The sequence below is a fragment of the Podarcis melisellensis genome, assembly GCF_964234715.1.
Source record: "Podarcis melisellensis genome assembly, chromosome: 8".
Lineage (NCBI taxonomy): Eukaryota > Metazoa > Chordata > Lepidosauria > Squamata > Lacertidae > Podarcis > Podarcis melisellensis.
The window spans coordinates 22,845,673-23,134,030 of record NC_138540.1 but is presented as its reverse complement, the minus strand read 5'-3'; the positions used below and the strand labels follow the sequence as shown (position 1 = coordinate 23,134,030).

The following is a 288,358-nucleotide window of genomic DNA, read 5'->3' as shown; positions in this document are numbered from 1 at the left end:
GTTAAGTGGGCTTCCCCAAGTCCCACCTACCTGATTTTCATTTTACTTCATCTTTAAGCAGTTTACATGTATCATAATTTCTAACCATTTCTTTTTAATCACACTCAAAATAACTTCACATTTTATCACTTACAAATAATACTATTTTAAAATACCCTCTCTTCTACTTCTAACCCTACAGCCTATATCCACTTCCAAAGCTATTCTAAGGTTTAAATATTAACATATTTTTTCAAATATTCCTTAAACTTCTTCCAGTCTTCTTCCACCGTCTCTTCTCTCTGGTCTCGGAGTCTTGGTGGCGAATTCCAAGTCTGATCCCAGGTGACTTTAGGAAAGGCGCTTTGCTTATTCCCAGAGGCCCTCTTTTTCTGTCAGCTGACCTACAAGAACAAAATGGTGTGCTCACAGCAAGACCTCCACAAGAACATAGGAAGAGCCTTCTGGATCAGGCCAACCAATGGCCCATCTAGTCCAGTATTCTGTTCTCACAGTAGCCAATCAGGCGCTCTTTGGCGAGCAGGATCAGAGCATGCAAGCACTTTCCCTGCTTGTGATTCACGGTGACTGATATTCAGAGACCTGCCACCTTCAATAGTGAGGTTATCACAGAATTCTGGAGTTGGAAGGAACCCTGATCATCATCTAGTCCTGTGTTTCCCAACCTTGCGTCTCCATCTGTTTTTGAACTACGGTTCCCACCATCCCTGACCACTGGTCTTGCTAGCTAGGGATGATGGGAAATGATGAGATACAGGAAAATTTCACTCAGAGTGGGGCTCAAATCCACAACCCTGAGATTACTAGCTGAGCTAATGGCTGCTGTTGACCTCCACCAAGTTGTCTAATCCTCTTTTAAAGCCTAATGTGATTGGGAAGAAGCCTAAAATTGTAGAGTTGGAAGAGACCCTCAGGATCATCTCGTCCAACCCCCCTGCAATGTAGGAATATGCAGCTGTCCAGTATCCTTTTTGAGGTAAGGTGTCCAGAACTGATACCTCGGGTTAAGAACTTAATTCTTTCTGGAGGTCTGTTCTTAACCTGAAACTGTTCTTAACCTGAGGTACCACTTTAGCTAATGGGGCCTCCCGCTGCCGCTGCACCTCCGCCGCACTATGTCTGTTCTCATCCTGAAGCAAAGTTTTTAACCTGAGGTACTACTTCCGGGTTAGCAGAGTCTGTAACCTGAAGCGTCTGTAACCCAAGGTACCACTGTACTATTCCACCATGGATTTGTATAATGGGATTAAGATATGGGAAGATTTAGTTGTGGCTCCTTTCCTAATGATTCCCACCGTGGAATTCGCCTTTTACACGGGCACAGGTAAATTCAACAGTAGTGCTCAGTAGAGACTATTACCAGTTCAGTATGCCCTCTGCTTACTTCTCCCCCTCTCAGTCAGTGTTAATTGCCCTTGTACTACTCAGAAGGGGACAAAACTGGAATTTGTTGGCTCTGTCTGTCATTGACTCTGGCACCCCCTACTGTTGGTCTCCCTGCTTTCTGCCCAAACAGTCCCCAATGAGAACCAGCCAGCACTGGTAGTGGCTAAAACCAGGGCTTTTTCTCTGTTTTTTGAGCCGGAACTCAGTTCCGGCATCTCTCAGATGGGCGCCATTGCCATTATAAGAGAACAAGGGAGGCGTTCATAGTAAATTCCCAGATCTCTTTTTCTAGAAAAATAGCCCTGTCTAAAACCACTTGTGACCCCAACACCTAAAACATTGTCTTCCCCAGTGTCAATCATCTTGGGCCTTACACTTGTCAGCAGAGGTCCTGTTGATGGGTGCAGGTTAGATATATTTGACATCGAAATGTGGTCTGAATTGCACTTCTTCCCCATCCCAGGCTCACAATTCTTAAAGGGAAGATGAGCTCTGAGTCATAATCGCCAGTATTTTGAAACTATTTTTGATCGCTGGCTTTTTCTATTTCAAGAGGTAGCTCCTCCAACCATGTACATTGTGGCGGTTGCTTTTCTCTCTGCAGCAGCTGCCATGAAAACCATTGATTCTATCCAGTTCTAATTCTTATCCAAGGAGAACCACTGGAATCAATGGGCTGGGCTAGGGTAGCCCCATTAGGCCTGCCCTGGGTGGCAGTAGGATTTAGCTGGAAATAGCCCCCATGCTGTATTTGGTGTTTATAACTTATGCCCAACCAAGTCCTACTCAGAGTAGACCCACAGGACAGTAACGGGACTCAATGAACCATGCCCATTGGTTTCAATGGGCCTACTCTGAGTAGGACCAGCTTAAGAGACAAGCCACTGTATCTGATATTTGTGGCCTGTAGACCAAGCAAACAAAACTGGCGTTTAATAATAAAGATTAGCAATAATTGTCCTTGTGAAATTCCTCCTGCGGTTTCGCCTCACTGTTATTACCCTTCCAGCTCCCTCCTCTTCCCCTCCTCAGCCAGTTTAATCTGATTCCCCACTCTCCCCACCCTCCTCATGCCTGACGGCCGCAGGCAGATGTGTAACTGAGGCCCTGGACTGTGAGTGTGGAGTGGATTTGAGTTTCCCACACTGCGTCCCTATTCAAGGCATTGAAGGCCTCCGTAAAAAGGAAGTGTGCCAAGCTACAAGCTGAATTAGAAATGCTGTTTGACTTTCTTTTGTGCCGGGGCGAAGGGAGCCTTGCTTTGGGTAGGCCATCTGCATAGCATTTACTGTGTGGGGCTGGGGCCATTGATCAAGAGCTGTCAAGCCGGGCTGAGACATTTTGGGAAATCCCTGCCTTTATCTCTGGAGGGCTTAACATCTGGCAGGGGATAGGAACGGCAGCAGAGGAGGAGGAGGAAGAGAAGGAGAGCATCTGACGGTTTAACACAGGACCTTCTACAGACCAAGGGCCACGTTGCCATCTAGGGAGCTTCTTGAGGGCCACACACACCAGTGATTGGAGTGGAGGGAACAGGGGTGGAGATGGGCAAAGCAATGGATGCAAATTTTGCCTTTGTGCAGTAGGCTCGTTCCCGCACACGCATGGACACCCATCTCTGTCCACCCATCTAGACATGCAAGAGGAATGATCAGAGTTGACAGCCACATTCCAGCCAGGCAGGATGCAGAGCAGGGCCAGCAAGAGGCGTGGCTTGAGAAAAGGGGTGTGGCCTGTGGAGACCAGGTACATAACCCTCCAACATTTCTCTGATGAAAATAGGGAGACATCCTATTTAATAATAATAATAATAATAATAATAATAATAATAATAATAATGTTATTACAGTGGTACCTCAGGTTACATACGCTTCAGGTTACATAAGCTTCAGGTTACAGACTCCGCTAACCCAGAAATATTACCTCAGGTTAAGAACTTTGCTTCAGGATGTGAACAGAAATCGTGCAGTGGCGGTGCAGTGGCAGCAGAAAGCCCCATTAGCTAAAGTGGTGCTTCAGATTAAAAAGTTTCAGTTTAAAAACAGACCTCCAGAACGAATTCAGTTCTTAACCCGAGGTACCACTGTATTTATACCCCACACATCTGACTGGGTTGCTTCCAATATATATAAAAACATAATGAAACAATAAACATTTTTTTTAAAAAAGCCTTCCCTATACAAGGCTGCCTTCAGGTGTCTTATATATCTCCTTGGCTCAGGGGTGGCATAACTCAATACCCTCCAACATTTCTCCAGTGAAAATAGGGACGTTCTAAAGAAAAGCGGGACATTTTGAGATCAGATCAGAAACTGGGGGGGGGGGGGAGAGAGAATCTAGACACATATAAAAAGTGCTGTGAAAATGCTTTTTTAAAAAAAAGTTTCGAAAAATAAATTGAATTTGTCATAGCTCACCATCGCCATTTAGTGTCACATTTGTATAATGCACTTTACAACGCACTTAAAACGTTTTATTTGCAGTAGTATTAGCTGAGTCCTTGGGGCATTTTTTGTAAATCTGGGACTGCTTTCAAATATCAACTCCTGCTTTCAAATATCAACACACACGCAGGTCTTGTGCATATAGCCCACTTAAAAACCGGGTTTTCTGGCTTCCCTCTCTTCTTCTCTCCTTACTGTAAGCCACCATCTGCCTTGCGTGGGAATCGCCCTGCCTTAATGCTCGCTGAGCACGTCCACAAATTCTTTGACATCCTTCCAAGACCCACCTGTCCAGCTACGCTGAAACCATCACTCCCCCCCCCCCATGATAGTTTCCCAAGACACACGTCCTTTGTTCTGGCTTCTGCATCGACTGACAGGCATACAGGCTGAGAAAGTGGAGGTAAAAAGGACCTCTCTCTCTCACACACACACACACACAGAGGGAGGGAGGGAGGGGGGAGGGAGGGATGCCAGCAAGTCCAAGGATGCCAGAGAGTAGCATAATGGGGAAAATCAGACAAATCAGATTTATTTATTTATTTTAAATACTTCTTATTAAATTTTACAATTTTATCAGTCACAATTGGCATTATTTGAAAAACAAAATACAATATCATCCCCCCAACCCCCTGGGACTTCCCTCAACTTCTGTTTCTGGTTCTTAAGTCTAGACAAATCAGATTTAGATTATTAATACACATATACGCAGCTATCATTCTTTCCAACGGCAAAATTAGGAGGCGAGTGACACCAGGATTTGCAGCCAGATGGGGTTAAGCAATGCTTCTGAATATCCGTTGCTGGAAAGGTTTTTTTAAAAAAGAGTAAAGGACCCCTGGACAGTTAAGTCCAGTCAAAGGTGACTATGGGGTTGCAGCACTCATCTCGCTTTCAGGCTAAGGTAGCCGTCGTTTGTCCACAGACAGCTTTCCAGGTCATGTGACCAGCATGACTAAACCACTTCGTAGTACCTATTTATCTACTTGCACTGGCATGCTTTCAAACTGCTAGGTCGGCAGGAGCTGGGGCAGAGCAACAGGAGCTCACCCTGTCATGGGGATTCGAACCGCTGACCTTCTGATCGGCAAGCCCAAGAGGCTCAGTGGTTTAGACCACAGCACCACCCACATCCCCCTTACATAGTTGCTGGAAACCACAGGACGAGAGAGGGCTCTTGTGCTCAGATCCTGCTTGCAGGTTTCCCAGAGGCACCTGGCTGGCCAGTGTGATAACAGGATGCTGGACTAGACAGGCCATTGGCCATTCTTATCATCTTAATTCATCCCCTGCACTATCCCATAGATTTCTAGCAGGAGCTAAAGGAATAAGGAAGGTGGGAAAGTTGCAGGCAGTTCCCATTGGTCCGCTAACACAAATATATCCATATTGTCAATGATCATAGAATCGTAGTGTTGGAAGAGACCATGAGGATCATCTGGTCCGACCTCCTGCAATGCAGGAATATGCTTCTGTCCCCTATGGGGATTGAACCTGCAACCTTGGCATCATCAGCACCACGCTCTAACCCACTGGAAGAAAAAGTTGGAGGAAAGTATTCTCCTATCTCCAAATGCAAACTGACATTGTGCTTCAGAAAAGTTGCGGTTGCAGAAACCTCCCATGTGGCTTTGCCTTGTTTGGGAATTAGTACCAACTTTGCTATGGGACGTGGGTGGCGCTGTTAAACCACAGAGCCTGGCACTTGCCAATCAGAAAGTCGGCAGCTCGAATCCCCGCAATGGGGTGAGCTCCCGTTGCTCAGTCCCAGCTCCTGCCAACCTAGCAGTTTGAAAGCACGTCAAAGTTCAAGTAGATAAATAGGTACCACTCTGGTGGGAAGGTAAATGGCATTTCCGTGCGCTGCTCTGGTTCGCCAGAAGTGACTTAGTCATGCTGGCCCCATGACCCGGAAGCTGTACGCCGGCTGCCTCGGCCAATAAAGCAAGATGAGCGCCACAACCCCAGAGTCGGCCACGACTAGACCTAATGGCCAGGGGTCACTTTACCTTTACCAACTTTGCTAAATCTGAATTGTGTATAGCTCAGAGCTCTGGTTGTGCAAGCATGAAGAACATTTGAACATGAGAAGAGGCTACTGGATCAAGTCAATGGCCCATCTAAGTCCAGCATCCTGTTCTCACAGTGGCCAACCAGATGCCTGTGGGAACACTACAAGCAGGATCCAAGCATGAGAGCCCTCTCCCGTCCTGTGGTTTCCAGCAGAAACATCGCTGCCTCCAAGTGCTTTCCAGCTTCAGAAGCATCGCTGCCTCCAAGTGTTGAAGCAGGGCATAGCCATCATGACTAGTAGCTCTCGGTATCCCTCTCCTCCATGAATTTGTCCAATCCTCTTTTGAAGCCACCTAGGTTGGTGGCCCTCACTGCCTCCTGAGGGAGTTTAATAATTGTAGGGGGCTGGGACCACAATTTTGCAACAGGGGGCATTTTATCTGCCCTTCAGGATATAGAGAGCTGTGCACCTTATATATCAGAGAGGGAGAGATTTAGCTTCAAAAGAAATTTCAAAGACAGCAGAGAGAGATCCGGAAACGTAATTTATATGTGCATGTAAATGCTTTCTTTTTTGGTCGTTACTGGGAGGGGAGGGGGTGGAAGGGGCTTGCAGGGATGGGGAGGGCTCCCTCTAATGTTGGCTCTCCCCCTGCTTATACCCCCAGAGCAATGTGTTCCTTTGAAACATAATTGATTCCTACCATCAGGCACCAGCCTGCTATCTCGGAGGGTCAGCTCTTTCCCACATCCAAATGCATTATCCCACAGCCCCGGCCTTTTGTACAACACACTCCGGCAATACATGTGCAAAGCAGCCGTAATCCCTGGGGCCTTTCAGAGTCAATAAACCAGGAAATAATAAATCCCTCTTGTACACCCAATAGACAGGGCTTGTGGGAATTTCTGCGAGTTAGAGGAAAGAGGGGGGTGGGCAGAGACGCATGCAGGGTGGGGGGGGGAGAATGAATGGCCCCGAGAGGTGCATTTAAACAGAAGCTTCCCACCCTCTTTTTTCTTGTTCAGGGCTTTGCTGCTAAGCCAGAAGTGTGGGAGACACACACCTTCAAAGCCTCATCAGCCCTCCGGAAAGGGCTGTGGGTTGCACCCACGCTTGACCCTACACTGAGCAGAATCTCCATTGAATCTCCTTCCTTGGAGGTTCTTTTAAGCAGAGGTTGGATGGCCTTCTGTCATGGAAGCTTGAGCTGAGATTCCTGCATTGCAGGGGGTTGGACTAGATGACCCTTGGGGTTCCCTTTCAATTCTATGATTCTATGAAATAGACATGGGTAACTTAGCTCCACTGATTTATATGGATTTTCTTTGCATACGGTAGAATCCAGTGTGTCACACAGTAAGTGTTGAACTAGTGAATGGAGCAATAATTAGGGACGTAGTCCATTTTATTTATAGATGATGATGATAGATAGATAGATAGATGATAGATAGATAGATAGATAGATAGATAGATAGATAGATGATAGATAGATGATAGATAGATGATAGATGATAGATAGATGATAGAGATAGATAGATGATAGATAGATAGATAGATAGATAGATAGATAGATAGATAGATAGATGATAGATAGATAGATAGATAGATAGATAGATAGATAGATAGATAGATGATAGATGATAGATAGATGATAGATAGATAGATGATAGATAGATAGATAGATAGATAGATAGATAGATAGATAGATAGATAGAGAGATAGATAGATGATAGATAGAGATAGATAGATATAGATAGATAGATAGATAGATAGATAGATAGATGATAGATAGATAGATAGATAGATAGATAGATAGATAGATGATAGATGATAGATAGATAGATAGATAGATAGATAGATAGATAGATAGATAGATAGATAGAGATAGATAGATGATAGATAGATAGATGATAGATAGATAGATAGATAGATAGATAGATAGATAGATAGATAGATAGATGATAGATAGATAGATAGATAGATGATGATAGATAGATAGATAGATGATAGATAGATAGATAGATAGATGATAGATAGATAGATAGATAGATAGATAGATAGATAGATAGATAGATAGATAGATGATAGATAGATAGATAGATAGATAGATAGATAGATAGATAGATAATGATGATGATGATGATAGATAGATAGATAGATAGATAGATAGATAGATAGATAGATAGATAGATAGATGATAGATGATAGATGATAGCTAGATTAAGAGAGAGAGAGAGAGAGAGAGAGAGAGAGAGAGAGAGAGAGAGAGAGAGAGAGAGAGAGAGAGATATGATGGATTTGATATGGTTGTAGCCAATTAAATTCTACTCAGAGCAGATCCGTTGAAACTAACAAACCTAAGTTAGCCATGCCCATTAGCAACAATAGTGTAGGATTCATTTCAGCTGTAACACATAGTTTTTTTGGATCACTGAGGGGGCCTTGCAAGGCAGCCAGTTCAAGCTCAAGGAAAGAAATCAAATTTGTCACTTTTGATTCTTCTCGGTTTCTCGTTTTTCTACCCTTACTCAATTCCCCACATTTCTACATTAAGATTGCATTTTTTAAAAAGTCTTCATGAAAATGTCATATGCTCATAGAAGTGTGGAGTTGGAAGGAATTCCAGGAGTCACCTAGTCCGTCCCCCTGCAATGAAGGAACCACAGCTAAAGAATCCCTGATAGGTGACCATCCAACTTTCCTCCACTGAAGGGGAGCCCACCACCTTCTGAAGGAGTCCACTGTTGAACAGTCTTACCCTCTGAAAGCTCTTCTGAATTTTTGGTCAGAATCACCATTCTTGTAATACAAATCCACTGGTTCAGGTCATACCCTCTGGAGCGGCAGAATACAATTCTGGCTGCTGCATCTCCCAAGGGAAAGCCCTTCAAGACCTCATGGAGGAAATGAGGAACCATCACCCCTGACAAGGCCTTGCTGTCCCATGTTGCCACCTTCCAAACATCGCTCAGAGGCTGAACCTGGAGAAGGGCCTCCAAGGAAAACATCTAAGGGTTCTGGCAAGTTTACCCTGGGAGATACATTTTAGGAGATATCGGGGTCCTCCTGAGACACAAAGAGCTTGATGGGTCAAGATTTAAGAAGAATCTTCTGGAGAAGACACATCTAGACCAGCTTCCTGTTCTCACAGTGGCCAACCAGATGCCCTGCACCAGCCCTCAAACCCCCTGCAACCATCACCATGAGGTCGGCTAAGGCAGCCATCTCAGGCAGAGGAACACCAAGAGTTAGCACCCCTGTGGGGATCCCACCCACCCCAGTGCCTCCACCAGCTTCCACCAGGAGGAGGAGGAGTTTGGATTTGATATCCCGCTTTATCACTACCTGAAGCAGTCTCAAAGCAGCTAACATTCTCCTTTCCCTTCCTCCCCCACAACAAACACTCTGTGAGGTGAATGGGGCTGAGTGACTTCAGAGAAGTGTGACTAGCTCAAGGTCACCCAGCAGCTGCATGTGGAGGAGCGGGGAAGCAAACCCGGTTCACCAGATTACGAGTCTACTGCTCTTAATCACTACACCACACCGGCCCTCCAGCAACTGGTATTCAGAAGAATAAAGGTAAAGGGACCCCTGACCATTAGGTCCAGTTGTGACCGACTCTGGGGTTGCGGCGCTCATCTCGCTTTATTGGCCAAGGGAGCTGGCGTACAGCTTCCGGGTCATGTGGCCAGCATGACTAAGCCGCTTCTGGCGAACCAGAGCAGCGCACAGAAACGCCACTTACCTTCCTGCCGGATTGTAACTATTAACCGTACCTGCCGGAGCAGTACCTATTTCTCTACTTGCACTTTGATGTGGTTTTGAACTGCTAGGTTGGCAGGAGCAGGGACCGAGCAATGGGAGCTCACCCCGTCATGGGGATTCGAACCGCCGACCTTCTGATCGGCAAGTCCTAGGCTCTGTGGTTTAACCCACAGCGCCACCCGCATCCCCATTCAGAAGCATAGCTGCGTCCAACTCTGGTGGCAGAGCACAGCCATCGTGGCTAGTCTCCATCTCCTCCATGGATTTGTCAAATCCTCTTTTCAGGCCATCCGATGTCAGCTCTTGCCGGCTCCTGTGGAAGCGAGTTCCGCAGTTCAACTTAATGCGCTTCAGTTTTGCAAATGCTTGCCATCACGTGCCTCCCCTCCTTTAACTCCCCGGATCCCTCCTTGACAAATGAGAACCCTTGAGAAAAACCTATCCGAGTCCCTTGCCTTCCACCACCTTCCCCCCCCCTCGCCCCCAGCCCTGGCTGAAAGAACCACGTGAGTTCATGGCACATTCATGCCCCACAAAGGAGTTATTAGCACCAGGCTGTGTGGGTTTGAGTTCCGCTGAGTTTCCCACACTTTCCCCCTCCTCGCTCAGACAATAGACGTGTGCCTCACCACTACGGGTGACATTAGTGATGGTGCTTGGGCCTGAATGCATTAGGGGAGGGGGAGGGGGGACACCCAACTCCCAAAAGACCATCTGGTTAGTAGTTACAATCCGGCAATGAGGGTCAGGGGCTGTCACTTCCAAGGTGGGAGGGAAACACTCTTTGACACTGCCGCTGGCGCTTTAACCAGCTTTGTGAATGAGCTAGCTGTCAATCTTCGCCTTCCCTCTCAGAAAAGGGTCGGAGCCTGCTCAACACGGTTTGGCAGCGGCAGCCAATGTGGCCTGGTAGACTAGGCCCGGGAAAAGACCCGAGTTCAAATTCCTTCTCAGCCATCAGGCTCCGTAAGGAAGCTCTGGCAAGTCGCCAGCTTTTTAGGCCTAACCTGCCTACTTCACAGGGTTGTTGTGAACACAAAATGAGACAGGCATTGGGTGTGCAGCCCCTTTGGATGAAGAGCAGGTTACAGTGGTACCTTGGTTCTCAAACAACTTGGAAACCAAACACTGCAAACCCGGAAGTAAGTGTTCCAGTTTGCGAACGTTTTTCAGAAGCCGAACTTGCCCCGTTTTGAGTGTTATGCTTCCGATTTGAGTGCCACACTTCCGTTTTGAGTGTTACGCTGAGGTCTGTCTGTTTTTGTGGCTCTGTGTGTGTGTGTGTGTGTGTGTGTGACTGTGTGGAACCCAGTTCAGATACTGATTGATTGATTGTGTGACTGCAGTACATTGTTTATTGCTTTCATTTTATGGATCAATGGTCTCATTAGATAGTGAAATTCATGTTAAATTGCTGTTTTAGGGGTTGTTTTTAAAAGTCTGGAACAGATTAATCCATTTTGCACTACTTTCTATGGGAAAGCATGCCTTGGTTTGGGAACGCTTTGGTTTTGGAACAGACCTGGAACGGATTAAGTTTGATAACCAAGGTACCACTTTATAAATGTGTGGGTGTGTGTATCATTGTCTTTGCATGATTGCGTTATATGATTGTATGATTATATTATTGTAGGAATTCAGGCAGGCAGGCAGATGGAGAGATGACACACACAATGCTCAGATTAAAATTAGATAAAGCTGTTGCAAACTCCCATCTCCCACCCATTCAGAAGCCACTCTGTAAATTTCTGGGTAGGGTTGTCAAATTTGGAGTTTGGGGAAGGGTGAACCTCACCCATCCAGTGCTTCTCCCTTACATTCCCTCCCTTCATGAAATAACATCCTTCCAGAAGAATTACAGGTATTGGGGAGGAGACGGGAGTAACTGCTAGTCCACCCCACCACGGATCAGGCCCCTGCAAACCCAGGCAGAATGCCGAATGTAAAGAAAAGGAGGCATAGGTTTGTTTGTTTGTTTATTTCATAACATTTCTATGCAGCTTAATTGCTTTTAAAAATAAGTCAAAATGGTTTTGTGTGTGTGTGTGTGTGTGTGTTCCCTTCTGGGCCACATTCTGGGGGCCACTTCCCAGGCGTGGTCAGGGCCAGAGGCAAAAGTACCAGGCTGAGCGATGGATGTAAGTTTTACCTTTATTATGGTGCAATAGTTTCTACAACCTCCGTCTGGGCAAGCAAGAAAAAGCATTATTCAATGGCATATTCCAGCCAGGCAAAAACACTTAAGGAGAGGGTTGAAGCATGGCTGGTAAGAGTTTTGGCCTGGGGGATGTGACTAAGGAAGCGATGTAACCTGGGGAGAGACCCAAGGGGCAGATAGCAAGACTTGGAGGGTCACAATCATAATCGTAATAATTTATTATTTATACCCCGCCCATCTGGATGAGATTCCTTGGACTGGGTGGCTTGTTTTGTTTTATTTTGCCATAATCTGTGCCAGATCCTTGTGACAGGGTGGGTTATCCATCAAAACAATCATTTTATTTATTTATTTATTTATTTATTTATTTATTTATTTATTTATAAAAAGAAAAGAAACCTCTTACAATACCCATAACCCTCAGATACAGGTAGCGAATTCCCATGGTTTTTGCTCTGAAGATCTGACACACAATGTCACAGAGAGAGAGAGAGAGAGAGAGAGAGAGAGAGAGAGATGGGGCAGAGAGATGGTCAATGGTAGCGAACGTCTGCTGCCTGCCTCCACCTCGTATCATTTTGTTGTTATTGCATTTTCTTTTTTTATTTAAAAAAAAATCCCCTTTGAAAGGCTCCAAGTGGTCTTGAGATGACTCAGCTCTCAGCTTTCCCACAAAATGTAAGGGATAGAAACACAGGCCTCTACTCAACATCTGTCTTGGACAAAGAGATAAGCTCATTCAGACTCTGACAATGATTACGATGGAGCCGGCTCTTTCCCTCACTCTCTTTGCCTCTTTGACAATGACCTGTTATAAAACAGAGATCATTTTAGTCTTTCTTCCTGCTCTCTTCTTTTAAATTAGGAAGTGGTCCTGGGGCGTCTTTGAGTCTAACTTCAGAGTTCCTTCAGCTCTTAGCTCTTTTGTTGTTGTTTTTACCTCACAGAAACCTTGAATACATCTCAACGCTACAGTAAAAAAATGGTAGCTTATTATTGTTCTTTATTAATATTTAGTCACTTTTTTCCAGAAAGGAGTACTCAAAGCAACTTACAAGACAACATTAAAACAAAAACAATCATATATGCCAGGCACTGTTTTGAAACAAAGCTTTTGTGTGGCTCCACCTGATTTCTTGGCGTTGCAGATCCAAACTCACAAATGACACTATCGATTTTTCAAACCACAGTATTCGTGGGTTTCTAAAAAGTTCCAAGGTGTTGCCTAGCATTTCCTGCTCATATATGTATCTTATACTCGGTTTTATTTATCGATGATTTGCATTTACATCCCATCCTTTTCTCCAACAAACTCAAGGTGGTGTGTGTAAGTGGTTCTCCCCTTCCTCAATTAATCACTACAATAGCCCTGTGAGGTAGGTTAGGCTGAGAAACAGTGATTGGCCAAAGGTCAAAGTCCTGGATTTACAGAAGCTGTCCTGGTTTCTGATTTGATCCCAGAATGTCCTGATTTTCCTTAGGTAAAGGTACCCCTGCCCGTACGGGCCAGTCGTGTCTGACTCTAGGGTTGTGCGCCCATCTCACTTAAGAGGCCGGGGGCCAGCGCTGTCCGGAGACACTTCCACCAGTGTGACAAAGCTGCTCTGGCGAGCCAGCACCAGCGCAGCACACAGAAATGCTGTTTACCTTCCCGCTATAAAGCAGTACCTATTTATCTACTTGCACTTAGGAGTGCTTTCGAACTGCTAGGTGGGCAGGAGCTGGGACCGAAAGACGGGAGCTCACCCCGCTGCGGGGATTCGAACCGCCAACCATATGATCGGCAAGTCCTAGGCGCTGAGGTTTTACCCACAGCGCCACCCGCATCCCCTGATTTTCCTTAAGATGTCCCTATTTTCACCAGAGAAATGTTGGAGGGTATGGAATTATGCAACCCCTGAGCCAAGGAGGTAAGTAACTATACAACCATTAGAAGACATCTGAAGGAGATGCTGAGAATTGAATCTGGGACCTTCAGCACACAAAAGTCAATAGCCCTGACTCAGTATCAAGTAGCTTTCTTATGTTTTGAATATATATATGCACCTTGACCAGGGACAGGAGACGGACAGTGGCATTTCATAGAATCATAAGATCATGGAATTGTACAGTTGGAAGACCACCTGAGGGCCATCTTAGTCTGACCCCCTGCAAGGCAGGAAAATGCAGCTGTCCCAAACATTGATCAAACCTGCAACCTTGGCATTATCAGCCCCACTCCCACAGCTCAATCACTAAGGTCTGTGCACGCATCATAGATATCAAGCCCATGGCTTCTGCCAAAGAATCATGGGAACCGTAGTTCACCGCCTTTCAGAGCTACAGTTCCCAGCACTCGTAGCAAGCTACCATTCCCAGGATTCGTGTGGGAGAAGTCATGCGTATGCAGCCCAAGTGTCCTGATTCATACTACCTTGGATGGTGGCACACTCTCCTCCACTGGTGGTTTTTAAACAGAGGTTGGGCAGCCATTGGCCAGGAATTCTTTAGCCGTGATTCCTGGGGTTGGACTAGATGACCCTAGGGATCCCTTCCAACTGTACAATTATGTGATCACGGCTTTTTTTCCAACTCCGTTTATTGCTTTACTTCTGTAAATGCAAGGAATAAATATTTGCCTTTTTTATATTGCAATTTTAAGTTATGAACTACCCTGAGATCTACAAATGAAGGGCAGTACTGTATACAAATTCAATCAACCATTTAATAAAATAACAACAACAACAACAACAACAACACTTTAACTCTCCTTTTCCCACCTTCCTGATCTATATGCTTCTTCTTCTTTTCCCCTTCAGACTTTTACACTCAACAGCAAACTGATTCCCCACCTATGGATGTGCGTGGCATGGGATTGAAACTCTGGAATGCAATTGATCCTGGGCAAGGCAGCTGGGGGGTGGGGTGGGGCAGTGAGGTTTTCCCAGATCCCCTGGCAGCCCTGCCGCGCAGCTTTGCGTACCCTACCAGTTGGTACAGGCAGAAGGCTATTCTCTTCAGGGCTCATTGACGGTCAATGTAGCGTGCACTAAGGGGATGCCTCCTCTATTATCTGACCGCGTGCCGGGATTGGCTGTGTGACTGTGGGAAACGCCAAGGAGCCCAAAACTCACATCACTGCTGAGCTGCTGGCAGATATAAATAGAGGCCCGCGGAGAGCTTTGGAGCAGAAGGGTTGCGTTCGGGTCAGACAGCTAATACCCAGAGCTGCCTGACTTCGGCTGACAGGGTCACGGATGGCTCCTAGCTGCATGGTCCATGTGGAGGAAGAGAGGGTGCTGGCGAAAGAGAAGAACAAGGTAGGCAAGGGTTTCAGCAGGCCGGTCTTGGCAGAGGTGTCATTACTCTAGAGCTGGTCCCCACATGCTGCCATCCCTCAGTGTCTTGTGTGTGCAGATGCAACGCCACAAGTTAGAAAGTTTAGGATGTCCTCGCACTGCTTCAATGTTCTGCTTCTGCTTCTTCCGCAACACACCCCCAATGAAAAGGGAGCCAGTTCACACATTCAGCTGTCCATCATCAAGTGCAGATCAATCAAAGGACTGGCTTATATGTGTGAATTGATGTCAGTGTGTGTGTGTCAGGCAGAAGGTAACACTGGCAGAAAGGAAGGCCGTAGGGAGGATAGAGGGAAAGCTTGGGTTGAGCACATACAGTTATTTTAGAAAAGGGTAGGTAGAATATTAGACTGAAGGATGAATGGATAGATTATCTGGGTGGATCAACGAATGATTATTAAATGGGATGGATGGGGTATTAAATTGAGCTGTTCAGTGGGTGGGTAGTTAAACAGAATATTAAACTGGATGGGTCAGTGGTTGCCAAACTTTTTTGTCTTCCTGGACCACTTGCAAGTTGCTGAGGATCTTGACAGGCTGCTTACTAAGTTTCTGCCTGTAGTGGCAGCTGTAATGCACTGTGCTAAATTAAAAATGAATTTTAATGCTTCTTTTATTTCCCTATGTTGCATTGGATGACAATTTGCATTCCGTGGAATTCAGACTGTACTGCTATTTAATACAATATAAGAAACAAAAGAAGCAACGAAATTTAAAATCACTAGGAATATTTAATGTGGGCATGCAGTGAATCACCTAAATGATGCTTGGAGACCATTAGTGGTCCATTCACCAGTTTGGGAACCCCTAGTTTTGATAGATTAGATAAATCTAGTCTATAAAGCTAGGTATCTATTACCATCAAATGTGAGTTAAGATGTGCTAGATTAGAAGGTGGAGGGGAGACAGAATGGAGCAAGGAGATCAATTACCCCCTAATGCAAAGGTGGAAATTCTGCTATTCTAAAATCAAATGACAGGCAGTGGAAAATTCTGCATGGCCAGCAGTCCCTGAATGCTGTTGTATAGGTTTTATTTATTGACTTTGTGAAGCTTAAAGGCCTTTTTCCTTCTTTCTCCTTTGCAGCTGAGGAAGCCAGTGGTTGAGAAAATGCGCCGTGATCGGATTAACAGCAGCATTGAGCAGCTGAAGGTCCTTCTCGAGAAAGAATTCCAGAGGCATCAGCCCAACTCCAAGCTGGAGAAAGCAGACATCTTGGAAGTGGCTGTCAGTTACTTGAAGCAGCAGCAGCATCAAATTCAGGCTCCTGGTGAGTGTGGGATTTCCATCCTTAGGTACCCAAGCCTTGTCAGGCAAATGTTCCTCAAGTCCCTGAGGTTACTTGTATGCAGGGGGTTTGAATGGCACCTGTAGCATCTTATTCATTCGACAAAATTTGCTTTCAAAAATAAAATAAAATTGTATACAAGGAGTAAGTGAGAATTGTGGAAAGCCAGAGCCTGCCGTGGGTTGTGGGGTCATTTGTTTCCTAGCTAGATTTCCCAGATCAAGGTCCAGGGGCCAGTTTGCACAACACATTTTTAAGTGTAAAAAAGCGGCACAGGGAAAATGTAGATATATTCTTCAGGGAGGGACAATTGGTTGACCTGTGGCAGATGCATGCTTCTCCTGCATTATATGTCCGAAGGTCCCTCAGTATGGTGTGGTAGTGCAGAGTGTTGGATTTAGACTAAGGCCGGAGAACCTGTGGTCTTCCAGAAGTTGTTGGACTACAACTCCCATCATCCTTGACCATTGTCCATGCTAACTGGGTCGTAAGTAGTCCAACAACACCTAGGAAGCCACAGATACCCCCAGCCTAAATCCAACTCCCTGAACTTCTGCACTATACTGAGAGCTTGCCCCAAAGACTCCTGGGAACCACAGCTTGTTAAGGGTGCCGGGAATTATAGCTTGGTGAGGGGCAAACTGCAGCTAGCAGGATTTTCTTTTGGAGGGGGAACAATGCATATTAAATGTATAAATAGTCAAAGAAGCAGCCATGAGTTGTGCTCACATCTGTGCATCTGATATAATAATTAAATATATATATATATTTCATCTCTCTAGCACTGAGCCAGAAGAATCCAGAGCTTGATTTCAACACCGGCTACCTGCGTTGCTTGAAGGAAGCGCTGCATTTCCTCTCCTTCTGCGAGCCCAAGAGAGAAACGCAAGCTCGGCTGATTAAGCACTTCTGCAAAGTCCACGTGATCGCAGACAGGGTGCAGACAGGCACTCCTGCCATGGGCTGCCTGCCACCATCTCCTCGTGTCCCGCCCAAGAAACAAGCTGCCAACAAGAAGCCCCCAGCACCTGCCACGGTGCTCTGGAGACCTTGGTAGGAGGAGCTGGATGGACTTCCAGTAGAATAACCACCTACAAAGAAAAAGAAAGAAAAAGCTCAGATAAAACCTAAAGGAATCTTTACGATTCCTCTTTAAGAAGTAGGAAGCATTTGATTTCCAAGGAGGGGAGAGTTGGGTTGTTTGTTGACGCAAGAAATGTTCTTGCAAAGTCATTTCCCTTCACAATGAAGGAGCGCTAAGTTGTCTGCTCTTATGGGCTGCTGTGGCAGAGAGGAGGCGTCTTTTCCTTGGCAGTCTAGAAAAGGAAAGAAAGTGGTTTTAGCTTTCTGACAATAGAGATGCCTTGCCGAGGACTTCCAACAGCATCTGTTGGGAGACTGAAAGACTTCCTGACTCTCTGTTCATATTGTCCTTCAGAAGAAGGGGTGCTTTTGTTTCGACGCTGTAATTTGTATCAAAGTGCTTTAGTCTTTTCTTTCTTTCTTTTTCTACTTTCTGAGTGAACCTTCCAGGAACCTAGCTCCACTGGCTGAGAATCCCCTGCTGTTCTGATAGTGTGTATCACACTCCAATCTTTGAGCGGGGAGAGATTTCAGAGGTTTCCCATACCATCGGCTATGCTGTCCGGGGCTGATGGGAGTTGGCATTCCAACAGCATCTAAAGGGCCTTGTGTTAGGTTTCACTCTCTGTGCCTTATGCGTCTCCCATTTGGGAGAGTTTTCTGCCTTTTGTGAAGGAAACACATGTTTATGTATCTTTAATAAGGAGAAAGTAATGTGCGTATGTACGTTTGTTGAACACGAACAAATTGGAATGCTTTTATAAAGCGATGTTGCATTCATCCCCATGTGGTGTTGAATATAATTTGAATTTCTTTGATGGAAATGTTAATAAAGAAATCATTTTTTCTTCCACAATGAATGAATCCTTCCTTTCAGCTCTGGAGTAGTATACTTAATAACCTGCACAATAACAACAACAACAACAACAGCAACAAGAAAACAACACACACCTGTTCAAATCTTAAACGAGCCCATTAGGTATAAGCCACTATAAAACCATAGGGTTGTAATCCAACTACCGTAAGTTCTACTTGAGACAGACCAATTGAAATTAGTGAAATTACTGAAATTGACTATCTTGGATCCATTATTCTCAGTTCCATTCTGAGCAAAACTTAATTGGATATAATACATTGGCTGTGTTCACAAGGCAGTTTTCCATTTTCCTACAATCCACAATCTACTCAGAGTAGACCCACTGGCCTTCATCTGCATGACTAACCTAGCCCATTCATTTCAATGGGTCTACTCTGAGTAGGTCACAATCCGATACCTTCCTCCACTAGTCATTTGCTATTAAGCGCCACGGCTATTCACTTGCTAGCCCTGCCTCCATACATAGTTGCTTTTTTTTTTCATGGCATTTATACTCACACACACATAATTTTATTTGCATGCTGCCTTTCCACAGTTCAAACCATGCTCAAGGCGGCTCACGGCATGACAAAGAATGCACAACTACAACCTAACAAAAGTAATCATAAACAATATCTAAAACTTTAAAAGATATGCAACAGAATTGAACAATTTCCACTCTAATAACAATATCTGAAATAAAGGTACAAAAAACCAACAGCACAACAACTGCAAGAATGTCCCCCCAACAACAACAAAAACCCAGCAACACCCCAGCCCAGGAATCGCGGCTTTCCATTCCTCCCATGCCAGGTGGGGAAAAGCCTGCAAGGCAAGGGAGCAGATCTTCCAAGGCTCAGAGCCAAGATGACAGAGTGGAGTTACTTAGCTAAAGTATTAGAATAGTTCAATATGGGTACAGAATTCAGCAGCTGGATTGCTATTAAGCACACTTGTGTCCAAAGGATCTGTCCAACATCAAACTGTCTAGAGAGGCTGGTTGTGCCATGCGGTCCTAACCATCCTTGCAGTGTACCAAAACTGAACTCTGTCTGCTACCTGAATAGCACCTGTCAAAACATGCTAGATAAGTTTGAGCCAGTGGGTTTGTTGCAATCAAAGCTTGCTCTATCTCACGGGGTGACTCTAGACTCGATAGCCAGTGGGATTTTTCTACATGAGGTGTTCTTCAGCTTTTTCAAGGATTCGTGCGTGGCATGAATATTATGAATATCTAGGGAAATCAGTTCAGCATTGAGAAAATCAGTTCGTCATCACTTTCATACCCTCCTCCAGTTGCCTGATTTGCTGCAGCATTAACACTGCGTCTTGTATCACATATAGTTCTGGATGGAGCCATTACAATACTGGAATTCTGCATCGGGATCTGAAAGCAAAAACCTCATTGAGGTCATCATCTGTGGCAATGTATGGCACCACCAAGAGAGATGGACAAATGTCACACAGTGCATAACGTTCATTGAGAAACAGTCTCCTCCATTGTTTGTTAGGCAGACCTTGTCTTCTGTATTCAGCCATGGGAATTAAAGACAGCCAGCCATTTTCAGAAAACTTGTCTTTATTTGCGAATTCAAAAAAAATGAGTTATATGACCCTGGAAAAGCACCTTTGGTCAGGACCTCAAATCTTCTGCTGTGGCCATCTTGTTTCAAAGCAAAGCGTAAATTTCTCCTGTCCTTACAAATAATGTCTAATCCATAGGAATTCTGTCCTTTGCTTGAAGCGCCTCCTATTTTCTCAGTCCTTTAAACTACAACCAAAGGAACATCTAATACCAATGGCCCCAAGTTATTGCTTCTCAAGTACGGTCTGTAGTAGTTTCTTCCTCCTTTAACAAGGCCATTAAATGGGCACATCCTTTATAAATTACTTCCTCGTCTGTGCCTTCGCTTTTCCCTGCTAGATGATGTATTTCTTCATTGCTTTCTCAGTTCATTCCATCTTTCACAGACTTTTTAACTGAGGAGCTTTCTAATGAATTTGAGTTACATCCCAGCATTGATTAGCAGGTGGTGGTTGTGGAAGAGGGGATAAGGATGTCTATTGGGCGAAGGCACTTCCAGCTGAAGGCAGTGGCAGGAAAACCCTCCCTCCTCCTGTGATTCCAGTTCCTGCTATCCCATCAGCCACTTGGTTACAGGACACCCCCTGTCACTCATCCCCTGGGTCCCTCATTAGCCCTACAAAAAGGTTCAATAATCAACCTTACAAGATATGGCACATGAGGAAAATGGAAGCTCAGGCACAACTTCTGAAAATTAACTTTCTTGTAACACATTCCAGCCATGCAGATTCTGGCTGTCTCGAAGAGCAACAACTCCTTACCAATGACAGTGGCTGTTCGCGCTGCCTTGCCCTCTCTGAAAGCACTGTCTCCTCCCACCCCCCACCGAAAAAACCCCCACATCAGATCCAGTAACAGTGTCCATCTAGAAGGCCACAGGTTTCCAACCCCAATCTAGCCTATTTGAGCACAGTAAGGAATTAATGTGCATAAAATTTGCACCTGCTATTATTTATAAGAATACATATGACACAGTAGTAATAGTAATATAGTAATAGTAATAGTAATAGTAATAGTAATAGTAATAGTAGTAATTCCACCCTGCACTTTCCCCCCAAAGAGTCCCAGGCAGCAAACATATTGATACTTGATGCACAATTAGAAATAGCTGCTAAAATTGAAACAGGCATGCAATCCATTTCATCAGATTGGGGGACATCAAGGTCAGTGGTCTTTAGCAGGTGAGTCGGTCCCACTGCTGGGTCTCGGCCTAACCTGCTGGGTCTCGGCCTAACCTAAGTTGGGTCACAACAGCAGCATTACCAACATACATATACATGTCGGAAAATTAAGAAGTGGGTCCCCAAATGCATGCTTGGGCTAATGGTGAGCCCTTGGTCTGAAAAGGTTGAATACAACTGGTCAAGGTGACCAGTCTAGTGTGCTGTCCAAGGTGCTTAACTACTGAAGGCTAGCTCTCCTGCTCTCCATTCTTAGGTTTCTTATATTTTAAGATGCATTTAGACCTGACAGCCCTTCTCCCATCGAGGGCAAGAATTCAATTCCCATCAGCCCTGACCACGCTGGGCAACAATAACTCGATAGGTTGCCAAACCTATGCCAAAAAAACAGCAAAAAACCAGACACAGTCACACCAAAGTTACATTTCAGCCCACCATCTTCATTCAAAATGGCGCCCAGCTCCCAAATGTCAACATAGACCACCACCACCTCAGGAACACTCGAAAGGCAGCTGTACTGATGCCAAAAAGAGGAAGAAGCCATACCAAAGTCACACCAAGTTCCAGTCTGCCATCTTGTTTCAAAATGGCAGCTGGTGGCCCAGCATCGATGACCCCCCCCCACACACACACACCGGGAATCCTTATGTCAAGTTTGGCAATGGTCTATCGAGAGGCTTCTGAACACAAGGAAAACAAAACTAGCAAACGGACGGACAAATCATTTTGCGAAATATAGAGTTGGTTGTTGCTGTTATTGCTGTTGTTGTTGTTGTTGTTGTTGTTGTTCCCTTTAACTTTGAATGGCTTTCCCCAATGCTGGCAGCTTTTCTCCTGGGAGACCCGGGTGGGGGTGATATTTATTATGTTGATCCTGCGGCTCAGGGGGACTCTTCCGACAATGCCCCTATTAACCTCCAGAGTGTGGGGCTGGATTTCTCGGTGTTTCCCACACTTTTGAGCCCATTGATGACATTCATGGGGAGGACAAATGAAGTGTGCCTGGGCCACAGCGCCCATTAGTGCCGCTGTGCAGCTCACTATTGTGCTGGCTGGCAATTTCTGTCCTGATAGGCCATCTGGAGAGCTTCGCTTTCCCAGGGACCACATTGAGCGATCGGCATTATCCCCCAGACTCTCTCTATATATATCAACAACAACAACGCTGGGAACTTTATGCTCTCTGACACCAAATCGCTGGCATTGGGGAGGCTTTCCCAAACTCATTTCAAACCCTCTTTAAAAGGTCTAGAAATTGAGGGGGGTAAGAAAGGGGGCTCAGAGAAGGGGAATAATAATGATATTTTATTTTTTTACAGTTCAGCTTGCCCCATATTGGTACATTTGGCAGAATCTATGGGAGGCATTTGGGACGCGGGTGGCGCTGTGGGTTAAATCACAGAGCCTAGGACTTGCCAATCAGAAGGTCGGTGGTTCGAATCCTGCGACGGGGTGAGCTCCCGTTGCTCGGTCCCTGCTCCTGCCAACCTAGCAGTTTGAAAGCAAGTCAAAGTGCAAGTAGAGAAATAGGTACCGCTCCGGCGGGAAGGTAAACGGCGTTTCTGTGTGCTGCTCTGGTTCGCCAGAAGTGGCTTAGTCATGCTGGCCACATGACCTGGAAGCTGTACGTCGGCTCCCTCAGCCAATAAAGCAACATGAGTGCCGCAACCCCAGAGTCAGCCATGACTGGACCTAATGATCAGGGGTTCTTTATGGGAGGCATTGGGAAAACAAAATCCAGAGTGTGGTGTTGTAGTCAATGATAACCCTTCTCAGAGTAGACCCATTGAAATGAATGTCCATCATTAGCTTAGGTTTGATAAAGTCAGCGGGCCTACTCTGAGTTGGATGCAGCTCAGGGAAATTCTGGTTCAGACCAGGCTTAAAATACTTGGGGAAATATCGGGATTGAGGAATTGGATCAGGTCGAAGCCAGCTGAGCTGATTCCCCACTGAAATCAATGGGCCGGGAATGACTTTCCCCATTGACTTCAACAGGACTCAGTTAGACTGGATGAAGTCCTGTATGTTCTTACCTGGGAGCCAGTTCCACTGATGTCACTAGGACTTCTATCTGAGCAGACCTCTGCAACATCGCTCCATAAAGGACATGACAATTTGGGCAGAGGGGGGGAGGGAGGTAAGTGGAGTTCTGTGTGCTTGAGTCAGAGCTCTCTCCCACCCCACAAATATCCAAACGATTAAAAATCGGCATCAGGTGACCTGGGAAGCCAGGGTTCAAAAGGAGGGAGTAGAGCCATGTGCAGCACTTTGAGTTCCTTGGAGAGGCAAATATGTACGTAAATTACTGTTTTCATGTAGAGCAGTGCAGGCATGTGGCTCTACAGACTACGACTGGTAGTAGTGTGGTGTAGTGGTTAGAGTGTTGGACTGTGGGAGGCCAGGATTCAAAGCCACCACTCAGTCACAAAGCTCACCGGGTGTCCTTGGAGCCAGTTGCTGCCTCTCAGCCTAACCTACCTCACCGGGTTGTTGTGAAGATAAAATGGGGAGAGGATACCGTGAGCTGCTTGGAGGAAAAGGCAGCATTATTAAGAATAATTTTGTTTGTTTGTTTGCTTGTTTGTTACCCATCCTTCACTTCCTCTGTCCCCTAAGCATTACATATTGTATTTCTGAAAAAGAAAAAACCCAATACAGTGGTACCTCAGGTTACAGATGCTTCAGGTTACAGACTCTGCTAACCCAGAAATAGTACCTCGGGTTAAGAACTTTGCTTCAGGGTGAGAACAGAAATTGTGCAGCGCAGCAGCAGCAGGAGGCCCCATTAGCTAAAGTGTTACCTCAGGTTAAGAACAGTTCCAGGTTCCTCCAGAACGAATTAAGTTCTTAACCCGAGGTACCACTGTAAAGTCATCAAATAAATTACCTAACAAAATGAACAGTTGTGTTCGAAAATCTTCAAACTTAAAATGTTTATGCGTTTATTATGTAAATAAATAATTGAACATTTAATTATTTAAATAAATAGGATGCGGAGCAGGACTCATTCTACCAGTACTGCTGAAAGACCAGCTCCATCAGGTGCCTCCTACTCCTAAATTGCTGTTTTTAAGCATTGGCACCTGAATTTGTGAGGGGTTTTTCTTCTTCCTCTTCCCTCCTTGTCCTTTCCCCCTTGGATATCGTGTCTTTCAGGTGCTAAGCCTGCAGGCAGCAACTCTCTTGTTTTAAAATGATTGTATGTAAAAGCTACCCAGGGTGCCTTTTTGGCTGAAGAGCAGGGTGTAAATGTTCTAAATAAACAAATATAAATAAATAAAACCTTTACCCAACAAATTTATCCAAACTTCCACCAATGAGCTTAGTGGCTGAGGTGGGAATTCGAACCCACACTGTGTGTTTTTTGGCACACCTACTAATAACTTAGGTAAGTTTACCCAGATATACAATGGGAACATCTATTTCAACATACCATTTTATTTTATAATGAATATTTTTAAACTACTGACCTTTTTATGTCCTTGGAGTTGTGGTTTGGAGTTGTTGTTTTTTGCTTATTTTTACAAAAGGGTTGTATCCAACACCAGGCCTACTCTGAGTAGACCCATTGAACTGGGCGTGTTACTTTCGAGGGGGTCCACTCTGAGAAGGGCTTCGTTGGATACAACCCAAATCCAGTCACACAAATTTAAAAGAAGGGTCGAGTTGATAACGACAGTGCCTCAGAGCATGGGCAGAGTGCAATCGCTCCAGGGGGAAAAGCAAAACAAAAAAAGATGGAAACGATGCGCCACTTTTTTTTTTACCCTGGGAATTAACCGCCAGCAGATGGAAGAGGAGAAAAGCTCATTGGTTTAATGGGCCTATAAAGTGAGTGTGGAAAGGAAGAGATTTTTGCAGTGGCGGGAGAATTGGGGGGGGGGGTAGGTGGGAGTGTGTGCAGCCAACCCACCCACCCCCACCCGAAAAAGGGGGATGCTGTTTGGGGCATGACTGCCTGGTTCACCTCAGATGGTGTGAGCCCGCAAATCCCTGTTTCCCACACATTGATCCATTCATGCTGTTAAACTGCAGACAAAAGACGTGTGCCTCATGAGTCCTTTCATGCCATCTGGCCTGTACTCTGGAGGGGTGATTTGGAGAGGAGAAGGAGTTGGGCGGGGGGAGAGATGATGGAGAGAAGGAAGGAGAGTTATTTCATGAAGAGGGGCGAACCCACCCACCCACCGCCCCCTGCTCGGGAGTCCCTAGGGGTCTTTGTGACGCGGGTGGCAGTCGTTGCTGAAATCCACTCATTTCATATTTCCCCCCCCAAAAAAAAAACCACACCTGTGCATCCGATTTCTTATCCGAACCTCCCGCATCGCCACCAGACTTTGTGCAGCTGGTGTGCCCTCAGCGCCATGCCAAAGGCAGCGGTTTGTGTCCGAAGGTTGCAATCCTCACCCAACTTACGAGGGGAGTAAGGCACCTGCCTGGATTCGATAGGACTGGCTTCTGAATGGATAGAATTGTGCTGGCAGAAGCAGTAAAACAATGTTATTGCGAAGACTTCTGCCGGTGCTGGCATATGCAAGCTTTTGCATCACACAGGATTCTTTGTCAGGTGGCCTGGCGTTCAAATTGCATGTGTTCAGCTAGGGAAGTGTAGCCTTCTGTGTAGCACAGAACTCCGCCACCCTGCTTTGGTCAGATTTTGCTCCATTTGGCAGGAGGGACGCACATTCTTTAAAACCAGCCAAGTCCCAGAGGTATACAGGTTTCCTGGGCTCACAGGTTTGAAATAAAACTGGCAGCTTTAAGAGTTCACCGACTCTTGGGGTCGGCGGAAGCTGTTTGAGAATATACATCACCACTGCCTTCTCTTTAGAACCTGTCAGCTATAACTGGGGCTTTAGAAAGGTAAGGCAGGGGTGGTCTCTTTGCTCTTCAGAAGCAGAGAATCACAGAGCTGTTGAATTAGAAGGGATCCTGAGGGTCATCTAGTCCAACCCCAAGCAAAGTAGGGATGCAGTTCAGTGGCTGAGCATCTATTTTGCACACAGAAGGCCGGAGGTTCAATTCCTGGCCAGTGGTGTAGCGTGGGTTGTCAGCACCCGGGGCAAGGCAAGTAATTTGCGCCCCCTAACCCTAACCCCCAGATGTTGCGGCCGGGCCCCCCTGCACCCCCCACGCTACGCCACTGTTCCTGGCATCTCCAGGAATCTGAAAGCCTGGAGATCTGCTGCTAGTCATGGTAGACCTTTTATTTGCCAAAGTACTAGAGATAGTGAAGAAACATTGAAGGGTTTTAATATTGAAGGCTTTAACCAAGTGGAAACCAAGGAAGAGGCGGGAGGAGAATTAACTGCCTCACTAACGACTACCTGCTTGAAGGGACATGGTACTTGCTAAGTGCTACTTGCTTAAAATATCATGATACAAATTATTTCACCTTTTTATCACTGGCAATGATCACATTATTCTCTCTGCCCCGCCCCCGTCTCTCCCTGCCGCTGCTTTTGTGAGTATTTTCCTCTCTTTTCTTTGATTTGGGAACTGAAAAAAATATATGTATGTAACCTTTGTGGGCTTTTGTTTTTGTTTTGTTTTTAAGGTTAGGTGACTTTGCTTGCTTTGTGTTTAATTACACAGCAAGGCTACCTAAGCATGCAGTATGGCTGGGGATTCTTTTTCTGCTACAAAAATAAAAATGAAATTGTTGAATAATTCCGCAGAGGAAGGGTGGGGATTTAACACTATGTAAGTACCCATTTCATTGAGGCCTGGGGATGAAGGGAGGCACAGCTAAATACAAGAACTGGTATGTGTGATTTTGAGAGGGGGGCTGGGAGATATGTATCCAACCAAGTCCTACTCACTCAGCCTATACCCATCAGTGGACCTAAATTAGTCAAGTTCATTAACTGCAATGGTTCTTCTCTGAGGAGGCCTATAATCCAGGGTGGACGCCAGCCAGATGCAAACAGAAAAAGGCACAGTCCTTGTGCACCTTTAATAGGAGATAATTTTTGCTGACCAATTGATGCTCCAGTACTCCCTGCACCCTCCCCAGAACATATGTTTTCCCTTTTACGTTTTGGTTGCTATTCTCTGAAAATCGACGTCACTGTATTCATTCAAGCACACTTTGATGTCAATGGAAAAGGTCTGGATCTCCCAAATCCTCCTAGCCCCCCACTACAACCCTTTTCAAGGGAAGCTTTTGGAAATGGGAAAGTTGAAGGGGGGGAGGAAGGTGTGCGCACACAGAGAGTCTTCCTGAGCATCGCTCCCTGGCACTTAATTTCGCTGCATCCTGGGAAAAAGGCAGCATATTGAGATGTTGACGTCCCTCCGGCTCCCAAGGCCAAAGATAATGGCCGTTCCCACATTCCCATCCTCCTCGAAACTGGTCTCTGTTGTTACGCGCCCCCCACCCCAAGCTCCCCAGTCCACCTGCTCCTTGGGGAACAGTGGTATTATCCCAAAGCGATTCACAGTCAATTTACCATGCTGTAATAGATGCCTACCCTATTGTCCCGGAGAAACTCCCCCATTGGCCAGGGAGTGTGGGAAACTCCAAGACGCTCTGGACCCAGGCATTTGGAGGAGGCTGGTGGGTATAAATAGAAGCCCACACTCGCTTTTGCTTCCACACAGTGGACCTGAAGCCAAACAGTTTCCTCGCTTTCCTGGGTTAATCATGGCAACAGCCGGCGCTTCACTGGAAATCCAGCCATCCAAAGCGAAAAACAGAGTAAGTGTTTTCTTCTATTGTCCTGCTTGGAAATGGACAGATCCTGCCCCGTCAAGAGAGAGGGGGTTGTGTGGAAGGCTAGCAAAATGGACTTACTGTACTCAGCTTCCTTATACTGAGTCAGACCAATGGGCGCAAGAGTCTCCCCAGACTTACTTGGCAATGTTTGGTGGGGTGGGGATGTTTAAACCTGGGTTAAATTTTGCACGCAAGCAGACGCTCTTATCGCTGCAATTTGCTAACTCTCTCTTTTCCTCTCCTTGTCCCCTCACAGCTGCAGAAGCCGCTGGTGGAGAAGTTGCGCCGCGACCGCATCAACGGCAGCATTGAGCAACTGAAACTGCTTCTGGAGAAGGAATTCCAGAGACACCAGCCCAGCTCCAAGCTGGAGAAGGCTGACGTCCTGGAGATGACCGTCAGCTACCTAAAATATAGCCAAAGTGAGTGCTGGTCTTGTTTATTTATGCTAGAAACCTGTATCGGTTTAATGCCACATTCAGGGCATGGATCTCCACCACTACTGAATTCTGGGAGGAGTAGTGTGGTCAGGATTGCAGCAAAGATCCCATGTGCCACTCAGAGAATGACATTGCCTATGGCTGCCTAGGGACCTTGGCACAATGACAAGTCCCCAAGGTTCTCTAGGGAGAAGAAATGGCTGTTAAGCTAGGTTTAATGTGTTGGGTAGCTATGCCCTTTACGTAGCTAGTGTATGTTAGGTCAAAAGACCACTGTGGGCACCCTCACCTCTAAATCCCATCTCTCTTTCTTCACAGCATTGGCGACATCGTCTGTAAGCAGAACCCAGGATTACAGCAAAGGCTATTCCTCCTGCCTGAAGGAAACTCTGCAGTTCCTGGCCATCCACTCAACGAACTCCGAAACCCAGAGCAAACTCTTAAGTCACTTCCAGAAGCCTTGGGAGCTGGCTAGCAAGGACACCTCTCCACTTTCTACCCCTGCTCTGCTTCAGAAGGGGTCACCCCAAGGCGCCGTCTCAAAACCAGCCTACAAATTGTGGAGGCCTTGGTAGGAGAGCTCTTATTCTTGACATGTGACATCCAGGAGTTGGCAATTTGCCATGCAAATCCTGCACCGCTCCTCGGGAGACTATGTGCGGTTTAATATGTATTGGTATCTGACTGACAGAAGCCTTCCGCATTCAAAAAGGCAAAGTGATCAGAAAGGAAAAACCGTTCTGAAAGAATGAACCAGTGTCATCCTTTTATTGGGAGAATTCCGAGCAGCTGTCCCAAGGGGAACAACAAATCATTATGATCGTGCTGTGTTCGGATCTTGATGCTTATTATTAATTGATAGAAAGTGTGTGTGTGTGTGTGTGTGTGTGCGTTTGAGGTTTGTTTTGTTTGCAAAAAAAAGAGTAACTTCTGAGAAGTTTTTGGGCCGTTTTCTTTTTTCAAGAGTCTGTGCTTTGTGTGGCTTCCTTGCAACCACAGCAACAGAATGGCCAGATTTTGGTGGCCAGGGTGAATACCCATGAAGGCTAGGGAACTGAACAAATCCTCAGCTTGCTTACTTCACTTACAATTCTCAGGGCCACCTTCCCTTTGTGGGAAGCCCTTGGGGGCCACAATTCAGTGAGAGGTGAGGCCAGAAGTGGGCAGAGTAATGAGGTGTGAATGATGCCTTTGCATGGCAGGCTACATTCCAGCCCTGCAAATACTAGGTTTCGAAACACACACATAGCCCCACGCTTCATCCAAGAAGGGCTATTACAAGTTCATGGACATATTTCATTCAGACGAATGAACTCAAGGAAAGTGTATGCAGGGCTGCAATGAAGTTCTATAACATTTGTAGATTTCCAACACACATGTAGTCTGTGAAACAGCTGCTATTTAGATGCCCACAAATGCAAGAGGCTATTTTGAAAAAAGGGGGGAAAAGGCCTTTGAATGTTGCTGCTGTGATGAAGTTCTATAACATTTGTAGACTGTACAGAGTGTGGCAAGAGAAAAGCGTTACCCTGTGACGATAATGTTTAGAGGATGTTCTTCAAATTGGTTGACTCTCCAAGGCAGAGTGTTTGTGTTCGAGATGCTGAACGAATGCTTTTTATAAAGGCAGAAACATAGTTTTCTATCCTCATAGGAAGGAACGTAACAGCCCAGAGTGCTGAAATATGTATAACATGAATTGTTTAATGATGTCTTTTATGAAAGGCTAATTGTACAAATTGTATTTACTTTTCTTTCGGTACCATAACTGTTTTTATGGTAGGTTAATTTTTGCTGGCTACCGTCCTTGGAGGATGATGTAATGTTGTTGGGTGTGATGCACCGAATCTGTAATCCGTTGGAAACCACTTTTGCACAGTGAATGAGAAACAAATAAAACTAGCTTGCCTTACATGCATTTCAGTGTATCCAGTGAGTTATTCTGATTTAAGATGGGACACCCTGAGCAATCGGCCTCTAACATCAAGGGAGTGTGGAGTTTTCACTTTGCTTTACAGCCAGATCGTTACTCATGAATTAAGGCTGCACTTACCTAACTGCACTTACCTGAGAGAAAGCCCAACCGAGTTCAATAGGATTTACTTCCCAGGAGACATGGTCACTAGGACCGAACTGTTAATCCAATTGCGTTCACTGGGGCAGACTCCCCAAATCTGCTTAGGAGAGCAGTTTTAGTGAACTGTACGCACACATAACAGAACATTTGTTAGTGGTGTTGAGAATTGTTTGGAAAGGCCCCTATCCCCCTCAGAGAGCTACAATATCCAGAGTTCCCTGCGAGAAGAGATTGACTGTTAAACCACTCGAAGAACTATAGTGGGGGGAATAGGGGTCTCATAACAACACTCAAGACTACAGCTCCCAGGAATCTTTGGGGGAAGCCATGACTGCTTAAAGGGGTAGGACACTGTTTTAAATGTACAGAGCAGATGTAGAGGAGCCCTTGTCTCCTAATCCCAAATGTGTGGAGGTGTTTGTGGTTCCCCAGGGGTGCAAAAACGACATTCTGCACATGCACGAAAGCTCTCCCTTCTTTCTTATTGCATTGCTTGTCTAGGCTAGGGCAAAGCCTGCTTATGACTCCAGCAAAGCCTGGCTCCAATTGCAACCTGAAAGAAGAAACCCGAAAGAAATAACCAATTAACCAAAAACCTCTCTTTCACTTATTATTTATTCAGTTTCTTACTCATCCTTCACTAAAAGGTCCCAGGGCAGAATACAATATTTAAAATTCATTACTGAAAACTCTTTAAAACAAATTAAGAGTCACAGGACAGCTGCAAGGAGGGAATTCAATAACCTTGGAACTGCCACAAAGAATGCCCTCCCCTGGGCCACACCCCCTCCAAAGACCACCCATTAGGTACAGCGTGTTGCAATAATCCAATCTGGAAATCCAAACTTGTTAAAGGCCTTCCATGTTCACTCAAGGCATTCTCTGTCGCAGCCTTTAAGTTGTGTAATTCCCTTCCCAAACACGTATGTCGAGCATCTTCATTATGCTGAAGATTTACCCTGTCCTTTGAAACCTCAGGTGTGTGTTTTTAGAACCCACCTTATTCCCGTGACTGTAATCTGTTTCAATTATCTATCTAGTCATTCATTCATTTATTGAATTCCTATACCACCTTCCATCTGAGGATCACAGGGAAGCTAATAATATAAAAACATAAAAATACTAACAAACAAAACAATAAGAAACAAAACAATAACACCCCCTGCCCAACACCACTATGTTTTTATATGTGCTGTTAGCTGCCCAGAGTGGATAATAATGGTAGCCGCCCGCCCCGTAGGATTAAGAACATAAGAAAAGCTCCCACCAGCCACCCCCAGAAAGGAGGAACAGCAACACTGTCAAGCTACATTGCGCCATCTCGTGGGCATTTCCCCTTTAAAACAAAAACAACCCTGACAAGTGGGAGCTGCAATGAAATGTAAGGTCATTTGCTAGCAAGGTTGTCCAGCCAGTCATGACCTCCACCAGGATATTTATTCTACCCTCCCACCACTCATCTCTTCTCCTTTGTCAACAATTTGCGGCTATAGAGCATGCTTGACTCCAACTGTTGCTGTGGGTTTAATTGTGAACATCCAACTGTATATTTTAATGCATTTTACTCTGTATTGTTCACAGCCCAGGGAACATTACTTACTGGACAAGCATTGTTAATAAATACATTTTACCTGTGGGGGAGGGGATAGCCCTTTATTATTATACTTCTGCAAACCTCAAACGCCTCATTTTTCAGAGGCCTGCTCAGCTAGTCCTTAGGGGAAGGGCCACATCGAGGTGGTTAAGACAGAACCGGCCCACCCGTGAGGCAGGGTGAAGCAGCTGCCTCAGGCGTTGCAAACACAAGACACAGCACCCCACCTGCCGCACTGCTTCTGTCGTCACTGGAGAAGCAACCCAGGCAAAGGAGGCAGAGCAGTCCGCCACTCCACTTTGCCACCAGTCGCCTCTCACCCAAAGGGGTGGCGGGAGGCCCTGACAAAGCTCTCCGGAACATCTCCCTATCGCCAAGTCATGAGATGTTCCAGACATCCTTGCAGTGTTTACCCCCTTCTCCACCCACTGGCAAGGATTTGCAAGGGGTTTTCCTTGAGGGAAAGTACTTGCAGCGCCTCATGCCTGCCCCCCACATCACATGCATGGCCATGAGACATCTTGCCTCAGGAGCAGAAACGTTTCAGGCCGCCCCTGTGGCTAGAGCATCTGTTTTGCATGCAGAAGGTCCCAGGTTCAATCCCTGGCATCTCCAGGCAGGGCTGGGAATGTCCTGTCTGAAACCCTGAAGAGATGCTGCCACTCAGCAAGTACAATCATAAACCAGACGGATCTGTGGTTTAATTCAGTGTAAGGCAGCTTCCTACATTATTATTTTTATAAATGCACTCTCCTCTGGATTTTGTAATGCATTTCTCCAGCCAAGAAATGTGGGCTAAAGTGCATATGCCATCATAAAGTCTCCATAAAAATTCAGAAGGGCTTTTTTTTCCAAATCCAAAATCTCCTCTGCAATGCATTTCTCCAAACAAGTAACGTGCACAGAACTGCATATGGTACTCTAAATTCTCCATTAAAATGCATGTCTGTGAAAACATACAAAACTGCCTTATGCTTTGCAAAATAAAAACAGTAAGAAACGTGTATGCTAGGAATAACTGCATACAAATATGTGCATAACAGGACAAATTCACATTAAAAAAGTGATGAATATTCAGGAGCCCCCCTTTTTTTTCTTGTGAAAACTCTTCTCTGAATTTTGCAATGCAATTCTCCAGCCAAGTATAGTGCAGGGAAATGCAAATATTAGCGTGAAATCTCCATTAAAAACGCATACATCATACAAAAAATGCAACATGCTGCAGGAAAGCACCAGCCTGAAGATGACGAGTGAGACCTCGTCGAAACGTCGCCTAGACACCCCAACTTTTACACGGGAAGACACCCGAGGACACCAAAACCTGCATTCCTGTACCCGTGAAAATCTACGAAAGCAAATATATATATAGTATATATATATAAAAATGTGTGCATATGGAGAAAAATATAAATAAATGTGTGTGTATGGAGAAAAAACTCGCTAAAAAGTTGAGTAGTATAATTTTCGGGAATGCTTTACAAATAGTAATGATGATGGTAGTGGATTTGCCAATCTAATGTAGAAACGTGGAGAACCGAACTGAAGGAATCTGGCAGATCCATCTGTCCCTACTCCCGAGTAAGCGCATTTCCAGTGGAGGCAGCCTAAATCGTTTTCATTCCCTGGGCACGAAAGGCGAAAGGGAACAAGAGGCGTGGGCGGTGCTTCTGGAAAGCACCGCCCACCCACCCCCCTTTAGATGTATGCGGAGCCTCTTTCTCCTCCTCCTCCTCCTCCCTGGCATTTAGCACGCAAAACATATGCGCATAAATTTGCATGCCTAAAGAGGCCGGGCACGCAGAGAGCGGGTCGATGCGTCCAAAATGGCGGAGCGGGGCGGGCGAGGCGGTGGTAGGAACAGCAGCGGCGTCAGCGGCAGCCTAGACAAGAGCATCACCCTCCCGCCGGACGAGATCTTCCGCAACCTGGAGAACGCCAAGCGCTTCGCCATCGACATCGGTGAGCCGGGGCTGGAGGGGAGGGACGCCGCTGAGGGTGGAGAGGCGGCGGCAGCCAGCGCCGCTCCTCACGGCCACTTCACCATCTTCATTTGAGAGAGAAAAAGGGAGGCGAACGCGCGGAGGAGCTGAGGCGCCGCCGCCGCCGCGCGAGGGACGCCGGGAACGGTAGTCCCGCTTCCCATAGCGGCCCGTGGCAGCTGAGGGAGAAGCGGACGGCAAGTCCCGGCGTGCCCCGGGGTCGAGCGGGCGGCGCGGCGCACGGCGGGAGGTGTAGTCCCCGCTCTCACTGCGGCCGGCGTTGGCTCGCGGCGAGGAAACTACAGAGCCCAGAGTGCCTTGCTCAGGGGCCGGGGAGAGGTAGAGAAGAGAACGTATAAACAAGGTTGCCCGCTTTGGCTGTACCTTCCCTGCCATTAGGGGTGGGAAACACCGCCAGGGTTTGGGGCTGGGGGCTGCCTGGGTATCGCCCCCATACTTGGGGTGGGGGAATTGGAAAGGAGTTTGAGCTTGTTTTCTCCCCAAGTGAGGGCTGGGAAATGTGCTACCCTTGGAGGAAGGGGAAATAGGATTGTGCAGGTTTTCAGAGGCGGCCCCCAGGGCCTTTCTCCCCGGCCCTCATGGCTCTCCTCAGGCTACACCAGCCCAGCATTGCACACATAGGAGCAGAGAGTTGGAATGGACCGCAAGGGTCATTTAGTCCAACCCCCTGTGATGCAGGAATCTTTTGCCCAAGGTGGGGTTTCGAACCCACAACCCTGAGATGAAGAGTCTCTTGTGCTCTGTTGACAGAGTTATCCAGAGTTCTGTTTTCTGCTTTGCTGGAAACGTGCCCTTGAAATGCGCCTCTCGTTCATCTTATCAGAGGGCAGGCGGGTGGGTGTTTTGTGCGTGCCAGTGTAGAAACTGACCTGTTGTGTAAACTTAAACTTTGCATTCGTTGCTCTGCCCACTTTCGCTCCCTCGGCCCGTCCATTGCTTGAATGTGGCCCTCAGAAGGTTGCCTGGGAGGGAATGTGGCCCTCGACCGGGGGGGGGGGAGTTCCCAACTGCTGATATGCAGGTGTATTATTACACGGTCATTTTATGTAACGTGCTTTAAACATGTTCAAAGCCAGTGCAGTGTGGTTGTGGCGTGTTGGAATAGTACCTAGAGGACCAAGGTTCAAATTCTCCCTCATCCATGAAGCTCGCAGGATGACCTTGAGCCAGGTGCTACATATCAGCCTAACCTAGCTCACAGGATTGTTGTGTGGATATAAGAGAGAGAGGGAGAGCTATTTTAAGCTCCTTGGAGGAACGATGGGATACAAATGCAATAAACAAATAATAAAAAACAAAAACTGAAAGTGCTGCTTGTTTGGTATAACATATCCTATCTATTTATTATTAAATTTATATCCTACCCTTTCTCCCCAGTAGACTTTGGTGTTTAAAGTGCTTTGTATATATTCGTATATACTACAGTGTGGGATTAAGGAATTTGTGGCTGAAATTGACAGATGATTCTTCCCCAGTTGAGGCAGGCCAGGAAATGGACAGTGGGCCTAGGTTTGGGAGAGTAAGTAATACTGACCTGCCTTTATCACTTTGTCCCTGGTTTTTCATCCCTGAACGTTTGCGTGTGTGAGGAGAATAGGACATCGGAGATTTTGCTGCATCCCTGTCAATGAGGGACATCCAGCTAAATCATACTTAAAGCTGAGATTAATAGAATTAAACGTTGCATAAGTCAATGGTTTCAGTGGTTCTGCTTTGAGATGGACTACTACTGGCTATCACTCGAAACTTTTACCTGTCTAAAAGAGAAAATTTTCATATTATGTGTGGGTGTGGATAAGCCATAAACCTCATTTCAAGAAGAGGTCCTTTGTCACATAATTATGCTGATTTATAAAGAACTAGACATCTCATGCCATTGCATATTGTTCCTGGAACTGCTGCTTAGCAAGCATTGGTGCCTGTGCCTTACTTTTGCTCTTTTGTTCGGAGAATTATCTGAGTTGTGTTTCCTCAAAAGTCATTTAAAACCTGAGTCCTGCTGGAACAAGATGGTGTTTTCTGTTCTCATTTTTGTCTTACATTTTGAATCATCTGTAATCCAAGCCCCACAGTAGATAAAATTATACCATGCAATTAAAATCAAAGGATTGGGTTTGCATTAAGAGCTTGAGCTGGTATCCCCTGCTCCCTTGTGGAGTGTAACTTCTCCAAAAAAAGAGATGATGCTAGCTTTGTTTTTCACATTTAACCAAAAATGTGGGTTAAATGCTAGAGCTTGATTTCTTCTCACTAGGTCAGAGTGGAATTAAAGCAAGGAGATTAGCTGTAACCTCAGACACAAGAGCATCCCACAGTGGGTGTCCGAAACAGTGTTTGGACACCCACTTAGCTCTGCCAATTAGACATAAATCAGGTATCACGTGTTGTTACACTCTAGAAAGTCCCCCCCCCCCTCCACAGTTGCAGAACAGTGTCACAGCGGACATCAATATAGGTCTTTGTTTTTAATAGAATCATATTCAGTGCTGCTTGTTGTGCATTTGTCACTTCAAACACAAAGACAAAATAAAAACCACAAAAGCAAACTCCCTACAAAGACTATGTACGGTATGTTAAGTCAGCAGATGTAGTAAAACTGGGTTCAGATGCCCAGGCTGTCTTTCCTGGTGACATACTTGCAGAATTTTCTGTGGAATCTGGTATAAATTGGATGTTGGGAGATCTTCTGCCTTGTACAGCTTTCGGAATCAAGTGGTACAACTTTTTTCACGGACTTCAGGTTGCAGGTGGGAGTTTGTGGGAACGTTCCCCTGATTATTTTAAAAAAACAACCTCTGTGTTTGGTGCAAGTCCTTGCATTCTCCCTCTCGTGTGACATTTCTACATGTAAGCCTTTCACCTCCTTGGGGAACATTTAAAATGTACTTAACAACAACAACAACCTGAGAGCACATGCAGCTTGAACAGACTTACGACGCATCCCTGTTCATCCCAACTCAAATTCTGGAGTGCATGCTGTTTCTTTCATTTTTAAATCTTTTAGGAAGGAACTATGTGCCAGCTTTAAAAGTGTAATGGAGCAGCATATTTCATAAACATAGGGGAGAACCTAAGAAGAGACCTGCTGGAACCAAAGGCACATGTAATCCATCCAGTGGCAAGCCTGGCAATGCCCCTTATGGGAATCCACAAGCAGGACCTGAGTGCAGGATCACTCCTTCCCTTCTGTGATTTCCAGCAACTGGCATGCAGAGGTACAATGCCTCTGACAGCAGAAGCTGAACACAGCCATCCTGCTGTGTTGGTCTAATCCTTTTCTAAAAGCATCCAAGTTTGTGGCCACCACTGGACCTGTGGGAGCGGATGCCACAGCCTTAACTATGCGCTGTGTGCAATATTAATTTCCTTTGTGTGTCGTGTTTTCCTGCGGAAGGCTGCAACTCCCTTATCTCAATGGGGAAGAGGAAACGCTTCAGTTCAGCATTTTCTGCAGCTTTCTGGAGATTAGTCCTGAAAAAAGGAAATAACTACACGTTGGGCAATCCTGAATATTGTGGGTGGGAACTACCAAATAACCCGTGGCGAGGGTGGGCTTGGAACGCTCAGAGCGGATTAAGCACATCCTTTGATTGTAAAATAATTGTCGCTTTCCTGGTTCCTTTGCTGATTAGCTTAAATGTCAAGTTCAGCCTTTTGGGAACCTCTTCTGGTGCACACAGGAGAGAGAGATGAGGGTGCAGCCATAAAGGATTAATATTTAAAATTATTGCCTCTTGGTGTTTGTATTGGGTTTTTAAAAAAATCTGTTGCTACTTCCAGTGCATATTTTATATTCATGTTTAATTTTTCTGTATTGATATTTTATAATATGAGCTGTTTGTAAATTAATGTCGGTCCAGCTCGGAGGACACCTGCTGAAATTAATGCGACTGGCCCTTTTGGATTTAATTTTAATAGGCCTACTCTGAGTAAAGTGTTGTTGGATACACCCCAACATATTTTAGACGGAAAAGAACTCTCCAGTTACAGTGGTACCTTGGGTTACATATGCTTCAGGTTACATACACTTCAGGTTACAGACACCGCTAACCCAGAAATAGTGCTTCAGGATGAGAACAGAAATCGTGCTCCGACAGCGCGGCAGCAGCAGGAGGCCCCATTAGCTAGTGGTGCTTCAGGTTAATAACAGTTTCAGGTTAAGTACGGACCTCCGGAACGAATTAAGTACTTAACCTGAGGTACCACTGTATAACACATGTAATAGGCTTGCAACTATTCACCATCTAGCTATAGTGTCTGAGTGAATATGGTCCTATAGCAGCAGTACCTCACTCTATGGTCAAGTTCGAAATTAGGTTGAACGTGTTGGACTAACACATGGGAGGCTGGGGTCGGACCCCCCACTTAATGCTGACCTGCCACTTGTGGGTGCATAGTAAAATTTATCATATGCACAGTGTCGCTTTTGAAGGCAATGATTTGTGGGTGCTTGCAGTGAATTGCCATGTTATGCTGGTGACATGTCATTTGCAAGACCCCCCCCCCAAAGTTTCCAAAAAAAAATTACTGTAAATTTCAAACTTGCCCATGAACTATTAGCTCTGTGCACATTGCTGCAGATGGATTTCCCCACTGCCCTACTTCTAGAGAAAACAATTACTGCAAGTTATGGGAAAATAATTGAGGTTGCCCAACAGTTACATTGCTCACAGCTCAATTAAAAGAAAGCACTTCAACTACTTGTGGCATGCTTCTTGATTGTTTTTGTAGGGCGGATCAAGCTGGTCAACAATCAGTTTACTGTTAATTGGAGTTCAAATGATATTAGCTAAGGCACAAAATATTACGTAAAGAAGCTTACAAATGTTACGTTTACAGATAGGTAGCCGTGTTGGTCTGCCATAGTCAAAACAAAAAAAATTCCTTCCAGTAGCACCTTAAAGACCAACTAAGTTAGTTCTTGGTATGAGCTTTCGTGTGCATGCACACTTCTTCAGATACAGAAATGTTACGTTGGTCACTAAGGCATTACCTCACAACTTAAAGGCTGCATAAAACCAAGCCGGCATAATGTAGATTAAAAACAGATCATATTGTAAGCAGTTGGTTCGCACCTTATGCAGAGGTTCCATTCGTGTAAAGCCAGAATTGAGCATAGTCAATGCAACCCTTTAAAAACCTCTCCCAAAGCAACTGAAGACTCTCTGATCACCTCTGCAGTGGTACCTCGGTTTACGAACTTAACCCATTCCGGAAGTCTGTTCTTAAACCAAAACTGTTCTTAAACTGAGGTGCGCTTTCCTTAATGAGGCCTCCTGCCGCCGCTGTCCTTCCACCATTCGGCTTCCGTTCTTAGACCGATGTAAAGTTCGCAACCCGGGACACCACTTCCGGTTTTGTGGAGTTCGTAAACTGAATAGTTCATAAGCAGGGCTGCTCTTAAACCGAGGTACCACTGTACAGTCTCTCCCAAGGCTGATAGTCTCTCTGATGAACCTCCAAATGCTCTCACAGGGTGAGTGCAATTGGGGTGGGGGTGGGATAGCCAATATTTTTTTCCCATTCTCCCACCCCCTTGCGACGTTCCGCCCTTTCACTCCCCGCCTTTTTTGGCCAAGCATGTAAAACTGATTACACAAGTAAATAAGCTGCAAATCCATTGTATCTTCAAGCAATATAACTCTGTTTTCCTTATCACCTTAATTTTAAGGTGGGTCACCACCTAGGACGCATGCCAGCTGAGGCTAGCTTGGTCTAACTTAACAGGTCTCTGGTATCCCTTCCCTGATCTTGTAGACCAGAGGTAGCCACTGCAGTCCCCTCCTGATGTTGCTGGACTACAGCTCCCATCATCCTTAGCTAGCTGAGGCTGATGGGATTTGTAGACCAAAAACTTCCGGAGAGGCCCCATGTTAGCTGCTCCCAATGCTTATCTCGCTGCTATAATATTTTTATTTTGTCGGCAGGTGGGTCGCTAGCCAAATTGGCTTATTATTCAACAGTACAGCATAAAGTGGCGAGAGTGCGATCTTTTGATCAGTCAGGAAAGGTAAGGTTACTATTATTTTTATTACTGTGCAGCCAAAATCCTTACTGTTTTTGTTAATGTGCATTTGAAGATAGTGACAATAAAAACATACTCAAAATATACGAATGTGTGGATATTGCAATAGTTTTAAATCATGCTATAGTGGCATATATATAGGGACGCGGGTAGCGCTGTGGGTAAAACCTCAGCGCCTAGGACTTGCCAATCACATGGTCAGCGGTTCGAATCCCCGCGGCGGGGTGCGCTCCCATTGCTCAGTCCCAGCGCCTGCCAACCTAGCAGTTCGAAAGCACCCCCGGGTGCAAGTAGATAAATAGGGACCGCGTACTAGCGGGAAGGTAAATGGCGTTTTCGTGTGCGGCTCTGGCTCGCCAGAGCAGCTTCATCACGCTGGCCACGTGACCCGGAAGTTTCTGCGGACAGCGCTGGCTCCCGGCCTCTAGAGTGAGATGAGCGCACAACCCTAGAGTGTGTCAAGACTGGCCCGTACGGACAGGGGTACCTTTACCTTTATAGTGGCATTTTGCGGCAGACTTCCTCAGTGGGAGAGAGAGGAAGCAGAGCTTACTCCCATCAGTTCTGCTGTGACAGGCCAGCTCCATCAGACCTCCTATCCCCTTGACTGTCACTTGGGGGCAGCCATTGCCTCAGGCTTCCTCAGAGGGAGAGATAGGCGTTGGGCTCATTTCATCAGTTTTGCTGGAGACTCCGCTGCATCAAGCACCTCCTGCCCCTGAACTGTGCCAACTGGTCCTTATAGGAACAACTATTTAGAAATTGGTGCCCGAGTTTTTGCTTTTCCTCTTCCCTCCCTATCCCCGTTTCCTTGTGTGTCACATTTTTTTTAAAATTGGAAACCTGCAGGTAGGGACTATTTTGTTTTACTTGATTGTATGCAAGCAGCTCTGGGAGCCTTTTTGGCTGAAGTGTGGGGTACAAATGCTCCAAACAAGTAATAATAAAAAAATAAAAAAGGAAAGCAACCTCTGAATTTGCTTTTCGTTTTAGAGTTGGGGCTGTTGTTCACTTCTTCTTTTTGTTGCTGTTCCCCAAAGGACGTAGAACATGAATCGCCCTACGAAATCACGGTGCAGGAGGAGATAACGGCTCGGCTGCATTTCATTAAGTTTGAGAACGCCTATATTGAAACCTGTCTGGACTTCATCAAAGACCATCTCGTCAACACGGAAACGAAAGTGATCAAAGCCACAGGAGGTGGTGCGTACAAATTCAAAGACCTTATTGAGAAGAAGCTGGGACTAAAGTAAGTGGAAATGCAGAGGCATCCTTTGTGTTGGAAATTATTATTATTGGCTTTTATGGGCTGCTGTATGCTTTGATCACTTGGCATTAGCGCAGGCCTTGCCATGAAGAAGTAGTAAACCACTTGCTTTGGGAGGCAGATTCTCTTGACTTATTTTTACCCAGTTCTTCAACCCCCAAACAAGCTTCTGTAGCAACATACAGATATATACATATACACATATACAGTGGTACCTTGGGTTAAGAACCTAATTTGTTCTGGAGGTCTGTTCTTAACCTGAAACTGTTCTTAACCCGAGGTACTCTTTCTGGGTTAGCGGAGTCTGTAACCTGAAGCATCTGTAACCTGAGGTACCACAGTTGTATCTTGGAAGTCAAACGGAATCTGCTGCAGAAGTCCGTTTGACTTCCAAAACGTTTGGAAACCAAGGTGCGGCTTCTGATTGGCTGCAGGAAGCCCTGTGGAAGCTGCATCGGATGATCAGGTTCTAGAGAACGTTTGCAAACCAGATCACTCACTTCCGGGTTTGCAGCGTTCAGGATCCAGGGTACGACTGTATTTCTAAATAAATCTGTTACAGTAAGCCTGCAACTCACATGCATTTAACTTGTGTGCATCCAGCCTTACATGCTTGGCAAATAAATAAAAAGGGTGTCACCTGCCATAGAACCCCAATTGGTTTTGACTATACGCGATTTTGGCTTTAGGTGCAATCCCCGGAACGTAACCCCTGTGTAAGTTGTGGGCTGACTGTTGTTTACTTGCACATAAACTTGGGAACTGGCTGCCTCTGGGCTGCAGAATCGGACAGCGCGTAGACTTCTCAATTTTTTTATTCTAAATTGATGGGCTGGGTGGAGAGAAGACTGGTAAGTTTCACAGGGCATGTGGAGGTGGTCTGTGAGCAAACAGAGACCAGCATAGCTGCAGAAGGAGTGATGCCGCACCTAGACTTGAACACAGCCGCTTCCTTGTTCACCTGTGGTTAGAGGAAGCAACAGAGCAACCTGCAATACAATTTGAATGTGTGTGAGGTCCCTTGAAAAGAATGAGATCTCACTGAAAGTGGGGTGACCCACTCCCTGCTCTCAGAATGGCCAAGCAAGATTAATGCTATCAGTGGAGCACAAGGTAAGGGACAGTTCTTTTTCACCGGTCGAAGAGAATTCTCTCTAAGTAATCAGACGGGAAGACTTCACAGCAGGAACTTTTTTAGGATTATGGGTACTTCTGGAGTTTTGAGCAAGTTGCTGTGGGCACCACCCATTTCTAGTCACTTCCCTCCCCCAGATTCATTCCCCACCAACACACACACACCTGAGACAGAAAGAGACAACACTTGCACACTTCAGTTTTCGAAGTCACTGTGGTAAAATTCACAATTAAAGTGAACAGAATTAATCTGAGTCTTGTAAAACACATAGAGCTGAAAGAAAAGGAACTTTACTTTTTTTATTCATGTTTTAGGTTAGATAAAGAAGATGTCATGACCTGCCTAATTAAAGGGTGCAACTTTGTGCTAAAGAACATCCCCCACGAGGCATTTGCATACATGAAGGATGCAGACCCAGAGTTCCGGTTTCAGATGAACCACCCACATATTTTCCCTTATTTGCTAGTCAATATCGGCTCGGGAGTTTCCATAGTGAAGGTATGTAAAATCAGCTTAACAATTCAATTGATAATTCGTATGCAGATATCGAAAGTGTAGTTCAGATTAATGAAGGAAAGGCCTGGTGGCTGGAATCTGGCTGGTGGCTGTCTATCCAAATGACACTTGTCCCCTTTGCCTGCGGCCCCACCCACCACGGACATGCTGCCCCCAGAAAGTTGTGCAAAAGGGAATGTGGTCCTCTGTCTGAAAAAGGTTCCTCACTCCTCATCTAAAACATGCATCTAAAATATGGCTCCCTTTTGTCTCCTTTTCGCCTTGCAATTGAAGATCTTCCTGCTGCTGCTCCACCTGGTTAAACCATGCATGGTTTGTATAGGTCACCTGTCTAGGCTATTCATCTCATACTGATCCCCACCTTTCTCTCTCTTCCTGGTTATTTGAAAGCTGGCTTTCCCCAAGGGAAAAACATGTCCAGGCAGGCACACACTGAGATATGTGTTCATGTCGATATTATAGCTGTAATCTCTGTGTGCTGTTGTTGCTCCTGATAGGTGGAAACGGAAGATAAATTTGAGTGGATTGGAGGGAGCTCAATCGGAGGGGGCACTTTCTGGGGTCTCGGAGCATTGCTTACACAAACAAAGGTAATACCAGAGGCTACAATGTTGTCATGACTTGGGTGTGTTGCTAATAAGGGAAGATCTCTTGGCCACCTTGGTTGCCCCTCTTGTCCTGCGTGAGAAGCACAAATTGGTGTTGGTGCTTCCTAGACCAAGGCCTTGTTCTTACTGCAGGTAGTCAATCTGTGTCTGCAGTGAACAGCTTCAGGTGGGGAGTCCACGGGACCTAAGAATTATCCATCATGTCAAGAGGTGCTCAAGTGACGTTTGCAGGGTGTTGTTTGTTTGTTTGTTTGTTTTTAGAAATTTGATGAGTTGTTGCAGCTCGCTTCGAAGGGACGGCACACAAACGTCGATATGCTTGTGAAGGATGTTTATGGTGGGGCCTACCAGACGCTGGGGCTAAGTGGAAACCTGATCGCCAGTAGTTTCGGGAAATCTGCCACAGCAGACAAAGGTACCACTTGAAAATTCACTTTGTCGTGCTGGTGCGGTGATCAAACCTGTGAAAGAACCCATGGGTTTGTCTGCTGAGTTGCTGCCTTGCTCTGTCAGTCTTTTAAAACAAACAAAGTGTGTGTAAGGCTCTAGCCAACTAGGTTTTACTCAGAGTAGGCCCATGGACAGAGCTCACCATGTAACTTGATTCTGATGAGGCTACAGGTCTAATGTTGAATTGGCCAAACCAAGCCCCAGAGTTGCTGCTGGCTTCATCCCTGATTCATTCCACAAAAACACCCGAGTTCCCTCCAGAGTAAATTCTGGCCCGTTCTTACTCATCTACAACTGGGATAGCCAATGGGGTGACCCTCTATCAGCTTTTCTCAACCTGTGGATCCCCAGATGTTGTTGAACTACAACTCCCATCACCCCTAGCTAGCAAGGCCAGACCTTAGGGATGATGGGAGTTGTAGTCCAACAACATCTGGGGACCCACAGGTTGAGAACCACTAGATCCTGTTGACCCACAACCCCCATCAGCCTCTGCCAGCATGCCCAAAAGATGGGGATGAAGGGAGTTGTAGTCCAACAACATCTAGAGACCACCGCGTTGGCTACTCCTGGACTCTAAAAGAGTCCTCTTGGGTATGTTTGCCTATCCCTGGATTAAAGGGACAGTCTTTTCTTTTCTTCTGGGTGCCATATGCTAGAGGTAGGGGCAGGGCCAGAGCCAAATTTTTAGGGGGCACACTTTTTCCTCTCTGTCTCTTTCTCCTCACCCAGCAGGTTGTCTGCTCTTCCCAGAGACCTGAACTGATTGCTTGCAAACGACTTTTACAATTGTGCTGTGGGCCATGAGTTGTTTATCCATACTTTTATCTCTTTCCCCCTCTATCCCCCTCCTTTTTAGAATTTTCCAAAGAAGACATGGCAAAAAGCTTGCTTCATATGATCAGCAACGATATTGGGCAGCTGGCTTGCCTCTACGCCAAACTCCACAACCTGAACAAAATTTATTTTGGAGGCTTTTTTATTCGAGGCCATCCAGTCACCATGCGCACAATAACTTACAGTATTAATTTCTTCTCCAAGGTAATGAATTATTATTATTTATTGGTTTTAGTTTTCAGGGAATGACTAAAGGTGTTTGTTTGGTTTGCAGCTGTGTGATTAAGTCAGGGGTGAGTAATCTGGTGCCCACTATATGTTGTTCAACTCCATCTCCCATCTCCCCTGGGCTTTGGTTATGCTTGCTGAGCTGATCGGAGTTTTGACTCCAGTAATATCTGCAGGGCCACAACCTCCCCATTCCTGGATTATGCAAAGCACTGTGTGTGTGTCCAACCTTTTCCCTAGAACCGGGACTCAAGGCAGCTCACAAAAATTAAAACAAACACAGATAGCTGAGAACATAAAGGTTAAAAAGTAATTAAACTATAACAGAATTAATAGCTGCAATCCACCCTTTCAGCTTTGTCACGCTTGATAATGCCTGTAAAGAAACAGGTAGTCACTGATCTAAGCCATGCTAGTCTAGAGACATGGCTTTCTTTTTAATGTGTCATTAATTGGAAGCCCTAAATAATGTCCCTTAATTTCTGTGCATTTGAGTAGTACTAGCATGTGATACAATGCAGAAACGAGCGAGTCAGGCAAAATTAGTGACAGGGAAATTCGTGCCCTCTTCACTCCTCAGTGGCTGCCTGGTTTGTTCGTTTTTGCAAAATAGCCACTGCAGTATTTGCCCCCGTTGTCTTTGTTTACCCCAAATGTGACTGGAGGCAGCAAAAAGCCCAATTCATGCGCCTTGTTTATGCTTGCAGAATTTCTGCGTAAAAATAGGTCTTGGAATTCCTGCACAAAATCAGGGTTGCAGCTTATGATCTGTGCTTGCCCTTTTGGTAAGAGCTGTAAACACAGTAATGCAAAAAGAGCTTTTCAAGCTATTGGAGGCCGTCCAAACACAAACATTTTCATGTTGTGGCAGGGAGAGGTTCAGGCCTTATTCCTGAGGCACGAAGGATACCTGGGAGCCATCGGGGCGTTTCTGAAGGGAGCCGAGCAAGACAGTAAGTACAGAACACCAATACAGCGCTCTGAAAAAGTTCCCAATTCTCTTTGGGGGAGTCTGAACCCCCTGCCGGGGGGAATTAAGTCTCCTGCTCCAGCCATTCTTGGACTTCTGGGCATGGAGCCCCCAATTTCTCACTCCATTTACTGTGGTGGGTTTTAAAAGAGATTTGGCCTCCTCCTCAGCCCGCCTGTTTGTGCCAGAACATGGCACTGCTGCCGCCGCCACCTCCTGCCTAGAAAAAGGAGGGGGAAAGTCAAGCCTCCAACTGTGACTTCTCCCCTAACAAGACCCAGTTGTGACAAGGATAATCGGCCAACAGAACATAGGATTGTCAACTTGGTCGTCTGCCCATGAGAAGTCTCTCCTTCTTCTCCTCCCCCACCCCGCTCGCCGGGGTATTAAGAATGTTTACTCATGTTCCCACTGTTTTATTATTGGAGAGGGTAAAAGTATTTCTTCTTTTCCCGAATTCTGCTTAATTGTTCTTGTGGTTTTCTAGCCAGATAAAACCACATAGGCATCGCTTGAAAGCTTCCAGGCACTCACCAGTAGGAATTCAGGTTTTCACACAGCTTAAAGCTTTACTGCTGGCAAAGAGTCAGGGGCATTTCATTTGGGCTGCATCCTTCTCAGAGTAGGCCCAGTGAAATTAATTAACCTTGGTTGGTTCTATTCCCTGCATTGGGTTTACTCTGAGTAAGCCTAGCATCAGAAGCAGCCCTTCGTGACCGTGACTATGGTCATTCACCATCAGAACATTGTAATAAGTAAATATGATTAACTTTCATTCGTTTCTTCCCTAACCTTTTTATTTTTTAAACCAGGGTTTCCCAGACTTGGGTCTCCACCTGTTGTTGGACTACAACTCCCACCATCCCTAGCTAGTAGGACCAGTGGTCAGGGCAGATGGGAATTATAGTAAAAAACCAGCTGGAGACCCAAGTTTGGGAAACTCTGTTTTAAACCCAATTGTATGATCCAACAAAGTTCTATTGCATTCCCCAAACACCTGGCTTTATTTGCTGTTTGCTTTTATTCTTTGTACAAGAGATTGTAAACCTGTGGCTTGTGTGGCAATCTCTCTCTCTGCGTCTTCCTATTTGTTCATGCCTTCAGCTAATGGTTCCGTTTCTCTCCCCCCCGCCCCCCCCAATCTCCTAGATCCTAATCAGTACAGCTGGGGGGAAAACTACGCTGGCAGTTCTGGGCTCATGAGCACGTCGCCGGACATCTGCCCCATGCAACGAGAAAGGAGCGGAACGGTGAGTCTCCTTAGGATACAGCTGCGCAGGTGAGAAGAGGCTGGCTGCTGGACCAGGCCAAAGGCCCACCTGATCTCACAGTGGCCAACTGGATGCCCATTATGGGAAGCCTGGAAGCAGGACCTAGGACTTAAAAGATGTGTAGTTATGCTAGATTGCCGCTAATGCACAGGTTCCCATTGCTTTTCTTTCCCCAAGTTTCTCCAGGCGTAAACCACGTAGGTTAGTGCAGGTCTCCTGTCTAATCTCATTCTATACTGATCACAACCTTTTCTCTCCTCTTCCCAAGTTTGACATGTTGGAAATGGATCGTTTGGAACGACCGCTTGTCAATCTTCCCTTGCTGAAGGATCCATCCACCTACATCCCGGACACAGTTGACCTCACCGACGATGCCATGGCTAGGAAGTACTGGCTCTCATGCTTCGAGGAGGCCTTGGACGGGGTGAGGGCCTTCTATTAAATGTGTTGCCACATATATCGCATGGTTTTGGAGGGTGGGTTGCAGATTTCTTAATAGGAAAGTGAAGCCCATGGAAGTTCACCGATTCTACGGAGCGTCTGTGGAAACCCAGTGGGCTTAAATGGAGATCTTGTGCTTAAGCCCCCTTTTGTATTATTATAAAGAAGAAGAAGAAGAGTTTGGATTTGATATCCCGCTTTATCACTACCCGAAGGCGTCTCAAAGCAGCTAACATTCTCCTTTCCCTTCCTCCCCCACAACAAACACTCTGTGAGGTGAGTGGGGCTGAGAGACTTCAGAGAAGTGTGACTAGCCCAAGTTCACCCAGCAACTGCATGTGGAGGAGCGGAGACGTGAACCCGGTTCACCAGATTACGAGTCTACCGCTCTTAACCACTACACCACACTTTTCTATGTACTGGCTTGAAGTTTGCATTTTGTGCCCTACACACTTCTGAAAGAGATCTCAAAAGGTAGCAGGGCAGTGAGAGAGCTCTTGCAGATTTGCTGTGATGGCACAAATCCACTTAGTCTTCTGGGACACCCAACAGCGCACACACACACACACACACACAGAGAGAGAGAGAGAGAGAGAGAGAGAGAGAGAGAGAGAGACTCTTCTAAGATCCCCCTTGTTCTGCAGTTTGGAGAAGGATTTTTGAAAGGTCTGGCTGGCTCCTGTAGGGAAACAGAATGCTGAAGGAGGCCCCACATGCAGTGGCGTAGCGTGGGTTGTCAGCACCCGGGGCAAGGCAAGTAATTTGCACCCCCTAACCCATGGATTTGCACCCCCTAACCCGTGGATTTGCGCCCCGTAACCCTAACCCCCAGATGTTGCGGCCGGCCCCCCCTGCACCCTCCACCCTACGCCACTGCCCACATGTGCCTTATATTTAAAGCAGTATCATACTACTTTAAATAGTCATGACTTCCCCCAAGGCTCCTGGGAAGTGCTGTATGTTGGGGTGCTAAGAGTTGTTAGAAGACCCCTTCAATTCCTAGAGCAAGTTAACTGTCAGTACCTCTTCTTGGGGAAACTCCATCTGGTGCTGATGGAACCCTAGATAGACATTTGCTCCAATCCAGAAGGGCTCTTCGTATGAAGCTGCCATGTTCAAAATCGGACCACTGTTCAGAATTCCCTACATGAATTGGCAGCTGGTTTTCTCCTGCCTGGAGATGTGGGGGATTTGAATCTGGGACCTTTTGTAAGCAAAGCAGGTTCTCTGCCGCTGAGTGACAGGTCTCCTCTGCTTTTCTTCTACTCTAGACATTGGTGAAAGTGGGAGATCACTCAAACCCTCTTTCAAACCATCTTTACACATCAGAAGGATTTGGTGGGTTGCAGAGATAGAGTTTAATTCAGGGAAGGGAGACATTTTTCAGCCAGGCAAGCAGGGTCAGAGCAAAAAATAGGTATAACAGCTAACATAATTTTTACCTTTTGTACATTAGGCTAGTTTCTACAGTCACACACTCACCCCTCTGTATCCTCCCATCCAGGCATTATCACAGTCCAAGGACATATTCCACATTCCAGCCAAGCAAAACTACTCAAGGAGTCTATGAATCAGGGCTGGTGAGGGTGTGATCAGAAAGGGTCCAAGGGGCCAGAGAGACCTGAAGGGCCACATCCAACCCCAGGGCCTCATTTTCCCCATCTCTGGGTTAGCTGGTAAGCTAAGCCAGTGTTTGTGGACCCTTGGAGAAACTTGAGTTTTCTTTAAATAAATAAATAAATATATGTCAGGGGATATTTTTTTGCCCTCTTGCATCTTTGATGTGTGTTGCTGTTTTGTTTTGTTTTTTGGTCAGCTGCTTCCTTCAAACTAGAGCAACTATTTAGCCTAATCTAGAGGGTTTGCCCTTGCCAGGGCCCGGTTCTGACATTTATCTCTGCCTCCTGCTTCATCTGCTTTCGTTTTCTATTGAACAGCAACAGAAGCCTCAAAGTCTTGGAGGTGCAAGTAATAATGCCCTTGGCACTGTCTCTCCTTCCACTTTCCTTCCTTCCTTTGCCAGGTCGCAAAGCGAGCTGCAGCCAGCCAGCCAGAGTCTGTTGATGCAGCTGAGCGAGCCGAGAAGTTCCGGCAGAAGTACTGGGACAAACTTCAGACGCTCCGGCAGCAGCCTTTGTAAGTCGGTGCGTGCGGGACGGCAGTGGGTTGACTTAGCTGGAACCTAGTGCACATTTTAAACACCGCTGGGCGTCTTGATGAGCTGCTTGCTACTTTTGCATCCTGGGTAATTCCCACCAGTTTTGTAAATGGCTCTAAAAGACGGCTAGTCTTTATCCTCCGTGAATTCTGCCTGTCGATGGCCACCAGCCACGATGGACATGTTCCAGCTCCAGAGGCAGAACACCTCTCAATGCCTGTTGCTGGGAATTGCAAGTTGGGAGAATTATGGCTGTAGTTACCGTATTTTTCGCTGAATAAGATGGACCAGACCATAAGTCGCACCTAGTTTTTGAAGGAGGAAAACAAGAAAAGAAATATTCTGGATCCCAGAAGCCAGGACAGCAATAGGGATTGCTGTGCAGTGAAAGCAGCAATCCCTCTTGCTGTTCTGGCTTCTGGGGTAGCTGCACAGCCTGCATTCGCTCCATAAGACGCACACACATTTCCCCTTACTTTTTAGGAGGGAAAAAGTGTGTCTTATAGAGTGAAAAATACGGTATGTCCTGCATTCCAGAGGCCTCTGGTTGGTCGCTGTGGCAACAGGAGACTGGACTGGATGGGCCTCATTTGGCCTGATCCAGCAGGGCTTTGGGGCTTTCTACTGTGGCCAACTAGATCAGAGAAGGGAAGCTTTTTCAACCTTCTGGGGGCCACACTGGCAAAAAGTCAGCAACGCCTTTGTGCAGTAAGCACACCACTGTCCTCCAGACAAGCAGGAGGAATTATTGGAGTTCAAGGACACAGTCAAGCCAGTGTGACTGGGGAAGGGGTGTAGCCTGGAGCGAGTCCCGAGGGCCAGATTTGGCCCCCAGGACTGAGTTTCCACACTCCTGAACTGGAAGTATTCAGGAAACCCACAAGCAGGGCACGAGGGCCATAGCATTCTCTCTCCTGTGATTTTCCAGCAACTGTTAATTCAAAGGCTTTCTGAAGGGAAGCACACGGGGAACCGAACTTGTAGCCATTGATAAATTACCCTCCATGACTGTTGAATCAGTTAGTGGCTGTCAGCGCATTGCATGGTAATTACTTCCATAGTTGGGATATGCGCTGGAAATCTTTCCTTTTGTCTGTTTTTTTTGGGGGGTTTTGGTCTCCATTCAGCTCCTATCCACTCCTCCTTCGGTTTATTTCACTATATGTGCGTTTGAAACTCTCTATCCCTTGCTGTTTGAATAACTTCCTCCCCAAAGCAGCTGATGATCTCTTTAAAAAACCAGCAGCAGCAGCTCTGCCGCAGTGTCATGTAAAAATAAGATACAACCGAACAGCAAGCTAGCATAAAAAGTGAAGAATGGAATATAAAGCAGGATGCCAATCATAAAACGCAGTATGAAGCTCTTAAAAACCCAGCAAGAAGTAAAAAGTGCAGAAGGAAACAGACTAATTTGGAAAGATTAGGGAGGGAGGAATGTATTCAACCCGTGTTGAAAACAACAGTACTGGCTGCGTGCTTCACTCCTAAGGGAATTCCAGAGAACCATGGAATACCTTTTGAGAGCAAGCCACTTAATTATCTTGAGATGCGTGAGAGATGCAGATAACTAGCAGAGCAAAAGTTGCCCTTAATTACCCTTAATTACCCTGCATGACTAGAAAGGGGAAGGGCAAGAGCTCAGTGGCACACAGAAGATTCCAGGTTCAATCCCAGGCATCTCGCAAGTAGGACTGGGAACATCCCCTGTCTGAATTCCTGAAGAGCCTCTGCCAGTCAGTCTGGACCAGGGGTAGTCAACCTTTTTATACCTACCACCCACTAATGCATCTTTCTTGATGGTAAAATTTCCTTACCGCCCACTAGTGCTTGTGCTGTAGAACCCCTTACCACCCACCTAGAATCCTGAAATGCCCACTAGTGGGTGGTAGGGACCAGGTTGACAACCCCTGGTGTATACAGTACTGGGCTAGATAGATCAGTGGTCTGAGTCAGTATAAGGTTTCTGTGTTCTCAGCTGACCTATGTCCTCCCTGTCCTTTCCTTTTCATCTTCCCCAGTGCCTATGGCACCTTAACTGTTAGAAGTCTGCTGGATACAAGGGAGCACTGTTTGAATGAGTTCAACTTCCCAGATCCCTACTCCAAGGTAAGTGTTTCCTCCTTAACCTTCTGGCTGTGCTCAAGTAAGCCTTAGCCAAGTCCTACTCAGAGCAGACCCACTGAAACTAATGAACCTCAGCCAGATGTGTTAACATCACTGGGTTTACTCCGAGTACAACTAGCGTTGTATACAACCCATAGATTCTCAAATCTTTTCTTTCCCATGAGCAGTAATAGACAAACTGCAGATTCGGGTCCCTGCCCTGAGGATTTCCCCTTCAGAGCAGGGGTAAATGTACAAATGAATGCCATACATGTATGCAAGACTCTGGGAGTGAGAAAGTGCTGTGAGATACCGATGTTGCTAAAAGATGGAATTGTTTTGTTGAAAATTGGAACATAAGATGCAGGGATGTAAGACTAGAAAGGTACCTGTTTTTGTAAATAACATTAAAAAACAACAACAGACAAAATAGGCAACACCCCTTCCCCACCCTCCAAAAAACAGGCAGTCCAAAAAAAAAAGCATTTGCATTTGAAAGCCTGTACAGCAGGGGCCCAGGTATAATGCTTTTCATGATTTCTATAATTAGGGAGCCAACAGCAAAAAGACTCTGTCTCAGAATTCTGTCAAACTTACTGTTTTTCCCAGCACCAAAGTCACACTGCTGCTTTGTAACGAAGAAATTACTGGTGGATTCTAGAAACATCCACCTCTGAGCATTTTTAGCAATTTCTGTGAGAAATGGCTCTTTTTATATGCTCTTGTCAGCTGTGATTATTCAACGATCCCATTGGAGACTTCAAAGCTGAGAGCTTGGGGTCAGGGAGGGATAAGTTGCTTCTAAAGGAATTGAGCCTTATCCTTTCTCTCTGTACCTTGTGCCTTACTTTCTTGCAGGTAAAACAGAAAGAAAACGGCATCGCACTAAAGTGTTACCAGAGCGTTATCGACTCTTTGGATTCACTAGGCTGGGAGGAGCGGCAGTTCGCTCTGGTGAAAGGACTTCTTGCGGGGAACGTCTTTGACTGGGGAGCAAAAGCAGTCTCAGAGTAGGTGTTCTAACCGTCTTTGTACAGCTCTGCATTCCACCACCCCCCCACAAAGATTTTGAATGCCCCTTGTATTTTATTTCTTCTTTTTCTAGCAAGTGCGCTAATGACTTCTACTTTGCCATCTGCAAATCGTTTTACGCTCCATTAATGGTATTTGGGTGTGGCTAATTCTCCCCATGTGACTGAAGTGGGCAGATTAATTCCCTTAAAAAAAAAAAAACACACCTCATTGCATGAGAGATCACTTCATTAGCACTTAACCTGGTTGGTAACTTGCTGACATGATAAATACAGAACCTAGCAGTATGTGTAGCTTAGGGCTGCCATACTGGGATTTCACTGGGGAGGGGGGTTTCTAAAAGGTGGCGCTTTGTGCTGGATCTTAGGCGAGTCAGTCAAAAAAAATTTTGGCTCAAGAACTTTTGGGGTGTCCTGGTTTTTACTTGTTGAAATATGGCAATATGGCAACCCTAGTGTAGCTGTAAGACTAATCAAGCATTTGTTTCCCTAGCGTGATGATGATGATAGGGGCATGCTAGGAAGCCTCGCCCCCTCCAACACATCTGAGTCCCTGTTTTCTAAAGTCCTTGATGAACTGAAAGCATATTTCTGAAGTGGGGAGTCTCTTCCTCTTAGAGGTGGACTTCCTCTCCGATTTTTGAAGTGTGTGTGTGCGCGCATACACTGATACTTGATGAAATTAAGAATTGCAGTCCAGCCCTACTTCCTCTCAAACTGGCAGCTATAAATAGGGCTGGATGGGTTATATATTAGTGGAAATAACTCTGGCAGTGGCTGGTAGGGCAGGAAGCAGGAAGCCCAAACAGGAAGTGGAGCCAGTGCTGCCATCTGAACTGGATGTAAGCAAGAAGGCATACTAGTGAAGGGCAGGCAGGGCACAGCCCTTTTCACAAGCTGGAAGGGACATAAAGGTAAAGGGACCCCTGACCATTAGGTCCAGTCATGGCCGACTCTGGGGTTGTGGTGCTTATCTCACTTTATTGGCCGAGGGAGCCGGCGTACAGCTTCCGGGTCATGTGGCCAGCATGACTAAGCCGCTTTTGGCAAACCAGAGCAGTGCACAGAAACGCCGTTTACCTTCCTGCCGGAGTGGTACATCTACTTGCACTTTGATGTGCTTTCGAACTGCTAGGTTGGCAGGAGCAGTGACCGAGCAACGGGAGCTCACCCCATCGCGGGGATTCAAACCGCCGACCTTCTGATCGGCAAGCCCTAGGCTCTGTGGTTTAACCCACAGCGCCACCCACGCTGTTACCCTCATTTAGGGATGGACTGTAGCTCAGTGGCTGGAGCCCCTGCTTCGCATGCAGAAGGTCCCAGGTTTAGTCTCTGGCATCTTCAGGTAGGGCTGGGAGAGACTCTTGACTATAACCCTGGAGAGCCACTGTCAGTCAGTGTAGACATTACTGAGCCAGGTGGACCCAATGCTCTGACTCAGTATAAGGGAGCCTCCTGTGTTCCTGTTATGAGTCTACTGTGTGGTCCAGGGGCAGAGGAAACAATCCTCTGCATGCAGTTTCAATCCCCAGCATCTACAAAGAGCAAATCATGAGAAAGACCTGCCCTTTGTGGAAAGCTGCTGCCAGTTGAGATTTAGGCCAAACTGGGCTAGGTGGTCTGATGGTCTGCTGCTGCTGCAGGCGACTCTTTCATGTGCCTCCCTGCCAGTCTTCTTGCACCGGGGCTGTCTTCTTCCTTCTCGAAATGTGACCTATTGTTCATTGTCTCTCTACACTTTTTTTTTTTAATTTGGACACAGTACATCTGTCCTCCAGGCTCACTACTGAGAGATGTCTATTTCTTAATAAGTAAATCCTGGAGGGGTAGCACATGCCTTGTTCAGCTGCAGAGCTGTTTGGGCCAAGCATCCCTGCAGAATCTCACCACCCCCAATGTTCACATTCTTCCTTCTCTTTCTCTCTCCTCCCTGATACCCAGCGTTCTTGAAACGGAGCCGCAGTTTGGATTTGAGGAAGCCAAGGAAAAACTGCAAGGTATTGGGCAGGAACTCTCCCTTTTGCTATCTTTCTGTGCTATCTGTATGTATCAGGTAGAGGGCGTCCCTATCATTGGGCAGGGGGAGGGCGCTACGGCTGGTTGTGAATGCAGAGCATCCTTAAGAGTAGATAGCTGTGTAAAAGCCTTTACACTAGAGATGGGGATGTTGCTGGACCCCAGGCCGAAACCCTTAAGTACTATTGCCAGACAGTGTTGGGACATTATTATTATTATTATTATTTTATTTATTTCAATTTATATACTGCTCTTTATCCAAAGATCCCAGGGCAGTGTACATTAAAATTTACATAGTGTAATAAAAAATTAATAAAACAACCACTAAAAAAATCATAACAGCCCCTCCCTTTTTTTAAAAAAAAGTAAACAGATTGTTTAATGGCCGAAAGCCTGGGTAAAGAGGAACGCTTTTGTTTGGCGCCTAAATATATGTAACAAACATGCCAGATGAGCCTCTCTGGGGAAAGCATTCCATGAATGTGGTGCCACCACAGAAAAGGCCCGTTGTCGTGTTGTCAACCTCCGAACCTCTCACAGAGAAGGGCCTCAGATAACAAGCACAGCATCTGGGTCAGTTTATATGGGGAGAGGCAGTGCTGAAGACTGCATCGTCTTAAAAAGCAAAATAAAATTATGTTAGCAGGAGAATGTAAAAGTTCTGCAAAGTGGTTGGTAGGGCCCACTTGCAAAGTGTGGCCCATGCCTCGCATCCTGTGCTGAAAGTATGGGGTCACCTCCAACATAGGTCACACTCCAAGTAGACCCATTGAAATGAATGGATATACCTCACTCAGATTAGAGTAGAACCTTATTGAACAACAAACCATCGTCTGGAGTTTGCCTGAGCTAACGAAATCAGGCTCGTCTTGGGAAAGGTTAAACTGCACACCCAAGGAAGCTTTTTCCAATCTTAGTTCTGCCATCAGAAGTGTTGTTTTGAGCAAGTGGCCTTTTCCCAGCTTGCGGGAACTTCAGCATTCTCTGAATGTGCAGGTGTGGGCCTGAAGCATACACTATTATTTTATTTTCTATGAATATTAATACCCCTGTCTTTGGACTGATTGCTTCTCAAGGTGACTTGCAACAGGCTAAATTCCCCACCTTCCACCCCTGGCCAATCAAAATATGTTGTACACACCAGCAGCCCTTCAGATGAGCAATCTCTGTGCTGTTAACAGCTGCTGCTCTTAAACCCTTGTACACACATCCTTTTAGCTGCTCCTCTGGTCAAAAGATAAGGACAGGTTGGTCTCCCTCTTGCCCTGGCAAGTGCCGAGCACCTGCTTTGCATTCAAAAGGTCCCAGTTTCAGTCCCCAGCATCTCCAGGTGTGACTGGAGATGTCACCTGTCCGTAATCCTAGAGAGCTGCTGCCAGTTGCTGTAGTAGACAGCATTGAGCTAGATGGAGCAACATAGTTTGGGGCTGCTTCCTTTGTTCCTCAAGGACAGGGGTTGTAGCCTCCAGTGCTCCTTAGACCTCTGTCCAATAGAGGAGCCCAGAATGCTTCCCTTCAGATTTTCTTGAGCGATTGACCTGTCCATAACATTTTGATAATGTGTTGGTTTTTGTGCCATTGTACAGAACGCCCCTGGCTCGAAGATTCCTACAATGAATGGCTGGCACGACTCAAGGTATATTATTATTATTATTATTACTGCTACTACTTACCAAGGTGCCAAGGCAGGTTACAACAAGCTACAAGCAGTCACTCTTAACTACTGAATATAATGCAGCTGGACAAAAGATGGGGGCGGGTTGTCGCCTTTTCAGCTGCCGATCGTTGAAACTGATAGACTCTCTCTTCCTTTTAATATTCCTTATTTTAAGACAAGTTAATTTCATAAAAGAAGGATGCAGAAGAATACAGCATTCCGCAATAAACAAGAAGGCTGTTTTGCATGCAATCAGTAACTCAAATGAAATGAAACAAAATGGAGCAAAAGGGGTTTGGATGATAATACTTTGATGCATGATTACCTCTAAATATAGAATCAAAATGGTTTTGAACATGCATTTTATGAAGTAAGACCAAGTGTAAACCCAAACAATGTGATATTAGAAGAGGACAATAGACAAGATTCTCCCTAGATTTCTGATTTCCTCTCTGGAACAGCTGCTTTGCACAAGAAAGGAAGCCACCTTTTTTTAAGCCATTTGTACTTTACCTATGGTAGAATCTCTGGGTTTTCCTCTACATTAACAAAATCTTCTCAGTCATTGTCCCTTCTTAGCATCCGCTTTTTGTGAGATTCCTGTGTTGACGTTTCAGCCACTTGGCCACCAGCCACAGAACTACGGAATCCCATAAAATAGCCTATTTAGAAAAGCCCAGTGGAGACAGGACTTGGCCCAGAGCATTACAAAGACTATCAAAACACTGTTTTGAAATGTGACTCCACAGAAAGAACTCTGGATTTTGCAATGTGCTGGTATCCAAGGGGGCTCTGGCCCAAGTAGTTTGAGGGAAAAGTGGCCTACACCCTTAACCCCCCCCCCCCAAAATAAACACCTAATTATTGTGACCTCTGCCCCACCCCCACAGATTTGGACTGGAGATCCCTCCATATAGAGCCGAAAGGAATGTGATGTGGGTGCCAACTGCCTTTCGGACTGTGCCATAGCTTTGAGCTTGTTGAATTCGAGAAACAACACAACAACAACAACAAACCTATGGTTACATGAAACATACTCAGTAAACACGCAAGACGTAACCGGCTGTACTTTTGAATAAATAAGGTATACTATTCATTGTACCAAATTGTAGATTTCAACAGACTGCAACCACTACCATGCTATTAAGATCCACTATCCTGTAATATTACGTATGAGCCTGTTCTACTGATGAAGCCTAGGATGGCGAAACAAGGCTAATATTCCGGAAATCCTTGTCTTAGACTCTGTGAAAGGATTCTGTGGAACTGTAGCAACCCTTCATGTGGATTATTGGACACTTTGAACAGACAGGTGGAATAGATACTTTTACATGTATGGACCTTATGCATGAGCTGACTAGAGAACGAACTGATCCACTGGGTCTTCTGCTTTTTTCATTGAACTTTATGAGACTTCTGTTGAAATCTACAGTTTGATACAATGAATAGTATACCTTATTTATTCAAAAGTACAGCCGGTTATGTCTTGCGAATTCGAGGAACAGGCAAACTCAGAGCAGCCCAGGGACCTCTTCTGCTCTAGGGCAGACATACTGCATCTTCCTACAGAGGTCATTTTCTCAGGCAGAATCTGTTGAGCTAAAGAGTAGCCTATAGACTTTCCAGCAAAGTGTTTGTTTGTTTTTGCTTACAGTCCTAACTCCACTTACCTGAGAGTAAGATCCATTGAATTCAAAGGAACTCACTTCTGAATAGACATGGTTTGGGTCACACTGTTAACTCCATGTACATATTTTAACCTGCAGCTTGTCTGTGCTTCTCTGAATGATACTTTTCTTTTTCTTTTACAGGCCTCCCCTCATAAATGTGCCTTAATTTTTGCAGATAACAGTGGAATAGACATCATATTAGGCGTCTTCCCCTTTGTCAGGGAGCTGCTCTCTAGGGGCACAGAGGTCAGTTGAATTACGGTGACAGCCTAAGGTAAACTGCCTCAAGCTGTTGGTGTTCTTATTTGAGAAGATAATGGGATAAGTAACTGGGGGGGAAATATTATTTCAGCGAACTTGTCTTAGCTCCTCATGGATCGGATAGAAGAAACTATCTTATACTGAACCACTTGGTGACTGGAAAGCTCTAGTGGAGGATATATTATTGGACTAGGTGGTTAATCCCACCTCCTGGTGCTCTCCTACTGTTTATTTCTTCACTTCAACTCACATTCAGACGTGTACATTGAACTTTTCACACTTGGCCAATGTGACACTTGCCTTTCCTCTCTGTGTGTGTTCACAGGTTATATTGGCTTGCAATTCTGGGCCTGCGCTAAATGATGTCACTTACAGTGAGTCTCTGCTTGTTACAGAGAGGATAGCAGCTACGGATCCTGTCATACGGTGAGGACCAGTATGGTGTTGCTTCTCTTTGGGGCCAGCACACTCTTAAAAGCGAAGGTTTGAGACTGTGCTAAGTTTGGATTGCTGGTGGTTTGTTGAGTGATCAGAAGCAAAGAGTTTAACGATACTCTGCTAAATAAAAGCTTAAGGTTTTGTGCTGTGATATTTGAGACCAGGGGGCCCTCCAGATGTTGTTGAACTTCAGTTCCTATCATCCCCAGTTATGCTTTCTGGGACTGATGGGAGTTGTAGTTCAGCAACATCTTGCTGGGCCAAAGGTTCTCCACACGTGGTTAAGACCAAGGGTTGCTCCAAATCCTGGTTTTGTTCAGAGTAGACCCATTGAAATGGATGAACGTGACTAACTTAGGTTCATAATTTCATCGGGTCTGCTCTATGTAGGGCTTCGTTGAGTACAACCCATAATTTTGCATAATATAAGCCCAAGACCTGGCATATTTGTAGCACATGAACATTGAAGCTGATCTTAAAATTATGCATCTGCCTCCTTTTAGAGATGCCTTGAAGGAAGAGAAATTGCTCTTGGTACAGACAGGCTCAAGTTCACCCTGCTTGGACCTCAGGTAAGAGGTCTCCCTTCTGTTATATTGCGAGCACAGAAAGTTCAGATGGTGTTAACAGTCCGGGGGGGGGGGGTCCTCCTTCTCACCACAAGGGGGCAGCAAATGTTTGCTTTTTAGGGTCTGTAGAGCATTGTGGTTCCACCGAGTTGTTCTCAGTTTCCAGAAGCACGTCAAAAGCAAAGCCTTTAGGTGATGCGTGTCAGTTTCCTGCCGCTTGCAAAGAAACCCTGAAGCAGAATGGGGCAGCCGTGAAACTGACATGCATTGCCCCAATCTGAAGTGTCACTGACATAAGAGCTGTGTGAATGGGACCATAATGCTGGGCATGCCCCTAAACCTAGGCAAACCGTGGGCGGCCTGTATAAAGTGCTGTTGTCTAGGACAGGGGCAGGGCCACAAACTTCACCGGCCTTGCTTCGTGTTGTTGTTTAGTCGTGTCTGACTCTTTGTGACCCCATGGACACCAAGCACTCCTGTCTTCCACTGCCTCCTGCAAAAACTCCCTGCTTCATAGCCTCCTTGCTTGTTTTTGCCTGGCTGGAATAGGCCCTTGAATTCTGATGATGCTGATGAACTAACCTACAGTAGAAAGGGTGACATTTGCATTTGTTGCTCCGCCCAGTTTTGCCTCTGGCTCCACCCACCACTGACCTGCGGCCCCTCGGAAGGTTGCCAGGCACCATGGACTAGATGGATAGAGGAATGTCGGGAGGCACCAGCTGGGGAACCCCAAAGGGAAAAAGGCTCAGAGCCCAGGGATTGGTGGCGGGATGACGATGAGTAGCCAGAGGGAGAAGACTGGGAGGAGGAGGAGGTGTTGGAAGCTGAAGAGGCAACAGGGCTTAGTGAGCTGGGAGAGTCCATGGTATAGAGCAGTCCAGAATCAGAGGCAGAAGCTGAAGCAGGCAAATGGGAAGAGAGAGGCCAAGAGGCGCAAATGAGTCGGGTTGGTGTAGAGTCATGGGGTGTGACAAGCTCTCCTCCCCCCGCCCTTGTCTCTCAGAACCAAAAGAGAGTTGAAACAGATGGAGCTGTATGCAGGCACAGTCTCCTATTGCTTGGGAAAAGCCCTTGAGCAGAGGAGACTTGGGCAGCTGTGGGGACCTTCAGTCTCGGCAACTTCTTCATGGGAGCAATACTTAATGGGGATGAGCTGCTGTGCCCATTTGGCCTGGCACTCCTGTGCAGATTGTGGTGGGTTTTTTTTTTTGCTAACAACTATTAGCTCCAACTGGCACAGTGTGATTTACTGCTGGCTCGCGGCTGACACCAGAAGAGAATGGGGAAATAAGGTTCCCCATCCCTGGTATATAATCCGGTATTAGATGTTCACCATGGTGTACAGCACCTGTCTCCCCCTCAACTTGTCCTGGGAGTCATGTGATACAGTGAGGGGGGGAGTATTTGATCCCCCTTATAAATTTGCCCGTTTGCCCTCTGACAAAGAAATGACCAGTCCATAATTGTAATGATAGGTGTATTGTAGCTGTGGGACACGGGTGGTGCTGTGGGTTAAACCACAGAGCTTAGGACTTGCTGATCAGAAGGTCGGCAGTTTGAATCCCCGTAACGGGGTGAGCTCATGTTGCTCGGTCCCTGCTCCTGCCAACCTAGCAGTTCGAAAGCACGTCAAAGTGCAAGTAGATAAATAGGTACCGCTCTGGCAGGAAGGTAAACGGCGTTTCCGTGCACTGCTCTGGTTCACCAGAAGCGGCTTAGTTATGCTGGCTACATGATCCGGAAGCTGTCTGTGGACAAACGCCAGCTCCCTCAGCCTATAGAGCGAGATGAGCGCCACAACCCCAGAGTCAGTCATGACTGAACCTAATGGTCAGGGGTCCCCTTACCTTTACTTTATTGTAGCTGTGAGAGACAGAATAACAACAGGAAAACCCCCAGAAACCCAGTTAGGTGTGAGAAGGCCTGCCCAGGTTTTGTGGAGTTGAGCGCTTTCCCGTCCCCCACTCACCAAGCTCTCTGCATCTTATTTCAGCCGTCTAGACAAAGGTTTGGCCAACCTGGTCCGGGAGCGGAAGACCGACCTGGTCATCATCGAAGGAATGGGCCGCGCCATCCACACCAACTACTATGCAGCCCTCAAATGCGAGAGCCTCAAGCTTGCCGTCATCAAGAACTCTTGGCTGGCCGATCGCCTCGGCGGGAAGATCTTCAGCGTCATTTTCAAGTACGAGGTGCCCCTCAAATGATCCGGGCGAGGAGAGACTCCAGGGGGTGAGCGACGGCTGGAAACAGGACTTGCACTAGTTTTACTTTAATTGTAAAGAATGTATTTTTATTACCACAGGGAAAATGAGTTCACACAATTCCGTATTTATATTGTGCTTTTATGATTTAAGGAAAGCGACAATATGATTCATTATTTATATATATATATAAACACACAAACACACACAATTGTTCATATATATATATATATCTTTATATAGATATATATGTGTTTGTGTGTGTAATGGATTATGTATCTCACTCATATTGTTCTGGGTTTTCTCTTCATTTTTTTTGGTAAGTGCTTATCTTAATGCTGTGGTGTTTGCGATGGGAAAAGACTTGATTTTTTTTTCTTCTGTGAGACATTCATATTGAAATATTTAAATGCCAGTGAAGAATCTCTTTTTATATTTTGGCCTAAATATACACCAGCCATTTACTTGGCAGATACCAAATAGAGTTTTTAAAGAGGAGAAGTCTGTTTTTGCTTTTGATCCAAATCCTTTGCTCCCATTCCCCACCCTCACTCAGTAGGATTTTCTCAGAGGCTGCAGGCCTGGAAGAGTTGCTTTAGAAATGTGAAGCAGGAAAACTAGCTCCAAGGGACTTTGGCTCTCAAGCTTCCCCTACCGCTACCAAAATCTGAAGCCCCACAGGTTAAAATAATCCACAAGGTCTGCAAAGCCAGCCTGAACCGGCAGGCAAAATTGGCAGCTGCTCGTGAACCGATTGCATATCACAACTAAAAATGAAACTTTGAAAGCTTCTAGGAAGCTGACTTGAGTTGAAAGTATCTTGTCCCTTTTCCCTGTTCCCCCAAAAAATCAATTTGCTTTCTCGTTTAATGCATTTATATCCCACTTTTTTCTCCTAGCAGCTCCCAGATTTGAATTTGGTCTCCCAGGTCCTAGTCCAACACACTTAACCACTGCCGGACACTGGCGCTCTCTCACACTTGGCAAACTACAGACTTTGATGTGTAGATATACATACAAGGAGGCAGCTTGGTCATAACTTGCTTTTATTTAGATGACTTTTGTGATACATAAAAATGTTGCTAATTCTTTTGTTCCGTTTGTAAGGCAAGGTGGTTGGCTTGCAGAGAGGGTTTTAGAAGAGACTTCTACAGGGAGAGAGAGAGAGAGACAGCTCTGTGTAGCAGTAGCTTGTATCCTAACTTAATCTGCCCTTTCGTTTTAAATCCCCAGCACATATTAAAAGATGTAACTTGTGGCAGACCTTTGTGCCCTCTGCTGTTACAACCTGGGCCAATGCTGCTGTCTCCCAGATGCTCATATGCTACTGCAGTTTGTGAGCAAGCTTGAACGCACACACACAAAAAAGGAAAAGCTGTCGGAACTCTAGATCACACTGCGCAACACAGTCAGGGACACTGATCTCAGTGAGCTTAAGCGCATGCAAATCTGTGCTGCATTGAGGCATTTGGGAAAGTTGGTACTAGTCCTTACTACAGCTGGGGGCACCTGCCAGCTCTTTTGCGATGGAAGCACTTCCTAGCTTCATCTGCAAAACCTAGGCTTCCGTTAAGCATTTGATTAAAAACACCACCTCCTTCTGAGCAACTTGTCAGTAACACAGCTGAACAGGTCCACAGGAGTGCCATTTAAGGCTGCTTATACTCAGCACTAAATGCAAATAATGCTCTGGGCCAAGGAAAGGTCAAGAAACACTTTCTACCTGCATCTGTTCTGCATGTTGAGCACACTTCCACGATTTATGTTTCTTGCAAGGGAGGAGATCTGCAGACACCTGAAACAACACATGCAACCCTCCCCCCCAGTCTACAGCATTTCCTTCTTTCATTAGACTAGCAACTTGCTCTCAAAAAAGCTTGCTATGGAGCTCAGAACTGCACTTTATTCGCCACTGTGTCTGCCCACCCACACAACTCCCTAGAAGCCCAATGGTGCTGCTGCTTCCCCTTAGACTTCCAAATGAATTATTTGCATAGCTTTCACTAAGGTTCTTCCAACAACTGCTATCAGCATTGGTCATCCTGACAAGGCTGTGGTTTACAGACACCAGTAACATATACTCTGGAAGAGTGAAAATATTAAAACACCCAGGACCCAGGCGCTAGCAAGCCCCCGAACAAACTGGTTCAGTCGCCTGCGGTTTGCAATGTTACATATGGGGAGAGGGTTTAGGGTTTGTGTTATTACAGAGAACCTACGCTAGATTTTAGCCAGACACCCCCCTCTATTGTTAGGAAGAGCTCTCAAGCGAGCACCACTAAGTAATGCATAGTAGAGTTGCTTTTAAAAAAGGGGAGAAGAAGTTCATTAAGGTTTGGCCTTTTGCTTTTCCTACGTCGACTCATGGCTTCGATTTCCCTGCGCTCTCTTGCGGCGTCCCTTCTCTCGGCCGGAAGCGTTGGCTCAGCTCCTTGGTGAACACGGCACAGCAAGATTTCTAAACACAAGGAAAGGCAGAGAGAATGATAGTGCTGTGTTTTTCCCCCTTCCCCTTAAGGATGGGGAAATATGTGCCCCTCCAGATATTGCTGGTCTCCCATCTCGCATCGTCTCTGACCATTAGGCCTGGAAAGCCAATGAGACCTTGGAGAGCCACAGACTCTCCACGCCAACCTTCAATGAAGCACCACCTCAAAGAGTTTAAATGTAAATCAGAAATTCCACACGTGCGTTACTTTTTCTTTTCTTTTGGTAAGCCATTAAGTTTCTAGTACAAGAAAAGTGGGCTATGATATATTGCTGTGTCGCGATCAGCTAACTGTGAACATCTGTAAAGTTAGAGGGAAGGGCAGTGTGACAACAGGAGGCTGGGAGGCCTGTCAATTAGAAACTGCTGATTTCCTTTACAAACTCTCATTAAGGTTTGCTGAGCAGTTGGAGGTGATTGATGGTGGTACAAAAACGGTTCGTAATAAAACATTTCGCAAGGGAACCCCACAATTGGCAAAAGAGCGTCCTGCAGGAAATTTCTTTTTTTTTAAAAAAAAAGTAGAAGAAAAGTCGCAATGTTCCCTAATGAGCACCTTCATTGGAAATAAAAACGCAGCAGCAGGTCAGTTCACATGACCCTTAGTGTGTGATGGAATGTTGTTTTTCTGGGTATGTGGCAAGCACTGAAAGCCTCGCAGGAAACAGTGTGAGAGCAGCAGATCAATGCACATCTTTGTGCATTGTGTGACTTAGCTGAAACACTGCGGGAATTCGGTAGAGTGGGGAGATGAGGAGGGGCAGTTAGCTCAGGGGTAAGATGACATGTTTTGCATGAGCAAAACCACCAGGTGCAATCCCTGCCATCTTGTCAAAAGCAGTATCAGGTAGGAAGCCTGGGAAATGCCCATGGGAGATCAGAGGGGTCACTCCTAAGCTGGAAGGTAGTCTTTCCCCCACATGTTGCTTGTGGCACAAAGCAACCTACTATGGATGTGAACCAAGCACCAGGAGCACTGGGAAATTCTGCTTTCCTAGTGGTAGGGAGTTATGGGGAAATCAGATTTACCAGTGCTCCCAGCACTTGTCTCATTGAGTCAGGTGATCTGCTCACAACAGCAGCACTACTGCCCTGCAAATATATGTTCTTAAAAAACAAAAACAAGTTGCATTTGGGAGTTAGAGGTGGAGCTTGTGTCTGAAAAAGTTGAAGATTTCCTGCCCTAAAACCTGCCCCCAAATGCTCGATAACACGCACGACTTCTCACTTGTCCAGTTGAGGGGTTTCCTGAAGTTAAAATGAAATTTCTGGGAAATGTGCTGGGAAGGATATTAGTAAAGTTTAAAAGCTTCCTTTAAACCTTGTTTAAAATAGAGGAAAGCTACAGAAGACCCCCAGGATCAATTCCAGGCCTCTGAGGCAGGTGGGCGGAACCTTTGGACCTCCAGGCATTGCTAAACTGCAACTCCCATCATCCCTGCTCATGCTTGATGGGAGTTGTTGTTTAGGAGCATCTCCTGCTCTGAGGGGTGCTATCAGCCCTCTCCATCGGTAAGAGGAAAGTGCAGAGAAATGGTTCCTACACACAACAGAATATCCTGGAAGCCCCCCAGGGCTTTAAATTCAGTTTCTTTCAAGGCAAGGGGAAAACCTATTGGCCACCCACATCACACAAGTAAAACACTTTCTCCCAGGTAACCCTGAAAGTATACGGGTTATACTGACCACATCCTAATGGATGATAAGCATTGCACTGATGGTCGGTGCAAGAAATCCAACGTGCAACTCACCTTCTCCTGATCTGCAGTGTGCCGGCTCTTTTTGGATAGCTCAACCACAGCGATGACCATTCCCAAGGCAAGGCCCAGGGCAAGGAAGAGGAAGATCCCTCCCAGCGCTTGAGGCTTCAGCGGGCTCCACTTGTCATGATCTTCATCGGAGCAGCTGCTCTCCCACCACTTGCTCTTGAGGTAGTCGAGATCGCCAGATTCTCCGAGCTTCAAGATGGCCACGGACAGTTCGTTAGTCCAGGGGGATCCTAGGAGTGGAGACGGATTAGTAGAAGGGTCATCACTTCTTGGCTTAACCCAGGGGTAGGTCACCTGGTGCCCCCTCCAGGCGCTTAATTCCCATCACCTCTGACCTGAATCTCATAGAATCCAGCAATGTCTGTAGGCACCATTTAGGCCAGCCCAGCCTTAAACAATTCACAGGCAAAGCTTGGAAGATGGCTACGTGCACCCAAACATCAGGCTAGAAACTAGATAAGGTATACGTCCTATCAGTCTGCTTTCCCACTCACACAAGGATTTTAGATGTATCATCAACAACCACCGTTTCAAGAAAATCTCAAGCGCTTTGCTTGGCAAGCATAAAAAGATAACTGCTGCTTCTCAGAGTTTGTGGCACACTTTTAGTCTAGCCATATGCAACCCTTGGTCCCAATTCTTGAACACAAGGTGGCTTTGCCGCAGGATGTCTAGCTCTAAGGTGCTTCAAAACTGGCTCTGTAGAGCAGCTTTGCTTCCTTAACCATGCCTTGGCAGGCTGCTAGTCCTGAGTACTGTGGACATCTGCTTGGAAATGCCAGCTGTGATGGCCATCACAAGGCTAAGCAACACGGTCTGGGATTTTGCCTTCAGGTCATCTCTTAACGCTCCCATAGCTATTGCCCCGCAGCCGTCATAGCCCTATTACGCTCAGCTTCCACACTTTATGTTCCTTCCAGATCACATTTGATTTTCATGATACAAATTCCCCACTCTTTGAGATAGGGGGTGGGTGGGGCGGAAGAGAGCTTTTGGAAACAGAGTAGGCAATCCAAAGTCAATAATAAAATGTAACACTTGTTTAGTTTGCATTCATTACCCCAAACCCATTATTTCCCACCTACCCCTTAGGTTTCTGTTTATTTACCGCTCCAGCAAAAAACATCTTCAATGTTCAACTACTAGCCATAGACCTTTTGGCTGGTTTCCCCAGGTATTGCCCCCAAACTTTTTCCAAATTATCCTCGGACTACTTTTATAAAAAGTGAAAGCAGAACCGGGATGAAGAACTCGGTGTCATTTTCTACGCAGTACTGGAAGTGCAAGACCCTAGTCCAATGCCACAAAACAGAGTACAAGCCTTGGGTTTTATGTCAATTATTCATTTACACTGGGTGATAAGCCAAAGGGTGGGGGCAAGAAGGGGAGAGAGAAAGATGGCAAAAAAGCCCAATTCTGTACTTAAGTGATTAGAAGGTGCCAAGCAAGCAACAAGCTAACTCTCCACACCCAGTTCATCACTTTTGCCAAGCCTGCTTTGACATCCAGAAGGTTGACTATAGCTCAGCAAAAAAAAAAAAAAAAGGCCAGCCACCCTTAGAATATCTCCTGGTGTTCCATTAAGATTCCCATGTGTTCCAATTAGAGCTTGAAGCAGATACAAATAAGTGCTGGTGTTGACGTTTTCAGCATTTGATGGGCTTTGTCATCGATGGGCAAAGCAAAATTGCAGTTCTCCAGAGGGCAGGACCTGAACCAACAAATTCCAGTTACATGGAAGGGGTTTTTAGCTAAGCACCAAGAAGAACTTCCTGGCAGTACAAAAAGCATTTGACTGTGGAGCAGACTGCCATAAGAACATAAGAAAAGCCATGCTAGATCAAGCCAGTGGCCCAACTAGTCCAGCATCCTGTTCCCACAGATGCCTATGAGATGTCTGCAAACAGGACCTGAGTGCAATAGCAACTCTTCCCCACTTGAGATTCCCAGCATTCAGAGGGCTGTTGCCTCCAACAGTAGAAGCAGAGCATAGTCTTCAGGGTTAGCAGTTCAATCCTCCATGAATTTGCTTAACCCTCTTTTAAAGCCATCCAGGTTGGTGGCCACCAATCCTTGGAAGATGGAAGTCCCCTCTAGATATTGGTTGGGCTCCAGTTCCCATCAGTCCAGCCAGCAGGGTCAACAGTCAGGAATGGTAGAGAGTTGTAGTCCAACAACATCTAGAGGGCAGCCTATGGTAGACACTCCTTCACTACATATTTCCAAGTAAGGACTGGAAGGTCACCCATTGGGGATGCTGAAGCAGTAGGTTCTATGTCATTTGAAATGTTTCCCAAACTTGGGTCTCCAGCTGTTTTTGGACTACAGTTCCCACATACTACAGAGTTCCCTGTAGTTCCCTGACCACTGGTCCTGCTAGCTAGGGATGATGGGAGTTGTGGTCCAAAAACAGCTGGAGACACAAGTTTGGGAAACACCACCTTAGAGCTTTTGGTGGAAACTGTATACAGATTTAAGGCTCCTATCTGCAATGGACATTTAAAACAGGATCCTACCACTGCAAGCAAACATGGTTCCCCCCAAAGCATCCTGAGAAATGTAGTTTGTTAAAGGTTCTGAGTTGTAAGCAGAACTATATTCACAGAGTTGCCTGGGAAGAGCAATTGCTCTTTTAAACTACTCTGCAAATTGTAGCTCTGAGAGGGACTACTAATAACTCCCTGCACCCTTAATGAACTACATTTCCCAGGATTCTTTGGGAGAAGCAAGTAGTGGCATGATGCTGCTCTACATGTATCATGTATAATGCAGGTGGGGCCTAAGTCTGCATGATACCTCATCCTCTGTTCCATCTTAAGCTACTGTTTATTCCGCCCTCCCCGCTCTCCTTTATTTTCCTTTTTTAGCTTCACATCCAGATTGAAGAAGATTCCAAGTGAATTCAAAGGGGTTGGAGCCAATGCCAGCCCTGCTCAGAGCAGACCTACTGAAGTTAATGGGCATCACTAATTACGGTCCGTTAATTTAAATTGATCTAACTCTGATGAGAACTTAGTTGGGTGCGCCCCCAAAAGCCAACTTGCTATCTTTCAGTTGGCCCTAATACAAACCAACACAGCATTAAAAAATAAAATAACAACAACAACAATAATAAATAAAGAATCACCAAATTCTACCCAAAGACTGGGTAGGCAAATGCCAAAGAAATGGAACACACTGCAAGAACAAAAGTCAGAATCGCTGCTGAAGATGGTTGAGGAACCCCTAGCACACAGGGCAAATGTGGCCCTCCAAGCCTTGCTATCAGGTCCTTAGATCCCCCCCCCCCCAAGCTACACCTCCTTTTTAGCAACATCCTTTAACAGCCCTGACTCACACCCTTCTTGAGTGTTTTGGCCTGGCTGGAATGTGTCCTTGAACTATGTGCCTCTTGCTTGCATGGAAAGGGAACAGAAATGTGTGTGTATGGGTAAAACTAGCCTACTCTAGAAAGGGAACATTTTGCTTTGCCCACTAAGGCCTCCGGCACCACTTGCCATTAATATGCGGCCCCTGGAAGGTTGCTCAGGAGTGTATGTGGCCCTCTGTCTGAAAAAGATTCCCTAGCCCTGGCTTAAGAATCAGGTTGTGATCTGAAACATCTCAGGTCCAATTCTTGGTTCTTGTTGGCTTACCTTTTGGTGTGGCGATGCCAAACCCCCTTGCCCCTATGACCTCTGGAGAGCGGATCAGGTTGCAGTGCTGAGCAACAGCAAGGTCTTGAGAGATGGACTCTCCGATGAAAGCATAATTCGAATCCAGCACGCGCTGAACTGCCTCCTGGTAGCTCTTTGCAAAAGCGGTGTCCTTCTTCTTGTTCATGGACTCGTAGACCAGCTGCTGGATCGGGTTCTTGGAGTTCTGCAGCCACAAGTGGATCACATTAGGAAGGGCTTCCTGGATAGCTCAGCTGGTAAGAGCATGGTGGTGATAACGCCAAGGTTGCAGGTTTGATCCCCATATGGGACAGCTGCATATTCATTCCTGCATTGGAGGGGGTTGTACCAGATGTTCCCCAGGGAGTCTTCCAAATCTACAATTCTATGTGTGATGGCCTGGGATTCGGAGTCGGATGCTGAACCTGTGGGATCCCGGCCTGCACAGGATTCCCCGCCTCCAGAACCAGCTGAGCCGGGGCCGGGGCATGAGCCTGAAGGGTCCTCACCTGTGTTGGATCCTCAAGCGCAGGCACCAACTGAGTCTGCTCTGGCTCCTGAGGTGATGGAGGACCCATTGCCTGCAGGTGCTCCACTCTCAGCCCCATCAGAGGAAGCTGAGGTTGCCTCTGGGTCTGGTAACCCTCCAGCCTCTCCTGAGCTGCAGAGGCTCAGGGCAGAGAGGCAGAGGGAATGAAGTTCCCGCAGGAGGAATGCTCGCCTCCAGGCCAGGAGAGGCAAGTCACCAGAGGATCAGGGCTGCCCTATGGCTTGGGGCAGATAAAAGCCAGCCAGCCCCAGCCCCAAGTTACAGAAGCAACGTTGTTGGTCACCAGTTCCTGCCTGAACCCTGCCCTGCACCCAGCCTCAGCTTTTACGGTCTGCCTCCATATTGCTCCTTCGACCTCGGACTGGACTTGGACCTCGCTTCTCAATCTACCCACAGGACCAGCACACTATGATTCTATGAAAAAGAGCTGCCATTTACACAAGTATGTGCTGAGCAGTTCGCAGTTGTAATTCGAAGAAGCCACAGGGTATTCAATAATGTCAGGGGTCGCCAAGGCACACCCATGCATACAGTGGTACCATTTAGGTGTTCCCCTGGCACCCACAGACTGCACTTGATCACGAGGTGACACATAAAGTTACCTTCTTTTCTCTTGAAAACTACACAGAGCCAAAGGAGGACTTTGGAAGAGTATTTCCTACTTCCCCTTTCAGCTCTACATGCTTTTCAAGGCTACGATTATTTATACTTTTACCCAGATTCCCAGGGGAAAGCGGGCAGGTGCAAATTGGCACCCCTGTACTATGAAGAGCATGCATGGGACTCACAACGACCTGGAGCCCACCAGATGTCTGAGATTTTAATTCTGATGAATTGACCTGGATGGGCCAGTCCACTACAAGTGGTTAGCTGAGTCTAGGAGCACCAACTTGAATAAAATATATGGGGGAGGAGCAGGTGAGGCCCACCCTGCATAACCAATCACATGACACAGTGCATGCACACCATTTGAATGGCAATGCCAGTCAACTTTTTTTGGGGGGAGTCCCAGCCCCCTCAAATATTTTATGGGAGGGGCAGAGGGAGCTGAGCCTCTAGGAGTTGGCTCCTATGGCTGAGACCAACCATATGCCCTCCTCCTTCAAAATGACATTCAATCTTTCATTGTTCATTTGCTTGGTCCGTTTATATAGTGCTATAAATGGGCACGACTCTCCACAGAGTAAAATAAGGAGCCACGAAAGGTAAAGAAGAAAACAAGTAACAGCAACATGTTACCATGATAAATTGTGTCGGGGGATGCATAGACGGGTGGAAGGAGCCCTTCAAAGGAGCAGTGTGCATGGAGGGGGGCAAAAAAGCAACCCTCTAGATTCCCAAGTTTATTCCCATTTAGAACCTGTGAAGAGCATTGCTGGATGAGGCCAAAGGCCCATCTAGTCCAGCATCCAGTTCTCATTTTGGCCAACCAGTTGCCCCACTGGGAAGCCTGTCACCAGGACCTGAGTTCTCTCAGAGGACCTGAGGACTCTCAGCACTCATGTTTTCCAGAAACTTGTATTCTATACCAAGGTTTCCCAAACTTGTGCCTCCAGCTGTTTTTGGACTACAACTCCCATCATCCCCAGCTGGCAGGACCAGTAGTCCAGGATGATGCTGGAGACCCAAAAAGAGCTGGAGACCCAAGTTTGGGAAATCTTGTTCTATACCAGGCATAGGCAACCTCGGCTCTCCAGATGGTTTGGGACTACCATTCCCATCATCCCTGACCTGTTAGCTAGGGATGATGGGAATTGTAGTCCTGAAACATCTGGGGGGCTGAGGTCGCCTATGCCTGTTCTGTACCAACTGCATTTGGTATAGAGTCCGCCAAGGTCCCCATACAACTGGTTTTTGCTGTCTTACCCCAGGGCTGAAATCCCTGGCAGCCAAACATAGCCAAGCCCACCTTGAAATACTGGAGTGTTGAAGAGCTTTCCATGGTCCCAAACTCCAGATGGCCCTGCTTCACCAGGTCTTCAAAGGTCTGGATGGAGACCTGCTCAGAGCCCGACTCCAAAACAAAGCTGAAGCCAGCGATGTACGCGGTCAGTAGCACAATGCTGAACAGCCACCAGATGGCAGAAATTATCCGTACAGAGAGAGACTTGGGTTGGGGCACGGTACCTGCAGGGAGGAAGCAAGAGCATGGGAGCATCAGAAAGCACATCAGAAGTGCTTAAACGTCCAATGGAAGTGAATGCTAGAAGATTTGGGACAGTCAAAAGAAAGGACTTCTTCATGCACAGTTGAAACTATGGGACTTTGGAGAATCTCCCAGTGCCTCTCTTGATATGGCCTACCTTGCAAGGTGAATGCCCCCACTCCAAACCACAGGCTGTTCATGAGCGTGAAGCTGGTCTCTTCATTTCCATCCCATTCGCAAGGGCTCATTCTGGAGTGGGGAGGCAGAAAGGTAAGGCAGTCATTCACCTGCCCCTGGTGGACACATGGCCTTCTGGCGGTTCCCTCATTGCAAGAAGTGAGGTTACAGGGAACCAGACAGAGGGCCTTCTCGGTAGTGGCGCCCACCCTGTGGAACGCCCTCCCTTCAGATGTCAAGGAAATAACCAGCTATCTTATCTTTAAAAGACATCTGAAGGCAGCCCTGTTTAGGGAAGTTTTTAATATTTAATGCTGTATTGTTTTTAACACTCGATTGGGAGCTGCCCAGAGTGGCTGGGGAAACTCAGCCAGATGGGCGGGGTATAAATAATATATTATTATTATTATTATTATTATTATTATTATTATTATTATTATTATTATTATTATTATTTATTATACAATACAGGAGCACACAAGCTGTGTGCAACTTGCAAAAGAGAACAGGTGGTTCCTTTTCTTTTCAGATGAAAAGTGGCTGTTCCTAGACTACGGGTTTGTGCAACATTCAGGAGCAAGAAAAGGGAGGAGCTTCACCCCCCAACTCCACTCGAGCCCAGCAGTGACTGGCACCCACTGGATGTGATAGGGTAGAAGGCCCAGCAGTGGGTGGAGTCAGAATCAAGGAAAGGTACAGCCGCAGCCAAAGGAACTAAACTATGGAACTCACCCCACAGCCACCAATTTGGATGGCTTTATAAGAGGTGGGTGGAATAATCCAGCAGGCTTGATTTATTTCCTATATCTTTTGCCTCCACCGTACTCCTCCCTGTTAGGCAAAATCGAGACTAAGGAGGAAGCCAGGAAGCCTCTTTGGACTGGCTGTGAGTAAGAAGGGTCAGCTGGTGAGGGGCAGGCTGCAGTTGGTGGAGCAGGACCCCATCTTCCTCTGTGCCAGCCATTTTTTCCATTGAAAATTGCCCTCTCTGTGGGCGACTGCAGGTGGGAAAGCACGCTTGGGGAGGGCAGTTGTTACCAGAGAAGGGAAAAACTTACCCACCCCAATAAAATGTATGACCTTCTGCGTCTGTATTTAATGAAACATGAAACATTCAACTCTTCACTAGAATACCGAAAGGTGGACCAAGCAATAAATAAAACAAAGCTGTAAAGTCATTTCTGGCTCATCTTTTTGGGATATAGACAGTATATCCCAAAACTGGTTAGAAAAATACATAACCAGGTAGAGATGTGTGGTAAAAATCTGCCAATATGTTTGGGCTATGGTGTGCTTTAATACACATACTGTGGTAAAACATCCCAGCTGTTGTTGCTTTTATTTAAGTTATATGCCTCTTCTGTCAACCTGAGAGGAGAATTTTACCACACATTCCTCAGATGAAGGAGTGTGGTAAAAAAATAAATCACTAATAATATTATTTTATGAATCCACTGATGTGTCTGGTCTTTGTGATGTGTTTACAGGCACATGAAGTAAATTATCAAGGCTGTGGGGTTGGGGAGGTCACCTGCTTCTATCAACCTGAGAAGAGAATTTTGCCACATTCACCTCAGCTGAAGATGTGTGATAAAAAACTGGTAATATTTTGTGTCTCTGCCCATATGTCTGGCTAGCATGTCTTTACATATATGTACTGTGCTCACTTTACTCATAAAAATGTCTCAAAGCAACTTACAAGCACAACTATCACCATTTTAAAAAAAGAAAAGAAAAGGGGGGGACCTGCTTCTTCCTTTCTATCATCTGGAAAAGAGAAGAGACATTTCACCTGGCAGCGAGGAACAAGCAAAGGCTAGAGAACAGGTAAGCCACCAGGATGCCACACCAGGTCTCCTTGCTGAAGGGGGTCAAGAAATGGAAGAGGGAAGCCTCCTCAAGGGACGTGTCCTTCTCAAGCAAGATCCCGATTCCTGTGTACAGGAAAGGTTGGGTGAAGTCAACGACATCCTCTCTCACCGATGTGATGGTCAACGGAGCAACCGCCAGGTCAGCTTCCTACCAAAAGGGTAGATAGAGGTGGCAGAGGACTGTTTCTCATACAATGCCATTAGATTCCACACACATGCACAGATCTCTGTTCCCCATCTTCGTTCCCAGTCGATAGCCGTGCATTTCACAGTTTCCCAAAGTAGAATCATGACACTGAGAACGGGGATCCAACAGATTGGGATTTTCAGCCTTCAGGGTTGGGTGGGATCTACTTCAGAAATCCAGGATCCACCCATGCATGTGTCATTCGATCCTAAATATTTGGGATACTTAAAAAATAATAATAGAATGGCATTCGATGCATTCCTTCCATCAGTGCAAAGTATTTTGGCTGCACAACAGAGCCTCCCCTCTGTTGAATGGTCTCTTTAAATTTGAAGGTTCATTATTGTTCCACAAGATGTGTATGTCTTGAAGGGCCAGAGCAAATAACGTGATCTAGTTTTACAGCTGTGAAGCAGTATAGCAGGTGCTGTTAAGGTGTGGTAATTAAGCTGTTGGATATAGTATATAAAGAGCAGCACCTAGCTCTCTCAGTACCTTGGTGGTTGGGTCATGCTTATTGATATATTATAATTAATGTAAAAGGGGGTTTTGTTATTAAAAGCTAGCTAAAGTTATTTTTGCGTTCCTTGTAATGTGTGGTCTCCTCAGCACGCCTTCTGCAGCGCAACTAATCTGCAAATAGCCAACACCCTCTCCATGCCTTTCCCTCCTCTCCTAAATTTGTTCAGGGTCCTCCTCCCCCCCCCAACCTCCAGAGCAGATTTGGGGAGGGAGCGGGGAACACACAGGGAGAGGAGAGGGAGAGTAAGTTATGCAAATGGAAATCCTTGCACTAACCGAAAGAGTGTATCAGAGACAGCCTGTATATTCCCAGAAGTAGATCTAGAACTTTTAACCAATCTGTTAATAGCAGCAAAAGTCTGCATTGCAAAGAAATTGTGGGGAGGGGGAATCAAGTAATACCCCAACAATATTAAGACCGGATTAACAAATTCTAGTTTATCGTATCAGAAATGCAGAATTGCCATCCAAATAGCTTTATGGGAATACGGTCTCTCTTCGTTACATACTAGAATGACAAACTTCAAGAAAATATCCACTCGTGGAATGTTTTTAGCATTGCGGCAGTTATGTAAGCATAGTCTGCATCTGTGGCAAAACTACAAATCTGTTTCTTTTAGTAAATATTTTCTAATAAGAGAGACAGCAGATTGGCTGGGGGACAGAGCCAGTTGCACGATTGCATGGCTCCCCAAGAGTTATACATGTAGAAGACACACATGTTCAAGTCCAAATCTGCAACTGTGGCACTAGAGGTCAGAGATTCTAATGCAAAACGAATGGCTGGCAGAAGTAAAGAACAGCCTTGTCAAAAACGACCTGTTCCTGGAGAAACGCTGCCCGCCAGTATAGTTCTTCAACCAGCAGGTCAGGACCCATGGGCAGGTGGTGAGGACTTCCCAGGTGGGTCATAGCATAGCTGCTGCCGCCATATTGGACTCCAGTTAAGACTGATCCAACCCAAGATGTCTGGGCTAGAACATGTTCTTCTGATGAGGTTTTCCTTTTATCAGTTTCCACGAGTGCTGCAAAGTGGCAGTAGTCTTTTTCAACAGGAAAGATGCACAACACACATGCTCAGCAGAAAGCTTACCTTCCTCACAATCTCTCCGATCATCCCGGACCAGTTTCCTCCGGCACTCAGCGCTCCATACCTCCCGTCCTTGACGATGCCCACCTTGTATTTGAAGTGAAGCATTTTGGAGAGCTTCTCCAGCAGGTCGATACAGTAGCCCTCGAGCTCTGCGCCTTTGGCCATCACATAAGGCTTTTCCTATGGATGAGGCAAGGGGAACCTAGCTAACAAGGAATGTCTGCACATGGTTGCGTTGACCAGGGCCCCAACATGTGAAAGAAAGAACCACTAAAGACCGCAGGCAGAGCTTCATGGGTCAACCTAACCTCAGCTGCCTGTCAGGTGCTGCCAAGTTTTCATCAGCTATAAGACAAGCTTGCTGGATCAAGCCAATGGCCCAACTTCAAATATATGTTAGAAGTGTAAGGAAAAGGAGGGGACATTTTATCATATGTGGTGGGATTGTAAGGTAATTTAAAAAAATTGGGAAATGATTTACAACAAATTGAAGAAAATGTTCCATTTAACATTTGTTAAAAAACCCGAGGCATTTTTGTTAAGGATTGTAGGGAAAGACCTGCCAAAAAAGTTGAAAAACATCTTCATGTATGCGACAACGGCCGTGAGAGTTCTGGTAGCACAAGGATGGAAGACTGAAGAAACCCCAACTAAAGAATCATGGCAAGAAAAATTGACGGACTATGCAGAACTGGCAAAACTGACATATAAACTATGGGACAAGGATAACTGTGACTTTAAGGATGAATGGGAACCCTTTACAAAGTATCTGAAGACGCAACAAAGCGAACTGGACTCCTTGGCAGGTTTTGAATAAACATTCACAAACCTTTTATTGATAATAATCAGCTAAATAGTTTGAGGATCTATACAACTTTGTAACATGCAGCAAACAGCATTCTTAGAGAAACCAAAGACTGGAACTGAGGGAAGTCCGGGGTGGGGTGGGGTTTTGTGTGGGAGGGGGGGAGGGAGGAAAAATGGGGGGGGCAAGGATGATATGTTTTTGGATAATATGTCTTGTTATAATTTTGATTTTTTTTAAGAAACAAAAAAAAAGCCAGTGGCCCAACTTAGTCCAGCACCTTGTTCTTACAGTGGCCAAGCAGATGCCTGTAGGAAACCCAAAAGCCAGACATGTGTGCAACAGCACTCTGCCAACCTGGGATTTCCAGCAACGGGTATTTGGGGGCAGTCAGACTCAGCTACATTAGTAAAGAGAAGAAATTTTTTTTTGATATGCGTTATAACACCACAACACTGTGGAGTCCCATCTTTCGCAAAAGTTGCCAAGCTGCCTTACCAGGATGGTTGTGACATAGAACATTGGGTAGTCCTTCCCGCCTTCCCCAGCAGAGGCGGAGTCCTGCAAACAAAATCATTTGTTTACTACTAATAATAATAAAATAATTTTTATTTATACCCTGCCCTTCCCAGTTCAAAAACTGGGCTCAGGGCAGCTAACAACAATTTAAAAACACTTAATTGTAAAAGCAGCATAAAATACAGTATAAAAACATGAATAACAATAAAATTCAAAGTTCAGAAATCAATTTAGAGGAAATCCATCTAATAAGCATTAGATAATCACCAGGGCTAGCTGGCTGAATTAGTCCTACTTGGGCCAGCGAGGAGGCCAGGGGAGAATTGGCTGTGGGATCTCAAAATGGGTAATCTTCATTAAAGGGGAAGGGGAGGGAAGAGAAGGGAAATAAAAGATCAGGCTGAATTCAAATTAAAGGCCAGGCAGAATAGCTCTGTCTTACGGGCCCAACAGAAGGAGGTTAAATCCTGAAGGGCCCTAGTCTCATGGGACAGAGCATTCCACGAGGTTGGAGCCATCACTGAAAAGGCCCTGGTGGAGGATAGTGTGACTTCCTTAGGGCCCGGGACCTGTAAACTATGGTTATTCATGGACCGTAAGGTCCTCTGCGGGGCATACTAGGAGAGGCGGTCCCTTAAATAGGAGGATTTTAATAGGAATAGGCCATTGGAACAGTGAAGAAAGCTGCACGCACACATGCACACACACAGCACTTGGACAATACTTGCATTTCTTTCTGTTAATACATGGGACCATCCCTCCTGCCCCATAAACTGGCTCAGCATTTAACACTGGCATTCAAATCCATTCCTACCCCGGACAATCCACACGCACCCAAAGGGACAGACACGTACCCTGCTGACGGAATCCCCATCCTCCGCAGCACCTGTGAATTAAAACAAAACAACAAAGGAACAGTGAACTTATCGCATTCTTGCAACCATCAATGGAGGCTGCCATCCTGCAAGCGGAAGGTCACCGAACTCTGATAATGCCCCTCGCTTGCCTGGACGGAGGACAGAAAGTGTGTGTAAAAACTTCCCCATTGCACCAAGGTAAATGTTGCATTTGCTGCCCCACCCCTTTTTCCACCTGCGTGCCACTGGCATGTGGCCTCCAGAAGGTTGTCCACAGGGCAGGGCAGCTGGAAAAGCTTCCCCCAACTCTGGCCTGAGGAAATCAAAATACCAGCTTGCCTGGCAGAGAGATGAGGACATTCCAGAATCCTGGGGACCAAATCTCCCTCTCTCTCTCTCTCTCCGTTCCACCCCTCCCACCTCTCTTTTTAAAGTGTTTATAGAAAAGGTTCATCAATTTTGCCTCCTCCGTCTTGGACTGAACTCTAAATTACGCCTCCTCAAAAGGGGCTTTTACTCACACCACGACAGCTCTCCATGGAGCTACAGAAAGGCTCAAAGGAACCCCCTTGTTCCCATTCAGCGCCCGCTCGTTTGAGCCAGCAGGAGTTCCTTCGGGCTCCTTTTTGGAGACCTGCGCAGGGGCCTTGGACGGGAACAAGTGGCCTCATTGAAGCCTTCAGTACCCCCCACTGTGGGAAGGGGGGGCGCTCAAAGCACCATTGTAGAGAAGAAGAAGAAGAATGCCTCCAAGCTTCTTATTATTTAGTTGTTGTTTTTTTTCAAAGAAAAAGGCAACGTCCTGAAAGGAGCCATAAATAATCGCATGGCGGCCATGGCCAAAGTTCGTGACAGGGACATTTGTACAGCGCCCAAATCCAAACGCTGATCTTTTCTGCTGGGATCCCAGAACAAGCACCGTGGAGAAAGGAGGCGCAAGGTGGCATGTGTGAGCGGAAACCTCACAAAGCAGGAGAAGCCGCAGAGCATAACGCCGTGTGGCTTTCTGGTGGTGGTGGGGCTGATATGAAATTATGAGACTGTGCCACAGGTTGTCCTGTGTGTCATATGTCCTGGCCAATTAGGGAGCTGTGTCTGAGAGATCGTAGCCTATCAGGGAGCTTTGCACGAGCAGGGAATGAAGGTGTGATTAATTCAGGGTTGACCCCCCCCCCATGTGTCCTGTTTTGCCGAGGACTGTCCTGCAAAAGGGAAGGGCTGCAGAACTACTGTGTCGCGTGACAAGTTCAAACCCTGGCATCTCCAGATGGGACTGAGAGATATGTTGGTCTGAAACCCCAGGGAGCCAGTTAGTGTGGATGATGCTGAGGTAGATGGACCGATGGTATAAGACCGTTTAAGGCAACTTCCTCATTATAAGCTTCCTGTGTCCTTATGCATTTGAGGGATCAAGGCTGATTTAAGGTAAATAAGGAAAGATCACAAGGGCTGAGGCTTCCATCAGCAGCATCAACAGCAAGACTCAGCTGGTGCATAGGATCACTTGCTCCCAGCCTAACCCACCAGGGAGAGATGTATTTAAATTATAGTCTGCTTCTAAATTTGCCAACTATACATAAGCGGCGAACATATGCAAATGCTATGCAAATCTGCGTTCTCCTTTCTTCTGATTTTTGGCAATGCCTAAATGGTCACCCTGTGTTCCTACCCAGTTGAGAGCTACCTCCCTTGGCCGGGTGCCAAATACGAATCTTCCATATTATTCCAGGTCATACCATAGTAGACACATCAATAGCATCTACAAGGCTGGTAGCGTTTTTCCAGGGTTTGGGAATGGGAGATTCAAGTTTTGAACCCGGGTCCTTTTGCATGCACCATGTGCATTCCACCACTGAGCTAGTTATTGCCTACGGAATCTCAGGGAGGTTCATTTAACCACTGGTATGGTTACAACTTATTAAAGAGGATGCAGGAAAAGAAATTGCCCAGGCCAATATACTGCCACCAGCCTGGTCCAAGGAGCAGGAACACAGGAAGCCGACTTGTACTGAATCACACCATTTGTCCACATAGCTCAGCACTGTCTACACTGACTGGCAGCAGCTCGCCAGGACTTCAGGCAGAGGTCTCTCTCGCAGTCCTACCTGGAGATGTTGGGGATTGAACCCAGGTCCTTGTGCAGGCAAAGCACTATGACCCTCTCCCCATCTCCCAGTCTCCCTAGCCTCTTCCTGGCAGATCTCCCACCTCTGTTCAAATGTTTTTGGCAAATGCCATCCATCAAACAGCAAGAGGAGCTCCTCTGGGAAGTAAACTCTCGAGCCAAGCGTCAAAAACGTATTTTGGCACACAGAGAAAAACAACAGAGCAGCCTTCTAATTCTGGGAGAATAGCAAACTAAGCTGGACTTTTACCCCTAGAATGGCAGCGTCGTAAATTCTTCAAAGTTCAAACTTCCCAGAGATCTGTGGAGCTGCCAATTATGAAAATTTCCCGCAGAACAACTAGATCAAAGTAAAACACTTTGTACCATTTTCACTGCAGCTGCGTGGAAATGAGCTTCGCAAAGCCTGCCTCAATAAATCAAAACCTTCTCTCTTGGGGGTGGCGGGGAAGTTAATATAGATAATTTTGTTAAGCCGATCTGCTCAAAACAGTTATTGAAATCAGATTTTCACTCCCCACCCTACCCCCAAGAAAAAAAACTTTGCTTTTGGCAAGATAAACAACACTTTATATTTGAATTTGCAAACAGAATATCTGAGTCAGTCTTCAAGGTAATTGCTGGGACTTTAAAGCACAGCATAGAGTATTTTTGTTATTATTCATGTTGGTCCTGCATGGGAGCAGGTGGCACTGTGGTCTAAACCACTGAGCCTCTTGGGCTTGCCGATCAGAAGGTCGATGGTTCGAATCCCTGCGATGGGGTGAGCTCCTGTTGTTCGGTCCCAGCTCCTGCCCACCTAGCAGTTCAAAAGCATGTCAAGTGCAAGTAGATAGCCACATGACCTGGAAGCCATCTGCAGACAAACTCCAGCTCCCTCGGCGTATAGAGTGAGATGAGCGCACAACCCCAGAGTCACCCGCAACTGGACCTAACGGTCAGGGGGTACATTTACCTTTTTTAACCATCCAGGGGTCCTTCACCTTTTACCTTTATGGTGAATAGGATCTGAATGATCCACATTTTAAAGCTTCCCTGATTGTGGAAGGTTTCTAACGCACCCTTCACCCTGAGGTGCTAATATTCTGCATGCAGGGAGGTACATTTTCTTCCTTCCTTTCTGCCACAGGGACGAGTGTGCAGCCCTCCACCTGCCCTCTGAAATGGTATGGCCTCAGGTGTGCTGAGGATTTCCCAAAGACAGCTGGAAGTTTTAAGGAACCCCTTCCTGAATCAAACCATATGGTCCAACATTCTGCTTACAAGGTCAGATATAGAGGCTTCAGGAGCTCAGAAACATAGAAAGCTGCCTTATAGCGAGTCAGACCTTTAGTCTATCTAGTTCAGTGTTGTCTACATTGACGGGCAGCAGCTCTCTCCAAAATTTCAGATGGGACTTTGTCTCTCTCTCAGCCCTGCCTGGCAGGTTGAATCTAGGACCTTCTGCATACAAAGCAGATGTGCTAACCACTGACTTACAGCCCATCTCTTAAGATGTAGGATGCTGAGTCAGACTAGGATCTGTTGATGCATCTTGTGGCAGGGAGTTCCATATGTTTAGAGTGCATTGGAAGGTGGCAGGCTCTTCTTCACTAGGCGTTTTGGGATGACCATTTGTCTGAGATTCTTTAGCTGCAATTGCCGCATTAAAGGTAAAGGGACCCCTGACCATTAGGTCCAGTCGTGAACCTACTCTGGGGTTGCGGCGTGCATCTCGCTTTACTGGCCGAGGGAGCTGGCGTACAGCTTCTGGGTCATGTGGCCAGCAAACCAGAGCAGCACATGGAAACGCCGTTTACCTTCCCGCCAGAGTGGTACCTATTTATCTACTTGCACTTCATGCTTTCGAACTGCTAGGTTGGCAGGAGAATTGCCGCATTACTGGGGCTTAATATTATTATTATTATTAATAATAATAATAATAATAATAATAATAATAATAATAATAATAATAATAATTTATTTATAACCCGCCCTCCCCAGCCGAAGCCAGGCTCAGAGCGGCTAGCAACAGTAAAATGATACAACATTCTAAAATCATTTCATTATAAAATCAGTTCAAATCAGATTAATGGCAACCATTGGGCTAGAGTTCTGTGAAGATTGCTAAAGGAGGGGGTCAGGCTGTGCCCTGGCCAAAGGCCTGGTGGAACAGCTCTGTCTTGCAGGCCCTGCCGAAAGATGTCAAGTCCCACAGGGCCCTAGTCTCTTGTGACAGAGTGTTCCACCAGATTGGAGCCACAGCCGAAAAGGCCCTGGCTCTGGTTGAGGCCAGCCTAACCTCTCTGTGGCCTGGGACCTTCAAGATGTTTTTGTTTGAAGACCGTAAGTTCCTCTGTGGGACATACCAGGAGAGGCAGTCCTGTAGGTACGAGGGTCCTCGGCCGTATAGGGCTTTAAAGGTTAAAACCAGCACCTTAAACCTGATCCTGTACTCCACCAGGAGCTAGTGCAGCTGGCATAGCACTGGGTGAATGTGATCCCGCTGCGAGGACCCTGTAAGGAGTCTCGCCGCAGCATTCTGCACCCGCTGGAGTTTCTGGGTTAGTCTCAAGGGCAGCCCCATGTAGAATGAGTTACAATAATTAAGTCTGGAGGTGACCGTCGGGTGGATCACAGTGGCTAGGTCAGGGCGAGAGAGGTAAGGAGCCAACTGCTTAGATGGCAGAGATGAAAAAATGCCACCTTTGTTATAGCTGCAATCTGTGCCTCCATGGAAAGGAAGGTGTCGAAGATTACACCCAAACTCTTAATGGACGGTGCTGGCATGAATTGCGCCCCCGCAAGAGATGCGAGTTGCCCTCCCAATCCCATATTGTCCCGACCCGTCCCGGCTTGGACTAGATGACCCTTAGGATCCCTTCCAACGCTACAATTCTATTATCTATCATGCCTGGCCCCTTCCTCTCCTGCACCTCCATTTCAGCTCCTGGCCTTAGCATGCAACACACAGAGGAGAGGCTTCCGACTGAACCTGAGGCCTTCAGCATCTCAAAGGAAGAGCTTTTGTAAAGTGGGTCATAGAATTCAAGACGAGTTTTCTTTTCTCACCTATCCAGTTCGGTTTTCCCAGCAAAAGCAGAGTGGTGCACACACCAAAGGCGACTCGGAGGGTTTTGTCCATCAGCTCAACTTCACCGCTACTGATCGGGGGAGCCTCTGTTGGCAGCAAAATGCAAATCAGGCTGTTGCAATTTATTGCACAGGTCTAGGGCATATCTGTTGGTGCAGGGAAAGATAAGCGTTGCGGCGGAAGGGAATTAAATCTAGGATGCCTCTCCCCCCAAAATAATCCCCATGGAAATCAAGCACCAAGGAAGATGGTTCTGGCCTTAGCATTCTCTCACTCACTCGTTTCCAAATGCGGGAAAGTTTTGCATCTCTATGTTTTGTTAATATTCAGGGAGGGTATTCAGTCATGAGTCTGAACAGATCTCCAAAGCGATAAAGTCCCAGCAGGACTGTACTACAAGATTCTCCTGCACCCCCAGAATTATGTGAGTCCCTCTTGGGAAATGTCACAGTGGCACGAGGGGATCTGCTGGAAGAAGATTACTTTTGGGAGTTAAACATCAGTCCTCTTCCAAAGGAGGAGATGCATTTCAAATGATTTGCACTTGTGTACATGGAGAGAGAGAGAGAGACTCAGGGAAGCAGGAGAGTTAGAGAAAGAGGCAAAGGTACAGATGGCCGAACCTGTCAATTTCTCTACAGTGGTACCTTGGTTTAAGAACAGCCCTGTTTACAAACTATTCAGTTTATGAACTTCGCAAAACCAGAAGTAGAGTCCTGGGTTGCAAACTTTACATTGGTCTAAGAACGGAAGCCGAATGGTGGAAGGGCCCCGGCAGCAGGAGGCCTGATTAGGGAAAGCGCGCCTCGGTTTAAGAACGGTTTCGATTTAAGAACGGAATTCTGGAATGGATTAAGTTCGTAAACCAAGGTACCACTGTATTTCCCAGGGTTGTGTCCCATGCTAGTCCAACTTAGAGTTGACCCACTGAAGTGTCAGAGGCAAAGTGATTTTGAATTACCAGTTTCTGGAAACTGCAAGGAGGGAGTTCTTGTGCTCAGTTCCCATTTGCAGGATTCTCACAGACACCCAGCTGGCCACTGTGAGAACAGGATGCTGGTCTAGATGGGCCATGTTATTTTAACATGGATCTGTTAATTTCAATGGGTCTACTCTGGAATTTAGTTGAACGCAGCCCTTTGTTTCTCATTTTCCAATCTTAAGGTTAGTTCTGCACATGTACACAGCAGTTTGCTATTTTTTAAATACATATAAAAAAGTCCTCTTGAAGATTCAAAAGCATTTTAGTGTGAATTTCTTCCGATGCACATATTTTTGTATGCAGTTTGCCTAAGACACAGATTTTTGCAAAGCAATTTTCTCCAGTACAGTGCATTCTTTGTACGCTACCATCACAAATAGATGTGTTTTTATGCAAAACTTTACTCAGTAACTTGCATTTGTGTACATGTTACATGGCTGGAAAACTATATCGCAGAATCTGGAGAAATTTTATTTTATTTTATTTTTAAAGAAAAGTATCTGTTTCACTTTTGCATTTTATTTTCCATTAGGGAGGGTCACCTTAAAATGCAAACTCGATCAAATTTGCCCTTCCAGCCCTACTGTGTACAGGAAAAATGATATTCTACATGTGAAATCTCACAGAGCTTTAAATAATAAGATTGAGGCAATCGGCACATGCGTAAAGTCCAGAAAAATGACCGTTCCCTGGGACACCCTGGAAAATGGGGAGGATCCAGGCTCTGCAAGAGATTCCATGAGCTTCAAACCGAACTCAACCCCTCCTTTGCAGATTTCACCTTGACATTTTGCACTGGGTCACATTAGACGGCCACCCTCAACTGATAACCTGGAGGCCAAATTAATCAGGCTTCCACAGTTCTTTCACACATCCGCCAACCCAATGTAGATTAAAGCACTTATAGGACAACCTGTGCAATGAAGGCACTTCAAGACAACTCCCCCTCCCCATCATTCATCCCAATCTGATTGTGGGACGATTAGACACCGTTGGCTACATAGGAGGCAGCCGTTCTGAGCTCTTTCCAGAGAGGTTACCCAGCAATTTTCCACCCCTCTTCTTATTGCCCAAAGTCCTCTCTTTCCTTTTTTGAGTGTAGCAGGTAAGAATTGTGCAGCCTGCATTTACTAGCATGTGATCGAATCCTACCTGAAAATTGTCACAGCCTCTAACTGAAAGTTTCCTGAGTGAGCACTGAGGCACATCCAAACTCCCTTCCAAGTTTGCATTGAAGATGGACATTTTTAAAATGGAAAATTAGCTGGAACGTGAAAGAGTGAAGACAAAACTCTAGCCCCCTACCAAGAGAAAAGAGATTGCATGGAATAGAAACCGGGGGGGGGGGGTGTTGCCAGGCAGAAGAGATTATGTTATTGCTAAGTCCACAGCATCTGGTGCTGATTGTTCGCAAAAGGAAAAAAAAAATTGTGTCCAGGCGGGAAAGAAAAATGAAGGGGGGGATAGAAAAGGCAAGCTGACTTTGTTTCATTTCACTTACAGTTGGCGGCTCCTTTCGGCCTGGGACGGACAGCTCTTCAGCAACAGCAGCCCAGCAAGAAGGAACTGAGGAATGATTGCATAAATCAGCCACACCACAGACCCTCCTGCCCATTTCGGAGGAGGAGGAGCCCCAGTGGGGAGTGAAAAAGTCCCAAAGGAGGGGATGCTGTTTCAGTTCGCAGCTGGGAGAACACTTTGCACAGTGTTGAATTCCCCCATCACTCACACTCAGTTGAGGTCACCTCGCTGCATGGTTTAGAAAGAGATGGACTCCCTGCCCTAGTCACAGCTGCTCACCCCATAAAGAGGGAATCATAACACATTCCTGTACCTGGGGGTGGGGGTTTACCTGGGGGTTTAATTGCACCGCTTGTTTTCAGTTTTCAGTTAATGCTTCTGTCCGACTCCTCCTGCTGCTCTTGAGTCAGTGTTAGAGACTCCAGGTTTCGTTAAGGTCAAATTTACAAGGAAGAAACAGGTAAAAGCGATGTCACTGCCTGCTGTTGTTGCCGAAAACATGAAGTATTATCTTGGTGTAGATTGATCACTGGCATGTTAAATTTCTGCATGCAAGGAGCATTTTTATTTTTTAAAGTGAGGCATGCATCCTTCTGTACCCATATGATTCTCCCACCTCCCCAACACTGATGTTTGGCTTTAATCAGTGATGGGGAAAGCGGGGCTTCCTTGTGCTTACACATTGCCTCGTTACCCTAAAAATGGTGCCAAAACCCCTAACGGTTAGTTCAGAAAAGAAGGCTGAGATACATGTGCAATATACAGTACAGGCACCTCTGTTGCTTCCAAGAATGTATTCATCCACACCAGCCTGGCCTCTGTGTCTCAAATAAGCATGCTCTGTTGAGGGAAATGTATTTTTCATTCACTGTGTTCAGGTGTTAATGGAGGTAGACTTTTGTACACGGTGTGTATTAGCTATGTGGGTAGCACTGAAACACCGTGTTCCCCTTACAATTGTATCGTAATTCCTCCGACCCCAACTGCTGAAGCAATTAACTCCCAATTCTGTGAAAGGTTGCTTTCTAGAGTGCAAATGTCATGATCCCTGTTTTCTGCAAGTGCATTCAATGGTTGAACTAGAAAACTAGACCCAAAGTGATTATGTACTTGGAAAGATATGTAGTTAACCACACTGGTCACAATTGCTCCAGGCCTCCTAGCCTGCAGCACAACTTGGTCCTGCTTTTAAACCAAACTAAACTTTGCACCAAAAATGGAGAACAAGAAAGAAAAGGTGTTTTAAACAATGAAGGCCAGGCATAGGCAAACTCGGCCCACCAGATGTTTTGGGACTACAACTCCCATCATCCCTGACCACTGGTCCTGTTAGCTAGGGATGATGGGAGTTGTAGTCCCAAAACATCTGGAGGGCCGAGTTTGCCTATGCCTGATGAAGGCAATACTTTTGTACTGGAAATGTTCGCGAGGATAGGACTTCCATCTCTGGATTGACTGTCTTAAGGACATTTCATTTTATACAGCAAGACCTGCTGTTCAATGCTTTGGCTTTTAGGCTTATTGTAATACAAAGAATTCACCCCATCCAGATTACAATATCCTCAATTTTGACTTATACCCACACTATTTTCAAACAGTTCAACAATTTTTCTTTTAAAACATAGCAGACTTCAGAAGAATCCTCCAACTATTGCTGCAATTCTATCTGCTATGTCTTGGTTTGCGACCAGTTTGTTATGATGATCTTCTAATAATTTTGCATGACTCTCAAAGGTCAGTTGCTGAACTGCATGGGCTGGTTCAATACTTGGCAGTTACATATTTTTCAGGAATATGTGTGTGCAAAAACTGACATAATAATGCAAAGCATCAGCTGCTCACAGATGGGTGGCCAGTATGCATGTCTGCAGTGAATTTTCATGAAATGAAAAGCTGAAAGGGGAAAAAAGGCAAATTTCTCAGCAAAAAAAGGGCCTGTAATGTTTCGTCTCGTATCTCAGATTCTGCAAATGGACTATGCAACACCCACAAAATATAGTTCCTCTTGTTTATGTAATTGGATTATCAAACTGAATGGCCAAAGCTTTCTCTGATGAAGAGTGGTAATATCTATGTTTACACACGGTAGCTAATGACCTTAATATTCTTACTTTTAATGTCAGGGGACTGAGGGACACAGTTAAGAGCTCTGATTTCTTATGAGCTCAGAGACAGTCATCTTTTTACATTATGGCTGGCCATAATGACAAACCTTTTAAGCATTCCTGGTTTGGTAATGAACAGTGCTGGGTTCACGTATAAGCTAAACAAGCTATAGCTTAGGGCCCCACTCTTTTTGGGCCCCCCAAAAAAAATTAAAGGGAAAAAACTGGATGTATATTTCCAAAATATGATAAAAACAAATAAAATAAAACCTACATACAGCAACAGTGTTTTCTGTTATGTAGGCTCCTATGATGTAAGTAATGGGCCCCGCCAGCTAGCCTGCTCCCTAAAATATCACTGGTTTGCTCATTTCTATATATAGGGTGCCTAAATTAGGTCCATAAATTACCATATAGCATATATTCAACACAAAAAACAGTGATAATTTGTTGTTGACAAAGGACAGCTGGACATATAAAGGGCCCCATTACCTTCAGTAGCTTAGGGCCTCATCAAACCTAAATCTGGCCCTGGTAATGAATATATTGCTGTGGGTTCAAGCCACACAAGAACAGTAACCATAAATCTAAACCGTATAGTTGAACCTCCAAATTCATCAAGTGTAAATGAGACTCAGAACCTGTGGATTACAATTTGTCCAAGCAATGGGTCAGGACCTTGCCATGGCTGAGACACAATCAATGACTGAAGCAGCCCATACCTCAATAATCTTCTGAACAAGAATTTCCTGAACCCTTAAAGCACATCCTCCAGCATGTTTTGGATCTTTGGTTACAGTGGTACCTCGGGTTAAGAACTTAATTTGTTCTGGAGGTCTGTTCTTAACCTGAAGCACCACTTTAGCAAATGGGGCCTCCCGCTGCCGCTGCGCCACCAGAGCACGATTTCTCTTCTCATCCTGAAGCTAAGTTCTTAACCCAAGGTACTATTTCTGGGTTAGTGGAGTCTGTAACCTGAAGCGTCTGTAACCTGAAGCATCTGTAACCCAAGGTACCACTGTACTGGCTGAGAGCAAAGCAAGCAGAAAGTTCTGAGATTAAGAATGGATTTATTCAAACCAGCTGTCGAGTTTCCAGGTACTAGTTCTGGTTTTTTAAAAATATGTTTTAACTTTTCTTCTTTGCCTGCTCCATCTTCTGCTTGCTGCGATTGTTTCTGAACTACTGCCACATATGTGAACCTTTTTGCCAGGCTGAGCAGCTCCTGAATTTTAATGCAACATCATTTTAAGTGCCCTACAAACATTACTTCCAGTACCATTGCTACATAATAAAAGATATCAAGGTCAATGATTTCACTGAATAGCATGTATCAACAAACTGAAAAAGGCAGCCGAGAAATGTCACATTATAAACCAAAGTGAAACTTTTTAAACATTTGAAAATATCTAGAGGCAGAATGTCGTGTTTGAGATGTAATTAATGTGAACCTGGCATGATCCCCTCTACCTTCCATGCACATCTGGATAGGGGGCGGTGGGGGGCGGCAATGGTGGTATTATATTTACTCAAACCAGACTCCTGTCACATCTGAACCTGGATCACAGCATCTTCAAAACATGATTAGACTAAGGACATAATATTATTCCATAGCAACTTCAATCAGAGGCTCTCTTAGGACAAAATTGGCTCAAATCCTTGCCCAAGAATATGTCAGGAGACATCAAATATTAAATTGGGATGGGGACCATATGCTCAGTGTGGAAAATCTGGGAAAAGGTTAATGGAGATTAGGCAACACTAAAGCCATTTAAAAAGATACTGGAGATAATTATCGTCTCATCTTGTTTGTTTACATCTGTGGAAATGTTTTGGGGTTTTTTTAATGGCTAAAATATCAGCAATGGGTATTTCATCCAACTCAAATCTCCTTTTTAATTTTCTGTTATTACTAGCCAGAATATGAGGGCATGAGAGAAATCCCAGATGGTCTAATAAGGAACACTAAGTGATAAATAGCTACTCCATTACTTATTGCACACCACAAGTTGTATACTGGGATGTCCTGCATTTTTTCATCACAAATCTACGTATTAGAGGGTTTTAATAGCCTACGTTTAGGTAGCGGCAGGCTTTCTTCATTGTCACTATTGTTGAATTATAGGGAAGGATCCTGAAACACACACACGCCTACTGTGACCCACCAATCACCCAAATATATGCCAGCAGACACCACTTGAGTTTCTGCCCACCTCTGCTAATCTGTCACCATCTAGAAGTTGCTAGGGTTCACTTCCAATGTGTCCCAGCTAAGGATGGGCAAATATCTCAATTTCACTTCCTCTTCTCCTTTTTTGTCCAAACATGGATTCATCTGTCCAAATTTCTGAAGCTACTTGTAAACTTTTTTTAAAAAAATATCCCCACAAAAATTCATAATATCTTAATGTGAATTTCTCCGAATAAACACAGTTTTTGGGGGGTGGGGTATGACGACATTTAAAGGTAAAGGTAAAGGGACCCCTGACCATTAGGTCCAGTCATGACCGTCTCTGGGGTTGCGCACTCATCTCGCTTTATTGGCCGAGGGAGCCAGCGTACAGCTTCCGGGTCATGTGGCCAGCATGACTAAGCCGCTTCTGGCGAACCAGAGCAGCGCACGGAAACGCCATTTACCTTCCCGCTGAAGCGGTACCTATTTATCTACTTGCACTTTGATGTGCTTTCGAACTGCTAGGTTGGCAGGAGCAGGGACCGAGCAACGGGAGCTCACCCCGTCGCGGGGATTCAAACCGCCGACCTTCTGATCGGCAAGTCCTAGGCTCTGTGGTTTAACCCACAGTGCGACCCATATCCCTTACACGACGACATTTAGACATATGCAATTTCTCCTATATAATGCATTGCTGTATGGTATTTTAGTCCTACTCAGATCTGAATCATTGAAATTAATGAGTGTGACTGACTTGGTTCTGGAATTGCAATTGGCTCTACCCCGAATAGCATTGAGTTGAGTACAATTCAGTGCTTGGTTAGAGAACTGCATAGCAAAATTTGGAAAAATTTCAAATGTCAAAGAATAGGTGTGTGTTGCAGTTTGCATCTTGGTTTGAGAAAATGTGAATAAGTTTGATTTCCGACGTTGCAGGGGGTTGATTTCCTACGTTGCTTAGGGTACCTGCAATTCTACAATGCTATGAAAATGCAAACAAAATTGAATTTCTCCCTCATCTCTAGTCCTACCAAGCATGGGTGATGGGAGCTGGTCCAAAAACACATCCAGCTGCTGAAACAGTTTCAAGGAATCCCCAGGAGATTGACAGAAGAATAGGAGATATTTAAGAGTATCTATGTACACCGGTAGAAGATCACTAACACTCCTGTGCTAATAACATCTGTGTCTTATTACAACAACCTCCCGCACCAGCCATCACCCTCCAAAGCTAATTTAGCATTCAGGCTAATGCTAAATTGCAGTAGACTCTGAGCTGGTGCCTCGCGAATATTAATTAGAGCTGCTTTATTCCACTGACAAAACAGGACAAGTTCCGGCACATCATACATTCAGTTTTGCCCATAGCAAGAGTATTCCAAGACTCGAGGGACATTTAGGGTCAGAGCAAAAGTTACCGCAAATCCCCGAGTCCAGAAAATGAAACCCTTTCTTCTTCTTCTTCTTCTTCTTCTTCTTCTTCTTCTTCTTCTTCTTCTTCTTCTTCTTCTTCTTCTTCTTCGTACTGGGAAATATTTCTGGAAAATAACTGAACTGAAGAAATATTCTAATTCCGAGGCAATATTTGAGCTGATGCCCAGTAGTGAGGGAGAAGTTCTGCATCTCCACCAGCTTCCCAAAACTCAGATGGCAAAGAGCTGGAGGCCTTAAGAATGCGGCAGCTAACTAGACTGGTGACTGGAAATGGCCACCGAGACCACATAACACCAGTCCTGAAAGACCTACATTGGCTCCCAGTACGTTTCCAGGCACAATTCAAAGTGTTGGTGCTGACCTTTAGAGCCCTAAATGGCCTTAACCCAGTATACCCAAAAGAGCGTCTCCACCCCCATTGTTCTGCCCAGACACTGAGGTCCAGTACTGAGGGCCTTCTGGCAGTTCCCTCCCTGTGAGAAGTGAGGTTTCAGGGAACCATGCAGAGGGCCTTCTCGGTAGTGGCACCCACCCTGTGGAACGTCCTACGACCAGATGTCAAGGAAATAAACTACCTGACTTTTAGAAGACATCTGAAGGCAGCCCTGTTTAGGGATGTTTTTAATGTTTGATTGTATTTTTAATATTCCTTTGTGAGCCGCCCAGAGTGGCTGGGGAAACCCAGCCAGATGGACGGTGTATAAATAATAAATTATTATTAAGTTTGATATTTTGCAAACCTCTCCCCAAAGATGGAACCACCCAGAGAAAAGGTGGCCCACACAACCAGCTTGTTGTCAGCGATGCCTTGAGTTTCATAGAATCAGAGAGTTGGAACAGACCCTGGCGGTCATCTGCTCCAAAGCCCTGCAATGTAGAAATCTCAACTCAAGCATCCATGACAGCTGGCCATCCAACCCCTGCTTGAAAACCTAGAATCATAGATTTGGAAGGGATCCCAAGGCTCATCTAGCCCCTCCCCCCCAATGCAGGCACCTCAGCTAGTATTTATTATTATTATTATTATTATTATTATTATTATTGGATTTTTACACACATTATATTATCTCCTTCCAATTTTTAAATTTCCCATACAATTTTTCCTTCCCCTCTGTCCCGCCCCCCCATATCCATTGGAAAGGTTCAAACAATTATCCTCAGCCACAGGCATAGCATCTTTAGTTTCCACCGAACGTCTTTTGTTCCAGTAGTTTCTATCCATTGAAGATAGGAGTTCCATCCGTTCCTTATCGTGGTGGACTTGACCTTCCACATTGTTTTCTGTGACATTACTGCAACAATGTCCAACTGAATAAGTTCAAACAAATAACTATTCCATGCCTCTACTGTCCATTTTTCTCTATCTTTCCAACCTAAAGCTATTGTTGCCTTTCCCGTCAATATCATAGCTTTGAAAGTAAACTGGGGAAAAGGCATCTCAGCTAGGAAAAGAGAGTCCATCATCTTTCTTGGGAGTCCATTCCACTGTCAAACAGCACTCACTGTCAAGAAGTCCTTCCTGATGTTTGGTTGGAATCTCACAAATCAGTTGTAGTATTTCTGCTCCTCTTCCCATGACTGTTATGGGGCAAGAGAAAGTTTAACCCACTGAGTCGGCTTTCAGCTAGCCATGGATGGTGCCTATTGGTGATTGGTAGAGTGAAAGGCAGGGAGACCAACAGTAGGTGGCGCCAGAGCCGATGAAAGGCAGGTGGTAATTGTCCCTATCCCCTTCCCAGCTGTGTTCTGCTAAGGCAACATGGAAGCTGCCAGAGCAAGTGCCACCCTCTGGGCTGGTTGTGAGAAGGCAGGCAGGCAGGGGCTGTTTGAGGCCAGACTGGGGTTGGTGGGGCAGTGTCCCATTTGCCCAAACGGACCAGTTTCTATTGGTTTCAGCAAACAGCTACCCAGTGGTCCCTGATCATCACCTTTGTTTCCCTACAATGCAGTGCCCTGGAACTGCCGTCATTCTGCGGTGTTTAGCAGCCACTTTTGCTTACCCCCAACGACATGAAAATGTTATCTTGGGAGAAATTTGCATTAAAACGCTGACAAATTTTGTTGAGGATAAAAATAAATAAATCAGACATTCCTGCAGAAAGCACTGGATTTTAGATCTGAACAATGGAGAGAAAGTGAATTAACAGATTCATCTATCTCTAATAATGGGACATGCCCACCACATGTGGAAGTAAGAACCATAATCCACACATCCCACGTGGGAACCTGCAGTATACACCATAATTCCAGAGTTGTGATTTGCCAACTGTTCGGAGCATTTTCTCTCACGTTAGCTATGATTTTTAAAGCCCATATTCCATCCCAATTTCACACACCAGTGCAATTCACCACACTTCTGTGTGTGCCTTTCACCATCTTTTTAAATCTGTATCTTATACAGAGACTAACCCTTTAATGGGTATCCATAGGATTTTTTAATGTTGCAGGGGGAGAGAGATAGAGCAGGCAAATTTAAGCACTAAAAGGGGGACCACGCTAGAATCCCACAAACACAGCATGAAAAGAATAGAGCCCGTAAAATTGGGAGAGACTCAAAAGTCCATGTAGTCCGATCCTCTGCCATTTTGCCGTATAACCCAGGTTCTACAAATAGTAGAAACCTAGTAGTACAAATGCTACTCTCTTTTTTAAAACGGAAGAAACTAAGAAAGGTGGGGAACTTGCAACTGTGATTCACTCAGGAGGACAACTGCCTCCATCACCCACCCATTAATCCTTTAATGGTCTGGTAGGAAATATTTACTAAATGAACAAAAAGTGTTAAGATCCCTCGGCAGTGGAAAGTAAAGGTAAAGGGACCCCTGACCATTAGGTCCAGTCGTGACCGACTCTGGTGTTGCTGCGCTCATCTCACTTTATTGGCCGAGGGAGCCGGTGTACAGCTTCCGGGTCATGTGGCCAGCATGACTAAGCCGCTTTTGGCAAACCAGAGCAGCGCAGGGAAACACTGTTTACCTTCCCGCCGGAGCAGTACCTATTTATCTACTTGCACTTTGACGTATTTTTGAACTGCTAGGTTGGCAGGAGCAGGGACCAAGCAATGGGAGCTCACTCCGTCGCAGGAATTTGAACCGCCAACCTTCTGATCGGCAAGTCCTACACTCTGTGGTTTAACCCACACCGCCACCCACGTACCAGTGGAAAGTAAGCCAAGATTTAATTTGAACCAAGACCTTCCCAGATTAAGCAGCTCATCTTGGGGTTTCTCACCTGTCACGGGACATCTCTCTTCCTCCCCGCCCCCAGGGAAATCCGGGAGTCTGTACATTTCTTCCACCTCTCCTTCCTTCAAGCCGAAGCCTGTCCTGGCAATCTGAAATCCCCGGCACATCGTAATCAGAATTATAGGTGACAAAAGCTGGGGAGAGCGTTCTGTACCGATGGCTTCAGAAGACAAGTTGTTCAATGTTGTTAAGGTTTCTAGGCTTCAGAAGTAAAACGGGACTGCCTGCTGAACACAGTTGCATACGTTTCGCCCTTTCCCTAATTTCCAGAAATAGCAATCAATCAAAGTGGGGACGTGTCAAACGTTTAGCTGCATATTCGAGCCCACCCACCAGCACTGTGGGCTCCTTCTGCATTAGGAACGGATTGCTGAAACACCAATTCACATAGTGGTTCAGTACAGGGCACCATTGGTTGGACACCAGTAATATGGACATCTTAGGTTGTCTCCAGCTAAATCCTGTTTAGAGCAGACCAGATGAAACTCGTGCGCAAATTAACATTGACTTCAATGGGTTTATTCTGAGTAGGACTAAAAGTGGGGCTAACAGGGGTCCCATTCAGTATAGAGCTCAGCATCCTTATTCAACAAGTTGGTTTATAGGAGCCTAATAGTTTTGTCTTTCCTGGTTTGGGGATAACCACTATCCTGGATCTGTGCCAAGGGACAGGCACTGCCCACCCCCCACTGAATGCTCCCATAGGTGCCCCATTGTGAAATGTTTTCTGGACCCTAACCACCCTCTCCCCAATTTCATTTGTTAAAATCACAATAAAACAGCCACATCTACTTTTTAAAAAACATTTTGACATGCTACCCCTGGAGGGTATGCTAAGGGCCAATGAGACTGTCAGCCTGAAGAAGGTTAGCTACTTTTGCTCTGGAAGGTAGTGAGGATTGGGTCCCGTGGGAGAGGCACTGAGTAGTATCAATAGCCGTGAGCAGGAGGTGGATACTTTGAAAGCACCTTCTGCACCAAGAGATCTCCAGAACCTGGATCTGCCATTGGCGACGAGGAGAGAATAGGGAATCCTACACCTTCCACCAAACCTTGAAAAGTTAGCTGCTCGCTGCCCATCCTAGGACCCAGGAGACCTGGGTTCAAATACCTGTTCAGCCTCAAAACCTCTTTAGTGGCACATGAACCCCTTGGAAACAAATAGGTTAAATAATCTTTATTTTGAGTTGTGTCAGTTGGTTTTACAAATAGATTTTAAATTATTTGCAATATATATATATATATTTATATATATATTTATGTATATATAAGAAATATTACAAACAAACCGACAACAACAACTACAAAAAACAACCCTTGACAAAAAAACTCCCCCCCCCCCTTTAGCCCTGCATAATAAGGGCTGGAAATTAAAATATGTTCTCTTTTTTTAAATAAAAAAGGTGTCTTGATAAATTCTTCCCTTGTTTTCTTCCCCGATAAAATGTACATCCATTGTAATAAATGATAGTGTGTGTGTGTGTGTGTTTAAAGCAAGAACTTTTAAAAGGGTGGGCTTTTTCTGTTTAACTCTGAACAGAGTTAATGTTCTCTAATTTTGTTTAAAACGTTTTTTTTAAAAAGTATTTTGCATGGCAGTGCAAAAACATACAGGCAAACAAACAAACAAAGGGGGTGGAAAGCAATAGGAAGCGGTCATTCCACAGGTGCTATGTACAGCTGACATTTGAAGCATCATAAAATTATTATTTTTAGCTGGCATTTCTGGGGGAAATGACAACTCTCCCCCTGCCCCCCCCGGAGTTATTATGGAGCTAAGCAAAGGCAATGAAAAACATTTTCCTGCCTGTTCTACGATTAGATTTCTGAACCCCTTTTCCTAAATGAGTAGTTAAAATGGGAAAGGAAGAGAATTACTTGGACTTCCCTGAGGGTTCACGCTTCTGTTTGTCCTGTTCTGAAAAAGCACAAGCTTGAGCCGTTTCCCGCTTGTCCTGTGGCTTTCAGGGGTAAGGGGCAGCTTTTCCAAAGGGGTTGTGAAGTCCTCACCACTGAGAACAGCATTGGAAGTCGCTTTATACTGAGCCAGACCACTGGCACTCTTCACTCAGTGGTCCATGCTGACCGGCCAGGGTCTCAGGCAGCATGTCCTCCCTCCAGACTTCATTGGAGATGTTTGGGATTGAACCCGGGACTTCTGCATGCCAGGCAGATGCTCTGCCACTGAGCTACGGCCCTTCCCTGAAGACGCAGGGTCATAATAAGCTGCTTTATACTGAGTCAAACCACTGGTCCACCCATTGCCTACTGCTGATTGGCAGTGGTCCTCCAGCGTTTCAGAAGGTCTCTGGTCTTGCCCCAGCCCTAACCACAGATGCTGGGGATTGACCCTGGAGGCTTCCTGCATGCAAAGCCACTGAGCTACAGCTCCTATAGCATCAAAAGTTCCACGACAGGGATGCTGGAGCCATCAGGTCTTCACAACTTCCAACACAGAAAGGAGACCTTACCTGCACCTACTGGACTAATGTGCAGATAGGAGTTCACTGAACTACTGGCTTTTGAACTTCACAGATGCTTCAAGAGGCTCAAAAAAACTTATCTCTTAAAAAAAATGCATGCTGCAAATTGAATGCAAACTTTCCATGCTAATTTTAAAAATGTGTGTATATTATCAGAGGTTAACGCGAGACAGGCTTGTGAGTGGACACATGCAAAAGCGAGACAGGCTGGAAGTTAGGTGTAGTCGCCCATCTCTACTCCAGAGGAGGCTGACACGTTTGGGCAATTGGGCACTGAACCACTAACCTCTGTCTGCACTCAGGCAGAACCTGTCTTTCTGCCTTCCTACTTACAGACAGCCCTGGGGATTTGAACCACCCGCCAGGCCAATGGGAGGTAGGGTCAGAGCCAACTCATACTATTTTTGCTCCCCTCCTCCTTCTTCCTGCTGAGATCCACCAGGGGCATCACTGAAGAGGAGGAAGCTGACAGCTGGACCGGGTGGAAGTAAGAAGGCAATGCAGGCGAGAGCTGGCTGAGAGGCAGACTAAGGTTGACAGGGCAGTGCCCCGTTTGCCCCGATGGGCCAGCCTCCACTGGAGAAGAGGCAGAAGATTCCCACAGGCAAGCCGTGCAGGGAACAGGAAGCAAGGAAGGCCAAAATGGCTGGGGAATATGTCCCAAAGGCTGGAGACAGGCCATTGCAGTCACATACAATGAAAAAGTGTTAAAGGTAACATGCTAAAGACATGGCTGCCCACGGTGAGTACATTTCCCCCAGCTCTGCCCCAGAAAATCAATCAATCAATCAATTAAGCAGGTCTTTCACACCACTCTCAGCTATACAGAAAAACAAGGGCAGAACAAGCGCCGGAGCTTTTGCATGTTCCAAATGCTGCTTTGGCTTCCGCAACTGAAGTCAGGCTGTAGCACAATGGTGGGAAATCTCAGGCATTTCTATCTGGACCTCAGGATTTGCCCCAGGCCACACAGCCTTTACTCAGACCAAATTTTTTTGCCTGGCTGGAATGTGCTCTTTAACTTATGCTTCTTGCTTGGATGGAGAGACTGTGTGTGTGTGTGTGTGTGTGTGTGTGTGTGTGTAGAAACTAGCTTCACCCACTTTTGCCTTTTGCTCCACCCACCACAAGAACGTGGCCCTCAAAAGGTTGCCCAGAAGGGAATGTGGCCCTTGGGTTGAATAGAGCTTCCCCAACCCTGTTGTAGTAGCTTCAGTGGGAAGATTAAGGCAGCAACTGGCATCAGCTTTAAGTCCAACGCATATTGAAGACTCGCCTTACCAAGAAAAGAAAAAGGGGGAACTCAGACAGGAAGAGAGAATGGTCATGCAGATCCACAGACATGTTTCCCAGGGGAAATGGGGGAGCATCTTTGCAGGATCTATTCCCTTCCCCCAGGAACATTCTGGTTGCCCATTGCCCATATTGCATGCTACAAATTTGCATTATTAGTATTAGTATTAGTATAATTTTCCACACACATAAATTGTCCTTTGGAGGCTGGGAGCGGGAGGGGGAGAAGTGCTATCCTCGGACGAGGGCTCTTTGAGTCCTGTGCGTTTTATTAAAAATATATATGTGTGTGAATGGTTTGTTTGTTTGTTTTGTTGGTTTTGCTCTTACAGGAATGTAAACATCAAGCTTGTTCAGCCCTTCCCAGCGTTAGAGTTTGAAAATAAAGACGACTTCGGTGTCACGGTTCAAGTCAGCTTGGTTCTTGAGTGGGGATGTAAACAGGCCGGCGGAGGCCGTGTCCATACAGGCCCCTTTGGTGAAGCAGCAGGCCCCTTCGGGGTTCCCTCGCTCCTCAATGGGGCTCCCCTTGTTCAGCGCCAGGCTCTTCAGCCTCTGCCTCTCCTGTGCCTGCTTGGCCCGGTTGGCGATGTACCTCACTCTGCTCTGGCTCCTGGATGAAGACCTTCGGAGGAGGCCCACCCCTTCCTCTTCCTCCTCGGACTCAATTGGCTCGAGGCTGGTAGGGGAAGTGATGTCGTTCTCCTGCTGGAAGGTGGTTAGCTTCTTCAGGCGCTCCGTGAGAGGGTCCAGGGGCTTTGCTGAGGACCTGGCTGCCACACAGTGCCGCTGCTCCCTCATTGACCGGGTGATGAAGCTCCGGCTGATGCTGCGGTACTTGCCCTCGAAGACGGACGTGATGTCATCCGAGGTCAGGTCACCAAGGCTTTTCGATTTGGCCTGGTCACTCTCTTGGCCTTTTGGCTTCAGGCAGGACTGCTTGAGGCTCTCCATATACAATCGGCTCCAGGTGTGCCTTCTGGGTAGGGACGGCAACCCTAGCTCGAGACCCTTGGCTAGCGGTCTAGGGCGCAGCTCATCCTCTGTGGCTTGGCCTGACCTCAAGTTGGGATTGGATTTGCTCTTGGTCACCATGGGCATTTCACGCCCGGAAGCGGCACTCGCGGACCACGGGCGTGCACCTCTCCTCTCAGGGATGACTTTGAAGTTCTCGGGCTGGATTCCAAGGTCAGGGAGGCTTTTGCGGGTGAGGTTGGGCATGGAGAGGTCTATGACCGTATCGTTGGAGGACATGCTAGAAGAGGAAGACATGCTGTCCCTGTGACTGCTGGAGTCCAGCTTGCTCCAGATACGGTCATTCACTGTGGCATCAGAGTACACTGCAGCTGTTGGTGAGAAGCCACCAGGAGACCTCATTGGAACTGAGCAGTCACAAAGGTTCTGCCCTTCGCTTTTTGACCTCCTCACTATCACACGAGACATGTGGGGGACTGCGGCACCTTGAGTTACTTGGGGAGAATCTCGAGGCGAAGCTAGCGTGGTGCTCTCCACGTTGCATTGTTGCGGTTGCCTAGCTGCATTGCTGGCCTTCTCGTCCACTCTCTCAACATCCATCAGTTCTTCAGCCATGCCATCTCTCTTCTTCTGGCAACTATGGGTAGAATGAGGCCCAAGGTTGGCCAACGCTACATCATCCTGAGTTTGTGAACCAGCTTGACCTCCATCGCCTCCTTGTTTCTCGTTTCTCCTAATATTTTTTGGTCCCAGAATACTTGTGATGGTTGGGCTGGGAGCAAGGAACCTTCTGTCCTCTGAAACCACCACCGTGTGCTGCGGAAGAGGAACTCTCTGAAGCTGATCTGACGGGTCACGGGAATTATCAGGCACAGACCCTTCCTTGGGATCGCTAGCAGGAGCAGTGGGCAGAGAAAGGCAAAAAGGAGCAGGCTGGTCCTCGTTGGCAACAAAGGGCTCTTCACTGATGGTCTCCAGGCTACATAATGAAGTGACTGACCTCTGCATTGAGAATTGGCGGACATCTGTAGGAAGAAGGAAAGCAGTGAATGAGATTGATCCATTACCGAATGAATTCTTTTGCAGCTACAACTCTAATACATCAGACACAATACGTATAAGGTTGTATCCAACAAAATTATACTTCAAGTAGACCCATGGAAATTAAGGAACCTAAGTTATCCGTGTCCATTAACTTCAATAGGTCGGGCTAGCATTGGATTCAACCCATAATCCACAGAGAATAGATTCAAAACAGCTTGTCCATTGGAAGAATATCAGGTCGTTCTGGGCGATACTTGCCTCTCCCTCATCCCAAACTGTCTCAGAAAACGGAGGGTAGTAAAAGCTGTGACTCCTCCCTACTCTGCCTGGGGCACATACCTTTTAGGGATGGGGGATAATTTCTGCTCATTTTGCATTTAAAGGCAAACTTACATAATTCACACTTTTTGATAAAATACACAAACTGAACCCAGCCCTCCATTCCAAATGTTGCGGTGCAGTTTTCCAGGCAAGTAATGTGCACGAAAATGAAAATAGGTGAAGTGTGCAGCTTGAGGCATACACAGATGAAGATAACACACAAAAATGTGTTAAGGGAAATTGCTTTGCAAAATTGAGTGCATTAGAGAAAAAGGAAGGTGTCTCCCTCCATTCCCAGCTCCTCCTGCAGCGTACCAGAGGAGGTAGGCGGTACATCTCTGTTTGCACATTGCATATAGAGACAGAACACTCCTACCACCTCTTGCTTGACCTGGCTTCTCTGGTAAACGTGCATGCTATAGGAAAGCACAAGAGGGTAGGATTTCCCCTATCCCATTCCTTTATTGTCCTGTGTGGGTTTGGTCTGCTCTGACTTCCAATGCTCCGGAATTTTGAACAAGGATGACTTCTAAAATTAGTGCAGGAATTTGAGCATGCACAGCTTGCCATAGCTTGCAACTCCTTTAGTTCTCGATGCACTTGTGCGTACCAAATTAAAAACAACAGCACTACAGGAAAGTAATTTTTGATGCTGTCATATGCATGATTGTATCAAGATTCTTTCTGTGCTGTGTTTTACCGACACGTGCATGTACTCTGACACATTGGCATAACTCCCCACAAAAAAAATAATAATTACTGATACAATTGCATATACGATTACATCAAATTGTCTTCTTGCAGTGTTTTACCAATGCACATATTGGGGATACTGGGGAGAAGGCGGTCAGGGAGAGGGTAAGGGAAACCATGAATGAACTGAAGGTTGTGGCAAACTTTTCATCTGCAATGCTCTGCACTATAAATCTGAATAAATAAATAATAATAATAATAATAATAAAGTGGAACTGAGGGTTCCTAATGAACTCTGGAAGCTTGTAGGCTTGCCAGAGGCATCTGGCTGGCCACTCTGAGAACAGAATGCTGAACTAGATGGGCCATTGGCCTGATGCAGCTGGGATCTTCTGATCTTCTGATGTTCTTAAGCAAAGGCATGGAATTCAGAATTCCAGAATCCAGGCTTATAACATTAGGATGAACAGAATGCTGGGGGGATCACTTCCCAAGTGCAAGGCATGGGTGACCAAGTTTCCTTCCGTATGCCTAATTCCTTACAGGTTAAGGTGGCGATTCCGTAACTCTGGTTGCCAAAACTCCACATTGGCTATCAAAGGTTGCTTCCACCACCCTCCAATAAATCTCACATCAGCTGAAGACACGCACACACTCACACATGCTTTGGGGAAACAGTGATAAGGGTGGCATCCAACCAACACATCTCAGCAGTTCAAGGAATTACCGTATTTTTTGCTCTATAAGACTCACTTTTTCCCTCCTAAAAAGTAAGGGGAAATGTGTGTGCGTCTTATGGAGCGAATGCAGGCTGCGCAGCTATCCCAGAAGCCAGAACAGCAAGAGGGATTGCTGCTTTCGCTGCGCAGTGATCCCTCTTGCTGTTCTGGCTTCTGGGATTCAGAATATTTTTTTCTTGTTTTCCTCCTCCAAAAACTAGGTGCGTCTTATGGTCTGGTGCGTCTTATAGAGCGAAAAATATGGTAAGTTTGTCCAGTGGAACTTTCTCTCTTCTCCTGCCCTGCACAGCCACTAAATGTAGAGTAGGTTTTTTTGCGGGGGTGGGAGGTGGGTTCAGGGTGCGTGTGAGCAGAGGAGAAAGGCGAAGTTCCTTTGTGCAAGGGTAACATTCCTTGTGTTGACAGGATATGTCAGTTGGATACCGCCCAGTGCCAGTAATATATTTCTTATGGAATCAGCATAACAAAGGATTTTAAAAGGGGAGGTGAGTAAGGGCGAGGGGCTGGATCAAATCCATGCATGGCATTTTTTCAAGAAATCATGCAGAAGTTGGAAAAGGGAAGCAAAGAACGTAAAGGAAGGAGGGGGAAATCAAGCAATACTGCACTTAAACCAGCGATGCTCAACAGTTACCTGTAATTTGCTCATCCTTTCAGTTCTTAACTACAGAGACAAGAGATTGCATGTGGAATAATAGGACAGAACACAGGAGAAAAAAAACCACAGTTAGTTCAGGAAAGGGTGAACACAGGAGAAGGAATAAATTAGTAGGGAGAAGTAAGGGGGAATAAAATCCATTTGGGTAAGCTTCTGGTAGGATCCTGAGAATTCTTTTTTTGACCAACCAGAGGTGTCCAGGCCAAATCGTTAATCAAGGGCGGTAAACCATTTGCCCACCATTCTAAAAACAAGAATAAGAAGGGAGGATGGTTTTAAGTTGTAAGGAAGAGAGATCCCTCACATTTTAATGCTATGTTTCTCATTTGGATTTTGTACAGAAGGATGAGTCTGGGAATGTTGGGCGCCAAATCCGTAACAGAAATAACTCAAATGCCTGGCCACTTGGGGCTACAAAAGGTGGCCCATTTTTTTTGTGGGCCACCTGGCTCCCAAAATCCACTGCTGTGTCAGGCCAACAGACTAGGTCATAGGAATCCACAAGCTGATGATCCCCGATTTATGGTGCTGTGTCAGGCCAACAGACTAGGTCATAGGAATCCACAAGCTGATGATCCCCGATTTATGGTGGCATGTTGTGCCTTCTCTACTCAGAAGCAGGACCCATTGAGTTCAATGGAACCTAGTCCCAGCTAACTGCAGCCAAAGGCTACAATCCTATACACACTGGCACTGGAGCAGGTGGTCCCACTAAACTTAATGGGACTTACGTCTCTATGCAGACACACATAGGATTACTCTACATGCCGATTTGTGCTGCGACGCCTGCAAAAGTATCACATTGAAACAAAACCAAAAAAATTAATCAAATGAAACCTAAGATAAATTAGACTCCCAACCAAAGGGGATCTTCGTACCCATACTCAACATTTATACCAGGATCCTAGCATGTAATTGCTGGCAATACTGATAGAGAATTAGTTCTCTTGTTCCTTATTTCTGCATGATCCTCTGGTTGGACGGGAAAACAAATCTCAGAATTATACTTATGCATTACATGATTAAAACAAAGGGACAGAGATGCGCAGACAAACCACAAAAAATCTACAGAAGGATTTGCTACACCAGCAATGATTTTGCACGTCACAGAAACCAATGCGCATCTAAAACTGAGCACATCTAGAAAGAACTGATGGCTGTGTGTTTGTGTGTGTGTGTGTGTGTTGTTGTTGTTGTTTTTACTCCCCTTGCCCACACTAAACGGAGAGCTACCACAGCAAAATTAAAACAAAGCGCAGGGACTTCTAAGGGGAAACTGAAATGACGACACGATCTAAAGCGGATGGATGGGGTGAAGAAGATCTGGTCTTACCAGTAAAGAATATAGGGGATTTACTTCGAATTTCCTCCAGTTTCTCAGCAAACAAGGCATTCATTTCCCTCTGAAGGGTGCCCGCCTGTTTTCTGGAGGTCTCGGACAAACGTTTGGGGAAGTCGGGGCTTCCGAGGCTCTCTAAGCTGCTGGAGCTGGAGGACATGGAGCCATTGCTGGTGGTGACCAGGTTGACCGTGCTTCCATATTTGCCACCGGGCTGGGCCTGCCACCTCTGCCGGGAATGGCCTTTCGCCCCGTGACATTTGGAGTCCCCGTTTTTCTTCCCTGAGGTCGCAAAGGGCTGGCAGGTCCTGGGCAGGTTATCGGCGCCAGCCCTGCACAGGCGCAGGTCTGGCTCCTGCGGCCTGGGCTGCTGCTCCTGGACCCCCCAGCTTTTAAGCTCTAACCTCTCCTCGCCTCCTGCCAGGCTGCCGTACTCATTACAGTGCGAAGCGTCGTTGGGGGCGGGCCGAGCGTCGCCGTGGTCGCCCCACTTGCACTCTAAATCGGGGCTCTCGTTCAGGCCTATCATGCACTTCATGCAGTTGGTGGCCACGCCGATCCTACCCGATCCATTGATGGCGCAGCGGGCAAAGACGCCCTGCTTCTCGCTAGGAGGCTCCTGCAGGCGGACCCGGTTGGACCTCCGGACCGGCTCGCTGAAGGTCGCGCCCCTTTGCGCACGGCTTTCGCCCTTGCCGAAACTCTGAGCCTTACCTTTCAACCCTTTGCCTTGAGCCTCCCTGTGGACACCGTCTCCGAGAGAGGGTGCCGGGGACCCGCATTCGGGCTCTTGGTCAAAACGAGGGAGGGAGGAGTCGTCCTCCAGTTCGCGGTCCTCGCCGTCCCCTTGGGAGCCGGGGTCTTTGGTGTCGATTGCAATCTCGGGGAAGCCCTTTTTGGTTTTCTTCTGGGTCTTGGTGGGCGCGCTGGCAGTCCGCCGTAAAATGTGGCTGCTAAAGGAGTGTTTGCGGTTGAGTTGGCCAGCAGCATGACTGTCTAGAGAGGCCTGCTTTGGATTTCTGAGAAACAGGCCTTTTAAGCCCAGAGCTTGCTTGGCCTGGAAAAGAGAATAAGAGGGAAAGAAAAAAAAAAACACCCGTAACAGAAGATGTGCATTTCTCTCCCCCAGTGCGCAAAGAAACAAAAGGTTAGTGATGTGCAACGTGGTGTTATTAACCTCATGGGTAGCATCACCTATCCAGGTTGGGCTGGAAGACAGAATGAGGAGGAAGGTATGAGTTGCAAGTTTTTGGTTTCACACTTCTGTCGTCCTGCTAGTCGCCCTCCCCAATTGACCCACCAACCACTTCATTCTGGTTCACTAATGACACTTGCGTGTTTACTCATACAGCTTACATGCATGCTCACTGAGAAATGAAGCCCTGTTGGCGTCAGTGTTGCTTAATTCCAAGTACCTTTGGACGGGACAATTTATTGAGGGGGACAGAGAGTGGTGGCCCACCCACCGTTTTCCAAAGGGATCTTCTACCTTAGCCATAGCTATCACTCTCACGAACCATGTCTTTTGCCTCCTGGAGGGGAGGTCCTGACCCTTGGGCTTCCTGCAGTCAGTCTTGTCCTAGTGCTTATGCTTACATCTTTTAATTGCCAGGGTTTGCCTTCTCCAAAAATGGTTTCCTTGAAACGGCACTGCAAGCTGCCATTTTGTTCAGAGGTACCTGAAAAGGGCTAAGCCTGCCATTCTATGCATGCTTACCTGGGAGTAAGCCCCCCTGAACTCATTGAGGATTACTTCTGAGCAGACATGCATAAGATGGCACGGGGGGAGGGGTACCATCTCCAGTAGATTGGTAAGGAAGAGAACGAAGCACGTAATTAACTCTCATGTGATGAAAGTCTTTTTAGACACACCACACAACCTTTAGGCACTGGTGATGCATGACTATTGCTGGGCATGTTCATAAGTTAGTGTATACACAGTAAACAAGCAAAGTCTTCATTTACACAGTCTAGTGCCCTTTACCCCTGAATAGCAAGGAATTTGCTCCCCATCTGTTCCACCCCGTTCAAGATTTAGAATTTGGTAACATTGAAGGTGGGCATGTCATAACTTTTCAGACACTTGATGCTGATTTGAGAAAGCCAAGGTCGCCGCATGGTTCAGGTATTAATTTTCCACCTCTTCTCCGCTTGTCCTACGGTGGTCTCCGGTCAATTGGTATGTTGCTGAATATTTGCAAAAATCTACAGCACTTTCCTGACTAGGAGTCAAAGTGAAGCAGGAGGCAAAACATTATAATACGTGCAATGTGAGCAACTGTGGCAATACCCAACAGCCTCCAAGTGTCTTAAAAGAAACACCTCCTACCTTCTGAACACAGTGTTCAACACCGCTACAGTCATTCCATGGACACTTGCCAATTTGCTGGTGAATGGCAGCTTCACTTGAAGCTTTCCACACACACACAAAAAAGAGTCTGCTTCAAGTGTAGGATGTTGGGCGACTGCTTGGAACAGAACGAAGTTAACTCTAAGCTACTACGGCTTCACTGTTGAGTAAGGATGGGTGAATTTGTCAATTTCATCTTCTCTCAAATTTAACGTTTTCCAGTGTTAAGTTCGGTCCTCCACATTTCTACATCAGTTGGCCTTTTTCTAAAAGTTCAGGTGAAAATTCAACAGCACTTGAGTGTGAATTTCACCTAATATGCACATTTGCATGCAATACTGCCTAATATACACATATTGGCAAAAACCAGTTGGCAAATGCATTTTGGCATGCCATTTTCAGTCATATTTGGATTTTTATGCACACTGCCCTGGTCGAGGGACGCGGAGGCGCTGTGGGTAAAACCTCAGCGCCTAGGACTTGCCGATCGCTTGGTCGGCGGTTCGAATCCCCGCGGCGGGGTGAGCTCCCGTCGTTCGGTCCCAGCTCCTGCCCACCTAGCAGTTCGAAAGCACCCTTAAGTGCAAGTAGATAAATAGGTACCGCTTTCTAGTGGGAAGGTAAACAGCGTTTCCGTGTGCTGCACTGGTGCGGTTCGCCAGAGCAGCTTCGTCACGGTGGCCTCGGACAGCGCTGGCCCCCGGCCTCTTAAGCGAGATGGGCGCGCAACCCCAGAGTCGGACACGACTGGCCCGTACGGGCAGGGGTACATTTACCTTTACTTTCAGTCATATTTGCATTTTTATGCACACTTTGCCCTGGTACATACACCCTGCTTGGCTGGAGATCTCCACTGCAAAAAATTTGACGAATTTTGAAGGATAACAGTATTTTGGTTCTGATATTGTTTAAGAAAGTGTAGATTAGGAAGGTTTGACTTTAAATGAGAACTGAGTCAAATTTCTCCCCCATTGCTGCTGTTGGAAGATGCGTATTTTTGAAGGAAGGTGGGAATAATTAATTCCTTGAGACTGTACATTGATTAGTTATCTATGCGTAGATAACTACGCATAGTTGGGCTTGAAAGGAAATGGCAAATAGAATTAAAGGGTTGATCAAACTAAGCTCTACTTAAAGTAGACCCATTGAAATCCATGGACCTATGATAGTCATGTGCATTCATTTTAATGGGGATACTCTGAGTAGGGCTAACATTGAATGCAACCTAAAGAAGTCAAAAGACAGGTCTGTTACTCCAACATTTTCTCACTGGAGCTTTTTGCTCCCTATCCTTTATTCTCCTGCTCTGTAGGGATTCAACAGAATGGAAGCTACCAAATTTCAGACCGAAAAGCTAGCTGCTAACGGAGCAGCCCAAAGAACCAAAAATTCAAAATACTGAGTCAAATTGGCAAGGGCATAGAATGACCATCCAAACAGTAATCATACTTTGCAAATAATTCTAAACCCCTTGGGGCACAAACTTCAAGGGAAGGCGGGGAAATCTCTGTACACATATACATAAATAATGTGAAGTCTCCCACCCGCCCCACAAAGAAAGAAAAGTATCCCATTGATGTAATGAGGTGAAGTGTGCAGTGACGGCTCCCCCAGTTCAATCCATCTAGACCATTTGATACATCCCAGTGAGGCTAGCTAGTGACGCTTGAATCAAAACAAGCGATTCAAGGCCCCAAATCCAGTGCAAATTTGGTTGGAAGAAAAGAAAAGTCATTTAAGAAGAAGATCCAGCATATTTGAAAATAAGTAACAGTGGGGGAACTGGGTTCTCCAAACATAGAGGGAAAGAAACAGCAACTGATTCCTGCTTATATCTGAAGGAGGATTTCCTCAAACGATAGGAGGTATCTGGGTGGGGGAGGTAGAATTGGCTCAACCAGAACTTCATTTCCCCCTTTGAAATTAGTAGATGGTGTCTAGTCCACGAATGAGGGTGAGTGATGGATGAGGGTAAGTGATGGACAGGGAGAGGGCAATGGAGGGGTTTTTTCCCCCTATAAAGGATATATTTTATCCTGGATCTGCTTCATAAATGTAGAGCACTCTGGCTGTTCAATGGCCCAGCAAACGTTCCAGGAAATGTTGCAATCCATGTAATGAGTGGAAGATTTAATTTATTTATTTTCAGGAAGTGGAAGAAATAATAAAAAAGAGAGCTAAATAAGGGGGGAAGGGAGAAGAAAACCACCGAATGTTAATGATGTTATCGGTTAGAGAAGCATGCAGAACGTGTCGCTAGGAGCGCACTACACCTTCCTGTGTTGGGAGGAGGAGGAGGGGGTACCTTCAAGGCGTCTAAATTTGCTCTGCTTCTAAAAGGAGACTTTTTTTGACACAGAGAAGTCCACTGAAATCACAAACAGACAGAAGTAAAAGGCAGAAAGTGAGACACCGAACAAGCTGAGGAGGCTACGCAAAGAGATAAAGGCGACATCAGGAGGGCGGTGGCAGTGGAAGGGGGCTGGAGAGAAGCCACACATGAGAAATTTGACGAGCAACACAGATAAGCTATGAGAGAGAGAGAGAGAAGCAATAGGAGGTAGTCATTTGGAGGTAAACATATGAAAAGCTTAAAAGGCAGAGTAGGAGGGCCCTGTGATTCCCTTGGAGTACAGAAAGTTATAATAATGGACCAAGGAGCAGTCAGTTTTCTGAGGACCACAGGGTTGTCTCCCACTGAGTTCTACTCAGAGCAAACCCACCGAAATTAATGGACACAAGTAAGCCATGCCCATTAATTTGAATGGGCCTACTCTGAGTAAGGCAGACTTTGGATGCAACCCATAGCTTTCCTTTTATTTTAAAGCACGTTTTTTAAAAAGCGAATTACAACTAGGGATGGGTGGAGCCATCAAAGTTCGGCCACTCGCAGTTATGCACAGGGCCAGGACCGAGTCCATCCTGTTTCTGTGTGGATTTTCAAGAGGAAGGCCTTAAAAGTCTGCACAGAAACAGCAAGGTAAATAAAAAATAATAATAGAAGTACTTACGAGACGGGCTGGGGGCTGCTGTACTGCCTCTGTTCTTCTAAAAGAGATTTCTGGCCTTTAAACTCTCAGGGAGAACTGTTCACGCACACAAAATACCCCGGGCTGCTTACACATCAAGTTCTGCTCCCCCCAGCAGGGATTTGCTCTCTTGCATTTGAAACATGTGCCCAGAAGAAGCTCTGACTATGGCCTGTGTGTGCCTGGATTAACCATCTTTATCATGTTAAAGGGCAGAAATCTCTTTGGACCGCCCCGCAAAGGAGTCTGCAAGACTATGGGTTCTGAAGTGGACCCACAATTCAGCTGTGTGCAATATATATTAAGTGAATATATTCATGCACCATGAACTGTTTGGATTTAGTATGTGCCATTTTGTATATCCTTATATCTTCCATAAAGTATAACTGCATTAGGCTTGGGAAACAGCCTCGCAACTGGCAAGGATCACACAAATTCGAAGAGGATCTGGACCTGCTGCTACGTCACATGGAGGACTCTGGGAGTAGGCTCACTAGCTGTAGGAATGGCAAATGCCCTCTGGCACAATCAAGCCAGACAGCCCAGGTTGTGTCCTGGAGCTACTTCACAAAGAGGGCAGGGCCTTATGCAACACTGGACCCAGCTAGCTCAAACCTTACATATTCTGCTTCTCATGACCCAGCCGAACCTAGTGGCAAAAATGAGATTGCACCCCAGAGATTGCCCGAGATGGCTACAGAGTTGGGAAGCAGGCCATGCAAACCCCAGCTGGGTTGAGAGAGCCCACGGCAAAGTTCCCACCTATGGTGTGTCTCCCCTATTAGCAGGCTCCTCTTCCACTGGAGAGCCATTAAAAAATTAAAATAAAATGAGAGAGAGATGGTGACCACCATGGCTTTTGGTGGTAGCCATCTTCCCCTTTGTGTATCCCCCTCTCTCAAATATACACAATGCTCCAGAATGATTCAACTTACAGGGCCATTCAGGAACCAGTCCAAAATGGTACCTGAGAGTCACTGAGTGCCAGAGGAAAACAGGTAATGCTTTTTTGTCTTCTTCTTCTTCAAAAAAAAAAAAAAAGGAGTTGAGGGTTAAGTGTCAGAGGCAGGCTATCCCAGGGCGCTTGGGCTCCAGCCTGAATATGCTTCATGGCTGATTTCTGCACATTGTACGGCTGCTAAAAATGAAGGAGCCGACTTGGCTGTTGTTGTTTTAGGTCAACTGGCAAGTCTAGCCTCCGAAGTTAGCAATGGGAAAAGAGGTAATTCAGCAGATAAAGCATACACAGTGAAACAGCTGCCCCTTAAAGCCCCCTCCCCTCTTCTATACCTTCAAAAGCTGCTTATCAGAAATCCAGTAGCTGTATGCCCCAGACGTAACTCCGCAAACCTCTCCTCCCTGCCTCCTTTTACACTTAACTTCAAACCTCAGCCTACCTGAACTGTAAACTCTTCAAGACTGAGGCCTAATCTGTGAGAATCTTGCATAGCAACAAGCTTCTATATTTTCAGACTCCTAAAATCGGGTAGAAACCATTACCTAGCAACAGCAGAATAAGGAAATCCATTGACTAACATTGGCCAGAGAAGTGCCTTTTTAAGGAAAGCTACACACCTGTTACACAACTCTTGGGTAAAAGCACATATATTTTCTCCCCCAAATTTGGCATGGACTGCCTTCAGACTTGCCTCTCCTACACTGCCCACCTTTGCACCAGTCTGTTGAGCAATTTTCAAACTCTAGAAGCCAGGGCAGGGAACCAGCTGGGCCAGATCTTTATCTCCCCACAGCCAATGGGCCAACTTTGACAGATGAATATGTCAATGATCTGATATCATAATTAAATCAGGGAATTGACAGAAGGGTGGTTCCGCCTGTGAGAATTTTTGCAGTCAAACATAATAATGCATATCTATGCTAGTTAGTGAATGAAAGGGTTAAGGGCCACAGAGCTGTAAATTTTCAGAGGTGACTCATCTTCGAGGAGGGATAGTTTCCTGTTCCTCTCTTTTCTTTTTTGAACCATGCAAGCTGACCACACACATGAGGCTGGAGCTCAGTAGCCCAGTCTCCATGTTTGAAGATACTTCCAGTATTCTGCTACCAAGAATACCTTGCCTGTGTTGTTTCTGCTGTAGCACTGAACAATGCATGAGAGAGAACAGTGACTACTGTAAGTAAAGCATTTAAACTTACTAAAGTTTGTGGTCTATTCAGTCTGAGAGGGGTAGAGACAGGGGAGCTCAATTGCAAGTGCTTAATAGTGGGACAATTAAAGGTCTAACAATGTATATTTCCTATGCTTTGCAAACACTACATAGATCTGTGTTTTAAACTCTGCTGTGGGCTGTTTTGGCTAAAGAGTGGGTCAAACCCCACACAGTTTTTTTCAATTTAGGAAGTCAGCTGTTTTTTCTTTGTAGTTCCCCACACATGTGAGACTTAAGGATTAACTGGTATTCCCCAATTATTTCCCAACACTGCCAACAGGTCAACATTGGCCCTCAGGGTGTGTGTAAGGGAGAAGGTGGTGTCCAAGAAGGAATTAATTCCTCAGTTGATGGGCATGGAGTTCAATCACACTTTCTGCCGGGTTTGGAAGGTCAAAGCAATTTTCCATGGGGAACTGAATCAGTTTATGACATGAGCCACAGAACCTTCTGCCTCCTCACAATTTCTACCTTTTAAAAAATCACCCTAATAAAACATTATCCCTGCCCTGGGTTGGTCTTCAGTTGTCCCAGGGTGGGGTGGCCTGATAGAGGTCACAGGGTGGGATCAGTAGGCTGTACAGAGCCCTACTTCATACTTATATCCAGCAAAAGGGATGACACTTCCTCTTCTTTAACTTTGATGGAACACAGCAGGGAGGAAGATGGGGACAAAAACCAGAATTAGTTGGCTCTGCTTGTCATGGGTCCACCTACTGTGAGCCTCTCTGCCTTCCACCCAACTAGTCCCAATAGGATCAGCCATCAATCACTGCTTGAACATCAAGTTTGGTTTAATATTCAGTGGGATGGATTTATGGTCTCATTAAGCCCCCCCTCCCCAAAAAAGGTTTGTTCCATAGCAAGATTAGAGCTATGAATTAACATATTGACTTCGCTTCAATAAAAACTGAAGCAGACAGAAATAGTAATGAGAAGCAACAAGGGGCAGGTAATAGATTTGAGAACACTGAGACGAGAAATAAAGCAATCAGCTTTGGAAATTGGAAGAAATTGGAAAGGTGGGGAGAGGCGCCAGGATGAGTCTGCAAGATACAATGGGGGTCTTTTGATGCTCTTAAAAGAGAGCGACACTCGGTGGACAGGGTTCGGATGGGAATCCAGCAAGGCCTCAAATTGCTGCCAGGGCTTAAAAAAAGAAGTGTCAGTCAGCTGTAAATTAAAACCATCCATCAAGAAGCCACCCGGGCAGAAAGCGAGAAATCAAAGAGGGTCAGAATTATGTGGCACTGATCAAAGGAGGTTAAACAGGCTGAAAATTGCCTTCAGTCAAGAGGTGGGGAAGCCTAAGGTAAAATGGTGTGTGCGCGCACAAACATGCAAAGCTTGAAGGGTGTCCAAGTTGCTCAAGCTTCAAAGAAATTAAGTATGGACTGTGCCATTATGAAATGTCCTAGCTATCTTTTTCTCTTCTTCTTTGGCGATCACTCGTAGCCGAGTAACATTGTCTTCCATAAACACCGTTTTAACAGTGAGTCCGTAAGTGACTGTGGAGGCCAATTCTGGATCCACACGCCCTTCCACCGTGGGGACATAGGTTTCCAGGCAGGAGTTGATCACGGTGAGGGTTTGCCAAGCGTGCCTTCCTCTTAGAAGAAGAAGAAATAGTGTTTGGATTTGATATTCTGCTTTATCACTACCTGAAGGAGTCTCAAAGCGGCTAACATTCTCCTTTCCCTTCCTCCCCCACAACAAACACTGTGAGGTGAGTGGGGCTGAGAGACTTCAGAGAAGTGTGACTAGCCCAAGGTCACCCAGCAGCTGCATGTGGAGGAGCGGAGACGTGAACCCAGTTCCCCAGATTACGAGTCTACCGCTCTTAACCACTACACCACACTGGCTCTTAGCATGTTTCTCCCTTTCGTCCTGAAGTCGAGCATCTTCAAAGCCCGTTACTTCCAGGTTGCCGTGGAGCGCAACTCGAATGTGCTCATCCCAAAGCACATTCAACCTGAGGTATGACTGTACATGGTTTGAAACCTGCGTATCTGAAGATCAGCTGTTCCTGCATCAACTTGTCCAACTTTCCTCCATGAAAACCTCCCCTACAGCTACCACAGAAGTGTGAATTGTTCCATAATTTGTTTTCTGTATAAGGAAGCTGCCTTGTTGCATCAGGACATTGCTTAGCATCATCTTCACAGTCTGTGACTGGGGTTTCTTGAAGTTGGGACCTAATTTGCACCTTAGCTATAGCCTTTCTCAATTATTACCTTTCCTGGTGTGCCACAAACACCCAAGCTGTGGAACAGCCATCCCAATATGTGGCGTCAATATTATTATGGACTTTTAGGTGGCCAGGTTAAGACACCATTCTATTATGCTTTCAGTGAATGAGGTCTTTTCTGTTACTGCTTATAAGAGACACATCAGACATGCCACATACACGCCAAAGACTTTTGGGGAGAGAGGCAGAGTATGGGTGTTTATATGGATTTGAGAGCCAGTGTGGTGTAGTGGTTAAGAGTGGTAGACTCATAATCTGGTGAACCGGGTTCGCATCCCTGGTCCTCCACATGCAGCTGCTGGGTGACCTTGGCCTAGTCACACTTCTTTGAAGTCTCTCAGCCCCACTCACCTCACAGAGTGTTTGTTGTGGGGGAGGAAGGGAAAGGAGAATGTTAGCCGCTTTGAGACTCCTTCGGGTAGTGATAAAGCGGAATATCAAATCCAAACTACTACTACTCTTCCTCTTCTTCTTCTTTTTCTTCTTCTTCAGACAAGTGACATTCCCAGCCCATTATGGAGATGTCAGGACTGGGCCTGTAACCTCCTGCTGCATAGCACATAGCACATAGCTCATTGAGCACAGCCTGCCCTGGTGTAAGTTGTTGTTGAGCTAAGTGGGAGCCAAAGTGGTCACCGGGCTATCAAAACCAAACTCTATGCAAGTGGACAATTCTTAGGGAAGTCCAACACAGTCACATTTGATTTCAAAAGACGGAACTTCCAAAAAAATAAAAAGATGAAGCGAATGGTAAAAAAGGAAGTCGAAAGGAAAATGCAAGAGGGTCAATTTATTCCAGAACGCTTATGGATTGTTTGATGCCCCACTAACAGAAGCTCATCTGCAATGAACGCACACCACCGATCAGTGAAGGCGGTGATGGGGCCAAGAAGATGCCAGCATGGTCTAACAAGCAGAGTCAAGGAAGCTATTAAAGGCAGGAAGGCTCCCTTCAGAAAACAGAAGCCTTGTCCAAATGAAGAGAACAAAGAGGAACACGGATTTTGGCAACAGGAACGCAACGAGACAATAAAGGAAGCAAATAAAGAATTTGAGGATCACTCTGAGTGCTCCCCTGGTTCTTTCATTGCAGCTTTTGCAAAGCCAGTTTGAGTTCAAATCTTCTCTCCCAAGGAAAAATGTTCCTTTGCAGCACAGCTTGAGCTTCATCTGGGCTGCAAACGAAGATCTTAGTTGAAAGTGGGGCTTGGGTTCAGTTGGCCGATCAGACCTACTGCAAGCCTTGCTTTCAGCAGGGTTCAGCTGTGCCCGGGAGCTCCTGAAAAGGCAACTCGTAAGTACTGTTGGTTCCACCAGGAACCAGCACTGGTCAACTCTGCTTTTGGCAGTGGCCAGCTGCACTTAGGGTTAGGCAAACCTGCCAATTCTAGTTTCTCTCCATTTCCCATTTTCCCATTTAGATTTAGCTCTCTATGTTTCTGTATCAGTTTGCATTTTTTTTAATACAGTGGTACCTCGCAAGACGAAATTAATTCGTTCTGCGAGTTTTTTCGTCTTGCGAATTTTTCATCTTGTGAAGCACAGATTCCCATAGGAATGCATTGAAACTTGCAAGACGTTTTCATCTTGCGAAGTAAGCCTATAGGGAAATTCATCTTGCGAAGCAACTCAAAAAACGAAAAACTCTTTCGTCTTGCGAGTTTTTTGTCTTACGAGGCATTTGTCTTGCGAGGTACCACTGTATAGAAAAGGCTCATAATTTCTCCTAATATACACATGCTTGTGGGCAATTTTGTCTGAGACCACACATTTGTTTTCATATATATATATTTATGTGCACTTTGCCCATTATATACATTTTTGTACACATTGCTTGGCCAGAGAACTATGTTGCAAAATTTGAAAAAAGAGAGAGGTGAATTTTGAAGGATTGCTGTGTTTTGTGTATCGTTTCAGAAAGTGTGAATGTGTTCAAAAATGCATGTACAGGTCTAAAAATGCATACAGTTCATACTTTAGCATGAAAGCAACGCACAAATTTGTGTTATATTAGGGGAAATTGCGGACGTTAGAGGTAATTACATAGAAAACGGTGAAGGTTAGAAGATCCCAATTAAATGCTGATGAGTTCCTATGAGGACTTTAAAAATAAATAAATCACAAACTGATGTAGAAATGGGCAGAAATCAATGCAAAACTGGGGAAACGAGAAACTAGATTCATCCATCCCCAGCCTTGACACAAACAGATAAAAGTCCCCTGCCTGCTGCACAGCTTGTAGGTAGCAGAAACCAGCTGAATGTTGTTTTTAACTTTGGAACTGGATGAAAGACCCACAGAGCTCTATAAGGAGAGAGAGAGAGACTCAAGTTGCTTTCAAGTCTTAACTTTTATCCTTCTGGCTTCCCTTCTTTTAAGATTGGTAGAGGTGGACCCTCCCCCCCCCCGCCACTCTCTCTCTCTCTCTCTGCCTGACCGTCCTTTGCACACGTTGCCAGGCAACACTCGGACTCTTCCTTCTTCCCCTCAGGTTCCGGAGAATCTGGAATTGGATTCTCTCTGGCTCCTCCTGAGCTCCTTGAACCCAGACAGAGGCTTGCTTGTTCTTTTCAGTACATTTTCCTTGCCCTAATTACCATCCCCTGTCACATTTTCCCTGCCTTTAATTAGGGCTATGCAACAACAGCAGCACGGTTGAGAAGCTGCATTTTGGAGAGGAGGTATATTTTTCTCTTCCCCCCCCCTCCCACCATCTCATTCCTGTCCCCTCTATCTACCTCCCAGTCTTTTATTAATTAGTTTCGAGGTCTGAGATGCTTTTTCAAGCGAGGCCGAATGCGTCAAAGAGATGGGCAGAGGGACAGCTAAGACAGGGCCGAACTACACATTACATTAATATCAAATCTTAGCTCCAAACGAAATAGGTACCCCTACTTTAAGTACTACAAAGGACCTTAACATTGCCGAACAAAAGATGACCTCCAACAGACCTGACACACTGAGCTCAACACCAAATGAGGCCAAAGAAATGGAAGTAGAGACTGAAAACAGTCCAACTGTCCATAACAGCCCACCAGCCACAGAAATTTCTCAGGAACAAGGAACAGTTAAGGAAGAAAACCAAGAAAGGGAGGAAACTTTAATTTCCCGCACTTTAAAAAAAAATCTAAGAGATCCACCACCATGTTCCCCACCGAAAGCAGCGACAAATGGCTGTATCTGCACAAGACAAAATCCCTCGCTGGACTTAATAACAGAACTAGAATGACTAAATGCTGTCAACCAGCCACCAACTCAAAAACGGACCCTACGCTTGCTGTCCTGGAATATCGCAGGATGGGGAAACAAAGGCGGAGACCCAGACCTAATGAACTTCTTTAAAGATTTTGAATTAATACTTCTACAAGAAACATGGTCAACTAGAGATATCAAAATCAACGGATTCACCTCCTATACGAAACCCGCATCGAAAACAAACACGAAGGGCCGGCCGAAAGCAGGGTTCTGTTGTATGATCAAAGACAACTTAGGGTTTGAAATCAAGCAACTAGAAGAATGCTTACCACTTGCACAAGCTCTACTTTTAACCCAAAACAAAGATTCTTTGCTACTTGTAAATGTCTATATCCCCCCAACCAAAAATAACAGCAGCAGTGAAAACTGGTCACAACTAACCTCTTATATAGAAAACTTGACCGATAAATACCCAAATGCCTCACTGATAATAGCAGGTGATTTTAATGCCAGAGTAGGAACCAACAATGAACAACTATGTAGCAAACTAAATTGGAATACTGATAATGATATCGCACATGCCCTGAAAATAGGACGATTCTCCAGAGACAGGGTTGTTAACAACGAAGGCTTACGCCTACTTGAATTATGTAACAACTTTAATTTGCAGATTGTAAATGGTTCAACAAAAGGCGATAGAAGCGGGGAGTTTACATACTTCTCCCCCCGAGGATGCAGCGTCATCGACTATATTCTTGTCCCTTATAATATTATAAACTTGATCATGGACTTCAAAATTGGAACGCGCACTGAAAGCGACCATCAGCCATTATCGTTGTCTATTAACTTAAAGGACGAAACCAAAATCACTAAGTACAATACCATAGAACCTTCTCAATACAAACAAATGACCCAATTAAAATGGTCCCAGGAAATGAGTGTAGCAGTGGGGCAAAAACTTACAGCCAACTTGAGAAAACAAGTATTATCCAACTTAAAGATCACTAATTTCTACAGTGATATTCCGAAAATTTATAATGAAATCTTCCAAATGTTTGTAGAGCTTAGTACTCCACCTAAAGTTTGGGTACTTAAACATACCGCTAGCCCTTGGTTTGATGATGAATGTTTCCAGCTAAAAAGAAAACTGCGCCAAACATTTAAAAATAATCGCACTAAACTAGAGCCCTCTTATCTTGATGAAAAAAGAAAATATCATTACATTCTGGCCGAAAAGAAACAGAAATACGCAACCCAAAAATGGCTACAATTATTTGACTCAATTCAGAGTAAAAACAACAAAGCGTTCTGGAACTTAGTGTATGGAGGATTGAAAGCCGAAAATCAACTAACTCTACCACCAATTGCAGAATCCAAATGGTCCCAATACTTTACATCTGTATTTAACAATCTACATAGTGAACTTAAAGGAAATGAAACCACTAAAAATAAAATTATTAAACTCCAGGAGTGGCCAAGGGTAGAGGAAGAGGAAATTAGAGAGATAGTTAAAAATTTCAAATCGGGGAAATCTCCTGGGCCAGACGGTCTACCAATAGAATTATTTAAGACCTATATAGATTGGTGGGCAGAACCCTTAGCCCAACTGTTTACGCTTATAGATAAATATGGGATCATACCTGAGATATGGCTAAGATCAATAATTATTCCAATCTTTAAAAATGGCGACCCAAAAGAACCAAGGAATTATAGACCGATAAGCCTTCTATCAGTGATAGGGAAAATCTACGCTAAGCACCTCTTATCTAAACTCCTTACCTGGATGAAAAATCTAAATTTACCAGGGAAAGAACAAATAGGTTTCTCCAAAGGTTGCTCTACACTAGACCACTGTCTTATTCTTATGCATCTGGTTGAAAAATACAGATCCCAAAGGCAATCTAAGATATACGCTGCTTTTGTAGATTTTCGTGGTGCATTCGACTCAATTGACCGCCCAAAGTTGTGGAGGAAACTCGCAGAATTAAAAATTGATCAGCGCCTATTGATTCTAATGCAAAATCTACACTCTTCCAATACCTGTCAAGTCAAACTTAACATCAAAGGTCACCTTTCATCAGACATCCCAATCTCGAAAGGGGTAAAACAAGGGTGCATTCTTGCCCCCTTTCTATTTAATTTATTTTTATCAGACTTGCCAGATTACCTTCAAAAAATAGAATCACATGCCCCTAAACTTAATCAGAAACCAGTTCCTCTCTTACTATACGCAGACGATGCTGTCCTACTATCCTTAACGAGCTTGGGTCTAAAACGTCTTATATCTTCACTGATCCTCTATTGCGAATGTAACAAACTCTCTATAAACTATGAGAAGACAAAAATTTTGGTCTTCTCGAATGGTTGGAAATTAGAGAAATGGAAAATAAGAGGGCAAGAAATCCAACAAGTGAAAATCTATAGGTATCTGGGAATCTTATTCCAGAGCAATTTAGGGTGGGCAACCCATCGCACAAATGCCATAAAACAGGCAAAGTGCATCTCATCAGCAGTTGCCCGTTTTCATTATCAGAAAGGTAATCAATTTATTCCTGCGGCAAATCAGATATTTCAAACAAAAGTGCAATCCCAGATATTCTATGGAATCCCGCTATGGGTCCAAGCATATAACAATGATTTAAAAAAGATTCACTCTAGCTTTCTGAGACGTATTCTTGGACTCCCAGCTATGATCAAATATGAAACAATGTGTGCAGAAATAGGCATACACACAATGGAATATTGGGCATGGTCCACCTCAATAAAGTATTGGTTACGCTGCCACTTCCGCTGCCCTCCATCAAGTCTGCTCGCTGATTTGCTCAAAGACTCCTATAAATCAAGATGGTATCAGCACCTCGAAAAAAAGATTGAATCTTTAGGCGTCGAGCTGGAGTCCCTGTACAATTCTAATGAGCAATATATTTCCCATAATATCCTAACTAGACTAAAGGATGTCGAGAGACAAAATATTATGGCAGCTGTAAACAAAATTTGCTCCCCCATATTCTATGAATTAAATATCTTAGATAGCAGAGCCAATTACGTCACTAAACTAATAATCCCAGCCCAACGTAGGGCTTTTATGCTGGCCCGCTTGAATGTTTTTCCCTCAGCATTTGTCAGGGGAAGATATCAAAACATTCCTAGAAACAAGAGACTCTGCAGATGCTCTATGAATGTCCCGGACACTGTAGAGCATATTCTCCTTCATTGCCCATTGTACAGTACGCTCCGTCAACGCGTGCTGTCCCCTCTTTTGGGTGGTCTGGAACCGCAGCAAGGTGAATGTGTGGGATTCTACCTATCCGACGTTGACCAAAGGGTAACGGCGGGGGTAGCCGAGTTTTTGGCAGCAGTCCTCCAAGGAGCAGGTTAACAAGGAAAACCACTGACTCTATATGTATATATATATATGTACTTAGCAAACTGCTGCCTTTTTTATATATATTTCAAGGCTTTTATATGTTATTTTCTCTTTTAAGGTTTTATTTCCATAATGCCTAATAAAGGTTTGATAAAGTAAGTAAGTAAGTACATTACATTAATTACACAGTGCAAGGTTTTTCTTTCAAAAATATCCAGGGCAAGCAGGGGTGGCAATGAGTTGAATCAGGATCTTGGTGCGGATAAGCCCCCTGTTTCAATAAGATGTAGAACCCCAGCCCCACAACACAACATACTGATGTAGAAACATATGAAGAGCCTTGTCGAGGTAGACAAAAAAGACCTATCTTCTCAAGTATCCTGTTTTCAAAAGTGGCCAGCAGGATGGCTCTGGGAAGCTCACAAGTGGAACATGGAGGGCATTCCCCAGTTGTTTCTCCCTTTCCAACATCTGGTATCTTGCCCACACACATGGAAGTTCCATTTAATTCCTGCTTCTGCTGTTTTGATTTTGTAGGATTTTATACATTTGCTGTTGTGGTGGTGGTGGGACGCTAACTGGAATTATTTTCATAGCATGCTGCCTTGAGAGATTTTAATGATGAGGGAAGTAGGGGGGCGGGAATCCAAAATTTAAAGGGAATTGGGAATCCAACAACATCTGGAGGCTCGCTGGTTGTCCACTATCACCATATCTTATGGAAGCATCTACCATAAGTTATGGTCCAAGTGAATTCTAGTGTTGTACGTGGGAGAGGAGAGGAGAGGGGAAAGATCTAGCTACCATGAAAGGACAGAACTGCAACTAGTCTTCTAGATGCAGGTCATATCGCCCAACCCTCTGCAATGCAGGAATCACAGCTAAAGATTCCCTGACAGGTGAGCACCTAACCTCTGTTTAAATAAATACCTCCAAGAAAGCAGAGTTCGCCTCCTTCTGAGGGAGCCTGTTCCATTTTGAACAGCTTTTACTGTCCAAAAGTTCTTCCTAACCTTTACTCAGAATCTGCTTTCTTGCAATTGGAATCCACTGGCTCGGGGTCCTACCCTCTGCAGCAGCAGCAAACCAGCTGGTTCCATATCTTCCATGTGACAGCCCTTCAGAGAATGGCCACATGCACAGAGGAGCAGTAAAACTTTACTGGGACACCCCTTTGTTTTGTTTCCTGGTGATGAATCTGGTGGCTGCCCCTCGCCTGCTCTGGATATAGGAATCCATTGCTTGTGAGGAAGCTTGGACTGAATCCCCAGCCCTGTTTGCAGCCCTGGGACCTTCTCCTCAAAGGGAATCATCATCTGCTCATTTACATACTGCTCGCTTGCCAAAATGGCTTCTAAGCGGTTGACAAGGATGAAATCAATTTTGGGGGTCTCCACGCAAAATTAAAAGTGTACAATAAAACACGAAGCAGAAGGAGCATGAAGGAAAACAGGGGGTGATGTGCCCTTTTCTTGCTGAGGATGCTGGGATGAGCACTCCCAATCAAGATGTTCTACTAGGATATGGTGACAGGAGCGGGTCAGCAATAAATCACACAGAGCAAGTTAAGGTATCTCCATAGTGGAAGAAACAAGGAGTGCCAGGCCTAATGAGCGCACAGACTCTTCTCAGTAGGTCTTGCCCCCTATGAGGCAGCTATGGAGACTAAAGGTCATTGCCTTCTCACAGCTGCCTAAATCTCCTCCTTCCCTGGATTGTTTGCAAGCAATCTGAGACTGTGCCTGCATGCATATCTCTGTTCCTCCCTCTTCATGCCTCTCCTGGTCCTGGGACACCAGCAGTGAGGGAAGCTTGTTGCAGCAGGAGTGGGGGAGACAACCTGGCTTCCTCTCCAGCCTGACTCATCTCTGCATCTTGGCCTCCTTCCTCTCCTGCTTCTGCTTCTGGACTCCTATCTGCCACAGACTCTCCCAGCTCACTAAGCCCTGTTACCTCTTCAGCTTCTGGCACCTCCTCCTCCCAGTCTTCTTCCTCTGACCACTCATCGTCATCCCACCGCCAATCCCCAGGCTCTGAGCCTTCTTCCCTTGGGGGAGGGAAATGAAGGTTCCTCTAGCTCATAAGATGACATGTGAAAAACTCTGCTTATAAACACTACCCACTCAATCATGTCTCTGATTTTCTATCTGCTATACCAGCAGTACATAGCGGCTGAAAAGGCTTAATTATTGAAAGCATCAGGCACAGGGCAAAGGGGAAGGCTCAAGAGTGAGATTCTGCTTTGCTCGCTGCCTTTACCTAGAAAACTAGTAACCTCTTCTTTTCATCTACCCCTTTGAAAATCTAGGGTTGTCTCCAGCATTAGTCCTACTCAGAGCAGACCCATCAAAATTAACAAACATTATTATTTATTCTTATCAGTAGTATATACTGCCTTTCTTTTGCCGAGCAGGACCCAAGGCAGCTTTTGCAAATGAAAACAAGGCAGACAAAATAAAAACTAAAAGGTAATTGTTAAAATAGTAATCGAATTCTAATAGAATTAAAGCAATTTTTAAAAACCTCTTAAAACACAGACAACAAAAACAGCATAGTACTATTAAAAGCAGTTTCCTTAAAAAACAAACCAGCCAGTTCCCAAAGGCCTGTTGGAATAAAAGAGTCTTCATCTGCCAGCAGAAGAAAAAAAAGGAGGGAGCCAGTCTGGCTGCTCTAGGAAGGGAGTTCCAGAGTCTGAGAGTAGCCACCGAGAAGGCCCTGTCACATCAAGCATGCCTGTGAGGAGAGCAGGACTGAGAGAAGGGCATCTCCTGAGATATAATCTTTCCCACTGCATAGCCTGGGCCCAAGCTGTATGGGGCTTTACAGGCTATAACCAACACTTTGAATTGTGCCTGGAGCTGCTGTAATAAGGGGGTCATACGGTAAACTTGGTTCCCTCAGGTCCTTAGTTTCCATGGGTCTGCTCTGAATAAAACTTAGTTGGATACAACCCATGACTTAATTACTCCGGACTGCAAATAAGACATTGCAGTCTTAACAATAACTATTGACGTGGTTTTTCAAAGCAAATTCTGCACCCTCGCATATGGTTTGATCTGCGGGTAAGTGTCCCTATGACCACAGGAGTGAGCATGTGCAAGAGCACACACGTGTGGACATGCGAGAGACCTCTCACCCCAATTCAGTGGAGGGGTTCCTAGCAGAGAGCATTCCCCATGAGGTTCAAGACGCAACCCCAATTTAGAGAAGTCTGATCAAAACAGGTGAAATTTTCCTTTCTGCCATTGCTCTGCCCGTCCCACAGAAAAGCAGTAGAGCATTGTGGTTTTAAAGAGTTTTCAAGTCACCAGATTAGAATCTTACCAAATGTTCCTCAATGGAAAGGGGCAAATTTCCCCGTCTCAAGGCCTGTGATTACTCACCTTACCACATATCTCATTGATAGCTACGTGAACAAAGATGGACGCCTCCTCCATGCCTTCCAGGTAGACATGCCGATAGCCTGAAAAGCAAGGGAAGAAGGTAAAGAACACATCCCAGCTAGTTCCTCCTGGGCCTGGATAGCGCAGTTAGTTAGAGCGTGGTGCTGGTAACGCCAAGTTTGCAGGTTAAATTCCCACACGGGACAGTTGCACATTCCTGCATTGTAGGGGGTTGGACTAAATGACCACCTGGGTCTCTTCCAACTCTATGATTTTATGAAGTCTCAGAAGTCCAGAGAATTGTGAGTTGAGATCAGAATCTCCTCCCCTCATACACACCCCAGAAAAACAGGGGAAACAATTGGAGAAATATGAAGGAAAATAGGCAATGGAAGCAATGAAGGTAGGAAGAGGATTCAGAGGAAACGATCTCTGGAACTCACCGTGGATTTATTTACTTGGAAATTACTATAGGTGAGCCAAAATTTCTCAGAAGACACCCCCCCCCCAAGAAAGTTTCTGGGATCTCTCTCTTTCTCACCCTCACCCCACACCTAGAGAAAGGCCTCTTTGAAGAATCTTCTCTGAATCTTTTCCACCTTTTGGGGTGGGGTGGTGGCTGCTGTCCTTGGTCAAAATGCCCCAGAACAATGCCATGTCTGGGGTCATTGTGGAGGATGCAGAATGTAACGTCAATATGCAGTTTGCTGGCGTTGGTACTTGCAGCAGGAGCAAAAAATAAAAAAATATTTTGCGGGTGAGCTCCCAACCCAAGAAACAGTTGGAGAATTTATCCTACCCTAGAAAAAATCAGTGAAATGGGGCCTGCCTGTCCCCTGCCTGCATTTCTCTGCCCATAAATATTTATTAATTCACTTTAAAGCCTTTATAAAGCATGTAATATTAAAAACAGCCTCTTAATACAATGAAGTGGTAGGTGCAAGACAGAGAAAATCTGTAATAATGGGGTAAGGGAAATCCTGGGTGGAGCATGTTAAGAGGCTACTGAGAGGCAGCAACAGAAATTATGAAAACTCCCCCCCCCCCCATTCAATATTTTTTTCTCCTAAGAGGCTCAGCAAAATTACTGCTGCCCATCCTCACTCTCCCTCCTCTTCCCTAAAAGCCATTCTCATCAGCCCCCAACAATGTAATCCTCATTTCCTTTTTCCTGCCTTCAAGCTGCAGCAGCTGTGGGAGCAACAGCAGGAATGAGCTGGCAGGATGTAGTGGATAACAGCATGCTAGAAGTTTAGCCCCCCTCCACCTCCTATGGTCTCCCCAGGTGTGCTGTTTCCCAGAGTGAATGCAGAAAAGGAGAAATAAAACTCTCTTCTCTGCTTCTCTCTCCACAAGCTAAGGAAAGAGGAAACATGCTGGGAGCTCTAGTGGTGATGGCTTTTGGGGACAGTAAAGAATGAAATGATCAAGGGAGTGGGCTTGGAATTCTTCTCTGGTTCAGATCTGGATCTGAGCCAGAGAAGAATATAAAGGCATTAAAAGCTTGTGTCCTACCTGAAGCAAGGTTGTTTTTTTAAGAGCCCTTGCTTGGGTTCAAGCCTTGGCTCAGAACACCACCCCTGCTATTTCTAACTGGGGGTTCAGTGAGGAATATGAAGAGGTGAACAAAGGAAGACCAAGAAGGGCCCATAAGCTTACACACACACACACACAGACCTCACAGGGTCAGGGGCCAACAGGGAGCAAGGAGGAAGGAAATAAGTTGGCAAAGCAGCTTGGGTCTGCCAGAGGAGGGGCTGCTTCATGGGTAGCCTTGCACCCAGTAGGTGCAAGTCTCCACACCATTCTCCAACATTACTCCTGGCCATCCTACAATCAGGAACATAGAATGCAGAGACCTACTAGGGACAGTGGGGGACTGCAAATTGCTCCAAGACAGATCCCAGTGTAACCAGTCACTGAAACAAGCAGAGAGCGTTTTCTGAGAAAACTGTTGGGAGAATTTCACTTCTGGCCTCATGTATTTTCAGCAAAGTCCTTCCGTGCCACCGCCCATAAATTGCACAGAGTATTTAGAGGGGCTGTTTCTGCTCCGCCCTACTTCCACTCACCCAAATGTTTATTTCAGCTCTTTAAAAAAACTCGCTACCACCTACAGCTTGCCTGGGAAGAGGCCCATTTGCAGGAGTTCAGAGCCATACCCCAACCCCCACCCTAACCCGGTCATCAAATAACACTATTCCTCTTTTATTATTGCAGCTGTCAATCCTGGAATTCCTAATTGATTTCCTGCTCCGCTGGGAACAATTATTAATGTCATAATCAGAAATGTCTCTCATTCATTCTCTCTTTTATTTTTTCCCTTTTTAAAAGCCAGATGGATTCCTTCCTCCTCTCTCTCTCTCAAAAAAACTTTTCCCTTGCCAAGTTTCCTCTGCTTTGAAGAAGATGGAGAACAAGAAGGGGGGGGGAATCAGAACAACAACACAGGGTGCTTTTATCTGAATTGGGAAGGCAGAAAAAAGGAGAAGAGGAGGGGGGAGAAATGGGTGAGGGTTTGAAGGAAGGGGGGAATGTGTTAAAAGCCTCTGAATTTTGCAGATACTCAGCCATCAGGCTGCTTTAACATTATAGTCGGTAATTGCAGCCACTGGTGCTCGGCCAACAAAAATGAGAGCAGAGAAAGAGACCCTGGCTTCTTTCAAGAAAGGCTTTGAAGTTTACCCCATTGACTAAGAAATCCCTCCTATCAAGCTGGAGTTGTACAAATTAGGAGCTGGCAGATATAACCACCAAGTCACAAAGTGCCCATCGTTATGAATAGTGGTGGGTGGGTGGGAGGGAAGGCAGGGAGAGGAACCAGACAATTACACAAACACATAATTGGGGTGGGGGGCTCAAAAGAAGCCAGTCCCCTCCCAGTATCTTCCAGTACCATGCTTTAATTCCTCCTCTCTCAAAGAAATGGCTGGGAGCTATTCAGGTATATGGTAGCTGAAGGTGTGTACTGGAGCTAACTCTGTCCCAGACTATTCCAGTTTATCAAAAGGAGCTGATTTTCTTTCTTTCTTTCTTTTCTCTTTACCCCAGCCCAAGGGCCACATTCCCTTGTGGATAGTCTTCTGAAGGCCGCATATGTCAGGGCTTGGTGTGGCCAAGGAGAAAAGTGGGAGAGACAACAGATCTAACTTTCTATCTTTATACAGTAGGCTATATTCTAAGAATGCACAAAATCAGTAGTGCCTACACATGTGCAAAGGCGTGCGCGCACACACACATGCACACACATACCCCAGCAAGCATAAGGCACTATTACCATTCAAGGCCAGTGAGGAATGTGCCCAGGACAGTGGGCATGGTATTGGAGATAGTCCCGAGGAACAGACACAGAGCCCTGGATGATGGCATTTGGCTCCCCAAACCTGAGGTTCCCTACCCCTGCTTGACCCAGCAAACTTGCCCAATGTCCTACAGACCTGAATGGGAGATGCTGTGGACCAATAATGTTCTTATTTCTATCACTTGTCACCTGTGCGACCACACAGTAGCCAAATTCTCAGGCTTGTGTCTCAAGTCCAGAATAAACCCCACTGAAATGAGTGGACCCAAGTTAGTCATGTCCATTTAACTTCAGCAGGTTGACGTCGACTAGGGCTAACAATTGCATACAACCCCTGGGATCTGGATTTCACATGGAGGCATTGAAGATGTCAACCCTCTTCAGATGGGTTACTCTCCGTAGCAGAGGAATGGATAGGGCAACACACATAAGCACCACTGGGATAAAGAGGAGCCTCAGCTATTGATGGCTCCAGTGATGGCTGGTGCTAATTGAGACTGATGGGGTAGAAGGCAGGGATGTCAATAGTAGGTGGAGCTAGAGCCAACCATTTCTGCTTTGGTCCCCTTCCTTTTCCTCCCAGCTGAGTACTACAAGACTGAGGCACCTGACAGCCAGGACCACCCTCTGGAATTATTGCAAAAAGGCAGACAGATGGGGGCAGGCTGAAGTTAGCAAGGCAATGCACTGCTTGCCCTAATAGACCAGCATCTACTAAATGGCTCATCAGTTCTCTTAAAGAAAAGAGCTGCCACCTTCTATGGAGAGCCAGTGTGGCGTAGGGGTTAGGGTACTGGACTAGCACCTGGGAGGCCAGGGTTCAAATCCCCACTCAGCCATGAAGTGACCTAGGGCCAGACACAATCTCTCAGCCTAATCTGCCTCAGAGGGTTGTTGAGAGGACCAAATGTAGACCACCTTGAGTTCCTTGGAAGAAAAGATGGTATATAGACGAAATAAATAAACAAGTAACCTGGCATCATGCTTGTAAACGATATTGTCCTCTGTCCGATGAAATCCCTCCCAATAGGGTCATGATCCCACACCAAGAACCGAATCAGGGCGATTTCTGGCATGCAAATAGGGAACACCAGAGTTTCTTCCCACATTGGATTGAAACCTGCAAAGGGAAATAAAGAGGTGGGGGACAGCAAGAGAGTTTCATTATGGCTGAATCCTGGATGAGAGCTGGTTCACAGTGGCCTATGGATGAAATAGTTTCCCTGCGCATGCTGCAAGTTCACCCATGATTTATGGCCCTTTGTGGACCAATCTAGGAGCCTTCCATTTACTAAGGTCTCTCTCAATTCTAAAAGGATGTTTGTCTAAAAGTATAACAGTCTGGTCCCTGCTGCAAGGAGCTTACAATCTAACAGAAAGTGGTTGTTGGAAGGAAGTAGCCTTTACTGGGGGATTTTTCCCCCTAGGCTTTGGCTTAAAGCTACAGGGCTGTACTGACGCTTCAGATAAATGTAGTATATGAAATATGGTGGCAGATTAGCAGCCAAACCTAGTAATTGCCTATTCTTGCTACTTAGCACAAGAAGGGTCTATGCGTCCACAGAGCTGTACTGCTGACAGGCAGATACTCGGGCCATAGATATACAATTGGTAGAGAGGGTTCTGTGTGATGTCATTTCCCCTCCCCTGAGCATATAGTGCTTCCAGTTCCCCTCCCTTCTGTTTGGCCAGCCATGAGGGCAGATGAGCCCTGTGCTTTCTCCAGTCCCAGACACATGCCTCTAAGACTGGTTATACGGAAAATATAAATATTCTGCCTCCATAGTTTTTGCGTCTACCATTGCTGTGAACCAATGCATGATTATAAACTTTTCAATCTTATTTTTAAACTTACTGTGCAAGCTGTTGCCTGGTTCTTTATTAAATGGGGTAAGAAGGGGGAAGCCAGTTTACTTCATAGCTGGACTTGCTCAAAAGAAGGCTTGCAGCCTAATTCCTATGTTTTTAATATTTTTATGGCCAAGGGTGGGATTTTAAAACCATTCAACCACAAGTGGGTGCTTGAGAGATAAACTGCAATCAACATATCCTCTCCTACCTATTAAAACTCATCCCACAATGGTGACTTCACACCACACAAACAAATAATTCTTGTTTCCAGTCACCCTCGTGGGTGCAAGCAACTTCAGCATAACTTTGCTCTCATGCGCTGAATATATCAGAGACCGCGGAGCAAGCAGGAGTGAGGAGAAGGCAGCCGTACCATTGTCATCCACGACTCTTGTCTGCTCTTTACAGCAGTCCACAGGCAATCCGATTACTTCCACTTCCACAAATGGATCTATTATCTGGGAAAAGGGGGAGAAGAGTAGGCAATTACCATCATAATGCTGGGATAAAACAGAAAAAGCCACCCTGAAAAGCTTGACTGCAATGTTCTACTCTGGAATCCTTGTTTCAATCTAGACATTGGAGATCCAGTGTTCTGTGCCACTGCGCTATGATCCTTCCCTGAATTCAGGGGGACTTACTTCAGAGTAGACATAGTCACAATTGCAGCTTATGGTCCCAGCTGCACCATATATTTAAAGGAGCGCCATACTACTTTAAACCGCCATGGTTTCCTCCCACAGAATTCTGGAAATTGCCATTCGTTAAGGGTGCTAAACATTATAAGGAGGACCTCCCTTATTTTGTTGTGATTAAAAACAACATCACAGAAAGTACAAACAGTTTTCAATGCTGAATTTTAATTGGTTGCGATCCAAACTCAGACCTACACCCTCAGGGTGAATAAATAATAATAATGTCCCCACAGAGATACAATTCTTAAAAGTTCCCTGGGTAGAGGAATTGATTGCTAAAACACTCTGGGAACTGTAGCTCTGTGAGGGGGTCTCCTAACAACTCCCAGCACCCTTAACAAACTCCAGTTCCCAAGATTTTGAGGGGGAATGACAGTTTATGATACTGCTTTAGATGTATGTATGCAGATGAGGCCTTAGTTCCGATTTCAGCCAAAATTCAGATAAAGGCTTCCCTGTGAAACCTGTTCCACAGCTGTGGCGATGCCCTGGGAACAGGGAAAGGCCTACCCTGAGCGCAAAACACAAGCATGCCTCATTCCAGATCTAAATAAATGTGAAGTATGTGCAGCTGAACTATCAAATACAAGGAAGTGGACACCATGAAGGAATCAAAATTCAGAAAATACAGCATTGAGCTTGTATTTTGTACTCAAGCATCCTGCACCCAGTGTCAAGTCAAAAGCATCCAACCCTCTCAGAATGGATACTTGAAGTTGCTTTTCGATTGAGAAACCAACTAACAACCGGAGAGAGGAGGGAGAGGAGAGGACCCACATAGTAGACTCCCCCCTCCACAACTTTGCACACAGTGAAAAAGTGTAAAGGCCAACACTGCCTCCCCTCCCCTCAAAAAACCCTGTACTGGGGGTTTGACACTATGCAAACAGATACCAAGAGGTGCACTAATGAAGCCCCATCCATCTTGGCTGACAAACCCAGCAGCTTTATAAATATTTACAGTGAGTTTCTGGGTTTAAACTTGGCTCTTCTTTGGAGGTGTTTCCCAACCCGTCCCCGTCCCCAACCCCTTTTCTTCCCTGTGAAGTGGCATGAATAGGGCTCCTGCCACATTGATTGAGCATCTTGGCAGCGCTCAGCCATCTCCCCAAAGGCACTCTGTGGACAAGAAAGCAAAGTCGGTCCCTCTTTGCACAAAGAGAAAAGGCTGAGCACCTGCTAGTCTCAGGGGGGAAGAAACGTGTTGCATAATTTGTCCCCAAAAAAACAAAAAAAAGGAGGCCGCAGGAAGTATCCACCCCCCCCACTCCGCCCCAGTCCAAACCCGTAATCAGAAAGGACTGCAAAGATAAAAGCCCGGGCCCATTTTAAGAACTCTGCAAGCAATTCATTACACACATGTGTATGCATAGAGAGTATACATACATACATGTTCTCGCAAAAAATACCCCATCACTGTTTTAGTGTGAATTTCTCATAATACACACATTCTTTTCAAAGCAATTTCCCCTAATATAATGCATTTTTTGTTTATCATTTCCGCTAATACATGCATTTATATGCACACTCTACTCTTGTGTGGGTTTGCACATTTTACTTGGCTGGAGAACTGCGTTGCAAAATTAGCAGAAGGGCAAACTCCAAAGGATGGTTGTGTTTCAGTCTGAGCATCGTTTCATAGAATCATAGAACTGTAGAGTTGGAAGGGACCCCCAGGGTCATCTGGCCTGAGGCTCTGCAACTAAAGTATTTCTGACAAGTGGCCACCCCACCTCTGTTTAGAAACCTCCATTGAAGGAGAGCCCGCCCCTTTCGGAAGCAGTCCATACCACTGTCAAACAGCTCTCACCACCAGAAAGTTCTCCCCAGTGTTTCAAAAAGTGCCATTTATGTAAGTTTGCCTTTAAGTCTCAACTAGGGCCAGGGCCTTTTCAGTACTGGCCCCAACTTGGTGGAATGCTCTGTCACAAGAGACTAGGGCCCTGCGGGACTTGACATCTTTCCGCACAGCCTGCAAGACAGAGCTGTTCCACCAGGCCTTTGGTCTGACCCTTATGTTTTTCCTCCCCTTACGGTTTCGATCCATGGGCTACTTTTAAAATGAGGCTGCATTTTAAATTGCATTTTAACCTGTATTTTAAATTGTTTTGTTGTTGTTGGTTTCCCCCTCCCTATTATGTTTTTATTGTAACTTTACTGGTGTTAGAGCCCAGCTCTGGCCAGGGAGGGAGGGGTATAAATAAAATTTATTATTATTATGGAGAATGGAATTGAAATTCTCTCCCATTGCCACCTGTGATTGTCTTTTATAATAATAATAATTTATTATTTATACCCCACCTATCTGGCTGAGTTTCCCCAGCCACTCTGGGCGGCTTCCAATCAAGTGTTAAAAACAATAAAGCATTAAAAACTTCCCTAAACAGGGCTGCCTTCAGATGTCTTTTAAAGAGAAGATAGCTGCTTATTTCCTTCACATCTGAAGGGAGGGCATTCCACAGGGCGGGCGCCACTACCGAGAAGGCCCTCTGTCTGGTTCCCTGTAACCTCTCTTCTCGCAATGAGGGAACCTCCAGAAGACCCTCGGTGCTGGATCTCAGTGTCCGGGCTGAACAATGGGGGTGGAGACACTCCTTCAGGTATACAGGACTGAGGCCGTTTAGGGCTTTAAAGGTCAGCACCAACACTTTGAATTGTGCTCAGAAACATACTGGGAGCCAATGCAGATCTCTCAGGACCGGTGTTATGTGGTCCCGGCGGCCACTCCCAGTCACCAGTCTAGCTGCCGCATTGTGGATTAATTGCAGTTTCCGGGTCACCTTCAAAGGTAGCCCTATTGCAGTAGTTCAAGCAGGAGATAACAATTCCACTTAACTTAGCAGTACTGTAGGCTGGACTTAAGTTAAGGTAAGTTGTAAAAGCGAGTGGAGCTGTGGCAGTCACTAGCACCAAGACTCTGCCTACAGCAATTGGTTCTGACAGCCGCTGCCAGAGGGCTCTCAGCACACAGTGGCTGTGTTGCAAGCAGATGTCGCTGTGCTCTCCCCAGATCTCTCCGCACCTCTCTCTCCAGGTCCATACCTCTCCTCTGTCTCCCAGCATGGAGTCCTTGGGCTTGGGAAGCTGCTGCCCGCTGATGATTCGTAACACGAGCTGCTTCTTCATCTGGCCAAGCAGTGGGTCTTCGGAATTTGGGTTGAAGATCCCTGAGAAAGGTTTGCAGAACATACGCAGAGGTTTAAGGCAGAGCTAAGTTGTTTGCAAAATGCGCAATAACGTGCATCAACTTCCAGACATGACGTTCCATTGGCACAGGAAGCTCCCTTAATACTGAGCCAGACCGTTGTCTACTCTGCAAACAGAAGCTCTCCCAGCTGAGCTCATTTTGAAACGGCATTGATCTGTTTGGGTTTTGCTGGAATTCCCAAGCAGTGCTGCTGCAAATGAGGCTGTTAGTCTAGAATGTAAAAATCAAACAGATACGATTCCTTCTTCTGGGGGAGTGGGCAGCGGAGAGAAAGAAAAAGTCAATCAATCAGTCTTTATTATTGCAATCACGGATCGGCTACTAAATTACAGTCAGACAAACACAAAATGCCGTTTACAGGCCAGCAAAAAGCGAGAAAGACGCTGCCTTGTTAGGCAGTAAATTCGAAGTTAATGACACAGACTAATTCTTCCAAGCCTGTGATGAGATACAGGGATAACAAGAAGTGCACATCTCTCGTTTTGTAGAAACACAGGCAGCAGCAGAGAGGACAAGAGGCTTGTCAGCAGAGCCAAGACAGCAAGATTTCATTAATTTAATCAGAGCCCAGCGGCTTGCAGACAACCAAGACAATGAAGCACAGTGTGAAGGCAATGCCAATGGCTCAGCCCTGTTCAAAATGCCTGCTTTGGCTGCCATGTGCAGGAGAACAGATAACGGGTCTTAAGTAGCTAAAGAAAGACACAGATCCATCACAGGTGAGCCACAAAGCAAGGGAAGGCTCAGTGTGAACAAGGAACAGAGCACAATCCGAATTGAAGGGGTTTTGAAAGCCTGCAGGGTAGCGCATCTGCTCTGCATGCAGAAGCCCCCGGGTTCAATTCCTAGCAAACCCATGCCCAAAACCTTGGAGATCTGTTGCTGGCCAGGGGAAACTGCACAGGTATAGATGAGCCAATGGTCTGACTCCATTAGTTAGCTTTAGGAACATGGGCATCTGCTCACATTTATCCTTCCTTATCTTTGTGGAAGGGCTGCAGCTCAGTGTTAGAGCTTCTGCATTGCATGCAGGAGGCCTCAGGTTCAGAACCTGGAATCTCCAGCTAGAGCTGGGAATTGGCCCCGGTCTGAGACCCGGAAGAGCCTCTGCCAGTCAGTGCAGACAGTACTAAGGTAGATGGATCAATGGTCTGACTCTGTAGAAGGCAGATTCCTATCTTCCTATCTGATTAGGATGTGCCATTTTAGACAGTGAAACTTTAGGTTTGCAAATTTCTTTTCGGAATCAATTTTTTTATAAAATTAAACTTTGAAATCTTTACATATATATTCCAGATTCCAAATCTGTTATACATTTCTCTTTAAACAGTGACTTCTCGCCTTTGCCTCCATATTTTTTTGCAAATTTCTTCAGTGAGGGGTCTTTAAAATGTGTTCCTTGGTGTGAGGAATCAAATCTGGACAACATTGAAGCTTGGTAAGCCTATGTTTGATGAAGAAGCATGTAAACTGCTTTTGGAAAACTAATGAATTTTAATTTTACCTTCTGAAAAGAATCATAACAAATAAGCAATATTAATATATAATGTAACAGGGGTCGGCAAACTACGGTCTGTGGGCCGGATCCGGCCCAATTGCCCTCAGGATCCGGCCCGTGGACAGTCTGTGGATCGGCGTGGGGATTCTGTTCTTTAAATTTTTTTGGCCACAGAATGCTAAATGTCAGTTGAGAAACTGAGGGTAGGGAAGGAAATGGGGGGGGGGGTCCTTGGGGACAGCGTGGTTGACTAGCTACAACCCTGAGCAGGCACACTCCTGTTTAAAAGATGAAAATGCACTACAACATTTTGTTGCAGCGCACGCTTGTAATAACAGTACCATCATTAGTTAAATCTGAAATCTACATTCCCCTTACCTTGACACATACACTTGGGTTTGAGGACGTAGCCACAGTTTCCATTGGCACTGAACTTGGCGCGGTTCAACTGAAGCATTCTCCCCTCTGACTGGTAGTTTAGAGCAACTGCAATATTTGGAAGGGTGGGGAGAGAGAAAGAGAGAGAGGTGATAAATTGCATTTCTAAAAGCAAAGCTGTCAGAGCAAAATGAGATAGAGCTACGTTTGAAGGCGAAAGTGACTGGACAGGCTTCTTGATGCCACGGATCCAGGCAGAAGAAAGAAAACTGAGAGCGAGTAAATATATCTAGATATACATATATATTATTTTGTGCAATATCCCTGATGTGAAGAGCTGTGGCATTCAGCTACTTTTCTCACTTTTGAGAGATGGAGCTGAATCAGCACGCTGCACAGAAAAGGGCAGAAGAAAGCAGAGGAGACGGAATATGCTAAAGCATGCAAATTTGCAAAGGAGTGATAGGCCACCCAATTAATAAAGTTTGGGATTTGGCTGCAATGGTAAAATTAAAATCTTATCTGAGAGCAAGAATTGCAAGCAAATATAGAAATAAACTCAGGGAGTACTTAATTCAATATTGCCAAGGAAATAATTACATCCCATGAAAGCAAGTTCAAGTAGGTTTTAACGGGTTCCTATTTTTAGCGGAAATGTTGTAATTTTATGCTAAGACCTATTTTCCTGCAGAAGGCTATGATCTGGGAGGATTCTGCACCAGACCTAAGGGCTGCCCCATATGCAGAGCAGTACAGTAATCCAGCCTTGAGGTTACAAATGCATGGACTGCATGCTGTTCCTATTCAGGAATGTCTGCAGTTGGTGAACTAGACAAAGCTGGCAAAAGGCACACACTAGCCCACTTGGGCCTCCAGCGACAAAGATATATCCAGGAGGACCCACAAGCTACACACTTGCTCCTTCAGAGGAGTGCAAGTCCATCCAGAGCAGGTAACTTTTTTTGGTCAAAGGTAACTTGCCAATTTCTTGACTTTTCCCTGATCATTTGTCTATGAAAAGCCAGTAGGGTGTTTTACTACCCCAATCTGCTAACATGGGGCTGCGGTAGCAAATGCAACCCAAAGGAAGAATTAAATGCATCCCAGGGTCAAACCACAGAGCCTAGGACTTGCCAATCAGAAGGTCGGCGGTTCGAATCCCCGCAACAGGGTGATCTCCCGTTGCTCAGTCCCTGCTCCTGCCAACCTAGCAGTTCCAAAGCACATCAAAGTGCAAGTAGATAAATAGGTACCGCTCCAGCAGGAAGGTAAATGGCGTTTCCGTACGCTGCTCTGGTTCGCCAGAAGCGGCTTAGTCATGCTGGCCACATGACCCGGAAGCTGTACACCGGCTCCCTCGGCCAATAAAGCGAGATGAGCACCACAACCCCAGAGTCGGCCATGACTGGACCTAATGGTCAGGGGTCCCTTTACCTTTACCTAGGGTCATTTTATGCCACAGGCAATTTTGTCTTTGTTTCCAGAAGAAAAACTGTGCATGGCAACTGGCTGAAATTTGGGGACATAGTACAGGTGACCATTTGTGACCATGTCCTAGAAAGGCTACCATGCAGGTCCGTTTATGTGTTACTCGCACAATGAAAAGTGCACCGGGAGAAGTTTTGGCCCCACAAATTGGATGAAGGTTCCATGGAAATAGAAGCTTCTTCAAAGCAAGTTTCCACTTTGTCTTAAACACAGCAGGCTTTGTAGGCAAAATGGCATCCAATTGACAGCGAAGCTTTTCTGCTTTCCCATCTACCTTCCTCCTTCCTCAAAGCCTTGCCTCTGGCTCCTCCTTACCCAATTGGCACCCAGCATTCCAGAAGGGCTGAGGGTTGTAATTACTGGAGTCCACGCGATAGGAAGAAGGGTAGATTCGCGACAGCTGGTGTTGGTTGAAGCGCAGATACTGGGCCGGCTTTTGCTGGAGGATCTGGTGAGCTTTCGTTTCGCTGAAAGAGGAGACTTGCCAACTGGAAGAGACTGGAACGAAGGCAGGGAGAGTGCATTGCCTCTTTTAGTTATTTAACAAATACGACCGGCATTCACTGATTTTTCTGCTTTCAGATCATAAGGGACTACATATTTGCATTGCATTTCCTTTACACTAAAATGAATGTGGTGGAGTAACATAACAACAATGTAAATTATACTTGTTACATAATTCTGCCACAGCAGACAGAGATGAATAACATAGTTTTGGGTGGAAGATGAACTGCAGCAGAACAGAAACAGGGCTGCATGTGATGAATACAGAGTGGAACAGAAACTGAGGCCTTCTTCCCCGTCCCTGCTTCTAGACAAAGGTGCACAGGACTGCAGTGTATACCTGCAAGGTTACCCACAGTTTCCCTTCTTATTTTGTCTTTATAACAGGCCACCTACCTTCAGATTCTACGTCATGAATCCCAACGGATTTAGTGTATTTCACCAGGTCGGAGAGCGCTCGGGATAATTTCATGGTTTTCTTCTGTCGGTTTGTTCTATGGGAACAAAGCACATTGTGCTCGTCAGTTCTGATCCAGGGGGTTTTGGGAATTAAGAGAACAGAAATACTCAGCAGCAACAAGAAACAAGCAAACAAAGGACTGTAGGAGAAGGCAACGTGTGTGGGAGTTGGTGAAACAATAGGTTGGAAATAGAACACATCAACTCTGAGCTGTTCTGATTAAACTTTAGCACCAAACAGCACCTGAGACTTTCTGCACAAAAAATCATGTGCTCTGTCGCTCAGCTACAGGCGCTCATAATGGGTGTTTGAAGAGCTACTATGCACCAATTCAGTTCATCTGGCTGAGTACGGTCTACTCTGACTGGGAATGACCACAAGAAGGTATACTTTGTGTCTGGAGTTTTGCGGATGGGGCAATCTGTGTGCATTTGCACAAACCAGTCCACTTCAATCATGGATAGGGATGTTGGAGAAACAGGAATGGAAATTGCCAATATTCATTCCTTCGCCCTAGGTTCAGAATGGAAATCAATCCCGCAAATACAATCGGTATTTGCTGCTGCTGTTGCTTTCAATCTGCAAATGATATGTAATTGATTATGTCCCCCTGCCCTCCATTTGCGTTGTGTTTCCTTTGCACTGAAATTAATGGACTGGAACAAAATACTGGCGACGGGAGGAAATTTAACATCATAAAGCAATTGTTCTGTCATGGCTAGCATTTGCAGCTTGCTAGATGGATCGATTCCCCCCTTTTCCTGTTCCAGGAGTTCTCCCATTTGACACCCCAAGCCAATTTTGGGGTGCACATGGCTTCCACTGTTGGGACTCACAAGTTGAATCCCAGTCAGTGTAACTTGCATAACCACTCATATAATTCCTCCACAGCAGACAGCAAGAGAAATGATGTAGTTTTGGGTGGGAGATGAAGTGCAGTGAAAGGGAAACTGTGCTCCATGTGAGAAATGCAGGGCAGAAGGAGAAATAATACCTTCTCACATCTCTAGCCATGAAGCACATGCAGGGCCGGCCCTTGCATGAGTAGTTGGCAGATTCTGGGGGAAGGGAATGGTGGCGAGGTGCTGCAGGATAGAGCTGTGTATGCCTAAATTAGCCTGATGCTCTCCGGGATGGTGGAAGTCCATGTCCCACCACCAAGGCTGAAGTAAGAGTCAACTATCAATCTGGTCAGCTTCTGAATGAGGAACAGGGTGAGGTGGCCCCATGTTGTATTTCACCAGAGGCAGCAAAACATCTTGGATCAGCCCTGAGTGAGTAGGTAGGTGGATTATCTGGCCTCCAGAGATTTAATCACAGATTGGAATAAAGAAAAGCATGGTGGAACTCCATCTTGTCCAGATACTTCGTCTGGTTGCAGCTCAAGCGACAAAAACACCAACATTGCATACAGAAAGTACCAGGTTCAAACCCCGCCCCCAGCATCTTCAGGTAAGGCTAGGAGTGGGAAAGACCTCTGCCTGAACACTGGGAAGCCACTGACAGTTGGTGTAAACTAGGGTTTCCCGAACTTGGGTCTCCTGCTGTTTCTGGACTACAACTCCCATCATCCCTAGCTAGCAAGACCAATGGTCAAGGGTGATGGGAATTGCAGTCCGAAAACAACTGGAGACCCAAGTTTGGAAAAGGCTAGTGTAAGCAATAGAGAGCTAGATGGACCAATGGTCTGACTCGGGATAAGGCAGCTTTCTGTGTCTTAGCTAAAGGGCTAGAGCTCTGTGGTGGAACATTTGTTGTGCATGCAGAAGGTTCCAGGTCCAGGTCCACCATCTCCAGTTGCAGCTGGGAAGCACCCTATTCTTAAACCCTATCAGTCAGTGTGGACAATGCTGAGTTAGATGAACCAATGGTCTTATTCAGTTTAAGGCAGCTTCAGATTTTCCTCCAGACCAGACTAGGCATAGGCAAACTCGGCCCTCTAGATGTTTTGGGACTATAATTCCCATCATCCCTGACCACTGGTCCTATCAGCTAGGGATGATGGGAGTTGTAGTCCCAAAACATCTGGAGGGCCGAGTTTGCCTATACCTGCTCCAGACCATCCTCCACCCTTCAGGTATGGCAGGAGGATGTGGTTAGCTGGTAGTGAGTTAAATGCCCTTTGCTCATGTGGGAAGTCATGTTTTACTCTCGATGCTCCAGACTTGAGCTCTGGCTCAGAAAATCCTGAGCTTTCTGCCCCCCTAGGTCTGTATGTTTTAAAAATTATCTGCAGTCACAAGGCCTACAAGCATCACACACACACCCCGCCTTAAACCCATTCCATTTCACTGTCTCTGTCCCATCCGGTTAGACTTGATCAAGAAACCAGTCCATTTAGGCAAAGTCATTCTGCACATGTATCTGTTCAAAGAAAGGGCATTGCCACTTACTTGCTGTAATGTACTGAGCCTCTGGCTAAGTTCCCTTGACAGTCAAGGTCATCCTCGCCCTCTTCCAGACTTGATGCCCTTTTCAGTTTGCTTCCTTTTTTCTGCACCAATTGGGGAGACACATCCAGAGTTAAAGCAAGCCACAGGTGACATTTGCATATATCCATGCAGGCCCAGGTGTGGATACAGAGGCCCATCTTATCAAATGGAAACATACCGCAAGGCAGAGGTAACTCCTCAGAGAGACTGTGCTTCGGGGAGAGAATCTTTCCAGTGTGAGTGCCATTTGCCTACACGGCCATATGACAACAACCATATATAAGAGAGAGGCATTGGGAAGCTTGAGGGAGCCCCAAAGTTTGCAGAAGTACAAAAATATTCAGGAGGAAGAGCACCCTGAGAGGAAGATCTCTACCCCACCCTCAAAGCCACCCAATGAGGACTGAGCATGCTCAGTGGGCCTGGAATGCCAACTGACTGTTGTAGGGAGGGGGTTGGAATGGAGTATCCTGGAAATGGGCATGTCCCAAACCCTGTACAGCAGCACTCCCTCACTGCAACGTTTTGTGGTAGGTTCCACTTGTTATTTGTAAGAGAGCTGGAAGGCAGTATGATGAAGGCACGATTTTCTCTTAGTGTACACCAGGGGAAGAGGCAGACTTCATGCTTGCGGTATCTACTTTCTGTTTTACTAGGCCAACATGAGTCACCAACTGGAGCGAGGTGTAAAAGGCATTCGATTAGAATGAAAGAACAGGGTCCTTGCATTCTGATCGCAAGTTCAAACTAGTACTGGCAACATTGTGGTTCAACTTGAACTTGCAAAGAATTGATCTTTTGGTGTGTTGGAACTCTTTGGCCACTGATATAAGGCGCTGTATTGTTTTCGGCGTGCTCTGGTCCATGGGGTCACGAAGAGTCGGACACGACTAAACGACTCAACAACAATTGTTTTCGGAGCCTGTTAAAAACCCCTTTTTTCTTCCAGCAAGCCTATTCAGGCATGTAATTTTAGTGTGGATTTTTGACATCTGATTTTAGTGCATCTATTTTTTATTTTTTTTTAAATTAGAATAATAGTTTATAATATAAATGTTGTCATGTAATTTGCTTTATTGGTGTTTTAACTGAATGGCTTAGTGCAAACTATTTAGAGCTATTTTGTTCTGGTATATAAAATTGTGTTGAAGAAAAGAGAAAGGCTAGGGCAGAGATTCTTCTTATGAAACACTCTAAAACACAGTGCACACTGAAACTGCTGTAACAACGAGCAACAGGTAACATTAACAATAACAGTATTTGTGGAGACAATTAACCTAGCATTGGCCCTATTTGCATTTTACAGAATCATAGATCAGTTTTGAATCATGGAGTTGGAAGAGCCCTGAGGATCATCAAGTGCAGCCCCTCTTGTGATGCAGAAATATGCAGCTGTCCCTTACGGGAAGTGAATTGGTGTTATCGGCAGCACACTCTAACCAACTGCTTCCAAAGATTCCTGGCAACTGTGGTTTGCTAATGTTGCTGACAGTTCTTAGGAGCACCCTATTCTCCTCCAAGAGTGGTTTAACCCTCCCAGGAAACTGTAGGAATCAGAGCCAGCCCAAGACATTTTGGCACCTGAAGCGGATTCCCAAAATGCCCCCCTGCCCACCAGGAAAGAAGAGCTGAGGTAATATCTACATCAGGAACAGGGTGGGAAGAAAGCTCAGCATTAGGCTATGGTGTCTTGTGGATCTTGCTGCCTGAGGCAGTTGCCTCACCTTGCCCTGTGAGTGGGCCAGCCCTACTAGTAACTGTAGCTCTCTAAGCGGGGGGGGGGGGGGAGAGATAGGTGTCTCAGCTCTCAGTGCCTTCAACAAACTACAGTTCCCAGGATTATTTGGGGGAATATACAGCTGCTTAAAGTGATAGGGTACCACACTGCCGGTAGGGTCATGGTTTGTACAACCACTTTGGAAGTTTCCATACAGGTGCCCCTCCCCCCAAAAATTCCCTGCTTTCATGTGGGGCAAATTTCAAAAGGGACAAACAGGGAGCCCATCATGTTCCTTATGTGATCCCTGATTGCCTGGGGGCACTCTGGGAAGGAAAAAAATGGCACCACAGCAGCACAAAAAAAAATAATGGCAACATTTGCGCCTCAAAACCTTTCCCATAAAAATGTAAGCGGTTCTCAGAACTTTATCTCTCTCCCCTCTGGGCAAAAATAAACATGGAGGGGGGAACACTCAGCACAGCCCTGCTCTTAAATGTAGCTTTTGAGGTCCACATTGGTGTTACTTTAGAATGTGCATCAGTCTCATGTCAGTTTCAATCTAAAGAAAGGGTGCTTCAGAGAAAATGAAGGGTGCAGCCTAGACAACCATGACAGTCTGCATAGCACTGTGATGTCATATTCACTATGTGATCCCTTACTGGTTGCCCCTTTCTGTTCTAAATTTTTAAATGGTTTGGATGTTTGGACTTTTGCAGGGAAAGCAGGGTAATTTGTGTCTATTCCTATGAATAAATGAATAACCTTGCGCTTGGAAAAACTCCCCATCAGCGATCGGTTGTGGCGTTTGTTGATGACAGCATCCTCCCCGGATTCCACATCCTCCTCATGTTTGTTCTACAATAGCAAAGAAGGACAACATGCAAGACTGTCAATGACGAGACAGACTGACAGGAAGGCAGGTGGACAGCCTGACAGATGTACACAGAATACACTGTTTTAAACATCCTTGCATAGCATTTCGGACTTTCAGATGCTTCCTGGTACCAGAGAACAAAAGTGCCATTTCATTAGGTAGTATGTCTCCTACAGAAAGAATACCTCCCTAGTCATCTTTTAATATATATTTTTTCTTTTTTTGGAAAAAAAAAATAGAATGCTATTTTATTCTACCTTTCCTTTAGGAAGCTCAGGTCAGTTTATACCAGCTTTTTATCCTCACAACAACCCTGTATAGCAAATGGGCAAAAGCTACAGCGCCTAGCAAACACCAGAAATTGGTACAAGCACAAATCAGTAGCAAATCTGGATGCTTGCTAGGATAAGCACAAAAGAAGCAGAGACAAAATTTAATGCTAATAACATCACTAATAATATATATATATATATATATATATATATATATATATATATATATATGCTTTCGTAGATTTTCACGGGTACAGGAATGCAGGTTTTGGTGTCCTCGGGTGTCTTCCCGTGTAAAAGTTGGGGTGTCTAGGCGACGTTTCGACGAGGTCTCACTCGTCATCTTCAGGCTGGTGCTTTCGGCTTCTTGTTACTGGAACAGAGCAGGATCTCAGTGTTTGAGTTCCTATAAATACTGTTGAGGGGGTGTGGTGTATAGCCTCCAATGTTCTGGGCAGAGAGGGTTTCTCCTCAGAAACCCCAAGGATAAAATCCAGTTGGAAAACCAAGGGGTCTATGAAATACCCTGCAAAGTCTGCCCAGCCACGTACATTGGACAAACAAACAGACGAATAAATGCACGTATCGCAGAACACAAGAATGCCGTCAAAAAAGAAGAAAAAACTTCCTCTCTTTTCCAACACATGAAAGAAACAGGACACGAAATTAATTTTGCAGATTCCAAATTGCTCTTTAACATGGAACATCCCCACAAGAGAATAATCATGGAAGCCATCGAGATAGAGAAACACCCTCACAACATGAACAAGCGTGACGACACATCCCGCTTGCCAGACATCTGGAAATTAGCCCTCCCCACAAAAACTGACACCAGATCCAGAGGCACACAGAACGCCATCACCAATCAACCACACCAGACCCAAACCCAGACCCTCTCCACAGATAAATTACACACACCATCCAGTAGCCAAACCATGGTGGCACCTCCGGATGCTGCACCCCCCTGCAATCCCTACACAGATCTGGCTGACACAGGCCACAAAACCACAGCTCGCCCCTATACACGAAGCCAAGCCAGAGCACAACTAAGTGCAGTACAGCCATCTTCTCAGAAAAACTCTTCACAAAGTTCAAGAGGTCAAGACACAAAGACTTTAGCAACTAATCCACACCTAATGACCCACCTAAGTGGTACTCAGGATATCACTCAAGAAATCACTCAAGATATCCCTCAAGTAATTAAGGAACAAAAGAAGAAAAGGCACACTAGCCTGGGAACTTCCTCTCTGCCCAGAACATTGGAGGCTATACACCACACCCCCTCAACAGTATTTATAGGAACTCAAACACTGAGATCCTGCTCTGTTCCAGTAACAAGAAGCCGAAAGCACCAGCCTGAAGATGACGAGTGAGACCTCGTCGAAACGTCGCCTAGACACCCCAACTTTTACACGGGAAGACACCCGAGGACACCAAAACCTGCATATATATATATATATATATATATATATATATATATATATATCACTAATAACGATCAGTACAAACTGAGATTAACAACAATGTCTAAAAACTGTTGTCTTTGCTGACATCTGTAGAAAACTCTGGTGGGTTTTTTCGAGTTGCTACTGCAAAGATGGCATCCTTGCTTGTAACAGTTTTGTTGTGGTCTGCCAAGAAATAGGAACTCACAAGGAACCCATGACGTTCCAGAAATTTCTGGACTACAATTCCTTCAGTCTCCAACTATTTGACTATGTTTGCTGGTGGTGCTGGTGGTGATGGGAGTTGGAGTCCAGCAAAAGTTTCCAGAGGGCCACAGGTTCCCATAAGTCCTGTTTTAAATGTACGTCAGCAAAACCTCTGCAATGCATTTTGCATACAACAGCTTTCCTGAAGCCCCCGGCGGCTGGTTAAAAGCTCTGGGAAAGAGACCAGGAGCACTTATGAGTTGAGCTGTTCTGAGTGTGGCAGGCTTAGTACATCTTTAGAAACAACACATTATGATATTTACATATACGCGAGTCCAGGGGACAGGGGGTGTGGAATTAAAAAAAGAGAGATATTTTCATATGAAACCTCCTGGTTATTAAAAAGTGCTTCATTTTATTATGGAAAACAAGATTGCTGGCACTGTGTAAGGGAGGCAGAAATCACCTGTGTGCCTTTTATGCTCTAGTCGCCTCATGCCAGCAACCAATGGAAGCTCCGCGCCTCTCAGAAATCTCACTCACCTGGCCTCCTCATTAACTGTGAGCATTCGGCTATGGAAGCCAGAGTCATTAATAAACAATTTGGAAAGAAAGCTAATAAAAATCCAACAAAGTCAGCTACTAAAGACTGCGTTCTCAGCCCGCCCCATTTCCATTTCTAAAGCTTGCCACGTTGCATTATTCATTTTTGGTGACAGATTATCCCCTGGATGGAATGGGTGCCATTAAAGGGGGGAGGGAGATAAACAACCTGGTGCTAATCAAAACATCATTATTGAAGATACAGAGAGGAAAAGAGCTCTACCCTAAATGGACATCAGTGGAAAGAAATGTGTTCCTGCATCTTCATAAACAATGAAAAGAGCTAAGAGGAAATCAGTACGAGATGAGATATTACTCAGCTGTTCTGCCTTGTTAACAATTGCCACCAAGAATCAGGTCAGGGAATAATACTAGCAAGCCTGCTTCAGATTGAACCAGGGAGCAGGCAGGGTCCATTCCTAGGGGGCCTAGCTGAAGGAAAGCCTACATGGACAGTGTAACTTTAAAAGAAAAAAAAGAAGAAATCTGCAAATAGCCACCCTCTTAAGGATAGTAGCCCATATGCTTTAGCCTTCAGGGCCAGGATAGCTACTCATCCCTCCCTGTCTCTCAGAGTGGAAATTAACTGGAGGCCAGTTATTTATTTATGACATTTATTTCTCAGCTTTCCCTCCAAGAAGTCCAGGGCAGCATACATAGTCTCTCTCCTCCTCTATTCTTATCCTAAGGCAGAGAAGCAGTGGCTGTCCTACATATCATGTCTGAGAGGAGGTTGGGACCTGGGTCTCCCCAATCCTAGCCAGACACTCTTAACAACTACGCTTTCCAAGGCAAGAAGAAGGTATCCTCTGCTCTTGAATGTGGCCCAAGACCCTAAGAGATTCCACATCTCTCTTTCTGCTGGGGGCCTGGGGAGGCAGCTTAAACACTAATGCTTTGGATCTGCCTCATGAGATGTGCCAGCTTTATTGGTCTCTGATCTAGCTACTACACACCGGTACCCCAACTTGCAACCTTACACCCAGTTGCTTGGGAGCCCAGGCCATTTAAAAACAGCACTCAATATCCCTAGGAAATGTTTCGGAAGATTTGCATCAATTAAGTTCGTGTGATTGGGCAGAGGGGACACTCTAAAACAGGAATAGGGAACCAGTGACCCTCCAGATGTTTGCTGGACTGCAATGACCATCATGATCCTTGAGCATCAGCCCCGCTGGCTGGGACTGATGGAAGCAAAAGCATCACCTGGAAGACCAGCTTTCGTAGCCCTGCTTTAAAAGGACAGCAAGTTTCCATCGTTATAATTGATAGACTAAGCAACCAGAGCTTTAGTTGATTCATAGGAAGGGGACAATTTTCATCACGGAGAGGAAATTTCTCATGTAAATTAAAGGCAGCAAATTAAGGGCATGTTTTGGGAGGGGGTTGGAATACTGAGTGCCAGTGCGGTGCTGTGCATAAGTCGGTAGAACAGCCTTTGGCAACCTGACAAGCCATTTTGCAGTACAACCAAATTAGTTTTCTGCTAAACATTTGTCTCCCGGCATTCCTTGGATGCAAAAGGTGAATATGACCTGGCTGCCTTTCACCAAGTCTGTATGGAACTCTGCTGGCCAGTTCTAGTGTTAAGAGATGCAGTTCTTTTGCAACTCTAATGTAGATTTGTTTTTTGCATATGCAGGTCACCCCAGTGTGTGGCTCCTGGTGTGTGGTAGACAACTGCTTCTGCCCATGTCACAATGGCAGGTTTCTTAACACTTCAGGCGGAAGACTTCAGCTTCCACCCCCAACATCTTCTGGTAAGGCTGGGAGTGTTCCCAAACTGAAACCATGGAGGAGAGCAGCTGTCCACCAGGGCAGACAATCCTTAGCTGGATTGACCAATGGCCTGACCTGGTAAATGGCAGCTTTCTTTGTTCTACTTTAGCCATCAATTTGCACCTGAGCCACTATTTCAACCTAGAATCTTGGGGTTCTAGTTTTGTTTTCAAAAAGTTGCTCATATAAGCCTCTCAATCCCTGGTGTCATGAGCAGACTAGGGCTGGGAAGGCTAAGGTGCTGACCTTTAAAGCCCTAAACTGCCTCGGTCCAGTATATCTGAAGGAGTGTCTCCACCCCCATTGTTCTGCCCGGACGCTGAGGTCCGGTGCCGAGGGCCTTCTGGTGGTTCCCTCGCTGCGAGAAACCAAGTTACAGGGAACCAGGCAGAAGGCCTTCTTGGTAGTGGCACCTGCCCTGTGGAAGACCCTCCCACCAGATGTCAAAGATGAAAACAACTAACAGATTTTTAGAAGACATCTGAAGGCAGCCCTGTTTAGGGAAGCTTTTAATGTTTAATAGCTTATTGTATTTTAATATTCTGTTGGAAGCCGCCCAGAGTGGCTGGAGAAACCCAGCCAGATGGGCAGGGTATAAATAATATATTATCATTATAAGCATTCATGCCCCCACAATGCTCACCAGATGACCCCTGGCATTTTGTTTATTTTTATTTATTGCATTTTGTACCCCACCTTTTTCTACAAGGTTCTCCTCTTCCCCAGATTATCCTCACAACAACCCTGTGAGGTAGGTTGGGCTGAGAGGCAGTGACTGGCCCCAAGGTCACTCAGTGAGCTTCATGGCCGAGTTAGGATTTGAACCCTGTTCTCCCAAGTCCTAGTCTGGCACTGCACCCACAGCACCACACCAGCTCTGCAGCAAGTGAGCCTAACCTACATCACAGGGATGTTGTGAGGACAAAGGGCAATTTATCTTACAATGAGCTCTGAAGAGAAAGCATTATCTTGTTCTCCTGGGGCTCAGAGGGAAAGCAGAAGCAAGGGTCAGGTCAGGTCAAGTAGAACCAAGCCCAGGCCAAGCAAAGAAAGACCCCAGGGGGGCCTGAGAACTGAGAAAGGGAAGTTGTTGTCCCAGAAAATCTTGAGAAGGTTGACAGGGCCTTCCCCCCAGTGGCTCCAGCCCTGTTCCCCAGGGATGCTGTCTGACAAGGGCCTACAGCCAACTCTGCAGCCACATGGCCTTGCGTGGCTGTGTAGCTACAGGGGAATCTGAGGATAATGGGAGGCTGGGGTGGTGGAAGAAGAGGTCTGAGAGCTATCTTCCCCCAACTGGATTTACAGAAGGGAACAAGGCAAGGATGTCCATTATCTTGCTACTTTTCATTCTGGTCCTAGAAGTGTTGCTTAGAGATATTAGGCAAGATGAGAGGATTGTGGCAATAAAGATTAAAAAAGAAACTAAGAGCATATGCTGATGACAATGTTAACTCTGGAAAGGCCATTGCAGGGAGCAGGAACTCTTACGGACAAACTAAATGACTTCAGTACATTAGCAGGTTTTAATACGAACCACCAGAAATTGAAAATTTTAACAAAGAATATGACAACAGAAAACCAGAAGGTTTTGCTGGAGAAAACAGGGCTTCAAATTGGAAAAAAAAGTTAAATACTTGGGTATCACTATGATAAATATGAATTGTACATTTTTTCAAAATAAATATGTTAAAACATGAACTAAAGGCAATTATAATAGGTAATCGAATATATTACTCTCTCTCTCTCTCTCTCTCTCTCTCTCTCTCTCTCTCTCTCTCTCACACACACACACACACACACACACACACAGACCCTGAACAGGACTTGTTCACAATAACATGTTCCTGTAACATGTCACTGAATGTCATGGGTTCCATGGTGCCAACCTGGCTGGGAACCAGGACACGGAAGGAGTAGACTCATGTTGACTTCAATACATTAAAAAAAAAATGAACAAGTGCTGTGAATCAGCTGTACTGATGAAAAAAACCCCCACACAGAATTAAATGAATGAGAGTCTTTGGGGCCCGTGAATCATAACTCCTCTAGAGGGCAGCACTCCATCACAGAGACAGCTGAGCCCCAGTGACAAAGGCAGCCAATCCTTCACCCTTTCTTTCTTTCTCTCTCGCTCTCTGTGAAATAAATCCATCAAGACTGCTGGGCTCTCCCAGAGCGGTTTGTTCACACAAGCACAAACTGCATTTGATTTGTCGTCACTCGATTACTTAGAACATGACGCCTTGCAGGTGAATTGAGTGAAGTGAATCTGCTGAAAAGCATGGCGTTCGTCTGTGCCGTTCAATTTGCAATGCTTCATACATGAAATTTAGAGCTGAGAGTGAAAACTCAAGTGTGGGAGGGGTAGAGAGAACAGATGATGTTTGCCAGTTTCAGGGACTGGAGCTTCTTCCGAGTCGATTCCAGGTGTCTGGTTGAAATGACTGCACAACTGGAAATGGCCCAAAATCAATATGGGGCTATGGCTGAGGTTTCCTTGAAACTGTCACTTACCTAAAGAAGTACATTGGAGATTCTTTCTTTCTTTCTTTCTTTCTTTCTTTCTTTCTTTCTTTCTTTCTTTCTTTCTTTCTTTTTCCCTCCCTTCCTTCCTTCTTTAATGACTTATAATCATAGCACTGTGAAGCTGGAAGGAACCCCAAGGGACATCTAGTATAACCCCTTTGCAATGCAGAAATCAACACTGAAGCATCCCTGACAGATGCCCATTCAACTTCTGCTTTAAAACCTCTACTGAAGGAGAGTCCACCACCTTCTAAGGGAGCCAGTTCCACTGTCAAACAGCTTTTTCCATCATGAAGTTCTTCCTAATGCTTAACCAGAATCTCCTTGTCATTTGAATCCATTGGTTCGGGTCTTACTCTCTTGAGTAGCAGAAAACAAGCTGGAGCCATCTTCCCTTTGACAGCCCTTCCAATATTTGAAGATGGCTATCATATCACCTCTCTGTACTCCAGGACTAATCCACACCAGGGGTCATAAAAGTCACGCTTTCCATCTGCTAGAGGAGACCTAGTGGGGTTTCTTGGAAACAATAGTATCCTAATGTTGGCAGGGCATCTGGAAGCTGCCATTTTAATTTCCTACAATTCCCCAGGTATTGCACTGCTCCACGGCATTGTGGGAAATGCAAATAGCAGCTCCCTCTAGAACTACCTGCCTGCCACTGACTGGAGTACAGAAAACTGTTTAAAGGGAAGGCATAAGTTGGGGTCCAGACCAGGAATTCTAGAGCCCCCCAGTAACTGCCTGAGGGGAGGAATGGATGAGTCTGCCCATTTTTTGTTTCCCCCAGTTTCTCACCTCTCTGATCTTCAGTTCTCTGCATTACCACCTCAGTGTGCAATTTTTAATAGTCCTCAGGGAAATTCATCGACATTTTAGTGCAAATTTCTCCTAATATGCATTTTTCTGTGTGCAATTTTTCCCAGTATTTCTGCAAGATCTTTCCCTTAACGCAATGCATACAAATCACATTTGTATGGACACTTTACCCTAGTATATACATTTCTGAGCATATTGCAGGGCCAGATAACTGTACTGAAAAATTCTGAGCATTGCAATTTTTTTTAGGGGTGGCTGTGTTTTTGTTCTCGTATTGTTTCAGAAAGCGCAGATCATAGAGGCTCACCTTTAAATGTGAAATCAATCTAATCTATCCCCCTTCCCTACCTGAGTGTCTGAACGTAGACAAGCCTTTCAAGATCTCTCGAGGCAACAGCTGTTGGTAAACTCATATCTTAACAAGCCTATAAGGATTTTGATTGTGGGATTAGAAGCAATCCCCTCCAGCCCCCACCTTTCATCCAGAATTAGCTTCTTAACAGACTCAGGAAGGCTCCAGACCTCATCTCAACAGCTTATTAACTAACATCCAAGCAAATGGCAGGTGATCTTTATGCTTTGTCGCTCAGGTGCAGAGATTAAAAGCAAGGACTTGGATATGCCTGGATGTTTCTCTCCCTCCTGTGCAGGCCTCCGAGACGTCAGAGAGTTATACAACTCAACTCAAGAGGCATATGGAATGTAGGCTGGCCATCAAGGGAGCAGCAGCAGAGAATATTCAGAAGCTGTAATCCACTGTGACATTCCGGGGCTTAAATTTGAGCACCGAAGCGAAAGTAATGAATGAACAAAGCCTGATTCACACACACACACACACACACACACACACACACCCTTTTGTTTCTCGAGTGGTAGAATGACAGCAAGATGTAAGCATGTGCAAGACTGGGCTGATGTTCTACCAGTGGAACATCACAACAGGGAGAACTGTATCCAGGAATGTGAGTGAAGTGGTTCTGTTGGCAAAGGGGAACGCACTCTCCCTTCTTCAAGTGCTAAGAAATTCAGGGCTGTCTGTCGACATCCAGTTTGCTTGGGGGGAGGAAGGGGGGAGAAGGACAGTGTCTTTGTTGTTGTTGTTGTTGCTGCTGCTGGCACCTGCCTGTCTCGAGAGACAACAGAGTTTGCATCCAGGGTGAAGTCAAACCGCTGGAGAATCACAGCACCTGCTGTGGCTGCAGAGACAGGTAACTCATAACTGCTGCCTCCCACATTGTTTCTGCAGGGTTAGCCGCACCAAAGTGAACTCTCTGGGATGCAAGCCTGGGCAGTGTGTAGGGAGGACCTGGGCTGCCCAGACACCAAGACCTGCCTTGCAGCCTCAGTGGTCAAAAGGAAAAGGAAAGCAGAGCAATCTGTTTGGCACCAGCTTGGCTGCAGGAGTCGCTGGAAGGAGACCTGTCTAGTCCAGCATCCTGTTTTCACAGTAGCCAACCAGATGCCCATAGGAAGCCTGCAAGCAAGCAGGATTTGAATGCAACCTCACTCTCTCCCCCTGTACCATTTCCAAAAACTGGCATTCATGGGCACACTGCTTATTGACAGTGAAAGTGGAACATAGCCTTCTCTTCCATGAATTTTTCTAATCCTCTAAGCCAGGGGTGTCAAACTCAAATTCATCGGGGGCCGCGGCACCACTAGAGGGCAGATGTTCTCTGGCTTGTAGGCTGCCGCGCATGCACTGAAGAGGCAGCTTTCTTGTGTCAAAAAAAAAAAGCGAGAATAAAAGGTGAAGGCTGGCGGCCAGTGGCGGCTACACAGGCCACATGACGAGGTCTGGCGGGCCGGATTCAGCCCGCGGGCCTTGTGTTTGACACCCGTGCTCTAAGCCATCCAAATGATCTCATGCATAGATTCAGCATCCCTTCTGGCTGTGTAGAAACAAACACAATAAGCATAAGGTTACCAGATTTTTTTCAATGAATCCGGAACTGCCTTTCAGAGCAGCCCCATCCCAACTCCTACTTGTGTGCAAGCAGGAGGGGGTGGGATCCCTCAGCTGGGAAGCAAGGCTTCTCGTTGCCTGAGAGATCCCTGCCCCCTCCTGCTTGCACGCAAGCTCTGATAAGCAGCATGAAGCCTCCCTTCACAGCTGAGAGATGCCTGCCCCGCTCCTGCTTGCACGCGAGTAGGAGTTGGGAGGCTGCTCCGATAGGCAGCATGAAGCCTCCCTTCACAGCTGAGAGATCCCTGCCCCGCTCCTGCTTGCACGCAAGTAGGAGTTGGGAGGCTGCTCCGATAGGCAGCATGAAGCCTCCCTTCACAGCTGAGAGATCCCTGCCCCGCTCCTGCTTGCACGCGAGTAGGAGTTGGGAGGCTGCTCCGATAGGCAGCATGAAGCCTCCCTTCACAGCTTAGTTGCTGGGGTCAGGGAAGGTGGAGGCAGCCTGGAAGCTGCATCTTAGAGTCTCTGCACCACCATCATATGGGGACTTCCTGAAGCCAGCCAGAGCCAACTGCTCCGGGCTGCTGAGAGACTGCTGCTGCTGCTGCATTTCCTGGGGACATTAGATGAAATCTGGGGACATTCCAGGGATGGAATTTGTCCGGGGACTTATTCACAAATCTGGGGACTGTCCCGGGAAATGGGGACATCTGGTAACCCTAGCCTAGCCTGCCTTTTGGATTTGGGAGGATCACTGCTGGGGACTGCTTTGCAGAGAAAGAAATATTGGGTCTGGTTCACCTTGTGTTCAAAAAGCCCTCTCAAAATTATCCACCTTGTTTGTGGGCAAGGATATGGGGAGGGGAGCATTTCACTGGATTTCTCAGGGTGGGGGAGAAATTCTCCAACTATTTCTGAGGGGTGAAGCACAGGCTCTTCCTATTTCTTCCCCGCCCGTCCCCTCTCTCTTATTTGCTACTATGCAGCAAACTGGCTTGGTAGCCAGGTCACTGCTTTGCATTCTCCACAATATCCTTTCTAGGTATTTGAGGGTGGGGGGGTGGGAGTCACTATTAAAAAAATAACATTTGAGAACACACAAAGATAATTCTGCAAAGTGGTTTTCATTTTCTATAGAGTGAGAAAAAGAAAAATGTCAGAAATTCTTGGAGTGGTCTTTATGGAAATTATGGTTCACCTCTTGAACACGATGACAAAGACAGGGAGTCCCTGAGTCAAATCCTCACCTCAGCTACAAGCTCATAATGCAGCTGGGGAAGGACTAAAGCTCAGAGAGAGAGAGCATCCACTTTGCATGCAGAAGGTTCAATCTCCAGTATCTCTGGTTGGCTCTGAGAAGGACTCTTGAGTGGAATCCTGGAGAGCAGCTGCCAGTCAGTGTAGACAATACTGAGCTAGATGGACCAAGAGTTTGGCTCAGTATAAGGCCATTTCCAATGTTCCTGTGTTGCCTTAGATAAAGCCGTCCTACTTATGTGATATATCTGTTGCAAATGCAGATACATTAACAAAAATACTCTGGCAGCCTATAATAAAAAGCAACGAGCTCTGTTCGCACTGCATGCCAATTTCACTGTTGTTTGTTTTTTAAGGCCTTCTGATAATTAAAGGGCAGATTATCAGAAGGTCAGCCCAGAGTTAAGCGTTAACCAAAACAGAGAACAGCAGTGGTGTGTATGAAAAATCGCTCTTCATTTCCCCTGCAGGAGCTACGGACCAAGAAAACAACATCATCGGAGATCAGATTAAACATGTTGTTTTCACAGGCAGATCCCGATTGAGACATGGGAGGCAGCAATTCATCCCCCTTCTCCTTTCATTCATGAGCAGAGAGCCAGAAACGCCCTCTGAATGAAAGGTGAGCTTGGAAGCAAAAGGAAGAGGAGGGAGCCACCACAAAAGGCAGAAGGGACTTAGCCCAATTAGCCAGAGCATCTGCTCACACCACGCTCTTCCTGTGCAAGCATCCAACCTGGCCCCACAGCCAGTCCTCGCTGGATAGACTATGGTGGACATTTGACCTCAATAGAATCAGAGGAAGGATTAGCACCAAGGCACCCCCCCCCAAAAAAAAAATCAGGGCCCAAGTGTTGTATCTGTTGGGGACTGCTCTTCTCCCAAGGAAGAATCATAGAATTGTAGACTTGGAAGGAACCAACCGGCTGCAAGACATGAATGTTTTGCCCAACACTGGGGCTTGAACCCGTGACCCTGAGATGAAGGGTCTCATGCTCTACTGACTTAGCTACCCCAGCATTACTGGCAGCTGCTTCCTCACGATGCTTCCTCAGGTTTGATTCAGAAGGCACAAAAGCCTTGCCAGTGAACTCTCTCGCACGCATAGGAAGTGGTGCATCTAGCTCAGTATTGCTGGGTGACAGCTCTCCTGAGTTCAAGACAGGGAGCAGCTGGGGATGCTACAGACTGAACCTGGCGTCTTTTGTATGCAAAGCAGATCCTCTTCCACCCAGCTATGGCCCTCCTCCCTGAACTTGGCTTCTTGGAACCCAGTTGCATCTGCTTTTCATTTTAGAAAAAAATCCCGAGGCGTAGATGGCAGCCATAAATTGCTAATAATGGTGGCCTCTTTGAAATGCTCTCCCCATTTCCCTCTCCTACCCCCAGGCAAACACACTCAACAGCTTCTGATCAAGCCAGCAGCAGTTGCTGTCTCGGAAACAAACAGATATTAAATAGTTTAGCACAGTGGGGATAAAAAAATGAAGAAGAGCAACAACAACAACAGAACACCAGCTCTCTTTGCATCAGTGTCCTTCGCGCATCTGGTGGTACGAGAGCAGGCGCATGCACACATACAGAAAGGGATGGGCAATCTGGGCAGACAAGAAATATTTGTCATGATTAACAGAGAAGCCAATGACTGCCCCATTAGTGTTCAAGCTCAATTGTCCTGGCGGAGGAAAAAGCCAGAGCGGTGATCAGTCAGGATTAACTGTGTTGTTAGGGATCAGCCACTAGGCAGCTTGCTTCCACATGATTCTGTATTTGCACTTGATGCGGCACACGGCAGTCCCGCTGGTGACATATTGGGGGAGATGGGGACAGCCGGTGTCTCGCCTCCTGAGGCACTTGTGGGGCAGGTCTCCAAGTTGCAATCCAGCAACCCTACCTCAGAGCGTACAGTCTCAGTCCAATGGATTTAGCCCAGACACTTCCAGCTGAAGGTCCCCAGAGAACTTTGAACAGCCAGCATGTAATGTGAATGATCAATTGACTTCTTTTTTCAGACACCACTTCCTTTGGATGAAAGTACCATCTCCTTTGTCTATTTTTTGCAGGAGGGGGATAGACTTACAGGAGGCTGAAGCAAGAAGTTCAACTCGGTTTGCATTTGAATGAGAAACCACCCAATTCACACTTTTTGAATCGGCATGCAAACAGAACCACAGCCATTCTTCAAAATTCTCAGTTCTCCAAATGTTGTAGATGCAGTTCGCCAAGCACACAATGTGTACACAGATCACAGAATCATAAAATAGTAGAGTTGGAAGGGACCCTAAGGGCCATCTAGTCCAACCCCCTGCAATGCAGGAATCGCAGCTAATGCATGTATGCATAAAATGCATGCCTGAGTGAATGTCCAAACATGCATTATATTGGAGAAAATTGCTTGTACAATGTTTATATGAATCAAAACTGCATACAAACATGTTTGCTCTGGGATAAATTCTCACTAAAATGCTGGCAATATTTTCCTGAGGATTTTTAAAACAACAACAAATTGCTGTAGAAATGTGAAGAACGGAATTTAAGATTGCAAAACATGAGAAACTGAAGTTGACAGATTCATCCATCCCTAAGCCTCCCCCCCTCCCGCCCCCAAAAACCCCTCCTGTTCCTTCCCCATGGCAGATCCTGTTCTCCACAGGCAGAATCCTTAATACCTGTTGGCCCCTTAGTAGGAAATTATCTGGCAAGAATAGCCAAAGAACAAAGAGAACATTTAAGCTTGCCAAAGCTAAGAAAGAAAGAAAGAAAGAAAGAAAGAAAGAAAGAAAGAAAGAAAGAAAGAAAGAAAGAAAGAAAGAAAGAAAGAAAACTACCCAGGAATAGAAATACCAAATAACGACACAAAAGAGAGACCTATCCCAAAATAGATGGATTTCTCAGACTTCAGCTGCTATTTAAAAGGCGGCAGAAAATTGTGTGGGTGTTTGTGTTTACAAACAAAAGGATGCTGCTACTCTAAAAATACAGTCAGATTTATCCAAGCACAACTAACACTGCTAATAGAACAACTCACGCTAATGGGAAGAGTCAGCCCTGCTGAGGCAACACAACAGCGTTTATGTTGACATTAGTGGAGCGGTGCAGAAAAATGGCCCAGAGTACCTTGGCAGAGAGGCAGCAAAAGGGCTAATAAGAGGAGTAATAATTCCCTTTCTCTCTGAAAGCAGCATACTACTGAATGCAGTTTTTTAAAGAAAAAGCAGATGGTACAGTCCTCCCAGGAGAGTACCGACTGCAGCTGGCTTTGTCAAGGGGAAAGGCAGGGTAGCAAGACCACCACCCTATCCATCAGCCCAACGAGGACCACAAGTGATTTGGTGCCTCCCCTCAAATAACTGTTTACAACCTCAGCTATTCCACCTCCGTTCAGCAGAAGCAGAGGTCAGACAGCAAGGCCTGGCTGGGTCCGACTCCAGGATAAAATCACTTCCCACATTCTCTAATTTCCCAGGGTTCCTAGGAGATCAGGGCACGTATGCGGTAGTGTCTAAGGTCATGGCTGTCCCCTACCCCCTCACATTGTTGATGGGAGACGAAAGGTTGGAAAGAGAAGTGGGAGCAGGAGCAGTGGTGGAACTAGCCAATCGGGCACCTGGGGCAGCGCACGTGCCCTGCGCCTAGGGGCAGGGCCAGCTGCCCAGGGGTGGGGCCATCCATCCATGGGGTGGGGTGAGCCAGGGCAGGATGCTCCGCAGGGCTTCTGAGGAGTCTGCCTGCCTCCTCCCACTCAGCCGCCCTACAGCTGACGGGGAGGCAGCGGGCGGACCGTTTGGGGCAGCATGGAGCCAGCGGGCACCCAAGCCACTGCGTCACTCCCAGGAGAGATGCATGGCTCAGGCGTGCTGCAGGCCCCGCAGTGAGTGCCACCCAGCATTTTGTCACTCCACTCAGTGGTGACACTCAGGGCAGCCTGCCCCCACTGCACCCCCCTTCCTCCGCCCCCGAGCAGGAGGAAAGACTTGTGGCAAAATGCATCTCCTTTATGTATTGTTCCTTAACTCTGAAGGGTTTTGATTTGTATTGGGCTCAAGGGACTAAGGCTGCATAGCACCATACATTTAAAACACACACCCCTCACTCACTCACTCACTCACTCACTCACTCACTCACTCTCACTCTTTGTTTCTCTCTTTGAGCTATAGTTTAACACACACACACACACACACAGAGAGAGAGAGAGAGAGAGAGAGTGTGCTACAATTCCCAGCACCTTTAAACTACAATTCCTAGAATTCTTTAGGGATGTCTTATGCTTAAAATGGGACGCAGGTGGCACTGTGGGTTAAACCACAGAGCCTAGGGCTTGCTGATCAGAAGGTCGGCGGTTCAAATCCCTGCGACGGGGTGAGCTCCCGTTGCTCTGTCCCTGCTCCTGCCAACCTAGCAGTTCAAAAGCACATCAAAGTGCAAGTAGATAAATAGGTACCGCTCTGGCGGGAAGGTAAAATGGCATTTCCATGCGCTGCTCTGGTTTGCCAGAAGCGGCTTAGTCATGCTGGCCACATGACCCAGAAGCTGTACGCCGGCTCCCTCGGCCAATAAAGTGAGATGAGCGCCACAACCCCAGAGTTGGTCACAACTGGACCTAATGGTCAGGGGTCCCTTTACCTTTTCCTTATGCTTAAAACATATATGGTGTCTATGCAGCCTCAGAAAAATTTATTTCCAAATGCATGCCATTCCTAAAAATTTTCAACCTTGCCTAAGGAAGGTTCTGTTGACCTTTGTTTCGGTTTCTCTGGATATTATTATATTTATTTTTGAGATGGAGAGACCAGATTTGCACACAGTATTATAAACATGGGCCCACAATGGAGCTACAACATGACAGATGCAACATTAGATAGAGATTGATCTTTTGAGAGCTTTAAGGGTAGTGGAATTATGCCCCATACTTATTGCATTTTCTTCAGGAAGCATATAAAGTATAGATGGAATATACTTGCTATATAAGGAGATGGAGACCTCGGCCTAATAGGGATCTCAATCTGCAAACAAGGGGAATTAAAGGTGTCTGTTCATGTGTTTGTTTGTTTGTTTGTTTGTTCCTCAGGGAAACAGCCATTGCAAATGTGTTTGCAATGTGAAACAACTGAAATGGTCCTGAACCCGACTCTCCGCTTGTCTTTTGTGGCAAAGCAGATGAGGCAACAAACAAATCCAAGAGCACTTTTTTTACCTTCTTGAAATCATGCTTGTTGCCAAGTTTCCCAGAGGGTGTCATGGTGGTCACTGTGAAATTATTTGGGTCTTCGCAGTCGCGGATTTTGGATTCCTTGATCAGAGAGTCCAGCTTCTTCTTTGCAATGTTCTCCACTCGCTTCCGATTGGTCGAGGCCTGCAGGTAAGAAAGGGGAGGCTGGGGGTTAAGACACACAGGAGAGCTGGACACTTGGATTCTAGCCCAAAGCCGACTAAAACGTTACAGAAACGTTAAATGAAAAGGAAACAGACTACGGCAAGCTCTACATTTGCTCAAAATAAACTACATGCCAAGACTGGATTGGTAGTCTCATGGGACATATCCGCACTACAAACAGATGCTGGTTTTACACAATCATTGCTTCCCCCAAGGAATCCTGGGAAATATTGTTTGGTTGAAGGTGCTGAGCACCCTCTGTTTGAGATCCCCAGCCCTCCTTCCCAGGGAATGACTGGTAACTCAGTTTGATTCTGCAGCATGGATATAGCCCCATGATTTCTACACTGGGCAGCAAAGTTATCATTCTATTCCTCTTTGCTAGAATGATAGAATTCTTCTTGATACCCAGGAGAGGTATTCTGAAGTGCCCTCAACAAGACAAATTCCTTTGGTGGAAAAGTGCCTCGAATGTGTTGTCTGTGATCAAACAGAGTGATGTTGTTGAAAGGAAAAGTGAAAAGCACATATTTTTAAGAATACTTTGCAAAACTGAAAAGGAACCAAAAAAAAAAAAAAGGTGGAGGGAGGAAACTACTGTTAGCCACAAGAACAACTTTGACGAGACATGCTTTGTTACCAAGCCACTAGCGTTCTTCTCGGAACAGAAGGAAACCTTAGCAGACTCATCGTTGTGCAGTTTTTCCAAGGCTTAAATCACTTGCAAGGGAGCCAAATACTAGCCATTAAAGGTAGCTGGACCCATAGAGAGAAAAATTGTGATTGAGATAGAGGTGGCCAAGGGTACTCGATGTGGAATCTATCATAATTCAGTGTAAAGGAGCAATATGCTGAACATATACACAGTGAAAGGCTTAGGGTTCCCCATCCCTTTAAAATGCAATCCCATGTATGCTTACCCAGAAGTAAGTCCTACTTCAATGGGGCTTCCTCACTAAAAAGCATATTTGCAGACTCTATTTTTTAAACCATTTTAATATACAGTTAGGTGCGAGGCAAATCAGAAATTCAGCACCAAGTCCCTGTCAATCATCTCAGAATCTTTGCATTCATTGACCAGCACAGGGTATCCTTAGTCCTCCATTGGTATTATGGAGCTGGCAATTCAGATCCAACTCGGAGCACCACGGCTATTCTTATTATAGTGGTACCTCGGGTTACAGACGCTTCAGGTTACAGACTCCGCTAACCCAGAAATAGTACCTAGGGTTAAGATCTTTGCTTCAGGATGAGAACAGAAATCGTGCAGCGGCGGTGCAGCAGGAGGCCCCATTAGCTAAAGTGGTACCTCAGGTTAAGAACAGTTTCAGGTTAAGAACAGACTTACAGAACAAATTAAGTTCTTAACCCGAGGTATCACTGTATTTAGATAGCATCTCCAGAGCGATCAATAATAATAATAATAATAATTTATTATTTATACCCCGCCCATCTGGCTGGGCCTCCCCAGCCACTCTGGGTGGCTTCCATAAAAACCAAAAATACAGTAAAATCACACGTTAAAAACTTCCCTGAACAGGGCTGCCTTAAGATGTCTTCTGAATGTCAGGTAGTTGTTTATTGCTTTGACATCTGCTGGAAGGGCGTTCCACAGGGTGGGCGCCACTACCGAGAAGGCCCTCTGCCTGGTTCCCTGTAGCTTCGCTTCTCGCAATGAGGGAACCACCAGAAGGCCCTCGGCGCTGGACCTCAGCGTCCGGGCAGAATGATGGGGGTGGAGACGCTCCACATGCACAATATTTGTGATCAAAACACTCCACATGCACAATATTTGTTTTAGACAGGGAAGTGGCCCAAGTATGTCTCATTCAATATATTAACCACCACCTTGAGGATCCTTACGCAAAGACAACAGCGCTATCCATTTATGAGGAGGAGGTATTATAGAAGGCTTGTGGGAACCCTTGAGGTTTGAAGTAGTACCAAAAATCTTTAGAAAAATAATGTAAGAGAACACACATGTACATAAGCACCCTTCCCCCACTATAAAACAAACCCAGTCCAGCGAGGAATGAGGTTGTTCAATTGTCAGATGATGTTGAGAAATGGGGCGGTGAAAATGGGGAAGGGGAATGGAATGGGATCTTTAAAATGACACGGGTGGCTCAATGAACAGCAGCACTCCACATCAACATTTGAGTTCTCTCTTAATACATGTAAGTGGGATCTGAAGCAAACACTTAGATGTATTAAGAGCAAACTCAGATTATGAGATATGCTGGCTGTGCAGCCCAAACAGGGTTATTGAGAAACAAAATGCTCAGTATGCTTGGAGGAGCCCCAAAAGTACAGAAACTCTTTTTTTTGGGGGGGGGTGGAACAGCCAATAAAACCTGTGCATGCTCTGTGGTCACAGAATGATGAATGTCTGCTGGGACGGAGAATGGGATACCAGGCAGGGGAACAGAATGGAGTGTCCTGGAAATGGGCTGAGCCAGCTGGCTGCAATATCAAACAGGAACACTCCACACAGCAACTTTCTTGCAGCAGGTCCCACATGTAATAAATAGAAACTTGAATTTTTGTCCACAAAAGAGAGAGTGAGAGACAGAATCATATGGGGAATGCTTTGAGCTCTCAGAAAAAAAGTATCTTCTAAAAGCATAGTACTGTTATATATTCTGGTCTATTTCTGGAGCTTCTTTGTAGATTATGCATTAAAACTTTCCCCATGAAAACAGGGTTGGAAGCCACCCTGGGATCACTTTTCACTGCAGAATTCATTCAGAAATAGACCTACAATGTCATTCTCCTACTTTACTGATATCTGCCCAGCAGTGAGCCAGGCCCCCAAATTTCAGGCACAGTTTTCACTCTGCAAATAATAATAATAATAAAAACCACACACACAAAAATGCCAAGAAAACCAAGTGAATCTTCCAAATGGAGTATATGCTTAAAAAGAAACAACGAAGAAAAACAGGCAATGTTAACTTACTGGAGTAAAATAGAGAGTCTGATGTGGTGTTTTGAGCCCAAATCAACCCAGGGAAGGAATTTGAGTGCCCTTCTCCTGATACTACACACATGGCTTTGTTTTCGGACATCTTACAATCCTGAAACATGTGTGGCTAGAAAAAATATACCATAAACTGTATCATTCATTTTACCCAATGTTGATTTTCTACTACACTGGAAGTTGTGCAGGATAGAAAACGACCTCATAAAACTGCCTGGTTTTCGGCTTCTTTGGAAGAGGGTTAAATGGCATATGATGCACAATAGGAATGTGTGTGCATCTTTCCTACCTGTTGGCTCTAACTTCCAAGCAACTTGTACCTTCAGAAGAACGCAGCCTATGCTTTCTTAATTAGCCACCGAATGGGGATTAATGGTATCAAAATACCAGCTGTCAGTTTCCGTGCTTTCAAAGTGCCATTCAAGAGCAGGGCCTGTCAAACGCATCTGGAAACCCAGATGTTGCTTGCAGAAAGTTTTGGTTTTTTGTTTTTTTTCTCCTTTTAAAGCAGATGAAACAAATTGAAAGCTAATGAAGACAAAGATGCAACACAAAGTGAAGGTCCCTGCTCCAGCTTTTTAAAAAAATATAATTTAAACAAAATCAAAAGGAAACATTAATACAATACAGATGGGCCCCTTCAGAAGGAATGAAGATTTCTCCTCTCTTAGTTTCGTCTTCCCAACTTTCCTCCAAGACTTTTTCTTTTCTTTTTCTGTGGGGGGTGGGAAGGGGAGAAAGGAAAATGAAATTTCATCTCCTCTCCTCGCTAAAGGCTGGTGCTTGAGTGAAGCCCAGGAAGATTCGCAGCAGGCAAACGGCAACAGATTCAATTGGGTTAAGTATTGATTTTCTATAGTGTTTGCGCAAGCTATTGAGAAAACAGACAAAATTACTTTCTACTCCCATTGCTTCTAGGGCTTGAACCTCATGCTGGCATTTTTAGCCTAGTGAGCAACCTGGGAGGGGGTTCCTCACACAGTTGCAGCCTTGCAAGCCAGGCAAAGGGAGCTGTCCAGAAGGAGGAGGTCCTGATGCTAAGCAGTGGGGAAGCTCTCCAGAAGGCTCCTAGGCTAGGAGCCGGTCCGTCTTGGAGGCTCTTGCATCACCAGTTTCCAGTCCACAACTGGAAGTTTAAGCCAAGGATGGAGAAGCTGTGGTCCTCCAGATGTTGCTCGACTACAGCTCTTATGAGCCCAGCATGGCCAATAGTCAAGAATCATGGGGATTCTAGCCCAACAACATTTAGGTGGCCAGAGGTCCCTTGCCCCGGTGCTGAAGTACTTGGCCTGGCTACACCCAGCCTTCCACGTACACCATAAAAACATAGGAATACCCTGCTGGATCACAGGTTGCAGCCTCTGATAGCTCTAGCCTCCATGAATTTGTCCAGTCCTCTTTTAAAGCTATCCAAAGGTTGGTGGCTATTGATGCTTCCTGGTCTGTGCGACTTCCACCATTTAACTATGCACTGCATGAAGAAGAACTCCCTTTTATCCATCTTGAACCTTCCAGCTTTCATGGTCCTGATCATGTTTATGGCCAGGCTTTTTTCTTCCAGATTTGTATGACCTGGAACGCCTCCTGCAAGCACTTGTACTGCCAAGAATAATTATCAGTTTACACATGATGTGAGCCCGTTGCTCAGATGTGTGGCTTGTATACACCAGCAGCCATTTGTCCAAGTTTGTGGCCCCAGTTTTATGGAACTTCCTTCCACTATAGGTCAGACAGAAACCCCCTCCCTGGCAAACATCTGGCATCTATTGAAGATGTTTCTTTTGATCCCACCAGGCATTTTAAACTGAATTCTGATATTATAGTTTAAACTTATTTTCATTATCATTGTTATAAAGCCCCTTGTACACCACTTAGCAACCATTGTTATTAAGCAGTATATTAATGGTTGGAATAAACAATATTTAAACAAAGTGCACCTGTGTGAGACAGAACGATGGCCTGAGTTTTAACCGGTCTCTGATCAGGAACAGGTGCGTGTTTTGTTTGGATTTAGCAGAATTTGAGTTTCATAGTCTTGCTGAGCATTTTGATTGGCATTTAATGTTCCAATGCGATAGGATCACAACACCACCACCCAGTATCTCTCTCACCCACCCCACCCCACCCCCGTTTCAGCACAACTGTGGTTTGGTAACGCAGCAATTTTCTACACTGCTTCAAAGCTAAAGCAGGCTATAACTCTATGACCGACAATCTGCTTTTACCATACCTTCCACTTTGAAAGGGTGCAATGGGTCAGGAAAGAAAAGGAGACAAAAAGTCATCAGAGGGAACATCAGACATCACAAAAGAACTGAAAGCTGGGTTGACAAGGTCTAAGAGAAGCCCCCACCAGTACAGCACAGGTCTAAAAAGTTTGTCCTCCAAGGAAACACTCAGGAGAACCAAGAGGCAAAACTTTTCCTGGACTGTTATCACTGCAGCTTTGAATAGCACCCCACAAAAAACCCCCCGAAGAAATCCACCACATAGGAAAAACAGCATGTCAAGGAGACAGTAGAACGGAACCCTTTTTAAAATATCTGTGGTGAAGTATTGTTTTTCTTCTGAAAAATGCAAACATTCAAACAGGCAGTCCTTAACCTGCAACCTTTAGCAGTCCAGGAAATGCTTTTCTTTGTTATTCTGCTGAATGAATAAAGGTGAAAACAAGAGGAATGTAGAAATAAGAAGGTGAGGGTAAGAGATAGCAAATCTGGAAGAAAAAAACCAAGACTAAAAGTACTACCAAAACCCCATCATTTTCTCCAGTGCCGCCTGCTTCAAAAAATGGTACTCGGTGATGGTTTTTTTAAAAAAACAAAACACCAGATACCCGCCTGTTTAAGATCAGAATCTCCTATTAGCTCAAGCTCCACAAAACAGGGAAATTGGAAGCTTAACAGGCCTGCCCAGTTACCAGCAATGGAAGCTGGGGAACACCACCAATTCTGCTGGCTCACAACTTAACCTCCATGCTCCTCCCCACACTTTTCTCCTTGGTCTTTCAGGCCCAAATCTATATGGTAAGCATAGGCAAACTCCAAATGTTTTGGGACTACAACTCCCATCATCCCTGACCACTGGTCCTGTTAGCTAGGGATGGTGGGAGTTGTAGTCCCAAAACATCTGGAGGGCTAAGTTTGCCTATGCCTGCTATATGGGGAAGATGGGGAGCCTGGGACCGCCAAAGATTCCCCACAATTGTCCTGGTTCTGTACTGCTTTTTGAAGCGTCAGAGGCTTACCGTATTGCTAGATCCTCCTGCTAAGATCATAACGCCTAAACACATGCAGGCTCTTTTCTGCTCTAGAAAAAAAACCCCGCCTGCCGCAGTGTATTCCCGTCAAGCACATGCCATATGTTTTACCAGGCCCATGATCAAACCACTACACCACATTGCCTCTTTACTTTGGATAAGAGCACAGCAGTGGCACAGTGCAAAGTGGGCAGGTAGTATGGGCTAGTGGCTTGAGTGTTTGACTGGCTAAGCACGTGGCATGTGGTTCACAGGGACATATTGCCATAGTAAATATGTCTTACACCATGATCTACAGCCTTGGATCACCATGAGAACACCACTTTCCTCCTAGCAAATCTTCTGGAGGGGGAGGCGGTTTGTGTGTGTGTGTGTTTGTGTGTGTGTGTTTAAGTCTGGAGTGGTGTGTCTGTGAAGAGGGTTCTTGTGGGGTAAGATGTGTGGGGTGTTTCAGTAGGGCATGCCATTTATCCCTGTGGATAGCTCAGTTGGTAGAGCATGAGACTTTTGATCCCAGGGTCATGGGTTTGAGCAATAGTTTCCCTACATTGCAGGGGGGTTGGACTAGATGGCCCTCATGGTCCCATCCAACTCTACAGTTCTATGATTTTAGGGGATGAAGATCACCCCACCATAAAAGGTAGGGGATTCTTCACAGCTAACAAAGCACCCCACCCCAATTCCTGCAGAAACACCTTTGCTCAGCTTTACCACTGGTAAATGTTATTCACTAGATCAGTCCCAACTCCACTCTGCACCAACTTTTGCATTAAGGGCCCCCTTCTGCATTGCAATACTTACGTCTCCATTCATCAGTTTACAGTCATCTTCCATCTCATCGGCGCTGTCCTCATCAGACACTTCTCCTTCCTCTACATCTTCGCTAATGTTAGCTGGAAGTTTCTTCCCCTGGGAGGCAAAAGCATAATTAAGCTGCACAAACTAGAAATAAGAATCAATACAAAGTACTGTATTGATGGCATCTTAGCCAAGTGAGCATTTAAAAAAAAAAAACCACAGAAAGATACATGCACAGATTCATTTCTTGCATTTTTATTCCATTTAAGGAGCTCAGGGTAGTACACTCACAGTAGTCCATCTCCCTTATTTCATCTTCACAACAACCCTGTCAAGTAAGCATACCACTGTTTGGGCAGAACATAATTTATATCCCTTTGGGCACCAAAAGAGCAACATCTTCTAATGATGTTTGTGTCATTTGGAAGAGCCAAAACTTCGACCGAGGCCCAGGTTGCTCTGATACCAATGCCTCAAAATGGAGGAGTCCAAAGCAGGCAGGGTAATATATATTTATTGACTGATAATCTTCACAGCCACCAAATCCTTTTAAAAAGGGCTGAATGACCTAAGGTGCTGAGTTATCCATTATGAGTGAAGAATCATCCCAGGTACTTATCAGAAGCTCCATCTAAATGAATCGCTTCAAAGATGGGAGAATTTCTTCAAGAGAGTTGCCATTGATCTCTCGCACTTGAAAATTCAATCATCTATAAATGGCCACCGCCAGGAGCAGACTGGATGAAGACGCTTGGTGAAAGTTAACTGAACAATGTCAAGCTCTGTGTGGTATACACAGGAAGAGTAGAGAGCACAGGTGCAGAATCTTGATGACCTTGAGGCTCCACCTCCCAACCAGCCCCAACCAGCATGGTCAGTGGACTGAGATGACACACACACATTTCAGTCCAGCAATATCTGGTGGGCCACATGTCCCACAGTCCTGTCCCTATCAGCCAAAGTGGCTGTGTTCTGCCTCCACTGCCATAGGCAGCAAGCCTCTGAGTATATCCGTGCCTGGGAATCACAAGAGGGGAGAGTGCTGATGCACTCAGCTCCTACTTGCCGGCTTTCCATAGGCACCTGACTGGCCACTATAGGGACAGATGCTGCACTAGATGGGCCATTGGCTTGATCCAGCAGCCTCCTCTTATGTCCTTATGATGAAAATCCATTCCCAGTAAGGTAAAGGTAAAGGTAAAAGACCCCTGGATGGTTAAGTCCTGTCAAAGGTGACTATGGGGTTGTGGCACTCATCTCACTTTCAGGCCAAGGGGGTCAGCGTTTGTCCACAGACAGCTTTCCGGGTAATGGGGCCAGCATGACTAAACCACTTCTGGAGCAATGGAACACCGTGACGGAAGCCAGAGTGCACAGAAATGCCATTTACCTTCCCGCTGGAGCGGTACCTATTTATCTACTTGCACTTGCATGCTTTCGAACTGCTTGGTTGGCAGGAGCTGGGACAGAGCAACAGGAACTCACCCCGTCGCGGGGATTTGAACTGCCAACCTTCCGATCGGCAAGCCCAAGAGGTTCAGTGGTTACCACAGCGCCACCCATGTCCTCCCAGTAAGAGTATGCACTGACCACAAGATTCATTTTAGACCTCAATTCAGCACTAAGGGAAACAGTCCGATTCTGTCTTGGGAGGCTGACCAATTTGATCCAGGTCCAAATCTCAGTTAAAAGAAACTAAGTTGTGTGCCTCCCCGTTCACTATGGGGTGGTGGTGTTTTTACGGAGGGTTATTATTATTATTATTATTATTATTATTATTATTATTATTACTACTACTGCTGCTGCTGCTTAAAAAAAAAAAGCTCCAAGTTTTCTTATAACAGCTATAAGTTTGAAGCAAGCTTGTTTTCTCCTGCTCTGGAATATAGCATTCAAACCAGTGGCTTTGAGTTACAAGAAAGGAGATTTATCTACTTGCACTTTGATGTGCTTTTGAACTGCTAGGTTGGCAGGAGCAGGGACCAAGCAACGGGAGCTCACCCATTGCAGGGATTCAAACTGCTGACCTTCTGATTGGCAAGCCCTAGGCTCTGTGGTTTAACCCACAGCACCACCTGTGGATAAAGCCCAACAAATGGCAGACAAACAGCTCCATCAGGTTTGGGGCCAATGCTTTTTTTTTTAAGACTCCAGGGCTGTAACCAGCAATGCTGACCCTCTGTTGCTGGCCGAATTTTTTTATATGGGGGTGGGAATGTTCAATGGGAGGAGCTTCTATAATGTCTGTCAGCAGCTGATTTTATGGTTGAGTGCCTGTTAAAAAAAAGGTTTTGCCTGAAATTTAACCTGTGCTGTGAAAGATTCAGGTTTGTCAAGTATTTTGATTCGAATGCTCCATTTATTATTTTTACTTTGGGAAAAAATAGATAACCATGACTTACAGGGCAAATTCTCCTCTGTTAGCATGACAGTGTCACTATGTGCTCAGAATGTCAGAGGGCTTATTAGCCTCTTATGCATGTATCTTGGGGCAACAATATGAATTCCATGTGCATACCCACACTCTCCAAACCAAGGCTCTGCTAAGGTACAGTTCTCAAGATTTTATTTTGCAGGGAGGAATTACGACAGCTAGAACTTGCGTAAATCTGCTGTTGACAGCAGAGTAGATGTGAAAAAGACCTACCTCTGTACTTTTGAGTCTTTGTTTCATACCTTAAAGGCCACAGCCTTTTATTTCAGGGCTAGCTTCTTCCAGGTAACATCACAGCTCATATCCGTCTCAAACAGCCCTCCCACAGTGATGCAAAGCATATAGTGTTTGATAGGTTAGAGATCTTTTGTTTTGCTTCTGCTCTGCATCTAAAAATGTCTTTGGCATTTGTGATGGGTTATTTGTTTTACAAATTTATAAACGGCTTCACAGCCAACGTGGTGTACAAGGAGATGAAATAGAAATATTACAACCTCCCCCAAAGGAATGAAAAAACAATCCTACAAACTAAAAACAATTCCTAGGAATGCACAGTTAATGTTTCACAAATGACTGGGTCGCCTAGGGCTTGCCGATCGCATGGTCAGCAGTTCGAATCCCTGCGGCGGGGTGTGCTCCCGTTGCTCGGTCTCAGCGCCTGCCAACCTATCAGTTTGAAAGCACCCCCGGGTGCAAGTAGATAAATAGGGACCGCTTACTAGTGGGAAGGTAAACGGCGTTTCCGTGTGCTGCTCTGGTGCTGGTTTGCTGGAGCAGCTTCGTCACGCTGGCCATGTGACCCGGAAGTGTCTGCGGACAGCGCTGGCTCCCGGCCTCTAGAGTGAGATGAGTACACGACCCTAGAGTCTGTCAAGACTGGCCCGTACGGGCAGGGGTACCTTTACCTTTAGTGTTCCCCAAACCAGGAATGTTTTGGACTACAATTCCCATCACCCCAACTATTGGTGATGCTGGCTGGCTCTGGTGGGAGATCTGGGGGGCACCAGGTTTGGGACAGCAGCCGGAGACACCCTTCTGCCCAAAATAGTAAGGAGCTGCAGGAGTGCCTAGACTACCTCAAGCTTCACAAAACACACAACTGAATTCACCTCTGCAATGAGGCTGCATTTTAATGTTGTATTTTAATCTTGTTTTTAAGTTGTATTTTAATCAATTGTTTTTATACCTGGTGTTAGCCGCCCTGAGCCCAGTCTTGGCTGGGGAGGGCGGGGTGTAAATAAAAACTATTATTATTATTATTATTAATGGACCAAGTCAACATAGCTACAAAACCAAATTGGCCCCCATTCTCAGGCACTGGGAACATTTGAGCCAACATTTAGGCTGGCCGATAAGGGAAGCTTTTTCCATTTGATATATTAACAGACTGCCTCCTAAACCCCACCACCACCACTCCCCAAAAATGCAGAGGGTACTTCATTTGCTGCCCTCAAATGTCTATCAAAATGTCAGGCAGCTTGCAAAGAGATTTAAACAATAACACCAACAACCTTTGCCACCACTCCAGGGGATATTCCATTCAACAACTTCACCAGCTAGCCGTAACAAAAGAATGGAGGCAATGAGGACTGCTTGGCCGGCACGTAGGAGAGTAACGAGAGGGGAAGCTACAACGGCAGCACTTCGACTGGCTCTCCTGAGGCTAACTTCACAAGCTTCATGCTACATGCCATTAGAGTTTGATTGATGTTAGGAGGATTCCGGAGAGACACTGGCAGTTCAGGCACAGTCAACCATGGTTATTCATTTAGACATGCACAAACCTTCGCTGGGTCTACACTGGCTGCGGCCACAGCAAAGAGGAGCGGCCGAGGCACACACTGTGAATCTTAAAATTCGGAATAGTCTCGGGCTGGAAGATGGCTTTCACACACAGACATTGGAACAAATCTAAGCGAAAAGCGTGTCCCATAGCCAGTGTTGCTTAAGAATTCTAAGAAACCAAAAAAATCAGTGCAGTTTTGAAAGGTTCAACCCACCACCTTGATTCAAAACGGTTTGTAATTGTATCCAAACCTGCTCCTAGGTCCCAGGAACCATCATGCAAAATGTGGTTATTTTATCTTAATATAGTGTATAGCTGACAGACAAACCAACAGCTTCCCAAAATATATAGCAGACATCTTACCTTGACCAATATTTTCCCTTTCAGACTTTCTGGAGATGGCAGCTTTGTGGGATCTTCATTGCTCACGGAAGACAGGTCCAGTTTGTCCCCCAAGATTTCAATAAGATACTGGGCCATCTTCTTCTGCTGCCCCACGCTGCAGTGGTTCTCGATTGACAAAATGACAGGGTACCTTTGGAGGAGGAGAGCAAACCCACACAAGGAGAAAATGGTTCAGTTGCGTACCCAAAGTTGTTTTTTTTCTGTAATCACTTGCTGTTCTGCAGATGCACAGCCACATTTCTGGTTCCAGCCCCAAAATGCCAAACACAAGAGAGTTCTCAGTTTGCACCCATGAGGATACCAACAATGGTGGTCACTAAGTCCTGGGAAAGTCAATGTGATACCCTCTGGATGTTGTTGAGTTACAACTCCCATCCATCCCAAACAGCTATAGCCAGTGGTCAGGGATGATGCGAGTTGGAAGTCAAACAGCACCTAGAGAGCACAGTGTTGACTATCCCTGGCTTAGCAGGTCAGAATGTCATGTTTTCTTTTATATAAAACCCACTTCCAAGCTTCTGTTCAAAGACAAGGTTTCAAATACCTATTGGTTGGCCACTGTGGGAACGGGATGCTGGACCAGATGGTGCCATTGGTAAGATTTAACAGGAATTTTCTTGTGTTGTTTGGTCATTTCCTGCTTTTGAGGGAGGAGACATGGATGTAGAGTAAAATCCAGTATGATTGAGAGAAGGCAGTGTGCCTGGGCACAGAACAGAGACACACATACTGCCTCTACCCAAAACTGGGTCCCAACCAGTGGAGGCTGGTACGTTAGGAAGAATGGGGCATTGCTCCACCAAACTGTCTGCCTCCATACCTATAAGCAGTCCAGGGGGTGGCACTGCCTTTCAGCTTCCTCCTCTACAGTCTCGGTGTTGCTTCTTATGGAACTCAGCAGGGAGGAAGAATTGACTGTGGCGCCACCTACTGCTGGGCTCCTTGCCTTCCAACCTACCAGTCCGAATGGCCAAGCTGGATAAAAGGCAATGGCCAAGCTGGATAAAAGGCAAACGGAAGCCTCCTCTGTGCAGTGTACCCTAGCAGTCATCTCCCTGGGTACCCATCTTACCTCCTATGAGTTAAAAGAGTCAGTACTACTGGATAATGGATCATATAAACAAAGCAAGCAACAGGTTCCTTTTACTTCCAGTGCCCATCATTATCTCCAAACCTGAGCCAGTTTATTGTATGCAGCTTGTTGGCAGGCTCTGAGACCACCCTGAATATCCCTTAATTATCACGTTTATGATAGCGGCAAGCCTTGTGGCTTGTCCTCCTCCGCTCTCCTGTTTTGCTTAAATGTAAAAAAAAAAGTCAAAAAATGCTATTGCAAATAAAGGACTCTCGGAGTATTCAGAGGCGATAAAAACCTGAGATAGCATCTCATAAATAAGACTGTGGCTGGGGAAAGAGCTGGAAATACTGCCCAATTTATTCCCTGCACAGGCATCCAGGCTGCTTATGATCAGCCACCAGGCTACTTAAACAGAAAAGGAACAGAAGGACCTGCTTGAATTTAGCACACTCTGTGACTGTTTTCTGCTCATCACTTTCTTCATAAATGTGCACTTGGGTCGTTTTGCTCACTTGAGCTGAATGCATGCATTGTTATTTGCACTACTGTCCTAAGAATTGTCTATTAGGGCTGAAGGCAGTGGTAAGGGCTAAGTGAAAATGTCCTGTTCCCCACCCCTTGCTATTTCACTGTCCCATTCACATACCCTCCCCGCAACATTTTCCCGATGGAAATAGGGACGTCCCATTCCATAATGATAATTTCACTATTTATGCCTCACACATCTTATTGGGTGGCCCCAGCCACTCTGGGCAGCTTCCAACATATATAAAAACACCATTAAGCATTAAACATTTTTTTTAAAAAAAACCTTCCCTATACAGTGGTACTTCGGGTTAAGTACTTAATTCGTTCCGGAGGTCCGTACTTAACCTGAAACTGTTCTTAACCTGAAGCACCACTTTAGCTAATGGGGCCTCCTGCTGCTGCTGTGCCGTCGGAGCACAATTTCTGTTCTCATTCTGAAGCAAAGTTCTTAACCTGAAGCACTATTTCTGAGTTAGCGGAGTCTGTAACCTGAAGCGTATGTAACCTGAAGCGTATGTAACCCGAGGTACCACTGTACAGGATTGCCTTGAGACAGCTCAGGGGTCTGATACCTCCATACCCTCCAACATTTCTCCAGTGAAAATAGGGACATTCTAAGGAAAAGCAGGACATTCCGGGATCAAATCAGAAACTTGGACGGCTTATCTAAATCAGGAATGTCCCTGGAAAATAGGGACGCTTTGAGGGTTTGCATTCAAAGGTGATAGGATTCTAGCCACATGGGATTCTAGCCACATGGCTAGTAGAAAGGGCAGCTCTATCCCTGTTACTGGCAAAGTTTCTCACATTCCCTGTGAGAAGCAGCTAGCAGATGCCATTTTGTTTTCCCAGACTGCCCACAGACATAGGGTTGTATCCAACCAAGTCTCAATGGGCCAGATAATTAGTCTAGTTCATTAAATTCAATGTTCATTAGTCATGTTCATTAACTTTGATTAGAACTAGTGCTGGATACAACTCATTGTGAGGACAAAATGGCCGCTCCCAGTGCAGGCAGCTCCCCAGAGTGCCCTGGAAAAACACTGACCTCAGCATTCGGGGGGGGGGCAGATAGCAGTGGTTAGCCTCTGACTACCACTGTTGCTAAACAGGCAGCAGCAACCAAAAAGAGGGGAGGGCAAAAAATTATCTCCACCACCAGCATTCTGAACTTTTAAGATAATTTCTTTCGCCTCCTGTAGATTTCAGCCAGAAGTAAAAAACCTTCAGACTTTCAGCTTGACCCTAGTGGGTACTGTGTATGTGCTAAACATTTTCGCATTTCCAAGCCAAGAAATACCCTGAACTTCACATTAGGTATAAATTATGCAAAGTGAGAGAAATTTCGGAAGTGCTTTTCTTTTGCATAATTGAGTCTGGTTTCACCAGTTATGGAGAGAAGCCCTGCTCCCTGAACTCAGCAAATTGTACTTGGGTTCTTAGATTCCACCAGTTTACGCCACCACACAGTGTGCCAAGGGCATTTTCAGAAAAGAAAATTGACAGATTTGCCTGTCCCTAGCCCACAGATCATAGTTTGAGAACTTCCAAGAAAGAATGGGATGTAAACAACTAAGTTCTACTCGGAATAGATCCGCGGACATTAATGGACCTGAGTTAGTCATCTCCATTAATTCCAAAGGGTCTGCTCTGAGTAGGACTAAGCAATGGCTACAAGCCAGGATTGGGGGGCAAGGGGGTTGACTGTTCAACCTGAGAATTCTGCTGGTGTTTATATTTAGAAATATAAGCCACAAACACACAGAGAGAAAGCCACAGTCTCCCGCCGGGGAAGATTCATTAACCGGGTCTAACAGCGCTGGCACCACACTGTAAAGGACAGACTTTACAAGCCAATCAATCAATCTCCTGGCTCTCTTTGGGGTTTCAGTATCTATTTTTGGATTCTCTGAGCTTAGGCACTGAAAGCGCTCCATATGGCTTGGAGCTCATCATACGGCTTTGAGAGGAAAAGTGGATTCAAGGTGAGACGATGGAATGATGGAAAGGCAATTCCACACCAGTTGCCCCGCGCAACCCATTACTGGTTATCATCTCCACTAAATCGGCCATGCCCGACTAAGCCTGCTACGTTCACACTGCGTGCTATGCACAAGGAAACAAAAATAAATAGAGGTGGGGTTTTTTGGCCAAAAGGCATGGGGCTCGGTACCTGCCCCAGCTCAGTTTACCCTCTTTGCTGAATCTTAGGCCACAATCACATCATGATGCATGTAAAGCACTAAGAAGATGCCACTTTAAACAGTCATGGCTTCTCCCCCCCCCCTCAAGAAAATAAAGAATTCTGGGTGCTGTTGTTTGTTAAGGGTGCTGAGTGATGCCAGGAGACCTCCTATTTCCTTCATGGAGCTACAATTCTCAGAGTGGTTTAACAGTCAACACCTCTTCACAGGGAACGTACCCTGAGGCTGTGCACATTAGTAACTTGGAACACAGCTAGGTCATTCATTTTTCTCAATTTCGATTGAAGCTGGTTTGGGGGTGGAGGAATGCAGCATTTCATAAGAAAACAATAGGATAGATATGGGTTGCAGCTAACGCCATATGTGCATCACTTTCAAAACCAGAGATGGGTGAGCACTGGGTGCAGAATTAACAGGAGTGTGTAAACAGGGTAAGTGAGACAGATGCCTGTTCGGACATCCACTGAGAAGGTACAGGGGAGGAACCGAGCTGTGTGTGCTATCTTTGCAATCTTCCACTGATATCTGGCGCCCTCAGCAAGAAACTGTGCACTTAGTGTGGCGGCAACGGTACCAGAGTTATTGAACTCTCTCCCTAGTGAAATCAAGTTGGTATAATCCACAGAGCTTCAGACATCAACTAAAGACTTGTCATTTCACCAAGCCTTCTTCAGAAAATGATTTATAGTTTCTATAGCCTTCTTGGCAGATCAACCGTTTTTAACGTTTCTGTTTGTTTAATGTATTCTGCTTGAATTTTCTTGCTTCCAGACTGTCGCTACGGTTGAGTTGGGATACCAATCGCATGCAAGCATATTCGGGGGCCCACTATTATTAGACGATTAGGACAGCGCAACAAAGCCACTTCCCTCAAAAGATCAGACTTTTTGCATGGGGGAAAGTGAGGGGAAATGCTCTGGAAAGCATGAGAAAGCACATGTGTTGATGCAACATCAAATAACCTCCGCATAAACAAATCAGGGCAAATGCTCACTAAATAGCTAATGTTATGTAGTCTCCCTGCAAATAGATCACAATGGATGCTCAACAAACAGCTGTCTGCAACCACTCTTTTTATGCTCTTTTGTTTTAAACTGAAATTCTGTGCAATGCATAGGTATGTTTTGTGCTATGGAAATTAGTAATAGTGTTAATAATTTTGCATTACCCTACACTCCTCTTCCTTGCTCCTTCCAGCTACAGCCTCAAACTTTTCACTGAACGCAACCACGACTTACTTCTGAGTCATATGCATTCAGGATTGCACTGACAGTATGCCTTCACTATGAAATTTAGACTTGTTTTGTAACAGTTCTGACTGCCACAGCCTCCTGTCTCCCAAAGAATTCGCACAGCACATTGTTAAAAACAGTATATACTTTAGATAGTTTGAAACAGCAAATTCATGGGGGATAAGGTTCTCAGTTGCAACTAGTCACAACACAGAATCTCCAGGTTCGGATGCAGTCTACCTCTGAATACCAGTTGATTTGGAGCGGGACAGCAGGAAGGCTCAGAAGTTCTGAACAGTCTGCTTGCAGGCTCCTTATTGGGTTAACCACTGTGGGGAACAGGACGCTTAACTAGATAGGCAGTAGCATCTGGCCCAGCAGGGCAGCTGGGGCACTGCCCCATCAACCTTAGTCACCCAGCCCCAGAGCGTGGCACTGCTTGTATGCTTCCTCCTCCTCAGTCTCAGCGTTCTAAAACTCAGCAAGGAGGAAGATGGTGGCAAAACTAGAATGCCTGTCATTGGAAGAGGCTCCACCTACAGTTGGACTCCTGCATTACATCCTAGGAGTCTCAACTGTAGATAAGGTTACAGACATATTTTCTTGTGTTCCTAATTCTCATGGCTTTTTTTTCCAGCTGGAACTCAGCAGAGCTCAGTTCCAGCACCTCTCAGGTGGGCGCCATTGCCATTCTAAAAGAACGAGGGAGGCATTCATGGTGAGTTCTGGCTCCCCTTTTTCTAGAAAAATAGCACTTCTAATTCTGTGCATTGTAGTCCGGTGAGGGTACTACAAATATTGCTAAGATATCCTAAGCCCTTCTGGCTTGCACAATGAGAGGAGATGGAACTGCTGTCACAGCTTTAAGTTTGCAGAATCAAAGCACAGAAAGGGGGGAGCACAGAAAAAGGAAAGTCACATAAAAGAGCTTCTCCACACACTCTTGGAAGCCACTGCAAAAGCACTGGCTGCAGGAACTTACCTTGACACAGAGACCCATTATTCTCAGACAAACAGGACAAGTTAAAATTTAAAAAAAAAAAATCTGGAAGGCATCCCTGCCCCACTTTCTCTCTCTGATTATCTGAGTGACTCTAGATCCAGAGGCAGCAAATCTCATCCCATCTGAGCAGGATGCATTTCTGCCCTCTGGATAATGGCACTTTCGGACTTTCTGTCTCCTGCCTGACAAAATACCCTGTAGTTTGGAGGCCAAGCAGCTGGGTTGTCAGCTACCTGCTAATAAGCAGTCATGTTTTCAGTGGAGTTTGCCTGTCTCTGGTCCATTATGTCAAACAAGACACTGCTCCACCAATATCCCCCTGGCCTGCCTTCTTGCTTACAAACAGAGGGAGCTGAACTAAAACTCCCATCAACCCTGACCGTTAGCCTTGCTGGCTAAGACTGATGGGAATTGTACCCCAGCAGAATCTGGGGTGCTGCATGTCCCCCATCCCCATGATCGCATTAGGCCAAGCTTTCCTGAGACTTTGAAAAAAGAGCAAGGGGAACAGCGATAGGCTTGTCTTGAAATTGGCTCCCCCTGTGCTTCTTGGGGTCCTTCCGAGAGTTAACTAAGAAAGCTCAGGAAGACCAAGCCTAGGACTCAGCTACACAGCTGTAAATAAAACGTTTCAAATGTGTTGTAAAGTGCAATATACAAATGTGACACTAGACGGCGACAGTGAGCTATGCAAAATCCAATGTATTTTTCAAAACGTATTAGAATAAAGCATCTTCACAGTGTTTTTTTTAAAAAAATATGTGTGTGGATTCCACCCTAGAAGGCCCCTTCCCCTTTTGCATGCAAATTTAAGCTTGGGAAGATGAAGCCTGGGGAGATGCCAATAGCCCGTACGACATCCTCTTTTGTATGCCAATTTGCCCTTCAGGGGAGGGCTGGCTGATGACAACAAAGGCCTTTTAGGCCTCACCTTTATGGCTCAGATCCATTGCTGCTGGTATCCATGGGAACAGTAATTTCTGGTGTCTCCCAACTTGATTTATTTAACTCAAAAGCTTTGGTAACTACAATTGCCATGCATTCCATGGGCTTTAAGGATAATGGCTATGCATTCAGGCTGTAAGGATAATGGCTACAGGAATCTAGTGTTGCCCAGCTAACCCTCTTCCACCACTGGTTCCTTAATTCACAGGAATAATTCTACTAAAGAAAGTGGGCGGATGAGCAAGGAAAGTTAGATGAGGGGGGAGACAATATGGGGTTAGACTTTAATAAGAAGACCTGGGGTGGTTGGGTAGACAGTGGGCTTGGCTCTTAATAAAACACAGAAACTCCAAACCAAATTTCCATACACCTGCATCTCCCAACACAGTAATCTGTCCTCTCCCAGAACTCCCCCTCATCACAACAAGATACAAATACAAAATAGATGAATCATTCCAGTGTACAATGATAATGGTTGATCTTCCCCTTGGTACACCTGATTCTTAAAATATAGCACCCACACGGATACCTACTCGCTCTTGACGAAGGCATATTTGTTTATGGTCTCAATCACATCTTTAAAAAGGATCTTGGAGGTGAGGGTGTAGCCATGGTGGACAATAGGCTCACCGTCTGGTCCATCCCAGCAGTCAACTGCAAAGGGGAAGAACAAAAACAGAAGGTTTAGATTTAAGGAGGGGGTTGTAATAAATCCATTTGCACGGTGAATGTTGTAATATCTGAATGTTGTAATATCTCTTAGACCAGCTATGATGGTAAGCTCCTAACTCAGGCATAGGCAAAATCCGGCCCTCCAGATGTTTGGGACTACAATTCCCATCATCCCTGACCACTGGCCCTGTTAGTTAGGGATCATGGGAATTGCAGTCCCAAACATCTGGAGGGCCAGAGTTTGCCTATGCCTGTCCTAACTGGTCACCTTTGAGGCTGCGATTTTCCATTTTTTTTATATTTTGTACTTTCTTTAATGGTTGCTTGGCCGTATTAAATATTTGACAGATTTCTCTCTGAAACTCTGGAGAGTTGCTGCCATCAGTGAAGGTAATACTGAGCTACACTGGCCAATAGCATATTTAAAACAAAACAAAAAACCTGCTATGGTGGACGAACATCTCCTCTTGTAAGGATGATGATGGGTAGAAACGAGAATCTATGGGATACATAAATGATTCTGCAGTTGAGTTGTTGTGTTTTTTAACAAAAGGGGGTGGGCAATGGGGTGTGGGCTTTTGGTCCTTACCTTCAACGCAACGACATCCAGACTGCAGAACCCAAGAGTACATGTCAACTCTGGACTGAGACATCAGCTGGTCCCCCATGAGGTAGGTGTTATGAGAGGAGGTGATGAAGTAGTGACTCAAAGGGCAAGTCATGTCCTGGTTGACTTGGTAGTGCTCTGGGTTGAAGATATCCCCAGCCGGGCTGCGCATGTAGTTGGTGAACCCTATGGAAGGAAGGTCACATGGGCTGGATTAATGACGCAATTAACCTGCCAGTGGGGGATAATTGTTAGAGGGTTGGGTAAGGCCTAGGGAGGCCTGGGTCTACATCCCCACTCACTATGCCAGTAGTGTTCCACGCAGGAAAATAAGTCAGCATTCCTAACCCTTTCTCTGGCTCGCCCACAGTCATGCTGAAGAAATGTATTTTAATAATCAGTTGCATTTTAGGGGCAGCAGCAGTGCAAGTAAGTCCCATCTTCAATAACACCACCATGGGGTAGGGAGCTATCCTTCCTTTCCAAGCAGAGTCTGGGTGAACCACCTGCTAGGGTAGTTGTAGCAGCAGATTCCCTGCACTGAACTATTTACTTCTGGGACTTCTAAACTGACCTTGGGACACGGGTGGCACTGTGGGTTAAACCACAGAGCCTAGGACTTGCTGATCAGAAGGTCGGTGGTTTGAATCCCCATGACGGGGTGAGCACGTCAAAGTGCAAGTAGATAAATAGGTACCACTCCAGTGGGAAGGTAAACGGCGTTTCCGTGCGTTGCTCTGGTTCACCAGAAGCGGTTTAGTCATGGTGGCCACATGACCAGGAAGCTGTACGGCGGCTCCCTCAGCCAATAAAGCGAGATGAGCACTGTAACCCCAGAGTCGGCCACGACTGGGCCTAATGATCAGGGGTCCCTTTACATGTACCTTTAAACTGATCTTTGTCAAAATAGATCCCAGGATGGTTTACAAACCTCAATCAATAAAACACAATTAAAATTATAGACTAGATGATTCTTATTATTCTATGATTAGATGATACTCTTTTTAAAAAATCATGGAAGGTAAAATAATATTTTCTCTGAGCAGCTCTGTCTGAAAATTAGCCGGCAATCTCAGAGATAATTTCTCTAGAAAACTGCTTGCTTTAGGTGGGGGGTAGGGGGGGGGGAATCAGACATTTAGGATCAATGCATTCCTTACAAGGTACTTTAAACTAATTTTGCACAAATGCACCACACTCTGATTCTTATTATTATTTGAAGGGGGAACAGCCCAAATTAATTAAGGTGACACCCACAGGGCATCCATAAATTAATCGGAGCAGGAGAAGTGCTACCTTGGCCCCACAACCATGGGTTGAAATTTGTGGGTGCCCAGCTCCTTCATGGGCAATTTTGTGGGTGCTTGGGCACCCAGGGAGTTGACACCTATGCTGAGCAGATTAATTTGGAGATTCATTGGGGGGGGGGTCCCTCCCAAAGAGTTGAACAGTGCTAGGTTGAGAGATAACCCATATATTGGATATGCATGCATTCTGCTAGTAACTTAGCTAAAGCACACTTTGTTGGTACTGTTTCCCCAAACCTGAAAACCCTGTTTGATGAGAGCTAATGGCACAACAAGCAAATGTGCATATACACCATGGGAAGCAATGCCTCTCTCAATTTCCTTCTAACTCTTTGAGAAATGGTTGTGTCCCGTCCCCTCCAATCTAAGAATTAGTCTGCATGCTTTCCTGTAGGGACTGAATCTCCCCCATATTCCCCAAGGGAATTCATCCCAGATAGTACCTTATTCTAGACTGCAAAGGATGAAGCTCGTAAACAGTCCAAGAAATGGAGAAGCAGCACCATGGTCAGCTCACTGTGGAGCCAGTGAAAGCGATGATGGATGCCAAACACACAACAGGAGCAAGCTAGGATGTTGCTTCAGCAGTGGTCTAGAGCAGTGTTTCCCAACCTTGTGCCTCCAGATGTTTTTGGACTACAATTCCCATCATCCCTTGCCACTGGTCTTGCTAGTCAGGGATGATGGGTGTTGTAGTTCAAAAACAGCTGGAGGCACAAGGTTGGGAAACACTGGTCTAGAGCAGGCATCCCCAACCTTCGGCCCTCCAGATGTTTTGGTCTACCATTCCCATCATCCCTGACCACTGGTCCTGTTAGCTAGGGATCATGGGAGTTCTACACCAAAATATCTGGAGGACTGCAGGTCAGGGATGCCTGGTCTAGAGGCCCATGAGGGCTGATGTAGGTTGGTGTTTCTGGCTCCACCCCCCTCTGAGGAAGACTCTTGGGACTTTTAAAGGGCCCATGCCATATTCCTCAAGTCCTGGCTATGGTGGGGCTGGAGAGTCTCTTGCTCGGTCTAGATGTGAAGGGATAGGAAAGTGGTGCCCCTTGAGCTGTCAAAAGTTCCAAGGAGGCATCTTCAGTATTGCAAGTTGCGAGGGCTACTGCCACAGGTCATGCAGGTGAATGCATTGTTGGCCCACAAGGCTTCCCCACCCATAGAAGTGGTTCCCCTTCCTTTATCTTCAGATACCTCCTCTGACAGCATGAGCCTGCTTCCTAGGGTGATAACACCCCCCAAAATCCATTGCACTAACCACTGCATTTTCATTTTCCTGATTCACTGCAGTTTTAAGACCCTGCAAGTTCCTTTCTTCAATCAGCAGGGAACTGGGGGTGCGGAATCAATCCTTTGCCCAAAGGGCTCCCACATTTTCCCACAGGAGTTTAGACCTGGCTCTGTCCCACACATGGAGGTTATTCTGCTAGGGCCAGGTGCGTCACAGGCAAAGTAACCAAAATGCTCTATATTAAGGGAAGATCAAGCATTCTGTTTACAAAAATAATCTGTATGATCAAACACACCTTCTGCACATTCCCTGACATTTGAGCTAGCCAGGTCCATGGAGAATTAATTAAGCTGTGAAAGCCTGCCTCGAGAACTGAGCTGGGATAAGAAAGGCTACTTATGAGATGGAGGAAAGTAACTCAGGTCTGCTTTTAGCAACTGAAACTTTCCCTCGGCTCATTCAGCAACCTTTCAAACAAACAGTCCCACCTGGGGCGACAGATGCAGATTTCAGTCGAGCAAATCCTCTCCAGACCAGTTACACACGTTGAAAGCTCCCCACCCCCAGCCCCCAATGTGGTTTCTCAGACCCATGGGAAAACCAGGCTTAAGATTTTAAAAACCTTTCATTGGGTCCTCCTAACGATTTGCTGTTGGCTTTTCTCTTTCAGCTGGGTGATCTGCACCTTCTGTGTCTCACCCGTTCTACTTGGTTTATATATTTTCTAATCTTCCCCCAACAGCATTTTGCTGTTTTGACTTTGTGTCTGCTCTTGGGCTGTGTGACAGCTTTGTCAATTTTTGTTGCTACAGACTTCCTAGCAACCGAGCTTGAAGAGCAAAGCTATTCAACTTGGATGTCTGAAGTTTGTGTGTGTGTGCGTGCCTGTCTTCAGGCATGTCACCAATACCAGTACATTGAGCTTATTTAGCAGCTGAGCTTTAGGTTTCATGGTTTCTGTTATCATTAAGGATATATGAGTCTCATTTAATCTCATCCTGAAATTTAAGAAGTTTTGTTTTTTAGCAATCAAATCAAATGCTCAAAACAGGCACCGAATACTAAAACACTAGGAAAATCAAATTTATTGGTGTTCCACTCTTCTCCCGGACAGTCCTTTCCTTGGGGAAGAAGGAAGGGGGCAACAAGCAGCAAACAGTTTCAGTGGCGTAGCGTGGGGGGTGCAGGGGGGCGGCCGCACCGGGCGCAACATCTGGGGGTTAGGGTTAGGGGCGCAAATCCACAGGTTAGGGGGCGCAAATCTACGGGTTAGGGGGTGCAAATTACATGCCTTGCCCCGGGTGCTGACAACCCACGCTATGCCACTGAACAGCTCCTCATGCAGATGAACCCTCCCATGTGTTTCCTTGACTCAAATGATTTCTTGACACATACAGAGTGTCTTTCCCTAGCCAGGGACCATACGGTTTATAGATCAAGATTCCTGGCAGGAATTGATGCTGTGTGCATCATATGCAGGCAAGACAATGCCTTGCAGGATGTCTCCTGTGTCAAAAAGAGCCTTCTGCTTTCTGTCACCCATTCCTCAAGGCAAGGCTTTCCCTTCTCTTGCTCCACCCTTAGCTAGGGATGTTGGAGGTATCCAATAAAGGAAGCCGAAATTGCCACGGTTCACATGTTCATCTCTGATCACGAATAGAAATCAGTCAAGCACACACAATCGGCATTTGTTCACACCATGGTTGCTGTTTCAGTCTGCAAACGATAGCTAATAAATGACCTTTAGTTTTTACATTGTTTTGATGTTTCCTTTACATCGAAAAGAATGTAGGTTATGTTCAGTTCGTAAACACAGGTCAGAATGGAAACCAGTGCCTTGTTATACACCCTTGCCCCTTGCCATAATCAGAACGGCCAACAATGATTAAGATAGCCACTTACACATCAACACCCAAAACAGCAAAAGAAAATGCCACTTTATATGAAATGTGCACCTGGTAATTTTTATAGAGAGGTTCAAATGTATATATAATCACTGTAATTTAAATATAAATGCAATACATCTCACCATGGTGCAGAAGACTACAACCAGCTGACCTGGGTGCCTGATCAGTTGCTGTCCAAGGTGCTTAATTGTGGATGGGTCACTTAACACCCTCTCCTGCTCTTCCTTCTTAGGGTTCAAGGACTGGCCAGCCCTTCAAACAGAGGATTTTCCTCTGCTTGATGCATGGCCACCTTGCAACCCCTCTCAAAAAATATTTACTGTATAACATTAAACTAAATAATCAACAATATGTACTGCCTCATATACAGGTAGATCTGGCTCTGGGCAGATTAACACAACCTTGCTAAGCTTATAAAAGTTGTAACTTCACCCAGAGGAACCAGAAAGAGGTATTGTCACGCTAGGAGAGAAACCATGAGGATTGTAGATGTACAAAAAATATATTGAAACGAAAACTTGTAAAAGGGCGCACACACACCAGGAAAATAAATAACAGCAACCTAATAAGCACCCTTGTGCATGCTCAGTAGCTATGGAATGTTCAGCGTTGGGAGGGGAAAGTGTTTATTTTACATAATTTGAACATTTGTAATCCACTCTTCAGCTTAAAATGCTCCCAGAGCAAGCTTACATACAATCAGAACAAACCTGCAGGCTTACAATCTTTTTTAAAACACACATACACACAGCACAAAAGGAACAAGGAGGGAAGAAGAAAACCAAAACTTTGGCACCAAGATGATGGAATGAACCTTCCTATCTCTCCCACTGAGGCAGCCCAATGGAGTGGCTGCCCCCCAGATGACAGTAGAAGGAGAAGACGTACGATGGGTCTGGCCAATGGAGGGAGCTCTGCTTCTCAGCTTTCCCACTGGAAATAAATTGAAAACTAGAGTGGGGTGCAGGGGTGGGAAGAGGGATACAGTGGTACCTCAGGTTACATATGCTTCAGGTTACATACGCTTCAGGTTACAGACTCCGCTAACCCAGAAATAGTTCCCCTGATCCTTTGGGCAAAGTCATGTGATTTTTAAACTCACTTTAAATGGTTGGTGGGCACACGTCCTGTATATCTATCAGTGTGGCAATATTATCAGACACCCCCAGAAGGAAGAAGGGGGGAATTTTGGGGCCAATTCAAGTTCCCTTGGCTTCCAGGCTGGGTGTAGAGGGGCAGGAAGGGATTGGCCAGCTTTGGACCCACAGCTTTCATTTATCACCCCCTTCTCTGACTTCTTCTCTGTATAAACAAGGCACGATCATTTTTCAAGTCTGACTCTGACTTAATCCAGTTGCATGAAATCAATACTTTAAAGAATGTGGCAGTTCCTGAGAAAAAGCTGGATGTTTGCAGGAGTTGGTGACAACGTGGGGAGATATTGCTCACATGTCAGAACACATATCATAAAATAAAAGGTCGAGGAATGCACATCTGATGGCGTTGCAGTAATATTTGCTCCCACACCCCATCAATATTTTATGTCTGCTTGTTAAAGTGACAGCTTTACTTTGATTATTTACAACAATCGGCATTTTCCATGCATAAGCCTTAAACCTGCATTGGTCAGACTGCTCATTTACAGTAGAAGTGTTCTTCCTCCTCCATTTCCTCTTCCACACGAACAATAACCATGCTACTATGTAACTTTAAAAACCGGTGCCTGGTTTTGTTTTTCCTCCTCCCTCTCCATTCCCTTTTCCTTTTGTGCCATGCCTTTGCAACTGTAAGTCTTGCTACTACTTATCATATGTCAGCCTGCCCTGGAAGCCTCTTTGGGCTGAAGAGTGGGATAAAATGCTTTAGATAAGCAAGTGGAATAAAATAAAGTAACAAAATAGATAATTAATCAGAGGTTTCCATATCTAAACCTCAGCATTTTACAGAATGGGGATGGAGGCCGCACACAATTCTTTATCCTTTCCTGTAAAGTGAAGGGGGAAATTTGCTTATTTCAACCTCACAGCACACATCTAAACATAACACATACAGGCACCACTTCCAGATACTTCTTGTCATCTAGTGCTCCCTGCCCCCTGCAAAAATGACCTCTTAACATTCAACTTCTTGGCTGTTGTCAATCATAAATTTAGTTCAGAGACTGACACAGCCTCTCCAATTCCTAGTTTCTTTCATTGGACTACAACTCCCATCATCTCTGACCATTGGTCAGGATGCCTGGGGCTGATGGGAACTGGAGTCCAGCACCATCTGGATCCATACCCTTTTCTTTCATTTAAATTTGCCAATTTATCTAGTATCACATATTTGGAAAACTATGCAAAAAGTTCCACTTCATTGTTAAGTAGTCCCACTTCCATTCCAAACTGATGGAAGAAACTTCCGTGGTTAAATGCCTAACAGAGCAAACAAATGAGAACGTCAACAAAACACACAGTTGTAGCCTCACCTCCTAGCACAGAGATGGGGTCACACTCCTTTTGGACAAGCTTCCCGGGGGTCACTTGCCAGTGGTGGACAAGGACAGAGACAGAAGTGGCTGGAACAATGCATGCGGCTAATGTACACCAGGCGGATTATGACACAAACTCCTGCACACCCCTCCTCTCCCCTCCATCCAAGCAAGCAATGGGCATGATTAGAGTTCAAGAACACATATCAGTCAGGCAAAACCACTCTAGGAAAGTGCAAAGCAAGACTGGTGAGGAGTGTGACTCAAGGAGAAGGGTTGTGGCCTAGGGAGAGTCCCAAGGGTCGGGGGGGGGCACAACTGGCCCCTGGACCTGAGGTTCTCCTTCCCCATCCTAGCAGGAGTGCTCCTGTTCAGGGATCCATTCAGACAACTGCCACTTTACTTCAGGCTAATCATTTCCATCTGGCTTCCCTTCATCTTTTGTGTCTCTTTCAGGGCCTTGCAGAGCCAGGCAGAGGCCCAGGCCAGGTAGATAATGTGCCCCCCTTTTTTTTTTACCCTGCGGATAACTGAAGTCTTATAAATAAGTAAGTATATAAATAATTTGTGAATATTGTGAATATGCTGACCGAGGCCCCCTTTGGAATCGGAGGCCTGGGCCAAGTGGTCCATATGCCCCCCCCCCCCCGTCTGGGCCTGGTCTCTTTCCCAAATGATGCTCAGCATACTCAATATTCATTTAGCTGTTTTTGCCCACCCTTACTCTTCACTAGTGTTATTTTTCTAGAAAAAGGGATGCTGGAACTCAACATGAGTGCCTCCCGTGTTCTCTTAGAATGGCAATGGCACCCATACGAGAAGTGCCAGAACTGAGTTCCAGCTGGGGGGGGGACCCTGCCCCTTACCCTTTCTTTAAAAATATATTTTTCTACTTCAGAAAAGCTTAGGATGGGTTCCGATACCTTCCTCTCTTGGTTTCTCAAGGAAGCCAGCTGGGCCCCCAAGTCTGTCGGCGCTCACCACCCGAGCTGGCTATCCAGCAGAATTATTTGCTTTGAGCTTGACAAGATGTTCAGATAAATCCATTAATGACCATTATTCCCAAAGCTAATAATATCGACACTACAGCACTGAGACAGCAGGCAAAGGAATTGGCTCACAAATGACAAATACATCTTGCAGCAAACAGAAAGTACCGTTTGAGCAAATACAGGTTAGCCGAACAAGATCAGTTTTGATCTTGCTACAACAGTGGTTTTCAACCAGCGTGCCAGGGCACCCAGGGGCGCCCTGAATGATGGTCAGGGGTGCAGTAGGCAACACTGGCCTCTCTCTCCCTCCCTCCTTTCTTCTGATGCTTTCTCATGTCTCTGCCTCCCAAAGGCTTGCACAGCTGTTTGTTGCAGAAGCCCTGCAGCTACAAGTGAATGGTGCCTCTGAGACTGGCCGGGGGTGCTTCCCAGGCCCCTGTGGGGCAGTGTGAGGAGGCAACTCTCTTTGGGGCAGGAGGGGGCAGCTTGGAGACCAGGGGAGGCAGCAGTGGCTGCCCAGAGGACTCCCAAGGAGAGGGGGAAAGAGAGAAGGCTGAGGGAACACTCCACAAGGGAGGGTGTTTGAAAAGGGGTAAGGGGCTGTCCACTCTGCAGGCAAGGGGTGACATAACTGGGCTCCTGAACCCTACAGGGGTGCCGCAGAAAGAATGTAGCTGGTCAAGGGAGCCACAGACTCAAAAAGGTTAAAAACCTCTGTGAAACAGTAACAGAGAACTAGGGAGGGCAGAATCAACCCATTCCTCATTCTGGGAGGGAAGATCTGTGTTCTATTAATGGGACATTCCAGGAACAAATTATCCTGTGCCATTCAGAGGTGTGTGTTTTTGTGTGCCATAGAAATATGTTGTCAGAAATATTACTAGTCAAAAAGTGACCCAATTCGCAAGTATTGTCGACTCCCCACCAGCTCAAAAATAACTTTGATGGGTTCTACTAGCCTAAGGAAGCTAGAGTTTGCAACCTTGCTTTGAGAGAAGCTAAGTGATAGCATCTTAGAGTACTTCCTAAGAAGAAAAACTTCCCACACACATGCTGTGTGGACTGAGCTGGAGGCAGAGAGAGCAGGCAGAGTGGTTGAGTTCAAAGGCAAACACACAGGAAGATTTGTGCTGAGGCTTCCCATTCAGATAACTGTCTGATGCCGCAGTGGGTTGGAGTCTGAATTTGAGGACTTTGGACTGGGTGCCCATTCCCGCCCCCTTTCCTGATCAGCTTGAAATAGGATTCAGATACCTTCTGCTCTTCCTGCCAACTCATCCATAATGTATTTTGTTTTAGCTTTTTAAAGATCTGTTTTTGATTAGGACCAGAATCCAGAATACTGGGAATAAGTCTATTCTTTGGGGCTACACAATTTCCCATATTTCCATACTGCAGGGAAATTCAATGTCCCCAAACTGGGATATTATTCTAATCTAACAGAATTGCTATTGATATTTTAACAATTTGGGGGCGGGGGATACCCCAACTCTGCAGGGAGAACAATGGGGGTGGGAATTGGGGCCAGAGCTAGCACATTCATCCCTATGCACATGCTCTACCTACTTGTGAGTATAACAGCTGAATCCTTTGTTCATCTAGTCAAGTGTGGTTTAGCAAGGAGTGTGTGTTGGGAAAAGACCTGGGAGACCAGGGTGCAGACCCTACTCAGTCATGAAGCTCACTGTTAGTGTCACTATCTCTCAGCCTAACCTACCTTGCAGGGCTCTTGTGAGGATAATATAGTGAGCAGAAGATAGGGTATAAATGCAATACAGAAATAAAACAACAGACCTTTGTCAAAAACCACCAATGCTTTTACAGCTGTCGTCAAGTGTCCCCACCTTCAGAGATTAGTCTGTTGCTACAAATATCAGACCCCTTTTCCTGTTGAAGCCCCTCAAGAGCTTCATTCAGCTCACTTTAATTTTTGAGACCTTCCAAAAGAAGATGAAAATTTTTGTGTTTGGCAGGGGAAGCATTTCAGGTGCCCCGATGTTTTCAAACCACGCAGTGCTTTTTGTTTACAAGATTTCTTCTTTAGTTAGCTAATTATTCTTAACATTGCTAGGATCTTGGTCCCACCTTGGGTTTGTACATTACGGAAAGGGCAGATGAGAAATGAATGACAACAGCATCACCCTGAAAATACTAACAGAAAGGGAAAACACAGCAGGTACAAGGGTAGAAGGGAACGTCCATTCTTTGTGGGAAATGATCCCGGCCAGGATCCACTTAAGCCATTTATTCAGTAACATTGCTCAGTTCTCCCTATAAAAGCAACTGAAATCTTACCGTCAATTCCAAGAGCTCCTTGTTCCTTGTTCTCTGGACATGGTTCAAATTGATTGATAATCTCCAGGCAATGATCCTTGGTCACATTAATCATCTAAGAACAAAAAGGAAGGTTGTTGTTTTTTGCTGCTGCTGTTGTGCACAAAATAAGAGATTGCCAACAAATCCTTCCATTTAACAAATCTCCCTTTCTCTGAGTAGTTCTGCAACTGGATGGTTTTCTAGCTGTGTGCGACATCTCTCCCCCCCCCCATTGCCTCTTTTCCAACCGGCCAGTGAGATTCCCATTTCTGCCAATCAATGTCAGCTTTGATAGGGTGAAAGCTACGATCCCGTCAATGACTGCCAGGCTGTCCTCCACAGAACGCAAAACATGGTTTTCTAGGCCACTTCCATCCCAAGTGGCGCCTTAGTGCCCAGGGGCAGAAAGTAACACAATGCTGATTGCCCTGTCCTGGTGACAGACAGCTCCTATGGCAAGATGACATGGACCAGTTTTGGCTTGTCAATAAATTTAGTCCGTGTGGCAGATGTTCTTGGACACAAAGCAAGAGGAAGAGTTGGAAATCTCCAGAAAAATAACCCAGGCAGAGTCTGTTAGGTGGTAGGGTAAGACGTCCTTAGGAAACTGTGTACTGAAAGTGCTTTTAAAAATATTATGCATCAAGGATAGACAATTTGTGATTCTGTATGCCTGGGTCCTCTGGTACCAATTCAAACCAAGGAACAGGCACCCACCTGTATTTTGGCAGATTGGAAGGATAGTCAGTAATGTACAACACCAGCTGCGGTCTGATGTGGTACAGCCTAGGGACACACAGGTTCATTAGGACAGGTGTGTCTCTGCTCCACCAAACTCACTCGGTTCTCAGCCAACCTCTATCTGCCTTTCTCCTTACAGCCAGTCCAGGTGATGGCACCAGATGCCAACCTCCTCCTCACTGACTGCCAGTGTTGCTTTTGCAGAACTTAGCAGGAAGGAGGATGAGCACAGAGCAAGAGCTAGTTGGTTCCACCAGCCATTGGCTCTGGCTCCGCCTACAGTTAGCCATCTTGCCTCCTGCCCTGCTAGTCACAATGGGCACCAGCCATTGTTGCTGATGTTGTTGCTTCACTTATCACTTCTTCCCTGATGGGGAAGGGGGGGCTGCTATTTTGTGGTTCGCCTCAGCTGCCAAAATGCATTAGGCCGGCCCTACCATTTATATATTTGCCTATGCATTTCTGTAGGCTTTAGATGTGAAAATATGTGGTGTGGGGGAAGAGGCACAGTGGAGAGGCTGAGAAGGGGGAGCAAGAAAGAGAAGAGGGGGGGTGAGGAAGAGTGGGGTGAGCAGAACAAAGTCAATAACTCATCGGACCCAAATGGGGGGGTTAAAGGAAGGAAAGAGGGCTGGGGGACATTTTGTACTAGTTCACACATGACTGCAGAAACTCAGTGGGCCCGTCCCCCAGAAAGGTGGAAAGCAGGAAGTAAAAGCACCTGGTGTATCTCCTGATGATTACCGTATTTTTCGCTCTATAAGACGCACCAGACCATAAGACGCACCTACTTTTTGGAGGAGGAAAACAAGAAAAAACATATTCTGAATCTCAGAAGCCAGAACAGCAAGAGGGATCGCTGCACAGTGATCCCTCTTGCTATTCTGGCTTCTGGGATAGCTGCACAGCCTGTATTCGCTCCATAAGACGCACATGCATTTCCCCATACTTTTTGGGAGGGAAAAAGTGAGTCTTATAGAGCAAAAAATACGGTATCTACACAGACCCAAACATGCAGCGAGATTCGATTCCCCCTCCCTTCTCAGCATTAGGGGGATCAATAGCCCAGTGACACGGAAACCAATGCTAACTTGTTTAGAAGGGCAGCAGTCACAAATACAAGATTATCATCTGACCAAAGGACACATTTAGAATCTCCAACAGACCATGAAAAAGCAGATGGAGAGTTCTTTAGGAAGAGAGTGGAGAAGAAAACTCACAGCAAGGTGTCCCCACTGCCCAACACAGGGCACTAATGCACCACAGTGGAATGGCAGAAAACCTGGATTATTGGGGTGGGGGGAGAGAGATTCCACTGCTCGACTTTTGAAGCCAGGTTCAGCTCTGTATATTCAGTGGTGGGAGAAAGGATTTCTAGACATGCTCAGAGGCACTGCTATCACACAGTTGCATCCAACTCCAGTCCTTTTCAGAGAAGACCCTTTGAAGTTAATCGATATGCGTGCATAAGGTTCATTCATTTCTACTCTGCACAGAACTTAGCTGGAGAAAGCCTATAATTGCTTCACAGTTTCCAGGCATTTAAATGTAAATCTTGGGGTTAAGCAAGTTGCTCAGATTAATTACAGCAGGTAGGGCAGAAGAAGTATTTTCCGGCACCACTATTAAATTCAGATGGATAATTTGCTGGAATTGTTCTGTGCATGTTTAGAGAGGGGAAACCCCCTGGCTTTTAGACCAATGCAAAGTTAATGAATTCGCAGCCTCCAATCTAAATGTTACAATAAAGCAGCAAAAGACCCAATATTCTTCCTATTGAAATCATATTTATGCACTTACCTGGCACAAGAAGCCTAGGGAAGGTTTTGTGTAGGGGAATATGCCACTTAATTTTTGCCAGAGGCAAAAACAGCAGCAGGTTTATTTGCTTTTTATGAGAGCTTTGCACAAACATTAGAAAACAAGATCTGGCACCTTTCATCAGTATCCAGCCATGCCTAGATATAAATGCGGCAATGCAGAAAAGTGTAAGTCCTTGCTTATATTTTTTTTAGTTTTTTAGTTCTTGTAATGCAGAAAACAAAATCGTAAATTTGATAGTGCGGTGCAAACGTTACAACAGAGAGCTGTGATGTTAGTTGACTGCCATTTAATTGGCAATGCATAAATAACTGCAAGCCAGATCTGCTAGGTGGTACTCAGTGGTTTATTATCAAAAAGTGCCTTTAAATGCCAGGATTAAAAGCTGGCAAATGTATTTGGGTTTTTATGAGAGCATTAAGAAGAAGCATACTTGCCATTAGGTTCCAGTCCAGAATGAAAGCTCTTCTGGAGAAGACTGCTGAGTGTGGTGAAGTCTGCCCAAACTAAAAATCTGAACTCTTTTATTATTATTATTTTTATTATTATTTTTTTGGTCTTTGAGGGCAAATACCCAGAATTTGGGTAACCACAAAACTTCCTCTGATCTCACTGTTTACAATCCATGCCATATGGTATAAATGTACACCTGTAACTAACTGATGAAGTGGACTGCAGCCCACAAAAAGTAAGCTATAATGATTGTATTTAGTTATTAAATTTCTATCCTGCCTTCTTCTCAAAGGAGCACAGGGCAGCAAACACACAAGCCATTGAAAAAACTCAAACCAACCATAGAACATCTTTAAAACAATTCCAATGCTGATGCGGTAAGACCTCTACTTAGAAGACTTGTTGGGAAAGGAAGGTCTTCAGCAAGTGCTAAAAAGACAAGTAGAGATGGAACCTGTCTAATATTAAACGGGAGCAATTACAAAGAGTAGGTACCACAGCAGTAAAATTCTGAATTCTATATTCTCCTGTATTCCCTGGTGAGAAGGCATCTGCAGAAGGCCCTCCTCTGCGGAGAGTAGTGATGGATTTGGTTATATAAGGGGCGAGACTATCTTTTAGGTATCCTGGTCCCTAGTTGTATAAAGCTTTATATTCCAAAGTCAGCACTGAGGTTGTGGGTCAGTCCTCCATTTGCCCCAGTGTTAGCCTGCCCACACCAAGCTGAACAGAAGGCCATCCAAAGAGAAGTATTTCATCGTCAGGAATTTGTGGGCATGGATTCATGGTGAGAGTAGGACAGTGGTATTTGTCTTATTTGCAAGAGAAGAGGACTACAGTTGGTATGCTTTATTCTTATTTCAATGAACAAGCTACATGGTCCTGAAGAAACCAAGTTATTCCTTATTCCTCCCTCAAACATCCATGCCGTTATTGGGGACTATCAATATTTGGAAGGATTTGTTTGTGGAGGGTTTCCCCCCCCCCCAAGAAACCCCTCAAGATGATTTATATGTTTTTCTGCAAATGCTTGGACAAGTTCCCAGATCTTCAGGGGTGACCTTCTCTTCATAGGTGACTTTGGTGTTCAATATGTATTTTAATGGAGGCAAAAATCACACTGAGAAGAATGGAGCAGGCGTTGCAAAGCTCACTTTGTAGCAGAAAATGTGAAATCTCTTTCGGAAGGGTGGTGACCAGCCTGTCCCTTTTCTTAAGGTTAAAGGAAGCCATGATGCTACTTGCTTCCATTGCACAAGCTTCCCACCCAAATCCCAGCCTTCCTGCCAGGGGAGAAGTTGGGAAGCAACAACACATAAGTTTGGGCAGGGTCATGCCTAGGCATCGACAAACCTGTCGATTTCAGTTTCTTATTTTCCCATGCTTAAATTCAGTTCACCCTATTTCTGCATTGGTTGGCATTCCAACTGCAGCGGAATGGAATCAGGTCTGTAATGCAGCGAATGCGAGGCAGAACAATGCCTTCTCACACCCTTAGAAAGGATTGAGGCGTGAACCCCCAATGCTTACCTTTTGCTCAGTGTCAAGGAAGCGTTTGAGGTCATCCACATCCAAATAGTCCTTGTGGTTGCTGTAGGTGAGCATGAGAAGATACAGGTCCCGGCGGGTCGACATCATCTTATAGAAGGCGCAGAACTCTTCAAAGTCCAAAGTTCCTTGGTTGTCATCTGTGTCTGCCTCCTGGTGGCACAGAGGGACATTTGCAATTAGCAGGCTTCCATCTTGTCCCTTGAGAAGCAACACGGTGAGCAGGCCAACAACTACAGCAGAAGTTTAGAATGCTAAGTAAAACAAACTCAGTTCCTATATAGCCCAAGACTGAATTCCAGTATTTAACTTTCAAAATGGGTTGTGCTGGGAGGAGAGTGGGACTGAAAATGACTCCAAAAATTACCCACCCACTCCCCACAGTTTGCAGGTACTGAATCTGGGACAGATTTTTGCACCCCACCAAGGTGAGGGAGGAACAGATTGGTTTCCCTCCCAGGAGTGCTGACCATATTCAGTGGGCCTCCTAATGGCTGTTGTTCCCATCTTTTAGAATGTGGTGTGTTCCCAGGGCATTTTTGGTAAAAACTGGCAGCAGACAGCGAAGGATGCCATTTCTTTCTCCAGAACTGTGGGCATCTACTGTGGACCTTCCACAGACTCCCCCACTCCAAAAAAACTGTTGAAATAGCAGTCTGGTCCTTCTCTCCTCACATGTATTCAGTGGTTTGGCCCCAACAGGGATAAACCCAGGCTAGAAACTGCATCCATTGATCTTGAAATCTCCACCCCAATCTTACATATATTTGGGGTTGTTGTGGTTATTATGTAGTGAGGGAATATAATTCTGTACATGCTCAGAGTGATCCTCTTCTTTATTATGACAACAGGCCTCAATCATAGCCTTGCACATGGGTTCTGAAGTTCCTCCTGGTGAACCCATATTCTGATGAGCCCACCCTAGACCAGCCTCCCCCAGATGGTACTCTCCAGATGTTGATGCCCTCCAGATGTTGGACTACAACTCACTTTATAGGAGTAGTCGCCTAACAACAACTGGAGGGCACCAGGTTGGGAAAGACGTTCCTGGATTATAATGTGAATACACAAACTTTAAAAATGCTTTTATCCTAGTTTTGTTTTGTTGCTGCACTAATTATAATAAGATGCTTGTATATTGAGTGGAGATCTAAGTTAGCCCTCTTCATCAAAGAGGGAACTTCTCCCCAATTACGGCATTTCCTAATCACCGCTTTTGATGTGTCAACTGGGATGGGTGTTATTGTGGGGAAAAACAGATTTCTGGCAGATCTGCAGGCTGCCAAGATGGTCACTTCTTAATCAAGCTCTGCTGCCATCTCCAACCAGCCTGGAATTCACTTTTGTCTGTGCAATTCACAAATGTAAATCAATGGGCATTAACAGATTTCTCATTGCAGCTTTTAACTGCGTTTGTTGCTTCTGCTAGGCATTTCCCCCTTGTCCTACTGATCATTGATTCACCTTCTTTGACTGCAAAACATCTGATTCTGTTTTCAGTGCTGTCATTATGCAAAGCTTCACACTCCATTAGCATCTGCTGGCATTTAATAGCAGGCAACTCCAACACACTGAAGCTTTTGATGTGCCCCAGAATATACAAGAGCTCTCTCTCACTTATGTAACAAATAAGCATCATTAAACACAAAAGGTTCCTAATGCCCCTTCTCTTTCTTGTACAATAAATTAAAGCAACTTGAAGCTTTGTTGATTAGTATAGAATCAAAGAGTTGAAAAGAACCTTTTTAGGCCATCTAGCCTAACATGTCCTCCTTAAAATGTGGTGGCCCAGTAATAAAAGCAACCAGCCCATGGGAAACTAGGGCTTGGGTTTTTCTCCTGAAGCAGATATAAGCCTGGCTGATGTACCTCCACCCACTGGGGTGGCCCAGGAAGCTGCAAGGAAGCCCACCCTCCAGTCTCACACCAGGCTCTGGTTTATAGCTCAGTGGCAGAGCATCTGCTTTGCATGCAGAATGTGCCAGGTTCAATCCCTGGCATCTCCAGGTAGGAGAAAGCCCTTTCTGAAACACCATAGAGCTGCTGCTGCCAGTCACTGCCAATGACCAATGCTAAATGGACCAATGGTTTGACTCAATATAAGGCAGCTTCTTATGCTCCCATGTTCTCAACACCAGCACATAGTATCCCCAGCCACTTGCCAAGACCCAAGCAAGATCCACAAGTGCTAACACTTGCCCTGTAGTCCAAGACAGCCAGCTGGGTCACTTGCCCTGGTGCTTGCTATATCAGGTACTCAAGGGCTCTGTGGGAAATTAAAAAGGTGTCACCAAGCCAGCCTTGGAATGGTGGTATTGTTCACTGCTACTCCCTGACACAGGAGGGGTCTCATCAGATGGCACTTTGACCAGATTACACACACACACACACACACACACACACACACTGGTCTTGGTTACCCAGTTAGCTAATGATCTGACTCAAGATTAGGAAAGTGGTGTTGCACTGTTCAAGGAGATACTCCATCTACCAAGGAAGATGTCTCATGCTATAGACAGGGAGACCTCAGTGGACATGCATAGATTAAGATGTCCAGGAGTAAGGTTACTGAGAAGGATCATTGGAGAACACGGTGGTGGTGGAGGGCTCTGCGCAGGCCTGGGATGGTCAAATCTGTCAAATCTGTTTTCTCATTTTTCCAATTTCACGCTCAGTTCTCCACACTTCCACATCAGTATGCACATCAGCCCTAATATACACATTTCTCCAAATATACAATTTTTTTACAAAGCAATTTCCTCTAATGTAAAGCATTTTGTATGCTATTGTATGCTAATAATATTTATACCCCTCCCATCTGGACAGCTTCCAACAAAATATTAAAAATACATTAAAACATCAGTCATTAAAAACTTCCCTAAACAGGGCTGCCTTCAGATGTCTTCTAAACGTCAGATAGTTGTTTCTTTCTTTGACCTCTGGTGGGAGGGTGTTCCACAGGGCAGGCGCCACTACCGAGAAGGCCCTCTGCCTAGTTCCCTGTAACTTGGATTCTCACAGTGAGGGAACCGCAAGAAGGCCCGCAGTGCTGGACCTCAGTGTCCAGGTTGCACTATGGGGGTGGAGAAGCCCCTTATAGTTTAATGGACACTTATCATTAGCATATGCAAATGCATTACTTGGCTGGACAACTGCACTGCAAATTTTGGAGAAGTTTGAACTTTGAAGATGGGTGTATTTCTGCTCATGTATTGCTTTGGAAAAGTGTGAATTTGATAGGTTCACCTGTAAATGCTAACGTGATCTAATCTCTCTCCCATTTCTACCCACCAGGGACAGCAGAACCTGCTCCTTTCTGAGGACTTGGAAGGAAGGTTGAGGGCAGGAAGCTATGAAAATGGAATAATGGACTTGATGGACCACTGGTCTGATCCAGCAGGCTTGTCTTATGTCCCTGTGTTGAGGGGCAGTGGGCAATGCATCAATCCTGCCCTCATCCCAGGAGCCACTCACAGCTCTTATGCCAGGCAAGTCCTTACCACGATGCGCTAGTTTCCCAAATACAGCAATTTTCAACACACAAACACATGACATTCTCTTCTTTTTCACAGCACAATCACTATACATAAGGGATAACGCACATAACACCCACACCATCCTTACATCCCAAAAAGCCTCCACCAACTCAACAATAAATAAGTAACTACATTAAGAAGCTCAGAGGGATATGCTCAACCTTGTATATTTCAAAAATATTATCAAGGATGCTGCAGAAAAGGGGGAGGGGGAAAACACCATCAAAAGAGGCCAACTTTTTTAAACGTCAAAACCGATCCATTTCCTCCCATCTAAAGAAGCCCTCGGTACATGAAAAAAGAAATAAAAAGAACAAAGCCAGATATACGCAAAGCTCGCTCCACTAAGAGAGCAAATCTACATCATGTTCCACCAGAGAAGACCAAACAGAGTCAATAAACGTGGAGCAAGGGGGCTTGAGGGCATAATGGGGGGGGGGGAGAGAAATAAGCCATTCATCCAGAACAAACAGAGCATCTTCAGCTCCCAAACAGAGGGTGCAGTTCTGATCATGGCTGCAGCGCTTCAGTCTGCAGCTTTCCTTTCCTGAAGTTTCAATTAAAACCAAGCGGCTGCCAAGAGAAAGAGTAAAGGGAAGGGTCATGTGGCAAAGCACAGAAAATTAAGTGCCCGCCTTCAGGACTTGACGCTTCAGACACTTTATTGGGTGAAACATGGTCAAGTTGTCTTTGGGCAATGTAACAAGGTATTGGGGAGCTGACGGCTCAGTTGAAGGCTCACTTGCGCAGTTGATGCCATGTAGGAAGACTGTGAGTTGGACATACTGGTGGAACAACAGCCCTATCACCCATTCATCCTGTCACCCTCTGCAACCTTTGCATGTCAGTGGTAATTATCCTTTTCCCCATTTGACAGGTATTCTGAAAGAGATGAGGCCTTCCCCACCCCCTTTAGATGAAGATGGATCTTCTCCCATTACAATCCAACAGTTGGAGAGCCAGTGTGGTGGTTGCCGGAGAGCTGAGCTTGTTCCCAGGAGACACAAGTTCAAATCCTGTACTCAGCCATGAGGATCACTAGCTGAAATGCAGTCATTTGCTGTCGCTGAGTCTAACCTTGTGGGGTTGTTAGGGGGAAAGAAAATGTAAGCTATGGCTGCAGCTCCTCCTCATTCACTCACACCTCGGGCATCTACAACACCAAATACTGCTCCCATTCCCCCATTTCAGCCTGCTGTCATAAAAGCTGTCATTTTTTTTTTTAAAAAAAAAGATTTCTGTTGACTTCTCTTGGGTGAAGGCGTGGAATCAGCACCATGGACAGCAGCTCTCAACAGATGCAGACTTCATTCTAAGGTAGAGATCACCAACCCAGCACCCTCAAAGGCTTTCAATGGAGCTCCTAAAAAAAAATTGGAGCAAAATTCCACCTCAGGAGGAAACTGCTTTCAGATACTGGAACTGCTGTGAAAAGGAGTCATTAAATACTCTACCTGAGCCATTGCATCTGGGACGGACCTTTCACACAAGCAAGTCATCGCTTGAGGCTGCAGACATCAAGTGATGAATGTGCATGCACAAACAAGGCCTCAGTATGATGCACCAAAAAGCAGTGTTCTCAGGCAGAGGCCCTTCCCATCCCCCAGTAGAAGATGGTGGGGTAAGGGCACGTACCTGGCTTCCCAGCAGACAGTCGCTGCTGCTTACCAGGAAAAAGAGCAGCAGGGAGGGTTGCTGGGTTGGCTCACCTACGTGAATTTCCCCTCCCCCCTCCCTCCCAGTAAGCAGCAGTGAATCACCTGCCAGGAAGTCAGATAGGCACCTCTGCCCACCACACCATCTGTTACTGCCATCACCTGAGATTAGTTTCGCTGGAGGTATAAGGGACTCAATCTGGTACCTTCTGCATGCAAAATGTCTGTGATGTTCAGGCCACATATGGAACAAAGTGCCCAGGTTTGAGTGCCAATGGGAGCATGCCCAGAGGAGAGTGAGGGGTCTAAACCACTGAGCCTCTTGGGCTTGCCGATCGGAAGGTCGGCAGTTCAAATCCCTGTGACGGGGTGAGTTCCCGTTGTTCAATCCCAGCTCCTGCCAACCTAGCAGTTCAAAAGCACATCAAAGTGCAAGTAGATAAATAGGTACCACTCAGGCGGGAAGGCAAATGGCGTTTCTGTGCACTGCTCTGGTTTCACCAGAAGCGGCTTAGTCATGCTCGCCACATGACCCAGAAAAAGTGTTAGATCCTTCAGCCAGTAAAGTGAGATGAGCACCGCAACCCCAGAGTCGTCCACAACTGGACTTAATTGTCAGGGGTCCTTTACCTTAAGATCCCTTCCAACTGAAGTGTCACCGAGCTATGGCACTTTCCCCAGCTAACAGATATCTAGCCACTTCAATACCCTTTTCACTTTCCATGGACCTCCACTGCACAATGGTGCCTTGTCTCATTTTCACCCACTGTGGTTTTAGTTCCAACGAGGTTAATAGCTAAAGGAAACCAGGCAAGCTAGAGAAAGGGGAGGGGAAGAACCCAAACCACCCTATTATCATCTGCGGAAAGTTTTCTAATAATGAACTAAAAAGTGAACTGTCTCTCATGTTCATCAAGCCAGACAGAGAATTAATGAAAGAAAATAAAGAACCACGCAGAGCGTTCAACGCCCCATCCCCAAACCAGGTAGAGCCAGGGCTGAAAGCCAGACACTGAGCTGACTTCAATTAATAGCAACCATTCAGCTGAATGAAAGGATCTACGTTTCTAAGGGTGCCTGGCTCTAAAACTGAACCCTCATTCATTTCATCCTTTCATGTGGTTTCTTAGGATTGATGTAAGAATGGCACCACAAAAAAAGATAGTTAGGCCAGTGTCTATACAAGCAGAGATGCCTGTGGAATTTGGTCTTCATGAATTCTGGGATGAACTGTTCTGATCTTCCCCTCCCAGACGAATGTGCAGATTTGTATATAACTATCCACTCAATTATGTGCTTCTCAGAACGTTGAGACCTGGTCTTGGGCTCACAGAACAATTAAAAAAAAAAGTTAAATTTGGAGAGGAAATACATTTAGAAGAAAAGTGTTAAGAGAAAATAGGTTTTAAGTACTGATTTAAATGTGGATTATTATTTTTTTTAAAAAAAGCAGATTAATGCAGAAATGGGAAAGCACAGATACCAATTATCTTGATCCATTTTTGGCTTCAGGTCTGGTTTTGGGATCAAACTGACCTTGGTTGTCCTGCTGGACTACCTGGTAGAGGGCTGGTAGAGTGTGACCATCTGAATCAGGTGAAGCCATGAAAGTGCTGGACCAGTGTTTGGGGTTGGTGATGGACTGAATGAAAACCAATAAACTGAAGCTGGAGAGAGATAAATTGGAAAAACCATTCTTCCCCACAATCATTACCTGACTTTGCCTTCCTAAATAGCAAAACACCAGTTTATATTCTGCTCTAATATAAACTGTCATGGATTTTTCACAAGTGCATTTTTATAGGGAGAACATACATTCTGCTTTCCCATGAATCTAAAAAGTCACTTTTGGAGAACTGATGGAGCTAATTTGAAAGGCTCTAATGGGCACTTAGTGATAATCCATATATCCATTCCTCTAGTTTCTCCGTTTTAATTCTTGTTACCCTCCACCCTCGCTATTTCTTTTTACAGATGTGAGCATTTTCATTTCTTAATCCTCAGATTGTAATGGGTTTTATATTTAGTTTTCCATGCTGCTACCTCTGCAGGGTTGGTATTTGCTAGAACAGCATAAACGTAGTGTGTGTGGAAAAAGACAGTTTATTAAACATGATCTGCTCACAGCAGAGATGCAGTTTGAGTTAGGAGGACTTGTAGCTCAGCAGTAGAGCATTTGCTTTGCATGCAGAAGGTCTCAGGTTCAAAATCTGGCATCTCCAGGTTAGGCAAGGAAAGAACCATGTCTGTAATTCTGGAGAACCATTGTCAGTCAGCATATAACTAGATAGACGGATAAGGTAACTTCCTATGTTCCAAGTTCGCCCTTTGGATTATAGTGGCCTCAATACTGTTCAGGCCCTATGATTAAACGAACAGGGTATGCTGGAAGGAAACTTAATGGTGTGGGGAGGCTAATAAAGTCCATATGCAACGGGAGCCTCTGAAGCTCTGTACAATTTAATAGACAACACTGTCATGTTACACATCAACAGTAATTTTTAAAAAGGCCTTTGGGTCTGTGCATAAAGGAAGGAAAATCAAGGAAGAGATTGTGAAAGAACTATTGTGTGTGAGAGGTTCAAAGCTTGTTTCAGAGAAGGGATGGAAAGAGGCAGAGGTGCCCATCTTGTTCAGGCCTGTTTCTTTTCCTCCACAGATTGACTTCCACTAAAACCCACATTCTTAATCTTGCTATCTGCTATGACTGAAACTAACATGATTATTCTCCATGCATTTCAAAGGAAGGAGATCATCGAAAACAAGGCGGGGGGGGGGGGACAACACAATTATTTATACAGTATAATGTTTGCAGACTAAAAACAACCATGGAAATAGTTGAATACTGCTCAAATTTGCTTGTGTGATTTCCATTCCTGACCTCAGACAGGCCTTCAAATTGCAGCAATATATGCTCCCATTTCTGACATAATTTCCAAAACATCCCTATTTCAGAGTAATAAGATGTAAGGAGCAAGCTTTTGGAGCTCACAGAAACAGGGAGACAGAAGCAAGAGCAACTACAGGCAACTTCAGGGAGACAAGAAAGAATCATAGAATCATAGAGTTGGAAGAGACCACAAGGGCCATCAAGTCCAACCCCCTGCCAAGCAGGAAACACCATCAGAGCACTCCTGACATATGGTTGTCAAGCCTTAGTATTGCATATTTCCTGTTCAGATCAGGAAGGGCTTGGTGAGTCACTTCTAGCTCATGAGTCTGGTTGAGGGCAGACTTGAGGCTGGTGAAGCAGTGCCCTGTTTGGTACACTCATGGACTAGCTTTCACTGCTCCCTGGGACAATCTGTTGGAGACTGTAGAGCCAACAGCAGATGGGGAGAAAAGCGCTGTAGATTAACTAACACAGAAAAAGATTGCCCTGCTTCAATTTTAACTTTAGCCACGTCCAGATTACTAGGCCAGTGCCGAGGCCTTCTGGCGGTTCCTTCAATGTGAGAAGTGAGGTTACAAGGAACCAGGCAAAGGGCCTTCTCGGTAGTGGTGCCTGCTCCCATCAGATGTCAAGGAAATAAGCAACTATCTTACTTTTAAAAGACATCTGAAGGCAGCCCTGTTTTGGGACGTTTTTAATGTTTAATGCTGTATTGTGTTCTTTAACATTCAGTTGGGAGCTGTCCAGAGTGGCTGGGGAAACCCAGCCAGATGGGTGAGGTATAAACAATTTATTATTATTATTATTATTTGTTGTTGTTGTTGTTGTTGTTGTTGTTATATTACTAGTCTCAATCCTTTGCAGGTCTACTCAGTAGTATGTCTCATTTTGCAAATAAGTATGCTGGGGATTAAAAAGAATTGCAATATAACCAACACAGCTGCTGTCTTGGAAAGCAGTTAAAAATAATTTCTTACTTTGGTGTACTAAATACACACAAACAGGATCCAGAGAGGCAAGAAACTGAAGCAAGGGAGAAATGAATGAGCCACTTTGGAAGGTGTCAGGGGCCACATAAAATGAGGTTGGGGCCACAGGTTTCTCATACTGAACAGGGAATCTTCTTCAGCTTGAGGGCCACATTGCTTCTGGAGTTGCAAACCAATGGTGGGTGTGGCCAAAGACACACCAATCACCACCCTCAAGCAAGCAAGCATCACCATTCAACAACACATTACAGCAAGGCAAAATCACTAGAAGAGGGTGCAGAGTCTTGGGTATGAGGTAGAGAGGACTGGAGGTGTGTGGTGGGGGGTTGCATTCAGCCTGAGGTTCTTCACCCCTGGGCTAGAGGATCAAATCCAGCAAGGCCGTCTTTACAGACTTAAAGAACTTCCATCTGCAATAAGCTCTAGCAATGAGACCAAAGGAAAACAGATATGTCAGGCAGAGCTGCTGAAGCTCCGCTTTATATATAAGAAAATCAATTGAAAAGGATCAACAAAAGCAGCTTTGCGGGGGAAGTGAAAACTGCTGTTTAAGAGAAATCCTTCTCCTTTAAGTCTCAGCACACACATATACATTCTCCTTCCAGAGCGCAGCATCTTTACCTGGACAAACAATGGCAGATTTGGGCATTTGAGGAGGGAAAAATTATTCCTTGCCTCCCCCCCCCAAACCCTCAGCATCTCTGTTGGTGCCAGCAACACTTTTAGATTCTGCTGACGCCAGGGAATTGGCTTGTTTTGAGGCAATCTGCGCACTTCAGAAGCCACACACACATTCACCTACCACAAAAGTCCGAATTCCCAGCAGCGTTGTGAAGTACGCAACAAGATGTTTGAATAGCGCTGCACGTTGCCAGTGTTGCTTTAATCTTCCCCCATTCAATTATAAAATAGGTCAGGGCCAAACTGCAGAGACAGGCTTCAGAGGCAGCCCTTGTATGCCTGGTGGCAGATTTCCTACCCACCCACCCCCCGCACCCCACCAGATGCAGAGCCTATCATCATAAGAGCACAAATTGGTACAGGCTAAGCACAGCGGCTACACTTCAGAGGAACAGATGGTCCTTGTGTTCCGGACGCCCTCATAACAAATAGGAAATATGCAGCAGCTCTGATGATGGATGCAAGGCCACCATAGCAAGTGTTGGGCTTCTAGGGACAGATGTGCATCAAAAGGCCAGGTCTCCAGGTCCCCAAGCCCTTTTTATCCTGAGCACAAATAGCCACAACCACTGGATCGTTCAGCCGGCAGGGTGTTGTGTTGCACACGATTCCCCCACTAAATGCAACCTGGCAATTCCTTTTGGGTGCCTCAACTGGGAACAGACTGAGGCCTCACTGTTCACCTTGTGGCCAGCCAGATGTTTGAGCACCTTCCCAGCACCTTTGTCCCGCTGGGCTTTGGCTCAGGTGGAACGCCAGTCAGGCCTTCTCTGCGCCACATTTTCCCTTCCTGCTCTGAATTCTGAAGTCTCGCTGACAGCTTCTGTCTCTCCGTGTCATGGGACCTCCCTGAAGATCTTGCATGACTTTGCAGCCCTAGATGCCAGAGCAGGAGAAAGGAGGACAAGGAGCAGAAGCAGGCTGGAAGGCAGGCACCCAGGAGTGGAGGAGATCCTTGCCCTTGGGATTCTGGATGTTACAAGCATCCCAGTTGCTGGAGCCCACAGGAGGGGAGAGAGTTCCTGCTTTTCAGAGGTGGAAAGCCCAATCATTGTTAGTGCAATTCATTCCCTCAACAGTTCTCCAAGTTCTGACAAATCAGGAACCTGCAAACCTCATCTTGACACTTGGTGCTATGCAAAAAATTGATGGTAATTCTAGAAACTAACCACCTCCCAGGGGGGCACTGTTAAGCTTGGAGAATGAAGGTCGCACCTTCTGTGGCCACTTTGTGACTCGCATGCCAGTAACATACAATAAACATGAAAGTGAGGACATCTGGTGGTAGAAAGGATGAAGAAAAACAAGTCTGCCAGGGCTGCAGCCATAAAAAGAGCCCAACAGGAAAAGGAGCTGTCTGTTCAGTGTTTATATTGCAGTTTATCGCCCCCGAGTGCCTGCAGTCTGCCTTGTAGAGATGCGGCTGTGAATGGAGTGCCCTTACCTTGAACATCTGCTTGACTTTCTGCCGGGGTAGGTTGACGTTCAGCTTATGCATCAGCTGGAGCACCTCGTTGATGCTCAGGCTGCCATCGCCATTTTTGTCCGCTTCGTCGAAGGTTTGCTTCAACCACATTTAGCAGGAGTCAAGGAAAAGAGAAGAGACAACTCTGCCATGGTAAGCAAAGAGAAGATGCTGAAGGGAATGAAGGCTGCTTCCCTGGGACTATAGAAATAAAGGGATTCAAAAGCCACAGAGCACTTAAATCAGGAAGAAACAAAATTGTGGAAGGCCATCTGATCAAGCTTTCTGCCACAAGATGGGACCATCCATTCAGTGGGCATGACAAACAAACTGCTGCTGTTTGACCACTGCTCCGTTTTGCCTAGTGCTGCTTGGGGAGGCTCCCCAAGACCTTGGACAGAGGGGGGGTCCTTCCTAGCTTAGCTACCTGAGATAAGATTTACCTGATAGTGTTAGGATTTGGGACTTTCTAAGGTAGGTGTCCTGCCATGAAGTAATGGTCCTTCTTCACTAACGCTTTGGTGGATATAAATTATAAAAACTTTTTTTTGAGGGGAGGGGTTCAAAGGAAGAACATGCTTGACTGCCCATGTTACACACCCCACAAGGTTAGGGTCAGGGTTTGGCATTGCTGGAAGTCTGCCAAGGCCAAGGCCCCAACCAGGGGCCCACTGCAAAAAGCCACGTCCTTCTGCTCTTGTCAGTGCCCTGAGGTTGTTGCTGCTGTTTACGATGATGATGATGATGATGATGACATTCCTTAATCACATTATAAAATACAGGCAGCCAGAATCTTGATGGCCCAGAAATGGAAACAAGAGGAAATACCGACGATAGAAGAATGGAGACTGAAAATGACAGACTATGCGGAATTGGACAAATTAACTGGGAAAATCAGATACACCAAAGACCAAAAGTTCATCGAAGACTGGGGAAAGTTTGTAGATTATCCGAAAAACATATGTGGCATGAACACAACGCTAGTGGGATTTCAAGAGGCACTGTAAAAATGGAGAAGTATTGTTAATATGAAATAGTGGGAGAAGGGAAGTATAATGGCAATACGAAAGAAGGGAATGTGTAACTAAAGTTATAAATACAGATGATTGTCAGAGACGCTGAAGGAAGTTCAAAAAAGAAACAATTTGTTGTATTTTGGGTAAAATTGTATAACTGTTTGGAAAATCAATAAATTTATTTATTGGGGGGGGGGGGGAATACAGGCAGATAAAACCAAAGAAGCAGTGTGTGCAATACAGAATTCCTAAAATGCTCCTTCAACAATACAATGAGCTGTGACCAATGTTAGTCCCACTCAGAGTAGACTCTTTGAAATTAACAGAAATGGCTAACTTAGGTCCATTTGTGTCAATGGGTCCACTGTGATCAGGACTTAGTTGGCAGTGACCTAATGTCACTCTCTGCTCACCTGTGCTGTTGGCGGTGACAGGAATGCGGAAAGGAAGCAACATCTTTCCCTTGCTTTGCCCTTTTCTCCTCTGGGTGATGGTGTGGGTTGGGCCCAAAGAGAAAAAGCAAATGGGTAGGGGAAACAGAAGTGAGGATGAAAGGAGGGGGGCTGCTGGAGAACTCGTGTTCAAGGTGCCCATCAAAACTGCATGGCCAACAGTGCATCACCCCCCCCCCTGCCCTCCACTGAAGGATACTGGTCTCTAGTCCTCTGACGCTTTGACAGGCTGTCTTCATCGCTAATCCCAGCCATCAAGTACTTCAGGCCAGTGATCCACGTCCGAGCTTCCGCTGCGCTGGATGACACCAAGTCAAGAGACTCCATGTGGTCTCCGTAGTAGATACTGAAGCAGCAGTTGGGGTCAAAGCTGCCATCTGCATAACGCTGGAAGATCTCTGACTGTTTTCCTTCACAGACCTCCTGGATCGAATCGATAGAGACTGGGGGGGGGGAATAAAATCAGGCGAGGAGGTGAGGAGGTGGGCTGGGCAATCATGCAAAAGGTTGAAATAAAGACTCACTCTTGAATAAAGAAACTATTTCCATCTCACATTTGACACCTGGTCTGAGTTTGATTTTTATCCCACCCACCCACCTCTGAATTGGGGCCATTTGCCAGACTGTGGTACATGACTGCTAGGCTGCTGAGCATTCAATTATCATTTGGAAACCCAAGGATTGTGTTACTCAGGGCCCCTGCCCCAGATTACATGTTGTATGGGCAACCTATCCAGAAGAGAAATTGTAGATTGAGGAGTTAGTGATCAGACACAGTTGCCCTCTTCCTGCCTCTGTTCCTTCTCCCTCTCCTTGTCTCTTAAGTTCTTTGATGGCATGAGAACAGCCTATAATGTCCTAATCAGTTAGGAGGAAGAGATAGTGATGAGTACCCTCTTTGAAGTTGGACATTGTTTTGAGAAAGTGAGGCACTAGGAGGGGGTGGCTAATGAATGATATGCATGTAGCCAGTAATGAATGATCTGCATGTAGCCCATCAGGCAAGCCACACAGGCTAGCTAGCTATAAACCAGTTGGTTGTGGACAGAATTTTTGGAAGAAACTCATGCACGGGCTGATTGGCCGCGGAGTCGTGTAAACTAAAGTCTACCTGGGGGAGTCACTTCACCACTTCTTGGGGGCTTCCAAGTGGTAGTTCGCTTGGTATATATATATTGCTTGCTGTTTAGAATAAAAATCTTTAATCTTCTCACTTGATGTTTTGTATTACTTCTGAATCTCATTTTAAAAGAACCACCTTGCATTTGGCAAGACCCATGTTTAGTTGTTTTATGTGCACAGCTGAACGTGTGGCTGCGCCCCCCCCCCCCCACTGCAGCAGGGAATACAGACTGGATGTGCAATCCTGCTTGGTGAACGCCCAGACAGAAACATCACTGTGCTCTGTAATGCTCATTTGAGGGACCTTGAAACAGTCCTTGTATAATTAAAATTGTTGTAAGAAAAAAGTGCTCCCTTTTCCCTTATGGGGTATTCAAGAGCCCGTATACTCCTTATGTAGGTTCTCTATGGGTAGGAGAAAATAACAGAGGCCAAACAGAGAATATTGAGAAGCAAAGCAGCTAGTAAGCCTGATCTTCATTAAACTCTTGCAACAGGGTCCCCCACTCACCCCACGCAGGGAGGGAGGAGAGGAACCCAGAACACTGGTGTGCAAGCTCTTATATAGACACTTGAAATTGCATACCCTGTAGCTCAAGACCACCCCCCAAAATATCATACATACATCACAGAAAGAGGTGGTCCCCAGCAGAAATTTGAGTGTGTTGCTTCTCTCCTGTCTGCCAGGATACCTGATAATGCCTTATCTGATTGCCTTTTCTGGGTAGCCTGGCCATTCCTTTGAGATGGTAAATACTTCCTGAATCTCAGCTTAACAGATACTTGCCAGACTGTATTTACAGGGAGGTGTAAGCCCCTACACCTACAGTCCAAACACATCTGGAAAGCTTTCCCCGTTTCCTTCCTCCTTGCAGAGAAATATTTGAGGTCAATTTGGGAGAGTCAAAATGGCTTCAGGATTGTTCTCCTGTACTATTTCAGGTACAGTGGTACCTCAGGTTACATACGCTTCAGGTTACAGACTCCGGTAACCCAAAAATTTTACCTCGGGTTAAGAACTTTGCTTCAGGATAAGAACAGAAATTATGCTCTGGCGGCACGGCGGCAGCGGGAGGCCCCATTAGCTAAAGTGGTGCTTCAGGTTAAGAACAGTTTCAGGTTAAGAACGGACCTCCGGAACGAATTAAGTACTTAACCCGAGGTACCACTGTACTTGGTTTATATACTTATGTATGTGTTTGCCTTGTACACTTATGAACATTTATGTGTGTGTGTGTGTGTGTGTGTGTGTGTGTGTGTGTGTGTGACCGTAGAATTCCTATAAGAAAATGCTTTCACAGAATTGAGTCATGTAAGTGGAGTGGCAGCCCCCTCCATAGTGCACCGCACACTTACTTTTGGCTTTCTCGTTCTTCCGCGAGGGCCTCCAGCGGATGCATGACTTGTGCTCGTCCAGGTAGTAGAAGCGAACAAGACCTTTGGAACTGCCTCGGAGTTTGATCATCTGAGTACCGGCTTGCATGGAACTCATACATTTTTCCACTATACAAAGAGAGAAAATGAGAGAGAAAGAAATAATGACAATTAATTGATTGAATTGAATTTATATTCCTAGGATCACAGGACGGTTTACAGTATAAAAACCACATCAAAAATGCATAAGATAACACTTACACTTCAACAACCCAGCCATTCAGTAGTAGTTGTTTTAAAAAGAACGCATTGCCTAATGCATTGAAGGCAATACAATGTTTATGTGTGATCATGGTTAAGAGGAGGAGGAGGAGGTAGCTACAAAAAAAAAGGGTAGAAGTCTAGGCCTATGAATCACCCCATGGACCACATGAATTATTGTAAGCATTCTGGTAACTGTATAGAAATTGAGAAAGACACACCGGGGCAAATTGCTTTAGAACTTTTCTTTTTTAGTACAGAAGGGAGAGCATTAAAAATTAACAGCAACATGGTTCCATAGCACACTGGATCCTGACTGCATCTCAGTGTGAGACAGCCAGCTGCTGAAAAGAATTCCAGAGTAGGAAGATGGAAGACTTATGCAGATTCTGGGCAAGAACTGCATATTAAGCGCTGGAACAAGAAACACTCAAAACTAGTTCTGCCTATGGCTTTAAATGTGGTAGGACAAAGACTGGCAAATGCGCAAAAGATAAACACTAGAAGCATCAACCACCCAAAGGTGGTTTTATCCATGTTTGGTGGAAATGTATCCTACTCTTGGGAAGAAAAGCAATTTGGTGATTTACCAGTGCATTAGTCTATAGCTTGTCTTATGATCCATTAAGAATGCAATTGAGCAGCCTATTCAAATACAGCAAATAAAATTGTGAGAGGGCTGCACAGTGCCCCCAGCAAGGAGTGCCCCACCACTAATTTGTTCAACTTTCAACATACCTCACTTTCATTGTACTTATAGCCTTTCCATACCTTTGATGCACCATCTGCATGCATTATTTTTTCTTGTCCAATAAGATGATAACAATTTGCATGCTTGGATTTGCATGACATTCACATTCACTTACTGGAGGATAGATAGGAAACTGCCTTATAACCATTCAGAGCACTGGTCCATCTTGCTCTGTACTGCTTATACTGATTGGTGGCAGCTCTCCAGGGTTTTAGACCAGGGTTTCCAAAAATGGGGTCTCCAGCTGTTTTGGACTACAACTCCCATCATCCCTAGCTAGCAGGACCAGTGATCATGGATTATGGGAATTGTAGTCCAAAACATCTGGAGACCTAAGTTTGGGAAACACCAATTTAGATCATGAGACCTTCTGCATACAAGCTCTATGGCTGAGCTATAGCTCCTCCTCCATTGCATACATCATTTGTCAAATGTGAATTAATGTAGTACGCAGGTAGTAATTTTCTTTTTTTCACTATAAGCCGCACTAATGCAGAAAGAACCTTCAGAGCCAAGACACAAATTTAGCTTATAATTCTTTGGCCACCAGCACAAATAAAGAAACAGGCAGGGGGCAGAGTTTTCTACTTAAGTCCTCCACTCAAGGTCAACACTGAGACTACGAAGAAGGGAGCTGACAGACCAGGCTGAGATCGATGGGGCAGTGTGTCATTTCCACTTCCTCCAACACATAGAGGGTAGTGGGACCACAATCATGCTCTTCCCACATCACACAAGCGTTTTAGTGCCCAAGTAAGGCTTCTGTTCCTTGGGGGCATTACCAGTTACTATGGAATTAGCTGCAAAGACATCAACTGCAAAGAACAGGTCCAGCTCTAATCCTCCAGATTTGAGATTTGGGGCTTGGCATTCATGGCTAAACTGCCTGAATACATGACTGACAGTACGATAGAAAACTATGCAATTGAGGTTTCCCTCCTCCCCAAAGGTTTGAACTCCACTTCTCACTGTCAGGAGTCATTGTTATAAGGTGGGTATTGATTCACATAACACTTTCCCACTGTTATTAATGCTTTGCGCACGGAATAAAAAGCAGAAAAAGGTGGCAGGACAAGTGGATCAAGAGGGCAAAAATACCTTAACAACACTTTCCAAATTGCTTTGTTCAGCACGATTGAGCAATGCCACTAGTCACTCATTCCAAAGTAGCCATTACTGCTTTTTGGTAATTTGCTTGCACTGTAAGCCCCCCATTAGAAGTTCCTCCACTTTCCTTTCTTATTACTGGCATCGTCACACAACAGCCAAGATTCCCAGATGTCAGGGTTGAGATGCAGGCTGCTGTCAGAGGTAAGGTGGGAGTTAATCCAGGGAGTCCAAAGAACACAGGAAGCAGCCCTGTACAGAGTCAGAACACTGATTCATCCTGCTCAGTAATATCTGCACCAACTTGCAACAGCTCTGCAGGGTTTCAGGCAGTGGGTCTTCTCAACCCTACCTAGGGCTGGGAATAGAACCTAGGGCTTTCTGCATGCAAAGCAGATGACCTACCATTGAGCTGCAGACCTGCCATGGACTGGTTGGATGCAGAGGGATGGTAGGAGGAACCATCTGGGGAACCCCCACAGGAAGAAGGCTGAGCCCGGGGAGTGGTGGTGGTCAGAGATGAGTGGTCAGAGAGAAAAAGAGGAAGAAGACTGGGAATAGTTGCCAGAAGTTGAAGAGGTAACAGGGCTTAGTGAGCTGGGAGAGTCAGTGGCCAGGATAAGTCCAGACTCAGAGACAGAAACTGAAGCAGAGGAGAAGGGAGGTCAATAGGCAGAGATGAGTCAGGCTGGTGAAGAGTCACAGGTGTCTTCCTATCCTGCTGCGGCAAGCTCCCCTCCCTGCTTGTCTCCCAGAACCAGAAGAGAGCTGAAAGGGTGGAGCAACAGCAGGCTGCATGCAGGCACAGTCTCCGATTGCTTGGAAAAAGCCCTGGGGAGGCAGGGACTTTCAGTATTGGGGTCTGCCCTACCAGGGATGAGATGCTGTGCTCATTAGCCTTGACACTCAGTCAAGTCTGTGAAGATCATGTTTTGTCTAATAAAGAGTTAAATCCAACTTTGAATGGTGTGATTTACTGCCGGCCCACTCTTTGACAAGACCTTTCCCAAACAGGTTAGAAACACACTTGAGCCAAAGAGATATTCTGGATGAGCCAGGTCCTTACCTGAACAGGTTGTATTTTATAGGCCTTCCTCTCCAGGAGGGCCCAATGGCTTCGGGTTTGTGTATCAACCCTGCCTCTTTATGGAAGGGCTGTGGCTCACTAGTTCCTGGTTCACCTTGGAAAGCTGCCCACAGCCCAGCGCTACCTGGCCCCAGATCATATTATGCTTTTTAGTCAATTCCACATTTTAAAATGAAAGTGAATTGGCCCATTAAAAAGGACATGGTATGCTTCTAACATGCCAGTGCTCCAGATGAGGCTTGGCAAAGATAAAAGCCACCTGTGGTCAATAAAGAACTCTTTTGCTATTGATCCTTAGCTTGGCCTCCTTGCATCTCCATCAGCCTCATGGTGTAAGAACAGAAGAATGAAAGCAAAGAAAGGCCAGAAGAATAGCAAAGCGCAGCCATGCTGGTGGTATTCACAGAAAGCATTACAGGAGCATTCATCCAAGGTGTACATGACACTGATTTCTTAGAGGTTTATTAGCTACTTGTGTCCCGGAACAAAAAACGATGCACTGTTAAAGCAACAGTCTTCAGAAACATCTTATTGATAGAACTTGCTAACCCACTGGACCAACAGCTCACCCCAGCATCCATCAGAGAGCAAATCAGAGATGCTACAAAGATCCACAGTTTTGGCTCCTGAAGCAAGAGCTATGTATCAGCTGCTCTGATGAGGTTATCAGAACGTAAAGCTATGCCATGCTTGCTATTGTGAAGGTACTAATTCATTTCACTCCCTTGTCCATTCGCTGAAATCAGCTCAACTGGAGGCTAAATCATATTTTTCTAGGGAAAATTGTTTACAGCGGGGTGTTTTTTTTACCCCCCCCTCTTCAAAAAGAAGGAGGAGGAGGTGAAAGAGAGAGAGAGAGAGAGAGAGAGAGAGAGAGAGAGAGAGAGAGAGAGAGAGAGAGAGAGGAGTTCTAAAAATGTTACAATCAACAGTAATAGGATGATATTGTTTGCTGGATCAAAGCAACAGCAAATACTGGTTGCATTTGCAGGACTGATTTCCATTCTGAACATGAGATGGGTAAGTGAACACCAGCAATTTCTGCTCCCATTTCTGTTTCTGTTTCTCCAACACCCCTGCCTGTGACTCTATTGTAAATTAAATAATAAAAACATCATAGGGTACTGATTTATCTTTACACCAAATCTGATCTTTGTTTTGTTAGCATTATTTTAGCTGTTACAAGAGAACATTGAAATATTTCATTTATTAGCCACTAAAATGTCACATTGTTTCTAATTTACATTGTTAAATTTGATAAAACAGTTAATGGAAGGGGAAAGATATTCGCAGATATTAAGCTGACCAGCTTGGGTCAAACTCTCTCCTGCCCCTGCCCCTGCCCCTGCCCCTGGTGGTGACTAGAACACAGCTGACTTGGCTTTATTTCTGAATACTGGGAGCTTAAGCAGCACTGAGCAACTTCTCACTGGAAGAATAAGGCACACATTGCAGAAGGGACTGTCTGTCAGTGCCTGGTACTGTCCACCCAACACCCGTCCTTGGCCAAGACGAGACACAAAACACACACATGGTGTCATCACTGCTGCAGGCTGTTTACAAAAACTGCATTTTCCCCTTTGAGCAACTCCTATACCAGAAGGAAGGAGGCAGACTCTGCATAGCCCCCAAGGCTGCATATCACACTGTCTCCTCTCTGTGCTACAGTGAACTAGTTTATGCATGCAGGATCGCCATGCAACAGTGACGCCTTTTCCCCACCCACCGGGGCAGAAGGAAAGGGAGACCAACAACAGGTGGCGCCAGAGCCAATGGCAGGCAGAGCCAACATTCTAGTTTTGCCCCACCTTCCTCCTCCCTGCTGAGTTCTACAATGGCCAACACTGAGACTAAGAGGGAGGGAGCTAATAGGCAATGCTGCCGCCTGAAGTGGTTGCAAGAAGGTAGGCAGGTGGGGGCTGGCTGAGATGAGTGGGGCACTGTCCCACCTGCAAATGACTGCAGCATCATATGAGCTGGACCAGAACCAAGCCCTGTTTCCACTGTGGCTAACCCAGCACCCCCAAGAAGCCCACAAGAGACTGCAGACTTCTCTTGGCATTCTCCTGCAACTGGTATTCAGTGGGCAGGTTCCATTAAGCCACTGAGAGATGACCTCTTCTCCATTAACAGGTCTTGGAAAGCCACCTAAACCTGTAGCAGCGATTCCCAAGCACACTTCTTTTTAATAAAGGGAAACTGACATATTCAGCATCGAATGGAGGAACAGAGCCATTGGAAGCTTAAGCATAACGTGAACTGGTCCCTACGAAGGAAAGGTTTCCTTGCACTTACAGAAATCACCGCTTTTGTGCAATGATTTATTTAGCACTTACGAGCCGTGTATTATATTCCCAATGTTCCTCCACGGAGCTCGCAGTGAAAATTTGAGCCAGGATCTGAAGCCTCTGCACCTGGCAAGACTGTAAGCCTCTCAAAAGCGCTGCACAGTATGAGCAGCACAATATGCCCAGATGAGCCAGGTTGCATCAAGTCTGGGCTGGGATCTGAAACCGTGATTCCCAAGACCCAGTTCAACACAAAACATTAAACTACTGCAAGGACCTTTGACAATTAAAAAAGCATAAGAACCCTGTCCTTACATGGTCACTTTGCTTGTAGATTGCAGCTGCAGGAGATCCACAGTCCAGTAACACAGATTCCCTTATCCAGTGATAACAAAATTTTGGAATGCTCTCCACAGCAAGGATAGAAATGTCGCAAGTTTCCTTCTACCAAGTCAGACATTGGTCCCTCGAGCTCATCTTGGCTGTGAGTCCCGGATAGACCTGCTTCCTGACTTGCAGGCCTTTTTCCACCTGGCCTCTGAGGGCGGGGCCCTGGCTGACTCCAGCTACAAGGCTGGAGCTGATGAAGAGGCCAGAGAGCATCCTAGCTAAAGACCCATCCTGCAGGAAATTCTGAGCTGCATCCTTTGCAGCTGGAGACGAAGGAGAGGACAGAGGGTGAAAAAAGTGCTGAGTGGAGGGAGACCCTTTTCCCATCCTCTGGACCCCCCCCCGGGAAACTCAACAAACCTGCTGCACCTGGAATTGGGTGGGGAGAGTGCAAAATGGGACACAGCTGTGGGCAGCCTGAGGAAGTACCACCCACCTTGGACTTGCCCATAAAAAGCAAGACCAGAGCAGGAAACTACTGTTTCCAGGAACTTTTCTTGTTGTGAAACTTTTGTGGGTGAGCTGACAGTTTGTGTGGGTCCTGGGTGAGAACCCAGAGGCTGAGAGGGGGGGTTTGTCGGGAGGAAAACAAATTGATAGTGATTCATATACAGTCGTAACTTGAATCCCGAACGCCTTGCGAGTCGAAAGTTTTGGCTTCCGAATGCCGCAAACCCGGAGTGATTGTTCCAGTTTGTGAACATGCTTTGGAACCTGAATGTCCGACACTGCTTCCGCAGGTTCTGATTGGCGGTGGGAGCTTCCTGCAGCCAATCGGAAGCTGCGCCTTGGTTTCTGAATGTTTCTGAAGTTGAACGACTTCCAGATGGATTCCGTTCAACTTCAGAGATACCATTGTACAGGCCCCCCCCTGATTTGCAGGGGGGTTGCATTCTGGGTAATCGGGTGTGATGCCCCACCCCATTCTGCCCCCTTTTTGGGCCACTTCCGGGTTGCTGGGATGCACACCTGAGTGGCTGCACACATATCAGACACATGTAAATTGGTCGTGGTCTGTTTATCAGTAGCTTTGTATTAATGTAACATTTGTATATGTAATGATATCTTTGAACATTTTAAGTTGCCTGTTGCTGCTTCTGTTTTCTGTATGCCACTTAGAGATATTTTTGTTAACAGGTATTGAAATTAAATTAATATTATCTAATGTGTCTAAACGACTAAACAACAAACAAATCTAATGTGTGCAGCTCTTCAAGATTTCAGGTAGGAGTCTCTCCCGGACCCACCTGGGAAATGTAGAGCTGGAAAAATGGGTGGGGAGGTTTCATTGTTAAAAAAACTCCAATGTAAATTTTCCTGCATAGAATAGGGCTTGGCATTTTTATTTAAGTAGTATGATTCCTCCCTGCCCCCCCCCCCACTCCGCTGTATGTGTGGTGACACTGCTATGGCCAACCCAACTTCATTCAGGGCCAAAGTAGACATTTCCACAGGGATGGGGAATATGTGATCCTCCAACTTTTGCTGGACTATGGCTCTCTTCACCCTGACTACTAGTCATGCTAGCTGGGGCTGATGGAAGCTGGAACTGAACAACATCTGGAGGGCCATAGATTCTCCACCCCAGCATTACTTTAAATGGGTGATTAGCAAACGCACCTGGTTTATTTTAATCTACACACTAAGCATGGCAGGAGAGGACCTTTTCTTTGGGACCACAGTAGATGGGAAGAGGAGGTCTTGCTCTTCCCTCCATAGCTGTGATCCCAACAAAAATCTCCCTCCCCTCTTCACCATGATTGGTCATGGGGGGACGGACACCTCCTGTTCACATCCATCCCTAAATCGTGTATTTAAAAAATCACATTGCAGTGAAGCTTGTAGGGTCCTTTAGTCCAGTCTGGGGACTGTATAACAAAAAGCAAAATAGCTTTTGTACCACAGGCGCAATTAACATTCTGCAAACTAAGGCTGGAGAGTGAGCACATGTGGAAATGCGCACCGGAAATTAACCAGGAAAGCTGGACAATGTTTGGCAAGTTCTGTATCTATGGTATAGATGCCAAACTAGCTGAACTGTAGGTCAAATGTTCTAAGCCCAAATGTTCTTGAAACATCTTCTGTAACAACCGACAATTTTTTTTATTTTTTGTTTTACTGTACATATACCAACTTTTTCTCCAAGGAGCTCAAGATGGCAAGCATGAGTCTCATCCCTCCTTGTTTAAACCACACAACATGTAGGTTAGGCTGAGAGGCAGCGACTGGCCCAAGGTCACCCAGTGAGCTTCATGGCTGAGTGGGGATTTGAATCCTGTCCTCCCAAGTCTTGGTCCAACACTCTAACCACTACACCGCACTGGATACATCACTGAAGAAGCAGAACGACTATAGCTTATGATTGCCTGAGGATACATCTCACTTTGTACAACCCCCTCCCACAACTACAAATAGACAAAGCTGTCATTAAATACCACTTAAGCCCCAAAGCCTTTAAGACATTATTGTCTTGAGCAGAGCAGGGATGTGTGCAGGTTCGCAGTCTTACCCATCTGGCCCATTTTCCATTTGGGAGTGGCTACTATGCTTCCTCCGATCCAGAAAAACTCCTCTGCCAGGCGGGCAACCGAAAACTTGTTCTGGAACAAAGGACTTCTGGAGAGTTCCATTTTGGAGGACAAGGCCGCTTCTGTGTTCAGCGCAAGGGTTGTTGTTTTTTCTGCCTCACATCCAGGAGGCTCAGATCAGGCAACTACAAGGTCCCGGTGGAAGGGCATGTACAAAAATATAAAGCATAAAAAAAGAAAAGAAAACCCAACCCTCAGACTGCTAAATTCTACTTGTGAATTAAAAGTCAGACGTCGTTCTAGGCTATTTTCAGTCACAGCCAATTTCTCAGCTTCAGTCTTCAGCCTCTGTCCGTCCTTCCGCAAGGCTGGAAGACAAACTCCCAGATTGTTTTCTTGCTAATCTAAGTCATTAGCACTTTGAGGCGCTCAAAAAAATAAAAATTAAAAAATTAAGATCTCACTTAAGACGTTGTTGGGGTGGAAGGTGAGATGCCTCCATTATTATTTGTCCCCTGAGAGGCAACGCGGCAGTTGGGGTGATGGAAAAGGAAGGCCTCTGATTCATGGCATTAGATCTCCTCCCATCGTCACTGGTTGACGGCTAGGTCTGGGTGCTGTTACTTCAATCCACAGCTGCCTCTTCTGCATCCTGCTTCCCCTTTTGACCGCTCAGAGTCCAACCCTGCAGGCATCCTGCACTGAGAGAGCACTTGAAATCCTAATGAATTTCCTATGCCTGCTTTTGCACTTCTGACGAGAGGTTGTTTCTGCTCTGTGCCAGGGCCATAGAGGGCTCTGAATGCCACTTCGAATCCATCTAGGCAGCTGAGAGTCTCGTCCTCTTATCGCTATACTGTTGTATACTTTAAAAAGACGATGACGACGATGGCTATACGTACCAAATCAAAAGGTATCCTTTTTAAACCATCTTCTTGCCTTCTTGCTCGAGTCTGAACTGCTTAATCAGCATCTTTAAAGGAACATTTTCAATCCAGCAAAGGGAGGAAGAGAAAAAGCAATCCGCAATCCAGCTCGAGCAACACATGTTTGCTTGAAATGCTAAATCCTGCATATACACTAATCCCAAAGCCGTAGCTTCTGCCCTATCCATTCAAGGGATTTAAAGTGTGTGTGTGCATACGCAGGCAGTGTGGCCACAGGAAAATGAGACCAGAGAGAAGAAAAGAGGCTCTGTTTTTGATTTCTCTGCCAGTCTCTCTCAGACTGCATGTGCCCAACTGACCTGGATGGATATCCCAGGCATAATAGGATGGCATCTCGTGTTTTGCCATAGCCTGTTTCGCTGAAATTGAAATTTGGAGGCAAATGTAGATGCTGTCACTTGGGCAAAACATGCGAGAATTTTCAAGGGACATGAAGAGAGTTTGGCTAAAACTCACCAAATTCTGCCAGGGAAGAGGGGAGGGAAAGTTTGGCATGTAATGTGTCCAGAGCATGGGTAGGCAAACTAAGGCCTGGGGGCAAGATCCGGCCCAATCGCCTTCTCAATCTGGCCCAGGGATGGTCCGGGAATCAGTGTGTTTTTACATGAGTAGAATGTATCCTTTTATTTAAAATGCACCTCTGGGTTATTTGTGGGGCATAGGAATTCGTTGATTTTTATTTATTTTTTCAAAATATAGTCTGGCCCCCCACAAGGTCTGAGGGACAGTGGACCCGCCCCCTGCTGAAAAAGTTTGCTGACCCCTGGTCCAGGGGAACGCTTGTAGAAGGTGGTCCAGGAAAAAAGACCCATGGTTGCACAAATGAAGGGCACTTCAGTATGGGGAACTTGTATAACACTTTGCTCTGTCTCCTTAAGGCTCCCCACACTCTGCAATTCACATATATATATCCTTAAGAGGGATTAATAAAATAACCTCAGTGTTCAAGGTACATTCTGCAAAAGAGCTGAAATGAGCTCAGACTACTTGTAAAACATTCACTTATTCATTCTTTGTTGCCTTCAGAGACATCGACATTATGAGCCAAGCCTAACTCATGGTGATGAAGTGACATAAACATGCCAGCATTTTAGTGTGATCCCTGATTGAGGTGGGAGGGCAGGATTCATGACAAATTCAGGAGGAGAGGAAGCAACAAGCACGTATCCATGTATGAATGGTGTCAAGGGATAAAAAGCAAGGCAAAATATTCCTGTTGAATAGTATAAGAATAGGTGGGTTTTTGAACTACTGTATTTTTCACTCTATAAGATGCACAAGACCACAAGATGCACCTAGTTTTTGGAGGAGGAAAACAAGAAAAAAAATATTCTGAATCTCAGAAGCCAGAACAGCAAGAGGGATCGCTGTGCAGTGAAAGCAGCAATCCCTCTTGCTGTTCTGGCTTCTGGGATAGCTGCACAGCCTGCATTCGCTCCATAAGACGCACACACATTTCCCCTCACTTTTTAGGAGGGAAAAGGTGAGTCTTATAGAGCAAAAAAATACAGTAATTTTGCATCTAATTTAGGGGGGACAGAGGGGAGCAGAACTCTGCCAGAATTCTGAGTTTCTACTCCAAAATCAAAAGTAGCATATGTTCAGTAAGCCCTATGAAAACAGTGTTGCACCAGACAATACTCTGCAAGTGATTGGCTTTTATGCATAGTGAGGAACGAAACACTTAAGATTACTTTGGCATGTTACCAACGCCTGCAAATACATCTTAACATTTGGTTCATCCTAAGGGGGCTGAAGCCAGGGCAGTAGGCAATTGTGCCAGGAAGAAAAACGGGGTGAGCTGAGCAATGGTAAGACGTGGCGTAATTCGTCTTTGATCTCTTCCCTGGAGAAGAGCTGAAGTACTTAATGGGACCCAAGCTTATTACAAGTGGTTACTATTCTTGCCTCTTTTGACAGCATCCTCAGGCAAGCACAACAGCCACACACACATAGACAGGGCTGGCCCAGCCATTAGGCAGGATAAGGTCACTGCCTTAGGCGGCAGAAGCCCTTGAGCTGGCAAACAACTCCCGCCCGATGGGTACACACCAGTGGCAGTGCCAGCATCAGAATCAATATGGGGCAATATCTCACCCAAAATCGGAGAGATCTCACCTGAAATCAACACCCAATGGTGGCAGTGCTTCTCTGGCAGTGGCAGATGTGGCAGGGCACAAGGTGAGCAAAGCAGCAGAGTGGGCGGTATAGACAGCAGCAGCAGATACAGTATGGTGATGGTGGCAGCATGGCAGGACAGAACTTCCCAGTTTGCCTAAAAATGTGAAACTCAATGAATTGCCCCTGCATGTAGACATTCTATTGGGAGCCTCCTAATTTGAGAAGCAATGGTGTGTGGAGCAAAGATGCTTTGAACAATTTGATCTCTGCATGCTACTACTACAAGTGACCAGACCTGCACCTCTTGGACTAATTTAACGATCAACCAAACACTGCACTTCTCCACATTCTGAGAGACACTGTGCCATTGCTTGGCAGGTTAAACATATCAAAATATGCATCTAAACAGCAATAACGCATACTTTAAAATGTGTATTTTGGGAGGACTTTTAAAAAACCACAGGTTTAATGTGGAACTAGTACAGACATGCAAAAGTGCCATTCATCTTCAGTCTGGAGGCATGCAACACAATGCCACAGCGGATGCAATTCTGCTGCATCCTTTATCTGGGGCTGGTACAAACCTATGGTACATCTCCCTCCTTGTCATAGAATTGTAGAGTTGGAAGGGACTCCTAGGTTCATCTAGTTCAACCCCCTGCAATGCAGTCCAGTTTTTTTTGGGGGGGGGGGAATGGAGGCTTGATTGAGACCTTTGCTTATGCTCCTTGAGTTTCTGGCCAACATGCAGAAACAGTATGCATCTATATGGCTTCTTAACTTTACAAATACACAAAACATCACTATATTTTTTTTTTAAAAAACTGCTTTTCGGAGTTTTTAACTGTATTGACATGTTTACCACCTGGGCTCCTTTGGAAGAGTAGCAGGATATAAATTTAATAATAAATAATAGTTTCTTCAAAACACTTTCTTCTTCTTCTTCTTCTTCTTCTTCTTCTTCTTCTTCTTCTTCTTCTTCTTCTTCTTCTTCTTCTTCTGGAATGCCCAGGTTTTGTGTGAAAAGCCCTGAGTTCACTTCAAACTGAGATGTCTGCAGATGAAGCCTTGCCTGATGAAATACCGTATTTTCCGTGTATAACACACCCCTGTGTATAAGACACACCCTATTTTGGGGGACACCAAACAAAAAAAAATGGGGGATTGCCCATAGTTGTTGAGCTTTTTGGGGGGGTGCTGAAAACTGTTCACTCGCCTGACCTACGCTGCCACTTGCATGCATCGGAAAAGCCACCTATCGCCAATCACATGCCCTACTGCCGCAGCGACAGCAAATCAACGCAAGCCCTTGCCGCAGCCACCAATAACGCGCCTAATAGCCGCTGATAATCTCTGGCTTGTGGCAACAACCAATCCCACTTCCGCCCTATGCACTATCCCTGTATAAGACGACCCCCAATTTTTAGCATTTTTTAATGGAAAAAAACTTGTCTTATAGACAGAAAAGTACGGTACCTTGGGGTTGTACCCAATGCTATTCCTACGAAGAGTAGGCCCACTGAATTCAATGGCCATCACTACCAAAGGCCCATTAATCTCAGTGAGCCTACTCTGAGTAGGTCTTCTAGTTAGACACACCCACAATATCCAAAAACCAATATCAAAGGTCAAGGAGAAAGGCTAGAGTGAAGCCATAATACTTGGTGTGCTAGCTTTTGGTCTGCTGCAATTTGAAACAAAAAAGAGAGAGGGATCAAGCACATAAACCAACTGAATCTTACTTTTTCTAGCTGATATTTCTTTAATGCTGTCCCCATTTTGACCTGCTAGTCCAAGAAACTGTCATTGTCATCAGCATTGTTGTTGTTGTGTTTTTAAAAAAAAAGTGGAGTTCACTGCTGTTGCTGTTAGTAAAGGTGGGCATGATAACTTGCTTTTAAATATTGTAAAATACCCTCTGTTTTGTTCATTGCATTTAATTCCTTTCTGGGTGAAACTGGGAGAGGGGGTTTATTAAAGTTCTTGCTGCAGTCTGAAGCACTGCATCCTCAGAAAGAATTAGAACCTTGCTTCAGGATGATCCAGCAGCAGATCTCCCCATCACTTCTCAAAGTGACCCTCTCTATGAGGCTGATTTGAAATTCAAGCCATCCAACTAAATGCCAAATGCAGCTGTATCCATGAAGAGATGATGCAAGAGAGACACGCTTGCTATATTGACTTCCCGAAGCCTTAATGAGTAGGGCTACATGGCTGCCCGTGGCTATAAAATATGATAGGCCCACTGTTCTCTAATTGACCTCTCAAGGGATCAGTCTTCTAGCACCCCAAAGGTGTGCTGCATTAATCTTTGGTGTGCATGACCACACTGTTGCCATATGTACTAGGCGATACACATTGGGTAGTTAATAGGAAAGGGAGGAGACACTGGGTTCTCTTTTTAATGCTTGCTTCTCGAAACAGGACAGTGATCCTTCAAAATTCGCACTTCTCAGGATTGCACGATGCAGTTCTCCAACGAAACAATGTGTAGGGAAATGTATCCGTTACGGAAAAGTGCATTTTTAAAAAGGTGCATGTTAGTGAAAATGACATATAAAGAAGCCTTGTATCAAGAGGACTTGTTGTAAGCACATATTACAGCAGGCAAAATGTGTATTATCTGGAGAAAATTGCACTTTTCATAAGTGAATTTTCATGAGGGCTTTAAAAGAAATGTGGGCAACGGAACTTAGCAGTGATAAAATGAGAAATCGAGAATCACAGCACCTGCTGTGGCTGCAGAGACCAGGAACCCATAACTGCTGCCTCCCATGTTGTTTTCTCTGTGTTAGCAGCACCAAAGTGACCTCTCCATGGCACAAGAGCCAGATGTCAATACCCTCTTCTTGATGTCTTCAAAGATCCTTACAGCTAACTATCAGATCTCACGTGATATTTTTTTATGTGATGAATTATTGTTTTAAAAAGATGAACCAGTCATTTTGTGATTATTGTGCACGGTATTGGTATTGTATGTTTTATTGTAGTTGTATATTATTGTTGTCTATTGCCTTGATATTTCATACGAGTGGATGGTATATGTTAGCAAAGTCACTGAAATAGTGCAGATGGAGTCCAGAGAGCAAATAAATTCTGACGAAATTGAAGAAAAACAGTGCATATTTTGGGTAGAAAGGAACAACAAGGTGTGTGTTTTTTTTCACTTCCTTCCTTCCGGTCTTGTATATAGCAGGGAGACATTTGACTAAATACACCATGGAAAAACTCCCTCAGATCTACACAGCCATGTTCTAGCTCACTAAAGATCAGGCCACACAGACTGGTTGCTAAGCAACACCTTCACCCTATCTTGGGTAGCTGACTAACAGTGAGAACAGAATTAACCCCTGAGTTAAAAAATGAATGAGCCCTGCTGCTGCACTTCCAACAGTATGTATATATATTTAATGAAATAAATAAAAAAGTTTTCCCCTCAGACTCTTTTAATGGAGATGACAGGGAACCTGGGGGACCTTTGTTTGCAACATATATCCTCTAACAACAATGTTTCCCAAACCTGGGTGTCCAGCTGCTTTTGGACTACAATTCCCATCACCCCTGACCACTGGTGTTGCTAGCTAGGGTTGATGGGAGTTGTAGTCCAAAAACAGCTGGAGACCCAGGTTTGGGAAAAATTGTTCTACAACCATGCTGCAGTTCTCTTCCCTCAATATAACTGGCCTTTTCTTCAACTTCATTGGTCAGTCAGAGGAGGCACTCTACATGTGGCCTAAACTATGTCAATCGGACACAGTTAGAAGTCATCAGCCTCTGGTACAAGGGTGAATGCAGGCAAACACAGGGAAGGGGAGTAAACAAGGCACACACACCCCACCTGTCACTGGGAAGACGAGCAACTTAAACCTTGAGCATGGATTTATTAGGGAGCTTAGTGCACCATCCATATGGCACAGCTGTTCAGAAGATTCTGCTTCTTCCACAACCTCAGAGTTAGAGGACCTTGCATTCAAGCAAAGCTTGTACAGTTTCCAAAGTATCTGTGAACCCAGCAACACTAAAGCAGAGCTGAACTGTTGAGTTCACCAAGTTCCAAAGTATATCTGAGTGCTGCAGAGAAAACCCTGAGCAAGATTTATGCAAGAGACCAGGGAATCTGAAGATAAGTTAAAATGCATCCTTAGACAGAGTTACCCTGGGAATATTGTCTAAAGTAAAGGTAAAGGGACCCCTGACCTTAGGTCCAGTCGCGAATGACTCTGGGGTTACGGCGCTCATCTCGCTTTATTGGCCGAGGGAGCTGGTGTACAGCTTCCAGGTCATGTGGGGAGCATGACTAAGCCGCTTCTGGTGAACCAGAGCAGTGCACGGAAATGCTGTTTACCTTCCCGCCAGAGCAGTACCTATTTATCTACTTGCACTTTGACGTGCTTTTGAACTGCTAGGTTGGCAGGAGCAGGGACCGAGCAACGGGAGCTCACCCCGTAATGGGGATTCGAACTGCCAACCTTCCGATTGGCAAGCCCTGGGCTCTGTGGTTTAGACCACAGTGCCACCTGTGTCCCTGTACTTTGGGAAAGTAGTGTTTCCCAAAGTAGGTGATATTGCCCCCTGGGGGGCGTTGGAATGATACAGGAGGGTGGTAGTAACCTCAGCTGCAAGTGAGGGGGTGTTGAATCAAAATAAGTGGGCGCTGGAAGCATAAAGAAAGAAGAGAAGTTTGAAAAACCGTTCGTACATGTTTCATCTGTTGGACAGCAACAGATCTGGTGGTCGTGCTGGAGGTGAGGGGTTTTCCTGGGCTTGTAGTACATCTGGGTGATGTACAGTACACATACACCCTATTTTACTGGGGTTTAGTGTTCCTACTACAATGTTATAGAGGCAACATCAGCCCTCTTAAAACCCTGTGTCTTTGCCTTCATTAACATGGTAAAGACTCCTCTTGCCCCTCTTGTGTGGCACCATTGCAAGATCTCAGGAAACAGGAAAGTGCTCTCCTTCCCGTTTCCAGAGGAATAAAATCTTCCCACAACAGCACTGCACCAGGAAGAGAAACAGGCAAGAAGGACTTCAGATAGCTTTCTTCTTCCTCCCTGTTACCATGCTGGAAAAGGAGAAAGGCCTCCTTCTCCTGAACTGTAATGGAGATCAAAAATACTAGGCCTGCCTCCTCTGGCAGTCAGCCTGCCTACCAGTCTGTATGTCTGGTCTCGCTAGCCCCCAGCACTGCTATGTGTTTGTTTGTTTGTGCATGGCTGCTTGCCTGTGTTTATTTATGTGGTCTCTATATGTGTGCTGTAAGTATTGTTTGAGTGCAGGCAAGTGTACACACAGTGGCAACACCCACCTCTGGCATGTTGCCATCACAGTTTGGCCTGAAAATATGTTAGCCACCCCTGCTCTAATCACTGGGCATCACAGGCTTTCATGTAAGGAAGCTAACAGAGATCTGATAGAGCAGTGAAGTTCCCTATAGGGAAGCCTTTCAGTTCTGAAGACACATTGATTCTTTTTGCCTTACCAACCTCTCCTTGCACGCTACCCAAGCATTCCTGCTGCCCACTTAATTTCTCAGGATTAGAGAGAATTAGCCTACATTGCTGGCGACCAAGTAGGTCAGGTAACGAAGCCGCCGTCCTTTACTGGGGCAGAGGAAGCCCATTGTTGAACAAGAGAAGACCTATAGAGTTACCAGGCTGAGGTCACAGGAATAATTCAAAACAACCTGCTAGGTTGGGTTTTCTAATGGAAAAGCAAAACAAAACCCCAGGTCTGCAGCAGTTCCTGTGTTACATCACATTGGTGTTAAACTGTGTGTGTGTGTGTGTGTGTGTGTGTGTGAGAGAGAGAGAGAGAGAGAGAGAGAGAGAGAGAGAGAGAGAGAGAGAGAGATCCAGACAGGTTTTACTCAAAGTAGACCCAAAGTAGACCCACTGAAATTGACAAACCCAAGGTAGACGTGTCCATTAATGTCAATGAATCTGCACTGAGTGGGACTAGCATTAGATACATCCCTGGGTTTCTCTAAATATTCATAAATACATATATCTTTTGCTGTTCTCATATGCATTTTATGGGGCTCAGGACACCAATACCTCAAGGACCCCCTCTCCCCATATGAACTGGCCCAGTCCTTGTGATCATCATCTGAGGCCCTTTGGGGAGGTGGCATCACAAAAAGGGCCTTTTCAGTGGTGGCTGAAAACCATGGTTTGATACAATGTTGGAACACAGCCAACATGCCCATACTTTCTGAGAAGTGCCCAGCTAACTAAATTCACATCTAGCCACTTGGGGGTCTGCACTCTGAGGATTGATAAAAAGCATTACTTCCCATTTTATATTCCCAGGTGGCTTTCTTTCCAAGAGACTCCTAAAATAGTTCATCTGTAGATTGTACATTCACTTAACCAATTAAGAAAACATTTAGTCCATCCCCAATATGCACACACTTCTAAAAAAAAATCCCTTCCTTTGTTCTGGGCCTCCGGGATGGTTGCTTTTAAAATACAAACATATGCTAATCATCTTCAGCAATTAAGCACCAGCCTCTTTATTCAATATGTCCTCAAGCTATTAAAATAAAGAAACGGGGGTTGGGGGGACATTCTGAGTATTTTGCATTCACTTCAGCTCCTGGTTGTTGTTGTTGTTTTAAGCTGTTTCCCTTTTAAAAAATAATATATACATCAATTTCAGCTTTGCAGACTATATAAGCCATTCCACCTCCAAGCATCTCAAAATATATGCATGAACCAAACTAAGAATTCCAAAGATGTCTGGTTAAGAAAAGCTCTCTTTTTTTCAAATTCTATTTAGTGAAAAGAGGAGGTGTGTGTATTTTAATAGAAGGAACAATAATAGATAATGCATACAACATCGCAAGTTATTTTCTAAAGAGAAGTCTATGTTTTGTCAAAACTACAGCAGGGCAGACCACACTGTACCACAATGGAGCACTGAATCAGTTTCTGGGCACCGTATTTTAAAGGAGTTTTGGGGTTTTTTAAGAATCTTTTTTCAGGCTGAAGAAGAAAAGATTAAGGAGAGACATGATAGTGGTCTTCAAATTATCTGAAAAGCTCTCAAGAGGAAGATGGAGAAGGATTGTTCTCCATTTCTCAAAAGAGCGGGTCTAGAATCAATGTGTGGAAATCACAGGGAAGTAGATTTTGGCTAAACATTAAGAGGAACTTTCTGATGTGAAGATCTTCTTGACAGTGGAACAGACTGACTCAGGAGGTGGCAGGTTCTCTATCATTAGAGAAGGTAATTGAATGTATATGCAGAGGTGAGAAGAACACTTGTCAGTAGGGTTCTCATTCGAAGGCAAACTTGCCTAATTCACACTTTCTGAAACATTATAGGAACTGAAACACAGCCATCCCTCAAAACTCGTGCTCTGAATTGCAGTGCAGTGCAGTACAGAATGCTAAGGGACACAGGTGGCACTGTGGGTTAAACCACAGAGCCTAGGACTTACCGATCAGAAGGTCATGGTCCGAATCCCCATGACGGGGTGAACTCCCGTTGTTCGGTCCCTGCTCCTGCCAACCTAGCAGTTCAAAAGCACGTCAAAGTGCAAGTAGATAAATAGGTACCGCTCTGGCAGGAAGGTAAACAGTGTTTCCGTGCACTGCTCTGGTTCGCCAGAAGCGGCTTAGACATGCTGGCCACATGACCCTGAAGCTGTATGCCGGCTCCCTCAGCCAATAAAGCGAGATGAGCACCGCAACCCCAGAGTCGGCCACGCCTGGACCTAATGGTCAGGGGTCCCTTTACCTTTACTTTACCAGAATGAATAAATTTGTGAAAATAATATACAAATATGGGCTTTCACCTTGACCCGTTGTCAGGCCCTCCCTTCAGCAATACAGGAAGGCCATTATAGGAAGATACCATATGAGGAGAGGAAATGCCCTTGTGGCTCTGGGCAGCAGGAAACAATGGAGCATCCCCTTCTTCATTCCCAGTATTACATAGACATTTGAGCTAGGTTCATCCAGCCCATCCTATATAAGTTCAGAACAACACTACATCTCCCTATTACTACAGGATGGATGCCCAGAAGTCACATATTTAGTCTGCAGATTTTGCGCTGCCATGATAGATATTCATTGAAGGATGGTCTATGCTACAAATCAGTCCTAAATAGAAGGCCCATACTGTTAGATCCGCACTTCTGAAGCCCCACCCCATACAGCTGTTCTCTTTTAACTGATCTCCTTTAAATTTTTCTTATCGGTTTTTATTCATCCATTATCTATGTTTAATCAAATATTCTATGTATATGTTTTAATCTACATTTGGTTCTTGATCCCAATTAATTTAATAGTTATCCACTTTGAGATACTGTTCTGCTATTTATTTAGATGTTTTGCTTATGCTGGTCTGTGACCGTAATAAAGGAAATTCATTCATATATAAATATGTATTATATTGGGGGGATGCTTTGGGGAGAAAAACATGTGCATATTAGGCAAAACTGCACACACAAAATGTATCTACCAGGGAAACTTTGAACTAAAATGTTGAATAAATGTTCATGAGAAATTAGGAAAACTTAGGAGTGGGGGAAAAATGAAGAAAAACCAAAATTGACAGATTGCCCCATCACTACCTGCCAAGGATGATAGAGATACAAGATTACCAGAACTCAGCAAGTCTGAACTAAATGACTTTCAAGGTACCTTCCAACTCAATTTCTATGATTCTGTGATGGGAGCTTGCTTAAGGATAGCAACTGAGATCAGCCCAAACACCAAGGTTTTTAAATGGGGGCTTCCTGGTTCATAGTTTAAGCTCCTAGTTATTATGCTAAGCATACAATATTTAAATAAAAAGGGGAAAAACTCAATCCCAATATATATATAATATGCATAATTGCAACAGTATTTCTAAGTGTTCAAGATGTTATTCATGCACACATGCTCCCCATTTTGTTTGTGTGGTGGCAAAAAACCAAAAGCAATGAGAAAAGAACATCATATACATTCATATCACGATTTTTCTCTCTCTTTGGTGTTTTATCAATATGGATAAATACACATGTAACAGATTAATATGACAGCATATGTGAGATTGCATCAAAATTCTATTTGTGTGGTCCCACACATTGGTGCAGCACTACACGAAAATAATCTTGATGCACTTATATGCATATTCATGTTGAATCTCCCCACCCACTCAAATGCACTCATAATAAATGAAGATGCTAAAGGCTGATCTGATCTGTGGGTGCACGCTATTCTGCACACCTATGGCTGCAGGCCTGATTTAAAAAGCCCTCAGCAAGCAATTAGTTCAAGACTGATCTGTCCCCCTCTATCTTGGAGGGGAAAGGAAGAGGGAGAAGAGGGTGTCAGAAAAAAAGAGGTGGCACACAGTGAAAAAGAGATGGCCCTGCCCACATTTGGCCCTATCACCACCCACCAATCATTTTCAGCCTTGCTTGCAGCAGATTGCCCCTGAGGGATGTGGCTTTCGGTGGGAGGCTGGGAGCCATGCCCACCCCCACCCCTGCTCTATGCAATACAGAAATTATTTTGAAAAACTTGGAACCATTGAGGATTCCTACTGCATGTTCTGCTTTGTACACAAGACTAAGTTATTAGAACCCTGAAGCCACGGCGAAATTCGGATCGGGAGAAGAATGCTTTTTCAGTGGACCAGTAATATAGGAGACGGGACACGGGTGGTGCTGTGGGTAAAACCTCAGCGCCTAGGACTTGCCGATTGCATGGTCGGCGGTTTGAATCCCCGTGGCAGGGTGTGCTCCTGTTGCTCGGTCCCAGCGCCTGCCAACCTAGCAGTTTGAAAGCACCCCCGGGTGCAAGTAGATAAATAGGGACCGCTTACTAGCGGGAAGGTAAACAGCGTTTCTGTGTGCGGCTCTGGCTCACCAGAGTAGCTTCGTCACGCTGGCCACGTGACCCGCAAGTGTCTGCGGACAGCGCTGGCTCCCGGCCTCTAGAGTGAGATGAGCGCACAACCCTAGAGTCTGTCAAGACTTGCCCGTACGGGCAGCGGTACCTTTACCTAATATAGGAGACACGGTTGTGGACCTTTGACTTGCCTCCATCCACTTCACTGTGCTCTGTCCATGGTCCTGATCGCTTCCTTTCTTGACTGGTCTCATGGGCTCACCGCTTTTGCCTCTCTGCTAGTTCTCATCACTGTTCCTCTCCTATTCTCCTTGCTGGGTCATGTAGGCTCTTCTGTGGGCCTCATCCATTAATGGGAGCATTTCCTTAGAGTAGCAAACTTCCTCCACCGCATTCTCTAATAATACATGCATCCTCTGATAAAACGCTGGACTTACAGTGAAGCAGGGAGTGGGCAGAGAGAAGAACCCCAGCTCATATGTATGTTAACTATGCTTCAATGCTAGTTAAAGTACTAGCAGTAATGATGGCAAAGGTGCTGAGACTAGTCCAATGCCAGGCTTCACTTTTCTCCTTTCAAGCTATAATAGGCTGCTGTTCCTGACACTGAATATAATAGGATGAAGCAGTAATCGGATAATCTCTATCTGCAGGATTGTGTGTGTGTGTTTGGTGGGGGTGGGGGTGGAATTAATGCCCTGCCAAGGATTCTGACAAAGAGAAGAACAAGACAGGCTCAGAATTGCAAAGGAGCGCAATCCCAGAAGCTTGCGACCAGCAAATGTGGGTGAGTCCTCTGAAGCTCGCCTTGGGTTAAGGCAGAAGTTGCTGGAGTTCTGGCAACTTTTCTGAAAGAGCACGTTTCCAACTTGCCCACCCATTGAAGCCCCTTCCCACCTGCCCCTTTCAAAAACAAATGGAGTGAAGTTGCTGAATTAGTTGGTATGGTAGAAAGAGGATGCAGGCACAAGATCCAAGAGCGAGAGTAGTGACCAACCCTCCCCAGGGGTTCCACATGGGAATGGACACTGGACACCCCTATATTTCCCCCTTCCAGCATCTGTGTTTCCATCCCCATGCAATCTAATGGAACAGATTTACCGCCCCCTGCATAATTCATGTCCACTGAATATAATGGAGTCACAACATTCCATAGAGGAAAATTAAGGTGGGGAGCCCACCATCCGTCAAGTCATCTGTGGGGAATGGGTCCCCCAACTCCCCCTGCCCCGCATTTCAATTCTCCTATATTGATTGCAACGGTGTGACTTTGAGTCATTTTATTTAACAAGATAAAACAGAGAGGAGGAAAGCCATCATTCTCCAGATTGCATATTGATACAATCCAAAGAAGAATTCAGAGCTTGCAATGCTCACCTTTCCTCTGAGATGTTATCAATAATTATTATTATTACAGTTATGAATCATTTCCTATTAAGTGCCTTCGAGTGATTTTGCAATACAAGTCTAAGAATATACAAAGCAATTAATTGCACATATAAAAAAATGATCCTTTTCTGAAAAGTTCTTTTCCTAGCATGGCTTGGGGGACTGTTACTGCCACCTGTAGTTCTAGGAGGGCTCATGATAAGGATATATAAGTCTATTTCCACATCCATGTGGAATGATAGATGATAGATAGATGATAGCTAGAGATAGATAGATGATAGATTATATATATATATATATATATATATATATATATATATATATATATATATATATATATATATATATGCAGGTTTTTGTGTCCTCGGGTGTCTTCCCGTGTAAAAGTTGGGGTGTCTAGGCGACGTTTCGACGAGGTCTCACTCGTCATCTTCAGGCTGGTGCTTTCGGCTTCTTGTTACTGGAACAGAGCAGGATCTCAGTGTTTGAGTTCCTATAAATACTGTTGAGGGGGTGTGGTGTATAGCCTCCAATGTTCTGGGCAGAGAGGAAGTTCCCAGGCTAGTGTGCCTTTTCTTCTTTTGTTCCTTAATTACTTGAGGGATATCTTGAGTGATTTCTTGAGTGATATCCTGAGTACCACTTAGGTGGGTCATTAGGTGTGGATTAGTTGCTAAAGTCTTTGTGTCTTGACCTCTTGAACTTTGTGAAGAGTTTTTCTGAGAAGATGGCTGTACTGCACTTAGTTGTGCTCTGGCTTGGCTTCGTGTATAGGGGCGAGCTGTGGTTTTGTGGCCTGTGTCAGCCAGATCTGTGTAGGGATTGCAGGGGGGTGCAGCATCCGGAGGTGCCACCATGGTTTGGCTACTGGATGGTGTCTGTAATTTATCTGTGGAGAGGGTCTGGGTTTGGGTCTGGTGTGGTTGATTGGTGATGGCGTTCTGTGTGCCTCTGGATCTGGTGTCAGTTTTTGTGGGGAGGGCTAATTTCCAGATGTCTGGCAAGCGGGATGTGTCGTCACGCTTGTTCATGTTGTGGGGGTGTTTCTCTATCTCGATGGCTTCCATGATTATTCTCTTATGGTGATGTTCCATGTTAAAGAGCAATTTGGAATCTGCAAAATTAATTTCGTGTCCTGTTTCTTTCATGTGTTGGAAAAGAGAGGAAGTTTTTTCTTCTTTTTTGACGGCATTCTTGTGTTCTGCGATACGTGCATTTATTCGTCTGTTTGTTTGTCCAATGTACGTGGCTGGGCAGACTTTGCAGGGTATTTCATAGACCCCTTGGTTTTCCAACTGGATTTTATCCTTGGGGTTTCTGAGGATATTGGCTATTTTTTGGTTGGTGCAAAAGGCTGTTTTGATATTGTGTTTATGGAGGATTTTGCTAATTTTATCTGTAGTGCCCTTGATATAAGGAAGGAGGGCCATGCCATTGTTTTCTTCTGTGTCTTGGTTTTTGGGGGGTGTTTCTTTTTGGATTAGCTTCGTAACCCTGTTTTGCTGGTATCCATTGGCAATTAACACATTTGAGAGATTCTGTAACTCAGTTGTCAAGTGGTCTTGGTCAGCCAGGCGTTTGGTTCTGGAGATGAGAGTCTTGGCTACGGAGTTTATTTGTGCAGGGTGGTGGTGTGATTGTGCATGTAAGTAGCGGTTGGTGTGTGTTTTTTTTCCAGTAGATAGTGTGTCCTAGGGAGCCATCAAGATATCCCTCAAGTAATTAAGGAACAAAAGAAGAAAAGGCACACTAGCCTGGGAACTTCCTCTCTGCCCAGAACATTGGAGGCTATACACCACACCCCCTCAACAGTATTTATAGGAACTCAAACACTGAGATCCTGCTCTGTTCCAGTAACAAGAAGCCGAAAGCACCAGCCTGAAGATGACGAGTGAGACCTCGTCGAAACGTCGCCTAGACACCCCAACTTTTACACGGGAAGACACCCGAGGACACCAAAACCTGCATTCCTGTACCCGTGAAAATCTACGAAAGCATATATATATATATATATATACTGTAGTTAGATAGAAATGCAAAAGTGCAATTAAACATGTATTCAACCACATATTTCATCTCATTGTACACATTTTCTCTTAAAACACACAATTTCTTGTAAATGTTTGTACTTTTTTTGAGTCAAGAACCAAGTTGCAAAATTTGGAGCTCTGAAGGATAATTATGTAACAATCCATGTTTTAGTCTGGGATGAACAAATTGGGTCAGTTCACTTGGAAAAAAAGTTGACTAAGCAAAATTTCCCCCCTAGCTCATCATGTCTTGAAATAAAGGTAGCACCTCGGGGGCTGGAAGATCCTTCCTAAGGATACATCTTTAGAACCAGTCTTACTGACACTTAGGTTTCAAGATAAGATTATTCCTCCTTTTAAATAATGGCTGATGCTTCTCTTTTTTTCTGCTGCCACTCACGTTATAATAATCCAGTTTTCTTCTCTAAAGCTGCATTCCCCCAGACACACACTTCATTTTGGAGCAAGCCCTCTTGTATTTAATGAGATTTACTTGTACTTAATGAGAAAACATGTCTAGAGCTGCATGTTTTACTAATATCAGATAGAGGGAAATAATATGAGGTGTTGTGAAGGCTACATTTGAGTACCTGGGGCTTCTTAAAATAAACCTGTGGTTCTTTCCAGCTACTGAGTTGATGGATGTTCAATCTGATCAGGGATGATTGGAATTGCAGTTCAGCAACATGTGGAGGGCCAAAGGTTTCTCATGCCTCGTGTTATCACTGCTATCCCGCCTGATTTGATCCTGGAATGCCCTGCTTTTCCTTATTTTCAATCTCTGAATATCCATTCAGGTGTCAGGCATTGAGTAACCAATGACAAAGGGGCTTTAAATATATCTGCATGTTCCATGTAACAACAACACCCCTGGACAGACAGGAAAAGGAGGAGTTCCACTGGTGATCCAGTTTCTATACTATTGTCCATTGATGGTCCGTTAATGCCATAGATAGATAGATAGATAGATAGATAGATAGATAGATAGATAGATAGATAGATAGATATAGATAGATAGATAGATGATAGATGATAGATAGATGATAGATAGATAGATAGATAGATAGATAGATAGATAGATAGATAGATAGATAGATGTTAGATAGATAGATGATAGATAGATGATAGATGGATAGATAGATAGATAGATAGATAGATAGATAGATAGATAGATAGATGATAGATAGATAGATGATAGATAGATAGATAGATAGATAGATAGATAGATAGATAGATAGAGATAGATAGATATATATAGATGAGATAGATAGATAGATAGATAGATAGATAGATGATAGATAGATAGATAGATAGATAGATAGATAGATAGATAGATAGATAGATAGATGATAGATAGATAGATAGATAGAGATAGATAGATAGAGATAGAGAGATAGATATAGATAGATAGATAGATAGATAGATAGATAGATAGATAGATAGATAGATAGATAGATAGATAGAGATAGATGATGATGATAGATAGATAGATGATAGATAGGAGAGAGAGAGAGAGAGAGAGAGAGAGAGAGAGAGAGAGAGAGAGAGAGAGAGAGAGAGAGAGAGAGAGAGAGAGAGAGAGAATTTATTACGGTCAGAGACCAGCTTATAAAACACACTTGGGGGTACAATCCCATGAGGAAAGCAAACATTTAAAACAATCTACAACAATAATGGGACGCGGGTGGTGCTGTGGGTTAAACTACAGAGCCTAGGACTTGGCAATCAGAAGGTCAGTAGTTCGAATCCCCGCGACGGGGTGAGCTCCCTTTGCTCGGTCCCTGCTCCTGCCAACCTAGCAGTTCAAAAGCATGTCAAAGTGCAAGTAGATAAATAGGTACCGCTCCGGCGGGAAGGTAAACGGCGTTTCCGTGCGCTGCTCTGGTTTGCCAGAAGTGGCTTAGTCATGCTGGCCACATGATCCAGAATCTGTATGCCGGCTCCCTCGGCCAGTAAAGCGAGATGAGCACGCAACCCCAGAGTCATCCGCGACTGGACCTAATGGTCAGGGGTCCCTTTACCTTTACAACAATAATGCCATGATATATTCTGCCTAGTTACTGAAATCTTTCAGAATTATTTTGTTCTGCTAGTGCAGGGGTCAGCAAACTTTTTAGCAGGGGCCCGGTCCACTGCCCCTCAGACCTTGTGGGGGGCCAGACTATATTTTGGAGGGGGGGAATGAACGAATTCCTATGCCCCACAAATAACCCAGGGATGCATTTTAGATAGAAGGACACATTCTACTCACGTAAAAACACGCTGATTCCTGGACTGCCCGCGAGCTGGATTTAGAAGGCTATTGGGCTGGATCTGGCCCCTGGACCTTAGTTTGCCTACCCATGTGCTAGTGCCTTCAAATGCCCGTAAATGCTAACATAAATGTTGAAGGTTATCTCCAACAAAGTTTTACTCAGAACAGATCCTACTGAAGTCAACATGTCGATTAATTGCAACGAGTTTACTTTGAGTAGGATTTGCACTGGGTGTAACTTTAGGTGTTGTCATCACTGAAGTGCAAAATACAATTCTTGAATGTTTGGCATCTTTCTGGGAAGCTTCAAAATAGGGGAGAAAACCAGAGATTTTCAGTCCTAGCGTGAAATCCACATCCTTTCCAACAGGCTGGCTACAAAGTAGCTCTGATAATTGGTTCAAAAGTCAAATAACTCTTTGCAGAATCCAAGAATCAAAAAGATATTGATCTGGCGCACTGCAACCTTATGATTTAGTGTGGACAATTAGTGTTTTCCAATTGTCGTTTATGCAAGGCCACTAAGAAACAATTCCCCCTCATTTTGCAGTTCATTTTGCAGCAGTAATTGTTTAATTAGCAGAAAACTTTCCACAGCCAAGAGTAAATTACCACCGTTACCGCCTTCCCCTTTCTTTCTGCCAGCCATCTCTCTGAATCTCACTCCAATAAAAAAAAAATTGCCATAATCCAGGCTACATTCCATGGTGGTTTATATTCCAACCCACTAGGGCTAAACTGTGATTATCATGTACAGCAACCACCAAACTTTCCAGGTTTCTGTAAAGCTGTTCTGCTAAGAATAAGCTGATCTGCTAAGAGTAGGGAAGAGTAAATCAATTTCTGTTTCTCTCTCTTTCTCGGTTTCTCATTTTTACAATCTTAAATTCAGTTCACCACATTTCAACATCGGTTTAAAGTCCACGTGAAAAATTCATCAACAAATTTCTCTTAGCATGCATAGTTTTGTATTATTTTGCCTAATGTACATATATTTGCAGATACATTGCCCCAATATAACGGGAATTTTCAATAGCAGATGCATTTTTATGTGCCCCTTACCCTACTCTGTGCATCTTTAGTACACATTATTTGGCTGGAGCTGGAGAGAATTCATACATGGGCAAATTTTGAAGGATGTGTTTCAGTTTGTGATTCAGAAAGTGCTAATTGGATATGTTTGACTAAGAGAAAGACCTGATCATTCATGCTTCCTGAAATGGGATATGCAAAAAAGACATTAAAAGAATTCAGGCTTTGCCTAAAATGGATCCTTCCACTCTGCTCTAGCACAGCACCCATTTCCAGTGGCGTAGTGTGGGGGGTGCAGGGGGGCCGGCCGCACCAGGCGCAACATCTGGGGGCGCGCGCTCACACTCGCAGCTCTCTGCCCCTACTAAAATCCACGGGTTGGGGGGGGCAAATTACTTGCCTTGCCCCGGGTGCTGACAACCCACGCTACGCCACTGCCCATTTCCTATAGTTCTGGTCCATGTTTCAGCTATAAAGGCCAACTAAAACAATTCCCACTATGATTTACAGTGCAAGACTACAGCACAGCATTTCTCCAGTCCAGGTTGCACCAAGGAGCTACCAGTAGAAAATGTCTGGGGAGCAAATAGCTCCAGGGGGTGTTTAGGAAGGAAAAAGCACTAACTATTTGCACACTTTATTACAGGGGCTTCGCAGGCATTGTTATCCTGAGTGTTCCTAAGCCAAGAACACAGCTGCTTGAAGCCAGCTCTCTCTCTCCCATCCCTGAGAGAAACAAAGAATAACAGCCAGCAGTTATTTACATCAGCTTGCATCCCCCATTCAGCAGGGATGTTGCAGCTTGAGGAGGCATCCCAATGCGGACCTGCCAGCCCCACCAGCAGTTCAGATCTCTCCCATCAAAGATCCAACCACATACTCATTGCAGAATCTGCAGTGCAGGATATTGGCAGCTGCAGCTTCTCTGACAGATGGGTGCCCAGCCTTAGGAGATCTCCTGAGCCTGTGGCCATATCTTGTGACACTACAACACGCTACCAGCTGTCTCAGGAGCAGCTACAGAGGCAAATAGCTTCCATCGGAGAACAGTTTGATCTTCGATGGCAACCAACAATCCCCCAAAAGGATTGAAAATCTAGTCTACCCCGGAGAGTCGGTAAATTGTCAAAAAAGCAGGGAGGGCTCACTTTAGGCTCGGAAGGCATAATAGGTTGCACCCACACCATACTCATATAGCACATTGCTTCCCCCAAAGAACCCTGGGAACTGTAGTCTACTGCCTCACAGAGCTACAATTCCCAGCACCCTTAACAAACTATAGTTCCCAGATTCTTTTGTGGAGAGGCATGTGCTTTAAATGTATGTGACAAGTGAGAGATCCAGAATACATCCCAAGATATGACACAATCCAAGGGAAGAGCAGCCTACACATGTGGTTGATTGTGGTTCTTTGTTAAGGCCTAAAGCCGCAGTAACTAAACCAGTGCATAAATAATTTTTAAAGCAAGCCAAGATCTGCATGGGAAAGAGCCGGTTCTTCACGTCCTTGCGAACACTTGTTTCACACTGTCATTCCTGCCCCTGTCCCTATGGGCAGACAATGGCAGTTTCCTTTACAAGATCATTTGCGCCTTTGCCTTCAGCTCAGAAAAGCTGAAAAGCGTGGAGGCCTTACATGGTCTAATGGGGTCTCAAATCCTATGGGGCTTTGTAAGAATCCTTTCTAATGCAAAGAGCTGCCCAGTTGCATTAATCCAATTAATTAAGTGACAATTTTAAAGAACCTGCGAGAGAATTTAAGCTCCCTGAAGGACAGCTGAGCATTTACTGCTCCAGCTAAGACCTCTCTCAGCCTTTCCTAGAGATAATGAGTGCTCTTGAATTATACCAAATGCCATCAAATTCCTCCACCAAGGAAGCCCAATTTATAACATTCAAGCTAGACAAATGTCCCCACCATACAATATCTATGCAAGTGTTTTACTTATCCTCCCCACTCCATACCCTGGCCAAGGGCTAAAAGTTTCTAATTAATTGGGGAAACAGCAAAAGACTGGCAGGCTCAGATTACTTGTATGCCCAAGCCTCAAGATTTACCTCATGTCTGTATATATATATTTTTAATTCCAGTCTCCTTCCAGGCCACTCTGTGCTCTCCCTCCTCTTCAATCTGAGCTCCAGGTTACAAACAACTACATATCAAATGAAGCTTTCTGTTTGCCCATTCACTATAATGGGGAACTAAAAATGACTATAATTTCCCCCTTTTGGCCAAACATGTATTAAGCCTGCCCAATTACAAATAGGTCAAAGGGAGTTTGTTGGGAGAAGTAAAGGGGATTAATGTCCCTCTGCAATCCCTTGTGTGAGGGTGGTTTTCTCTCCCTTTGTTTCTTAAAAAGGTAAAGGGACCCCTGACCATTAGGTCCAGTCGTGGCCGACTCTGGGGTTGCGCGCTCATCTCCTTTTATTGGCCAAGGGAGCTGGCATACAGCTTCTGGGTCATGCGGCCAGCATGACTAAGCTGCTTCTGGCAAACCAGAGCAGCGCACAGAAATGCTGTTTACCATCCCGCCGGAACGGTACCTATTTATCTACTTGCACTTTGACATGCTTTCAAATGCTAGGTTGGCAGGAGCAGGGACCGAGCAACGGGAGCTCACCCGTCACAGGGATTCGAACTGCCGACCTTCTGATTGGCAAGCCCTAGGCTCTGTGGTTTAACCCACAGTGCCACCTGCGGTATGTTGATGTTTTTAGCATTCATTTTGTTTTAGTTTTATATTGGTTTATTTAGTTTTAGACTGGGGTTGGCAGGGGAAGGACTAGACCATGTGAAAAATGAACAGAATATTTTAGCTGCAGTTCATCCATTTTCAGCTATGTATTCTCGTTATAGAAAAGCGCGCCTTGACATTCCCTTGTTGCACCCAAAACTTATGTTTAAGGTGCCATTTAGCTCCTAGCTTTCATATCTCAGTTTCTAGCACTGGTTGGAGGGTTTGCTATAACAATATCTATACATACAAACTGTGGCCTCTGACAGAGCAATGTTATTGGCTGCTGTAAGCCTACTTGGGAATAAATGTTTTACAGATCAGGGCTTAGTTACCTATTATTAGTGGGTGGGTTCAGTGGAGAAGAGATGTGGCAGAGCTGAGATGGATTTAGCAGAAGGAAAGGAAAAAGGAAAACAAAGAACCAGGGAGTTTCCAGCCAGACAACACTGGCCATTATCAGAAGAATGCTGTCTTTTACTGACAGACCGCCAGTATTAGCTGGCTGGGAAGCCTACATTGGGGCTCATAAAAACTCGTTTCAAAACTTAAAATCCTTGCAAAATCAGGTGGGAATGCAACTGAAAATGGCCTGCTTCCCAACATCTGGATGCCTTCCTGTGCGAATGAAGTCCAAAGCCTGCAATTTGCGAGAGGCGATTTCCTAAGTCTGTGAAATTTGCAATCCTGAAGGGGTCTAGTTCCATATCCAAAAGCATCGGCTCCCCTATTCACTCCCAACTCTCCAGCTTGGAACACGTTATCTATGCAGTTACTGCCCTGATGAAGCCAACTCTGCTAATTTAATAATGCATCAGCCAAAGCAAATGGTTTGCCAGGGAATGTCAGGGAACGCATCGGTGATGGGAAAGTGCAGTTTGGAGACTGCGAAGTCTGTGGGAGGATTTAATGGAAGAAATGGGTTGGTGGACATTGGGAACGGGAATACTGGAAAACAAGGATTTATCTTCCGCCCCATTTGTATCCTGCCTTTCTTTAAAGGCACAAGAGGGTATGCATTGGGAAAGCAAATGTTTTGCATGCAGAAGGTGCCAGGATCAATCCCTGGCATCTTCAGGTTAATCTGGAAATGCTCCCCCCCCCCCCTTTAAACCCTGGAAAGCTGCTACAAGTCATGGTAGACAAGACTTAGCTAGAGGGACCAAAAGTCTAACTCAGTATAAGGCAGCTTCATATGCTCCTATGTCTTAAGGGAAGGGCGATAGCTCAGTGTTAAACAGAGCACATGTTTAGCATGCAGAAGCCCCAGCTTCAATCCCCAGCCTGGCCAAGAGACTCCTTTCTGGAACCTTGGCTGCTGCGAGTCAGTGTAAGCAATACTGATCTGGTGGGTGAATGGTCTGACTTTGTATACGGTAAAACAGCTTCCTGACCTGCCTGAGTTTCTATCCCAATGATGGATTTTTTTCTAACTGATGGAACCAAGCACTACCTGTTGGGAGAGTTCCAGGGAAATCCTAACAAAATATACTGGAGTGTGTAAAGGTAAAAAGGTAAAGGACCCCTGGACAGTTAAGTCCAGTCAAAGGCGACTATGGGGTTGTGGCGCTCATCTCGCTTTCAGGCCGAGGGAGCCGACATTTGTCCACAGACATCTTTCCAGGTCATGTGGCTGTCAGGAGGTCCTACACACAAGTAGGAGTCCAGAAGAGACAACTGGCATGTTCTCTCCCTCCTGGTTGGTCGATTCAAAAGCTTTCTCTAGCCCGAACATCACAGCGACCGATACCAAGAGGCATCAGCACACTTCAGGATCAGCAGAGTATAGGCAGTCAGCTCACAGACTCAGTAGCACAGCTTTTGGCTATACTACATTGATTTACATATGCACACTTGGAGCATCGTAACTCAGCTCCTTCCTCTTCAGCATCAGACAACAAATGGAAAGAACAAAGGACAATAACCCTGCAACACAGAAACACAGTCATATAAACATCCTGTCTCCGTCACTTCCCATAATGTTGAATGAAAACATACACGGTCATGTGATAAAACCAATCCCATGACTGCAACAGGAGGAATGAATCCTAACAGTGGCCAGCAGGACTAAACTGCTTCTGGTGCACGGAGGACTGTGAGAAGTGCCAGAGCACACGGAAACACCACTTACCTTCCCGTCACAATGGTACCTATTTATCTACTTGCACTGGCGTGCTTTCAAACTTCTAGATTGGCAGGAGCCAGGACAGATGAACAGGAGCTCACCCCGTTGCGGGAATTCAAACTGCCAACCTTCTGATCAGCAAGCCCAAGAAGCTCAGTGGTTTAGACCACAGCACCACCCGCATCCCTAGGCACAACTCTACCATCCCATGTAATTTCGGGGACAAATATTTAAGCACATTTTGGAATCCAGGGGACCAGCCTTCCCAAGCATGATGCCTTAGACTACAGCTACCACCATCCCTGATCATTGGCCACACTGGCTAAGGTTGATGGGAGTTGTAGTCCAAAAGCTACAATAGAATTTCAAGGAGACCAGACCATTCCCCATTGATGTGTTCATTCCTACACACTGTTACGTTTCTCAAATGTGCATACACGCACTTAGGATGTGCAGATCTAGCATGACGCCCCTTGAATGTTGCTTGGAATTGATGCACCTTCCCAAGGCAAACGCTGCACTTGGAGGACTGAGCAATTAATAAGCAATGCACAAGAACCCCAATTACGGCAGAACCACATTTTTGAAGCAGCCACTTTGCTACTTCTCAGTCAAGATGGATTGATCAGGGAGGACAACTGGCCCCACAAAACAGGTAGGTTTCCTGCCTGACACCAGCAGAACTGACAGCCAGGACTAAATGCGGCAAGATGAATGACAGGGAATGCAGCAGAATGGTTAACTAATGGGAACAGCTCAGATGCTGTGGATGACACGCTCCGCTCACATTTGATAAATATCTCCTGCCCTCATTACTCCATGCATGAATAATCTGGGAGAAGAAAGCATCGTGCAGAGTGTGTGAGTCCTAAAATGAAAGGTTCCAGGGATCAGGAAAGGTTCTCAAAGACCAGGGACAAAGGAGTCTGCCTTATACTGTGTCACACTAACTGCCCATCTAATTCAGTATTGACTATTCTGACCAGCAGGAGCTTTTCAGGGACTTGGGTCCTTCCTTAAAGCAAAGGTTGTATCCCACGGAGCAGACTCAATGAAATGAATGAACATGACTAACTTGGGTCCATTAATTTCAGCGGGATTAAAAGGCCTTAGTTGGGTACAACCACAGGAGGTGCTAGGGAATGAACCTGAGGGCTTCTCCATGAAAATCAGGTGCTCTTCCACTGAGCCATCATTCCCTCTGAATGAAAAACAAACAAACACACACAAGGGCATCTGATGTATATATATGCAGCTCTTGAGGCTTTAGCAGCAATTCAATGTGGCAACATAAGGAACATGGGGAGGCTGTCCCATGTCATGTCAAATTATTTGTCCTGCTATAAACAGATGGTGGTTCAGGTGGCTCTCTCAGAAGAAGAAGAGGAGTTTGGATTTGATATCCCACCTTTCACTCCCTTTAAGGAGTCTCAAAGCGGCTAACATTCTCCTTTCCCTTCCTCCCCCACAACAAACACTCTGTGAGGTGAGTGGGGCTGAGAGACTTCAAAGAAGTGTGACTGGCCCAAGGTCACCCAGCAGCTGCATGTGGAAGAGCGGAGACGCGAACCCGGTTCCCTAGATTACGAGACTACCGCTCTTAACCACTACACCACACTGGCTCAGGCAGAGAAGGGTCTTGGTCATCATCCGCTACCTTTAAACCAAATATTCCAAAGACTTAACCTGGGACCTTCTGCATCCAAAGCATGCGGTCCACCCTTGAGATGGACTTGCAGATTTGTGAACACTGAACGCCAAAACACAAAACATTCTATACCAAGTGAAGTAAACGTTTCTACCAAGAAAAGCTGGATGCTACAGAAATCACATCACAGTTATGCAACTCTGTGCAATTTGATGGTATTTCGCTGGAGCTTGAGGAGGGAAGATATAAGAACGTACTGCTCAAAAGAAGCAAAACAAAACTCCCAACATTATCTTAACCATTTCTGGGGCTCAGAGCACCTCCCACAGGTGCAATCCATGGAAAGTTGGAACATTTCATTTTTGGCCTCTGAACATGCTTTTTTTCTGCCTTTCTCTCTCTCTCTCTCTCCCCATACACAGGTATTTGATATCGGGGTTACTGCTCAGTCAAAAGGCAGATATTGCAGTATGAAAGGTCCAAGGAAGAAGCTTTTCCATTATTTCACACTGTGATTACATATCCCCTTCCTGTTCCCAACATCCCTACCTATCCATACGGTCCATCCCCAGAGAATTATGGAATATGATGGATTTCTGAATCTTCAAGTTGCAGTGGAGTAACTAGAGCTGGTGACCATGGCAAGGCCTTGCTCTCACTGTAGAACAGTAATGCAAGGGGCCGTTGACACCATCACTCATGCTTGCTCTCTCCACTGCTGCAGAGCTTGGGCAGCCCTGTGGTGTTCTGAGCAAAGCTTTTTTCAAGTGGTGAGGGGTTTGTTAATGACTGGCCCAGTGACAGTACATTAGAACCCTTGAAGGCCCACTGCCACAATTTTTCTAGGCTCTTTTGAGTGTAAAATCGCTCACCTCCATAGCAACCTGAATGTCCTTGTTAAGACAGATCCAAGCAAGGAATAAAAGTATGCCATCATGTCTGGTTTCAGTTGCTGAAGACTGCAAACATGGAAAAGACACTCACACTAGTTCGACCAACCACATGCTCTCTTGATCTTTTCCATCATGGCCTTTTCAGGTTAGCCAGGTGGGTCCACAAGTACCTTCTTTGGGGGTAAGGTAAACCTGAAGGTGGTGGCAACCCAGCTTTGGGACTCTTGGGAGATCCTGATTATCTAGATCCAGTCTCTGTTCAGATGCTGTTTTGGGAACTAACTGGCCTTGGTCATCCTGATGGGTGACCTTCATCAGGAAAAAGAGAGGAACAGGACTATTTAGCATCTATGTGAAGCTGTTGGGAGTAGTCATTGAGAGATTTGGAGCAAAGTGTTATCCGTAAGTGGATGACTCTTAGCTGTATTTCTTTGTTACATCTGAGTCAGGAGTAACTGTGCATGACTAGACTGGTGTTTGCATGCAGTGATGAGCTGGATGAGTACCAATAAACTGAAAAGGAATCCTGATAAGAAAGAGGTTTTATGGGCAAGCAACTCACAGGTCTCGGAATAGGAGAATTTACTAGTTGCAGTCCCTTTTAAGGAACAGACACATCCTCTGTTACCAGCGTCAGATGGGATGTCGGCTATGACCATTCCTAGACAGCTTGGCTACTGTGATCCACACACTGGTGACTTCAAGAATGGATTGCTGTCATCTGCTTTATTGTAGGGCTGTCATTCAGATTGGTTTGGATGCTGCAGCTTGTGCAGAATGGGCAGCTAGGTGCCAAGTGGGGCTTCCTGCTGTGCCCATAACACAACCAGGCTGAAAGAGCTGTCCTAGATCCCAGTTTACTAAGCCAAGTTTACAGTTTTAGACTTGGCTTACCAGGCCTGAAACTGCTTTATCCCTTTACAGTGTTGCAGTGATCTACAGAGCAATCCCTGTTGAATGTACCACAGTATGCACTTGTCTTTCACCCAAAGGTGCAGACAAGGGCTTCATTTGTGGTGGTGCAGAATGATCTCCCCTTGGAGATCAGCTTAGTACCAGCTCTGGGGCTGCTCCTGCCAGTAGTTAAAGATATACATCTGGGTGTTTACATTAATACCAGCTCCTGATGTTCCTGGTTACTATAAATGATGCTGATGTCTTAATACTGTTTTTGCTCCATCTTATATTGTTTTGTGAACCACCTTGGTATTTCTGTTAATTTCTTTTGCTTCCCAAAAACCTACTCTTTGGATTAGATGGGAGCCCTACAGAAGCCTTTCCTGGGCCAGAATGAAAAACTCATCACACAATGCTCCAGATAAATGAACTCTGCTTTTCTTTAAAGCTTTTCTTTAAAGGAATTGTTGGTTTCCCCCTTTGTTCAGCTATCTTAAGGAAGGTCATTCAGAATTTCCCACTGTGGTGGTTGCAAACCATTTACCAAGATATGGTGCAGAATGGAAGAGAACCACATCAATTTGTGCATGTGTATTTTTGGGTGCAATGCAGTTTGTGTTTATCCTTCTGCACTGTCTTGTACAGTTGCCCATTTACACTGGGCCCTGGTATATGGAGCTTTTTTAACAGAACGACAACTTCCGAGCAGTTGAAATGTTCATAAACATTCCCTAACGCCACACCAACAAAGCCAATAGCCAGGAAGGGCTGGTTTCCAAAGCTTTTTCAGCCAATAGCTCCAGCTTGTGTTTACCCCTGAGTGTCCACTTCCCTTTATATGATGAGTGGAGGAAGAAATGCACAAAACCACTCTTTGGCAAATTCTGGGTTTCGGTTTGCTACCCCACCGATTGACAAAGCCAGCTCTCACTTCACAGATAGATGTATAGATAGCTGTGTTAGACACAGCATGCACACATTGGGCATGGGAGGTGGAGAACTATCAGGAAGGTGCTAAAAATGTGAAGACAGATCGCTGCCACACTCCCCACCACCGCCCCGCCTGCTCCCTCCCCACAGGAGTCAGCTCCAAGTCACACCTCTTTTACTTCCTGTAAAGAAGTATCATAACACCACATGGCTAAGAGGCATGAAAATACAGTGCCATGAATTATTTAAAGCCATTTGACTGCTGTTCTTAATGTTGCAGCAGCAAAGGGTCACTGATGCGGGATTTGGGCCAAGGGTGAAACAGCAAGAGTTTCCACTTCTATACAACACACACACACACACCAGTGCCTTAAGCCATGCAAGTTCATTTTAAATTACACACACTTCCCAAGGTGTCTACCAAGAAGGCAACACCTTTCCTCTCCCGTAAGTTCCTGCTGTTGGCAAAATCAATTAAGGCAAATGCAAACTATCTAAAGTGGGTGGGTGGGTGTTAAACACAACTTAAATGCATTTCTGGTCTGACATTGTGCCCTGGAAGGTTTGGGGGCATCTCTGTTGTCAAAACCAAAAACCTTCAAAAAGAAGCTGTATCTATTTTGGGGAGGAGGGGGGGTAAGGGAAAGCAAATCACACGCATATTCTTTGCAAAAACAGACTTGTGGCTCAAGGGCTGGGAGGGAAAATTATTTACTTCTTTGCTGTCTTCCCTTCAGCTGTCGGGTTAGGAAAGGTCTGTGTTTTGTTCTTGTTTTGTTCTTGTTTCGTATCCACCCCCCCAAAAAAAATTGCTTCTTGTCAAAGAGCTGCAAGAAAGAAAGAAAAAGCACCAGGTTGCCGGTGCAACTTTCCCTATGCCTTGCTGCTGCTCATCAGAGGGCAAGAGGCTGCTTCTGCTTTTCCGGGGAGAGTGCACTTGTTTGGGGAAGCAATTGAGTTAGAAATGTCAGGTAGAAAGCCAAGTTTCCCCAGCTGGGAAACAGCTGCCTCTGTTCCAATAAGGTGTCTGAGCCACCTTAAATAATAGATACCTGTCTCCTTGGAATGCTGGCTGGGGCTAAGGTTTCCCTGCAAGGTGCAACTGGATCTCAACACAAACCCCGGGAAAATGTGATTTTTAAAAAGTGGGGTGGGAGATAAACAAACATTCCTCCCTTACCTTGATCTGGGCTGAGGCATCTAATGGTGTTCAGATCATCCATATTCCAGCAAGGGAGTCAAGGAGGCAGAAGAGAGGAAGTAAGAGAGCCCCGAAGCAAGACGCATCATTGAGCCTCCGTGAGCATTTTGGGGGGAAATACGGGCGGCTGCCAAGCATGCAAAGACATGCACCTCAACGCAAAAGCAGAAAGTTCTCTTAAGACGCTGCCTCCCCTCCCCGGGTTCATGCTGGTCCACGTACAGTATGACAGGTAGGCAGAGAGAGAGAAAGAATGAGGGAGAGAGGGAGAGAACGAACACACGCAACCAGCACAGAAGCTTCAATGAATTTTGCCAGCTTCTTTTGTGATCAGCCACCTGGGATAATTTGTTATTAACTCTTCAGTGCCTGCTCTCCCCGAAAGATCGCAGGGTGGTTTATTTGCAGCGGAGCGGGGGGGGGGTCAAAAGAAGTGACAACCAAGTGATGTATGCCCCTCCTTCCCCCACCCCAAGGGACACATTCCCTCGGCTAGAAACATTTGTTACCAATTTTTGCTTCGCCACACATGGCGCGTCAGCTCAAAAACAACTCTGCTGTGTTCTTTCACACCTATATATATTTTCTCCCCAACAGCTACTGCGGTGGGGGAAGAAAGGGAATACTGGATTTGGAACCAGGAGATGTGATCTTCAGTCATGAATTTGCTGGGTGGCTTCTCTCAGCCTCAGCTTTCTGACCTGCAAAATGGGAGGAATTGTGCCCTGTAAGGTCAGTGGTTGGGACAAGCACCAGTGGGGCCAAATATTAGGTCCCTACTCCAAGCATCAAGGGGGCTGCTGTTTGGGGGGGGGCCTGCAGACAGTTCACAGCTGGACAGCAAAACACTCGAGAACAGAATCCTCCTCTCAATTCTCCAGGGAACCAGGTGACCTGAGACAGCCAATCCTGTGGCTCTGACTGCTATATCTCCTAGCTCTACTGTGACCCTCACTGCATAATTTATCCCACACACACATACACAAAGGTGCACCTAGCACTGTCATTGCAAAGCTTCAATGGGAGGCTGAAGATGCACCCCTTTTTTCTTGGCCTCTGGTGTCAGAGATCAATATATTTCAGGGGACGCTCTATGTAATTTCTTTTATACTGATTTTAAGATGGTATTTCATTGTGACCTCATGAAGAATCTAAAGGTAAAGGTAAAGGGACCCCTGACCATCAGATCCAGTCTTGACCGACTCTGGGGTTGCGTGCTCATCTCGCTCTATAGGCCGAGGGAGCCAGCATTTGTCCGGAGACAGCTTCCGGGTCATGTGGCCAGCATGACTATGCCGCTTCTGGCAAACCAGAGGAGCACACGGAAATGCTGTTTACCTGCCCGCCGGAGCAGTATCTATTTATCTACTTGCACTTTGATGTGCTTTTGAACTGCTAGGTTGGCAGGGGCAGGGACCGAGCAATGGGAGCTCACCTCGTCACGGGGATTCGAACCGCCGACCTTCTGATTGGCAAGTCCTAGGCTCTGTGGTTTAACCCACAGCGCCACCCGCATCCCAGTATGAAAAATCTAAGAAATAGCTAAATAATAGCAGATTTAAAGGGTCACAAGGCAACCCTTCCATGCTTCCAGGTATACAACATTAGTCCTACCCAGAGAACACCGATTTAAATAAATGGGCACGGCTAACTTAGGCCCATTAGTGTCAATGGGTCTATTCCACATGCAACTTTGTTGGACACCACCCAGACTCTCTAATTTGTACTTTCTCTTCTGCACCTGCCAAGGATACAATCTCAACTACACTTGCCCCCGGGGTGGGCAATGAGCCACTCAAGGGCTACAGGTCTGATTTTGTGCGAGTCACGAGGAGGGGAAAACAGAGAGTCTCACACCCCGCATTACCCTAAGGGAATGTAAGCCATGGCAGAAAAAAAGTCTTTCCCCCCCCCCTTGCAAAAAAGTCTTATCATGGGGAGGGAGAAGAGTTCTCAGTCCATAAATCCTGCCCTCCTGCCTCAGCCTTTCAAAAGCAAGCCATCAGTAGACAAATGCAAGCTGTTCTCTTCAGACTATTGACTCAATAACATGGTTTTCGAAGAGTGGGGTGGAAATAACTATCTGGCAAGCCGGCTCAGGGTTTTTTTTTCCATATGCGAGCTTGCCAGGATGTAGTAACTGGAAGAAGAATGGGAAAGGGGCCAGAAAATGTTAGAAATGGTTGTTGGCACTGGCAAAAGCATCTGCTGGCTCCCTTCAGAGATGCTTTCCCAAAGGCACAGGTGGAAGTCTTATTTTTCCCCCCAGGTTTGTGTGGATTCAGAGGGCTGCATTTAATGGCAGTCCTACTCAAGGCAGGGATGGACAAACAAACTGTTTGAGTTACCTAGTTTTCTCATTTTCCCTATCTTAAATTCTACACATTTCCACAATTTGCAAAAGATGCATGACTGGTTTGCAAAAAGTGCAAAATGGTAAGTTTGCAGCCATCCCTGTCTCAGAATAGACTCAACTGAAATTAATGGGCCTAAGTTAGCCAATGATTTCAACAGTTCTATCCAAAGTAGGACTAACATTGGATAATCCCCAGTATGTTATTTGCTTTCTAGGTCCTGAATTGCAGTAAGAACATGAAGAAGGGCCTACTGGATCAAGCCAAAAGCCCATGTAGTCCAGCATGTGACCAGTCAGAGACCTGTGGAAAACCCACAAGCAGAATTCAAGCACAAGAGCACTCTCCCCTCCTGCGGTTTCCAGCTGGTGGTATCCAAAAGCATCACTGCCTCTGACAGTGGAAACTGAGCATAGTCATCATGGCTAACAGCCATTTGTAGCTCTATCCTCCATGAGGTTCTCTAACCCCCTTTTAAGGACTTCCAAGTTGGTGGATGGCTTCCAAGCCCAGCCTTAGGGCTTCTCTGTGATAAAATTTGAGGGAAGGGAAGGCTCCAAATATGAAGAGTGTACTTAGCACTGTTCCCCGTCTATTACATATTTATTAAGATTATGTACATAGCATCATCTGTGTATGCAAGCTTTACAAAGAGAAGCTTTACGAAGAAGAGGTATGACAGATTGTTGCCCAAAGGGGCTGGCAGTCAAAAATAGATGGGAAGGGAGGAGGGACAACAGAAGCAGGGGGAAATGAAAAGCAGGGGAAGGCAGGAAAAGACTTTGTATTATTTATTTAGGTATTTAAATCTTGTCTTTCAAGACAACAACAACAACAAACCCTTCGCAAAGTGCCCTGCAATAACATAACAAAGCTAGTTTAATACAATTTTGAAATAATAATAAAAAACAAGCAGGCAAAACAATTCCCAGTCCTGTGATTAAAAATTCTAGTGCACAAAAAGGTAAAAGGTAAAGGACCCCTGGACAGTTAAGTGCAGTCAAAAGTGACTATGCAGGTCCCTTATTTTGGCTGCTGGTCCCTTATTTTCAAATCTGTGAGTTGACAGCTATGAACATGTTAGATATAGTCAGGAGGTTTTTGTTTTGAGGTAGCAGGTGGGGATGGAATACGGATTGGATGCAAATACGCTAAATGTATCATCTCTTAGATTGTGTCTAAAGGCGAGGTTTGGTCCTGGCAAATTGGAAATATGGTCTCAGTTGCTACACTACAGCTGTTGCCTTTCATAGCCGTCACTGCCTCCGTATGAGAACCAGGAGCAATCCATTGCAAACTTTGTAAGTTTGCACTGTGCATTTAAAAGAGTGCTGTACAGCTTTAAACAATTGTGGCTTCCCCGAAAGAAATCTGGGAAGTGGAGTTGGTTAAGGGAGCTCAGAATGGTTAGGAGGACATACACACACACTTACACACACGTTCACAATTCCCAGAGCTCCTGAGGAAGTGGAATTTATTGTTAAACCCAAATGCCAAATTTCTCTCCCATCCCACCATCTCCGACACCATGTTCAGTTCATCCCCACTACCCCACCCCACAAATGGTGGGGGGAAATGGCCAAAGTGCTTTTTTCAGGGGGGGTACTCAACGTTACACACCGGTGCTGTCAAGGTAATGATTGCTACATGCAAGGAAAGCCTTGTAATTAGATCAAACAAAAGCATTGCATAATGGACAGACCACCCTTTCCTCTGGGAAATTCAAGTATGAAAAGGCTTTTCCAGCTTCTTTCACAAGCTATGTGAAAAAGTATAAGGAAGTAGTGAAGACACCCAAGTAAATTCTATTTAGAGAAGACCCACTGGAGTTAATGGGCCCTGAGTTGGTCACTCGTTCATGCCCATTAATTTCAATGGGTCTGCTCTACATGCGACTTTCACTTGATACAATCCAATATTTTTCTAGTTAAAATACAAAAACTGGAGAACCTGACATTTGTGCTGCGGGTGATTGAGGGGACATAACGTTTTCAGAAATGGAAATGAAGGGTTTTATCCAAGTCATAATCTAAGTAGAAATCAATGAACTTAAGTCAACCAGTCCCATTGATATTAAAGGTTTTTTCTCAGAGTATGACTTTGGTTGGATACAACCCTGTCAGGGAACTGTCATCGGAGCTAGAGGCGGAGGGAAGGCTCCAGAGGGATGCTGGAGAGGGTCCCAGTAGGGAGAGAGGCTGCCCATCTGCTGGGGAAGGAAATCAGTGTAACACCAGTGGAGAAGGTGGGCAGATGGGGGAATTGGAGAGGAGGCTCCAGGACTCTTCACCAGAGACCAGCGGGGAGAGCACGGGTCCTCCACTGCCCACACCCTCCCTGCACAGAAGTCTTCCGCGCAGGGAGAGTAGGAGGAGACTTGGCGTCAAAGAACTTCTTTGCTGGAAGAAGTTCAAGAAACGCCCACTGACGGATTCTGCCAGCGACTGAGACAGCCACGAAGTGAAGGGCTGTCCAGACAGAAAGGGTTCATCCAGGTAACCTAGCCAGGAGTGGCGGCAACTTACGCACGAGCAACCCCTAGAACCACTACAAACCCTTATTGAGTATCAAAAAGCAGTTTACGTTAATACAGCTCACATGCCAGGAGCAGTGAACATGGCTGTGGTATATCCACCATCAGAACCTGTTACAAAAGAAGCAGAATAAGTGGTTTTAACATTTTTTGTGTGGATCATTTCAGCTTTTCCACTGGTGACAGCAGTACGTTCACACAAGCAGGACCTGACAATTTCAGAGACATGTATGGATATTTAAAGAAGTGGCAAATTCATGCAGAATGGTTGGAGATCATTTAGGAATATTAACATAAATTTCTGTAGAGAAATTGTAGAAGTTAATTGTTTTAAACCAGAGTCGGGGGGGGGGGCAGAATGCAAATAAGGAAAAGATTGTCTAGGTGTATAAAAGAACTGAGTCACCCAGTAGAATATTTTAAAGATAATAGAATTGCACACAGATTGTGGGGCATCCAATGGAAATTTTATCATCAAGTATATAATCTTCAAGGGGGGAAAACCATGGTTACCAGAGGTGAGGTGAGCTTGCATAAGACTGAAGGGCCAAAGAATTGTGTGGCAAACTAGAATAATGCAAAAAAGAAATAACCAAACATTTGATTCAGGCCTGTCCAGCAGCAAAATAAATTTGGGCATGTTTGGCATGAGCTTTGGGCTGCCAAAGCTGATGTCCAAAGGACTGGGGGACCCCAGTTTCCAGTAGGAAACAAAAAACTAGACTAAAAAGGACCCCATGGCAGCAAACACATCAATATCATTAAATTATAACAGCTAATGATTTCAGGGTTGCCAGGGACAGCATCTTTTAGCCATCAAATGCCTGTGTTAAACAGGAATGGTGTTGTTGTTTTTAATTCTTCCTGAAATTAGGGAGACAGGCACACCTTACCAAAGAGGGCATTCCACATATGAGGAGCCACGACTGAGAAGGCACTGTCATGGGTCAACGCCAACTGTGCAGCCCCAGTGGCGGCACCACCAACAAGGCCTCACCTGCCAATCATTGGGTCTGAGATGGTTGAAAGTGGGGAAGGTACTCTGTTAGCTACTTGGGTCCCAAGCCATTTAGGTATACTAGTACAGTGGTACCTCCGGTTACATACGCTTCAGGTTACATACGCTTCAGGTTACAGACTCTGCTAACCCAGAAATATTACCTCGGGTTAAGAACTTTGCTTCAGGATGAGAACAGAAATTGTGCAGTGGCTGTGCGGCAGCGGCAGCAGGAGGCCCCATTAACTAAAGTGATGCTTCAGGTTAAGAACAGTTTCAGGTTAAGAACAGACCTCCAGAATGAATTAAGTTCTTAACCTGAGGTACCACTGTACTACTACCTTGAATTTGGAGATCCCCGTTACTTTCACAGAGCTACAGTTCTCAAAACAATTTAACTACCAATCCGTCTTCCCAAGGAACTCTGGGAATTTTAGCTCTGGGGAATGTGGGTCTCCTAACAACTCTCAGAACCCTAAGCAAACTACAGTTCCCAGAATTCTTTGGAAGAAACCATGACCGTTTAAAGTGGTATGGCATTGCTTTAAACGTACAGTGTGATGTGTCTTAAGAGTAGTGACACTGCAACACATTTTCTCTGTGTTACCGATAATGTTAGCATGAACATTTTTAAATAAAATAAAAATCTAATCATCCTTTAGAAATATGTGTGTGTGTGATAGCACATATATGCTCAGCTTGCTTCTTAAATGGAACCCACCCAATTGAGTAGAGTGGAATAGACAGGTGAAAATGCAAACCAATGCAATGGTCCACTCTCATCCTTTTTCTCGGGATGCTAAATTCTACAGCCAGTACCAATTCCTGTATCTGTATGGTGTAACTGTGAAATCCCACACTGCTCAGAGCAGACCCATTAGATACAACCTGCACAGACCACAACCATGGGTATACCTACACCATAAACAAATGCTGCCTTTATACCAATGAGACTCACTTTGGCTTCCTCTGAAGAATCCTGGTTTGGCGAGGATTCTAAAAATGCCCGCCTTCTCCAGGGTTCTAATTCCCTAGGAAGAGGAAATGACTTCTAAACCTGTTTAAAGCTACAGTACAGATATGCTCATACGGGCCCCTTCTTTGCAAGTGCACCTGTGGCCAGGCAAGCTGTTGGGACTAGATATTCAGTGCAGATCATTCCTTAGAACCTGCAGGAGAACATCGGGGCTTAAATGTTTGCGTGGAAAGCAGAGCTACCATTATGGCTGCTTACTCTTGTCCTATCAACCACAGTCCCCCTCGTGGCATCATTAACGCAATCTCCACAGCAACCCGTCACTGGGAGGAATGCTCATTCCCCAGATCCCTTTGGGACTTTCCTGCAGCCGTACACTTACAGTGCCTTTGCTTGGTTGCCTACTGCGCCTTTGGTGAGCCTTTTCTGCAGCGTTCTCTTGAGGGTAGGGACTTGCCAGTGGCCCAATGCACCTTGCCTGCTATTCCAGGCTCTGCAACATAAACCATGAATAACAGTTGTGGAAAGACTGGAGGAGGGGCAGAACAAGAACACGGATCCAGGACTCTTGTTGGCGCAAAGGTGCTCAGTGGTGCTGCCCCATCCAGGAAAACAACAAGTGATGCCATTGATACAAGGGTGGCTTTGTTACGCAACGTGTGCTGCTACCTCAGGACACCCAGAAAGTTTGAGTTTACCATTTCTTCATTTTCTCATCCAGCTTCCATTCCAATACAGATAACTACAGAACTACCTGAAGGAGTGTCTCCACCCCCATCGTTTAGCCTGGACACTGAGGTCCAGTGCCGAGGGCCTTCTGACAGTTCCCTCCCTGCGAGAAGTGAGGTTACTGGGAACCAGGCAGAGGGCCTTCTCGGTAGTGGCGCCCGCCCTGTGGAATGCCCTCCCATCAGATGTCAAGGAAATAAACAACTACTGTATGTGGCTTTTAGAAGATATCTGAAGGCAGCCCTGTTTAGGGAAGTTTTTAAAGTTTGATATTTTATTGTGTTTTTAATATTCTGTTGGGAGCTGCCCAGAGTGGCTGGGGAAACCCAGCCAGATGGATGGGATATAAATAATAAATGATGATGATGATGGCTGTGAATTAAATTCTGGCCTTCCTTCCTTCCTTCCTGAAGGCACTAGCAAGAGCAAAAACGAGTCATTAACTTACCTTCTCCATTTATGCTTACAAAAGTAACCTGGGGTCGTCGTTTCTCCCACCCCCACCCCCCACCTAGCCCAATTGCTTTTGCAAAGTAGGAAATGCATGTGAAATTAAATCGGGGATGTACAAGAAGCCAAAACAACCACCTTGGGAGACAGCTAAGCAAAAAGAGATTGAAAAAGCAATCAGAAACAAGGCAGCCTGACACGAATAAATGATCTACGCCACAATAAAGAAGCTGCTGGGGCAAGACCCCCAAAGATCCTTCAGAAGCCTACTAAGTGATTGTCCCGCCGAAAAATAATTAGATCATTTTCCTCGTCCTTATTTTAACGCATCTTAATGGCACTACATGCACATCATACAAACCACGGCTGAGCTTCCAGTAATATGTGATGTCTACAGAATATATCAGTCCGACCTTGATTGTGTCCATAGATTCCTCTCCCAAATGGATCCAAGGGGGCTTATCCCACAGCCTGTAACATCTGGTGCTGGAAAACACCATGCATTTCCAACCACTCAGAAAAGAATTCATTTGAACACTAGTTTTTATCCAACTAAGTCCTACTCAGAGTAGGCCTACTGAAATTTATGGGTGTAAATTAGCAAGTTAATACTCTATTGATTTCAGTGAGTCTGCTCTTGAGTAGGAGTATCCAATCCTCTTGTACTAGTCTCCCAGAAAATGCAAACTGCTTTCAGTGGCTAATGGTTGCAGTGATTCTCTTTGAAGAATAAGGCAAGAGTTCTTTCTGGGGCTCATTTTCTGAAAATAAATGCTGGTCACCCTCCCATTGGCTCCTAGGCTTCACAAACCCTAGAGTGCATGCCGTAACGACACGTTATGAAGTCAGAAGGCGTTTTACCAAGTGACACATGCAATTCACATGTGAAGGTACATTCGGTTTTCTGCAGGGTGGCGCATGACTTCTGCTTCACAAAGGATAGCCCAGGGCTGTCTGGTCTAAACCTGGTTTAAATTAAAAAGAACCTCAAGAAGGGACAGGCTTTGAAGTTGCCCATCCGTAGTTAGCATCTGGGCAGCAGACTTGAGCAGACAAGTAAAAGCACAGGTCACTTGCTAACAGTCATCCCTTCCCTAATGAGGCACATTGTATTTCTCTTTCAAATTATAGTAATTTCTAAAGTTGTGCCTTAGCGTATGCAAATCTATGTCATCTTTTCTTCTCCCTTGCCTCTCCCCCCCCCCAATTTATTTCCTCCTTTTGGCAATGCTTAAGTGACCTAGTTTTCTGCAAGGATGGGAAATATGAATCGGAGGCAGTCTGCACTGTGAACTCTGGACGTTCCTCATATTACAAAACACAATGTGATGTGCCAGGCTCAGTGCCTGAAGCTGCACTCCTATACCTGGTTACCTGGGAGTAAGCCCCACCTGGATCACAGTTAGGGCATTCTGGTAAGAGAGCCCTAGCACTTCCCTCCCAATAGCTGGCCTTTCATTGCTTATTTTCTGAAGGTAATGGTGGGGAGGGACAGATGGATAGACTCCAGATATGTTCAGCCCTTAGACGAGGCCAAGCCCTTTCAGCTCCCCAAATCATATTCTGCTCCTGTTTTTTTGTTTTGTTTTTTTCTCACCCCAAATGCAAAGCACAGTAAATAAATAAAGCAGCATCTGCAGAGCTGGACTAAATAATTCCTCATTTGCTGGCTTGCCAAGCAGATGTTGAACTGAAATAACAAGAGGGGAAAGAGATGGAGAGTGAGAAAGAGAGATTAGACCTTTTGCGCCAGTCCTTGTGATTATGGCATGTCATCTGCGGATCGCATGCCACATTATATTATTAATTCATTTTTTTAAAATTATCATCCCGTAAATATTCTTCCAGGGTTATTTTAAAAAACAAAACAGAAGCACAGCTCTGTCTTTGGACACTGAAATGCCATCAATTAATCATCATTTGGCTTGCCTGATGACTGAGCAGTTTACAAAATGGATGGGGAAATAAACCATGTCAGCTGGAATGATAACCCACCGGGCCCTTGAGGATTTTTAATTTCCATTGCCCCGTCATTCAATTTTGTGGTGCTCCCGAGACCGTGATAAATGACCTGGAGAGTCTTCAAGAGGAAGGAGAGACCCTGCTGCAGGCACTGGGCTCAGGAACCCAAGACATCTACGTGCATCAGTGGCTCTTCCGTATCCATTTGAACTGCTTTCCCAGTTCAGAGCAAAGATCCACCAAGTCCATCACTCTTCCTTTCTCTCCCCACCCCCCAGCAAGAGACCTCCAGGATGTTCAAATTGGATGGGGGGCTGCATGTTGAGATTCCAAGGGGGTTGGTCCCTTCCAGCTTTATGATTCTAGGAGTCTATGTTCATGGGGTCTGAATTAACAGCAACTGACCAGAAATGAGACTTAGGGCTTGTAGTAGGTATCTCAATGAAGATGTTGACCCAGTTTGTAGCAGCTGTGAGCATGGCTAGATCCATTAGAAAGGAACTGAAAAGGAACTGCTGCTATCACAACACTGTTCTATAAATCTATTATATTACCATATTCAGTATAGTGTTTACAGTCCTGGTCATCTCACCTTTAAATAGAGTTGAGAAAAGGACAACCAAACTGATGAAGGGGATGGAGAAACTCTCTTATGAAGAAAACTTGCAGCATTTGGGGATTTATAGCTTAAGGGAAAGCATGATAGATGTTTGTGAAATTATGTATGGCAGGGAGAAGGTGATTTCCCCCCCCCCCCGCCCTCATAATTTGTGGACATCCAATAAAGTTGGTATGTTGGAAGATTCAGGACATGAAAAAAGCAAGTACTTATTCACACAAACGCATAGTTGGAATTCGTTCCCACAAGAGACAACGATGGCTTTTAGAAAGGATTAGACATATTTATGGATGCTAAAGCTATCAAGGGTTACGAACCATGATGACCATCCTCTACAGGTACATCCCATGTTGGAGGCAGTATGCTTGTGAACATCAGCTCCTACTTGCAGGCTTCCCATGGGTATCTTGTTGGCCACTGTGAGAACAGGACACTGGACTAGATGGGTCTTTGGCTTGATCCAGCAGGATTATTCTCAAATTCCCACACACCATGAATCTATCTAACCTCTCTTTGTAAAGGCAATCTCAGCCCGTGACCATTGCCACCAGCCTGTCTCTTCCCATACCAAACGGTTCTTACCATTAAGGTGGGAGATGGGGAGGTTGATTGTTTAATTGCTTTCCCAAAGTGTGTGTATAGGAGAGGTGGGGTGCACCTGAAGGGCAAGTAGATAGCACATCAGGGAGGCTTTGAATGGACGTGCTAGATTTCAACACGCAGTGAGGTTTCTTAAGAACATAGTGAAGCTGCCTTATGTGGTGTGGTGCAATGGCTTGGAGCCCTCCTCCCTAGCCTTAGTCAATCCATCTTGGAGTTTGTTTTGGTTGACACAGCAGTTGGAAAGCCATTCTTTCTCCACTCCCCGCCCCCACAAAAAATGAGACACTTCCACCTATTCCTATTAGTACCTTTCCATTTCTATTTAAAACTATAGACAACTGTGGTGTATGACTGAGGACCTGGGTGGCGCTGTGGTCTAAACCACTGGGCCTCTTGGGCTTGCCGATTGGAAGGTCAGCGGTTTGAATCCCCACAAAAGAGTGAGCTCCTGTTGCTCTGTCCCAGCTCCTGCCAACCTAGCATTTCGAAAGCATGCCAGTGCAAGTAGTTAAATAGGTAGTTCTGTGACGGGAAGGTAAACAGCGTTTCCATCACGGTGTTCCGTTGCACCAGAAGTGGTTTAGTCATGCTGGCCACATGACCTGGAAAGCTGTCTGGCTCCCTGGGCCTGAAAGCGAGATGAGCACTGCAACCCCATAGTCGCCTTTGACTGGACTTCCAGGTGTCCTTTACCTTTTACCTATGACCTATGACACAGGAGGCCTGCCATGGTTTTTTTATGTTTTATTTTTTACTGCACTCTCTCTCTCTCTCTCTCTCTCTCTCTCTCTCTCTGTGTGTGTGTGTGTGTGTGTGTGTGAGAGAGAGAGAGAGAGAGAGAGAGAGAGAGAGAGAGAGAGAGAGAGAGATCTGTTCATCTGACCTAGCCACTGTGATCCACATGACGGTCACCTCCAGACTGGATTATTGTAACTCGCTCTATGTGGGGCTGCCCTTGAGACTGACCCAGAAACTCCAGTGGGTGCAGAATGCTGCAGCGAGACTCCTTACGGGGTCCTCGCTGCGAGATCACATTCACCCGGTGCTATACCAGCTGCACTGGCTCCTGGTGGAGTACAGGATCAGGTTTAAGGTGCTGGTTTTAACCTTTAAAGCCCTATACGGCCTAGGACCCTTGTACCTATGGGACCGCCTCTCCTGGTATGTCCCACAGAGAAACTTACGGTCTTCAAATAAAAACATCTTGAAGGTCCCAGGCCATAGAGAGGTTAGGCTGGCCTCAACTAGAGCCAGGGCTTTTTCGGCTGTGGCTCCGATTTGGTGGAACACTCTGTCACAAGAGACTAGGGCCCTGTGGGACTTGACATCTTTCCACAGGGCCTGCAAGACAGAGCTGCTCCACCAGGCCTTTGGCCAGGGCACAGGCTGACTCCCTCCTTCGGCAATCTTCGCGGAGCTCTGGCCCAATGGTTGCCAGTGGTTTGTTTTGAATTAATTTTATAATGAATGATTTTAGAGTGCTGTGTTGTACTGTTGTACTGTTTTATTGTTGTTAGCCGCCCTGAACCTGGCTTTGGCTGGGGAGGGCGGGATATAAATAAAATTTATTTATTTATTTATTTATTTATTTATTATTATTATTATTATTATTATTATTATTATTATTATTATTGCCAGAAGCGAAATATTTGTCTTTTTTGCAAGAAGTGACCTGAAGAATATGGAGAGAGGAGGCATGAATGCAAATCTGAAGCCCTTACTGCCAAGCAACAGATGGCTATTAGAGGACCATAATAATATGATGAACTTTCTCTCTCCCCCTCCCTTGGATTCAGTTCACCTGCCTCACCTGCTTTCACAAGGCACTTCTCCTCCCCCCCTTCCCCCCTGAAACAACAGGTATATAGATCTGTCGCATTTTAGTTCTGCAGTGTGCGTTTCATGGTTTGTCCTGCCTCCCCTGGTGTTTTCTCCATTACTCTCCTGCCTGTCGCATGGTTGATATTAAATATATATTATTATTATTATCATTTTCACCAGGAGAGGGTTTCTCACATTTTAACTGTTATTTACAGGGAGGCATTCAGGCTTCTATGTTATCCATTGTCATCTTAAGTGAAGCACAATATAAAAAGAAGGGTAGTATTTACCCCCCTTGCGGAAACTATAGCTCAGCAGGAGGGGAATCCAAACAAACCCTGAATATATACATTATTATTTTCCACATGGACAGAATATTCTAAACTTTGCAATTCCAGGACTGTCTCCTGGTGAGAATTTTATTATTGCCGGAATTTGTTTGCAAAAGAAACCTGACCAGGGTCTCTTCTTCACATGAACTCAGGGGTGGCAAAACAGGTCTGTTAGCAGGAAGAGCACCCGCTTTTCCATATCCAAAGTCTGCAGGTAGGACCGGGAGTGTCTCCTGCATGAAACTCCGGAGAGCTGCTGCCAGTCTGTGTACACACACTGAGCTAGATGGACCACTGGTCTATACTAAAGCAGATTTCTAGGTTCCTATTACTCTTCCCTCCTATTTTGCTAGAAACATGCAATGGTGTGGATATGGTCACTGACACCCACTCCAGTACTGTTTCACAGACACAATATGAATCTTGTGGGCATTGTGTGTGCACACCCAGATAGATAGATAGATAGATAGATAGATAGATAGATAGATAGATAGATAGATAGATGATAGATAGATAAAGATAGCTGATAGATAGATAGATGATAGATGATAGATAGATAGATAGATAGATAGATAGATAGATAGATAGATAGATATAGATAGATAGATGATAGATAGATAGATAGATAGATAGATAGATAGATAGATAGATAGATAGATGATAGATAGATAGATGATAGATGATAGATAGATAGATAGATAGATAGATAGATAGATAGATAGATAGATAGATAGATAAAGATAGCTGATAGATAGATAGATGATAGATAGATAGATAGATAGATGATAGATAGATAGATAGATAGATAGATAGATAGATAGATAGATGATAGATAGATGATAGATAGATAGATAGATAGATAGATGATAGATAGATAGATAGATAGATAGATAGATAGATAGATAGATAGATAGATAGAGATAGATAGATGATAGATAGATAGATAGATAGATAGATAGATAGATAGATAGATAGATAGATAGATAGATGATAGATAGATAGATGATAGATAGATAGATAGATAGATAGATAGATAGATAGATAGAGATAGCTGATAGATAGATAGATATAGATAGATAGATGATAGATATAGATAGATAGATAGATAGATAGATAGATAGATAGATAGATAGATAGATAGATAGATGATAGATAGATAGATAGATAGATAGATAGATAGATAGATGATAGATAAATAGATAGATAGATGATAGATAGATAGATAGATAGATAGATAGATAGATAGATAGATAGGTAGATAGATAGATAGATGATAGATAGAGATAGATAGATGATAGATAGATGATAGATAGATAGATAGATAGATAGATAGATAGATGATAGATAGATAGATGATAGATATAGATAGATAGATAGATAGATAGATAGATAGATAGATGATAGATAGATAGATAGATAGATAGATAGATAGATAGATAGATGATAGATAAATAGATAGATAGATGATAGATAGAGATAGATAGATGATAGATAGATAGATAGATAGATAGATAGATAGATAGATAGAGATAGATGATAGATAGATAGATAGATAGATAGATAGATAGATAGATAGATAGATGATAGATAGATAGATGATAGATATAGATAGATAGATAGATAGATAGATAGATAGATGATAGATAGATAGATAGATAGATAGATAGATAGATAGATAGATAGATGATAGATAAATAGATAGATGATAGATAGATAGATAGATAGATAGATAGATAGATAGGTAGGTAGGTAGATAGATAGATAGATGATAGATAAATAGATAGATAGATGATAGATAGATAGATAGATAGATAGATAGGTAGGTAGGTAGATAGATAGATAGATAGATAGATAGATAGATAGATAGATAGATAGATGATAGATAGAGATAGATAGATGATAGATAGATAGATAGATAGATAGATAGATAGATAGATAGATAGATGATAGATAGATAGATAGATAGATAGATAGATAGATAGATAGATAGATAGATAGATAGATAAAGATAGCTGATAGATAGATATAGATAGATAGATAGATAGATAGATAGATAGATAGATAGATATAGATAGATAGATAGATAGATAGATAGATGATAGATAGATGATAGATAGATAGATAGATAGATAGATGATAGATAGATAGATAGATGATAGATAGATAGATAGATAGATGATAGATAGATAGATAGATGATAGATGATAGATTAGATAGATAGATGATAGATAGATAGATGATAGATAGATAGATAGATATAGAGAGCTAGATAGATAGATGATAGATAGCTATAGATAGATGATAGATAGATGATAGATAGATAGATAGATAGAGATAGAGATAGATAGATGATAGATAGATGCATGCAGAGATAGTATTTTGGGTATTTATTTCAACAATTTATATGCTGCTTAATTACTATTACCTCTAAGCAGCGTACAACAGCTTTCAGTTGGCTGTTGGAAGGGAAACCAGGATAAAATTTACTTACTTAATTTGTTTATTTAGAGTTTTAATTGAAAGAGGGGGGGAAATAAAACCAACACCATTAAGTAAACAAAATCACAGGCAAAAGAAAGGGCTCAGTAGCTATCGTTGAATGACAGCTGAGCTAACATAATATCCTCCCTTGTTATGGATCTAATGCAGAAGGTAATCACCATTATCATATTTGTCAAACATCAAGGATTGGAGGCACCGTCGACAACATTAATTGATAATAACTCCACTGAGACGTGCATTTTAATTTCTCCAAACTGTTGAATATTGGGCTGTCAGTCTAAAAGAGTGTTTTAATTGCCCCTTGGTTTCTGCCAGTTTTTCGTTTTTCCAATCCCAAATTCAGCTCACCCCTATTTTCATATCAGTTTTTAATAAGAAAATAGATAGATGGCATAAAAAAACTAACGTGCATTTTCCCCAATGTATACATTAGAGTTCCACGCGAAGTTCCACCGCCCCAAAATTTTTGGGAGTCCAGTTTTGCTTAGCGCAATGTCAATTCTGCCTTCGACCAATCCATATCCCTGTTCCCCTGTCCTAAGAAATCTAAGGGAACCATGCAAAAGCAGGCACAAGTTCATGGCAGGACTATAACTAAGGCCCTTTCCACACAAAGGAAGTTCTCCTGCACATGTTGGTTTTGCAAAATAAATAAATAAATAAAGCAAGCAAGCAAGCAAGCAAGCAAGCATCTTTTCTCTGGCACTCCACCCCCTCATACCAACAATGTACAGTTTTAAGCCCATCTATAAATTCTCTCCTTTTGCTGTCTGTGGGTGTCACACTCACAACTGTCCCCCACACACACACACACCCCAATGGGGCTTTTCGTTCCCATAGTTACTAGCGCAACTTGCTTTGATGTGAAATAAAAGGATAATTATTTATATTTATGCCTACACACACACACACACAAACTTGGTTGGTTTTATAGCGAAAGAGGTTCCAGAGATTAAACACAAAAGATAGGCTGGAGGGGAAGACACCTAGCCAAATTTGATTTGCCAAATATTTGGAACACAGGGAGCTGCTTTGCACCAAGTCATACCATTTCTCTATCAAGTTCTACACTGATTGGCAGCAGCTCTCCAGCGCTGCCAGAAGTCTTTCCCAGCACTACCAAGAGATGCCAGCAATTGCCTCTGGGATGTTCCGCATGCAAAGAGATGCTCTACCAGTTCCATATGTACGCTAGATATGTTGCATCAGGGTATGTGAAATTCCCCACTGGTATACCTGCAGTTACAACCTTTACATCTGTTTGATACCTGTTCAAGTGTCATGGCTTCCTACCCACACACCCAAAGGCTTCTGGGAATTGTAGTTCAGTAAGGATGCTCAAAATTCAAATTAGTGAGCCCTAGGTCTCTCTCCCAGGACAACGGTTCCCAGGATTCCAGGGCAAAAGAAAGAGCAGGACCAGTGTGTGGGCAGACTATCCTACCAAAGGGAATGGGGGAGAAATTTGATTCACTTTGCCTTTAAAGGCAAACTTACAGAATTTGCACTTCCCTAAACAATATGCAAGGGACGCGGGTGGTGCTGTGGGTTAAACCACAGAGCCTAGGACTTGCTGATCAGAAGGTCAGTGGTTTGAATCCCTGCAACGGGATGCGCTCCTGTTGCTCTGTCCCTGTTCCTGCCAACCTAGCAGATCGAAAACACGTCAAACCACAAGTAGATAAATAGGTACCGCTCCGGCGGGAAGGTAAACGGCGTTTCTGTGCGCTGCTCTGGTTCTCCAGAAGCGGCTTAGTCATGCTGGCCACATGACCCAGAAGCTGTATGCTGGCTCCCTCGGCCAATAAAGCGAGATGAGTGCCGCAACCCCAGAGTCGGTCATGACTGGACCTAATGGTCAGGGATCCCTTTACCTTTACCTTTAAACAATATGCAAAGCAAAACACAGCCAACCTTCAAAATTTGCACTTCTTTTAATTATACAATGCAGTTCTCCAGCCAAGTAATGTGTACAAAAATAAATCAACTAGGCATTCTATTAGGTAACAAAAATGTTTCTGAATGTGAACTAATGTGGAAAAATGAAGAACTGGGGGGTGGGGGAGGAATTGTCCATGCCTGGCCCTAGCTGGTACATTGATTCATCACAACAAAGAAACAGTTGTGTTTGTGATATGACAGCTTGTATCCAAAGAAAGTAGGCTAAATAGTGGTGTCAAGGTGTCCCCTCCTCCAAGCATTACTACCACCCCGCTCTTAACCCACACAGATTTGCCCACCCAAAAATTCCCCTGGCTCAGAGCAAGGAGTAATTGGTTTTATCTGATTACATTTAGAGCCCACCATTTCTCCAAGGAGTTCATGGCAGAATGCAAGGTCCCCTCCCACCTTAAAGCCTAACAAGAACAACGGTCCATTCAAGGAGCCTACAGGGCAAGGCCACATTCACACACAGCAACCTGCTCCAACTAAGGCTGTTGGTGGAGTAAGGCCTTTTGAGTCTCTGCCTACAGCCCACCTCTTCTGAGACTCAGCCCCTTTGCAAAGATTGCAGTTGGTGCCCACGGAGACTGGCAGAGAGATGAACAGTATTTGGAGCCACAGCCAATGATGGGCTGAGCCAGAGCCAATGGCCGGCAGAGTCAAGGAATTCTAATTTTGCCTCCTTCCCCCTTTCGGCTGAGTTATTCAAGGGGCACCACCGGGGCAAAGGCAAAGGCTGATAGCCAGTGCCACTCCCTGAACTGCTTATAAGGAAGATGGCAGGAAGATGGGGGGTTGCTGAGGGTGAAGGGGCCATGCAGTCCGGTCCTTTTGCATGGTTTTGTATGCTTTGTGGTATTTTACGCATTGTGGCTTGCCGTTATTTTTATCAATTGTAGTTTAGTAAGAGTAAACCAGGCATAGGCAAACTCGGCCCTCCAGATGTTTTGGGACTACAACTCCCATGATCCCTAGCTAACAGGACCAGTGGTCAGGGATGATGGGAACTGTAGTCTCAAAACATCTGGAGGGCTGAGTTTGCCTATGCCTGGTGTAAACTAATTATATTTGCTGATATTTAATTTTACTGTTCACTAAATGGATTACTGAATATTGCTTTATTTGACATAAGTTGTTTATTGTGACTTTTTGTATGGGACCAGACTGTCATTATGCATTTCTATTTTGCCTATTTTATTGTTGCTCTTCAGCTTGTAAACCACTTTGTGTATAGTAATATAGAAAGGCGGTATACAAATCTAAAGTGAAATGAAAATGAAATGAAATGCTCCATCTGCCCTAATGGGAGCAGCCTCCGTTGCTGAATAATGCATGGGCGGTTTCTCTGGAAAGACAGAACAGGTATTAAACCAGGCAAAGTCTGTACCCTAGAGATAGTCTGAATTCAAAAATACTGAAGAGATAATTTTTTGTTACGTGTGTGATTTCAGTGAAACATTCTGGGCTGGCAACTTTTCCTACAAATTCTCTGACCTGCATTAAGTCACCGGAGAAAGCTATCCCCAATGATCCGCTAAGGTTAAAAATAGGATTGGCTGCCTCAACCAAAAATTATGATTTGGGAAGCTTTACACTTAGCTGCCCTTGCCACTCAGAAAGCAAAAGGGGACTGGTGTGTGCAAATAAACAAAATTGAGGTTCTCAGAGGGCAAAAAATAGCTGGAGAGCAGAAGGTAATACAACTCCCCTCACCGCCAAAAAAGAAGTACCGTATTTATCCGTGTATTAGACTAGGTTTTTCGACTAAAAAAGCATGTCAAAAAACTGGTGTCATCCAATACACGGATAGTGGCATGGGAAGGAGAAGCAGCATGCCCGTTCGGCCAGCCAGTTGGTGGGAGCGCAACTTCCCCTGATGCCGCAGCAAGCAGGAAACACTCCCTAGATTGTTTCCCACACAGCAGCAGCATCGGGGGAAGTTGCTGTCCTGGCTGGAGGAAGCCCAACTTCCCCCGATGCCGATGCCGGCAGGAAACGATCTAGGGAGTTTTTTCCTGCCCGCAGCTGCATGTGGGAGAGAATCTCAACAACTTTGGGCCATCTCCCTTCATTTTCTTAAAATTTAGTCCCCCAAAATAGAGGGGGGGTCTTATACATGGGGGCGTTTTATAGACTGGAAAATAGGGTATATCCGAACCACTTTTAACATGCAAAAAGTGCTGAAGGAGGAATGAAGAAACAGCAAGCAAATCCTGAGGCACATTAAAGGGAGAAGATGGGCCAGGGTGGAGCAGGGCAGGAAAGAGAAGCATGTAAGGAGGGAAGAATCCACTGATTTATGCTGGTGTTTGGAGCAACAGTCAGGAAAACTGAAAACCTTGTCTGGAGAGATCAGCACAGCAGCAAGCAGTTGAAGCAATGGGCAGGGCACTATGAAGAACCGCATTCACAGGAAAACATGGTCTCTGACACAGCAGTTGTCAGCACCCAGACTCTGCCTGTCTTGGAAGAGCTGTCCCTCCCTCCCCTGACAAGCTACAGAATGTCACCAATTCTCAGGCCAGTGGTAAAGCCTCAGGACAGGACAGAATCCCAATGGAAGTGCTGAAAGCTGGCTTGCAATTTCCTCCCTCATGATGCACTTCCACCGTCTTCTCTTGCAAGGTCGGGGGGAAAGGATCCATGCCACAAGACATGCACAACCCCAGCATTGTGACCCTCTATAAGAACAAAAGTGACCACCATGGCAGCTATGGCAATGACATGCTACTCCAAAAAGGTATTATGCTAATGACCAATACCAAGAGCAAGGTCTATCAGGCTTCCGTGCTGAGCATGCTGCTTTATGGGAGTTAGTAAAGGTAAAGGGACCCTTGACCGTTAGGTGCAGTTGTGGACAACTCTGGGGTTGTGGCGCTCATCTTGCTCTATAGGCTGAGGAGCCGGCATTCTTCCACAGACAGCTTCCGGGTCATGTGGCCAGCATGACTAAGCCACTTCTGGTGAACAAGAGCAGCGCATGGAAATGACGTTTACCTTTCTACCGGAGCAGTTCCTATTTATCTACTTGCATTCGACGTGCTTTAGCCTGGAGAAGAGGAGGTTAAGGGGTGATATGATAGCCATGTTCAAATATATAAAAGGATGTCACATAGAGGAGGGAGAAAGGTTGTTTTCTGCTGCTCCAGAGAAACGGACACGGAGCAATGGATCCAAACTACAAGAAAGAAGATTCCACCTAAACATTAGGAAACAGTAAGAGCTGTTTGACAGTGGAATTTGCTGCCAAGGAGTGTGGTGGAGTCTCCTTCTTTGGAGGTCTTTAAGCAGAGGCTTGACAACCATATGTCAGGAGTGCTCTGATGGTGTTTCCTGCTTGGCAGGGGGTTGGACTCGATGGCCCTTGTGGTCTCTTCCAACTCTATGATTCTATGAACTGCTAGGTTGGCAGGAGGGATTGGAACCGCCGATCTTCTGATTGACAAGCCCTAGGCTCTGTGGTTTAGACCACAGCGCCACCAGTATGGGAGTTAGCCGTGGGCAATTTACACCTGCCAGGAGCAATGCCTCAATGCCTCCCATATGCACTACATCAGGAATATTTCGGGCATTACATGGAAGGGCAGAGTCTCAAACAAAAGTGATAATGCTAATTAATAGCAACAAACATTATTGCCATCATCATCATCAACAACAACGAAACAATTACTGGTTTCTGTACTTGAAGGTGCTGAAAATGGAGTTCTAAAAGTACATTTTCAGAAATGATCACTCTGTTTACTTCCTTAAATGAAGACTAATGAAGATATTTATCTTGCCAGGAAAGATAACTCAATTCATTACATGGCAAGTGAACATGTTTGCCTTTAATTGCTCTTGGTTGCTAACTTGGAGAGTCAATGATGTGTCCAATGGACCAAAACTTCTATGATCACGAAGAGAACCAGATGCGGATTCCTTGTAATTGCAAGTGAGGCACCTGCTCTCCTGGGAATTCTAATCTCTTGATAGACGTCTGCTATGAGGCCCATGGAGCTTCCTTTGGGGCCATTGAGATGTGTGAGCTTCACAACAAGGAAGGGCAATACAAAGGGGATAACTTCAATTAAAGAACAATCCTTCTCTTGATCAATATAAAGAAGTAATGCCAGCAAACATGAAAAAATGGAAAATGCAGAAACTGTAAAAACTGAACCGTACTCTAATAATGAATGAGAATGTGTGTATGTGTACACATAAATACATATCTCCATCAGATGTGTTACTGGGGTCTTTGGGTTAGTTTGACTGTTCCTTGTTCCATTTGAAACAGCAACCAGCAGCACCAATGAGATAATGTTAGGCTCTAAACTTAATGGCGGCAGGTGTCCCTCCTTCGGACTTAATGTTCATTGTGAGGAATCACTTTAAATGGCTGTGAAAGAACATCTTCAGCTCTACCGACCTTCCTGAGGGTTGAAATCAGCAAATAACTCTCTCCTGGTAGTTCTGCAACCTTCAGATGTGGGGGGAAATGGCAGCCTGGAGGAGGGATTTCTCTGTGGCAGCTCCTGAATTGTAGAAGTCCCTCCCCTCACAGCACCCTCCTTGTATAACTCTCTTGTACAGAAATATTATGATGTTGTATAAAAAAGGGGGAGACCCCCCTAAACCCAAGAAATTAATGAATGTCAGAATCTAGTTAGTATTTGGAGTATTGAAAAGAAGACTCTAGGTGGGGTGGGGACACATTCTTGATAGGAAAGAATTCTATAGAGCTAGCTAACTTTTGGCTGGAGAAACAAAGAAGCCATGTTTGCCCCTTTGTTCTCAGAAAACATATTCATGATGACCTCTCACCTAGAGGACCAGAGAAAGTGCATGAGGAGAAGCAAGGAACTGTAAGCAGGATGCAATCTAAGACTTATCAGTCTTAACTTCAGAGATAGAGAGAAGTCAGCATGGAAAGAAAGTTAGAGGGATATTCTGGGAACCTGGAGGTCCCCAACTCTAACTGTCTACACACACACCGCAAGCTGAGTTGCATCAAAACATCCAACAATAAATGTGTGAATAAATGTGTACTACTTCACTGCAAGAAGATCAAACGTATCCATTCTTAAGGAAATCAGCCCTGAGTGCTCACTGGAAGGACAGATCCTGAAGCTGAGGCTCCAATACTTTGGCCACCTCATGAGAAGAGAAGACTCCCTGGAAAAGACCCTGATGTTGGGAAAGATGGAGGGCACAAGGAGAAAGGGATGACAGAGGATGAGATGGTTGGGCAGTGTTCTCGAAGCTACTAGCATAAGTTTGACCAAACTGCAGGAGGCAGTGGAAGACAGGAGTGCCTGGCACGCTCTGGTCTATGGGGTCACTTGGACACGACTAAATGACTAAACAACAACAACAACAACAACTTCACTTACTTCAAGACCTGCTGCACCCTGCTCATTCTGCTGAGTGTGGTTCTGGGAGCCTTGCCCTACAGCCCTACCCTGAACTCTAATGGTAACTTTATTGAATGCTGAGTTATTTGGATAAAATGTGTTTTTATGTCCTTTGGTCTAGCAAGCCATTATTGAGCTGGCATCGGAGGGTTGGGGCAACAGGGTGGGAGGTGTAGTTCTGCCTTCCCTCTAAGGCACAAAAGATGTGAGACAAAAAAACCCACAACTACACTAGCTAAAAATTACCAGTCCCTTGAAAGTGCCTTCCGCAGCAGTTCACAAGCCCCCATGTGCCTTTGCTCTTTTCAGCCAAGGAGGAGGTAAAAATGTAGTGACATCTTATGATGAAAGGAGACACGCTCCCACAGGCAATGCAATGTCAGGAGCTGATGTGCATTGTTCCCTCCTTTGTTCCTGTAAAGAAAATTAATGTGATGTCAAGCTTTTTCTTTCTCCCTCTGTGTGTGTGTGTGCGCCCTCCTTCCCTCCTCCAGGGTTCTGCATAGGATATGAATGTGGGGTCTAGAAGATGGGTGTTGCTTTTATAACGTTTTCTCAAGGGTTCCTCTTCTGTTTTATATCTGGGCACATTACTTAGAATAGGAACGTTCCACAGGAGCTGCATCAGCTGCTTAAGCTAGAAATGCACAGCTTCCCTGCCATTTGGCATGACTTTATTGCATATGCAAACAATTCCATTGTTGAATGTCAGCCGCATCATTGGTAGCTTTGCAGATATGGGGGTTGTAGCCAATAGACTTTGCAGATATGGGGGTTGTAGCTGAATAGACCCACCGAGGTTAATAAACTAACAAAGGTCTGTTCGTTCCAATGGGTCTGCTCTGACTACAACTTTTGTTGCATGCAACCCATGGTCCTCATAATTTATTTTAATACATTAAAATTTATACAGTGATTGATTGTTGTTTTTTTTAAATCCTCTCAATGGTTTGCAAAAGCAGCCAAACAAATAAAATTGTAGGTTAAAAAATCAGCTATTTAAAACTAAAAAAATTAAGATTGGCAATAAACAAAAAAAACTCACCAATGTTCTACATATCTGTATAGGGTTGCCTAAACAAAAAAAATGTTTTTAGCAGGTGCTAAAAAGAGTACTGTGAAGGTGCCTGCCTGGTGTATACCTGAAGGAGCGTCTTCACCCCCATTGTTCTGCCCGGACACTGAGGTCCAGTGCCGAGGGCCTTCTGGCGGTTCCCTCCCTGTGAGAAGCAAAGCTACAGGGAACCAGGCAGAGGGCCTTCTCAGTAATGGCACCCGCCCTGTGAAACACCCTCCCACCAGATGTCAAAGAGAAAAACAACTACCAGACTTTTAGAAGACATCTGAAGGCAGCCCTGTTTAGGGAAGCTTTTAATGTTTAATAGACTATTGTATTTTAATATTCTGTTGAAAGCTGCACAGAGTGGCTGGGGAAACCCAGCCAGGTGGGCGGGGTATAAATAATAAATTGTTGTTGTTGTTGTTATGTCAATAGGCAGGGAGTTCCAAAGTGTGGGTGCTGCCACACTAAAAGATCGGTTTCTTGTGAATGTGAAAGAAACATTATGTGCTTTAAATGTATAGTGCAGATGAGGCCTCAGACAGCTTTCTGGGTTCGTATGTACAAGCTGAGTGTCATGTAAATTGTCAGTTTCACAGTGTCCTCTCTCTCTCTATCCATTCCTCCTTCACTCCATCTAGTCCTCCTTTATTCTCCCTCTCAAATCCACACTTCTCACATACACAGTGGTGGTGCCAGAATCATTTATGGAGGAGTGGACCAAGAGCAGCTGTTGGGGGCAGGAGACAGGGTAGAGATTTGCTCCACCTGTAAGGTTACTGAAAGACAACCAGCAGTATATTTCACCTCTAATGCTCCCATCCTAAACATATTCTCTCTGAAGGAAATCCTGTTTATTCTGTTGTGCAATTAACTTCACCAAAATTAAGACGCATGTACTTGAGGGAGGGAACAAATATCCTCTAGAAACACTTTGGAAATGTGTGAAAAGAGCCTTGGGGCTTGCGCGGAGTGCTCTCCCCATACAACTAGGTGAGAGCTGCCTGTCTGTACGCATTAGTGGTCTGGCTTCTGAGATAGATGAAGCCACCTTTCGATATGGTCTCATCCCCGGCCCTACGCTCCTTTCTTCTTATTGTTTGAGATGCCGACTGTTATTTAATGTCCTTCTCCCTCTCCTCTCCGTTGTCAGTTTAATAGAAAACAAACACCTGCTGCCAAATTGGACCTTCGCTGCAGAGATTATCTATCTGAAGAAAACAAACCCTTGTTTTGAAAGCTCTCCCCTGCGCACTTTTCTCAGCAGAGAGGGGTGCGTGTGTCTGTTCCGGGATCAGCTTCCGCTGCCCACTTCCAGTGTTTCCAGCGCGCTATTATCCACAGGCCTATGGATGCTGCTGACCTCAGACGCATCCAAGCACCGAGCCTCCTGTGCCTTCCTGTCTCCGGCATATGCTTCAGTCTGCCTTTGCAGAAGTAGGTCACATTCATCCTTCTCTGTCCTGCCTTGTAGGCAATGCAACTTACTCACTTCCTCGGGACAAGCCCCTCCCACAACAGACCTGCTGTGAGCTTTTGGGTTTGTTTTTTTTCCAACCTTCTCGGTTTCAAGGGAGTGTTGCCCTCTTCTCTGCTGCAACACAGCAAGGTCCAGAGAACAGGCGCAAATGAACAAGTACGTGCAGCTTGCCATCCAACGTCCCCATTTCAGCCCGGAAAGGCAAGTTTGTTTGTTTGTTTTCCCCCAGAGCCTTGTCCCAGTGAAAAAGCCACTCTCCGCTCCCAACTTGCAGAAAGCAACCACATTTCTTTCCCCCTCTCCTCTTTTACGGGTGGCTGAATTTGAAAAAGCACAGTTTCGTGAGGAAGAGGGGTGCTTAGTGCTGGTGGAGAAAGCATTCTGCACATGCTCACTTGGCTTTTGTTATTTGTTAACCGGGCTATTGGCTCAATTGTTTTCAACAAACAATAAGTGCTTGTCATTGGCAAAAACGGCACACCGTTGTGGGCATTTTGAATTAAAATTTTAAAATGTGGCTCTTTTCTGGTGGGGGTTGTTATTGGGTTGTTGTTTTTATTCTGATTATATATGTTGTGATCTTTTCTGTGAACCACCCTGAGACCTCCAAATATAGAGCAGTATCAATTAATAAATCATAATAATAAACCTGCAAGTTTTTTTTTTCCAATGGGCAACTGAAATCTTGCAGAGTACTGCACCATTGTTTAAAGGTAAAGGTACCCCTGCCCGTACGGGCTAGTCTTGACAGACTCTGGGGTTGTGCGCCCATCTCACTTAAGAGGCCAGGGGCCAGCGCTGTCCAGAGACACTTCCGGGTCACGTGGCCAGCGTGACATCGCTGCTCTGGCGAGCCAGAGCCACACACGGAAATGCCGTTTACCTTCCCGCTGGTAAGCGGTCCCTATTTATCTACTTGCACCCGGAGGTGCTTTCGAACTGCTAGGTTGGCAGGCGCTGGGACCGAGCAGCGGGAGCGCACCCCGCCGCAGGGATTCGAACCGCCGACCTTTCGATCGGCAAGTCCTAGGCGCTGAGGCTTTAACCCACAGCGCCACCTGCGTCCCTGCACCATTGTTTACTTAAGCACAAACTAAGTATAGACCAGAAAGCAGGAGTTTGTGGCAGCTTTCTAACCCATGTATATCCCCAGCAAAACAACTTTGGCTATCCTGAAGCCAATAACAATTTTTGTCTTGATTTAAATGTGGAAAACAGCATCTGAGTGTATTCCCCCATAGTAAGTCCCCTGTTGTGCCTGTGTGAGAAGGGCCATAGCTCAGTGGAAAGCGCATGTTCTGCATGCAAAAGGTCCTCAGTTCAATCTCTCAATCTCCAGCATCTCCCGCTGAGTAACACCTGCGTCCTTTTCTTTTTTTAATTACTTTTCAAAAATTGCCAACCCAAATGTAATAAATCAACTGGATGAAAGCAACCACCAGCAACAGCAACAAAGAATATACAGTAATTCCTCGCAGAACTAAACCACATTACATAAATTTGTAAGTATTATATTTTGCACATGCCATACTATATATAGAAAAGGGATAACATAGCAAGACCCTTCTAAAGCAATAATTTTTTTTGAAATGAGCTCTGAGTTATTGGGGATCTTGGCTCTCCTGGATGACAGTTAACAAGTGAAAGACAAGCCAGAAAACCTGGAGAGCTGCTGTGAAATGAGTGCTGAGATAGATGGACCAATAGTCAGGATAGAGGTAGCTTCTAATTGAGATGTGATAGTGCACAAGGGTATTATTTTTCCTGCATAGGTGTTATTTCTGTCCGAGTGGGGTGCAAAGGGGGACTTCTTATTCTGGGTGAATGCTCAAACACTAAATTGCACTCAAAGCTTTCGAATTGCCCTTTTAGATCAAGGGAAACAGTTCTCACCTGTTAGGATCTCAAGGGCATAAATCATCCCTATTAACATCCTGTAGGCGGAAATAAAAGGCTGGCAGCGGAGACACCTCCTCAATGCATGTCTCGTCCAGCTGTTTGTAGCTTTTCTCTCCCCTGGGACGAGGGCTAGTTTGTAAGAGACAAAGCAATTTTCCGATACTTGCATTGATTCAGCTCTTCTAAATGCCAGCAATGTTTGCAGAGCATGGCTTTTAAGGAAACAATGGAGACACTGAGAAGGGAATGGATGGCTTTGCCTGGTTTCCTTGTTGTATAGTCAAGACAAAAGGGCCTGGTATATAATCAGGTGCAGCTCTGCTAAGGAGCCTGGGCACGGCAGTGATTTAATAGTGTTGGAAACCCTGCATGTGGAACTTCATATTCTCATATACTAGGGGCAGGGACTTTTCAGGGACTGCATGTCGGTGGTTGATGGGGCCCAATGCACACATGTAGGCAGAGCAACAGCTTACCTTTGTACAACAGGTTATATTCCAGCCATGCAAAAGTCAGAGGTCTCCACACACCCCTCTCTCCCAGGCAATATCACAGTTAAAGGACACCTTCCAGCAGGACTCTGCAGCAACTTCAAGAATTGATGGGCCAGCAAGTCTTTGCATGCCAGAAGGTGAGCCCTTCCTTCAATAGACAAAATGACTTCATTGATCGACTGCAAAGAGCCAGGGATGATTTGCCCTTAAAAGCCTTATTATGATAAGACTGCCCACACTTGCTGCTATTATGTTAAGTTGTTTCTTTGCATGTTGCAGAGCCAAAGTTATAATAAAGTGAAACTTTATCCCATTTCCTGAATGGTGTCTTCATTGGGAGGGGGGGAGGAGTTGGCATATAAAATGAATCATTCTTATTAGTGACCACATGTGAAAGCGACAGAACTGAAGTATGCTGATTTGTCCATCGCTCACTCCTAATCATTCCTAGCTAGCCTCTCCCGTCTTCCCAGCTGAGATGTTTTCAGCCAGTTAAGAGATGACAGAATTAAACTTACAGGACCACGGACAGTTCCATCAGCTAAAGAATCTCATTTATAAACATCCACTCAATCCACTTGAAAAGGAAATTTAAAGCACCGGAATGTGCTAAGAGGTTTTTGGCTAAGACATTGCAGCATTTATTAGGTTTAATTTATTATAGTGGTGTTATTTAAGAGTGGGTTAAGAGTATTTGAGACTACTACTGGAGTGCAGGAATCCCAGTAATTCAACAAAAAGGACTGAAGGTCTTTTAGAAAGGATCCTGCCACAGCTCCATGCATCACTTTCAGAGGAAATAATAATTTAAAAATCTATTATTGTTATATTAATCCTGAACAAATGAAGCAAAACCTTATAAGAATACCAAAGGTAGGTTCTGGTGTGTGTGGTTATCATAAAGCTGATTTGGCTCATATATGGTGGCACTGTCAAAAATAAAGCTCTTCTGGAAGCTGTGCTAAGAGATTAACTTATTCTTCCTATTCATATTCCTACCAATCCTATTTGCGTTTCATTAGGGCATTCAAGTAACATGTCAAATCAAGCACTATTGGAATTGAGCTGAGATCTCTTAGCAGCTGTGGTGACTTTAGAAGCCAGGAAGTGGAACAGGTCTAATGAAGCTCCATTTAATAGAAGGGCATAATCTTGGGTTGTGAAGAGAGAGAAAAGAATCATAAAAAGGGCAACGCTTGCTAACAATACAGGAAAGGGAGACAAAATAGAGAACACTTTGAAACGGTATAGTCTCCTTTTTTTAATTACTGGCATTCTTTGCAGGATAATTCAGTGGCAGAGCACATGCTTCACATGCAGAAGGTAAGTCTGCATGGGGAATGCCAGTGAAATGTCCCCATTTCAAAGCAAACTGACCTGGACTGCAGCTTTCTGAATTAGATTGGAACATGGCAAGCTCCAGAATCTGCACTACTGCCAAACATAGCACTGATATTTTTCTCTGTACAATGTCACTGTGAGTGACAGTGTGTCATCACATTCCATACACCAGAAGGGGCTTTATCTGGACCCATTCCAACCCATGCAGTGCCACCTTCTACCTGCTCCAGAAGGTTATCTTTTGCTTTTTAAAAAAAAAGAAAGAAAAGAAATAGTTTAGAACACAGCCTTAAGACCATCTCAAAAGTATTCACTCTCTTTTTTTTGCAAGTATTTTGCAAGTGAAAATGAGACAGAATGGTCTTTGTATCAGGCATGTGTGAAACCTAATTTTGACAGATCCATCCTTGGCCAGAGGTCTCTGGTTCCACCATCTGGTATCTCCAGTTAAAAGGATCAGGGAGCAGATATTTTAAAAGACCTCTGCCTGAAATTCTCCAGAGCCAGTGCCAGTCAATGAATACTCTTGACTGGACTAGATCTGACTGGTATACGACACTTCCCTGCCTCCTATGATTTACCACCATCTCCATTTTCTCTGTTTCCCCAGTGTCCAATTTTAGATTGTAAGCTCTTCAAGACAGGGACCTGCCCTCTTGTAATAAGGTCAGGCACACCGATTCCACCACATACACAAATAACTACTACATAGGAAGCAACCTCTGTCTATGTCAGGCTATCTGCCTGGACCAGTATTATCTATTCAGACTGGCAGCAGTTCCCTAGGATTTGAAGCAAGCATCATAGCTTCCAAAGTGGAGGTGATTGAAACTGAGCCAGGGGTGCGGGGTCTGCATGCAGATCATTTGCTCTGCTGCTGAGCAACGGCTTTTCCCAAGGGACCTAGAGAAATAGTCTTGCCAGGAGTGTTTTACCCCAGTTGGGGAGGCTCACACCACTGTTTCCTTGACTCAGGGGAGGCACATTCTGACAAGTGTGAGATTTCTGGGCTATGTGAATGTTGGTGGGGGCAATGATCCAAGTCGTTCATTCATTCATTTAAAAGCACACACAATTCCACATCAGCTGGCAGGCTGGATAAATGAAAACAACTGAAGGGAGAAGGGATGCCTGTCAAAACGTTGGCCTCCCAGTGGAAGAGCAAGAGAAACAGATGGGATGCCAAAAGACAGATGCACATCTTGCACCCGCTGCTACTGCCACTGCGAGTTGATTGATCCCTGCTACATATCTTTCTCTCTGACTTGCTGTCTTGCTCTGGTCCTTGTTTCAAAACAAACACCATGCTTCTCACCCCAAGGAAGCTGGAGGGTTGTGTCAGAGAGAGACAGAGAGAGAAAGACAGCTGACCCCATCAGCCTTCACAGCCTTCTTTATTAGATCATTTGGCAACAGCCAAGAGGGTGGGCAGAGGTGGAGCAACAGGCTTGTGAAGAGTTACAGCACAAAGGCTGTATCCCACAAGATTGACCTGGGGGGGCAGCTGGAAATTGTACATGGCCATGGCCACAGATTGTACTCCCTTCCTGGAAGAAGAAGAAGAAGAAGAAGAGGAGTAGTAGTAGTTTGGATTTGATATCCCGCTTTATCACTACCTGAAGGAGTCTCAAAGCGGCTAACATTCTCCTTTCCCTTCCTCCCCCACAACAAACACTCTGTGAGGTGAATGGGGCTGAGTGACTTCAGAGAGAAGTGTGACTAGCCCAAGGTCACCCAGCAGCATGTATGTGGAGGAGCGGGGAAGCGAACCCGGTTCACCAGATTACGAGTCTACTGCTCTTAACCACTACACCACACTGGCTCTCGGAGAAGATACTGTGGTTTGCTCCCAGACTGTCAGTATTTTGAGGGAGTGTAGGAAGCTACTTTACACAGAGTCAGACCACTGGTCAACACTGGCGAACAGCAGCTCTTCAGGGGCCTGAGTCAGAGTTCATTCCCAGACCCACCTGAAGATGCCAGGGATTGAAGCCAGGGACTTCTGCATGCAAAGAGGGATGCTCTGCCACTGAGCAAGGGCCCTACCCCCTATGGGAAAAGCCCAGGCATTGGGATCTTTTAGCTTAAGGATAGGAGGAGAGGATTGCAAAGGGAGGGTGTGAAAGGGACTTTATAAAATAACGCATAGAGAGGAGAAAGAGGGGAAGGGATTTTTTTTCCTCCTCTCATAATACAGAGGACCCCTCAGTCAAGGTGATTGGTGGTAAGAAGTACTTCACACAGCACATAATTATCTTAGAATTCATTGCCCCACACGGCAATGACAGCTGTTAGCTTAGCTGGCATTCTAAAAAAAGAGAAAACCATAGATGATACATCTGCCAATGGCAATTAGCTGTGACAGGTAAGTAGAGCCTCCATGTAAAACCACATCCCTCTTCTTGTGATCAATTGGCAGCATCTGGGTAGCTGGTGACACAGAATTTTGGACGAAATATAAACCAAGAGGGGCTCTCAGAGCAGGACTTTAGGGCAAAAGTCCAGTGCCCCACTCAGCAGAATGAGAATGAGGGTCCCCAAACACAGGAGGGTTGGCTTAACACATTTTCAAAAGAATGTACTAATGCACATGACTATCTAAAGAGAGTGGGGATGAACTGGATTGCTGTACCATGGTGCAACAATATTGCTTTGCACTTGGGGCTGCCCTTGAAGACCAGCCAGAAGCTTCAATTGGTGCAGAATGTGGCTGTCAGAATTTTAACTGGTCCAGCCAAATGGAATCATATTGCACTGATTCTGAAAGATCTAGAGGATCTGCCAATTTACTTCTGAGCCCAGATTGAGGTGTTGGTTTTTACCAGGTACATGTACAAAAAAAATCAAACACTGGAGTAAAATGTACATAAAAATGCCTACATTTGTGAAAATAACTTACAAAAATTCATTATGTTCAGGGAAACTGCTTTGCAATATATTAAGGAAACTATATTAAGGAAAATTGCACAAAAACGTTGCAGAATTTTCAGAAGATACTGTGGATATTTTTTTTAAAAAAATCACAAATTGACATGTAAATGTGGAGACCTGAACTTAAGATTGAAAAAAAAGAGAGAGAAACTGGGAGGAACCAGATGGATAGACCTGGGTCTGATCCAAGTAAGCCAGGGGTAGTTAACATGGTGCTCTCCAGGTGTTTTGGACTACAATTCCAATCAGCCAGCATGGAAAATGCTCAGGGATGGCAGGCATGTTCCAAAAACATCTGGCAGGCCACACAAACTATACCCCCGCTGTAGGTTTTGGCACAGTGACATCTGGAGGAACTCATGTTGTCCACCCCTGATGTAAGCTGGCTATCATGGTCTTATTTTCTTAGCCACCCATCAGCCAAGCCAATTACAAAATGGCACAAGAGCCACTCGGGGCTTTGCAAAAAATATGCTGTGTTCTGTTCAAAGCAGTGCTAAGTCCAGGTTCTGTTAGCACAAGGATCACCACTAGTGCTGTGGGATGTTTTCCCCTTTCCTCCTCACCTTACGCCCTCTAAATCTGCTCCAGGGTTCTCCCAACACCTCTGAAGCAAATCTGGGGATGGTGCACATGAGAGAATAGGGAAAGTCTTGTTGTACTAGTACTGACAAGATGCTGATAATAATAATAATAATAATAATAATAATAATAATAATAATAATAATAATAATAATAATTTATTATATACCCCACCCATCTGGGTGCTTCCCAACAACAGAATAAAACATCAAACATTAAAAACTTCCCTAAACAGGGCTGTCTTCAGATGTCTTCTAAAAGTCAGATAGTTGATTATTTCTTTGACATCTGATGGGAGGGTATTCCACAAGGTGGGCTCTGCCACTGAGAAAGCCCTCTGCCTGGTTCCCTATAACCTAGCTTCTCACAGTGAGGGAACCACCAGAAGGCCCTCGGAGCTGGACTTCAGTGTCTGGGCCGGACGATGGGAGTGGAGATGCTCCTTCAGGTATACTGGGCAGAGGCCGTTTAGGGCTTTAAAGGTCAGCACCAACACTTTGAATTGTGCTCGGAAACGTACTGAGAGCCAATGTAGATCTTATATGGTCTTGGCGACCATTCCCAGTCACTAGTTTGATACCGCCCACTGCATTTACTTCATTTTTAATGGTGGAAACAAAACTAAAAGCAGGATTTAGAAACCTATTCCTACTGCCAAGACATGAAGCTAAAGAACGCCACGATTGCAATCACTCCTACAGCTTCCTCTGCCACTCTGGCTCACTGGCTGGCTGCCATTTGTGCAAAGTGCTAATAGAAGCGGCCCAAGCGATCCAATTCCTTTTAACTCAGGCGTAATAGGGTTGCCATGCCTGTGGTAAATGCTAAGTGAAAGCTTCCCTTCTTCTGCCGTTCACAATTTAGACTGAAGCAAACGGGTGGCCTCAACGGGGCTGACAAATGCACCCAGAAGTAATTTGCTGTTTGTTGATTACATGAAGACAGGTTGTCTTCGTGCTGTCAGCAACGTGAGCGGGGGTAGCAAGAAGAGGGGGAAATGTTTAGTTTGGAAGAGATAAGCAGGGAGATGCACACCTCCCAAGACTCAAAGGCTTCCAATCCTCCAGGTTGTCAGGCTCAGAGATGGCTCAACGCTACACTTGAGGCTCCAGAGAAATCTACCTGTAGTAGGAATGTGATCTCCTACAATTGGCACATTCTCACACCCAGGGATGGGGGAGAAATTAGATTTGATTCACAATGAAAGGCCAACCTACCTAATTCACACTTTCTGAAACAACATGTGAACGGAAACAACCCTTCCAGGTTTGCACCTCTTCAAATTTTGCAGTGCAGTTCTCCAGCCAAATAATGTGTACAAAAATGCATATATTGGTGAAAACAACATGCAAAAATGAGTACGAGAGGGAAGATTTCATACAAACAGGCGTACATTAAGCTGCATCTGGCAGCTGCCATTTTTATGTTCCCACAATGCCCCAAGGCAGGATTCTAGAAAATTAAAATGGAAATCACCCAGCACAAATTCAGAATGGCACAACCTACCTGCAGCTGCTCTCATCGAGAGTTTAGCTGTCGAAAGGCACAACTCAGTCACATACTTCCCCAATTGTCCCATTTTAAGTGGGGCATCTGGAATCACAGAAGCCAATCCTCGCTTCTGTTTGCATCCCAGAATGTCCCATTTTTTGGTCTAGCCCTCCAGCACATTCGCACTACAGTGCCAGTCCAGAAGGCATGCCCCTCCTGGTATCCCGATTTGGGGGATGAAAATATTGGAGTGTATGCAATCATCTCCCAGCTGTATTTATATGTGCCGATTCATTCTGTAATGAATGTATATCCAATGTGCAAGTGAATGGCACACAAATCACACTGTCCGTAATCTATAGCCTTACAGGGTTCCTTTGAACTGGGTGCAATTGATGCAATAATAGGGCATGAGTTTATACAAAACCATCCAAATGACATTTTGCTTTATTAGTTTTTCTTCAACGCTTCCCCAAAGTGAGCACATTATTGCCTTCTGGAGGGACACTCTTGTACTACAGTGCAATTAAAGCAAGACAGAGAAACCTAAACCCAGAACAACTGTGGTATAAAAGTTGCAATAGTTTTGTAGGAAGTTACAGGACATGCACTGAGTGGAGATGAAACACGATGCCCGTCTCAAACTTTTGCAGGTGCAAAGAGTATTGAAAGCTAGATCATGCATAACCGCCCCTACACCCCAATAAGCACCCATTGTCATGAATGCACATTAAAAAGGATGTCTGAGGATTAAACAAATCCTAACAGATCTGTGGGCCTGATGATTTTAAAGGCGATTAAATAAACTTTCATGGGGAGGGCGGCAAGTCTAAATTCTCATCTAGAAGTTAGAAGAAAAGAAACTCGCTGTGAACTTACAGTGTCATCCTAAGTGCATTTACTCAAAAGCAAGTCCCAGAGAGAGTTCAATTAAGACTTACTCCATAGACGTATTATTAGAATTGCAGCCCCAGAAAACTAGAAAAGTGAAATGCAACTTGCTAATGCAAAAAGATAGCGGCTTCCCCTGATGTGAACTTTATTTCTAATTTATTTATTTGTGCGTTTAAAAAAATGTCCATCCTGCCGTTCCACACCACTGGGCCTTAGAGGCAGCTGACAACTCAATTTATAAACAATTTCTAAAATGCCACAGCAAACAAGCTGAAAATAATACTGCTTAAGCACCACAGGATGTCAGGCAGCAGAGGTGAGTAGACCCGTATTATTTGCTACCAGAGATCTGGGAGACTGGGGATTTCACCTGGCCCCTGAAAGGTAGTGGCAATGTGGTCAGATGATGGTGTCTGGGGAGTGGACTCTGCAATCAGGATGCCACCATGATGAAGGCCTTGCCTGCTGCCCACTGTTTGAAGGGAAAGGGGGACACAAAACAGGACCCCAGATGTTTATCTTGTCAGATGGGCCAGATTGTAGGGGAGAAATTGGTTATTCTACCTCCAGCACAGCTTATAGAAGCATGAGTTTTGTTAAATCTGTTTTACATCAAGCCAGGCCATTGGCCCCCCAAGCTCTCTACCGACTGGCAATGGCTCTCCAAGGATTCAGGCAGGAATCTCTTCCAGCCCTACCTGGGACCTTCTGCATACAAAGCAGATTCTCTACCATGGAACTATGTGCCATATCACATCCAATCCCCTGTCCAATGGCAGGATGGAACAACACCAGTCCCTGACAGATCAACCCTCCAACCTCTGATTAAATTTCTCTCTCCAAGAAAGGGCAGCCCACCACTTCACAAGGCAACCCACTCTATGGTTAAACAGCTCTTACTTTTAGGAAGAAGGTTGGCTCTTCAAAAGAAGGTTATAGCCATCCCTGCTTAGACAGTAAATCACGATCACACACCTGCTAGGGAATAAAGGATGCTTAAGAAGTGTTGATGATTCCTAGTAAGGAGGCTGACCGATCTCAGACTGAAGTGCCACCTCTCTTTCACTGTGAGAATCAGCCTGGGAGTGATTGATGTGATATGGCACACTTCTAAAATGGGTCATTATCTTCTTTGGGAGTCATACACCATTTAGCTCCAACTGTGAATTCCCTACCCATGGGCATTTTATAGTATCTCAGTGCTAGTGGTCTAATCTCAGAGACCAACATATATTATTAGAGATATCAATTCATGCATGCATGCAAATATACCAATACAGTGGTACCTCGGGTTACATACACTTCAGGTTACAGACTCTGCTAACCCAGAAATAGTACCTTGGGTTAAGAACTTTGCTTCAGGATGAGAACAGAAATCGTGCAGTGGCGGCACGGCGGCAGCAGGAGGCCCCATTAGCTAAAGTGGTGCTTCAGGTTAAGAAGAGTTTCAGGTTAAGAACGGACCTCTGGAATGAATTAAGTACTTAACCCAAGGTACCACTGTACTGCCGCAGCCCCCACCCCACCAAAAAAGAGAGATTTCTATGCATGTGATTGAAAACCATATTGGCTTCCCCCAACGAATCATGGGAAAGCATAGTTTGCTAAAGGCGATGACAGCTATTAGGAGATCTATGTGCCCCTCAGCAGAGCTACAATTCCCTGAGTGCTTTAATAGTCAATTTCTCTTCCTGGGGAGCTCTGGGAATTGTAGCTCCATAAGACAAGTAGGAGGTCTCCTAACAACTCCCCGCACTCTTAACATGTTACAGCTCCCAGGATACTTTGGGAGAAGCCGTGGCTGTTTAAACTGGTATGATACTGTTCTACCATATTTTTCGCTCCATAAGACGCACCTGACCATAAGACGCACCTAGTTTTTAGAGGAGGAATGCAAGGGGAAAAAATTCTTTAAAGGGAGTGCTGAGCAGCGCCTGCATGCATCCCAGGCTCTGCTCAGCTCTCCCTTTCACGACCTGCGAAGAGCATGTGTGCGGCGCTTGCAGGCTTTTCCCGAAGGAGGGAGAAGGGCAGCCCATCACTGACGAGCTGCCTTTCTCTCTCCTCGGGAAAAAGCCCCCAAGAGATTGATTGATTGATCTTTATTACGGCTATTGGCCCGTCACACCACCATAATGTACTTGAACCTCCAATTTTAAAACCGCCAAAACTTACAAAAAAACAGACAAGAACCAAAGCAAAACAAAAACAAAAGACCAACATCATACATTACAACAAATTTGTAGCATAAACATCGCCCTCTGCTCATAAATTAATAGAAGACATCAATGGTGATATCACCTAATTACATCCTAAACATAGATCATGGTTTAAAGGGATTATCCGAGCCACACAGGAGTCCGTTTCTCTTCTTTAGGGATAGGACGCTGACCAAGAATCTGGCAACCATGAGTGATCTTAGGGGGTCATCATCATTTAATAGATATCTCAGTTTGGCTTCAGTCGTATCATCGGCAATTCCCTTAAGATATTGAGCAAGAAACTTGCTCCTGGCCGATAAGTGAAAAGCACAATCAAGAATTATGTGCTGCAACGATTCCGGTGCCCCACAATTACAATCACATAAGAGCGATATCTGTCCATTGGAGAATCTATTTCTCAGCACGTTCGATGGGAAGGTGTTGAATCTTGCCTTTACAAAGGCATATCTATGAGCTGAGGAAGTTAAAGAATTCAAATAGTTTGGGAGCCTTAAGAGGGGTAATAAACCAAGATTTAGAGGTGAGCACGTACCATTGCCCAAGATCATTTTCTGCTGCAAGTCCATCTCCTCTAGCTTACAGGTTACTGTTCTTTTAGCTGGAACTATGTCCTGCTCTAGTAATTTGGATGGGGAGATTCCCATTGCCGTTATTTTCAGCTGTAAATTTTTTACCCATGGGCTCTGGAAATCATCTCTCCACATACATTGTATCAAGTACAAGTTTGGGAGATTGTGCCATAGAGATAACCAGTGACAAAGTATGTGCTTCCACAGAGCATTTTCCAGGGATACAATATTAAGTTCCATGCGTAACGCTGTATTACTTACACAGTTGGGCAGTTTCAATATCCCTCTTAAAAACTGATTTTGAATGACCTCCAGGTGAGATAGGTTGGCAAAAGTCCCCCAAATTGAGATGGCATAAGCAATTGTCGGGATCACCTTTGCCTTGAAGACTTTCAACGCCGATGGGATATGAAGGGCCCCATCGGTGAAGAAGAATCGCAAGATCGCCAAGGAGATAGATTTGGCTCTATTTGTAACATAGGCTACATGGGCCTTCCATCTGAGGTTATGTTGTAACCAGACTCCCAAATATTGGAATCTATAGACTTGTTCGATGATTCTCCAATTATGGAGTTTCCGGCTCTTTGAGAAAATCAGGATCTTAGATTTTCCATAATTAATTGTAAGGGAATTTGCGTGACAGTATGATCCAAAAAATTTTAGGGCCCTCCTGAGACCTACTCTAGAAAAAGAAAGAATGACTGCGTCATCCGCATATAGTAACAAGGGGCAGCGATAAAGTGCTAGGCGGGGTGCATGAATCCTTTCTTGGGCCTCTATCAGGGGAGTCCTCATGTCACTTATGAACAAATTGAACAGGAGTGGAGCCAATATACAACCCTGTCGAACACCTCTGTTAATGGGAATTGAATTCGTGAGATCACCCTCCGGGGTGAATCTCACTCTGGCCGCTGAGTTCTCATGGAGTTTGATTATTAGCCAGAGAAGCCTTCTGTCGATGCCCCAGCGGGTGAGTTTTTCCCAGAGGATGCTCCTGGGGATACTATCGAATGCTGCCTTTAGGTCAATGAATGCCACACAGAGTTGGCCACCTTTTGGGGTGGAATATTTCCAGGCAAGATGCTGTAAAATTAGAATATGATTAATTGTTGACTGTTTTGGGCGGAATCCAGCTTGTTCGGGCCCAATTAATTTTCTCTCTTCGGCCCATTGGATTAGTCTGTTCAACAGGGAGCGGGCATACAGTTTCCCCACTATTGAGAGCAGGCTGATGTTCCTGTAGTTCCCCGGGTCATCTGGTGAGCCCTTTTTGTGGATTGGAACGATAACAGCGTCCTTCCATACTTCCGGAATCATTCCAGAGTTGTTAACTGCATCGAAGATGTTCGCCAGGACCACCAAGAGACACACACATGCTCCACGCGGTTCTTTAAAGGGAGTGAGGCTCTTGGGGGCTTTTCTGGGAGGTGGGGGAAGGGACAGAGCTGTGCGCTCTGTCCCTTCCCCCACCTCCCGCAAAAGCCAGGGATAGCCCGCAAAGCCTTTGCAGGGCAGGGGGATGAAGGCTCCCTGTGCCCTGCGGAGGCTTCACACGAAGCTAGAACAGCTAGAGGGAGCATTGTGCAATGCTCCCTCTAGCTGTTCTGGCTTCTGGGATAGCCGTGCAGCCTGCATTCGCTCCATAAGATGCACACACAGTTCCCCTTACTTTTTAGGAGGGAAACAGTGCGTCTTATAGAGCGAAAAATACGGTAAATGTATAGCGCATATGAAGCTAAGTCTACATTTACTGTTGCCACTGGAGTTCTTCATTTATTTTATTATTTTGCCAGTATTTAGAATGCGTTCATTCAATCAATCAACCACAGAACACCACTAGGATAAAAACCATGTGCCAGCAACATCTAAAACGCCTGGGCAAATCATATTATGCCATTGTGGTTGCCGGGATTTTTTCCTGGTCCAAAGTTTCGTTTGCTTAGCAGTGTCTGTGTTTGATGTATGTAAATAATTGTAGTTCTGCTTTCTTGAAACAACAACAAACATAATTAAAGCTCAATCTCTCATCAAAATGGCAGGATGCTTTTGCTGGCTGCTCTGGACTCCTAGGCAGCTGGTAACATCTTAGCTCATCAACCACTTTCAACAAGGGAGAAGGCGCCTTTATGGTAAATAAGCGGTGAGCTGTCAGCCGGCTGGCAGTTTCCACCGCTGAGCTGGCAAAGGAAAAGGCGAGCTGCATTTCACAGAGGAATGTTGTATGTTCAAGCGGGGGGTGGGGGCATAGAAGAGGGTCCAGGTGCAAGCCAGAGCGATGAGAAGAGCAGGCCAGGAGGCAGAGCAAGATTCACAGAGGTGATGGCGTTGGAAAACGGATGCAGCGCCCATCTGTCCAGTTCTTATTTTGGATGAAAAGAGAGTTCCTTGAAACCATCCCAACATTTCATTCAAAGATCAATCATCTTGAAATGCAGCCTCAATGGGGAATTAATTTTTTAAAAAAAAAAAAGTCTAAGCAATACTGCAAGCAGTTTGGTGGTTTAGTTGGAAGAGACGGCAGAGAGTGGTAAGGAAAGAGAAGCAAAAACAACAGGTTGGGGGGGGGGAATACTGAGGGTCCACTTCCATAGGTGCTATTAATTCACTGGGTTTTCAGATGCTGAGAGTACTAGAATACCTTCATAGTGACCTAAGTGTAGAGCGCTGCACCAGTTTGCTATTTGTCTTGGTGGGTGCCTACGTTCTGCCACATTTCATATATAGCAAGCAGGAAGGCTATTATTCCATTTATTACCTGCCCTTCATTACAATGCCCCATTCATCCTGATATCAGGGACAGACTTGACAATGAAGAATGGTGGGAGGCTCCAGCCAG

At 45.2% G+C, this 288,358-nt stretch overlaps 5 protein-coding genes across 6 annotated transcripts; 3 read left to right on the top strand and 2 right to left on the bottom strand.

Annotated features, from left to right (window-relative positions):
• Window positions 1–14,946: 14,946 nt before the first annotated feature.
• On the top strand, window positions 14,947–17,461 carry LOC309374901 (transcription factor HES-5-like). Its single transcript, XM_081920122.1, has 3 exons — window positions 14,947–15,066; window positions 16,193–16,376; window positions 17,177–17,461. Exons 1-3 carry the CDS (start codon window positions 15,004–15,006, stop codon window positions 17,449–17,451), a joined length of 522 nt encoding a protein of 173 aa, XP_081776248.1. The 5' UTR covers window positions 14,947–15,003; the 3' UTR covers window positions 17,452–17,461.
• Window positions 17,462–27,713: 10,252 nt separating this feature from the next.
• On the top strand, window positions 27,714–30,178 carry HES5 (hes family bHLH transcription factor 5). The gene is made up of 3 exons (XM_081921646.1): window positions 27,714–27,802; window positions 28,077–28,242; window positions 28,579–30,178. Exons 1-3 carry the CDS (start codon window positions 27,749–27,751, stop codon window positions 28,833–28,835), a joined length of 477 nt encoding a protein of 158 aa, XP_081777772.1. The 5' UTR covers window positions 27,714–27,748; the 3' UTR covers window positions 28,836–30,178.
• A 3,524-nt stretch (window positions 30,179–33,702) lies between these two features.
• On the top strand, window positions 33,703–62,963 carry PANK4 (pantothenate kinase 4 (inactive)). 2 transcript variants are annotated; one of them, XM_081923574.1, is made up of 19 exons: window positions 33,703–33,890; window positions 39,859–39,941; window positions 40,997–41,205; window positions 42,673–42,856; window positions 43,372–43,464; window positions 43,744–43,897; window positions 44,792–44,973; window positions 45,869–45,950; window positions 47,117–47,217; window positions 47,507–47,662; window positions 49,703–49,815; window positions 51,856–51,943; window positions 52,799–52,950; window positions 54,913–54,968; window positions 56,574–56,623; window positions 58,456–58,560; window positions 58,901–59,001; window positions 59,517–59,585; window positions 61,579–62,963. In XM_081923574.1, exons 1-19 carry the CDS (start codon window positions 33,755–33,757, stop codon window positions 61,790–61,792), a joined length of 2,328 nt encoding a protein of 775 aa, XP_081779700.1. In that variant the 5' UTR covers window positions 33,703–33,754; the 3' UTR covers window positions 61,793–62,963. The 2 variants fall into 2 exon arrangements, with proteins under 2 accessions (XP_081779700.1, XP_081779701.1); XM_081923575.1 differs by lacking the exon at window positions 33,703–33,890 and adding an exon at window positions 36,961–37,146.
• On the bottom strand, window positions 62,819–86,213 carry LOC309376829 (putative glutamate receptor). The gene is made up of 11 exons (XM_081923696.1): window positions 86,111–86,213; window positions 83,606–83,713; window positions 78,427–78,458; window positions 77,552–77,614; window positions 76,249–76,428; window positions 74,368–74,594; window positions 72,556–72,647; window positions 72,162–72,379; window positions 69,682–69,907; window positions 66,029–66,276; window positions 62,819–64,247 (listed from the first exon to the last, which is right to left on the bottom strand). Exons 2-11 carry the CDS (start codon window positions 83,676–83,678, stop codon window positions 64,152–64,154), a joined length of 1,455 nt encoding a protein of 484 aa, XP_081779822.1. The 5' UTR covers window positions 83,679–83,713; window positions 86,111–86,213; the 3' UTR covers window positions 62,819–64,151.
• A 12,346-nt stretch (window positions 86,214–98,559) lies between these two features.
• On the bottom strand, window positions 98,560–217,790 carry PLCH2 (phospholipase C eta 2). The gene is made up of 22 exons (XM_081923950.1): window positions 217,276–217,790; window positions 208,865–209,011; window positions 206,576–206,829; window positions 204,898–205,017; window positions 193,682–193,852; window positions 189,116–189,209; window positions 178,890–179,093; window positions 178,162–178,282; window positions 170,597–170,768; window positions 166,017–166,124; window positions 158,797–158,955; window positions 142,677–142,769; window positions 140,156–140,256; window positions 137,699–137,796; window positions 137,114–137,296; window positions 135,311–135,418; window positions 133,269–133,393; window positions 129,905–129,989; window positions 128,654–128,800; window positions 124,380–124,459; window positions 105,348–105,690; window positions 98,560–100,863 (listed from the first exon to the last, which is right to left on the bottom strand). Exons 1-22 carry the CDS (start codon window positions 217,394–217,396, stop codon window positions 99,233–99,235), a joined length of 4,665 nt encoding a protein of 1,554 aa, XP_081780076.1. The 5' UTR covers window positions 217,397–217,790; the 3' UTR covers window positions 98,560–99,232.
• Between the last annotated feature and the right edge of the window lie 70,568 nt (window positions 217,791–288,358).

Coding starts and splice junctions, on each gene's coding strand:
- LOC309374901 (XM_081920122.1), top strand. CDS start 15,004: ATGGCTCCTAGCTGCATGGTCCATGTGGAGGAAGAGAGGGTGCTGGCG. Junction 15,067..16,192: donor TGGCGAAAGAGAAGAACAAG/GTAGGCAAGGGT, acceptor TCTCCTTTGCAG/CTGAGGAAGCCAGTGGTTGA. Junction 16,377..17,176: donor GCATCAAATTCAGGCTCCTG/GTGAGTGTGGGA, acceptor TCATCTCTCTAG/CACTGAGCCAGAAGAATCCA.
- HES5 (XM_081921646.1), top strand. CDS start 27,749: ATGGCAACAGCCGGCGCTTCACTGGAAATCCAGCCATCCAAAGCGAAA. Junction 27,803..28,076: donor CATCCAAAGCGAAAAACAGA/GTAAGTGTTTTC, acceptor GTCCCCTCACAG/CTGCAGAAGCCGCTGGTGGA. Junction 28,243..28,578: donor CTACCTAAAATATAGCCAAA/GTGAGTGCTGGT, acceptor CTTTCTTCACAG/CATTGGCGACATCGTCTGTA.
- PANK4 (XM_081923574.1), top strand. CDS start 33,755: ATGGCGGAGCGGGGCGGGCGAGGCGGTGGTAGGAACAGCAGCGGCGTC. Junction 56,624..58,455: donor AATGGCTGGCACGACTCAAG/GTATATTATTAT, acceptor TTTCTTTTACAG/GCCTCCCCTCATAAATGTGC. Junction 58,561..58,900: donor TGCTCTCTAGGGGCACAGAG/GTCAGTTGAATT, acceptor GTGTGTTCACAG/GTTATATTGGCTTGCAATTC.
- LOC309376829 (XM_081923696.1), bottom strand. CDS start 83,678: ATGGACAAAACCCTCCGAGTCGCCTTTGGTGTGTGCACCACTCTGCTT. Junction 72,380..72,555: donor GGGGGCATTCACCTTGCAAG/GTAGGCCATATC, acceptor TCCTCCCTGCAG/GTACCGTGCCCCAACCCAAG. Junction 69,908..72,161: donor CAACACTCCAGTATTTCAAG/GTGGGCTTGGCT, acceptor TTGTGGCTGCAG/AACTCCAAGAACCCGATCCA.
- PLCH2 (XM_081923950.1), bottom strand. CDS start 217,396: ATGGAACTCTCCAGAAGTCCTTTGTTCCAGAACAAGTTTTCGGTTGCC. Junction 206,830..208,864: donor GAAGAACGAGAAAGCCAAAA/GTAAGTGTGCGG, acceptor CCCCCCCCCCAG/TCTCTATCGATTCGATCCAG. Junction 193,853..204,897: donor AAGTCAAGCAGATGTTCAAG/GTAAGGGCACTC, acceptor CTGTGCCACCAG/GAGGCAGACACAGATGACAA.